Genomic DNA, 218,115 nt, shown 5'->3' with positions numbered 1-218,115 from the left:
GGGTGTAAAATGCTGAGTTTTAACAATACAGAATGCTTCTTAAAGCCACATTACTTAACATTGTGGGATCTACTGTTGCAGACACAAAACGTGCTCCTAATGAGCTGCTCGACTCAAAAGATGCTGTTTCTGCAGTGCGTTATCGGAGAATAGATTTGGATGAGGACCGAACATATTTAAATCTCATATTTGGCTGCCTTTATTCAACATCTCCATGGAGACGAGCTCGAGACGTCCCACTCCCAGTAAAGTTCTGAGGAGCTGATTCGCTCACAGCAAACACGTTTAGTGTTAAGATGAAAAAAAGATTTCTGTTACAAAGATCATTTGTGTGTTTTATTCTATTCATTAGATTAAATGTGTGTGGCTTTAATAACGTGATGCTGATGATACAAATAGGCCTAGTTTCTTTTCTCTTTTTTTAATGATGTAAAAAAAAGAAAGAATTTCTATTCATTTTTATGTGTTTATTTTTGGTGTTACAATGTCTGTTAGATGACCACTTTGAGTGTCAAACTGAGTGTCCCACTTCATCAAATGACTTCAAAAAACGCCTATTAAACACAAAAACCAATAAGTGTATGTTTAGTCTGGGGACCACCAATTAATTTTCAAAAAATGATTAAAAAAATATCCGTAAACAAACTCCAAGCTTCCGACCTGCCGTCCCTCCTCGTTCTGTGATTGGTCCCTAAATCCATGCGAAAATTTCAGCCTTGGTCCCCAGACTGTTGTGCAGTTCGAAATGATTTGAGCGCACACAGCAGCATGGGCATTCCCAGGATAGTTTAAAGTTGGAATTTCAAATAAATCCCTTTACCCAAATTCACCTTACATTTTGCTGCAGCATCAAGTATCGATCAAGTATCGCAATACTCAAAGTATAGTAAAATACACCATCCAGGAATGGAAAGAGAATGGCATCATTATAGACGTACACTGCACAAATCTGGCCTTTATGGCAGATTTTTGAAAGAAAACCATTAGAAGTCCTGTTTGCCAGAAGTCACCATGTGGCCTCCATGTGGCTTCTGGCAAACAGCAAACTGGACTTCTTATGGTTTTCTTTTAAAAATGCCACTCTGTAATAAAGGCCATATTTTGCAGTGTACGACTAAAGGTGCGTTCACACCAAACGCAGCCAAGCGGCAGGTTACATTGAAAATACATGGAGGACGCGCCTCAGGGAGCGTCAAAACATCCCGCAGCGAGTTTTGAAGCTTTTCGCACATGGTGAGCTTTTGCCGCGCCTCCAGGGCCTCCAGCGCAGCCGACGCTAGATTTGGGAAATGTTGAACGTTTTGGATAAATTTGCGAGCGTCGACCATTCAGGAGCTTTCTCCAACAGTGACGTACGTTGTAGCTGAGCCACCGGGGCAGATTCATCCAACCTAACTGTACTTTGAGAGATGTTCAAAGCTTTGGAAATGTTTTTCTAACCTAACCCAGCTTTATACTTCTCAATAACGTAATCCCAGACCTGTCTGGTGTGTTCTTGGACTTCATGATGCTTCTGCTCCTCAATAGTCTCTTAACAGACATCTGAGACCATCACAGAGCAGCTGTATTTGAACGGACATTAGATCACACACAGGTAGACTATGTTCAGTCATTGGGTCAACATGTGATCATTCAGAAATCATCAGGAAACACCTGAATGCAATTGGTTGCACTAAAAGGAAAGGGTGGCCTGTACTTTTGCAGACCCCACTTTTCAGCTTTTTATTTATTAAAAAAAATTAAAACCATGTATGAATTTCATTTCACTTCGCAATTGTGTGTCACTTAGTGCGTGTCTTTCACATAAAATTTCAATTTAATATATTTATGTTTAAGGTCCATAGCATGGAAAAAATGTCAAAAAGTTAGAGGGGGGCCGATACTTATGCAACCCACTGCTGTATCGTACAGAAGTTCTCTGTAGAAAAAAGTTTTTGAGCCGTCTTCAGTAGCCTACTCAGAGTTAGTTCCTCTCATCTCAGAAGCTTTGTCAGCAGCAACAATGATCTATAGCTCTTGGCTGCAGGCATTATATAAACCAGCCCATTCAGCCCCGCCCACTTTTGTTGTGAGCATAAAATTCTATTGTTGTCACTAAAATGGGAATGAATGGAAAACAACTAGAAAGCTCAGGGAAAACATTTGCCTAACCTCTGGCAACTAAAAGAGTGAAAAGATGACATGACAAAGTAATTTGTATTTGTTATGTTTTTACTTACATGTTACATCAACAGAAATCAAAGCCATGTATTGTCCACTCAAGCTAGAGTTCGCCCATGAGCACAAAGTGGCGGCGCCCATCGCCACACATAAGGTGAACAGTCCTGCCCACTTCTGGTCGTTTGGTCGGTGTCAGAGGTAAAAATCCCATTAATTTTCGTCAATGACTTTTAGAAAAATGTATATATACCATAGTTTAAAAGAATGATAGCAGCGAATCAGCTATGTGCAATGCATAAGTTAGCACATAACTGACATGACATAAAACACACATTTTTAAACTTTATAAAGATTTATCCAAATCTTTATAAAGTTTATGAATCCCCTCCGATGGGTCCCCGGGCAAAGCACTACAGTCGCCCACTGTTCTTTATGGGCTGCTGCCGCGGCATCAAAGGAGGGGGGAAAGCAGAGGACACATTTCCCCACGAGAACAATAAAACATTTAGTTTGTTTTAGAACAGGGCAGTGGCTCAAAGTTACACACACACAATCACCATACAATACCGATATGTTCCCTTACCTTATTTGAATTTTTCTAAAAACCAATGGAAAAATAAATGGAATGATTACTTCTGGAAGTGAGCAGGTCTGTTGAGCCCTATTACCACCCATCTTAGATCCATAATCTACTTTCAACAAATCGTGATTGCATAATGAGTTCCAGTATCATTGTAGGGTAAACACTTCGACTTGAACTGCAGTGAACAGATGACGGCTCAAGAACCTTTTTACTACAAAACAAATGCTGATGATTTGGGCCACTTAATTTTAACAGTGCATTTTGCAACTTTTTATGTGAGAAAAATAATAATATTTGTGCGTATTTGACATTGTAGTGACCCAGCAGCTGTATGGGTTACCCGTTACTCTCGTCTCTCCAACGCTCCAGGATCAATTGCTTTGTAGGTTTTCATGGTGAGAGGGTCCTGCTCATGGCAGCCTTCCTAACCATTGATTCTGGATTGTCCAAAGGCTACTGTGACAGAAAGTAAAGGCGCCATGCTGACCACTCATACAGCCGTGAGGGACCATCAAAGTAAGCCAATAAAATGGTCAACTTTTCTGTCCTCACACAATATTTGGTAGAATTGGACTTTACAGCAGTAACAGTACAGCAGTAGGTGCCGAACAGTGAAATAACATGGTCATTCTAGTAATCAGCATATGTTTTCTTTTGTTATTACTTAAGACAGTTGAATGTTTCGGCTCTCCATGGCAGAAGCATCGCCTATACTGTGACGTGTCATCAGCTGATCTACCTGCACACACGCCCAAACATGTGAAGGTAAATCTATTATTAAACTTTAAACCCCTACCCGAACCGAGCACATTTCCTCCAGTTTGGTATGACCCAAATCGTAAAGACATCTTGCAAAAAAGCATCAAAATAGCGACAAAAAAGTTACAAAAATGTGGCGAAAAAGTGACTACAACACGGTAAGGAAAGATCTTAGCTCTTAGCTTTGACAGTCTTAGCTTTCAAATTTTACACTGGCCTTTGGGCTCTAAGTTCCAGTCAAGAAGCTTTTAGATTTGGGTAAAGCTGAAATGGAGAAAATGGAGTTAAGAGGTTTTCTGTGTTAACAACCTTAATAAATCATTTTTGTAATCACTCTGGGGGTAATACAAGTGTTAATGGATTGATCTTTCATCTCCCCCTGGTGTCTGTGGCCAGAAAACCACCAATACACACTAATGGAATCACGAAGAAGAAGCTAACAGGCTAACGGGCAAAGCTAACTGCGGGCTAGCACCACTTAAACAGTATTTACAGCCAAGTTTGAGTGAAAAAATGATCTCAATTGTGTAATTGGATGTACAATATCCCTCTCTCCCTTTGTCTTTTCTGCCAGCGTGGTATTTACTCTCACGGACAATTAATGAGTAAAAAAAAAACGCAACATGCTACGACACCTGCAGTGGCTCTTAGTACTGCTTTAATGTGCTGCGTAGTCTACCCTAAAGTGCAACTATTGTTTTCAGCTTCTGTAATATTCTCACAAATCCCCAAAGGGACCCGATACTTGTTAATAACTGTACACTTTATTTATCATTTCACCATAAAATAATGGCATTTTCGATTCAATCTATCATTGCTACACTTGCTCTGGTCAAATTGCCACAAAGCAAAAAAAAAAACACAAAAAAAAACTCTTTCCCATCCCCACATTAATCTGCTGTGCTTTCTATTTGTATTGCTAATTAAAATGCCAGCGATCCTAAATGAATAGGCCCGGCTGATGTAGTCTTTGTCACCTATGCAAAGTTATTCACACTGATATATTTGTCAGAAAGGGCTGTAAAAAAAAAAAAACAACAACACTTCAACGTCGCACCCCTGTTTTGCATCCTAATCAGGTTATAAAAAGGCAGCAGTGGCAGTTGAATAGTACTTGATTACATGATAATGACAGCAGCGGTTGCTCCAGTCCAATCTGCATAAATAAGCCAAAGATAAAGGTCTCTGTCATTAGGGCGGTGTTTACATCGCGCTTTTACATACATCGAAATACCTTGATCCGGGCTTCGAGCTCTTTCCGACACGAGCGCGACCGTTGTCGTCGAGCCCGCTTTAGCGATAACTTCCCGCGCTCTTGGTAATGACCGACAATCGGCGGTATTATGATGCGCCATACACCGGCCTCTTTCATGCCTTTGACTTTGTTCGCGTGATTATCATGGTCATTTGGGGTTTTTTTTCCCCCCCGTATCTTCTGCATATGCCTAGCGGTAGTAGTCATCTCCTCTAGGCAGACCGTGCTCCCCAACGCATTATAGATGGGCGCATTAGCGAGAAACGCCGCGGACCGGGTTGCCTTTCCCCTTGTTTTTTTCCCGCGCGAGAGTGTGCGTCATTAGAAAATGTTCCACTTGGCGGGAAAGCGCGTATTAACTGCAGCCGCAATGAAATGAGGTTGTGATAGATGGTTAAAGTTATACGGGACTATTAGGTTGAAATATGAAGCCCTCAATTGTGGTGATGGAGCGCGGGGCTATTTGCGCGGCGATCAGTGCATTGAGAGGCAATTGGAATCTCGCAAAGAAGACCAAGACAATACATTACAGACGGAGCAGAAAGAGCATGCAAAAAAAAAAAAAAGGGAGAAAAAAAAAGTAATCACGCTTCCGAGAAATAGTTTAGTGGTCGATTGGAGGGTCTATAAATTCATTTAGGGGCTGCACTAACATCATGATGAGGCCTTGGGGAGGGTTAAAACCCGAGATCTTGGGTATTCGCCGTTCTCGGCTTGAGCCACAGGGGCACACCAATTGAGAGTAGCCATTAGAAGAAAGTGAAGAGTGATAAAAGATTAGATCTGCAGAAATTGTCATATTTTGGCGGCGATACGTGTAAAATTCAGGTTACTTCGAACTGCTGTGAGTTGTTTTTGGTGCGATAGGGAATGTTGGGAAATCCAGAAGTCCCTTGGTTGTTATCTGTGGCAACAGGTTTTCTCTAGGACTTTCGGGTTCTAATGCTGCGTTTCATTTGTCCTCTTAGCTTGTAACTCGGATCTGAGAAAGCAGTTTTATCCGCGTTTCAGCGTTCTTGAAGGATTTTAAAAACCCAACAAGTGTGGTTGAATTTGTAATCTACTAAATAATGTTGCAAGTCATTTGGAGGGCAACGTTAGCTCTTTTTGTCATTCGCTCGAGGTGGATGTTAGCAATATTAGCACTGCAGAAAAAAGCAGTCCATTTTGTAACCCCAGAGGGTCTCGCGCAGTACCTGACTGACTGACAGCAGGGGGCAGCAGAGTGTAACTAAAGCACGTGCGTCAAACACAAGGCCCATGATTAAAAAAAAAAAAGTAAATATCAAACCCATTCCTGTGCGGAGTTTTGAATTTTTAAAGAAATAGCCAGAATGCTCACTCCAAGAATTCCACACGTGTCCAGCAGAGGCCACTGATATAATAAGAGATCAGGATAAAAACAACACATTATAACCATGTGGTAAATGGTCAGTCTGCCCCATGTCGGCTGTGGCTACAATAGTAGCTTACTTACCGCCATCGAGTGTGAATGAATAATGACAATATGTAGCTCTTTGAGAAACATGTGACACAGGCTGATAAAGCGCAATAAGTGTAAACCGTTGGTATGCAGCCAGTGACCCGCCGTGAGGGCTGCATTTCGGCCCACGACCCAAAACAAGTTCGACACCCCTGAACTAAAGGGTTATGGTCACAGGAAATCTATCACTTGAAAGGACTATTTGTAAGCAAAAAGTAGGGATGGGCCTTATGAAATAGTTCCAAGCACCCACTGCTAAGTTTGGTACCCCATGGGAAACCCTGGTAGGGAAACACTGATGCACGATATAGATCCAGGGTGCACTCTTTGGCCTGGTGCAGGTTCCAAACTTTCCTAAAGGATCTCTAGCATTCCTTCACAGGGATGAGTTCATAAGTACGCTTTACAAATTTTAGGGAGCAATGCTGTCACTTTAATGTAAACAATGCTAACTTGAAAGACAGAACAAATCATATTTCAGTACCAGAAAAACAAAGAGGTAGGCCTACATTGCCTCCCTTTCTTTTCAACCATCTGAACATGGCCCACATTACATGATCTAAAAAAAGGGTGAGCGCAAAGACTTCGACTCTCCTCTGCTAAAGCGACGATGTTCAGCTATCAACAATTGCAATTCCAAAGCCATTAGCGTTCAATATTTCTGTAATTACTGTGTACATTTCATTATGTTCTCGCCTATTAAAGGAGTGCTCAGTGTGGAGCCGAGGCTACGCTTTAATCTCTTCCAGTATTACGGCGTGCCACAGCACTCAAAACAGCATTAAGAGCCATAATCAGAGGGAACTAATTGCCTATGATTGCGCAAATGAAGTGCTTATTTCGACGCGAGGGCCGGGGCTGATGTCCGGTCTCCTAGCGCTTTTCCAATGGACCACAGTGGAGAGATGCTAACCGCGCTAATGCGAGCGAACCAGTGAAAATGTCCGCCAGGAGCACTGTCAGGCCAGGGGGTGTTATGACTTGTGTTGGATTTTTTTTTCTTTTTCTTCTTCCCCCTTTTTGCCATTATGAGAGTTACCACCGAGAGAGACTGTGGAAGAAAAAAGAAAAAAAAAAACACGAATGCCCACCATTTGAGAAATGAATTTATCGCGGCTGCTGTCTTTTTTTCCCCATTAGTAAGTGTTTAGTTCAGCGTTTTAAATAATTGCGTTACCAGGAATGATATTTAAAATACATTTGGGAGTCAATGAGGCGGGAAAGTGCCTACATGTTTTGCTGATGACACCCGGGCCATTTGGAAGACATCAAAGTAGAGAGGAGGTAGCCCAGATGCATATTATAAACTCATTATGGATATCATTTAAAAGGATGTAGTGCAGCCGCAAAAACAATATTCCTAGTCTCTCTCTGGTAATGTGTGTTTTCAAAGTTGAAACTCTTACTCGCTCCCAGTGTAATGTGGCGTCTATTACCAAACTGTAACATAAAATAAATGGCCTCGATTTCCATAGCGCCGGTCGTTTAGGTGTAGAAGAGACACATGCCAGTGCGTTTCAGATGAGGAGGTATAAGACCCGCGCCCTGCTACCTGTGGTGCCGACCTTATTTGCCTCTGTCATTCAGCACTTGGGAATCATCTGTTGGAATTATACTGTAATTATGCAAGTTTGATAGTGAGTGAGAAGATCCATCGAGCTTGTGATATGAGAGAAGGGGCACATTTCAGAAGTACTTTGATTTCATTATTTGAGTACTACATTACTACATATGTTGCACCAAAAAAATGAAAGTTGCTCTGTCAAATTATTACTGAAAGTATTAGAATGCTGAAGTCGTTTTTCAAAGTCACAAGTACAGAAAGTATGGCAGGGACAAACCTTCTTCCTTGTTTTCAGTGGCATTCGCCTCCGTACATATGCACAGCGCCACCTACTGTTCATGAAGTGTGTATTGTTAGCCTTTTAAAATGTTCAAAACACATGGTCCAATTTACTTTTTACATTGTGTAGTCGAGCAGATCTGAGATTATCCTTTAAATGGAGTGGAGTAAAGGTTCTCCACTAAAGTACTACTGTAAATTAAAGTAAAGTAGTTACTGACCCCCTCTGCATTCCATCATTACAAACCAATGAGATCTAAAAATAGAAAATACAGGAGTTTTTGTTCACATGTATTTGTTAAAAAGTCCAACTGAGATTTCAGAGTCTCTTTTCTGGCGAGTTGTGGCCCCTGAGAGGACCCTATTCACCTTAATCCGCCCCGCCCACTTTTGTCTCTGTTTGCCACGGATCAGCACTTCCTTTGTATTGACACTTCCGGTAGAGCGCGAAGTCCGTCCGTTAAGTAGAGAACGTGTGAAAATGTTCACCACTATTATCTGATGTTTAGTAGATTCATTTGTGTAAAATGTCCAATGTTCATTTGCACCAACAAGTCACTGCACCGTTTCTCTGCACGGCCTAAAAACGGCTTTGTTTTCGTGTAGCAACTGATTTTTTCTGTACTTCTCCACTCCCGTGTAAACTAATAGGAGTGATAGGGCGGGCACATTTCAAGGCACCTCCCACACGAACCTCCGGAAAAAGGTGAATATTGTTTTTTCTTTCTTTTGTTGTTGTTTTTTGTGGTAGGGGAATTGATTCAATTTATTGGCGGGCCGGTTAAAGCCGGGGTAACTGACTTTTTATTGCTGTAGAATACATTTATTTTGACCGCCTCAAAGTATGTTGTAAACACAGCAAAAAACAGACCTTGTCACATTGTCTTCATCTAAATGTTTATTGAGCAATGGAAGATAGAAGTAGAATTTAAATGATTTATTTTGGGGGTTGTCCGCCCCTCTTCACTTTAGCACCGCTCAAAGCTATTCACCTTATTCCGCCCCGCCCACTTTTGCCTCTTTTTTTTACCTTGTCTCTGCACTTCCGTTGTATTGACCTTTCCAGTAGAGCGCGAAGCCCATTTAAAAGGAGGACGATTGAAAATGTTCGGCGCTAAAATATGATACTTAGTGGATTGATGTGTAAAATGTCCAATGTTCATTTGCACCAACATGTCACCACTGTTTGTTTTCGTGTAGTAGCTGATTTTATCTGGACTTCTCCGGTTCCATGTTAAAGGGGGGTATTATGCAAAATGGACTTTTTCAAGCTTTACTTCATGTTATTATGTCATTCCCTCATTAAAAACATGCCTGAAGTGTTGCCTTGGCACATTCACATATTTTTGAGTAATCTGTAAAAACTCTGATGGCGGCCATTTTAGGGATAGGTTTGCCTGAGTCCTCCTAGGAACGCCCCCACCTCCTGGAGACGCCTCCGAGCTTTCGTCACCAGCCGAGTAACCAACCACTGCTCCTCAGCAGAACCCCCTCCCCACTGATGCCACAGACAGTGTGTGGAGGGGGCGTGTCGGAAAGAGTCAGAGGTTCTTAAAGAGACAGAGGCCTATTTCAAGACATTCACTACAGCCATTTTGAGAGAGACATTTTATACAAGGCAGTTATTCTAATTGACTGCATTTACAGACCAACAGAAGGTTTGGTCATCATTGTAGTGTGATATAGACTGGTGCTATGTGATTGAAAAAAGCATAATACCCCCTCTTTAACTGATAGGAGAAAAGGGGCGGGCACAATTCATGGCGGCGCCCTTGTGAACTTCCGGAATATGGTGAATACACAGGTGTGAAAAATGATAATCAATTTGCTTGAACAATTCAGATGTGCAGGAGGGATAGTGAGAGCTTGAAACGAGTTTAGGCCAAAACTGCTAAATTCACATTTTGAACAGGAAAAATCCTAGTAGGCTACTACCCCAGCTATAATATAAGTTAGAAATCATGTTGGGGGGCTGGAGTTGGCTTCACAATAAGCCTTAGTGATAAGCTATACATTTGAGTCACATCAATTGCCATTATTACATGACACTATTTTCTGCACCATTTTATACTACAGGATTGAATATTAGGAGGAGCCCCAAAGTCTTCACTGTATCGCTGTATTTCATTGCTACTCTTTCATTGTTGCAGAGGCATGATTTAAAATTATAAGACAAAAAAAGCCTGAAGCCTCGCCCATAGGCATGTAATGTCCACCTTAAAATGTTGACTTAAAATGAATTTGAGGACAGAACCATCGTCTCACTTGTTCCGCTCCATTATAAAAGACATTCATCAGATGTGCAGTGCGTACAGGCTAAACAGTGTTAATCACGCTCCGTCCCTCTGCCGTCAGAAGAGCTCATGTGGGGCGCAGAGACGCAGCGGAGACAGTCGCTCAGCCTAATGTTCACAAGAGGGAGCCGTGCACACACATCCATTAAGCACTGGAGAAAACTGAGGCAGACTCTGTACATGTGGCACAGAGAGATAAGGAACAAAGCACTGGTGTTCGGGTCTTTCACTTGCAACAATGTGCGAGTTACTGTTTTAGCCCAGAGAACTTTTGTTTCATATAATAAAGACTGAAAACACTATTCAACACACCAAGACCAACACTTAAATAAATCCTAAACATTAAATATATGTCCCAGGGTGGGGCAGGAAGGAAAAAAAATAAAAAAAATAAATAAAAATAAATAAATAATAAAATAATAAAATAAAATAAAACATTAACGAGCTCTGGAATAAGGCTCCCTCACCTGCATCTTGTACTACCCTATGGGTTTTTAACTGCACCACATATCACAAAGTTTTTAATGCACCACACAAGGACAGAGATGCAGGTGGGGGTGGGCAGAACTTAATATTGTAGTTTCCTGTTTGTTCTCTCCCTTTTCTTCCTCCAAATCTAAATGGTTTATATGATTTCAATCTTGAATGTTTACCCTTCCTCATGTTCATTACCCCATTCAGTTTACCTTTACCTCTATTATTATTGTTTCTTTACTATTATTTGTTACTATCATCATTTTTTTTCATGTTCCACGATTTGTTTCCCATGATTTACTATTTGCTTTCATCTTTTTTGTTTTGTTTTCTCTCTTATTCATATCTCACACCTACTCAGCACACACACCGCACATCCACGCCATGCAGAACCCAAGAACGAAGAATCAAATATGTACCCTACCCTTATGTGTCTTTCCTTTGTCTATGTGCTATTTGTAAGCTTTGTTTTATGTCAATAAAAAAAAAAAAAAAGAGAAAATATATATATATATATATATATATATATATGTCCCAGGACAGCTACGGTTACAGTAGCAGCTTCCCACATTGACTTCAGACTAATTTGTGTTTTTTTGTGTCTTGGTCTAGACCTGGTGGTACTTGGAAGGTCATTATCACACGCAAGGCAGGTTTATTTGAACAGCACACGTCATGTCAAATACAAGCGCCTCACAGATACCCCAAAACACACAAAAATACAATACACATAAAAGACCAAAATGAATGCAAAAAAACGAAAAGGAAATCAATTGATGAAAACAAACCTGGACTTAAAAAACACTCTGAATGGAAGCCTGCGCGTCCTCAATAAGACAAAAAACTTAAATGGAGCCTCACCGTGTTTAGCCCTGACTCTGGGATCAGCAGGAGACCCCTCTCAGAGCCCGGCCTTTCATTCTCAGATGGCTCTAACACGTCAGCTATATATTGTGGTGCTCGACTAAGAAAAGACTTATACATAAGCAGAGGTATTTTATTGTCTATTCTCTGAGCGACAGGAAACCAGTGCCGAGACCGGAGCACTGGACTAATTGCTGGGTTGCAGGTTCTAGAATGTGATGATGTCATCGGACCCAGCGGGGGGCAGGAGCCAGTTTTTCCTATTAACAGCATTACACTTTCACAAGTCATAGCTCAAAAGAAAATGTATGAATTACAAAAATGATCATTAATATCAATCACTGGGTCCATCATCTCTCTGTACAAGACCAAAAATTTCCTCAAAAACAAAATAATTTTTCCTCCATACAATAGTATTGGCCTTTAGAATGCTGTGATGTCACCTGCAACCCAGCAATATGGTCGTATTTCCTGGTTCAAGTCTGGACCTGAGTAGCCGCATTTTGTGTTTATTGCAGTGTTATAAAAGCTTGTTTTGAGAGGCCAGTGAGCAGACTGTACTCTAACCTGCTGGAGACAAACACATGAATGAGTCTCTTGAAGTCCAGTTCAGACACTGTCCCTTTTATCTTAGCCATTATCATTACAAAAGGCTGCTTAATATGACTGTACACTATGGTTGGTTTGCAGTATAAGTCGGGGTGTTGACACGTGAGCGCCTGCTGTTTGTCACGAAACATTATCGTAAGTAACAACCCCCAAATGACTTGAAGCCCAGTCAAAAGTCCCATCTGAATCATGGCTCACTTGAACCTGTTGGACACTGTTTGGCCCAGGGGCAAAACAGCAGCGGCTCAAGTGTCTGCATGTGGCATAAAAATAGCATTACTGGTCACGCTGCGGGGAGGGCCCATACCAAATATCACAACACAGGGACAGCTCGCGGGCACATGCTGGACATTAGCCTACATCGGAGAGAAAGGTCAGATAAAGACTATACTGAAATCCTTGGAGCGCAGCGAGGGGCGAGCTTGTGAGCATGTCCCGGGGCAGTTTCGTGTTCAGCCCCACGGCCCTGCGCTCCCTGGCCGTGGACGCAGAGATGTTGGAAAGGCAAAGGCACAGCAGGCAGGCGGGGTCCTACAGAGGCTACATGCTCAAGAAGGAGGCGCGGGACAGGGCGGCTGAGAGGCCCAGCGTCAGTGCCGCGGCGCCTCCCGCCGTGTGCCGGGACGTCGTGGTGCAAAACGCACTCTACACCGGGGACGTGGAGGTCCTGCAGCAGCTCTTCCCCCGGGGAGCGCGGGTCAACATGGTGATAGAGCCGCAGGGGGGGGACCTGCGCTGGACAACGGACGGAGAAGGTGAGCGGACGCAGGCGGGCTGAGGGTTCGCCATTGTGCCTTCGAGCAAAGCACTTAATGTGCGACACGTGTGAGTGTGAATGTGGAGTGCTGTGGAGTTGGTGGTTGCTGGGAGGCTGTTGCTGTAGATGGGCAGCCATTTTGCAACTGTGGCTACAGAGTGTGTTTTTTCAGTGTAGTACTTTAACGGTACTTTAACTGTACTTTGTTTGCAAAACCAGTTCCTCATTAATATTTTTAGTACCTTTACAATATCATTCACATTATCAACCATGAAATATTAATTGTGTAACATTATGCATCACCCTGTTGGCAGCTACTCTCACCTGTGGGTAAACAACGTTGTAGTTCGAGGTGAGAGTAGCTGTTAATAGAGGGGAGGGACTCCTCCCAGTGGTCTATATCTAGTCTGTGTGCTGAGCTTAAACTTTAGTGCAGCTGACAAAGCATTTTGGATGAGAGGTGAAACGTTCTACATTTCAACTACAGAGTACAGAAGAGGACTTAACAACCTTTATTGAAGCTTTAAGATAATGTTCATGCATTCCATAAAATAGGCCTACTATTTATTTGAGCAAAACCCGTGGTTCTTGAGAGCTGTTGTAACAAGTGAATTTCACCATTGTGAGATCAGTCAAGTCCGATCTTATCTCTTATCTTATAAAATGCATTATTTATAAAAGCAAAGGACCGCAATAGTTAAAAGTAAACATTGTACATTTCAGTTTAAGTCAACCCTTCTCCTCATACCTTCTATTGGGGGTCTACAGTATCCATTTGTATATTCATATTCATGATAACAAAGCCTTTGTCAGTGCAGTTGATGTTGTAACTCATCAACACAATATGCAGCAAAAATAATGAAAATGACAATAAATAGAATATAATAATAATAGTAATACTTATAATAATAATAATAATTAATATTGTCTTTATTTGACTGTTCACTTTTGTATTTGGCATGAATAAAATAAATCAAACAATATAAGACAGATAATGTTAGACACAGGACATAGACATAAGACATTAAAGGGACTCTACGGAGTTTAAAAATGTCAAAATTGATAGATTGATAGCGTGGATGAGGTGATTTTAATAGTTTTCCACCAAGCTGTCAGAGTTGTGGAAATGGTATTAAATTGAAAAGATCAATTGTTTTTATATAGATTGCGGAAGAAGTGGAAGGTCTATGATTGAGATCGGTTGGATCTGATTTTGTTCAGTTTTGAGCCATGGTTTGTCGAAATTGTCCAAGGATAATGTCTATTTAGCAAATGACCTTTAGAATGCCAATCTCCAGGTCTGACAAGTACAATGTGGGATTATTGTTTATTTGAAAGTGACTTGTTGACATGAATTATGATTTCAACGGTAAATCCAGCCACAAGGGGTCAGTAAAGGAGCAAATTGAAACTTTTGTTTACATATTATGTGTTCATGGTTACTGCAGACTAAATATAACAAAATTGCGTCAGTTCGGCCTTTTTGCGATATGGTGAAATAGATCCAAAATGTTGACGGAAGTGATGTGATGAATCTATGTCATGAACCATATTACAAAAGCACATGTTATGGAAGGTGCGGACCACTGGCGCGCTGGGTCAGTAGTGTCAGCCAAACTATCACATAACAGCACTGAAATAGCCCCGCTCTCACAAACAGCACCAACGGCCTACATAAGACGTCTGCTCAAACTGCTTTAAAGATGGCTTATGCGCCCCCCAAAATCAAATGGCGCAAACAGAAAGAGTACCGCGTGGACGTGATCGCCACGGCCAAGGCGTCGGGCTGCGTGCTGCAATTCTGGAACAGCCTGCTGGTGGGGGACGAGCTCACCCTCCTCTCCATCCTAGTGGACGAGGAGAACCAATATCTAGCGGACGCCATCTACGACACCAGCGACATCGACGAGTGGAAGAGCTTCAGGTTCAACTACAGGAACCTCAGTGCGTTTCACTCTCATGGTGTGCGTGGGGTGCAGGATTTGCTTGAAAGTTCTGGTTTGAGTATTGATTGCTGATTTGGTCTAAGGCAGTTATTTATAAGGCTCTTTAAAGACACATGGCGGAACATTTTGAGTTATTAAGGCGAGACACTGCAGGTGAATAGGGAAAAAATGTATATTTACAGACATCAATTTGAAACTTTTGCTGTGGATCACTGGCATAAATGTGAGAAAAAAATACATTGCAAGTTTTCTGTCATTTTATCTTTTCATATAAGAACAAGGTGTTTTATGCCTAAAAATGCCCCAAATTTCCCATCGTTTCGGCGACGAAATCTGAATAATGGATAGAGCTACATTCAAATTTATGGTTTCATTTTATTGATAAATGAGCTACCAAGACTTTTTCAGAGGGGATTTTGGATTTCTTGTTTAGTTTTAAAATAAGCTGTTTTTTAGTGGAAAGTTTTGTAAAAAAAAAAAATTTCGCCTTATTTTTTGACATTCAAAACTCAATAAATGGGGCTTAGGGATTAAATAATAAAAAATCCCTCTGAAAAAATCTTCCAAATATTGTTCAGTCCAAGGCTGGAAAATTTGAAGTCTTTAGGTCCGACTGACGTGGACATAGTGTCGCCACAATGACAGAAAAATGTGTTTTGAGAAAAAGGCCCTTGAAATTGCATTCTCCCATATAAGTCTATGGGGGAACATTGAATCAGCGCAATATTTAAACATGTTATTGTGAAGATTAGGCTTATTTTCTGTTTCCGGGTGAAAGCTTGTATGTTCAGAGACCAATTTGGCCCAAAACCTGAAAACTGAAAAAATTGAGTTTTGCCTGTAGTGTCTCCCCTTAAGTTATGTCACAGGAGGAGGACTTCCATGAACGAGAAGCTTTTGGGGCATTTTCACTTTTCTTTAAATTGCTGTGTGAAATGTTAAGTGGTGTAGCTTTAAAATGGCGGCACAGGGGCTGAGTGGTTAGAGGATGTCTTTTATTCACTTGTTAACTGTTGTGTTGCAGGATTATGGTCACTGACGTACGAGCAGGAACTGACCACTCCCCTCCACATCACAGCATCACGGGGCTTCGCTGACTGCCTTCGTCTGGTGCTGCAGAGAGGCGCCGATGTGGACCTGGCCCCCGGAGGCATCACGGCCCTGCATGAGGCCTGTGAGAACTGCCAGCCCGAGTGCACCAGACTACTGCTGCTACACGGAGCTAACGCCAACGCGGTGTCAGAGGACGGGCTCATGCCTCTGCACTTCTGCAGTCTGCCCGAGTCCCTGGAGTGAGTATTCAAAGAGCAAGGTGTCCAAGCTTTGACCGAATGTTTGCTAAGCATGCCATGTTTTTAAACTTTACTGCTCAAAAACTAGCTGGAGCTTGGGGACAGAAGGCTCACATGGCCCCCCGTAATAGAATTATACTAATATAGGAAGAGATCTGGATTATGGAACTTTTTAGGTGAAAAACACTTTTTGCGTATTTGAACTTTAGTGCCCCTCCTGGAACCGCCACCTTAATGTGGTGCAGGGGTTTGAGCGCCCGAATGATCCTAGGGGCTCTATTGTCGAGGGCTTTGTGCCCCTGGTAGGGTCTCCCATGGCAAACAGGTCCAGGTGACGGGTCAGACAAAGAGCGGTTCAGAAGCCCCTTATGAGAGACCAACAGGCCCGTTTAGAACCATGAGGCCGTCCTTCTGTGGACCCACCACCTGCAGGAGGAGCCATGAGGGGCTGGTGCAATGTGATTACGACCCGGCAACGGACAAGTGGAACAAAGTGGATGGTTGGATGGATGGATGGATGGTTGTGACCCAGCGGCTGTATGAGTGCAGAGCTTGGCGCCTTTGCTTTCCATCCAGGTGGATCAATTGTTTTTTAGAGTTTCTGGTAGGTTTTCTCTGGTGACGGACCTTCTCATCAGAAAATCTATGAAACAATTGACCCTGGACCCTTTTTTCACATAAAAACTTTCATAATGCACCTTTAATGATTTGTTGATTCTGAGATCAACACTAAAGGTGAGGCCAGTACCTGACCTTTCAGTCGGATGTTGACACAAAAGCACAACTGTGATGGTATGAATACCTATTTTTGCTACAATCTGTTTTAAGTCCAAATCTGATGTTAAGTTAGGTAAATATGGGGAGCATGGCCTTTGAAGCGCAAAGTGCAGAGCTACTCCAATTGATTTGAGGCTCATTTCCACACACATCATTTCAATAACTTCTTTCCATAACATTCTCTAATTGTGCCACACATTTCTCGACTAATTGTGCGCGCAGATGTGCCAAGTACCTCCTCCAGTACGGCGCGGCAATCAACGGGCGCTCTTTAGAGGAGGACGACACCCCTCTGCACGCGGCGGCGCGGAACGGGCTGGTGGAGCACGTGGAAATGTATCTGCGCTACGGGGCCCAAGTGGACCGGCCCAACAGCGAGGGGCTCACCGCGCTCAACGCCGCCTGCGCTCAGCCTCAGGAGCGCTCCCTGCTGGACAGATACTTCCGCGTGTGTCAAACACTGATCGGGGCGGGGGCCAACGTGTGCACCCTGGACCAGGACAAGCGCACGCCTCTGCACCGGGCCTGTAGGAACGCCAACCCCGACGTAGTGGAGCTGCTGCTGGCCAACGGCGCCTCTGTGAATGACATGGACTACGGAGGGGATGCCCCCATGCACAACATCCTCAAAGTGGTGTGCTTCAAGTTGTCCCATCAGCCCGAGAGGGTGGTCCGCGCCCTGCTCAACTACGGCTCCATCCGGGTCTGGCCTGGAAATCTGCCAATGGTACGTCACTGTAAGGCTCTGTGGGGAAGTGGGAAAATACCAGACTTTGGGCACCTTTAATTCATGAAAACTTCAATGCTACGCTCACTCCCTGTTGGTGTTGGTATTAGTGGGCATTGAAGCATTTGAAAAAACAGATACTGTCAATAACAATGAAGATTACAGATACTTTATTGTGAAATCAGTGCCGCCGCTTACTGTTTGTTCGTTGGGCCTCAAGTGCTCTGAAGGGCACCCCACTGAGACCATTGTGATTGAAGGGTATTGCACAGTATTTTCGCCGCTGTTTTATTGCTGCAGTTGACAATAAACAGCCTTGTATTCACTGAGAACGATTAGAAAGAGGAGTAAAAGACATTTGTGCCAACGCAGCCGGCGATCCAGGAGAACTCCACGCACACGGGCATCGCTCAGCAGACAAGACATAAAACAATCATTAGCAAAGCTCAGATGCCCCACTCTGTCCGGGAAACTCTGATTCAGGGGCACCAGCAATTAAACCACTAGATCTAAAGTCAATTATTTATTTGTAGTGCGGGGGGGGGGGCACAAAACATTTCAGCTCAGAGTGCTGGAATGGCTCGCCGCGGCCCTGCCTGTTGAGCTTAATAAACGAGTTGAAAAAACAAAAGCCTGGAGAAAAGTAAAGCATAATATGACGAGATACTGTTTAAATGTAAGTGTCAGAATAAGAGACAGAACTTTATTTGCGTTGTTGTTTTGCTACACGAGGGGTTCACAAACTTTAGAGGTCGCGACCCCCAAAGTGACCATAACTGTTAAATGTAATCGCCGCTTGTTATTGTTGCTCAAGCGGCAAAACATTGAAAATTTGATTTAATTACATTTATTTAGGTTGTTTCCGAGTCACATTTTACAGTGTCAGAAAGATTTTTTAATGTCTTGAAATGACCTTTGCCCCCCAGCTCAGAGCCTCACCCCTGTGCAAACCAAAGTAATTACTTTGAAGAAAAGAGGTTCCCAAAAGTGGGGCCCCCTGGTGGGCCTCAGAGACCCTAAGGGGCCCCCCCAAAGCTTGCCAAAAAAAGAAGTACATGAAAAAAAAATAGATTTTGAAAGGAAAAATAAATGTATTTGATAAAGATGTACTACTTTAAACCAGTTTTAAGCCAACAGTCATTGCTATATGTTGTTGTGAAACAATTTCTTTTGAATAAAGTAAATTATTTAGAATTTTGGATCGATAAGGGGGCCGCAATGTCCCGGACTTTGGGAATGGCTGGTGTAATAAATCTTAACTTATGATGACATGACATCTCATTCAAATAGAAAAAGATTAACAAACAGTTGTGATTTTTAGCGTAGTCCATGTCTGAATGAAAGCTGCAACTTGCTACATATGTTTATGAGAATATGTTTCACCTGTTTTCCATACATAATATTGAGCTAATTACTGTACGGAAAAAAAAAAAAGACATCAAGGCCAATCCCGATGCAAATCTAAAACGCACACACAAATGTCAAACTGTTTACAGATGGATCGGTAAACTCTGCTTTTACAGCTTGTAGCGCACATGATCGAAGGTGCCTCATTTGCCATAATTATCCGGCGTCACACCTTGAGTGAGCGTCTTCAAACGGCTCCTCACTCCGTCTCAGCCTTCACGCCTTCAAATCACTCCCATTTCATGACACAACGTGAAGTGCTGCACCCGCTGCGGGAACGCGACTACAACTCCGAGCGAACCCACGTGCGCGACACAAAAATGCCTGCTTCCTAATAAGGCAAGTGTTAATAGGAGATTAATTAGCACTAATTGCATAATTTCCAGTTAAACCCCTGGAGGGAAGACCAATCTGTTCATTTCCAAGTGTTTAATTACTTTGTTTCTTCAGTCGTGTGCAGCTCTCTCTCTCCAACCTAAATGATGATTGCGTCGCGTCGCTTTGCTGTGTGTGTGTTCCCTTTAGGTTATGAAGCATTGTTGTGAATCCCCGCGCACCATCGAGGTCCTGCTTAACGCCTACAGCCGCCTCAAAGTCAACGACAAATGGGTGGAAGCCGTGCCTCCAGAAAGCTATAAGGTATTATTTATAAAGATTCTCCAATAATTGTTGCAAAGTTCAATGGGCGACATCATGGAGCAAACAGAACCCTCTCAACCGACAATGACACATTTCATAGCTCGAAGTTGTCACACATTTCTGCCAAGCAGTAGGCCTGACACGATAACTGAATTTGAAGTTCGATATATTGAGCCACAGTGGAGGTGTCACAAGAGGGACAACAGGAAACAAAAAAGGGACAAACAAGGAGGTAACCGGGCAAGCCTCACAGCTAAGCCACACATACTTTCTATTGTTCTGGCTATTGGACGTTCACAGGAGAATAAAACAGATTAACTGCTATTCCCAGAAGATGGTGAAGGACTGTTGTGGGGTGGAGGGAGCTGCGTAGGAGGAAGAGGGAGGAGGAGGTAGAGCTGACTAGTGCAGGACACCACGCTCTGAAACGGGGACAAACCCAGGAGGTGCTGCACCGTTTCAGAGGATCAGAGGAGCACTGAAGGCAGCCAGCCAGGTTTCCTCGGGGTGCTACGGTTTCCTCTACCTCCAAAAACATGCTGGTCAGGTTGGCCCACAGCGGTCGCGCGGCTCAGTCGCAGCGGCTCAGGACTAACACCTGCACACCATTCCAAAACCCTGTCCAGTTGGCATATTATGATGTTTTTGAACTGGCTCCTAAATGTTTTGATGTTTCATGTCTGTAGAAGTCTAGACATTATGAGTTAAAAATGGAGTGGCCAGACTTTAACCGCCTAACCCCGGCTTTAACCAGCCACATTTTCTCCAGTTCAGCTTTACCCAGATCTTAAAGCTTAGAGCCTATAGGTCAGAGTAACGGCTGATTTGAAAGCTAAGACCTACACAGTTTTTTTTTAAGTGTTTTTGGCTTTTTTTTGGTCATGTTTTTGTTATATTTTGTTGCTGTCTTCATCACTTTTAATCGTGTTTTTGTCGCTTGTTTATTGTGTTTTTGTCGCTCTTTTGGTCACTTTTTTGTTGTATTTTTATCCTCGTTTTCGCCGTTGTTTTGATACTTCAAGCTTTAAAGGGGCTGGATGCAAGTTGGCCATTTTATACTCACTACTGCCATATGTATACGGCAATTCAGACCTGAAGTGACCTTTTTGCGTGACAGTGCAGGATTTTAGAGGCCGTTGTGGTGAACAGGTCTGAGCTCATTCGACACATTAAGACATGGCTGGAACATGTAGGGGGAGAAAAATACATACTTAAAATTTTTAATCTCCCTATAGTCCCTTTAAGATTAGGGAAACTGGGGAAAATGTGATCGGTTCAGGTGGGTGTTAAGAGGTTAATATGCATATTAGTTTACTAGCTTCAAAAAGTCACTTGAAATAGATTCATGCATAAACCAGACTAGAGCAATATAACGATATAACTGTGCAATGAAGGCTTTTTACTCCTTTTTTTTTTTTTAGGCACACCAGTATTTCTACGACTCGGTTTTCGCCCTGGCGCAGACCCCCAGGTCACTCCAACACCTGTGTCGGTGTAGAATCCGAATCTTCCTGGACGGCCGCGTGCTCAAAGCGATCCCCAAGCTCGACCTGCCCACTTTCCTGAAGAACTACCTGCTGCTGGACTACAGAGGCTACGTCCACTAAAACTCTGCGATGGACTTTACACACTTTGGGTTTAACATTGCAAATTGATTTCATTTGCTCCTGTACACATTTCTCTTTGCACAGTGCGTTTCTTTTACGTTTCCGCCACAAGAGGGAGCTGCAGACTAGAGATGCCGGAGCGGACACTACACGGAACACTCACGTTTTATTGACGTTATGTAGACCTGCTTTTTTTGTACAGTTTTAGCCTTGGTTTGGTGGATGTAGAGGTGGTGGTGGTGCGCTGTATGATGTTTATTTTCACAGGGTTACAATGGGTGTGCTGGCCACTTCGACATAGTTAAAAGCAATAGGCAAATGAAACGTGTGAGAAACATTATTTGAAGTAACTGAATCTTGTTTTTACTTTGCAGAGATTTTCGATCGTGATGGATTTTTTTTTTTTTTTGTATTTGGATGGTTTGTTATTGTCTGTTAATTAAAAAAAAAAACTTTCACTTCGGTCTCAGTGTTATTTATCAACTAAGATATCATTTCTCCTCTTTTTTTTTTTTAAGATACCTGTTTACTGTCGTATTTTCTTTAATCCACATAAGGAAGTAATGAACATGTTTTGATTTTTGAGCCTTGTGCGTAAAAGCTTAGTTTTCACCAAAGGCAATTTTTTAGTAGGTCTTTTTATTTACTTTTTTTTAAAATCAACCTCTTACAAGACTTAAAAAAATACATAAAGTTTTGAATTATTTTGGAAACACCAATACATTTCGCATGACCTATATGTAAACACCGCGTGCGTAAAAAGTGCGTAAAAACGTGTCCATTCCGATCGAGTCCATATACAATGCCACATTAATTGAGCACCCAAAAAAAAAAAGTGAATGGAAAGGAGTAGACAATAATTAACAAAGCGAGGCCCCGGTGTCACGAGTCCTCGGGGAGAGAGAGCGTGTGAGTATGGGATGATCTGGGCCAATGGTCTCACTCGTGTCGCAAAGAGGTGCCTCTTCTTCTTCTTCTTCTTCTTCTGCTCCTGCCATCACTTGCCGCCCGGAGTCGCTTTGCAATTATCAGAATTAGCGTGGCCTGGCCCTTCACGCGCTAATCAGAGTCTGGTGGAGATATGTTTATGTCCTCCTCGTGCAATCAAGACGAGCGGCTGGAGAGTGTGCACGCGCGCGCGCCCCGGACTCAATAGGGCTAATCATCATCAGGCCCCATTGCCATGTGAAAGGTGAAATAATACGCCATTCAAACCTAGGAAGAAAGAGAATAAGGAAGGGGGGGATATTGTTGGCGAATGTTGAAGAGGAATCTGTGCGTAAAAGCGTTTGGCTGAGCTGGAAATCGTTTGACTTAAAACAGGCCTCGTTTCTAAACTGCCTTGACTTTGCCCATCCATAAGGCAGTTGACCTCCTTTTGGTATCTCTCTCTCTCTCTCTGTCTCTCTCTCTCTCTCTGTCTCTCTCTCTCACTCTCTCTCTCTCTGGGTGGATATTTGCGCCGTGACACTTCCTGGGCCTTTTACGCATTGAGAACGGGCCAAGAGCGCGTCGAAACATCTGCTTCTACTCCTTTGCTACTTTCAGAACAGGGCACAAAAAAAGGAGAGAGCCACCGTTGTTTTTATTCCCCCCCCCCCCCCCCCCTCCTCGGATCCCAAGTAGGCCTAATTACTCGTCATCAATCAAAATTAATAATAGCTGATTGGCTTGGTGTGGTCAACTATTATGGCAGGGGAAGGGCTGAGGCAGTTTCTTGTCGCGCTCGCTGTCACCCCCTGTTTGAAAGTGGTCGAAAAAAGGGGGGGGGGGGGAGAAAGAGAGAGTTTGGGGTGGGGACTTTGGGAAGGGTTGGTGTTTTGGGGGGGGGGGGGAGGCTATTTGGTCCCCACTGGGAAACTACCGCCTCTCACGACGGCCAAAAAGTCAGCGGCTGAATAAGGAAATGAAGCGTAATTTGAAGAAGATGGATGAGCCCCCAGGGAAACACCCCCTTTTCATTTGCCTTGTACCTCACATGATAACCAATGACGCTCACTCGACCCTCTCTCCCTCTCCTCTCCTCTCCCTCACCCACCCTCTCTCTCTCTCTCTCTCTCCGAGGGCGCACACCGAAGAGGAGGAGGAGGAGTGGTGGTGGCGAGGTACGTGCGCGGGCGGCTATAGAGCAGGGAGCGACTGTTTATGTCTTAGTGTGGGACAAATAAGAGCGAAAGAGTAGCCACACACAACAGAGCTCTCCCCCTGCTCACTGACAGCCGCAGAAGCAAGCAGTCCACTCGCTCGGGATGACAGCACCACGAAGGACATACTTTCTTCCCCGTTTTGCGCACTAAAACTTTTTTTTTTTCCCTCCCCCCAAAACGGCTGCTTTTCACCGAGTTTGAACCAAGTTACAGTCGCCATGCAGAGACCAGGAGGACAAGGGACTGCGTTTTCTATTGATTCCCTGATTGGAACGCCTCAGCCAAGGCCGGGACACCTGCTCTACACGGGCTACCCCATGTTCATGCCGTACAGACCTCTCGTTATCCCGCAAGCGCTGTCCCATTCGCCGTTGTCCTCGGGTATCCCTCCCCTCGCGCCGCTCGCCTCTTTCGCTGGACGTTTGACCAACACGTTCTGCGCCAGTCTGGGCCAAGCCGGAGTGCCCTCCATGGTGGCGCTAACCACCACCATGCCCAGTTTTTCGGACCCACCGGACAGTTTTTACCCGCCACAGGAGCTGCCTGGGCCACGGCTGAGCGCAGCCGAGCCCGGGGCGAGGAGGCAGGGGGACAGCCCGCATGGAGACGAGGGACACGGCCGGGAAAAGGGCGCAGATCTGCTCAACTTCTCCGACACGTTTCAGACCATTTCAGGTGAGACTCGTACACACACCACGGGAGAGGGAAAGTTTGCATTGATGTAGAATAGTGAATCCATTTCATTTGCAAAGTTTTCTTTGGAGAGCATTTCATCCTCTTCCATGAGCAGAACAATTATTTTTTAAAGGTTTTTAAAGAAATAAGACGTTCATTAATGTTATTAATAACTATTTACATTTATGTCAGTGCAAAAGCAAAGCTGGGAGATTTTTTTTCTTTACCTTAAACCCTTAACTTTACATTTGGCAAAACTGTTGAGCTAAGTCACATGGTGCTTTGTCATATTGGTGCAAGAATGTGACAAACAAGGTAAACAAAAAGTCATCCTTTACTAGTAAAAAGTCACAAGTTGATGTTGCAGCAATTATATCCCAATACTTTTTATGTACAGACAACTCATATGGAGGCCATGAAATGGATAAATAAAAAAATAAAAAACTGCCTGATACATTATTACAAATGACATTTGAACACTATGGCAGAGTTATTTCATACAGCCTAGACTCAAATGCATTAAGAGTTGTGTAACTGTGTTTCCTCCATGACTTGCCAATTAGTAATATTTAATAGACTAGAAAACCGTGGGGGAAAATACATTGTCTGTGCCGTTTTGGCCTAAGAGTGAAGTGCAGGCCTACATGGCCTACTTAATAGTTTATCTACTTTTCCCCCTTGTGTTTATTTTATTTATTTACTTATTTTTACAAATGCCAAGTTGCAATCATAACGACCCGTGCTCTCGTCCCTTTTAGGTGAGACCAAACTGTACAGCTCGGACGATGAGAAGCTGGAGCTAAAGTCCGGGGACACGGCGTGCAGCGAGAGGGAGGACAGCTCTGGGGACAGCGAGAACGAGAGCTTCTCTGACGGGAACACGTGCGGCCCCCTGTCCCAGAAGAGCAAGCTGAAGAGCGGCTCTCAGGAGACGCTCCCGGGCGGCGGCTCCGCGGGGAAGAGCCGGCGCAGGCGAACGGCCTTCACGAGTGAACAGCTGCTGGAACTGGAGAAGGAGTTTCACTGTAAAAAGTACTTGTCGCTCACTGAACGCTCACAGATCGCGCACGCGCTCAAACTGAGCGAGGTGCAGGTCAAGATCTGGTTTCAGAACCGCAGGGCCAAGTGGAAACGCATCAAGGCCGGGAACGTGAACAACCGGTCAGGGGAACCGGTCCGGAACCCCAAAATAGTGGTGCCCATCCCGGTGCACGTGAACAGGTTCGCAGTGAGGAGTCAGCACCAGCAGATAGAGCAGGGCAGCAGGCCGTGAGCGCACTGAGGACACATGTAGCATGAAGCACAAGGCGAGCTGCGACGGACTCCCCGCGAGCCAAACAGCGCTCCGTTTTATTTATTGTCGTGTGAATATGTACATATTCTGTATGGGGGAAATAAGGATTCAAATGGGCACTATGTCAGGAGACTGTATAGATTTTCTAAGTATTTATATGTGAGGGCCAAATGTTCTCTTGGTTCCGTTTGTGCATGTTCAGTTTGTGACTTTTGTGTTTTGTACAATTTGTTGAGCACACCTGCATGTTTCTCGTTTTTGTTTGTGGGGACCACGTTTGACGGCGGTCTGGAAGAAGAAGAAAAAAAAAAAAGATATGAAGGAAATAATGACCAAACAATGGGCCAAGTGTAAAGTATAATGATCTAATAAATCGCTTTATATAAAATACAAAATTAAGATTCAATTATTTTTACGCATGGGTGACTTTGAAAAGGTGGGCGTCACGTTTCAGTCAGGGCCCGTTGCGCACATGCACTTACTCTAAAATCAAGAAAAAGTTGATATTGGCTCATCTCAACATTCAACAATCAGTTTTACATTTTTCAGGATGACCATTGTCGCCTCCACCGTCTCTAAACGCTCCAAAAATCCTGCGCGTAATGTCGTGCGTCACGCCTTGTTTTACGCATTTGTTTTTCCCCCCCTCTCCTCCTAAAACACAGGCGTGACTTGAAATATGCCTTTTAAAATACGTGGCTGATTGATTCGTCTGTGGCACGTCGCGTTGTGTGAGGTGGACTGATGGCTTCTCATTAGACAGCGCGCAGTAATGAACTTCTCCGTCAGCGCAACAGACAGCAGCCATGCGCACGAGCCGCAAATAGCAACCTCCTGTTAACAACTTAAACCTAATCATACTCGTAACAGACTCCGCATCCCCGAGCATAATCCCCGTCCTAAATTAGAAAAGCAAATACAGCGCCATCGATTGATTGGCAAATAGCAAAGGTGGGTTTTATAAACGGATTGATCTGTGCCGCCATATATTCCTTTCTTGATGGAGGTTTGGCGAAACGAAAACCTCCACCAGTGGGATTATATCAGTGGCTGAGGTTGATAACCATATTTGGACACGCACTTCACTGACCAGTGGTCCTCAACTGGTGGGTCGGGGCCTAAAAGCGGGCCGCCGGACCATTTTTACTGGGAATACACTGCAAAAAGTAATCAAGGAATACGTTTTTATTTTCATGTATTTATGAAATGAATTAATTTGAACCTGATTTAATCAACTAATTTCAAGAAATCTGGCAGTGGGGCAATTTTTCTTTCGTTTAAATTAATAAAAAATACGTACAACAATATATATTTTTTGAGTGTGTTAAAATCGTTTTTTTCAATTCAAGTGTAAAAAAAAACGTGCTTCACAGACAGATTACTTCTCATTATAAATTTGCTGCTGATTTGAGTAAATAATCATCGGCTTATTACTTATTTCAGGAAAATCGTACTTATTCACTTTTTGCAGTCCATGCACTTCTTTTCATATTTACTGAAAAACGATAGAAACACCTTGGTCTTTTAAAATAACCTTTCCTGAGTTGTTTTGATCATAATTTCTTAATTCACTTTCTCTGTTAGCTTAATGCTTATTCAATCATTTGGGGTCGATAACAGTGCTTCGCGTTCGGCATGTTATCCTAGGGTCCGGCTGAATTTCATTTCCCGACAGAACAAAATAGCCATGCATTTCTCCAGTTGAAGGAAATAAAGGAAGGAAGCCATGGCTTGACTTTCATTTTTTAGCATGCATAACTGTGGCTTCGTGGTCCCTCTGAATCGGCTCCAGCGGAAAGCACCTTCGGGGGTCGTTTGAATAAAAATGTTCAATTTGAGCTCGGATTAAAGCAGTGTGTGGGTTCAGCGTTTTCCAAAATCAAGCCCCAGACCTGGAGCCACAGGAGCACCTGTTTGAGGCAACATTCTTCACATGCTTTCGCTCCACGTGATATTTCAATAGCCACGACTTGCAGATATACAGTCAGGAAATTGTGTCATATCAATGCCACACAATGATAGTAATTTCTCTCCATTTGAGCGGTCGGAAGGTATAGTTATGAGCGGTAGACTTCATTCGGCGTTCTGGACTGTGGCACATGGGCTGAAGGCAGTGGAACAGTGGATGATTATGATCTAAGAGCCATTCCACACGAGAGTGCAGCAGAAAGCGGCTATTTCTGGCTCAATGAAGGTGACCAGAAAGGACCAGGGCACTGTGGCGTTCACTCGAGATTCAATAACGTAAAATAAATGGATCCATTTAAGATGTTTTCTATTGATTTGAAGCTTATGTATAAAGCCCACCATGCTATATTCCAAGAAATATTAAGGGGTGTTTTTTACCATGCCAAGGCAAATGAACCGAAGACAAGAACGAACATGAAAGTCAAAACAATTCAGTGATGTGTGAAATGCACTGATTTGACAAAGAATGGTAAAATAAATAAAGGGAATTACAAATCCCATGATCCTCTGGTGTACTTTAGGGCAGCCAAAATGAAACAATGTTGCAATCATTGACTTTGCGTCAATCGGTCTACAGTATATGTCACAGGGAACAAGAGGAGCTAAAGTGTCAAAATGATAGAAATGGGAAATACTGATAGATTTAATATCAATTATTGTGATTAAAAATGAATTGATGTCAATTTTGTCGTAAGAGCTGCTACAAACAAAAATTGAAATCAAACTTTGAAAGATGATAAGTTAAACCATCTCTCGGGGGAGAGAAAATGGCAACCAAATATTTAAAAACTAACATATTCCGCTAGATATTTTTTTAGTGTTTCTAAGCAACAAATTGTAATAAAGATACAATGCTAAAGCAGAAGGAAAATGTAAAACATCTCCTTTGACTTGGCATGCACTGAAAAGCATTCACCCACAGTGAGAGGTGTTGGTGGTTGGGCTGATGCCATAGAACGACAATCTTTCTCCTGTCAGTCTGCCCCGGGGCAGTTGTAGACACACTCGGCGTCACTGAAGGCGGAGCATGAATCAATAATATGAAAGCGCAAAGTGATTGTAAAGCGTTTGGAAAAAGTGCTATAAAAGACAAATGCGTCATTAATAATTTTAGGACCCGAACTGATATGGCCACTTCCTATTTGGTACCGATCAGGGTTGCCAGGTTTGCGGTTAAACCGCGGAATTGGGCGGTTTTTAAAGCCATTCCGCGGGTGAAAAAAACTGTCCGCGTTTTTTTGCCTTGCTGTAATCAATGTTGACTTGATCAAAATCACTATTTCGAAGGCAAATCCAAGGCTCTGTAAGCTGCTTTTTCAATAAGGGGGGGAAATAAGGGCGGTTTCTCATCATCGCAGGAGCACATGGGCTCTGTTAACTAGTAAACAATATTGAAAATTACAGCCGCGCCGTATGTCCGCGGGTTTTCTGTGGTTTTCAGATATTTTTGGGCCGGTTTGGCTGCCCAGACCTGGCAACCCTGGTACCGATGCTCTGTCCCAGCACCTCAGCTGGGACAGAGCATCTCATAACGTCCCATTGCTTTACTTGTTTTGCTGTATCAACACTTGGATGAGAAGCCCGACACTAGCGGGAAGTGAAGCAGTTTCAAGAAAAGAAAAAAAAAAAAAAGTCTTAAGAATGAGTCCAGTGGAGGTGTAGACGTTAGATTATTTTCAGAGGGGGGCAGTGCCACCCCAGGGCCCCCCTCTAGCTCCACCCATGTTCCTAGTATCAGTAAAGAGGCCACTTAAGCCTGTTTCAAACTAAAATTGTAAATAGCCACAGTAGTATTTTGAAAAAGCAAACAATAGAAGCTTACTTATCAACACAAATGGTACAGTAAAAGCAACTACTGCATTTTTGTGATTAATTAAAGATACAAATTTAGTATTGAAATCAAATTGCCTTTTAGAAGAAAAACACCTGGGAGCCAGCCTGCATTCTGGTACATTGTAGATATAATATCTCTCTCGTGTAAATTATTCTATTCACATGAGAGATTATTTATTATTTTATTCAAAGCTCCAAAGGTTTCACAGTCCCTAAACTAAACCTATAACAACAGGTATTGGATTAGGGAGCTATCACATGACTTCATACTCAAAAAGTTCATCAAAATTTACCATAGCATACCAATAAAAAAAAAAAATCTCTCAAACCTCACAGCCGACTGTCCTGGGAGGGTCCACCCTGAGACCCCGGGCCCCTGTACAGTGATGTATGGGCAGATGCATCAAATCGCACAAGATAAACAAGCGATGAGTTTGATCAGGGCCATCATAGCTTTAATTTGGCTGCCTAATGAGTCCGATCCAGCGGCGGAGATAAGAGTTGTCAGAGGCGCGGCGTAAATGAATTTCTTGCCACTTGTAATCAAGGCTGGCTGTCTGAGGGCCCGTGATTAATGGGGCCCTGGAGGATTCCCTCGGCCCTCAGCCTTCATTACAGCTAATGCATTCTCAGGCAAATTAACGGCGAAAAAGCCAACGGGGGAGACACGGAGAGGAGAGAGGGGGAGAGAGGAGAGAGGTAGGGGCCGGGGAAAGAAGAGCAAAAAAAAAAAAAAAGAGCGTTTACACAAGACAATAGCGGGGAATGGGAAGGTGGAGATTATTAGGGAGAGGGTTGGAGAAAAAAAGGTCAAGGTAAATGAGCAAACCTTTGAAAACATTTCAAAATCTCATACCACTCATTAAACAAACTTTTAAACCCAATTTGACTTCTTGGTACTGCCTTACATTTGATCAGTTAAAGCTGTGCTACACATTTTTTCCTTCCATCAACTGTTAGCAACTAGTTTCTAGCTCTCACAATACACACATCCTGGTTCTTACTTGGATTTGTCTGCCACGGAAATAGATTGCGCTCATTTAGGCTGACTTCTGCATTGGCCATTAATAGAAATGCGCTCTAATTATGTTCATATTTTGCCATATTTTACTGCGTTTATAATAAAGGCGCAAGGTGCACAAGACATTTAGTCCACCACAAGAAGATAAATCAGCTACTTCAGCTTTTAAATGATGTGCATGTATGAAAAAAACGGGTACACAACAAGATGCCCGATTGAGTCCAATTTTATTTGCATAAAAAAAGTTTGAAAATACAAAGACCTCCCAAAACGTTTAAAGGTCGTCCAATAAAACATATACAAATGAGTGAAAGTCAGCCCATGTGATGTTAGAGAGGACTCCATTGCTGGATTCATAAGGTGGTGTGCAGATGCAGATGTATGGACTGGAGGGATTTGATGGAGCACAATTTGATAAGTGGAGGTGAGGGGGGCACAGGGCAGTGTCACTGGAAGTAATTACTGTTAAGGAGGGCCAAGACGTGTCGCCCGATGATCATTTTTCACATTTTATTTAAAACAAATTGGAGATCAGAATCTATGGGTTCAGGAACGCACCTGATCTTGACATTTTAACAATAAGATGCAATCCTTACACATGGATGCATACATGATGATAAAAACTACAGTCTCATTGATGTACTCATGTGACTGATGGTCTGTGGAGACCCCTGACAGAAAAGGGAGCAGCCAAAATACAAGGAATTCATGGGTTTGCTATTATTGAATCTAAATCTAAACAGTACCTTCAACATTGCTAATTGAGTGGCAAATTAACAACATGGCTGGGTTGCCACTCAATTGGCTGCGGTTGCCGTGTTGGAACGCTAACTGCCATGCCGTTGATATGTTCTGACATCATTAGCATAACTTCTATTGATTAGTTTAACACAGTGAACAAGAAACATGTGCTTACTGTTGGCACAAAAGTGCAGTAAGACCAGAGCCTCCTGCCACATGAATAGCTTTCCCCCCTCTGACTCATGAACACTAAATAACCTGGTATCTGCCCTTCGCATTGTAATATTTGCAAGTGTTTATACACATTCACATTCTGCTGTCCATATTGTGCATATTTTGTATATTCAGATACTGATATATCATACTGTATACAGGTGAAACCCGTAAAATTAGAATATCGTTAAAAAGTGCATTAACGTCTGTTATTCAACTTCAACTGTGAAGCTAATATGTGATAGACTCAGTGCATGCAAAGTGAGATATGTACAGCCTTTATTTGTTATCATTTTCATTCTTATGGCTCAGCTTGTAAAAATCCCAAATTGAAAATTGTAAACCATAATAATCCAAATTATAAGAAACAAAAGGCTTGACATTAGTCAACATTTTAAGTCCTATGAGTGAGCATGCAAAAAGTGTGTTTAATGGGGAATTTATCAATATTACAATTGTTATCAGTAAAAACAATATTTAATTTGAATATCCTTATTTTAAAGCCTATGTGGAAGCACGTTTTCGAATCCAACATATCACTTTATACATGTAAATCCCGCCCATTGAAAAATTTGACCAATCAGAACTGTTCCTGTATAAACAGTACATTTCTTTTGTAATCTGATTGGTTGCTTGCTTTTCAATCCGTGTTGTGTCCAAATGTTGTTTACCATCTTCTGAACTCTCATTGGCCATGTTTCTCTCCAAATTCATTCAAAGGAATATATTTTTTAAAGTAAGCTATTCATTGACAAACTTGACGAACCTGAAAACGACGTTCGGGATGTCTGACGGACAGACCTGAGGGAGAAGGCGATGATTATTCCCTCGGAGACCTTCCTCCATCTTGTCCAAACATTTAGATTACAAGGCTGCGACGCTAAACAAACTGCTCAATATGGAAATATGGATTTAATGTTTGCAAATGGGCCCGTGTCAGGTCTTTGTTGTGCCATCCATCAGCGGTAGACCCACCTCTGCAATCGAGAGAGGCAATTTGTCTGAGAGGAGGTGGGCGTCCGAGAGCCCTCCTCACCGCTTAGCCCTGGCCCTGATGAAATATACAAAAACGCGGCAGCGAAAGTGAAGGAGAAGCAAAACATAAACTGTAGCACCAAAACATGAGTGGCCTCTGGGTGGGACCGAGCAACACTTTTATTAATTAGCACATGAGATGGGAGAACGAACAGGGTGAAAATGAAAGTGTTATGTAAATGAGTGCAGGTAAGGTTTGATACTCAGGCCCGGTTATTTTACTTTAATGAAAAGTATAGAGAGTGTTGGTAAGGTTTGGCGGTTTGAGCCCAGCTTTGACAAGTTAATACTGCTGTGTGTCTTTGGGTACATCAAATTACCTGTGAATCATCCTGTGAGTGAGTGACAGATGTTGGTTGGCAGATGTCCGAACAAGCTCTTGTTTTGTAAGGCATAACTTCAAGCTACAGGTTGTTTATGCCTTTGCGTTTTAAGTCCTTTGTAGTTATTGAAGACCAGACAAATATGTTAAGACCAAGACAGAACTTTTGTTTATGTGACGGAAGCTAAAGATACTGATTTTAAAATAGAACTTTGAATTCATTAAAATTGAAAAGAAAACCCTACAAAAAGTCAGCAATATTGGACGGCCAGAAAATGTTTCTTCCGCTCCCCCACAACATTTGGATGGGCTCTGGGAGGTGCAGGTACAGTAACACACATGGGACTCCGATAATGATTTTACGTGGCTGTGCCTTATTATCAAGTGGAAAAAGTGTACAAAAAACAATATTTACAAGTCTGCAGAATAGGTTTTTGAACTTGTTTCAACTGTAAGAAATACTTTTACTTAGCATTTGTTTTGCACAAATAAAAACATTCACAATCAATTCAACAGCAATAGTAGTACCAGCCCAGTTTGAAATCAACAAGTTTTTAGTGTTTGTGGTTCACTGCCAGTTATTCACAACCAGAGAGTTCTTGTATAGTGAATTGTCCATATGTGCATGAAAACAGTTCATGTGAACGTGTCAAAAAGGAAAGATGGGAGAGGACCGGCCACAACTGGCTCCTACCAGACCGCAGAAGGGATGTTGCTGAGTAGTTGTTCTTCGGGCTTTAGGCTCAGCTCGAGTCCAGAGTGGGTTTTGTACACCTGGCCTGTTCAGGCAGACAGTGCCAACTATCAGTAAACATTCATAAAAATTTAGCAAGACTAGCTAGTTTTGTTTTTTAGTGTATACACAATTCCGAGAATCAGATTTCAATTGCATTAATGTAACATGTCCTGTGAGTTGCAGTGTTTTTGTGAAAAAACTTGGTCATAATGAAACAGACATGACAAACCCATAGTTTTATTTTGCCCCTGTTGTAGGTGCCTGACCATCCGCAGAATAAAACTGCCTGGTTCAGTGGAGAAGTTTTCACACACCTGCTATGATGCTTGAGTCTCTTTCTTCTTGATATGATCCTATGGGTTCTGCGCATGTGTGGGATCACCGACAGTGGGCCTAAACAATAACTTCAACATACAGGCCTATCATCTGAGTCCATGTTTCCTGAGAAGAAGAGGCAAATACTTTTGAGTGTCTCTTTCTATTTTTTTTTTTCTTTTACAACCAGTTCGATCCCTTCACTTCTCAACATCCCTGATCAACAAAATCCTAAACGTCCGCTTAGAAATAAATCAAGTTGATGTCAATTACCTCCTCTCGTCAAAAGCCCTGAATGGCCATTTTCCTGACGGTATTCATGACCTATAATCCTGACCTGACTTGATGTCGGGAGGAAGAGGGCACACCGAGGGGCACCAGCTGAGGGAGCGCACACAAAGACAGAGGAAGGGATGAAGATATGCTCCGACAGGATTAGCAGGAAATCAGCAGTGGATTAGTGCGGCCTGGACTCCTGTGCACACACGCAGCTTTCACTTTCCCCTCCGCGCCGACACTAAGCCCGGATCGCGCCCTCTAATCCCCCTTAAGAGACTGCTGGGGGTCTGTGGGAGCAGGAAGCAGAGGGAGGGTTAATGGACTTACCTTAGGGCTTCAGGAGGCGGTGCAGGAAGTAGAAGTGCGGGTGAGGAAGAGGAGAGACTGTACCTTTAAATGAAAACGACTTGTCAACCATGAAGTCAGAAAGATGCTGTCTGTTGGCTTGGTTTATTTCATGATACACATGTTGAAACAATGCACAGGAGGAGAAAAAAGAAGACAAAATAAATAAAATAAGTCAGTCAGAACTATTCACCAACAAAAATGTACTTGGCTACACATTTCCATAAAGTGTTGGTTTCAAAAGGTTATTAGGTGGCCTAATTAATCCAGCGATATTGTCTTTAATGGTTCGTTGTCCTTCTGTCCAATTATTCCCATGGCACATTTGTGAATTTGGAGCAGTTGTTCCGCAGCTGGACAGTAGGAATCCGTACCATGTGGTCATTAACAGATTTTATATTAATTATAGGCAATTAAAACAGGGTCAGACAGCAAAATCTTTCCATCTTATGCGGAAGTTTATTTTGATTTATTTGGGTGACTCCTGGTGACGACATATTGAAAGAGAATCCTGAAGCGACAACAAAACAAAACACAGTGGTTAAATCTGTTACAATTTGGAGGATCTTACCTATTTAAATCTCACATGTGGCGGCCTTTAGTCAATTTCTCCATGGAGAGGAGCTGGAGTAAAGTTCCCAGTAAAGTTACAGTCAGGTCTGAGAAGAATCAATAGCAATTCTGTCATATAACACATTTAATGGATTGTACTCTATTTATTTGGTAAAGTGTTATGCTGTGTGGCTTGAAATGTTTTTCTTTTCTTTTCCTTTGTCACAATATCTTCAACGTGGGTCCTGCTGAGACCCGCTAGCCTCATTAACCTACCTGTGAAAAAAAAGACTGCAGAGGGTCGGTGGGAACCTGGAAAATGACACATGGAATTTCAATAAGCGACACATGATGAAGAATGAAGGGCACTTAGACCAGACAAATATCCGTTTCCCGCGTCCAGGGAAGGCTACATTGTTTTATTTGAGTGTTTATTAATAGGTCAACAGTCAGCCAAGCATCCAAGCATACAACAAGTTACTCTTAGCTTTTGTATCACGTTCTGAACACAAAAGGAATCACAATCAGTTTCAACTAAACAAAAAACAAAACAAAAACGAAAACAATATATTTACATACTGCATTATAAATATGTCAAATGTACATCATTATACACAAGTACCAAAGATGGCCGGTTAATGTCGAAAGACCACAATCAAAGTACCTTAAAATATGCTTAAAAACAAACAAAAGCAATATTAAAATGGCGGCTTGTTGGTCAAAAAGGAGTCCAGTTGGATTTTATTAACACGGAAAAAGCTATATATATGTACACTTCATGTTGAGGGGGGAAATAGGCAGGTTTCTAGTGTTTAGGCATCTACATTATGTAAGTATCAAGGTCGTGGTTAGCTAATAACCCCTCCAACTCATAAACAAGCTAGGTCAAGTATTCAGATCAAAATAAGGCTAGTACCGCTGTACAGTACACGTGAGACACAGTCCAATTAGTGGCTAGTGGTGGTTCGTCGTAAAGACATCGTCAGACATTTCGAGGAACGCAAATATTTCCCTTTTCTGAGAGCTATAAAGGTTTAGCGGCGGTTAGCAAGGCGAGTAGTGTAGCATCCTGAAAAGCTAGCTAAGGAATTGACGCAGGAAAAAAACATAAATAGACTTGTAGAATAAGTGACTGGTTCATCACTAAACAAAGCAGTACACAAAACATCATCAGAAAGAAATGCTAATGCTAATGCTAACTGCTTAGCTTTTTAACGATTTACTCTCACTTTTTGCGCAAACGAATTCCACAAAATGTCTAACTTCTTTAGCGACCGCGTATTAAGCATCGTAAATGGAATACTGTAAAAAGTACCAAGTTATTGTAAACAAATATCTTGGTTTTCAAAAAGCTTAAAACAATGACCTTAAAATGGCAGTCAATAAAAGGGAACACATGACGGGAACAAACTCCCTCGAACGGTCACGTGTGACTCAAATGGCTTATGTCGTCCGTAAGTAACAGGAAAAATAATGCGCGTTCTGCTCGGCAAATTGCTTCTACAGTTCAGTCATGTCAGCTGCTTGTAGTCCCTGCGCTTAGGCTGCGTATAGGCGTTTAAGACAGTAGAAGGACAGAGAAGGGGCTTCGATCACTTGTAAGGAGTTGGGCAGAAGCGACGTTACTACTTTTTACAGGTCTGTACACACAGTTATGCTGTTGGGTCGCTTCTCCGCCGTCTTACTTACTTACTACTATGGTTTGTATAGGGAAGCTTAGAGACTATGATACACGGATTCACAAGACCAAAGAGAGGAGAGCAAAGTGGACCAGAAGGGCACGGAAATGTTCTATATCCAGAAAAAAATTGGACTGCTAAATGTTAGGTGTCTAAAAGGAAAACTAGCTGCCATTTGCTCATAACCTCAAGCAAGAATAAGATTAAGTACAAGCCTTTTCTGAATTTCCCAAAACAACAACACAATTCTAATCAAAAATGCAAAGCAACCTTGGAGTTGTCTTTATTAACAAAATCCGTTCCGAAACTTCCAAACCACACAGGCGCATCAAATCATTTTACGTGACGTTCTGGTCCGCTCTTCTTCCGCTCTCGATGATACACATGTGTACATATGCGCACACACAAGCTCCCAGACTCACACAGACACTGATAATGTGCCATATAAAGTGGTTATTTCACAGCAACAATATCGGAAATGCTTTCGAAGGGGGGGGGGGTTAGATCGAGCACATCCGTGGCCACAGAAAGGATATTCCAGTACGCTATTGCTTTTGAAAAAAAATCTACATCAAACAATTATCAACGCCATGTCGTCGGCGTGAATGAAATCTGATTGAAGAGGCGCGCTAACAAAAGCGGCGAGACTCAATGGTCGGAAAGAGCGGTGCCCCCTAATTTAGTTATGGCTACGGACACTTCTGTTGGAAGATCTTTGTGAAGATGGCGGAGGAAAAACGGGCATACCGCAATCAAACCTTGAACCCGTTTTGCTGCAAATTATCATTTTTATTTCCAACTATGGTATAATTGCTTTGTCTTTGTGTATGGATTGTATGTCAAGAGTTTGATGGCAGCGCTCACGACATGCATCATTACTGAAGAAGGGAGATTACGGAAGATTTAGCTTTTCACATTTGTCACTGGAAAAAAAAAGTATTCTTCACAGTTTTACGGCGGCGGGAAATTCTCATTCAAGCTCATTATGGATCCGGTACATGTTCGCGAAAAAGAGGAAGACAATCAGGCGAATGTTGCAGCGTGAGGGAAAAGCTTTCGCGTAGGTACGAATGCCAGTGTAAATCATTTGTTTGGTTGACGCTTTAGAAAAAAAAGAAATAGAAAAGAAAATTAAAGCCGAACTCTTGCCAGAATCGCTCATGTCTTTTCAGCGTATTGGAATATCGACCGACCAAAATGTCCGCCCCAGCTAAATTCCTTATAGTGGCTACACAGCGGGACAGAGGAGGTATTGGGCGTAGACAGAAAGGGGCGCCTACATGATGCTAATACTGCGGTTGAGCTCGCACTGCGCGTTGTTGTTGTTGATGTTAGGGTTCCGGCGGCTCATGTTGGGGGTGGCGACCGAGGCCAGGGTGCTGTTGTCGTTGGGGCAGCCGTGTTGGAGCAAGATGTCCGCGCACTCCTGGCTCCCGGCGCGGCGGGCGTACGACAGCGGCGTCTGTCCGCGGGCGTCCCGGCTCTTCACGTCCACGCCGTACTGGAACGGAGGGGCAAAGGGTGAGAAGTGGGGAAGGTTTCGATACATTTGTGACCCGTATCAACAAGTTCTACAGTGGGATGCAAAAGTTTAGCCGTAACATTTCGATAGGCCTCATGCATTTTGACTAAAAGATGTTGAAATAGAACATTTTGGCCGAAATGAGCAAAGGTCTGTTGAAAAGAAGGGGCACAGAATTTCATGAAAATAACATCTGTCCAACTGTTGAGCCTGGAGATGGATCGATCCAGCCAGTGGCACAGGGAACAATTTATGATTAGATTAAATACATTTCCAACAAATTTGGAAGGACAACGTAACACCATATGCGGAAAAGCTGGAGTTAAAAGGAAAATGGCTTCTATGACTTGGTAATGATCGTACACTTCAAAATTGACGATGAATGACATCAAGAGAGGCAGTCTGATGGTTTTGGCCTTCAGAGTCTCCTGATCAAAACATTATTGTAGATCTCTGGATAAACCTCCAAAGAGCAGTGCGTGTACGGAAGAATGAGCAATCACTTGAAAGACTCTTGGCTGCCTAGAAAAGCGTTTAAAGCATTGATACTTGCCATAGAGGGGGACTACAAAGTATTAACTCTGCAGGGTGCCCAAACCTTTGCTCTGGCTTTCTTTGATTTTATTTTGAAACAGTAAAAGATGAAAACAAAACCTGATTTTTGGAATGTCTTGTCTGCAACTTCATGGCTTTTCATTTCATCTTCCCTTTGCCTCAGAGTTCACACTAACAGAAATTTCGATCTGGGGCGCCTAAACCTTCGCAACCCACTGTAGTTGAAATGATGCACCCTTCTCTAACTTACCTGAAGATCCTACAAACCAATGCCCGGAACTTGACTCACCCATATGAGCAGTTGCGTGATGACCACGTTGGCCATGGCGCAGGACAGGTGCAGTGCGGTGCGCCCGTCTCCGTCACCATACGTCTCGTTCACCTCTTCCTTGGTGCCGTGGGCCAGCAGCACCACCACCAGCCTCAGGTCGTCCTCCACCACGGCCCGGAGCAGCTGCTGCCCCAGAGGGATGTCCGACTGGGGCAGGCCGACCACGAACAGTTTCTGCTCGTACTTTGCTCGGATCCAGCGCTCCTTCTCCTCCCTGGACACACACATGACATGGACAGAAGGGAGGTCAGTCAGGTCGACCTAAATGAAATTATTGAAGATAATGGCCCACCATTCCTCGCTGTCATTCTCTCAAACCAACCAGCTTCATGCCAGTACATCTAAGAGGCCAGGGTTTCTCAAACATCTCCCCTCAAATACAGCATTTCAAGTACAAGATCTTAAAGAGTCAAGTACAGGACGGCTTCTTCCAAAACATTCATTAGTTACATGTACATGTCCGAACATTTTTCACAGCTATGCTAAAAGCAAACAAAATGTAAAGGAAAGTTCATAGGTCAAGCTAAAAAAAGGAGGTTGATTAATGTGAACAGAACTACTTTGTTTGCTGTTACCATGGAAGATGTGCACTTGGGAGTTCTCTGAGTCACCAATAGATCTCCCGCAGTCCTTTTCAACCCAGGAGTGCACGACACGAACATTGCGGGTCAGCCTGGGTGAAGCAAGGACCAAGTATTTAGCACCTACGCTAGTGCTCTGACAACACAGCACTTCATTTATAGGCAGATACGAAGCGGCAGCGGAGGCACAGGGGAGACATTTCTGCAATTGACCGGGACACTGGGCTGACGTGAAGTGACATTTCTAAATTATTAGCGCTCAGACCGTCCACTTGACTCAACTATCACAGTGGGAAATAATACGACGATAGGAGAATGCCAAAGGGGTGCGACGGCGCAGGGCAATATTCCGTTTCCCCTTCCGCCGTAGCTGGAGCGTTAGCGTCTGGCCAGCTTTCTAAAGGTTACAACAGCTTGTCTAGTGCGGACAATACAGAAAGGAGGGGGGGACATATTTTTATCTTAGCTGTCGGCTGTCACTCTAAACCGAAGGATGCCCCACAAAAGAGCGAGTGCCTGTGCGTGTGTGTGTGTGTGTGTGGGAGGGAGGGGGAGGCCCCGGGGTCCCTGGAGGCGCGAGAGCCCTCCGTCAGATCGATGGGGCTGAATGGAAGCCAGAGAGAGACGGTCAACGTCACTCCAAAAAAAAAAAAGAAAAACCAATGCGCAGAATAGACCGGATCATAGCTGTATCGCTGGGCAGACTTATATCTATCGCGCTCCATCTTTGTCCAAATCAGAGAGGAGAAAATCAATAGCCGTGAGGTGCGCGAGTGAGTGGGCAATGGGTAAAGAGTGGCAGTGGTGACCCTGTCTGCGGGTGCGATAAGAGCGGGGCTGTTGTTCGGACTGCCCGGTGAGTGACAGGAACCGCGGAGGTCTGGGTGGATCGGTAAAAGCACCGACGCCGGCCGGAGTGACAAGCCCTCCCCCTGGGACGTGCTATCACCGGGACAGGCCCTCGCAACGGGCATACGCTGACAATTTTATTTTGTTTCATGTCATTTCAGAGTGCGGCAAAACAGATGGGAAACATGCAGAGGAGGTTCAACAGTACAAGGATGTGGAAAAAAAGGAAGGAGGAAGCACCCGAAACTACTAAGTATCTCAAAGTTATCGTGACTAAAATAACACTAAAGACAAAGCAGTAAGACAGGGGTAGGCAACGACAGGCCCGGGGGCCAAAATCGGCCCTCCAGCACAGCACCTCTTGCCCTCAAGATGAGTTTGAGAAACATGATTACCCAAATTAGACAGTACTTTTAACATTATTAGAGTTAAATGGGAGAAGGAAAGGTAGAAATACTGTCAATGCACCCAGTTAGGTCACATATTATGTACAACACTGGCATTTGAAAGAAGTTCACTGGAAAAAGAATAATCATTTTAAGGAAAAAATTACATAAATCTACTTGAATTAACCGATTAAATCTAAGGTTTGAGTAGATTTGGTCTGGTCTTGGAGGAGATAAAACCTCTAGTAGTATTTATTCTCTTAATTCAGATAATTTTGTGTCATTTCAAGTGAAAAACAATTATTTGTCTGATTTTAAGTGGGTTTTATTCTTGTTCCATTGGCGCTAGTATTTGTATCTTGGATTAGTTCAAACCGACTCAAATTTAACATAGAAGTTCTTTAATTCAAGCCATTTTAAGTCATTTATCTAATTTAACATGGTCATTTTTCCGGTGTTGTGCTTTACTTTGGGCTAATAATCAGCAGCTTCGGCCCTCGGTCTGTTTACAATAAAGAAAATCGGCCCTCCATTCAGAAAACTTGCCTACCCCTGCAGTAAGTATTTAGAGATCGAAGATACACAACCGATACTATTCTGGTAGATTTTGTAAACTGTGACAATGAGTCCAGAAACGTCCAGAAAGAGGTGGCACAGTTTGCGAGTGGTTTGATTCATGGAAAATGTGGCATTTGTATTTTCTCCTCACGTCTAGGTGGGTTTCCTGTCTGTGCCTCGGCTTGCAACATCAACATTCACAAGAAAGAGTAATTTCCCAGCAACTGACCAAATTTGACTCAAGATATGGAGATGGGTTCGTAGCACTGCACTCGCACACTGCTCCTGAACGAGTCCTCCAGCGACGCTGAATGATGAGTCAGAAGAAAGACGACAATCTGTTTTCGTAAAGCTGACACACCGACTTCCTAAATGTGTATAGAAATGCGTAAAGCAGTGCCTAACTGTGTATCAAAGCACAGATACAAGTGCTTTTTGAGCTTTGTATCTGCTAAACTTAAAATATATAACCTTTTGACACTGCTGATTATGTGATTCCAACGACACAGATGTGAAAGAATAGTTAGCAACTCCACATTAGTCACTCTATTATTCCCATCTTAGCGCGCAGGTGTCAAAGCTGCTGACTTCCCACAGACGCTTTCCAACAGCTCTGTCAGCTGTAGACTCATCTGGCCTAAAGGAGCCTGGCATTACCCCACACGACAGGAGCTCACACTGTAACAGGACTAGGGCAGTCTCTATCAGCACCAAAACACAATTGATTAACTGCTGTAGAGCTAATAAAGACACTTAGCCTCTATCTTCAAACAGTCCCGGAGCAATTGCAGCTGTTAGCAGATGGCTGCACTCTGGTTAGGAACTCAGAAAACTGTAAGGTAAAGTGTCCTTTAAACCACTAGAGTATGAGCAAATCTTTTCTTAGGGATGAGGGCATTATGTGCGCAACAATGCCGCCATAACAGTCGGCAATTGCGGTCGTTCAGAGTTTTATGGTGCAAAGACCTCCATCAATTCCTACTCAGTCATTATGTGCGGACAAGCCTGTTAGCAAATCAATTGGTCTTAGGACAAGTGGACTGCACGGCACAGGAAGGGGCCGATCCGCCCTCTCAACTTATTTCCGGTGGTCCGTTATAAACAAGTGTTTTTTCCTGGCTGATGGATTCGAGTGTTCGCAGCAGAATCCTTAAAGTGCAATGTGCAGCGTTGTACGGTCAGGGAGAATGGCTCTGAAACAATCACAAGGGCCAGTTGTGGCAAAGTTAGTTTCAGAAAGCCGCGCTGTGAATGAGGTGCTGAATCGGTGGCGCCCAGTGAATTGATATGAGCTAAATGAGGCAGAAAGTTGCACAGAGATGCGAAACAAAAAGGCTGAGGAGAGCCATTAAGAAGACGTCAACGTCCCAGAAAGGAGGCCCGAGGACACTTTGTAAGACCGACGAGAAAGAGAGGTGACGCACGCTTACAAAATCTAAACGGCAATTTTGGGCAGTAAGAAATCACAAATGTAAGCAGGCAGTGGTTTGGTTTTTACAACCATACATTTTTTTTTTTTACTCCTCAGCTGGTGCCACTTGAAAAAGGAAATGAAACGGTAATCCCGCCCCTGTCTTTTGTTTGAATTAGAACAACAATCTAAACAGAGGTGGTGCTTTAGATGGTCGGGGGGGGAAAGCCGAGAGCCTTGAAAAGGACACTTCCTCACCGCAGGAGGAAGAAAAATAAAATCAGCAGATTTAGCATGTCAAAGCGCCTGGCCGCAGAGGAAGGGGGTGGGGGGGGGGGGGGCACGAGGAGGGGACGCGAGTGAATTTTCTCAGCATGGGGGGATATTTAGCCAGCCCAACTTACCGATCCTGATAGTTTAGCGCAAGCACATTTGAGAGTAAATAGACACCAATTTCCCCACCCTTGAGCGCATACTTGTACCAAATTTCGCCGTTGCTCCGGGGACAAGGGGGCGCTTAAAGTTGCCAATAAAAATGCCTGTCCCTCTTACACAACTCGAATAAACTCCCCATTATGCTCTTCAAAGCCGCTGTAACCGAGCTGTTTTGGTCAATTTGATTCCGTAACATCAAAAAACCCGAAAGATCTTAAACGGCCGGTGTCCTATTTCAATCGGCCAACCTCAAAATAGGCGGCCCCCCAAAAGAAAGGCCTATTATTATTATACTTATGCGCTTAAAGGGCGGCGTTGAGCAATGGATTCTGACCCCGACTTAATTAAGTGGCAAATGGCGGAATGATTTTCCTCAGACCCAGCCCACGGAGTCAAGAACACATGACTGCATTCAAATAAAGAGGGTACAAACAAGGGTAATTAGTCAAGCCTGAAAGACAATGGCCAATGGGAATTTATAGGGAAGGGACGGGAAGCTGAGACAGAGGGGGCGGAGTCAAAGTAGCAATAGCAACAGAGTGACCAATCTGGCTACCTGCAAGAATAATAAGTCGAGGGAGGGGGGAAAAAAAGAAAAAAGCAGGATGTCCGTCCCACCAACAAGCCATCCTTCATTGAATCCTCCTAGACAATCAAAGCGCCTCCCGCTTATGTTTTTTTGCGGGAGCGGACACATCAAATAGAGCCGCTCAAGGGGTGAAGAAATGGTTGCGCGGGGAAGGGGTCTTTGCGTTCGAGCGAGCCCGAACAGACCTCGCGGCGGGGGGGCGGGCAACTTTCTATGGGAGCAGTTCCCATGCAGTCTCCGCGGACACCGGGAGGGGCGGGGCCACGGAGACAGACAGCGAGGAAGAAGAGCAGGGGACAGGAACAGAGAGAGCGCGGGGGCCCCCAGAGCATCAAAGGTTGCTACGGAGCAGAAATGAAGCTTCCACACAGTAAACGGTGCGGGCCCCGGCGGTAAATACGGCCCCCTATGGTCCGCTGGGTTCACTGTCCCGTTTGGTACCAAGAAGTTCAGCCTCTCTTTCCATTGTTTTTGTGTCTTTTTGAGAGTATTACGCATCGAAATGTTCTGTTCAAAAGTAAAATATTGGACATTCCTGTGACCAGTCTTGCTACTTGGTCGAACTAAATGAGAATTGGGAATTTTATGGAGATGTATAAAGTCACTTTTTTTTTTACAAAAGAGCGGCCACAGCTATACTTTTCACACTAACAAAAGACAACGAAGGCCAGGTGGGTAAAGTGTCTTCCCCCAAAACACAATGACAGTATATGCACTGGCCAGAGCAAGGATTAAACTTCCTACCACAGAGCCACAGCAGCCCGTCTTATCACAGATGATCTTCTGATGGCAACCAGCGTCTTACGGTGACTGTTTTGTGCGATACTGATGCCTTACCCAAGGGCATTGTGTTTACACCAATAGTATTGTCATTGGCAGCATTTTTGAATGGAGGGTGTGAGATGATCGTTCACTCGGGGCGGACAAAGCCACAGATTCCACGAGATGAAACAATACACAAGCTAAATATTCCTTTAAGCACCTTTAAGAACCCTACATGGGATGCATAAAAACCCCCAAAACAAATCCAAATCCACAATGTTACTCAACACAGGGACGGAAAATGACCCCGCAAGATCGTTTACGTATGGAATATTTGATCATCATTCATAATGGTTTCTAATTGTGAGTTTGGGACAATAGTTTGTGTATTCCTTTGGCATTTCGCGCTCATCTTGCCAACAACAGGAAAACGATCCGTAGTTAGCAAGCACGAAAACACGATCCTTGAGATGAATGCAAAATCGAGAGTGATTTGTTGTCCTCACTTATTCCCGAATGTCGACACAACAGATGCAACAGGAACGACCACGACTGAAAGGTTGTTTTGTGTGGAGCGCAGGAGAGGCCAATAGGAGAGCATCTGGGCGCCGTAGGCAGGCAGAGGGATGACTTGAATATATTGTGACATTAATGAGGTTGTCCGACCCCTCATGATGGAGTGGCTGTGTTTTTGTGCCGGCAAGACTAACACCCTTAAACGCTCATGCTGTTAACCCCCGCTGCGCCCCCGCCTCGTGCACAAAGCAGGCGGCGATACGACACTCGTGCATGTCAAAAAGTACTTATCTGCTTCAAACGTTCTACCTTTTGCACGTTTGTGTATACGTATGTTTACAAGCTAAGGCAAACGACATACAACAGGAGGTACAGAAGCCGATAGCCCGAATGCATGTGTGCAGGTTTCTGAATGGCCAAGGCTTGGTGTGAGTTGTGACTGTTTTGTGACTTTTGTAAGCAAACACAGTGCTAATAGCTAGTATATGAAATGAGTAGTGTGGTTGTTTGGTCAGTTAAATTCCAAATTATGGCTGATAATGCGTGTTTTCATCACAGTGGACGCTGAGCATATGGGCGTTTTGCAGTTGCGTCCTTTTGTAATTGGTGTAAATCCATCCTGGCATACCTGGCTCTCTGAAACCCAGTGGCATGTGGACAATTAGTGTCCGCGCTTCCGCTGCTGCCACGCCGGGCTAATTACTGACCTGTGGGTTTCATTTAGACAGGCCGCGAGAAGGGGAGTGCCAGCACACACAGTCGCACTCATTCATTTGTCTTCATTAATTACCCTTTTTCCACCAGGGCTCCTGGCAAGGCCGGCTATTCTGAACGCTCTTCTGAGGGTTAGCGCTTAGCACTCTTAACCTGTGAGTAGCCCTGAGCCGAGGTGGAAGTGATGAACAAGGGCAGATCATAAAGGGCATGGTAATGTAAACACAGAGGAGAGATTATAGGCTTGACCAGTCAGTGGATTACAGAAGACTATAGTAAGAGTAACAAAAGCATGTAGCCGTCATATCATGAACGGTTTCTTGTCCTGAAAAGCGGATACAAGTGACACAACTGCAGTTTAGACTAAGGGTTTCCAACATTTTCAGACTGCGACCCCCAAAATCACTACACCAACAACTCGGGACCACCCACGGTTAATTCATTGTTATAAATGTAAAATTATTGTCTTGCAATCATCTTGTGACCCCCACATCAGTGTCTCCTGACCCCCACTTTGGGAATCGCTGGTTTAAAGCATTGAAATGAGCTTGATGTAATGGAGATGGGTCAGTTGATGAGCAAACAAACTATGCTTGCGAAATGAATGGAAACTAAATATTCAAACCCTTTTTGTGCTGCTTAATTTACTCAGAAATCAGAGTAAACTGAGCTAAAAAAGCTGACCTTCTGGCTCCACATCACTAAATATACAATCACGGCAAAGTTTTTGTTTTGTTTTAAGATATTTCCAATATTTCCACACATATAAACAGCGATGTTTTTTGTTTGTCTCCGATATCAGCGAACCCTGACGGAGCAGCCGGCACACACAGGGTTAACAGAGGCCAGTTTGGAGAGGTTAGCGGTGTGATTCATTTTTATTACCACGTTGCCCCTGCAGGCGGCAGGAGTGGCAAATTATTTCTGAAACAAAGTGGAGCGCTCTCTCTCTCCCTCCCTCTCTCTCATCAGAGCTATTACCTGGCTGTGGCCGAGGGCAGTGCGGCCCCACGGAGGGTGACAGTCAGAGGGCCCGGCAGTGAGGGATAGCCGTCTACATCCGTCCACGCTGCGGGACATCGCCTGCCCCCCGCGCCTCACCAAAACCCCCCACATACAGTACCGGGGAGTGGGGGTGCTACAATGATCATTTCCATAAACAATCTGTACTAAACCAAGTTATTATATAGCTTGCTTTAAGACTATGTGGAAGAAAACATTTTGGACACTGCAGTTTTCATGTACATTTCCCATCACTAATTTCGGTGACTTTCCCCGGCAATAAATCCTTTTTCCCTTCTATTTGTCAGCGTGTTTATTATCACCTTAACGTCAAGCAATTAGGACTGTTGTGCTAAACATGATGACGGCTAGGTGCTAATTAAAAGAGCAACCCGAATGCCGAGCGCGCACAACGGAGACGGAGCAAAGAAAATAAACAACTTTGAGACGATCAGCCTTTGTCGCGTGTCCCTGCGCGTTCTCATTATTGTAATCAAAGCCACATCGCGCGTCCGACAATTCCATATACACCGTCTTCTCTCCTCCGCACAGAATATCATAAGCTAAACCAATCTTGTGGATGAATGCACTTAAGTAAAATGTCGCCAAAATGTAAAACTAGCCTTGCAGGAGACATTCAATCAGAGGCGGAGTCGATATGCAGGTAGTTACTCAGTCGTTTAGATTAGGTGTCACTAATGTTTAGCACGAGTCGCGGGCCGTCCGCCTCGGTGCCATCACAGGACTGCTGCATGTCACCGCCAAGGCACAATTAAAGTACGCACAAGTGTATGTATGCATGTGGTTTGAATTCAAGGAGCTAGGAAAGAAAAGACATTAAAGGGCTGGTTTTTCAGTTCACAACAACGAAACAGGAAGCAAAAGTTTGAACTGTTGTCCAAATGCATTCCCGATTCTTCAGAAGCAGTTTCAACATACTGAAGGAACACAAAACAAACGTGAAAAAGGGAGAAAAAAAATGGGCACAGGGCCTTTAAGTAGCACTGCATGATATGAGACAGAATGCAATAGTAGAAAACTATCTTGATATTCGATCATAACATATGGACAGTTAGCAAGCAGGCGAGTTCGGGAGACTTTTCCGAGTCCGTTAGCCTTTTCCATGTATCCGTTAGCATTAGGCACCAAAAATTGCAAATTATGAACGATCCAGATGTTTTCAGCTGTCATCAACCCATCGACCACATTTAGGTCAAAACCCAATTAGAAATCATCAATGAACGTACAGAAGACCTTTTGAGCTACATGCTAACTCAAATTCTGTTAAGTTTCTGCTTTTTGTGGGGTCAGATACACATCCAGTGGCCACTAAACATCATCTTATAATATGTTCATGATAAAGAAACCACAGAAATTATCTTAATGCCATGAAAAAAACAAAATATACTGTACCTGCCCATATGTTAGTATGGACGCTGGACTTTCTTAATCATTTGCATGGGGATGAAACTTACTGAACAAATTTAAATCACATGTAAATTTGTTCGAACAGGCTTAGATAGATGAAGCCATTTCTGTGACTAACTTTTTCTTCAAATTGTGTCACACAAAAAAATACTACATCAGGACCAAAACAACGGTATAACGGAACTGAAAAAATAAATGAATAAATAAATAAATGATTAAAACTGGACTTGAACATTTTTTGTTTTTGTTTTAGGCAGTGTTTGTCCAAAATGTGTAAATCTCAGTCAGACAGAAGATCACAGTGGATTTTGTATTGAGGCTTATTGTGTTATGGATACTGTGTCACCAAAACAAGGTTATCATCTCTTAATATACCATCTTTCAAATAAATAATAGGTTTACTGAACTGAAACATTTTAGTAAAAAGCCTTTATAACAACATAGCTTTTAACTGTTAAAAAGGGGTGAGAAACGTTAAGTCCTGGCAACAGTTTTGACCTTCTGATAAATGTGCAAGCAAAATGTGCAAAACGTGAGAAATATTAAAGTCAAATATGAAGACTATTGTAAAACTATCCATAAAAGCTCTAATTTAGAAAAGATATAGACAAGTATTGATAGATTTTCAAATTACCATCTCCTTCACATGCATGTTTTGCTGTCGATTAGCATGTGGCTATCGATTGTTTTGACAACACGACTGAGAAATGCTCCTCGTGTGGCGCAACATAACGGTCAATACAAATCTTAATGACTTTATATTCATCATAATGTAATAAAGAAGGACCTCAAAAAGGGCAAGCTCTGTCCAAATGGCAAAGAAATCTGAAAAATTCCAAGCACCGTTTTGGTCCGCAGATTAGTTATGGCACAAATGAGATTTATGGTCGGACAGTGGGAGCTAATGGAGCCGCCGCGGTGAGATAAAGATCGGATTTTTGAGACAATGAAGGAGCTCCCTGCCGCCGGCGACACGGGACTGACAGTGGTAGGCGCGCGAATCAACATCAATAATGTTTCATCAAGTCCGGCGAGGACCACTTCAGACCAGATACACTCGATACATTACTGTGGGCCATCATTCAGCCCTGAACTGGCCGCGGTCTGGAAGAGGGGAGACCATTCGGGCTGCATTTAAGAGGGATTATTACGTTATTATGAAAGGTAATGAATACAAAGCTAGACTATCAGATGTGGTAGCTGTAAAAGATTTCAATTTCAGCCATATTTGATATATATTATTTATTATCTGACATTTTATCCAACAGTCAACAGAACTTGAGAATGTGTCATCAAAACTATCTGGGATTCCTGAGGGATTTTTCTATTAATAAATACATAAAGGTGTTCATATATAAAATATTGGAGTTATTGGTTACATTAAAGCATTTGGACACTACACTGCATTACCAGTACTGTTTTATTGTACTGTATTGTTTTCACTAATGTTATGGTAAATGTTTTAATTACTTCTTAAATGGCGGATTTCTATGGTAACATTCAATTTATGACATGAACTTTTAGTAAATTTAGATAAAAAATAGAGGGAGAGGGAACCTAATTATGGAAACAAAACAAAAAACAAAACAAAACAAAACACAGAAGTCAGACTCTTGTGTGTTCTCTCACTAAGTGAAGTGTATCTGGGCTGAATATCTGCACAGAAACAGTTAGCTTCTTGATGATCGAAACATAAAGCTGCATCAGTAAAGTCCAAAAGATTAAGGACGCTGGTTCAGTGACACACAGTGAGATACAGGACGCTTCAGATTCTGAAACTGTTAGGATAAGATGGAAAAATTACCCTTTAATGAAAGTTTGCTTTATATAAAATGACTGTGTGCTCAACAGTAGGTGCGCTTCATTCCCAGCAGTGCTCGGTTTAGTGCTCTGGGCAGTTCCAAAAGTGAAGAAACTGGAAAGAAAACCTTCCAATACTGTCAATGTCAATAATACAAAATCTATGATCAAAAATGTCTCTTCTTTTGTAACTCATGCACTCCGGGTGTTGCAACCTAAAAGTTCAAGTCAACTCCACAGCGTGTATAGTGACAGTGACAGACGAAGGCAGTCAAACTGGCACAAGTCACAAACAACTGAGTGTGTTGGCGTTTCACTTTTTAACAAAGTTACAAAGCTGTGATGTTGCGAGCGGCTGATGCCACCAGGGACAGCCTAGAGTCAGGCTTGTGTCTTGACAGTCGGAGTGATGACCCGGGCCGTGCTGATGGATATGTGACAGGGCAGTTTGGGGCCCGAGGGCCTGGCTCTTGGGGTGGGGTTTAGCCATAATGGTGTGCTTAATTACCTGCACAGCCACACAGCAGGTCATTAGTCAGAGCGGGATGCTAGGTTTCACCTGTCACCACGAGATAAACAATCCTTCTACCACATCTAGGCACCTCCGAGTAAAAGGCGCAGATAGTCATACAGTGAGTTAGGCCGGGCAGCCGCGAGTGTGTATAATTTAAGAGATACATATTAAAAAGATGGAATGCTATCTATTAGGCAGCAAAAGTAAAGAAGGAAACTTTCAGGTGTTTTTTGACAGGGCTAAAGAAACTTCTGAACAAGTCCTAAACTTTGACTATTGAAAGACTACAGCTGTAGAAACAGAGGATTCTATTTCTGTGGAGAGCTGTTCGATTAGCGCTAACACGTAAAGTGACAGCCTTGATGCATTTGAAGCCAGTCAGGGCATTTATCAGGTTAGTGCAAAATGGTGTCACACAGAGCGCCATCTTCAAGAATTATGGCTTTCAAACGCACACAAAGGAACAGATTGGAAGGGAAATATTTGATAAAAATCCTGAGAGTACGTAGAATATTAGGATTAAAATACAAATATTGAAGTAAGTGTATGGGAGAAGATCGAAATGATAGTGTAAAAGTGGATCCTTTTGTCTTTGGGGGGTAACAACAGCCACAAAAACAAACCTGTATTTCTGGTCTGCGATCGGACATCCTGAGACCTGAAGGAATTTGCTTGTATTTTCCACTAAAAAGTTGTGAGGGGGTCACAAAATCGCAACTTAAGTAGAGAATAAGGCTCCGGTGTCAGTGTTAGCCTCATTTAGCCGCGCGCATGCTAACCTGGTGCTGTCGCTGCCTGTTTTGCAGTAGCCGTCCACAGCTCCCTCCCAAACGCTGTTGGCCATGGCGTTCCCGATGGCGGTCATGACCATACTCAGCTCCACGGGCCAGTCGTCCAGGTCTAACGAGCGCACGCGGGACAGGTGCGTGCCCAGGTTCCGATGGATCCCCGAGCACTCGATACACATCAGGGCCCCCAGGTTGAGACTGGCCCAGTCGGGGTCTAGCCAGGAAATGAAGGTCAAGTTAAGCTTCATAATTTTCTTACTGTCTTATGTTTTCTAGGTTCTGTGCACGTGATGCTAACTTCCTAGGGCAACGACGGTTTCCTGTCCTAGCTTTATTCATATGGAGAGTTAGCCGTGTCTCGCTGAAATAAATACATATTTAAACAGTTGGGGCATAAGACAAGCAGCTATTGGCTAATTATTTAAAGGAATAGGCCACTGTTTTTACATACTGAGATATGTTCTTACCTTAGCTTAGACGAGGTTATTTGTACCTGTCTGGTCTCCACGCATGCCTTCAGTCACGTAAACACAGCACAGACGGCGTTAGCATTTAGCCTCTCCCTCTCTCCTCTATAGCTCCAAACGAAGTGAAGATAGAAGCTACCAAGCTCTTCAATGTTTTCCCTATTTAAATATGGTTATGTGAAGTGTTGCACTATAAAGTATAATTACACATTACACATTCTAAGCGGATAAAAAGGGGAACTATATTGTAAGGCATAATAATACCAGGAGTAATTCGATATCTGCGCAGTAATATCTTCACTTTACGCTGGTGAAGACCAGACAGGTCCTAAAGAACTCGTCAAAGCTAAGGTAAGAACATATCTCAGTATGTAAAAACGGTGGTCTATTCCTTTAAAATATATTAAACCCTTTACCCAGGATGGAAATACTTCACTAGAAGTGTGTTTGCTGTGTTTGAAGCCTTGAAGCTAAAGGCTAATGCTAATTTGACACTAACAAATGGTAAAATAGTATCACCATTTGAACTTATTTTTATGAAACACATTTGGCTTGATGTTTATTGAAGTTTTCTGCTCTTGGAATCTTTATTTTACTTTTAGTTTATGTTAAAATGTGGACAGGAAGTAGTCTTTACTCTACACCAGCCAACAGGAAGTTAGCCAAAAACATCCAGTGCACAGGGCCTATTGTATTGGTCATAGATTAGGTTATGTTATGCATTGACAGTTTCTCTGCTTTACTATTACTCTTGACTCTAATCTATAAGGTACTTCATATCTCTCCATCCACAGAAGAGCACTGAAATTCCCTGTACAGAGCAGACAGTACTCACTGGGCGCATCGCAGTCGACGCAGAAGCTGTTCCCCCTCACGTTCCGTATGGACTGGATGGCCATGGCGTCACTCTGGCTGCCTAACCGAGACTGGAATTGGAGAGGGGAAAGAGAGAATAGGTCAGCGGGAACTAATCACCGCAACACAATTACAGCCCAAACTCCGAGCAGAACTCAAAAGTGCTGAAGGAGATGGGAACGGAAAGGTGTTTCAAAGAGACTGAAGCGGGGAGGGCGTATGAATATGAAAATGAGTCTGCTCTGTGCTGACACAAGCCATGTTATATCTGTGATGTGTGTCAGTTCTAATAAGAGATCCCCCACGCCGCGCCGCACCTGCCTGACAACCTCCTGTGACAGCCGCGAGTAGGTGAGTAGGAGAGCGGGCTGCGCCGGAGAGACGTGAATGAGGGGAATGTGAATGAAGCGCTGCGTAATGACTAGGATATGTTACATTACACTGGATTTAGTCAGGACAGTGCTACTAAGCTTTCTAGATAGATAGATTCTAGAACATTAAAAAAAGGTAAATGGAAAACTTTAGGAACTCCTTAGATGTTATATTTTCCTGAAGTAAAGCTTTTATTTTCATACAATTGGTTTCACAGTCTGTGATACTGTACTTCAGATAAAAGGGGAAATCAGTCAGGTTTTTGGAGGGGTGTATTTGCAGACTTTATTGTCCCCATACATTGCATCCTTCAACAAGGAGCAGTTTTCGACCGCAGGGAAGCGTTAAGGCACCTTTCTTCAGAACTTTCGCTTGAAGCCTGAATCACAGAGCTGGAAGATTGGCCAACTCTGCATGTTTGGGCACACACAGCAAGGGCCCACAAAGTCTAGAAATCAAACCCAGGACCTTCCTACTGCGAGGCGAGAGTGCTTCAAAGCATTTAAGTTTGGGGCACTGGGTGGTGTGACAGGACATACCTTATTCTTTATGCTCTCACAGGACTGGAGACTGGCAAAGATCTGGCTTTCGACGGCTTGTACCCACAACTCCCTTTCTTCATACGTCGACGCTTCAAAGTTCCACGTCTGACCCGTCAATGACACGATGATGAACTCGAAGGAGTCCTCTTGCTCTGTAAAACACAAACACACATAAATGTTGCATTATTCTGGCAAAAAAGGAGAGTACACGGGCTCCTGTACGTTATGTAAAACCTTCTTTGCGAGTCAATTGCGCAGCTCTTTCCGTCCACGTCAAAGAAATTAAAGGCTCTTAAAGCTCATTAGGTCCATTGAAATGATTTCTTTGCATGAATAGTATAAGTGACTAACATAAATACACACTTTAATTCCTCCCAGCAGGGTTCTAATAGCTTTTAATGCCATTGTAATTTTCAATCTTATGACACATAATTTCAGGTCAGACATAATTTCACATAAGCATTTCATTTGTGCTTTGACCAAAACCAAAGAGGTGAAAATGAAATGTGGGGGAAAAGATGTGTTGCTATTGGGCTATACAAAAACAGATTATACAACTTTTAAATGAAGTTGCTTTAGCTTATTGACAAATAGAGAAATAAATAAATGGAAACAAAGATGCAAAGAAAGCTTTAGCGATGCATTTTCTTATTCCCCACATCCTACACTGGATACACAGCGTTTAACTAAGGCCCATAAAAATGTCACCTGTCACTTTGAAACCAGAGGTCTGAAACAACATATGCTGGAACACATGCTGCAAAGCCTCCGCTGCTCTCGAGTAATTCATTAACCAGCTACTGTACAAAGGAACATGCTTCAGCTCAAAGCCAAATGATTTGTAATTACCTAATTATGTCTATGCAAATAGTCACCTCATTTACATAAAACCATGTGCGCAAGGCTCCATTCAAGTAGACACCGGGGAAATGGCTCTTCTGCAGCTTTGATTTTCACCACATTTATTGTCCTTCCATTGATTCTGATTGAACAATAGTTTGTGGTCACATAATATGAAGTATTAGCATTATATATCTCTATAGTTATAGTTATAGAGTCTATGCCTCTATGATAAAACTGTCAAAATGTAGTTGTCTTGGGAAGGTATATGATTAAGATGTGCAATTACTAAGCCCATCAACATGTAACAAACATTGGCGCAAAGTACAATATCTTCTAAATCATAACAACTAAACTCATTTGTTCTTTTAAGTACAAACTATGGTACTTTGGAGTAGACCATCTTGAAAATATCTTAGACAAAACATTAAACCAATTTAATAGTAGTTTTTTTTAACTAACTTTTAGCTAACTTCCTTCCTTGTAGCTAACTTCCTGTTGGCCAGTGCGGCGTAAAGAACATTTCCTCTCCACATTTGAACACAAATTAAGATAAGATTTTTAAACTCAGAGGAAAACCTAAATGAACGTCAAGCAGAGGGTGTTTCATACAAATTATTTCAGATAATTGTGCTATTTTAACATTTGCTTGCGTTAAATTAACATTAGCCTTTAGCTTCAAGGCTAAAACAGCTACCGTTATAAACACAGACGTCTCCTCCAGGGAAGTATTTACATCGATAAAGTTTGCTGCATGTCTTCAGCCAAGTACTGTTTAAATATTGATTTATTTCAACAAGACACAGCTATCTCTCCATAGGAATAAAACAGACAGGAATCAGTCGCTACCTTAGGAAGATTAGCACCATGTTGCTTTGCGTGCGCAGAGCCTATTGCTAAAAAAAACCAAGTGGTTCATATGTGGATTTTTTATTTGTATCTTAGTTACTAATATTGTCAAAATCTAGAATAGGAACGCACTCAGACTTTTTACGCCACATTTTTGTGCAATTCCAAATGTAAAATGTCCCGGGTAAAAGATATGAGAAAATGTATCCATTGCCAAACATACATTTCATTGTACGTAATTCTATGTATTTCTTCACAACTTTACGCCAAACTCAGTCCTTGCACCAACATCCAGCCGCCATAAAGAACTAAACCGATCATGTAATTTACGACAAAGTAATAGCCACCCAAATCACCCAATGCAAGAATGCCCAGCTCTTTCTCTGAACAATCCATTCCCTCTCCTTATGTGGACCGTCTTGTGCAGTAAAGGTGTGTCTAAATGAAAGATGTCTGACACTAATGTAGCAATCCTCCTGCTCTGAGGCGCAGGGGGGGGGGAGCCCATCTCTTCGGGGGGAAAAGCCATAATCCAATTAGCCCGACACCCACTTCAATTATCTGATTTAGTTTGTGCCATCGACTACAGGTCACAGCCAATCAATGCGGACTCAGAAACCGCTTTGTTTAGACTCGGGCCGGATAGGGGAGTGTAAAAATATTAATTCTATCCTGGAATAAGAAATCGCATCGAGAAAAAAAGCGGTTGATTAATTGAAATACATTACAAAATCAATTGTCGGTCTGATATAGCTTCAGGTACAATACGCAATGCATTTGATTATATTCTGAGCACTCGCTGGTTGTTATACTGGTGTTTTCGTCGCTTTAAAAACCTGAACAAAGCTAATTATTCTGTTGGCTGCCCAGGCAATAAATTGGAGGCATTAAAACACTTTCATTATGGAGATTAAAAAAGTAACGGATGGCTGGCTTCTTAAACTGATGAGTGTACAAGGGAAAACAAATCCGATTCTCCATGCACAGTGGTGCACAGGAGAGGCAGTGTGCAAAGAGTCCGGAGCAATCCATTTTTGTTACACTACAATGTCTGGGTAATGTCCAGCTCCAAAGATTTATATGAAATTAAATATAAGTTTAGTCTATTAAAGCGACTCTTTACTAATAGGATTTGAAGGATCAAGACTTTTGAGTGTAAAGAGCATGTAAAACAGACTGTTCAATTACTATAATGAGAACAGCTTGGATTTGCTTTGCGTTTTACAAGCTTGACGATTTTTTTCTCAAGGCACTACTGTTGACTATCATTACATTCTCCCTCCACAGTGAGCGGTACAAAGCTACTCATGTAGCCAGAGCCGCCCCTGAGGAACACTGAAGTAGAGATGGCTGCCTGTCTGGGCCAATGATCACTCATACACCACATTCCGCTAGGCAGTGGGTGATTTCTTTGGACAACGGAGCATCGGTTTGAATCTGGGGCCAAACCCGGTCACCTTCCAGTAAATAAAGTAAACCTATTGTAATGAAGCTTAAAATTTGTCGACAGGGGGACTAATTTGATTTGGATGAGGATGCTTTGCTTCTATCCTCAGATGTTTCTTCTTCACTCTTGTGGTCCGACAGTATGACAAGTACTCTGCAAAGGGGAATCCAGACATGACAACTGATTTTGTTAAAATAAATACACTTGGCTCTGATTTGAGTAAATCATCAAGACATTATGTCCATGGAAAGTTTTTTAAAAGAAGAAAAAAATATTTGATCACACCCAAAATAAGACAAAAATTGACTTCAAATTAGGTAGTTGTTGATGTTTTTTCTTCATCTAAGTGTAAAAACTGGCCCCATGGACAGATTTTGTGAGATTAGTCATGCAAATCAAAGCTACTCAAGAATAGAAAAGATTTTAAAATAAAATAAAAACTCACTTCACTACGATGGATAATCCCTGGCTTCACAAACATATGTTCATCTATATACTGTATGTCAAATCATGTAAATTTGCACACGGCTCTATGAAAAACATATTTGCTGAAAACCCTTGCTCATGTTTCTCCTGCAGTGTTTGTATCAACAAAATAGGTTCAGCATGATTCAAATCTCAAAGTAAAAACATGAATGCAGATTTGAGTCCTGCTAATATCTGTCGAAGCCGTGAGCATTGTAGAGGCATTTGAAAACCGTGACTGAATGAGCACAATTGCATTATTCGGTCACAAGTATATGATTACAGGAGTCCAGGCATGCCATCATTACGTCTTAATGTTATCCACAGCGCAGACGTTTCCCTCTATAAGACGCCGCAGTTTGAGCGGTATGGGGTCAAAGTGCTCTCTACAGTAAATATACGTATCACCGCTATTGTCCGGGCACCTGCCATGATGAGCCTGTAAAAAGGGCCATTAATGCTTTTGTTATTACGCGGCGGACAGTGAGCGGAGGCAATCACGTCACATTAACATGCGCGTTAACCTCCTGACCATATCTTTCGATGAACCCGCCATCGCCAACTTCTTCGCCAATTACAGATAAATTAACAGCGCTTTGCCAGTGGGTGGACAAGAGGAAGGAGCATTTACAGCCACCGCCGAGCGAGCGAAATATGATTTTACTTAATTAACGCAGCTAAATGAAAAGGAAATTACCGTGAAATGGCTGTCGAGGTGCTAAGTACAGGCCCGATTTAGACGTCGGCGATTATGAAACTGCTGGGATGACTGTTAGGACCGCGTGTTCATCAACCAGTGGTCAATAGCTTCCGGCAATTCAGCAATGTAGACATTAGTCAACAATGAGCGCTGTAATATCACTTTGTATGGCAAATTAGAGTGGCTCATTAAAGACATGGAAGTTCACAGATTATTACAGTAGGAGACGCTTAAGCGCTGGGGTTTGGTGATAGTTCGAGAGCCTAATGTTTTGAGACATTGGATTTATCTGACGTTTAGGGAGAGACACTTCGGGCAAAACGCACATCATTTCCAACTATGAGGGTATTTTTCCATGTCGATATCTCATTTACAGCTTAAGTGATTTAGGGTTTAATCCAAAAACACTAATTTTTACACATAAAATGGCTAATTTTGTGAAGCAGATAGTCTAGTAGATTGGCGAGACACTGTTCTGTGCTCTAACAATTTGCAAATAAAATAATGAATTGAAGAACAATTGCAGTACATTTTTCCTTATATCTAGGACAGAAATCTACAAAAGAGGTTTTAAACGAATATCTCATACCCGTTAATATATCTCATACCCTTTTATTTAGTAAAGAGGGGGTATTGTGCCCAATGGCCGCTGGCTGCCCTGCTTTTTGACCACAAACGTGGGGGCCGCCATTGCTCCGCCGTTGCTGCAGTACCTCCATATCGCCGCTAGGCCCCCATTGAAAAGCATTGGAGTTTAGACACGTTAAAAACTACTTTAAAGCCTGGTTTCAATTGTTTCAACACTAGACTAGGCTAGATATTCCTCCTGAGATAACGCTGGGTTAATAACAATATATGAAACCAGGCTGGTTTTCGTAATATGATTTTTTGAAATCTCGTACTTAACGAGGCTCGGACTGTTAGCATTGGAGCAGCGCGAGCTACACGTCACGCAAGGGCCGAGTCTACAGTGAAAATCCCGCCCGTATGTCCTTTTTAGGAACATGCTTCGTCAGAGCTGGGGAGGGGGAGCCTGTAAATCCGCCATGAATTGCCCCACGGCCGTGGTCAATCTGATAAACGGGGAGGAGTGAGCATAAGACGTCCATTTTTTTTTACAGTCTATGATTGTGCCTTTTGCAAGTAGAAAATGTTCAATTGATCTAAAAAACAATATCCAGTGGTTTCATTTCCTGTTTTTTCAAGCGAACTAATTCAAAGCTCCTCCCATCCTCCTCCTCTTGCTCTCATTTGCTGTGCAGCTGTTTTAACAAGGAGCGGCTGTGCTGCTGGGGCGGCTGTAGTGAAGCTACCGCAAGTGTTTTTCCGTGAAAGGATTAAGCTTAGGCAGAGATCGAGAGGTGAGGGAAGCATACCTACATCGGAACCTCAGGAGCTATTCGGGAACAGGAGCAGCTTTTTCTGTGTTGCTGTCGCTGCAGTGCTAAGGATGGGCACTGAGGAAGATTCAGATATTACTCGAGTGGGTCGAAACAGCTCCGGGTCTGTTATTGATGAGACATTGCAACGTGATAAAAGGTTGATTTTGCATCAAACCCATTCGAGTCCACTGCAAACACACATGTCTCTGAGCCTATTCCTTTTGTATAAAATAAACCCATTATCTAAGGTACTTATGAAGTGCTGGAGAAGAAGTCAAATATCGATGCAAGAGTGTGGATCCCGTTAGTGGAAAGTCCAGTGAGTATTGGTGTGGATGGGTGACCTGAGGATGCTAAAAGAAGCAGATGCTGCACTCACACTCGGAGCCATGGGCCTGATTAGCTCCTGGGGGCTCGAGCAGCGAGCCCAGCTGTGCTCCTCCAACAGGCTGCATCCATTCTGTGTAAGCTCCTCAGACCTCTGCTGTCTCACAGGGGCCCTCAGTAGTTTGTTAAACCCACGTTGTATCCATTTGTGCGGCGCGAGGCTGAGCGATGACAGGGCGGCGCGGTTCAGGAGGTGAGCTATTGTTTTTTGTGCGCGGGAAGTGTTGTGCCGCGTCCTCTGCATGCATCAGGCAGTCACTTAAAGAAGTGCTCGCCGTTCCCGTGAATTAACGAGCAGTTGGGAAGAACAGGCCAAGGCGGTGCCATCTGTAAATGTCACAGGCACTGCTTGCTCATTTTACACATCATTAAAGCCAATATTCCTAACCTGTATCAGAGCAATCAGGAGCAGGCCATTACTGCGACAGCGGCCCCAGGGGAACCACCACCACCAAACTCCGGGAGAAGAGAGCGGGCAGGAGAGATAGCACACTCTTTATCTGTGCGCCACACAAACAGGGGCGCCATGATGCACAGTCATACAGCTCACCTAACTGCTCTAAACAAACACATGAACTCAGCACTCCGCGCACTTCGCTAATACTGCTAATAGCTAGTGCATTTAGCAACAGCAGAATGAAACAGGGCCAATTACACATGTATCTGTGGGCAGTGTGTATACAGCCCAAATGACAATCTTGTTATTCTGCCGCGTGGTACTGTGGGGCTCACAAAGCTAAGCCATTACACGAGCGGGGGCTCCAGGGACAGCTTTAGGAAATGAGAGCGAGTCGGGGAGTGACAAAACAAAGTATTGAGATAAACACCCGCCATTAGCACAGGCAGTTAAAGCTCCATTTCCTAATCCTCAGCTGGACTCCAGAGGATATTAACCCTTACTTTACCAAGGTGCAGGACAGGAGGCCCCACCACTTCAATCTGCCACACATTCTCTTCACTTTCATCAAGAGGAATCCCGGGAGGAGAGGGAGTGGGCCGGGCAAAATGGTGCCGATTAGAGCAATCACATTAAAGAAGATTATTCCAAAATGTAGAATTAATGAAATATTCTTTTACAATGGCAGAATCAACACATGTTGCTATTGATTAGGACAGTTGTCCTCAACCTTTTGGAGGTTCGTGACCCCCGCCCGGGTCACACCGTGAGAAATCGGAACATTAGCCTGAATAATTCTTAAATAACAAAGAAAAAAACAAATGGCTAAAATAAAATTCATCAAATTCCGAACATATAATGGCACTCTGGTAAAATAACACACACATGCGCAATAAAATATTGTAATGTACGCTAATAAAAAATGGATATTTTATCTACACGATCTGGCGACCCCCGAAATTTGTCTCGTGACCCCCTTGGCGGTCCCGACCCCCAGGTTGAGAACCACTGGGCTAGGATATACTAATCAGAGTAAACTAGTATACAGCATTGCCTTTTCAGTGTTAGCTAAGCCTACTGAGAGCTTTATTGTGTAAGCTATGGTAGCTGTGACACAAAGCTAATGCACTCTTTGAAGAATAATGCCTTTACCCAAAGAGTGCATTCATTTAGATTTCAGTAGTTATTGTTCTTTCACTTACAGTTAAATGCTGGAATGGCTGTGGACATGAGGATCAGCCACGACAATGAACCAAAAGAAAAAAAGAAAGTTTTTTCTTATTTCTTACCCATATTATCACCACTTGTGGTATATTCAAAGTTTTTCAAAAAGCTGATTTCTGACGACCATTCAAAACCCAAACTTTTAACAATATACAAAATTATTGGCATAATTGCACCATTAAGTTACTTTGGAAAAACTAGTTGAAAGGTACTTGCGTTGTCCATTATTTGTCCATAATTACTGGACACTAGATGCCACTTTCTATCTGGTCGTGTTCTGATTAATTTGCTGCAACACAATAAAAACTTAATTTGATGATCTTTAGATCATTTGGGTGGAGAGTTTCTTACAATCACTTTACAATTAGTCACTTCAAGAAAGATACTAAACCACTTTAGTAATTAAGCTGCTATCTGATCTTTTAAAAACAGGAAGCTTTCAGACACAAGACTCACAGCAACACTTCTCAATCAAAAATGTATTATCAAAATAATTAGCCGTTACTTTTATAAGTAAGATATGTTTAAATATCACTGAGGTGGATTGTTACCAACACAGAAAGTAGTAGTTCTGACATTTCTCTCTCCCATTAGTTATTTGGTGTAGAGTCAGTCAGATAAGTAGTAATAGTGATGTGCACTGAAACTGGTTACACATTTTCTGGTGTATTGAAAAGGGGGAACGGTGGTCAAAATGACATGCTTACAATGCTGCAGCAGCAACAACGCTCTACTTCTCAGTGGGACTTTATTGCTTAATAAAGATCACATTAAAACATTAAAATTAATTTTAATCTTAATGTAAGCGTTTTGCGCACCAATTGAATCTCAACCCTTTACAATGAAGATCTGATCCACTTTCTTCAACAGAGATGCATTAATGACGCTCCCTGACAGTCGGCATTCATCAGAGGGGCTCCCCTTGAACATAGCTCTTTATCGGCCATCGATTGTGCAGTGGGTTTATGGGCGCGCCACACGGCGAGAGGCGGCTGCTGCGAAAGGCATTACGCCGCTGTCAGTCGCCTGGCTGTGCGTCCTGCATCATTCTTTAAGCACATGAGAAGTTCATTACAGCACATGGCTCTGACGGAGCACGCCGTATTAGGGCCGGTGTCCATTGTACATGTCCTCTGCGGAAATGTGAACTCTTCACTCTTTGTATATATTAAGGATTGAACAACCCACAATGAAGCAAGAAATATAGAGGGGTAAAAGTGATACAAAGCAGATGGATAAGCTGTTGAGACACCAACAGCGAAAGATGCTGCTCTTTGGAACAGCTTTTGGTTTGTTACATCTTGTTTTTACATCATTTGAAAATCCAAAGATCTTCTTACTACTACTATTACTTCAAGACACATTTTGCAGTTTTAAAGTCAACAACAACAACAACAACAACAACAACAACAACAACAACAACAACAACAACAACACAACTGTCTGCTTACAACAAAGAAAGCCATTCTTTTTACACCTGCAGGGCTTCCTACTTTTCCATATTCCTACAACGACCGGTTTGAAAATTCATGGATAAAGACAATTTCATTCCAAATAATGACAGATAATATTGCCAAGCTCTACATTAAAACACGCTGCAATCTAGCTGAACCGTATTGCAGTGAAAGTTTCCCTCCCATCTCCCTCTCAAACCGTACACATGTTATCATGACCAAAATTATATCTCATCTTAAGACGCCGCCTTGATTTATGATGCTTCACAACTACTAAAATTCAATTTCAGCCTGCACTGCACGCTTCTGATTGCCCCGTAAATGAGATAAACTGATAGCAATTTATTCAAAGATCGCACCTCGCTCCTCTCTCCCATCAGGACCGGGGTGAATCCAATATTTAAAAGCGGTACGTCTGTATTTTAGGGCATTCAGCAGAACAGACAAGCTGATGCTAATAGAAAACTTCACGGGGACAACGGGAGCGACGGAAAACAATGTGCGTGTTTGATGACGTGAGGAACATTGGGGATGTGGCGTCTCCTGCCTGATTGCTCTGATTCCACCTCCTCAGAAAGTGAAGTGTAGCCTGGCTTCACAACATACCACTATAATAATTAGCACTCAGCTTTTGTTTTTAACAGTTTTAAAACGGCTTCAATCCCCTCTGTGCCTGCATATGCTCAGAAATGAGGGCTGGGTTATTAAAATTCTAAACATGCGCTATATATATAGTTCTTGAATACAGAAGTATACTAAGAAACCTTACAAGGCCTCACTTATTTCTGTTATTTGTGTTCTTGGTTGGGGCAGTGCATGTTTGATGAACACACAAGAGACAAATGCATGTAAATACGCCACGCCGGATGCAGCCATGGACTGACTTCCAGAGGCAACAATAGCCAGAGCGGAGAATGAACTGCCAGAAATGCTTCTTTGATGCGGAAATTCTTTCAGCCACAGCATCAGACCAAATGGCTGTGACCTGTGGGGTTCCCCAGGGATCAATTCTGGGACCCCTCTTTTTTCATCTGTACATGGTTCCATTAGGTCAATTAATACGCAACAATAATGTGTTGTACCACAATTCATGAAGTCACTGCATTGAAGAGATTAGTGTTTGGATGCAGAACAATTTTCCGCAATTGAACACAGAAAAAACTGCATTTTGTTTTTGACCCACAGAAAAAGAGAATAGGTGTCATATGTGACCTTGAGGCTCGCTCTCTCTCTAAAACCAAAAAAATCTGTCAGTTATCTGTCAGTTGCCTGGGGATTATAATGGACTCGGACCTGAATTTTAACAACCACATTAGGTCAGTGAAATCAGTAGGTTGTTATAATAATTGTTTGTAATATTTGTAATCATTTTAATCATCATTTTTAAATACATCCTAAACAGATTGTTGGCTATGTTTATATAGTGAGAAGCAATGTATTGTGTTAAATTAAAAAATGGCAACGACTTAAATTTAAAGACGTCAAAAAAATTTAAAAGACAGAGAAAAAATAATAATTGCAGCCGTTTGAGTGGTGCAGATTGTGACCAATCAAATGGTGATTTAAACTCGATTGTATTGCAGCTCTTAAACTCGCCCCGACTGACTTCCTCTTTGCAATAAAACGGTGGAACTCTTACTTATCCCTGATGATAGATTGAAGATATTCAGTCCATGGTAAAAGAGAAAAATCTCCCAGAGCCAAAAGGCGAAGGCCCACACAAGGGTCTAGTGTTTGAACAATACGAAGAGCGGCACTTATCTCTGTGATGCTGATGATGTTCGCTCCATACAATGTGGTCAACAGACCCATTCACACTTTAAAGAGGAGCTGTCACAGAGCATGATAAAAAAGTATAATGATTATTAATGCTAAGCCCCATTTAGGAGGCGTCAATGCCATTGTTGCTGTTATCCAGCGTATCCATCTTGTTGATTGATCATCCCGCTCGGGTGACATCAGTTTTATGGCCTCTGAAATGCGTCTCAGTGTTTTCACAATGCCATCCAATTAGGGCACTCCATTCATCATTGGGCCGGGGAATCATTATTAATTGGGTGGAGAGGAGACTGCCACTCCCCTGCTGGGAAGGACCAGGGCTATGGAGAGCACACTATTCACCGTGGAGACACAAGAGAGAGGGGTCCGTACGGGAGGGGGGCGACATGGTGGGACATATGGACACACTGAATATACTCACCTTTATGTACTATCGCAGATAACGATTGAGAGATTGGCAGGAATGTATTTATGTGTGTGTTGTGAAAAAAGAAGATGTCATGTAAACCCCGCGTGAGTGTTTACCTTCGTTGCCCGTCGAAAGGCCGTCCGGTTTGGTGATGCCGGTGCTCTTTTTCCTTCGGTGTTTCTTGCGGTTTGCATGAGGTGACGGAGGGGGTTCGAGCTTGGGACTTGTGGCGCTGCCCAGATTCGAATTGGTCGGATCTACTCCCATGCCATTAGCTGAAAGAAACAGGCAGTGACGATAAGACGATGAAGGTCAGACCGCACCATATGAATTGTGCATAAAGCTGAAAATGCGTATCATATTTGACATAAGATCAAAGTAAATAATTTTGTTTGCAGGTAGTAAACACAAAATACCTTGGCTGGTTTTGTATTACTTTTTTTTAACATAATATAATCAAACATAATCAAACATTGTGTCGATGAAGATGCACGAAACGTTAGAAAAAGTCTAGAAGGCATGTTGAAATGTTTCAGTGTGATCCAAAAGTAAGTGTGTTGGTGATACTTTCGACAGAGTGAGGGACATCAGGGGCCATCAGTGAACAAATGGTTACCTGGCTTGGCCCCTGGCAAAGCTCTCTATATAACAGTCTAAGAGTGACAGGGGGCTAAGAGCAGGCTTTGTTTCTTGTAAGTGATTTTATAAATGTGATATTAACCTGTGCTACCGTTGGGCAGAGGCGTTTGAAGGAATGGGACCACGGGAGGGGGTTGTCAGCTTGCCATCCTTCTGATTTCCTGACATTTGACATCACTTTCCCCTCTTTCCCCTCCAGATGCCATTATGAATCTGGGAGTAGGGGCCAGGGGCCTGGGGGGGAGCAGGAGGGGAGGGCCAGTAGATGGGCCCCATATTGCTCTGTTCTTACCACCCTGTGAGGTGCTGGCAGCCTCCTCCATTGTCTCCCATCAAAAGCTCATTGTTGTGTGGCAAACTCCATTCATTTCCCTGCGCACCGTCCCACCCCAGGGGTGGGGTGCAGGAGGACAAGGGGCTTGGGGATTATTGCTGTTGTCGTTGCCAGTTGCACATGCGGTAATGTGCGACGCTGTGCCATTAGCCAGTGTACAACATTAGGCCTAATTCGGTCATTACCTTTAGGGAGATGGGGCTGTCTTGGTGGAGTAAGATGAGCTCAGCGGGGGTTTGAGGATGCTAACGTTAGGGGGAGAGAGTGTTGCTACGGCCTAAGGATGCATTGTTTCAGAGAGGAGCCATAGCAGAGGCAGCACCTGAGACACCCCATTTCATCTGAGCTCAATTTCAAAGTTAACCCTCAGTGTTTTATTGAATAAGACATTGTATAGAGATGATCTAAACTCAAGAGGCTGAAGAGATTACAGCACATGGTACAGTGTGTGCAGCAATGGGAGGTTGTTTCTTCTAATGTATTATCACCTATTATGATGCACATCATCAATAAACATAGCCGAGGTGCGTGTGCTGGACGACTCCGTTTGAATGGCAGCACGCAGCCACACATGTAGCAGCACAAGTAGAAGCGTCTGTTTCAATTTCCCTGCTCTCTTACAACAGCCCCCCTGAGACGAGTCATTAGCTGGCTCAGACAGCTGGGGGCACAGGGGTCCACCGAGTACCCCCCTCCTCCCTCCCTGTGCGCGGCAGCGTCTGTCCCAACAGCGCTGCTCCGTATGGCGGCAGCAAGACATGAGCATAGACCTGCCTCCGATGTGACAGCCAGCATTTGTTTAATGTCGCTTGAGGTTAAAGGGGAGGGCTGCCCCTGGGGGCCACGGTCGTGTCATAAACACCTCTAATTATCAATTTTGGACCTTAATGTTGTGGAAAATGACCTCGGCCATTCAGCCCACACCTGCATCACATACGGGACAGGACTCCTCTTATTGTTTCAGCGTGTCAGCCAAAAATGAAGTTGGTGAAGTGGGAACCATATTAGGCTTTTATAATATATGGAAAGTGTCCTAACTAGACGATCAGAGAGATAGAATTAGTTTAGAAATGAAAACTTAAAACGCATTCGTCCATCTGTTGTCATTAGAAACACTTATGCCAACCCAAAATAAGAAACAACAAAATCTTTGTAAAATTTGACTTTGTTTTTGTGTGTTTATCCACAGATTTATGGAGGAATTTAACACATTATTCAGCTTATTTCACCTTCTAAACCATTATGTATAATCTGTGTATGTAACATCATAAGAAGTGCATTTGCATATCCCATAACTTAACACTGCATACCCTACCTTTAAGTTCCCGAGTCTTAAGTGCTTCTCATTTGTGCGCTAAGAGCTGCAGATTGGATTACTTTAGTTGAGAATGATGAAGTTGGCCCCGGTCGCGGTGCATTATTAGCCGGCTGTTAGCGCCTATGAGAGCCATCTGAATGTAGCGCGGTAATGAAGTCTCTTTCCCACTCGGCTCCGATCACCTGGGCAGCGGGATAGGTGCGCGGCTAACCTGTGATTACACTGTATTACGCTCCTGCCGCGGAGATGGCAGTTTATAGGCTCTGCAGAGTGGAGGCTGCTCTCCAACACGGGGAAATGAATGACAATGTAAAAAGGCCGAGAGATGGAGGGGTGGGGGTTCGATCATTGTTATTCAAGAGGCTTAGGGTGAGGAGCACTATGATTCTGCCGGGCCCCCTTGACATGGCAGCCCTGCCTGTCCTCAATCAAAGCCAACGGCTGCAATTAATGGCAAAAATTAGAAACAATCACCGCCTCCCCCTTATTATCCTCAATTAGAGCGCACTAATCAAGGCCTGATCGCGCTCCGCTGCTCTCTCCAAACTAAATGTCAAACTTCATTATGGCCTGGCGTCGAAATCAAACGCCCCACATGCTATCACCCTCGCATCGGGAGGCCACGGCATAAAGCGCGGTGCCACAGGAGAAGGCTATTGCTGCATTAACTACCTGTGTCCTCATTTGCAAACTTAAAAGGAGGAAAAAGTCTTTACTTTTAAATGCACACAGCACTCAACGATATTTCTTATAAATGTGTGTTTTGTGAACTGGGATTTGGGTCATCTGTGTTTAAAAAGGTTTCTTTTTTTAATAATATGCACCGTGAGGTCAGTGGAAGGCACTACAAATTACAGCTTGAAAGGCAAAAATGTAAATGGCTTCGTGTGACTATTTGTGGTTTATAGAGACCAATCAAACTTTCGCACTGGAGGTTTGAGAGAAATGTTTCTGCAGTAATTGCATAAAAAGATTAATTAATCATAATAAATACAGCAACAGACACCTTAAAAACTGGGCCAGTAGCACAGATCAATAACAAATAGATAATCTCTTGCCACGGTGATCAGCAGGAACTAATGTCTCGCTCTTGTGGTCATGTTGCCATTGTCCATTCCACTCTAATAGGACACACTACTTATCGTTGAACGTGGTCCTGAGGTCAAGCGACTGGGCCTTTCTTGACTTAGATGGCCGACAGTTTTGTGAATAACCAATTCACTTCTTCACGGGGTCAGGTTGGTTACAAAGTGGCGGGTGACACAAACGAGTGCGACCAGATCCACTGATTTTGTATCAACATGGATGTCTGAGAGTGGTCAGGATTGGCCTTGTCGCAGAAACTGAAAGTCAAATCCCCGACCAAACAAAAACTTGCAAGTTTTATCAATACCAAGGAGTTTTTAATTGACGGTCAGATGAATGAGTCCAGAGCGAATCCAGGAGCAAATCCTCAACAGGGAGTTACCGGTATATAATACAGCTGTAACTGGAAGGTGCACGTCAAGCAGGACCTCGTCACCGTCAATAGCATTTCAGCAAGACTGAAACGAGACCAAACCAAAACTACAGAGGCCTGGTCAAGATCCATAAGGCACGTGAGATGAGGTTCAACAAACAAGACAGAGAGAGTTAAAGGAAAGAACCTCCAAACTGTCCAAGACCGACCTCCTGCAGGGACAAATCCTCAATAAGGAGGTTTGTTGAACAATGCAGCCGTAACTGAGAAGGTGAAAATCAACCAGGAACGGCAGACTATGAAAAGCTCATAGTAAGACAGAAAGGACAAATTAACGTCCAGACAAAAACAAGTGATGAGCAGAAGACGTCTGTTAGTGATGATGATAAGACGGCAGAGGATACAGCAGCAGAACCTGGCTGCTCCATAAAGGAAAGTGAGAGAATGGGTGTGACTGCCGGAGAGAAGCAGAGCCAGAGGGTTGAGGAGCTGTGGTCCAAGCTCCAGACAGGTAGGGAGCAGCAGAACCATTTGGTGAAAGCTCTGAAAACCAGAGATCAGCCGCAGGGTGAAGAAAGCATGCCAAGGTTAACCACCCCCAAATATTCCATGTTTATTTGCATTTTCAATAATAAATTTAAAGCATAAAGCTAAGTTAAAACTTAGAAGAATGAATTTCCGGTTTAGTTTACATGCATGTAATCCTTGATTATTTGCGATACAGGGTGATGAGTATTGTAGAAAATAGGCCTAACAATTATGGTCCCTTCCTAATATGCCATCTGCTTGGAATTACAGCGCTAATTAAATGTTTAAATGTAGTCTTCCCAATATTTAACACCAACATTAAGCTTGATAAATAAATATACAGGATGGCTCAGTTTGTCTAAGGGGTGATACCTGGTTCAAAAGGTTGGGTTTATGCTGTTTATGGATGACCAAGATTCAGCGATTTGCTAATAACCATTTAAAACTGCGATTTTGATGCAGTTATGGCCCTAATTGTAAACCACTTCAAATGCACGGCAACTTTTGACTTTGGCTGCTTGACATTACTCCTCCGTGACTTCGGTAATAGTCATCAGCTCCACTCTTGCGGACGCCAAGCTTTTAATTCAGGTTCAAAGATTGAGACGTGTCCTAGGAGAGCGGCATCTAAACAAGCATTAAGAATGACTGCCTTTATGAATGCACACGATGGAAAAAATTGGGCCAGAGTTTTAATCAAAAATCGACGCTCAATATTCAAGAGACGCTACTACTTACGGCTCCTTCCGGGTGCTCAATGGGTTTACAAATGAGGACATTCTTTAAATAATATGGAAATGGTTAGCATTCACTCTCCGTTGAGTCATCAATCTGCTGTTTTTGCATCGCGGAATCACATTTTATGTTAACCTGCAACCTTCACCAAGGATAATGGAGTGATTGGTTCAAGTCAATACAAATGGCAAAACATGAGCACCCTTCACCGAAGCAACACCCTCTATTGATCTATCCTTCCCGGGGTCACAACTCAATCTCATCCGCAGTTTCCGATGAAAAACTTCTGCTTTTGAAAATTAAAGAAAGTTTTTGGGGGCGAAAACTCTGGCATTTGCATTTCCGAGCCTGTACGTTGTCGATTACCGGCGACATATCTATCATACGACGCGATATTATGCACAGCTCATTTGCCGCGTTCATTTGTGGTTACCTTAAGAGTAGCGTGAAAATAATTGGACAAACTAAAATAATGCGAGCAAATTACAGCCGTGATTTCGCTGAAGACTCCATGCTGGTTAATGAACTGTATTAATATGTTGGACTGTGCCAGATGCAAGAAATCCAACTGTAAAAAGCTCTTAATTTGTCCACTTCAGAGCAAATTAACTTCCTGAAAAGTTATCTTACAGCAGATCTCTTTTGGTGACAATTTGTACCTGCTCATATTAGTGAATACTTTTCATTTGGGAAGCAGATGCTCGTTGGTCGAGCGTTCGACCACCGTCCTGTGGTTCAATTTCTGCTCCCACCAGCGCATACCGTTATTGGGGAAGACACATAACCCACTTTACATCCAATGTTTGAATGGCTACTATATTTACAAGTATGGCATGAAAAAGGTTGTTCTACATAAATTAGGCAAACTTTTACACCTTCTAGTAATGTGTGTGATAATATGGTAACGCTTTATATTAAGGTGGGCTCGTTAAGTATTAAAAAGGTATTATTAAGCATTAATAATATGCTTGTAAAGTTTTAACACACTGCTTATTATACATTTATCTGTTAACATACTAGGTCATTAATAATACGCTTATTCATAGCCTTACCCACCCTAAAATGATTACTAATGCTTATTAATACTTAATGAGCACACCTTCATCTAAAGCGACATTACATTATAAGTAGAGATGCCTCGATTCAGCGTTTTTACTTTTGATACCGATACCGGTACTTTAAGTATGATATCGGATATCGGTAGAGGCTCAAACTCCAAGTACCAATTCCAAGAGGCTGTCTTAATCTCTTACCCCCACACATTTTCTCCAGTTCGGCTTTACCCAAATCTTAAAGCTTCTCGACTGGAGTTTGCAGCCTATAGGCCAGAGTAACGCCTCATTTGGTAAAACTCATCAAAACTAAGTTGCTGTCAAGTTTTTTTATCAATATTTTTTGCTACGTTTTCAGCTTTTTTCCCCCCACATTTGTGTCGCTATTTTGTTGCATTTTCATCCTCATTTTAGTACAAGTTTTGTTGCTATTTTGTGGCTTTTTTTGGTTGCATTTTCAATGGGTTTTTTTGTCACTTTTTCACTGATTTTTCCCTCACGTTTTTGATGCTGTATTGTTGCATTTTCATCCTCGTTTTTGTCTCATTTTTGTTGCTATTTTGACACTTTTTAAAGAATTGAGTAAAGCCGAACTGGAGAAAATATTCTCGGTTCAGGTGGGGGTTAAGAGGTTTGCTGGCTTGCTGTGAATGAAAATGTGAATGGTCCTCTTTGCAAACGAAATGCTACAATCGATTAATAAACTGGAACAAAGTGATCTGATCATTAAGCAGCTATTTTATGAACTAACTTACAAACACCTTCAGCAACCAGTATTTGTTCATTATTTTTAGGGGACCCATAGCTTCTGTCCCAGTCTTGATTAGTGGACCCTAGCATTAGCATACTGTTTTTTTTGGTACGTTTGCAAACTATCGCCGATTGAAAGCTTCAAAACCTCTTGTCCATATTCACTTAGATTTGGTTGGTGAAAGTTGTTCCTTTAAAACTGTGAGAGACAAAACAATTTGAAGTTACAAGTCGTCTGAACTGTTTCGAGTTAAGAACTTCTTCACGCTAGTCTGAAAGCCTCTTCTACGATTCCACATTATCCACAAGTCTTACCACATCACAGGTACGCTATCCCCTTAGTCACACATTTGAGGTGATTCTTAACTCAGTTGTGTTTAAAAAGAAGCCTGAAAATGTACAAGTAGCACCAAAGCATTAGGAAAAACAAATCTTAACCAATAACAGAGCAATGGCGCTAACTTGTGACTGTGGTTTAGCGCTGCTGAATGGTAACGCACACGGGAAGCCCAACTTAGTTTAACAACAAAATGTTTGGGAATGGGATATAGCAAACATCCAAGCCTTTTCCCCCTCCCACACTCATTTATTTGCGGACCCCACGAACCTAAGTAATTCCGCTTTGGGCTTGTCGCTGATGGGAGACGGGGGTAGGGGGGTGATGGAAGAAGTGCCTCGCGTCCAGGCAGAATTGATCGTTTGCCAGCACCAAATGAGAGACACAGCCTTGTCTGCGGAAAAGGCGCGAGGGCCGCGCAGTCGGACTCCTGCCGCGCTCGTAAAAGTGCGCTCTTTAAACTGCCGGGGCCCCTGGGAGCCCGCGGTGGAGGTGGGGGGGAGCCGCCGCCGCGCTAATGAGAACTACCAGAGTGCAAACATGCATGGAAATGACTGTTATTCTGTTGATGTGCATTTAAGTGCTTTTTTACTGCCAACCACAAAGAGAGGGAAATAACTGGTGATGAATGGTAGCGCCGAAAAGCATTCATTTTCCTCTTCGCGAGAAAACAGTGCGATGGGGGGGTTGGATGACGGGACGTGAGGGGAGGTGGGGGGGGGAACGCCGAATGGGGAATATATTATTTTACTCGACTCAAATACGGTGACAGGGTGACGCGGGTGGGAGATGCATGGATGGCGGCGTGTTAACCTTCAGCGCTCCTCTCTCTCGTGATCATCGTGCGCCGGCGCCGCCGACAAGACTCAGAGCACGTGGAAGCCTAAAAGGTCACGGCGATCACAGGCCTGATCACCTAATTATGAAAATGAGCCCGTTCCGCCCGCCTGACAGAGAGTGGAAATGGCATCTCCATCACCTAGCCATATACTTAAGAGAATGTACGAGTGAGTGAGTGTGAGGCAGAGGGGACAGTATGTAACAGTTGTAAGCAGCCAATGCAATTGGAAAAGTTATATTATGCAGGTGTAAATCAATACCATAATAATAGATTAACAGAAAAGCCATCTCCAACCAAATTAATTCAGCCTTTTATTCCTGGGTCTTTTGTTAAGAATATTTAAATCCATACTGTGCAACATTTCACATATTGAACAGAAAGGATAAAAGCATTTGTGTTTTATTGGTGTAAAGTACCTAAATCAATATGCGTCTAAGCCTGATTCGTAACTTTGCTGGAAGCAGGACATCACCAGTTCCACTATGGTTCCGCTTTGTTTGACTACAAGTAGCTTAACAAGCGGTTTAAAAGCATTAGGGCCTCTTCCAAAACAGTAAATCATTAGGAGCATGTTTGGTATCACCAGGATGTTTGTTTTTTCGTAGCAAAATATCACCTGGAATGGTCCGCAAAAAACTATAGGAGTCCTTGAAGGGAAATGAAGCATGTGGCTGGAAACTGCAGTTTTAGATAGAGGAGATGGAGACTACATAGATACATACATACATACATACAACTAACCAAAAACCTTTCTTTTTTCCCTTCATTAATTTCTTCATTTTTAAAAAAACTTTTTTTTAACCAAACTTTTTTTCATCAATCCTGATAAGCTCTGAGCAAGCGTAGCAACATGATGCAACTTCCTAGTCTAATGTCTGTTTCCTGTCCCTGTTTATTCCTTAGCTAGCCATGTCTTGCTAAATTACAGTACGTGGCAGAAAACACGCAGCTGTTAGATAATGACTTTCAACATCAAACATCACATTCATCACCAAAGTTTGCACAGGATCCAAATAGCGCACTGAGGAAACTTCCGTGTTCATAACTTTAAGTACTTTAGCCTTAAAGCTAAAGCTAATTTGACGCTAACAAATGTTACCATATGAAATCATTTTAGGAAATACACCTGGCTTGATGTTTTTTGAAAAGGCTTTCTTTTTTTTTTCTTTTTTCTTTATCTTATGTATGTTGCAATGTTGACAGGAAGTAGTTTTTACACTACACTGGCTAACAGGAAGTTAGCAAAAAAACATGTGGTGCCTACTATAAGTACTCATGAGTACTCATAGATTTTTGGACTGACAAGACTATTCCACCAAAAATGTAAGGAAATGTGGCACTAAATGGCTGCAGTGAATGACGGTGACTGGTTGTGGCGTTGAGTGTTGCTCTTACATGCCCCGCTGGTCGTACTGGTGTTGATGGCTTCGTTCCACTGGTCAGCGCTGGACACCGAGAACGAGCGCTGGTGCATGCTGTCTTTCCCAAACACCACCCCGCCCGTCAGGGATGAGCTGCTGTTCGAATGGGGCGCCCCTACGAAACAAAACGCAGACAAATCGTTGATATAGTTTAATTCATTCAATTAAACAGTGCGGTGGAAAAAAAACAAAAAACTACAAAGCCGCCATGATGTAATTTGCTTTCAGCTTCCACCAAGTCATCCCACACATGCACTCCCCACTCGTCTCCGCCGCCAATGCCTCTAATTAGCCCTTAATTAACAAGATACACTCTGAACGCTAATTATCTCGCCTCATCCCTCTGACTGCCACATCCATCTCCACGGCGTCAGCAGGCGTTCTCCCCCTGACTTCCAATCAGCCGAGCCGCGGACGCCTGGCTCCCTTTACTAATTCATGGGCTAGGCCTCGCCGCGTGGGGTCCCTCCCTCCTGTGTGCGAGCAGTTGTTGCGATACTTCCTAAAACTCATCCATTTGCTCAAAGCCGCGTTCGAACACAGCATCGGGAGGATGTCAAAGAACATGTGGGGTGCATGGATCAGTCCCAAGGTCAACTATAGGCATTCGTGTTGATCTTTAATGCCTCATCAGCGACACCACTTTGTTTTGTAAGAAATATCCCTTGGGTCGGCACACATGATATTTAGCAAGCAATTGTACCTCTCTGTAAAGACGGCTGGCTTGACAGGTTGGCAACAAGTAATACATTCGTACTAAAGACACAACATTTGGATTTTGTGAATGGAACATTGTTCAAAGTATGAGTTTTTTAAAACCGTTTTTTGTAGATAGTATTTCCTGATATTAAAGTGTCTACAATATCATAGCATGTACAATGGTAAAACAATGAAAAAGAAGAAATGCAAACATATGACACAAAGGTCACGTGTGGTCCCCTGTTTTTAAATATTTTCCTAGTGTGTAATTTAGCTAAATGTGCCATTTCAAGGTATCACATTGCGGCTCTTTTCATCCAATAATTACAGGAGAACAGCCGTTTGAGATTGAGGTGACACCAAGAGGAAATATAGTGAGGGTCGTGTGTAAAGTAAACTAAGCGGCACGGGTGCTTGTTAGGATAATATGTCCTACTCATTATCTAGAGTAATAAGTGTATCAAATTCACATAATCATGTCTAATTAGTATCAGTAATTATCTTGTTGGGCCCAGGAATATTAATCTTGCGCTCCCAGAGGGGAGGAGGCACAGTCGCAGCACGAACGGGAGTGAGAGCGAGGGAATCATGCTGAGGAGCCTCGACTAAATTAGCATGCTGAAATCAGAGCAGCGGAGGAGGGGGAGAGAGAGGGGAGCGGGAGGAAATGGAAAACTTTGTTTTTCTACAAGTGATGAATGAAAAAATATGAGCTTAGAAAAACTATGTAAGGATTACTCAGAAGCATTAGGAGGTCCTAAATGAGGTAAATAAATAATGTTACTTGTGAAATAAAAAAAACTAAAAGTATTGTTGTGACCCAGCGTCATTTGCTGGTGAAGTAACCAATAATTAAAATGGTATGATGCAATCTTTATGAATTTAGATTTTTTTCAAATCTATTTAACTATGGTTACAGAAGTAATTTGTCCCGTTTTTCTGGCTTAACACTAATACTTACAACCCTCGATGCAGCAATGCAAGTCTTTCACTATGAAACCAAAACAATTCTGCATTTCTAAAAAAAAACATACAGACCTAGCCCTAGAATCTACGTAGCTGGCTGAAGACATTGAAATTGCTAATAAATGTATTCCTTTATGCTCTAAGAGACAACAATATTTGAAAAAAGAAAGAAAGAGTACATGGCCCACTGTGAGAAATACTGTATACAATAGTGGTTGTCAAACTTTTCACACCAAGTACTACAGTACCCAAGAAACAAATAGTCTCTCGGAGTTCTATCAAATCAAAGCCAGGTCAATAAGCAGACATAACCAGGTCTAAACTACAGTTAAATGAGGTCAAACAGGGGCTAAAAAAAAGGAAAAAAAATATGAATAACACAGGGACAAATCCAAAAAGCACAGAAACACAACCACCCCATTAGTAATAAGAATTCATAATATCTTAAAGGTCAGGAGCACAACCTGAACCAGCCTATGTAGCATCTGCGGTACCTAAATCATAGTTTGAGAAAACTGCTGTACATTGGCCTTGTATGACACCGCCAATCACAAATCCACTGTACTTAACTTGCAAGCGCTTTCACACTTTCCCCTGAAAACTGTATCTTGCATGGTATACAAATTTGGTCTAAATGAATTTGGTATCTCTTACAGGAGTCTCCATGGGGAAGCCAATAGCATTGAGCTAAAGTGTCCTGGCTGGAGCCATAATGGCGTGCTCTTTCTAATGCCACAAGCTGATTATTGCTTCAGTGTAATTACATTATCCTCCCCTTTATGCACAAGTGGTCTCTGGGGACTAATGGGTACAGCCATGTATAATTCATTCATCATTAGCATGCAATTTGACAATTAGAGGTGATTGTTGAATTTTAAGTATCAATAGAAGTTACCTAGTTGTTATCTAACTACTTTTTTATTAAGAAAGAAACAAGTCAAACTTGAAAGATACATCCTTAGTAATTACAACAATCATTTCAGTATGAACAGTTATGAAATATGTATTGTTAGATTAGCGACATGACAACTTCAAATGATTTTACTGGTCCACCTGACCATCGGAGCGCATGACTCCTTTATTGTCTTTGTTATAGTTAACAAGGCCAATTCAAATCATGATGGGACCGAAACAGAAATGGTGCCCAGAAAAGACAAAGAAAAACATTGTTATATTCCCTTGAACAAAGTGTCAAACTGATCAAGTTGGAAACATCTAAAGTTAAAACAAGGGAGTCATGGTTGTCTTTCAGATCATATTTTTTGTGTTTTGGCAGGTTCAATGCTGGATGTCCTTGAGAAAACCTTTTCCTGGGACAGATGCAAAGACTGTACGTGCCCTATATGGATGATGATATGGATGACTCAAAGCTGCTATTTGTGTCCCCTCACATTCTCTGATATAATTTCTTTATATCTACTAGTACTTTTCAACAAACATGCTGCCCATTTGCATCTCCAAAGACAGTCTAAAAGACATTGGGCTCCATCCGGTGTTAAGTAGAGGCGATGGATTAGCGGGGAGCGGCGTGCCTTGCTCCTCATTTCTCTTTAGGCCGGGCCGTCAGTGGGCTGATGAGCCGTGACGAGGCCTGACCCCTCCGTGGAGTTGTTGCCATTATGTACAAGTAGTGGGATAATGAAGCATTCATGCTAATGTGGGGCCGGGCGCCACATCATCACCACCATCATCATCATCATCATCTGTGGCTGTGTAATCCAGCAGCCCCCCCCGACCCCCCCACCACTGCCATTTGTGTTTACGCCTGTACGCGTTTCATTACAGCCTCTGTGAGCGTCACATTCATTTACTTTCATCTATTTCAGTTGGTCATTTTCTCTTTGAACAATTTGTCTTTGAAATTAGTTTTATTTTTTTCCTTTGGAAACTTGATGACAGCGTTATTGCTCTGCATATGACGTCTGACAATCAGGCTTTACCAAGGACAGGAGCAAGTTGCAATATAATGCTGTTAATACCCCATCTGTGTTTTCAATATAGACTTTAAATTTGTGTCTATTAGTATTAGTGATGGAAGTGCATTTGTGAATCATTTGCAATACGTACACACCTAGTATCTAGTATCTTGTTCTCCTGGTGTCCAAAGTATTGGCGAAAAGTCACTGCAGCCCCAGTTCACTGCTGCTTCTCTATAAATTAGAGCTGCAAGTGCGAGCTGTAGCAGGGATTAAAGATGAGGCAGGAGCCCGCACCTCTCCTCTCACTGCAGGATTGATTAAAAGTGACTGGGCCCATTAATACTGTGATACAATGTATCTGTCGCGGGTGACACGGCGGGATGCGCGTTAACAGGACGATCATATTTAAAGCGGTTCCGCTCAGCACCCAGCCAGAGAATTAAAGAGCGATGGAGGCGCATGCTCACTCACTCCTGTCTTCAGCACACCTCCCTCCTGCTCTTCCCCACTATCCCTCTTCTTCCAGTGATTATAAAGGTCTTCAGATCTAAGGGATGAATGAATTACTAAAGGCAAAGACAAGGCTTGTGATTTGGACGACATGAATGAAAAATTACCCCTTTGTTCCCGTCATCAATTGCATGTCTAATGAAATCAAAATCCCGATGGTATAATCAGAAGAGGGTCCTCCACCCCGAGAGGGACCTGATGTGATTTGTAACCTTTCTTTTTCCAAGCGGAGATTAAGGCGAATCTTCCGCACATTGTTCCCTGATGCACAAATGGATGGCAACATTAGAGCAGTCGAGGAGTACAAAAAAGCAGCTGGTGTTTGGCTAAAAAATGCTTGGCTCTGTTTTTCCAAACCGCTTTTGGTCTGATGACCCTCTGACTCTCGAGCACTTGATGTTCAAGGTTAGCACATTTTGGGATGGGACAACCTCTATCCGGTGTCCCAGGTTGGTAAACTCTTACATCTTTCTGCCCGTGAATGATTAGCCTGTTCAGTGTGGCAGGGTATGGGCCGTTTTCCGCTCTAACCTGGCCGGATGGTGCATGGAGTCCCCACTGACCTGTATTTGGCACCGGACCCACTCGGAGCCAGTTAGCGATGAGCCTGAGAGATGCAAACCATTTTACTGTGGCTGCCTCCAGGGACCACTTTGCTAATTAGTATTAATTACTCTTAATTCTAACCCCTACATCCAATCGGGGACTTCCCCTGTGTTCGGGTGCCAGACTCTCCCAGCCTGCAGCGATTTGACACAAGCTATTTTTAAATGTGAGCAGGAAAAAAAACCTCTACACCGCAGAAATAATTAGGTCACCGTCGTAGACTAGACATGTAAACAAATACAATTATCTTCTATATTAGCACTGACAATATGTTTATTTTGAAATTTCTCATGAAAATATACGCTAATAATAAAGGGACGTCAACAGACTTCTGGCTTCTGATTTGTCAGAAGGCAACCCTCAGAAACAAGCATATCTCATTTAATTCAGTGTTTCACCACATAAAATTGTGTAAAAGGTGATTTTCATAGACTGCCGGTTAGTAGCATTATCCACTGCTAGCTTACGCTCATTGTTGGTCTTTTAGCTGCTTCTTTGCTCTAGTTTTTGGCTTGACGCCTCAATTCCATTAACTCCATCAATAGAGTATTTGTCAACAGTGCTCAGTAGTGATGTGCAGGGCTCGCGGATTCGGTCGGGTACCTCAAATATACGGCAAACTTCGGGTGCGGGTGGGTCGGGTTAGAAAGCGCACACCTTTTTTTCATCCATATACTACATACAGTGCAGTCTTATCCATAATTGCAACACAAAGTCGGCTGTGTTTTGTTGAATGTTCAGGTAAACGTATCATTAATTTTGTTTAGAAGTGGCTTTTTGTATGACTTTGATTTCTCCTCCGAATATGCACGACAGGCACACATGCAGCAGCAAGAAGCAAGGTAAAATTAAAATAACAAGGCGACAGCTTCTTACAAACCTGAGGAGAGCAACTTCTTGTAATGTCAGTTAAAGGCTCCACTTTAGTCCAAACTCCGTTTAGTTTGACAGAAAGAGTTGTCTATGATGTGGTAGAAGTAAAGCCTCATGATAGGGTTCCTCAGTGGTGCCGTAGCAAAACAAAGCATCAAGCGCTCTTTCTCCACTCCACTCAACTCGCACTCCCATTTAAGTGACAGCCAGCGGCAGAGCGGCTCCTGTGCCAGCTTTTTAATGTGTGCGGGTTCGGGTCGGGTCAGGTCGGCAAACTGAGACTCATTTTTTCGGTTCGGCTTTAATTTACATCGGGTCGTGTCAGAAAAAAAGCCGACCCGCGCATCTCTAGGGCTCACCCACAGACTTTGAATTAAGAATGGACTAAGCAAGCGTGGCTTTCAGTGTAGCAGTGTAGGCTAATGAAGCTTATTCATGCTAGCAATTTGGTGGGATGAAATAGGGTGAAAATTGAAATCGCAGGAAGGAAAAAAATAGGAAGATTTTGCAATAGCTTAAAGAGGGGGGAAAAGTTCCAATGTAACATCAATAACATCAAGGAACTACTGGAGCCCGCCCCATTACCTTGCGGCTTCAGGAAGAGGGAGGCTATAATTAGTCCTTCTTAATTTACAGTCTGTGTGTTTACTTAGCGGCCAATACTCTTCCCTGCCTTCGTTTTAGCTTCCTTATTGTGTTGTCGCGGTGTGTGTATCATGGTGTACCCTAGTACCACCCATAACTACAGATTGGTACTTGCAGTTTACATTACATTAAAAGTACTGAGTAGAGTGAAGCCATTGCCTGCATCCTGAACCTTATAGGTTTGACCTGTGCTGTTTGGAAAACCCCTGAGACTAAAAGCACATGTTTTTTGAGGTAATGACTACTAGCATTAGCAATGTAACATGACTACAAAAGCCATCAGTCTGTTGTCAACATGGGTGATATGACTTGGCCCATAATAGCCCAGATAATTCGGTCAGTGTAATAGACAGAGGCGCAGACAAAGGAGCGTGTAAAACATGTAAATGCACAATTCCCCATTCAGAGATTGCGGAAGCTGCAATAGATTTCTCATGTCTGCTCATTAGCTCGTCATTGTGTGTACAGCGCGGAGGCTAATCAGCTCCGATGCAACGTATGGAATAATTAAGCTGTTGGGAGCCATTTTTATGATTAATTGCAAACTTAGGATTTAGGAAATGAATACAGTAATAAAGGGATCATTGTGTGGCCATTATGTGCATTACCTGTGATAATAATTATCCTGTTTAGTGTGTGACATGTGACATCCATTTTATCTTCAACGCCTGTGGAAGACGAATACCTAATTTCACATTTTATTTGGTGTTTACAACAGCTCATTATCCATTTATATATAGAACAAATAAACACAAAAAAATACTTAACTTTAATTTAAATAGCTTTCCAGTCTTCAGGATAAAAGTATTTATTCAATTTAAAACATTTCCTCCCTTTAACCACTAAAATAGCTAAAATGTGTCATGAATGCTCGGATGTGCTTATAAGAAAATGGTGAGGCCAGACTAAGTCACTAAGTCTAAGAGTTCCTAGATCTCAAAGTGCGCTCCTACAAAGTGCAAAAAGTTGCGTGTAGAGTTGCGTATAGAGACACAAGATCGGGCCCCATATGTGTAACATTTCACAGCTCAGTATCAACTAAGTTACAAGCAAAACATAACAAATGTCTTACAGTGAGTGGGCTCTCCTCTCTCAACCACAATGATTAAAAATTGAGTATGACATCACCATATAGCCACATAAGCCAAAAATGAGGTACACACACATTAGGTCCTTTCCAAATTGATAACCTGATGCAAAAAAAAGTATTTTAAGTGTTAAGCTGAGCATTAGGATCGTCTTTTACGATAGTTTAGCTGCTCTTCTGACTTAAAACTTATACCCTGAAAAGATCCGCATTGTGGCTTTAAACCATGAACAAATCTTCAACATTTGCCTCATTTTCTATTACTCTAACATGTCCATCAAGGCGATTGCGCATTATATAAATTCGACATGAGGAATATGTACCTGTGTTTCCTATGCCGAGCTGCAGGCCGCTCCGGTCCTTGGTGAGCCCGTTGGTTTTGGGGCTGGCGGTGGGGGCTACCGTGGCTACTGCTCTGGGCGGTCGCTTCCCTGGAACCTTCACCGTCGTCCTCAGCAGGTCGATCTCCTTCCCGTGCACGTTCTGCATGTAGTCCTGCACCAAGAAGCAATAGAAAACCTCCATGAGAACAGAGTATTTTCCCCGTGTTCCTCTATCTACAGAAAACGCTTTTTCAACTCACAGAAACCAGGTACCAAGTTTATTTGTCATCAGTTTGGGACCAGGAGACCTCGCCTACGCACATTGTGGTTGTTTGACCATTAAAGTCTATCTCTGACTGTGCCACCGCTAGCTACATCAACACATATTAGCAACAACAGCTGAGAGAGGGAAAGTTTAGTATCTTGACAGCCTGGTGGTTGAAGCTGTCCCGTCAATCGGACCTGGCATGGTTCGGGACTCCAGTTGCAGCCTTTCTTATTATTATCGATGAGTGAAAAATCCCCCACCAGATTCTTCCAAACCCTTCTCAGACTTCATGGTAAGACCACGCAATCACAGAAAAATGTATTTATGGTACCAATGTAGTCGCTCCTAATAACGAGACGCTGGGCTTAATGAAGGCAAGCAATCTCATTCTCCTTCGATTTGGCTGTTTGATTTGGTTTTAAGCGACTACCGCCCAAACGTGGGAAGCCAAGGTGAAAATCATTGGGCTCAGCAGAAAAAAAACAAAACACCTAAACATGGGTTCGGCCGTGGCTGTCCCCCACCGGCTCCTCCGCTTTACTACCGTGTCATAAAGCACTCATTTCTCTCCCAAGCCTCCTCGCTAATTACCCAGTGAGCGCTCTCATTTCATTTTATTGCAGGAATTAACAGCCAGATCGAAGCGTGCAAAGCTATTAAGATGTGTGATTAAGCCACATTCAATTAGTTTCTACAAACAATTTAATTGATGTAGCAGATAGAATTAACAGAAGGTGATTGTGTGGATGGCTTGGCTGGCTGCGAAATTAAAGGTTCCACTCTCAGGCTGCCTCCCTCCCTTTTCGCTCGTTCCCTCCTTCCCAAGATCCCTCTTTCTCTTCTCTCGATTTCATTTTTTCTCTTTCTTCCTCACTCAAATGAGCTGGAGCTGTTAGCGCGCTAATGTAACTGTCTGGCTGATTTCACCTCCTCTCAGTAAGTCAACAGATTCATAGATCCCGAGATTGCCCCGATGACCTGTAATAGCCGTAATGATCGAGAGATAGGCCGTTCACTCAATTACATACATCACTGTAGTGCAGTGCTGCTCCGCTAATAACCGCATGTAAATTAAACGGCTAACACACTGTCAGGGCAACAAGGGCCATGTCTCCAACTATGCCTTCAAACTTTGAGCTGTCTAATTATGTGAGGGATAATATTTGAAGCCTGTTAAGTTCATAAACGCACCACTTCACGCACAGCACAATGGAAGAATCATACTTAGCGCTTCAAAGAGCCCCAAATGGCCTCATGGTCTCACAATCACAGAATTGGAAGCGATTGGGAATAAACTGGACATTCTCAGCTAGGGATGAAGAAGATGAGAAAAAGATCGGCATTTCAACACAACACGTTCAATTAAATTTAAGCAAAAATACACAAATATTACATCGGAGCCAAATCGAGGAACAACCCTGACTAAAACGGACTTTTGGAATTTGTTTGAGTTGCCATGCAGTTTGACGATCTCTGTGATTCTGCGATATCGTGCATCACCTATCATTCATTGCGGGAGGAGACTGCGGAGTCTATGAGCCAGGTCCAGCTGACTGAAGAACCACCAGGCTGTCAGAAAGCTGAACTCTCCCTTCCCTGCCCTCCCTCTCCTGACAATAAAATGTCTTCTGTCTTATGATTATTTGGAAATGCAGTCCTATTTTCAGCATCAGTATTTTGTAAGTGCTACACAACAACAAACAGGACCACTTTAGCCATGCCAACTGGCTCAGGGATGTAATGCTATCCAAATCTGACTGTACAGTATTATCACCATGTTTTTCATGTCGGCAGCATTGAAACACGTAAATGCAGTGAAGGCTGCTTCAGAAACCATTTCAGTCATGTCTTTTGGTCTCTTTTTCTTGCTTAGCTTTACTTTAGTCAGTTTTAATCCTACTTCAGACCTGGGATAGTCCTTTTATACATTTGGATTAGATCTAGTGATACTCAGTCAAACATTTCCTCAAGTCGGGCTTAATGTGAAAAGTTTGACAAACACTAGTTTATGTTGTTCCGTTTATATTTTTAACCAATGCAACAAAACTAGGCCTTCTATATATTCCATAATTCCTCAAATTCTGCACAATCACCCAAAACTGTTTTTTTTTTAAATGTACTTAAAGCTGTAGCTATTCCCACGCCATTGCCGTGTGAAACACAGGTGTATTTAAGCCTCTCAGCCGGCCCGTGAGAGTGAGACTGATGGAGGGGCTGAGGGAGCAGACAGGCAGGACGTTTGAGTGCGGGGCACGGGGCTCCGGAGCTGTCTGCTGCCAGCCAACCGACTGTTTAAGAGGTATTAGCGGCCCAGCGGGACCGTGACAGAGATGGATGTGGGAGGCCGCTCAGGCTCGGCTGGTGAGCACAGAGAACCATTATAAATACAAGCCAGCATGGAGTCTGGGCGCGGCGGGCACTCGGCAGCCATGTCTCCATTAGCCCACACCGGGGGACCCCGATGACCACCGGGGGACAGCCTTTCTTAATACGACGCTCGAACTGACAGCTAATACAGACTTATATGCAACGATGGAGCGGACTGAGCGTGTGACAAGAGTGACTTCAGACGCAGATTTAAGGCACAGACTATGATATGAGTTTGTTGAGCTGGTGGTGAAGCAGAGGGGCACAGCGAGCCATCAATGGCATTACGCTATTGCTAATAATTGTGGCAAATCCTGGAAATCGACTAATTAGCGGTGGTCAAAAGTAGCACAGATACTCCTGGTCAAACATTACTCCAATAAAAGTAAAGTTGCTGAGTGATATTAACTTATGACAGGTTTTAATGCTTCGAAAAAATGACTTACTTCGATTGATAACATCTGTTGTAAGTGATATTTATTATCTTATTTCAGTCAAGCAGCAATTTTTATGTTGGGAAGAAAATATTTTTTTAAGCTACTTACAGGAAGTGACATAGAGGTAAAGGCAAGGCAACTTTATTTACGCTGCACATTTTGTACACAAGGCAAATCAATACGGTAAAGAGGTACAGCTCCATAACGGTTTGACTCACTCATTTCCCATTGACATTACATGGTTGGCACGGCAACAGTTTAAAAACGTTTGCCTCTATCTATGTCACTTCCTGTCAGTGTCCAATCATGAAGTGAACGACCAACATCACAAAAATGGGCAAACTATAGAAAGCTGGGTAAAATCTTTAGCAAAATCTTTAAATACAATTGTTTTAACTACTGCGTGTTTTAGCAACAATTGTGTCTAAAGTGTCATATGCACTTTAAGTGAAGGATTTGCTGTAGAAAATACTGAAGTTAAATCTGTTTAAATAAGTGAATGACTTTGCAGCTCCATAAGCACAAAAATGTAATTCATGCCCTCTATACGGCAACATGACGTGAACAAAACTTCCTTGTTGTAAGTCGGTGACATTGACAGTACTGCAGCACAGCGCCTCCTACTGATCTGGAGTGTGCATTAACAGGCTTTTAAAATGAACAGAACACATGTACAAATCTACTTTTTACTCTGGAGCCTTCATAGAAACATAGTGGAATAGAAAGTATTATATTTCTGTTTCAAATGTCGTGGAGGAAATCATAAAACAAGACAAGGTATGTTTTCCACAATAGTAGGCTTTAAGCATTTTGTACATTCTTTTTTTTTCCTAGCTAGCTAGCTGTGCCGATACATCTCCTTCACAGCTAACTTCATCTGTGTACACTTGTTTTGGTTCAAGAAATCCAACCAAATTACTCAAGAGAAAACGTAAGAAACACAACTCACATGTAAACTGGGGTGGTAAGTGAGCACGCCGTTATCGCACAGTGTGACATACTTCTTCTTCCATTCCTTGTTGAGGGATTTGCCACTTCGCTTCAGAAGGATTCCCTGTAAGACACGAGGCGTCACAGTGAGCTGTATGGCCGCCTCAGAGCAGCGTGGAGCGGCGGCAGCCATTACGGATGTTAAATACCATAACACAGCGATATCGGCATCATCACTGCACATTTAGGCTTTATTGTATAGGGTTGAGTCGCACGTACGCGCAAACAAACATGTACATTTTGCAATTATGAAACGGCGTGAAACCAAGTAGAAATTGTTTATAATGGAGTTTAAATGTCTTTTAGTTGAAGCTCAAACCCGACGGTCAGCAACCCCACGGTTTGAAAAAGCAAATGAGAGACAGAGCCTTTGTTATGTATTATCTGCTAATGAGTTAGGAGGAAACAACTAAAAGGGCTTTCAAGACTTCAAAACTCCCTTCAGCAAAACTTGTTATTCAATATGTAAAATAGTTCCAGGCAATAATAGTGAAGCTACAGATCCTCAATTAGAATAAAATGCATGGGCACACGGTCATTTTATATTCGCGCTGGATTCATTTTGAAGCTTGCGTATTTGTAAAAACAACATTTGAAGCTGGCCTCTCTTTGATTGACAGCTGAATGCCAGGGCTAATAGCTGCTACTGTTTGTGATACAGGTTTGGCATTTACACATTACATGCTGAACTCTGGAAGACCTCTCCATCCAGGGATTAGCCAGTGTGATCTGCGCTCTTCAAAGCCCACACCCCTCTTATTCCTTTCTACTTTATCTTCTGGGGCCTTTTCAGAGGTCCTCAGATGGGCTCCTTATCTGCCGAGTAAATCCACTGTAAACAAAGCAGTTCCTCGGCTGGAGGCGACCAAACAGTGGTGAGCGAAAGGGCCAGCAGGCTCCGCGGGTTAAATAGTGAGGAGGGGCCCGCTTAATTAGGGATTAGGACAGGTCAGTGTTTGTGCTTTTACTGCCGGGCCTGTGTGAGTGCGAGGACGGGGCTATCCCGTAGCCTCTAATCCCTATTAACACATCAGGAAGGGCGACCCAGGCACCAGGCTGTTTGCCGACAATCATCCTAATCCAGACGGATTCATCTGGAGAAGGCTCCTGGCCAGTGCGTTTACATGAAGAGCTTAGTCGGACTTTAGCGTGATTAGGCAGCAATTAACCCGAACCCTAACTGAATTTCTCTTTTCTGGCAAAAAACCCGAACTGTCGTGTCCAGTAAGGCAGTGGTTTTCATCTCTTATGGTGTCTGGACCCACCATAATTCAAAGATGACTGTGACTCAAACGAATATTTAATTTGTTATATATAATGCATGATGCTGGATTTTTTGCCGGAAATGATTGACCCAATAAAGCTGAAAATATGATCCAAAAACCCACTGCACGACTTCACAACGAGCTAGGCGGTTCATTATCAAACTGTATACAGTTTTATACGGACATCTCCTAAACACAGTGGCTTAGTTCTGTGGATTTTGGCACAATTGAGTGAAATAATAAAACAACAAATCTGTTAGTGTCTGTTATAAACTGAATAAAGTCATCATCAATCACGGGGTAAGACGTTTGGGGGAATTCTATGATTTAGAGCTATAAGTAAAATTGCATGGCTCAAGTGAGATTGTTAATAAACAAGTTAATTAAAATTCTAGCCACGCAAGTGTCCATTGTCCTGATACTATTACAGAAAGAAGCCGTGCGTCTTCAAATCAATACTTTGTGAGTGCTCAGATTGGTCTCATTCTCATCAATAAAATGAGAGCAAACACTTTTAAAGTGCTCTCTAATCATACAGAGTAAATGATGCAGACACTGGGCCTCTGGCGACTCGCTGTGTCTTACAAGCAAATATGTTGTTCATCTGCTATCGGAGCAAACACTAATCTATACATGAAATCACAGCACACTTACACGTATTAATCAGCGCCGTGAAGCAGATCAATATGGCCCACAAATCTACATTCAAATCATTATTCAGACGCTTTATTTCAACACCATAATAAGAGTGTAAATAAAGTAAATAAACATCAAAGGATTTCAGAATTTGGTGCGGGCAACAACTTAAAAACTGGCCCAATTTTGAACATTAATTGCATAAAAACAGTCTGCCATCGTGTGTTCAACTGATGATTTAGCAAATAAAGGTAAAACGTATTTTTGAATGATTGGTAATAGTTTGGATCCTCTGCGATACAGTTGTGAGCGAGCAGTTCAGGCAGTCATAAAGCGGAGTGTGTCCATCTTGAGCGGCGAGCAGCCGATTGTGTCGCGTCATATCTCCGTAGAAAAGGGGAGATAGTGTCTCTTTCACCGCTTTTGTCGGAGGGGAGCGGGAGAAAAGCTGCGCGCTGCCACCGCCGGTGACTGATAGGCCTTCCCCTTTGTGACAGTCCGCAGAGCACGAAGAATGCACCCCGGCGCTGCTCCTTATTGTTACCCGTGTTTTTATAGGAAGGCTCCGAGGCGAGGGAAGGGGGGGGGGCTTGTGTAATTTGGGCCCCCCTCTCCTTCCCTCGCCCTTTGGTGAAAACAGGGGGGGTGGAAGGGGCAGAGGGGTTAGGGGGGTGATAATTAAGCTCACATTGGGGCTTTGATCTCCCTGATTGTGCATTTGACTGGCCACACCACCCCACCGTCATGTGAAACCGACACCTCCACGGCCCCCCCGCCCCTCTCTAAATACAGCCACTTTAGAGACAATGACAAAAAAAGGGGGTGGGGGCGCTTCTTGTCAAAAGTTATCATGACACTTTTAACATAGTTAATAGGCCGGCACAAAGACAGTGTTTTGGATTGTCAGTAGAAAATGTTGGTCAGTAATCATGAATAATAAGCATTTCTACAGCAATGGGCAGTAGCCTGTGGTAAATGGTTCAGAAAATTACTTTTATCAATATTAACCTGTAAATATAAACGTTTTATCGCTCGAGTGTTATTCTGTCACAGCACAGATTTAAGGCTGTAAGATTATGGATATTTCTACAGTTTTTCAACAGTTTTATTTACATTTCACAACCAAATGAAAAGTGTTCACAGACAATTGAACTGGACACCGTTTGATATCTTTTAATACAATTGAAAATATGGGTTTGTACGTCCTTTCCCCCCCCTCAGCTCCCCAAAATAATTGAGAGCAAATACCCTCTGAGCGTGCGTCGCCGTAAAGTGATATTTCCTGATTGAGCCGTGGGTCTTAGAAGCGCATCGCCCTGCAATTACTCGGCCTGGACCAGATATCCTTGGCAATTTTCTTTTGAATGAGGCAAGAGAAGGTCTATTTTTTTTTTTTTTTACTCCACCTCCTCCTCCAAAGAGACATTATCTCCAGCGCGGCTCGCAGGTAAAGAGCATAATAGATATCCAGCGCGCGGACACTGACCCTTCTTCCAAGCCGCGTAATAATCAGAGTGATTGCTAATCAGCGCGTCAATTCTTCAGGTTACAGCCGGACGTTTAGAGCGAGCCTCACGCCAAGCGCTCTAATTGGACCCGGGCTTTTATACCATGTGGAGAAATGCATGAATAAAATTGCTCATCTTTCCTTTCTTTTTGTAAACCATATGGTAATATATGTTGGACTTGAACTACTCCTTCAATGTGAACAGAACGTGGATAAAACCGTTCTTAGCAAAACACGCTCTTCTAAAAGAACTGCGTCACTAATGCTACTGAATGTGATGTTATTTATTTATTTTTAAAAATAGCGTATCTATATATTTTTTTTAGAAGTAAATGTATCCTTGATTTGAGTCGCTAATTTCAAGAATTCTGTCTGGGGGCTTGTTTTTGACACTTGAATTCAGGAAAAAAAAAATCAACATTTTTTTTTTTTTCTTTTTATCGAATTCAAGTGTCAAAAACATCTTAATTTCTGAATTCATGTGTAAAAAAAGTTCTTGAAATTACAGAAATACTTACTGCTGATTGTACTTGCCCACCTAAAAAAAAGGTGATACACAGTGTTGTATAAAAAGTAAAAAAAAAACACAACTTTTTTTTTTTTTACCCTAACCTTGATGTCCCCCTCCCCATGGACAGGAAACAGATCTTACTGATCCAACACTGCCGGGAGAGTAAACTTGTGATGTGTCTCCATCTAGTGGCCACTCTGCCAGTTGGCATTACCGATACAAGTAACTTACCGTGGGACAAAAGGGGGGAAAAGGGGGAGAAAGCGAGGAGGAGGAGGAGGGTGAGGACGAGGAGGAGTGCTCACCTGTTTGATAGGAATGGCCCTCCCACTGCCTATGCTGTCTGTTTTACTGTCAACGCTCTTTGCCTGCTCACTGGCTTTCCGCGACTGCAACGAAAACAAGAGAAGTCAGTTAACCACCAGGGACAAAGCACGACAAAGCAAAAGAAAAATAAAGAAACAAAACAAAATGGTGGGGAGAGTGTGTTGGTGTGAATGCGTGAATGAGAGAGGAGAAACTGCGTGGGGGTTTGGGTAAGTCTGGGGTTGTAACGTGTGTGTGTGTGTCGAAATCTCAAATAAAATATAGAAAAGAAAAAAAAGAAAGAAAAAGAAGCTTCAAGTCAACAGACAAGCAGACCAGCGGGACCAAACGGCAGTAACATCAACGTGCAATCGAAAGAACAGAGAACAAGACCACACCGACTACATATCAACACAAGTACACACTGAGTCATGACTCCATTTTGGAAACCAATACCCGGCATATACTCCCTTTTTTTGTTTTGTTTTTACATGAGCAGTGGTTTTTTGTTTGTTTTTGTATTCGGAAAAACCCTGCAAACCACCTGTTGTTAAAGTTTACAATCATGTGCAGATAAAAGGAGAGAATACAATATTGGTTAGTTTGTCGAAGTTTTCGGCGCTGTCGGTCAAGCTGTAGAAAGAAGCTGATAGAAGGGGGAGGGAAATCAGGCAAGTTAGCGACAAAAAGAAACAACGCTTGCAGATTACACCTGTGTGGGGGGGAAAAAATGCATACGTTTGAACAAGGTCATAGAAATGCATTAGAAAATGTCCCACCCCGGCGGAAAGAAAACAAAAAACAAACAAACAAAGGGTGATATTACACAGAAGACAGACGTGATCATGATGGTCTCACTCATAACATGGGGAATGTCCACTCATCAATGAGAAGGAGGTAGAGGCGCGATTCAAAAGCAAAAGTCAGGCTGCTCTTTGTGTGTTTGTTTTTCCAACAGTTTTATTTCATAATGATGACTCGTCAGGTTTTTTTTTTCTTGTTTTTTCTTGTTTTTTTGTAGCTTCTATACAGACACCATACAAAGCAAGTCACAGGTTTCACTTCAAAATATTCAACAGGTTGAGCCAAACATTGCAGTTCCCACAAAATATAGGATGGACAGGAAAAAGGCATTATGTTTCATATAGTTCTTAATAGATAATGTTTGTATAGAGTACCATTGTAAATAAAATACAATACAAGATATACAGCGGTCTATATATATATATATTATTATTATTTTTTTCTCATCAATCCGTTCATGGTTTTAAGAAATGCGATTATGCAAGTTCATAATCTCAAACGTAAATGAGGAAGAAAAAGGAAAACTAAATAAAGAATGAATAAACAATACAACAAAACTTGGAAATAAATAGATCATTAAATAAAAAATATATATCAGTTACATTCATACAAGTCGGTGTAACAACCCATTGTCCGTTTCATTTTGTCCGAACCTTAACCCTGACTGTCTGCTCTAGTCTTTATGAAGGCCTTCATAAAATCAACCTCTTATATCGCCTACTATTCTATATAGCTCCATGTACAATACAGCATCATCATGTTCCCATTGCATTTTACACCACAGAACCGCAAATTAGGGAGAGAAGGAGAGAGAGAAAGAGAGAAAGAGAGAGAGAGAAAAGGAACAAAAATTAAAAGTGGCACCTCTAGTCCTTGAGTCCTCATTTAGGGCGGGGGGGAAAAAAGGCAGTGCGATGGAAAGGAAGGAGGAAAAAAAAGAAGAAAGGTCCTTTGGGTGTTCAAACAGTTCCAGACTTGACTGTACAGTGTGTTTCGATTATGGGGAGGGGGTTACGAATGCACGCAAGATTGAGGCGGGCGAGGGCATTTCCAAACACAAAAAAAACCCAAAAAACAAAACAACAAAAAGGAGTCCCTATGTTTCGACAGTCTACAGTGAACTTGGCCGTTTTAGTTTTTCGCAAAAAAAGAAAAAAGTCACTCACATTTGTTCCCCGCATCAAACAAACTCCTCACTAATGGCAAAGCAGCGGGACTCTTTAGCGAGATCTTTTGTTTTATTTATTCTTTTTTTTTTTTCTTTTCTTTCTTTTTTTTTTTTTTTTTTTTTACAAAACATCCTCTAATTGGGAGGGAGTTGGAAAGCCCTTTGTGCTGACGAAAGGTTGGATGCAGAGGCGGATATCTGCAAATATTGGAAAAAAAAAACAACAAACAAGAGTCAAAATCGTTTTTTCTTGGAATGTAAACAAAAGCGACGGGAAAACAAAATGGCCGACACTGATATATGCAAAGCGAGAGCAAAATGAGATGGCGTTGAGTATTAAAAAACAAAAAAAGATTTGTATTCATCAAGACTATGAGGCTTTCGACGAGGCAAAAAACGGGGACAGACACTTTCCAAATATAGTTATTGACATGGAAGCACTAGGAAGAGTGATGCGTACTGTGGCGACATCTAGTGGTCCTTTAGGGTATGGCAGTTCCGTTTTGTAATGATACATGATTACTTATGGCATTTCTAACAAAATAAGAGTTGGAATATTACAGGCCAGCTTTAACTCAAACTAAGAGTCCCATTGCCAGTGCCATGACGACAATAAAAAAAGAGAAACATCGCAAAAAAGATGAAATTGCATGTGATCTTCTGAAGTCTGTCAAAGCGTGTTGACATTAAGGCATAGTCTTTCTCCTCAAATAACGTAAAATTGACCTACATACAGGAAATCACGAAGGGGAGTAGATGCTAATTGAAAACGGACAAAGCAAAGTTGTTGAGGAAAAAAAAAAAAAAAAAGCCAGCTAAATATTTGCTGTCGTGTGGCAAAAAAAAAAAAAAAAAAGGTTGCTTCCTCTTCAAAGTGTGCTTCCTGGCTCCCTTCTTTTCTCCCCTACCCCCTTGTGGGGAAGGGTCCCTCCTCAGAACGTCATGAGCTGAAACTCCCGCTCGGCCTGCCAGTCGGGCACCCAGACCGGGTAGGTGGCGTGCTTCGGCATCTCCATGACGCGGACGGGGAGAGAAGGCTCATTTCTCTGGTGGACATGGTTAGTCACTACCTAAGCAAGGGGGGGGCAAGGGAAGGAAAGGGAGACAACAACAAGAGGGGAAGCTAGCACATAGGCTGTGGTGGTGACTGTGCGCTGTAAGGGACGCCACGCTTTTAGAAGAAAAAAAGGTGGCTCCCGACAGCGGCTAACAAGGGCAGGAGGGGAGGGAGAGAGGGGGGAGGTGAGAGCAGGGGAGACAGAGCAGGAGGACAGAGGGACACTTGCCTCATCACTAGGGATGCACAGTTGTTATTATTAGAAGGCCTTAATGTGAATAGGGCTGACTTGATCATCCAGTGAAATGGGAAAAACCAATAGGATGTTGTGTTCGCTTTGTCAAGTTCAAAACATGTGGGGCCTCTCTGTGTGGATTTCTCCCTGTGTGTGTGTAGGTTTCCTTTGGAGGCGCCAGTCTCTCGGCTGATAAAAACATGTACAAAAGGAACCCCTGTGGAGCCCGGACTCCCGTTTAAAAGAGACTCCAAATCTCATTTTAAAAGGTGCATCAAGCAGCTTTTTCTATCACTTTCTGTTCCAAAGCTATGCTCGAAAATTGGCGATGTTGGAAACGACGGGAGCATGGACCTCATGGGGTTTTCAAAAATTGCAATTTCGGAGGCTCTCCAGCAGATGGCGGACGAGGCAGCCAGGGGTTTTCTTTCTTTCTTTTTTTTAGGGTTTCTGGTAGGTTTTCTAGATGGAATGTATTCACAACCATGGACACGGATCCATCAGCAGTGAAAACCAATCAAAATCCCTAAAAAAACAATTGGTCCTCGAGAACCATAGAGGCCACCGGGCTGGAAAATAAAATTGCCAAGCTAGCCACTCATACAGCCGCTGGGACACTGAAGGGTCAAATACGCACTAATATTCACTTTTTTCCCCTCCCAACAAAAAAATGTATAATCTTACCTTTAATAACATTTTAAAAATGAAGCAAATAAAGGTTAAAAATAATGCTAACCTTTTCAAAAATACAGTTTCATCATTTTAAAAAGGTGCCTTATAGAAATCCATTCGAAGACAGCAAACACATCCTTGTTATGTCCACAGTTCCAATGTGCCACATGAATCAGTGATTACATAAAGATTATATAAGCTAATATGCTATGATTATATTTACTGACACAAGACAGTGGCTCAGATTTTCGGTCCGAATCCCGGCTCCCACAGGTGCAGACTGACACTGTGTCCTTCACCCACCTTTCCCTAATAAATGCTGCGTTTTGAGTGCGTGTTTGGCAGATTTACTTCCCACAACAGTAGTCACTCATCTTTTGAGATGAGGAGCGATGTACTTTAATCAATCTGCTTCTTTTTGGCAGTGGACGGACACGCGATTGGCCCAATGTGATAAGCCAAGGTCTGGAGGAGGAGGAGGCAACGGAAAATAACTCATTTCAGTTCGTCAAGTGAAGTTGTGGTTGCATAAGAAATTGGAAAGGTCACCGGATTTTTAGCTTTGGGACGAGTTGCAACCAAGAGTATTAAATAGTCTTAGATACAACGACAACCGGAGGGGCAAAGGTTACATAAGGTTGGTTTTAAAAAAAAAAAAAGGTGCAGGATTATGTTTGTATCTCACCAGTGGGCTGCAGTTAATGTCTGGCGCATGAGAATGAGCTGGGAATCGATCTCCCTGTGCATCCCTATTGATCTGCGCCTTAAACCTCACAAACTTTCAGAACGTCTCCGATAGCCTGAGTCAGCTTTTGCGAGTCTTTTAAAAATTTTATTCGACTTACAAACAAGCTTCCCGGCGGACTTTTATTTCTTTGATTTTGCCTTTGAGTTTTGTCTTCAGACCAGAGGGAGAGAAAGAGAAAGAGCAAGAGAGAGAGAGCGGCCTGGCTATGTGAGATTAAAAAAAAAAAAAGGCTTTGAGGCAAGGGAGCATAGGAAGGACAGAAGAGGGGAAGAGTGGGGTAAAGGAGGCACAGGCTTTTTGAAGGGTGAGGGGGAAAAAGGGGAAGGGCACAGGCTACAAGTATAAAAAAGACAAGTGTGTATCGATAAAGACGGTTTGGCAATCTGAGCGGTTAGTCGCACACATTCGGTTAAGAGCAATGGGCAAAATACAAGAGGACATTGGGTGAAGGCAGGCAGACAGGGGCAGAACATTTGGTAGTGACCAGATTGAAGGGGCATTGGGAGAAATTTGAAGGGCGTGTCTGTTCTTTCTTGGCCGTAAACTCTTTTTTTTTTTTTTTGCTTTTGCTTTTGCCTATAAACTCTGGTATGGGCGGGAGAGAGAAGCCGATTTAGGGCGCGCTGTATTGGGGGGCCGCTTGCTGCCGTCTCTGCACCGAAATAGGGATCACTGCAAAGAAAGGATCTAGTAGAAATAAGAGGGGTGGGGAGAGGGAGGGGGTCAAACATTTAGACATTGGCAAAGGGCCAAGTTTGTAAAGGGTACATCCAATTAGAAAAGGAAAAAAAAAAAAAAAAACAAGACAGAAGAAGACACTTTAGTTGCACAGTGCTTGTTTGAGAATAGATCTTTCCTGTTTTTTTGTTTTGTTTTGTTTTTTTAGGGGGATCTACAGAAAGCTCAGGACGTTTTCAAACCGCTTTCAAGTATTTCTAATTTATTATGTGGCCGTCAAATACGAAAAGCTAAATCCTACATGGAAATATGTGACACAGATGATCCTTTTCCCATCTGGGTTGTTGAGGCTTTGTCAGCAACTAAGAAACATTTAGCAGAAGGCTGAATTCATACTGTTCTATTAGGGAGGGGTTCACACGCCGAGTTGCTTTTTCTAATAAAGATAGGTGAAACCAATAACGAGAAAAAACTCTCCCTTCTAGATTTTTTTTATGAACCCAGCATGCTGCTATAAAATCGTTAGTTGCTGATGAAGCTTCCAGTGCTAAAAATAATGAAAAACAACTGCAGACCCATTCCTTTAAAACTGTGTCCATTTCACAGCTTTATTTGATTTTGTTCAGAATAATTTTTTTTTACAGAATTTGACGTCAACATAATAACATCGCAATACAAAAAAAGGGGATGAATACTTCCTGAGCCCACTGTAGCAAACTTTGATTTCTGTTTTGCCCATTGTACTGCTGTGTACTTGATGAGACTGTGAGGAGCTCCCTCTGGTGGACAGAGCGAGCCGGGGCAGCGAGCCCCTCAGTAGTGCGCGTGGGTGCTGCTTTGCATCAGATGTCTCATACTTACTGTGAAAATGTTGGAGCGGCGCTTGGACTGCTTGCGGATGGGCGTGGGCGTGTTGGAGGCGGCGATGGTCTCGATACGCATCTCCCGCTGGCTTATGCTGGGGGTGGAGGGGACGGAGGAGGAGTAGTCGCTGAACGCTCCCCCGCCGTTGGCCGCCTGGAGGGACAGTGGGGAGAGAGAGAGAGAGAGAAAGGCAGGGGTGGAGGGGGAGAGGTGGGATTACGGGGAGATCGCAGGTTATGGAAATGTTGTTTAAAGTGGTTATGTAAAGTGAGCAAAGCGAGATTTCACAAACTGGGGCTACACTATTGACTGCAATCAATCAAAATAGACTAGTCACAATTATTTAGATGCAAAAGCAGCATTATTTCAATAACTGTACAATACCCAATATCTAAAAGGTAATGTACGTATTGTAGATAAGATGACTTATTTCAAAGTTTGGGGGGGGGGAAAGTGCGCAGGGAACTAGATCTAGATATTATAACGTAAATCTCAAATCAAGTTGCATAGATACAGACGGCATCTCGTCATAGAAGGGGGCGTGGCATCGCCGAGGGGGAAAATAGAATCTTTAGAGAAACACAATTTTCCCTCTTTTTAGCCATTTTCTGATGGAATATGAACTTATTTATCACATAAATAAAGTCAAATGTAAATCGGGCCCATATGGATATTTTCTCACAGCAGATTGTTCAGTAGAAGTGAGAAAACGGCAGTTGTAGCAAGCGCTAGCTGACCGTTAGCATTAGCCCGATGCTAACATTGAAGTTGAACCACTTTGCTCCTCCCCATGTCTTTGTTTCTTTATTTAGTAGAAACTATATTCATAATTCAGCGTTTGTTACAGTAGTTTTTGAATAATTAGAGAAAGTTTAGATTTTTTTTTTCCCCCTTAACTGTTTTCAAAAATGACCATATATGGGCGATTCCAGAGATGCCGTCTGTATCTATTACACAACCTGCAAGGAACAAAGATGTAAAATTTGAGGTCCATTGTTCTTGGCACAGTAACATGCAATAAATTACACACTCTATATAAAGCGCATAGCAAGATTTTTTTTTCCAGCATCAAAGAACGCCTTAACTTGAAACAGTAAGGCTATATTTAGAAAGGACTTTGACATAACGTTGATCAAAACACAATGAAGGTCGGTATCAGAGCTTGGGTTAAATCAACTCTGTATTCTTACATTTTAATTTACTTGTCTGTAAGTGGATTTTGTCACATTCTGTTGCAGAAGACACTTTGAAATGAAGCTTAAATCTAGGGGATTACACAGCAGCTCCGTTTCTGAATGCCAACAGTGTAAATGAAAAGCAGACAATATTGATGCTGAAATCGTGATGTCAGTTCGAGTTACATTGAATTCCTCTCTAGAAATCTTTTCTTCATTTCGCTTATGATGAAACAAGTTGTAATAATATATCCCTTCCAGCGGCTTACAATACTGTATATCCTTCCTCGGCCTATTGCATGGTGCAGAAGTGTTAAGAAATGGGTTACTTGGAGATTTTTTTTTTGGACAGCTGACAATTATTTTTCATTGACAGCAGCGATATTTAGGATCAATTTCAAACACCAATTCAAATGTCTGTTCGACTTTCCGTTTCTGTATAAACTACACACTACAATCAAAATAAGCCTAACTTAAAGGAATAGGCCACCGTTTTTACATACTAAGACATGTTCTTACCTCACTTTAAACGTGTTAATATATCCCCGTCTGGTCTTTGTCCGTGCGCTCTGTCACGCAAACGGAGCACATACGCAGCCTCTCCCACATGTCACATAGCTCCAAAAAAGCTCACGATAGAAGCTACCAAGCTCTTCCACGTGTTCCCTATTTAAATAAAGTTACGTGAAGTGTTTTCATGCGAAGTATATTTACACAGAAATGTAACATGTCGATTTTATAAGCAAATAAAAAGGGGGACTATATTGTGAGGCGTAATGATACGAGGAGCACAGCGTCCGCGTAGTAACTCCTAAAGACTTCCCCCGCTCACTTCCGTCAATAACCTTTAGGAGTTACTGCGCGGACGTTTTACTCCTCGTATCATTACGCCTCACAATATAGTACCCCTTTTTATCTGCTTATAAAATCGACATGCTACATTTCTGTGTAAATATACTTCGCATGAAAACACTTCACGTAACTTTATTTAAATAGGGAACACGTGGAAGAGCTTGGTAGCTTCTATCGTGAGCTTTTTTGGAGCTATGTGACATATGGGAGAGGCTGCGTATGTGCTCCGTTTGCCTGGCAGAGCGCACGGACAAAGACCAGACGGGGATATATTAACCCGGCTAAAGTGAGGTAAGAGCATATCTTAGTATGTAAAAACGGTGGCCTATTCCTTTAAAGCAGTGCTATGTAACTCTTATCCCTAGAGGCCATAAGCGCCACTGCAGGTGTCGTAGCAAGTTGCGATTTTTGAACTTTGAATTGTCCGTGAGAGTAAATACTACACTGACAGAAACATTTTTTCACTCAAACTTAGCTGTAAATACTATTTAAAGTGATGTTAGCCTGCAGTTAGCTTTGCCCGTTAGCCTGTTAGCTTTTTCTTCATGATTCTATTAGTGTGTATTGGTTGCTCCGGTCCGGTGGCAGTCAAGTTGCAAGTGTGGTTTTCTGGCCAGAGACACCAGGGGGAGATGAAAGACTCTCCGATCATCCCATTAACACTTGTATTACCCCCAGAGGGACTACGAAAAGGATTTTTTAAGGTAAACAAGTTACTTAGTACTGCTTTAAGGAGAGTAGATGCAAGTTGGTCATTTAACACTCACTACTGTCACCTCAGGTCTTGCGCGTAACTGCAATCTAAGCAATTAAGCTCGTGCATGACGGCACTTTGGACCCGAAGTTATAACGTTTTGAGTGACAGTGCAGGATTTTAGAGGCAGTTGTGGTGAACCGGTCTGGCCTCATTCTACACATTAGGACATTGCTGGAAAATACTTAATTTAAACATTGTTAAACTCCGTATGTTTAAACATGTTAAAACTAAGTATTTTCCTCCCCCTACATGTTTCAACAATGTCCTAAGGTGTAGAATGAGGCCAGACCTGTTCACCACAACTGCCTCTACAATTCTGCACTGTCACTCAAAAGGGTGTTAATTCGGGTCAGAAGTGCCGTCATGCACAAGCTTAATATAGAAGGTGCAGTTACACATAAGACCTGAGGTGGCAGTAGTGAGTATAAAATGGCTAACTTGCATCTAGCCCCTTTAAGGGCACATTCCAGCTAAACCTACTTTCTTCCTTCTTCTGACTGATTCATGCACAAGTGAGTTTTCCTGTGCATTCGGTCTCCTCGAAACGCTCGCACCCAACTGTGGATGTAACAAGGTGGTGCTTCGCAGAGCAAACATATGAAACGTACCTGGTTAATGTGAACAGAGGGAAGGGACGCCGTGGGAACTGACGAGTGGCTGGGGGAGTTGGGGAGGGATTTACACGGCCCGATGGACAGCTGCTGTTTTTTCCTCATGGCCACGACCTTCTGGGCGACTGCAACAGAGAGAGGCGAGGGTTCAGCACGGAACGACGGCCGTTCGATTGCGGCTTGAGTCATAACAGAGTCCTCAGAGTGACAGCTCGTTATATAACTTTTATTTTTTTTAGCGCTGACAAGTCCAGTAGATGCCGCCTTGGAAATAAAAGCGACGGCATCGTCTCGAACAATGGCGGCTTTTTATTGAAAGAAACACATCGCAACAGAAAGAGATTCAAGAATTTACATTTAAATGAAATGAAATGTTTGTTTTTTTTCTCTGCGCTAATATTCAAGTAATTCAAGTCCTGACAGCGTGCCAAAGACTTTAAAGTTTCATACTGCACAAATCAAAAGAAGACATTTCTCCCACAGGCCTAATTAGACAATCCACCTGCATTAATGAGGAAGGATACGCTAGTTCCATAGAGACACAAGGCATTCCATGAAAGCAAGAGTCTGTTTGACCAAATGTTTTTCCTACTGAACTAGGAACATTAATGATGAGACACTGCACCCAAGTAGGGAAAAAAATAATCATTTAGAGATATCAATTAATAAATAATGGATAGGTTTAAATTTGCCGGTCAAAGCTGAATAAATCAGGATAGACCAAACATTTGGAGCTACTAAAGTGGAGATATTGTTGCAGGAGTGTAAAGAAAATCTAATTTTCAGAAAACAAGTCAAAAGTTTTGTAATGTCTGCGCATGCAACTTAATATCGTCCCCTCTTTTACATCTCAAAAAGGAAATGACCATATTTGGATCACAGCGTCATCTCGGTCGCCTTTAGTATTACACATATGTCAATATTTCAGAATGAATAAGCGTGGGAAAGTTGAAGGAGCACAGTGACATTAAAACTAAGATGTTAAAGCTACACTACCTGAAACAGACTGTGACAGTTGTAAGCAGTTAAATCTCTCACTTGTTGCCTAAATGGGTTTCTAGCTCTAACACTCTGCCCCACATCACGATTGTTCACTTGAATTAAGGGGGAAAACAAGCTAAAGATCTCGACATTGACCACTGTGTGAAAAATCGATATTTTCCCCTGTCGTGTCTCGCCTTAAAAGGATATTTCAGGATTTTTGACATAGGGCCTCATTGCCTAGTTATCCAAAGTGAAATCAGAAATCAGCAACACTGGAAAACTAGGAAATGAGGCCCTATGTCAAAAAATCTGAAATATCCCTTTAAAGAGGATAACTCTTATTAATCCCTACCTTAACCGAGTGCATTTTCTCCAGACTAGCTTTACCTAAATCTAAAATGTTACAGCCTAAAGGCCAGTGTAACGCCTCATTTTTTCACGTTCTTTTTCATTTAATTTTTGTCACTTTTTTATTGCCTTCTTGTCACTTTTTTGCCGTTTTGTCACTTTCATGTCACTTTTTTGTTGAGCTTGTGTCACTTTTTTGCTGCACTTTTCATCTCACGCTGTTTTTTTAATCATTCTTTTTACGCAATTTTTTTCATGAAGCTTTAAATGTGGGCAAAGCACAGCGGGAGACAATGTGCCTGATTCAGGTGAGGTTAAATGATTGGTAAAAGAATAAAAGCAGAGAAACAGGATACACTCATATTTTATATTTAGGTCGCTATTGTGAACGACAACTGTCATTCAGTTATTCCCCAGCAGATGGCGCCTCTATTTTCAAGTCAGGTAATAAGACACTGCAGTCTAGCTCTTACACATCTCTCCAGGTAAGTGGCTTCATTTTAAGAGCTGTAATCAAATGCAATAACACAACTATCTATAGCGTAGACTGCATAGCCCAATTTGAGACATCGACTTCCCGCACTTTCCATGAAACCTGTCATTTACTCGACACCGTCACGTTTTGAAGACCGAGGTGGGCCAGAAATTACAAGCGAAGAAGGGGGGAGGACAAAAAAAAAGCGGTATTTTGAAGCTCTTCTGACAGTTGAGACCGTAGCACGTATAGAAGGGGAGGAGAGAGTGATGCCGAGTGTTCCCACAGACAGCCAATGCGCCTTCATCTCCTTTAATTACTTCAAATTGGGCTTGGGGAAGCAATTAAGGCAGGGGAGGAAGACATCAACAGAGGAAGTGTAGAGCCAGGATATTCTGATGTTTCTGAAGGGATGACAGGCGTTCAAAGGCGCTGCGGGGAATAACGACAGCTTCAAGACTCGAGCGCAGGCACGGGGGGAAAGTTTGAGTTTGTCGACTTTGTTGATGGCATTAAAGCAAAAACAGAAAGAAAAAAAAACAGAAAAATACCGCTCATACACAAATTAACTCTGGCTGTGTTGATAGCCAAAGGCATTTTTTTCCTTTTTTGTTTTTTTTTACTAATTGTTTGGCACTGTATAAACTTAGTTGATGAAAATAAACGTAGAGAATCGCACAAATAGGTATTGGCGGCACGGACGGCACACGACAATTGCCTGCTGATTGTTTGGCCCTGGAATCGAAAAGCCAAAAAATTTAGACACAGACACTGATGAGCAACATAAAAGGCAATTCTTTCACGATCAGTCGTTTGGCATTACCACATCACAAACACTCTTTATACTTTGGTAAGCTGGATATGGAGGAAAATATCTTAACTTGTGGGAATGCTCACAATGTTATCACAATGTTGTTTTTGGCCTGCGGACTTTCGTTTACTTTATATCAACTAAGACAATTTGGCATGAAAAAGGGTGAAGAGTGCGGAGAGACATTTAGTATACTTTTGGGGCAAGTACTCGAACCCACAACACTGAAGAAGACTTTTCCCTTGCCCATGCCCCACCCCTGTTCTTAAGAAATGATCAGACAATCCATAGTGCCAAACCCAGGAGATTTCATTTTAAGACTCTCTTTATATCACAATCTCACTGATATTTTCACATCCCTCATTCATGTTTACTCCCTCGGCTGTAAATTCCGAACATCATCCCCGCGTAAATCCTCTTTAACACGACTAGCGGGAGCAGATTCGGCTCCTTGTGAAGCGTAAATCCCACTGCGGCCTTCCTCACCGTCCTGGAACACTCTCTCCACGTTGAGGCCGTAGGTGGAGCAGGTCTCGTAGTACGTGCATCGCTTCAGGTCATTGGACAGCTTTCTGGCTCTGGAGTCGTCAATCACTCTGGGGTTGGCTGCGCTGATCGCATCTGAGGGGAAAACAAACAAACAAAAGAACTGTTCACTTTGAGGAATAAAACTCAAGAGGCTATTAGCTATGTCAGCTTAACAAGGTTTTCGGTTCCAAAGATAATGTCCTAATTAGAGTCAACAGTGGAGAGCAGTGTTGTGGTCAGGATATTAGAATGGTAGTGTAGCTTTGAACAATTCTGTGAGTGACTGGGAAACTGTACAAACCCGGGACACTAACCACTGCGTCACTTAGTAATTTAATGCAGCGAAATCCGTATTCAATCACAAAATATGTGAAACCACCTCTTTAACTTGAAACAGTTGCTGTATTTGACATTTCTATCTTGCAGTTCCCATACTCTCATCAAACACCCTCCTTGGTTTCGCGCTTGTGCATTTTGATATTGTTTCTCGAAGCTGTAATATCCTGAAAGTAAAGACCTTGCGTCCCGACGAGCACCATGGGGACCTCAGCTGTGTTCCTGTAGCTCGACAGTCGCAGAAAGTAATTGTAGACGGTCTGAAAGCTGATCTCATCCTCCAGGCTGAAGACGAACACCACGGCATCCACCCAGGCGGCGAACTGTGGACAGAGCACACGGGGAGCGGCGGGATTACGGACACTGCAGCTCATTCCGCCCAATGGGTTTAAAATAAGACATTTCAAAAGCATTCTGTTGGAAATGTGGCGACCTGTGAAGGACAAGGACCTCTGCAAGCTAATCTTTTGGTCATGTAACATTTTATACAGCACCCAAAAAGCTAGCTACTTAAGTGTTGAGGCTTTGTCAGCAACTAAGAAACTTTTAGCAGAAGGCTGTACCTATATTCTAGTAAGGAAGGGGGTTCACAGGTCCAAATAAATGATAGGTGGAACAAATAACGAGATTTGTTATAAACCCAGCATGCTACTATAAAATCGTTGGTTGCTGAGGAAGCTTCCCGTACTAAAAATAATGAAAAACCTTAAAGAGAACTACCATCCATTCCTTTAAAACTGTTAAGTAAAGTCCATTCCACAGTTCATTTAAGCCTGCGTATAGATTTTGTTTAAATTTTTACAGTATTATAAGTCAACGCAATAACATAGGAAGACCAAAAAGGGTATGAATGGTTCCTGATCCCGCTGTGGCAAACTTTGTGGAATTGCAGTGACTAGTTCGGAAAACGTCAATCTACTCCTTTAGGGGAACTGTGACAATGCATGCAATGTTCTTTTTTGCCTGTGTAATAAACAAATAAACGCGACTACCTTTGCAAATATAACATCAAGTGCAATGGTGAAATATGCTTCTTACTGACTTTTACCAAAATAAGTCTGATGACTAAATGGGGGGTAATAGTAGAGTTTGTTAATAAAAAGTAGTTGATAAAACGCTTTCTTATACCACCTTATTTTTTTTTGTAATGTAGTGCAATAAAAAACATCTCCGTCAAACTGTTAAGATTGGTTTACTCCGAGTGTCTGCCTAGTATTTATCTTACAGCCTGCACTTCCCCTTCTCGACACAAGGGGGCAGTGCGGCCACAGCTACCGCGGCTCGCGCTCGCACCAGGTGGATCGACAATGAATGATTCCACGACCGCTAAAATAATATCGCTCCAGCCCCCACTGCGATCATCATTTCTGCATTTGCTGCGTCACAGAAAGCACCGGTCGTTAATAATTCGCCACAGTTTATGAGCGAGCGCGCGGAGGACTCCCGCGAGCGAGGGGCATCAATTCTAATCACCATCAATAACGCGGATCATAACAACCGGGTCGTACTTTGTGTGGAGTAAAAAAAATAAAATTAAAAAAAAAAAATAGCAACCGGTGAAATTTTCAGGGCGTTTGCCTCTCCTACCTCCCCCGTCCATTTACCTTTTGTCTCACCACGGCCCCTATAGGGATTGAGCGGTAAAATCGAGCCTCTGGGCCACAACTCTGCTCAGCTTGGCCCTGTGAGTGGGCGGATAATGGAGGCCTTTAATTATGCTACTAATTACCCACGCAGCCGACAACCGAGCCGAACTCATTTCTATTCCCCCGATATAACCGCGCGCTTTGCCAACTCAGGTATGTATAGCATGTAGTCGCTAACAATACACCGCGAGGTAAGATCTCAAACATGGCCGTGATGCGAGATTATGAATGAAACTGCAAGCCGTGCTCAGGCATGGTTAATTCAATGTCGAGGGGTATTTGTGTGCTGCATTTGACCCATCCTACCCAAGATCCCATCAGAATATTGAATCCTCTTTTTTATTATTATTATCTTGGCATACTTTTTCATTCACTGCCTGTACAATATAAGTTTCAATAGGGCCACTTCATTTCAAGTAGTTCCACCCTGAGCTGGCTGTTATGTCTTTTTAAAGGAATAGGCCACCGTTTTTACATACTGAGATATGTTCTTACCTTAGCTTTGACGAGTTCTTGCCTTTAGTCACGTAAACACAGCGCAGACGGCGTTAGCATTTAGCCTCTCCCTCTCCTCTATAGCTCCAAAACAGGTCAAGATAGAAGCTACCAAGCTCTTCCACGTTTTCCCCATTTAAATATGGTTACGTGAAGTGTTCCGCTACAAAGTATAATTATACAAAATTATTATACGGCTCTTCACAACGTAAGTAGAACGCTCCGTTGATTTGAATGGGATTTCCCAACGTTCTACCGGTCATTATTTTCTGATAAAGGACCTCTGAAAAAAATAATGACCGCTGCCCATGGCAACGGAGTTCGAAGTCTTTCATATCACTCCGCAAGTAGTCCGGTCAATTGTCCTAACTGAAAAAAATCAGCGACGAGCTTTCAGCGACACCCTGCGGTCGAAAAAATGAGTGACTTTGAAGTGAATTTTAATATTTATGGCGAGTACGGGGATTTTGAGCACTGGTGGGAGGCCGAATGCAACAATTCGCCGTCTCCAAAACATAAAAGAAGAAACCAAGAAGAACAGGAGGAGAAGACCAGTAAGCGCCATAAACCTCTAACAGCTAACGAGATTAATGAAATTGAGGAAAACCGACACGAGAAAAGTACCAAAAACAGTACAGTTTGGGCTATGAAAGTCTTCCGTGATTGGGTAAAAGAGACCCAAAACACGTCTGTTGCCGAAGATGCAGACGGGTTGAACGAATTATTACGATCATTTTACCCATCCGTGAGAAACAGCGCCGGAGATGTCTACTCTGTGGCGAGCTACACTGCTCTGCGTTGCGGAATAAGCCGCTATTACAGCCATTTCAACATCCTCAAAAACCCGCTATTCAATTCCAGCAACAATGTTTACACGTCGGTCTTAAAGGCACATCGCAAGAGTGGCAAAGACACCAGCCAGCATCATCCGCCCATCTCCAGCGCTGATTTAAAGAAGATCAAGGATTCAGGGGTCCTCTCTACAAGCACAGCCATCGGCCTTGTAAGAAAAGTATGGTTTGATGTCCAGTTACACCTTGCACGTAGAGGAAGGGAGGGTAACCGAGACCTAACACGGGAGTCTTTCCAATTAAAACGAGATGAAAATGGAAAAGAATACATCACATTATCCCACAATGCAGAAACGAAAAATCACAAAGATCCCAGGGATCCGATGCAACAGATGTATCGCGGGAGCATTTTTGCTGAGCCAACCAACCCAAATTGCCCAGTTTCAAGTTTTAAAAAGTATCTTTCCCATTGCCCACCGGATGCCGCTCCCTTCTACCTACACCCTCTGAGAAAGCCACAGGATGCCCTCAACCAGCAGAACATCTGGTATTCCAGGGAGCCCATGGGACACAATGCACTGGGAAAAATGATGCCAAACATCAGCAAGGCAGCTGCACTTTCGACGCGCTACACCAACCACAGCCTGCGCAGTACAGCTGTGCAGCTTCTGTCAAAAGCCGGCCTGCAAACCAGGGAGATCATGACGGTTACCGGACACAGATGCGAGACCAGCCTGAAGAGCTACTGGGCTCCCACAACATCCGACCGGGAGAAGTGGAGCCAGATCCTTTCTGGTGAGTTGCTAACGCTATTGCCTAATGCATTTTTCCGATCTAGCTAGCCTATTCAGCATGGTATATGCTCTGTTTCCAGATGCGCCTGCCACTATCTCTGTCCCTGTCCCTGCGAGAGAAGTTGGGGGAATCGCTCGTGAAGTTAGCGAGAGTGCGACTTTCACCATACCCCGAGATGCACCACCATTCCTCCTCTCCAACTGCACCTTCAATGGGAACGTCCAGTTTAACATCAATAAATAGCTAGCCTCGCTGCTACTAGCTACACTGCCTGGAATCACAACCAACGTTGCCAAGCAACGCGCAAACTTTTGGGAACTATTTTATGTGCCGCGGAATGCGCGGAAATCATTAAATAATCTTTTGGCCATCCTAAAAGTGCATGAAGTTTATTTTGTGTGTGTTTAGTTGGCAAATGGCCGTATAATTCAGGGCGAAACCAGACCCCTCCGCTTCGCGTCGGGGTCCGGTTCGCCCTGTCGGTGCTTATTTTCCCGATAATGACCAGCGTTCTATACATTATCCCTTACTTAAACAATGTGGATTTTCTAAGCGGATAAAAGAGGGAACTATATTGTAAGGCCAGGAGTAGTTTGGCATCCGCACAGTAAAGTGAAGATTACTGCGTGGATTTCAAACTACTCCTGGTATTATTACGCCTTACAATATAGTTCCCTCTTTTATCCGCTTAGAAAATCCATATTGTTTAATTTTGTGTAATTATACTTTGTAGTGGAACACTTGACGTAACCATATTTAAATAGGGAAAACGTGGAAGAGCTCGGTAGCTTCTATCTTGACCTGTTTTGGAGCTATAGTGGAGAGAGGGAGAGGCTAAATGCTAACGCCGTCTGCGCTGTGTTTACGTGACTGAAGGCACGCGTGAAGACCAGACAGGTCCTAAAGAACTCGTCAAAGCTAAGGTAAGAACATATCTCAGTATGTTAAAACGGTGGCCTATTCCTTTAAGTGTTATTATATATATGAGTATTATACATATTTGAAATTGCGATTCGTTTAGGCCTCTGTCAATGTTAGTCCCCCTCATACAGTCTTCACAAAGCACCACACTTGGTTTCACCTTCTTTAAAAAGTGATAGCGATGACTGTTATACTTTAAAAAGTAGAGTAAAGTGAAGTGCTTTTTTTTGTCACTATACAACTGTACAACATCTGCGTGCAAACATTTTGGATGAAAGCAAAAATAATTCTACAATGCACTTTTTTTTTCTTCACATTTTGTTGCATTTTTACTTTAGTCCACTATAACTCCAGATCGTGTAGCCGGTATTATGCACAAAGCCGTATACATCATTATCTCTAGCCTCACGCTCCATTGTTTGCTTATCGATTCTATCAGCTGCATGTAAAGTTTTGAAAGTTCCACTTAATTATGATTCCTATTAGTATATTAGCAAAAGGCTTATAGGCAATACCAGGCACGTGGAGGAGCTGCAAGAAAGAGCAGGAAAAAACAGCTGTTATATTTTACGCCAGTATTATCTTTACAAGGAATAATATAGCTGCCTCTAACCATATCCTCGGCATCCTCCTTTCACGAGTTTATGTCGCCTTTCACTGCGTCCATAAATCTTCTCTTAGGTCGAACAAACTCCTGTCTGGCAGGCAGCAGCTCTAACCTCGCCGTCCTTTTTTACAGATGTACTTCCCTCGGCTTTGTACTTGTCCAAAGCGTTTCGGTCTGAGTTTATCTCCGAAAACATCCCCCATAAGCTGTCCGTCTGATGCACGAGTTCTTAATCCCATCCATCCCGGCGACTTCCAAATAAACTAACCGCCCAGCTGCAGCACCGACCCAAAAAACCAGGATGCACAGAACTCACCTGTAATTCCGGTGGCCCTCCCTCATCTCTGATCAGAAGAAGGTAGCTCTGTCCGTCCACAACTATTTCCTTCTTGAAGCGCCCACCTGTGGAAAAAGACATATTTCACATTTATAATTCAATTCAATCAAACTTCAGAGCGATAACCTCTTTCATGGAGCGATTGTGACTGCAGAGATGGGGCGTAAAATGTATTTATGTCCCATCGGTTGGTGCTGAAATAGCGGAAGGCCCATTACGGTACCAAGGAAAAAAACAATGGATTTCTCCCCAAATTCAATATAAAACACAGCTTGACGTGACTCGTAAAAGTTTGTGAAGGTGGGGGAAGTTTAAGAACAGCGTCAGTCTTGGTCTCCCAAAAGTGACTCTGAGATGTATACGTCAACAGGAACGCAGGGTCGCTTTGGAGCCAATTACGTGGGCGAGAAATTGCCATTTAGCGCATCTAGCGCACAGCTGCTGAGGGAAACAGTTCGGCGGTGCGACTGTCACGCGTCCTGGGGAGATGCCGGGTTCACTGGAGGAACGCAAGCAGGTGCAATGAGCGCTTTATCCGCAGCAATCAAAGCAAGAAAAATGGATGGATTCATTCAGAAGGTCAGCAGGAGGGGCAATGAGGGATGAGTCACCGAGAGGGTACGGATACGTTATCATTGAGTGCTTAAAGGTTACTGGCCTCCAATGTAACTTAGTTGAACTACTCAAGGGAATGAAGCATGAATAATATTGAATCAACCCTAAGCCCAAACCGATTGATCACCATCTCGCCTTATAGTAGCAACAGTACAGTTTTCTAAATGGATTCTCTTTGCGTCGATTCAGATTTAATGTGGCTTCAGAAAGTTCAATTCCCCTTTGATTTCAAAGCAGCAGCAGCTGGATTCTAAATGTGATGAAGTTCACTTAGATTTCTACACTTGTTTTCTGTTGTAAGGTATTTAGTGTGGAAATTTAGCACTAAAAGTTAACTTTCTGAGGACATTGGTATTGTGTTAATATGTTGGGTATATTTTATACGCAATAATCTCACAGCACTATTATATTGCTATATATATATATATATAGGAAGAAATGGGACTTGTTTTGTATATTCCTTGTTATGAGGATGACAGCATAAAAAATCTGCAGTGGTTTTACAGTACTGTAGTTAAAAATGTATTGGTATCTTTGAAGTCAGGAAATAATATGCAATATACTTATTTATCCATCCATCCATCCATCCATGCATCCATGCATCCATTTTCTTCCACTTTTCCGTTGCCAGGTCGTCACATTGCCCTTATGGCTCCTCCTGCAGATGGTGGGTCCACAGAAGGACGACCTCATGATTCTAACCAGGCCTGTTGGTCTCTCATAAGGGGCTTCTGAACCGCTCTTTGTCTGACCCGTTACCTCGGACCAAATTCTCCATGGGAGATCCTACCAGGGGCACAACACCCCCGACAACAGAGTCCCCAGGATCATTCGGGTGCTCAAACCCCTCTACCACGTTAAGGTGGCGGTTCCAGGAAGGGATACTCAATCAATACTGCCAAAATGTGAGATAGTGAATAATTGGGAGGGAACACAAGACTCTGGAGAAGAGCTCTAAATGGGCTCTGTGCAGAGAATAGCATAACGACTGTTTCCTGTCTGTTTTATTCTTATGGAGGGTCTTGCTGAAAAAGATTTTAACAGAATAAGAAAAACTGTTGGATAATCACTTACAACATGTCATAAGTTTCTATTTTCCTTTTTGTCATAGTTGCATAATGAGAATACACACTATTGCGGTGATGGAGCGGTTAGCAGTTAGCACTCTTGCCTCAAAGCAAGAAGGTTACCGTTCAATTCCTGTATGTTCCCCCCCATTGCGTCTAGATTTCGTCCATGTGCTCTGATTTCCCCTACCAGTAAAACATGTACATTAGGCCTGATGAACCAGAGTGGTAATTAGCTCATAGCTGCTACCCAGTGTGTACATGTCTCATGTGTGTTCATTACCAGCACTGCCCCAACCAAATAATTGCACACATTTTTTCTATTTTTAAATCAAACTGCCTGCACCTGCTGTAATGAGTACATTTCTCTACTGTGAGATTAATAAAGTCTTATCTTATCTTAAATAAACACAATGAAGATAAAATTGTTCAGGCAAAGCAAATCTTTCCACGGTAGAGACAACATTGCGTAACTTGGTTATGTTTTCATGAACTATATATAAAGCATACGGCGCTCCTTGGAAGAAAGATGTTGGCTGTCACATGAAAACGCAATGCGGGGTTAAAAAGGTTCAATTCTTTCTAATTCCTTAGATTATGCAAATGCATTAAGCTCAAAAAAAGTCTAAGAAATTTAATTAGGTGTCAAACTATCTCAGAAACTTATCCAGCACTTTCCACAGGACGGAGACCGAGAGGCCGGCGGTTAGACCCCATGCAAGTCTTCATCCTTCATTCACTTCTTGTCATATGCTAACACATCTTCCTTGCCTCTGGCCTAGTGAGCAGCAGATAAAGCAGACACCAATGGCAGAGGCAGACATTAAATTAGATTTTGCATATCATTTGAATGGCTTGCGATCCTGCAGAGATTAAAAACATTCAGATGAGAAAGTCGCAGGGCTACAGATGTCCCTGGGAGTGAGCGCACTGCCTTATGAATACAGAAATATGCAGAAAGCAATTGGGCTAAATTGAATAATGCACACATTTGGAAAAAAAAAAAGGTCCCGGGAACGATCATGAATTGTCGGAGTGTGTTTATGCAGAAGACCTCGGTGTGCACAGAGGAAGGTGCGGCGGATATTGCCTGTGATTTTCCCAGTTTCACAACACTCGCTGGAGTCAAGGTCTGATCATTATTAGATAACGCAGCGTCGGAAACATCACTTTTAAATGTAAGATTGGGTTCCCAGCATGTAAGATTAACATCGGCAGCTTACAATCTGAAGCAATTTATTTTGCAGCCACGGCACCTGTTGTTTGGCAGTCTGTTAAAACAGCGCCATCGAAATTCCGCAGGCAGTTCTTAACTTCCAAGACACAAGTCAATTTAGCAAAGAACAGACAAAGTACTGCTGGAGATCTAGTCACTAATTCTTTTAGATTTAACATTCAGTTGGAAGATGATCTACCTTTTTTATCATCATATTTGTTGGGACCTGTGGATTAGTAGGTGACCACTTGACCACTGAGCCACTGCCCCACACTCTTGAGTATATGTCAACATTTTGAATAGATTAAAATAATAAATAAAGCAAGGCTATCACACACAGAGCTGAATGATTATTACAAAAAAATGCCCAACTATGATTTCTCTGATACGAGCGTCTAGTATTCACTTTGGGCTGGGCGATATGGTGATGAAAATTAAATTGCAATCCAATCCGTGTGAGAATCAGCTGCATTCATGATAGCGTGATTCTGTGGTTAAAAGTGTTAAATATGTAGCGACGTTAAGCTCATAGAGACAGAGCACCAGATTGTAGACAAATTGCTAGTTTGCATCCGTAGTCCCTGGATACAAAATATCCCTCTATACTGTCCTCCACTCGTTCAGGAACAGCCACAAACGTCATGTTCAAAGCTGCTGTTGGGGGAAAAGAAAGAGGGAAAAGAACAATGGCCGCTGGCTGCTCTGCTTTATGCCCACGACACCGGAGGCCGCCATTGCTGTAGTACCTCCATATCGCCGCTAATGCCCCATTGAAAAGCATTGGAGTTTAGACACCTTAAAAACAACTTTAACGCCTGGTTTCAATTTTTTCAATAGACTAGGCTAGATATTCCTCCTGAGATAACGCTGGGTTAGTCACAATTTAAGAAACCAGGCTGGTTTTCGTAAGAAGAATTTTAGAAATCTCGTACTTAATGAGGGTCGGACTGTTAGCATTGGAGCAGCGCGAGCTACATGTCACGCAAGGGCCGAGTCTACAGTGAAGATCCCGCCCGTATGCCCTTTTTAGGAACATGCTTCGTCAGAGCTGGGGAGGGGGAGTCTGTAAATCCGCCATGAATTCCCCCATGACCGTAGTCATTATGGTCAACGGGGAGAAGTGAGGAGAAGCTGTCCATTTATATATACAGTCTATGGAAAAGAACTACTCTCTCACAGAGACACAGAGCGGAAAAAAAGTGGTTCTATGGCCCAGATTTGTCCATGTAACAGGGGATGCTAACCATAATGCTGCTAACATTAGCTTCATGCTAACGGCAAGTATCAAGTACCGGTTTTTCATTTCACCTTATTCCGCCCTGCCCACTTTTGCCACTTTTTGCGTTGTCTCGGCACTTCCGCTGTCCTGACACTTCCGGTCGAGCACGAAGCCCGTTCATTTAAACGGAGAACGAGGGAAAATATTCTCCGCTCAAATCTGATGTTTAGTCGTTTGATTTGTGAAAAATGGCCAATGTTCATTTGCACCAACAAGTCAACACAGCATCGCTTCTCTGCGCGACCGAAAAACGGCTTTGTTTTCGTGTAGTGACTGATTTTATGTGGACTTCTCCAGCCCCGTGTTAAAAGATAGGAGAAAATGGGCGGGCGCAATTCATGGCGGCGCCCACGCGAGCCTCCGGAATAAGGTGAATAGTTACGTCTTAAAAAGGCAACATCAAGATGCTGACTGTACAGAATCGTGATAAAAGTGAAATAATCTATAAATATATTATGCTTTAGAACATGTTTGTAGAGATCTGAAATGCACTTCTAATGCACTTTTGATGCACTTTTGAGGCTCATGCGATTAACCTGACAACCTTACAATAGCAATTTCCTCTCATCTTTCATTTTAACAAGCTGTCACTCCAGCAGTATCATAACTGCTACCCCTGGAGTCACGCTGCCATCTTTTGTTAAGTCCACTTTAGGCCCCGTGGCAAACAGGGGCTTCTCCCGTCCCTCTGCGCAGCCCCTAAAGCCCCTGACGGCTGCTGCTGGTGTGACAGAGACCGAGACAGATCCACAGCGCCAGCACTTTCTCCCCCCCCGTTACTGAAGTCACAGAGCTTTAGAGATCCCTCACAAAGACGGAGAAACTATTCCGCCGCATGTCTCTCAATCCTGTTCTAAAAAGCCCAAACGGATGAAATCTTTACACAGAGAAAAACAACGGGATCAGAACTGAACCACAACAAAAAAGATGTGCCAGACTTTGCGCAAAGACAGAGTACATTCCATATTTGGATAAAAATAGCAGAGAATACCGGCTGGTTTTAGTCGCACACACAGACACGGCTCAAACAGTAATAAGCAATTAGAAGTTACTGTGACTTTTGCGATTCAAATTTGAGGAGACTGAAATATGAAGTGCTAATTGAATGCAAGTATCACATACATTTCAGAGAGAGTTTGTAGAAGCGTAAACAACTGAATACTAAGCAGGCAACATTCTTTAACTTTTCGTAATTTTCAGGACAGATGAAGTCACATGTCAATTGTTCCTGCCTTGTTCATTAATCAAACCAACATGAACACATTCCTGCCGACCATGCCCGTAAAATATCTTGCAACCAGCAATCTTTACGTCTGTTTGACATTGTAATCTAATGTCTTACAATAAACGGGCATCCACATTTTGATACTTATTTCAGTGATTATTATTTCAGGGGTTAAGATTTGTTTACTAAGATGGGCTGGACTTGTGACTTGAACTCAGACTTGGATTCGATTGTAGCTGATAGCGGCTCAACCTTCGACTTGGACTCGCAAATTGACAACTCGATCTTTCCTAGAACAATGGGACTTGACATGCCAAACCAATCACAGTGAAGTGTGGACTCTGAGAACATAAGCATACGATGTCTTCTGCTTCACTCTTAGATGAAAGTGAAGAAGTAGATTATGACGATTTCCTCTACTTTGTTACCTTCATGTTGCGTAACGCCGCCATTTCTCATCAGCTCCTGCGCCCCGACCTGATTCTGACTCGTACACAGGACCCAGTTGGCTTCTCACGTAAAGAAAACATGCAAATGACTTGGATGCTTTAATGGGGGGTATTCATAGTTCCAACATCAAACATGGCAAAGCAACACTAATTGGAACAGGAACTCATTATACGAGATGGGACATATGCGATCCTCTTAACAAGGCATGCAGTATTTTCTGCAAGGACTGCACCATTCTGAAACGATAATTCTACTGAGATTTCTTTCTGACATGTGATACAATCATGGAAATAAAATGGAGAAACGGGGTTCAATCTTAACGTTTGCCGACAGTTAGCGAGCCAGCTAGCCTGTTCAATGTACATTCCCTATAGCCGTTAGCATTTAGCCATCACCTTTTGTGATTTGATTTGGATTAGCATTAAAGGAATAGGCCACCGTTTTTACATACTGAGATATGTTCTTACCTTAGCTTTGACAAGTTCTTTAGGACCTGTCTGGTCTTCCCCCGTGCCTTCAGTCACGTAAACACAGCGCAGACGGCGTTAGCATTTAGCCTCTCCTGCTCTCCACTATAGCTCCAAAACAGGTCAAGATAGAAGCTACCAAGCTCTTCCACGTTTTCTTTCTAAGCGGATAAAAGGGGGAACTATATTGTAAGGCGTAATAATACCAGGAGTAGTTCGAAATCCGCGCAGTAATCTTCACTTTACTGCGCGGTAATCTTCACTTTACTGTGCAGATGCCAAATTACTCCTGGTATTACTACGCCTTACAATATAGTTCCTCCTTTTATCCGCTTAGAAAATCCACATTGTTTAATTTTGTGTAATTATACTTTGTAGCGTAACACTTCACGTAACCATATTTAAATAGGGAAAACGTGGAAGAGCTTGGCAGCTTCTATCTTGACCTGTTTTGGAGCTATAGTGGAGAACGGGAGAGGCTAAATGCTAACGCCGTCTGCGCTGTGTTTATGTGATTGAAGACATGGGTGAAGACCAGACAGGTCCTAAAGAACTCGTCAAAGCTAAGGTAAGAACATATCTCAGTATGTAAAAACGGTGGCCTATTCCTTTAACGTATCAGTGTCCTCTGAGCTAAATGCTAAATCATATCACATCCAATAGCCACAAAACTAAAATAAGCCACAGATATTATACTGATACCATGTCAAACCTCGCCATACTTTGATTTAGAGCCTGGCTTCACCGTCCGTTTTTTATGGAGGTAGAACACTGAATTAAAACCGGTGAGCCCTTTGCTAACAGAAGTACACATTTGAACAGGCTCATGTCGGATTTGTATGAATGCAATTTCATCCGGATCCACTGTGCCCGTATTAAAACTTGTCCTGGAGCTTTGACGTTTGAGAGAACAAATACAAGAATCATATGCGTTTCAGAGCAATTGCGATGAATGCAACAATAACACAATAATTCTCGTATTTCAGACTGAAATTGAAACAAAAATCCAATCACACATTAGTCCGGCATCCACTCTTGAGCCAGATGCCACGGTTAACAGGCAGCCTGCATACTCTGCTCACGCGGAGGCACAGACCTTGACACGGCGCCACAATGCAACCGAGCACCATCCTGCGTTTCCATAGCAACACACCCCGGTACCTTTTTCTTTTTCCGTTTTTTTTTCTTCTTTCTCCCTCCCAGATCATACCGAAAGCCCGGGAACAAAACAGTGAAGAAAAACAACTGCTGCTGTTACCAATGTTTTCTCTGATTCCGCACCACGTACTTTCCAATTTGTATTCTCGCCCGAAGACGAGACCAAAACAAAAGGAAATCGGCAGATGCTAATTGTCAGACAGGTGCGCGGACGGTGGCGCGCGGAGTTGCTGGTGGACTCCAGTATGAGTGGACACGTCTGCTTGATTACAGAAAACAGCACTGGCTCTGTTTTGCAGCATTTCTACCATTGATTTCTGAAGGATTAATTAAGTTTTTTTTTTTTCTTCTCTTGTCCCTCGTTGCTGTAAAACGCCAGAAACTAATTATCTGTTCCGTGTCTGAATCCTTGTTGTAATTACCCCAAAATGAAACACTGAAAAAAAGTCTAAGAAATATCACACATGAGTGCACTCGGAGGGTGTCCAAAAGAGGTCATTTGAGTCATTGTTTTAAAAGCTAGCTATATTTAAATATTACAAGTCCAAGAAATAAGTTTTGTTTGGTTGATTTAACTTCACTGATAAAGTAAATTAGGCATTTATTTACTGTATTAAGGGTTAGGGTAAGCACATAAAGAGACCAAGGATAAATAGTAGAATAAATAGTAGAAACAGATGGATAAATCAAGCAATATTCTCACTTTTTAAGTTAACGGCTGTCAGTCTTGAAGCTCCGGAACAGGCCGATCTTTTTTCCGGAAAGCAACTTGATTAAATGAGATCCACAATCATTCTGTTTGAAAGCTTTCCCTCCATATACAGGTTATTTGACTGATGCTTTTCAAATTGGGTTCACAATATCAGCTGGGCTTTTCAACTACTCCGGAGATTAAAAACAGTATCGCACCAGCCGTGAAAGATATCGTCGCACACGATCTCGAGTAGTTATAAATGAAGCCCGCTCCTTTGGGCTTGATCATCTCAGAGTCGCTGACATAAACAGCTGATTAATGGTGGAAATGCTTTGCGACTGAAGTGATCGAGAGGCAGAATTGTCCTCTCCTGTTGCTGAAGTAAACCCCCTGCTTTGAGACGGCGAAGACTGTTTCTCCAGAGTGACGGGAAAAAGTCAATACTCTCGATAGGTTCTAGTTGTGCTTGGTCATCTGTCTTTATTCTGGGCATATCAAAGTTCAAATGACCTGTAATCTGTTCCCTTGAGTGACTATAAACTCTGATACAATAAAGGCTAAGATAAAGCATATGTAAAACAGCTTGAGCATTTAGTTACAAAGGGCATGTTGTGTTTTTTTTTGTCTCAGAAAATATGTTCTCTGCGTTTGAACGATATGCCCCTGGACTGGTGCAACCTGTCAGGAGAAGTGGGCAACTGTTGATGGTTAGGAGTGGGGCTCGGCACCGTTTTTTAACGATACTCGGTTTTCGATACCGATACCTCAACGATTTTTGATACCTATATTAAAATATTTGTCATCTACACTGCAAAAAGTTATTAACTAGATCAGTATAAACATCTCAAATTGAGCATAAAAATCCAAATTTTAGTTGTTTTGACTACTTAAGAAGTTCTTGGGCATTTGTCCTAGATTATTTCACTTGTTCTGAGATGTTTCTGACTCGTTTCAATACATCCTTTCGTCCTTATTTCAGGTCATTTTCTTTGCCAATGGGGTAAGAAAATTGGCCTTATCTCATTGGCAATTTTACTTTCTTATTTCAAGCGAGATTTACCCTAGAACTGGTCTGAAATGTCCTCAAACAAGCAAAGTTGGTCCGATCAGGAAAAGTGAAAACTGCTCAAAACAAGATACATTTCCTCAATTCAAGTCATTTAAGCCAATGCTTGATATTCACTTTTTGCAGTGTAGAACCACAAAGCAACAATAATGTTTACTTAATTGAATCCTTTTTTCCTTCCAATGAATTTCTTTTGCATTTGTGTAATTTATTAGAGGTGTAACAACCAGAAATTCTTTTTAACTACAATAGGGCAGAAAGACACTTTCCACATTATTCCTAATTTTTCTTCCCCATTTGCCAGCATACATTTTTGGATATAAAGATTTAAGATTTTTTCGGTTCCTGCTTTCGAAAGGTACCAAGTACCTGACTGGATACCAGACTGGTATCGTTTAACAGCTCTAGTTAGGAGTAGGCTGAAGAATTAGCCTATTTTGCATGTTTTTTGGTAGCAGATAAAAGTTCAATTGAAATATATATGTATATACAATATATAAAACATGGAATCAATTTTGTTTTGTCTTTCAGTATATTGTAAAAGCAGACATTAGCAGAGTCTTTTTATCACTCAAGAACTAACAGGCTAATTGTAGTTCAACACATTACCGTGATGCTATTGACCCCTGAAAGCCGTGACACGTGCTTATACACTTCAAATTTGTCTGAAAATGTAGGAGTTTGCCCCACAACTAACTATTCAAAATGAGTCAGGGATAGGTCTTTAAAGAAGGTAATCTTTGTTGTGCCTTGTACTTTTGAACTAACTCAAAACCGACGTTAAACACATTGACATTTCTCCAGGCTGCTACTTTGTAACACAAATCTGCTTTATCTGTTTGTTTTTTTTCATCTAATTGTCAAACTGTCAATCACTAAAAAGCTTTCCATGTACTCGGTGCTTCCTTTTGAGTTATAAACAGCCAGGCGCCAGACAAGACAGACTTCTGCTTTGACGCGTTCGGGAGAAAAGAAGAAGTCAAACTTATATAATGTGTTCCAGTCTATAGATGTTATGAAACCTGTTATCTGTGGCCGCAGAAGAGAAGACACAGTAAACAAGTCCCATTCAGAAGAAGAGATCTTACCTTCTGGAGACTCCTCCTGCACGTACGTCCCTGTCAAGTACCGGTGGACCAAGGCGGACTTCCCACTGGACAGATTACCTACAATCCCCTGCAAAAAGCCAAAACGCAACACAGTTATTAGGGCGAAAAATGCTGAAAAACACTGGTGTCCTAAAATAGCCAGACCTTAATTGGGGACATGATAGATTGGAGTCGCGTCTCTCCTGCTGTTTTGAATGTAGCACACGGTTTATAAAAATTGTTTATGCGGCCTGCCTTTCACAGACAAAGGTCCGTGTGCGTGCTTTTTATGACAATATGTTTCCAGTGCATCTCATCGTGTGAAAAAGTAATTAGCAAGTCGTGTCTTATCTACAAATTAGCCATGGGTCCATTTAAAGGTAATGTTTTTGTTGTATAGAACCAATTAGTTTCCTATTTTGATTCAGTAATGAGTTTTGTCTCCATGGATTTAAGTATCTTCAATAAAGCAATATTAAAGAAAGCACACAACTTCAGTGCAGGGCTTTTTGTCCCCACACGGCCTGGGAATCAAACCTGGGATCTTCTTGCTGTGAGAATGCTGGCTACTTAGCCACCGTTCCGCACCGTGGTCATCATCATTTCCACTACTTGTCCCACTCTTCCCTATGCATGAGAGCAACCGATACAGATTTTATGATGAAAATAATGATTTAATCTCCCAAATAGCCTATAGCAAAACATTTATTACCAATAGTAAAGGTTTCAACTAGACATAAAACTTAGGCTAATGGTGCGTTCCAGGCAACCGGTGACTGGTATTTTTCCCACTTGAAAATTACGACTTACGACCTCAAAGTGTTCCAGGTGTATGTTGTTGTATGTAAACAAAACGGCTAATGCTGCAACCGTTGGCTAATAAGTTTTAATAAGGTGTTGTATGAATCTTTCTTCACCAACATATAATTCAAAACATGCTATATAATATTATATTGAAGGTTATGACTAAAAGTAACGTTCACTTCAAGTTTTATTATTACTTGCGCTCCTCCACTGGGGGGCGCCATTACTGTCTTCATCTCGCATCTGAACTCGGAGCTCTCTGGAGGTCTCCGAGTTTACAAGTTGTGATACGAGCGATCACTGTTACTGTTTACTTCCGCAATTTTCGCCGGATGTTTTGGTGGATGGTAGGCAACAGCTGATGCATCCAGGCCTCTAACACGGTTTTATAAAATGATCGATCTGTTACAGCGCAAGAGAAGCAATGCCCTGTTTATGAACATTGTTTTTGCCGATCATAGGATTTTTATCATTTGTTTAAAACGTAAAATGCTGTAAAATGATGCAACGACATCGCGATCCCTTGTATTACCAGTTCCAAGGCACTTTTCCTAGTCGGAGGTCAGAAATTTACCAGTTACCAGTTGCCAGGATCGAACCATAATCCAATAAACTCTTTAAGCATTTGGGCATTTTGGCCGATAGTTGTCACTTGACATTGTGCTTTAAACTTGGGGCAAACTCTGATCATTTGGAGTGGTATTTCTAAACATTGCAGGCCCTCTTCTATGAGGTGCAGAAGTCAAGAAGGTTCAAGGTATAAGGTCAATAAACCTTACCTTTTTTGCGCCAAACAGCATATATTTCACAATTTAGCTCAATACATTTGCTACATATTTGACACCGGTACAACTCTATACACATTTTTTTACATTAATAACAAATATTTGTCCACCAACAATATGGCATCTGACCACTGGACACATTTTGAAGATTGAAAAATGTGTATTAAAAAAAAATTCCAAGTATTTATCTAGCATTGTAACATGCAGGGCAGTTCTGCACCTCAAGGTTGGCTCACTTCAAAGCTCTAACCCTCCTCTTTCCGATGTCTCTATCACCTTTAGTTCTGGAAATATTCGCAAAAGTCGGCAGGAATTGTATTTCAGCAAAATTTCGACATCGACTTAAAATCAACTCTATAAACATCTTAACATTAACCCTTAGAATCGAACGTAACATGCTAATCACCAGCACCCATAAATTATGATTCTACCAATGAAAGTTGTAGGGCATTTTCAAAACAGCAAGCGTGTTGAAATGACTGTTTTCTTCTGTGTGTGGCTCATACAGAGGGTTTAAACGTAATCACTTTGGCTGTTATGTTTTTCCTGCTTCCTATCCCCAGTGTCTGTAGATCAAACCGGAACAGTTGTGTCGAATCTTTCCAGGGGGGCACCAGTCGGACAGAGGGTGGGCCCATGATGCCAGCGCGTCTGGGAAGAACAAAGACCCCCTCCTCCTCTTCTTCTTGTTCTTCTTGTACCAGTGCGGCCCTACCGTCGCTGCAACATTGGTGGGTGTTTGAGCCAGGTATGGTCCTAATTATAGGGAGGGTTAAAACTCCGGAGAACGGCCCTTTACCAACCCCCCCAATTCTCTCTGGAGTTCAAGGTATAGCAGCGAAACGGAGGAGGTCTCGGGTAAGAAAAGTCTGTGGGCTGCTGCACTCGGAAACATAGGAGTTGACAAAAATGGTCTTCATTGCGACGTACCGCAGACTTGGGGCGCCCCGCTGTTTTAACTGTTAGGGTTTGCGGCCTGCTGTTCTATATAGTCGACATCAAATGAAATGTTGGATCAGCATACTTTTGCTTTTAACAGGAACTTAAAAAGACCAGGCGTGGATGCTTTGAGGAATGGGAGAAAAGGGACTGCAATGAAACACTGGTACTGTGATCGTCAAACGTTTTCACAGCTAGTATCCCCCCCCATACCCACACCGCTTAAGTACCTCAACCTGGCTAAGTGCATAGATGTACTTTGTTATGTTCAGATTCAATTATAGTACATTTCACCACGTAGATGGTTGAAATGACAAATATAATGTGTGTGTATATTGCAGTGAAATGTTGGCACTGCGTATGCACTCTGGCTTTGAGCAGCAGGGACAGAATATTGGAATCTAATAAGCTGCGCACAAGCTGCTCCCATGGTCTTCCATTATAGAGAAGTCACTAGAAGTCAGTGAACTGTCACACAATATTCTGGTACTCTAGCTCGCTGGAAGGATGACTGCACTGGAGAAGTTTAAGTAACTTTATATTGCAGACATCAAGCTGCAGATGCCTATTGATAGAATTATGCAGCTAGTAAGTTGCTCTGTTAATCATGAATATATAGGGTCTGTGCACGGAAGGTTTTTGGCTAACTTCCTGTTTGCTTGTTGAGGGTAAAGACTACTTCCTGTCAACATAAAATTGAATAAACACAGAAGTCTGGTAAAGTATTTACATTCTGTGTAAGGTTAAAAGTAATTACGCAACAGATTCTTGTTATCGGTCACACAATGTTTAAATATTTCTTTATTTCAATAAGACACAGCTAATTCCCTTCAGGAATGGGATTGTTGAGTGATGATGTCATCGCTCTACTTCCGGGTCCAATGGAAATTAGCCCTATTCACTGTAATGGGATTTTGCTGATTTCATCCTGCTATAGAGCTGTGACTACAAGGCTCTTTTTAAACATCTGATCACACAGAAAAATCACATTTACTCTGGATTTTCCTTAATAAGTCTCTTCCGACATAAATTATCAAATTATGTTTCCATACACAATGAAGGCTTATTTTAATTAAACATAAAAATATCTTCAATTTGCCTGGAGGAATGATGAGCTATATTATTCTAAGGCTTTAAACAGTTTTCAGCCTTTTATCTGTTGTTATTTCAGCGGGAGATTCAGATAAAGTTGCAGTTTTTGCTTTGTTGGTCATGGAACAGTTTGGACCTGGAAGCTTATTATTGTGTGTGATGTCACACTTAACAGACAAATAAAACAAGGACAGGGACCCGTTGCCCTTGGACGTTTGTATCATGTTGCTAAGCGACATTCCCTGCATAGATAGAGCCTATTCATAATACTAATACTTAAGCAAATATTCAGGACAATTAGATTCGAGATCTGGTACAAAAGCCTGGATTTTGGAACATCCGGTCGCCCCAATCCCATGAACCCATGGGGTCCCCAACCCTAAATAATAATAATCTACTATATACAAACTAACTGGTAATGTTTTACAACTTAAATAACATATAGAATTTAAAAAAAATAGCAATGACTACAGGCTGAATACGAATGTAAAGTAGTCAATTTTCTTTCAAATTGAATATTTTTCAAAGCACTTTGGTAACTACCTTTGAAGCCACACGCGGGGTCCCGCACCTTTCTTTGGAATCACTGGCCTATACAATTTGATGTAAAATACCCAATAAGAGGGTTCTGCCACGGGACCACCTCAACCTCTGCTGACTCACTACGGCTGTGTGTTTCTGCTCTCGAACTCGCTTCTTCACTTTCGCACCGGCTAATCCATTTGACCCCAACGTCGAACAAGTGGGAACAGACTAATTCACAACTAATAGTTTCTGTGGAGCACATTAGGAACAGCCTGACCTTGTGGAAACTCTTTGAGAAAGTTGCAAAAGAATGTTTACCCGAGACCCTAATTCCCCCTTTGTTTTCCTGTCCCCAAGTTTCAATTTGAAGTTTCCAATTAACACCTCGCAAACATAAAAAGGAACGGCATTTGAAGCAAGATTGACTTTTGTTTTTCTCTCTCCTCCCCCGCCCCCTTGTGCACTCAATTCCCACTTTATTGTACTTCTGTGACAACAATGATGGTGGAAGTATCATATCAGCTGGCACAATGGCGGAGTTTTTTGCAGGGAGATCGGGCGTATATTACGTGAGAGCGGCGGGTTGTGCTTTTTTGGCAGTCGCGGCATTGTGTTACAGCGGCGCGGTGGGATCAGGCCCAGGATGTGTCACCGGTGTAGCCCAAAACTGTCAGTCATCGCGCATCCTGCTGCAAGCCTCCTCGTGTCGCCATGCCAACCCGTTCTCATTACGCTACCGAGTCCGGCCAAATCCCTTTAAATGTTGACTTTGGTACGTGAAATCGGTTGGTAAGACGAAATAAAGTTACTCACCACTTTCAGCTCGGGCACCGATCGACTCAATGTCCACTCCTGGCTGTTGACGAAAGAGTCTGCAAGACAAGATAAGATGAGGATAAGTAGACGGCCTCATTGAAGATGGCAGGTTTAAGGCTTATGCAACACATACAATAGTTACATTTAGAGTGTGGAAAATGCCATACAGGAAGCAGCATCCATTAACGGGCCATTTATGAATCACACACTCAAAGAAACTAAGTGCATTGACTGTATGAAAAAGTAGCGAATAAGAGGTTTTCAATTGCAAACTAGGAAAATGATGACAGTCATAGTCATGTAATTTTCTCCAAATAGCAGCTCTGTTGCGTCAGCCGGATTGTAATGGTTTGGAGACTTTGATTAATACATCTCGATATCTTGAGATCAAATGAAAAAACACATTATCAGCTTTTAAACTGACTTCCAAATGAACCAAACAGATATTGCATTACTTGCTAATGCTCCCTACCGGTTACAACTGTACGCAGAGTCAGCTGGTTGCCCTTTGCACATCATGTAAAGGAAAAGTTAACTCAGATCTGCCAGTTGTAATTGTTCCCCTCAGCCTCTAGTATGTAACATTATGAGAGCACACAGTTCCTATCCACTGTTCTTCTGTTGCTATGGTCACTTCTAATCTGGCACACGGCGTTGTCACAGTGTTAGCCATGCAAGCATCTTGAAAATGGGACTGAAGAAAAGCAAGAGTTATTTATCTCATAATAAGCGACATTATTTTGAGACAAGCGAAGATTTGTGGCAAGCCATTTCCGTTTTTAATTATAGACACGACAAATATATGAATCGACACGAGCAATTATGTTTCAGTCCGTTAGAAGAAGAGACACATTCGTCTTGTGAGTTAGCTTTTATGCTAATCACGTCCACGAAAGGCTCTGTAGGACAAGAATGATATTCCAACACGTGAGCATCCTTGAAAATAATGAGCAGATGTTTTGAAAAAAATCTTCCATCATTCTGTCAAAGCACGGTTAGTTTTTTTTTTTTTTTTTTAATCAGAGGAAATGTATAAATTCTTTGTACTCATATAGTAGAGTGAAATCCTTTTTATCTTTACAGTATATTGTGTTTTCATTAGCAATCATAAACCTGGAAGCAGCGCCAATGCTAAAAACAATTAGCCTGGTGGATGCTAATTTAATGTGACATTACCAGGTGAAAGGTGCTTATACACCCATCAGTGTGAAGAATAGGGAAGTGCCTAGGACTTAGACATGAGTCGGATCTCAATCAATAATTAAAAATGAACAAACTTTAACTTGGTAAGAACCCTTGAACAAGAGAAAATCTGTACTGACATTGAGAGTTTCAACATGGTGGACTCCATACAGGAATTTGACTAATCCATTTTTAACAGACACCTTTCATGAGACCTGATCCAACTTGTCCAGTGGCATTCAGTGTGCAAGAAAATGCCCTAAGTGGAAAAATAACAGAAAACACAAGATGACAATTTCACAAGCTGTGCCTCTTTCCCACAGAACTCCTTGTCACAACAGCAATTAAAACGAAGACCACCTTCTTGCCATGGATCGGGGATTCCAAAGCATCTAAAAAAACAACAAAGTGGACTGTCTCTGGGCAAGAAGGTGGGGTAATGCTAGGTTAACTCAGCAAGAGCTAAACCATAGCAATTAAAAGTGTAACGTTAACACGGGCTCTTTATTAAAGTGAGCCTCAGCGTTGCGTCAATTTTCTTAAGTGCTCCGGGGCATGCTAGCAGAATGACAGCATAAAAGCTAACCATTCAACCTTCCACCACTATTTTTCACTCCCAAACGCGCTCTCAAGATTGTAGCATGACTCACAATGGGAGAGAGGGCCAGCCAAAATCCCTTTTAACCCACTGCAATTAGAGTCGAATAGGGCCCGCACATAGAATATTTACTTATTCCTGACCCCCTATTTACAACGAGGCTTGTGGCGCTCGGGGGCAACTCACTTGTTGTGGTGGAGGGGAATGGAGCCTGCCCGAAAATACAGAGAGGCCTTTCATGTAGTGTGGGCGCCGCGCTCGCTGACATGTCCCGACACGCGGCCCAGGACGATGCCGTTTGGGGAGTGCACTGTGACAAACACTTTGGATTAAGTTATTAGATCATTCTCTGAGGGGGTTTTCCTACGCTAAAAGTATTGCTATCTGAAGCATTTGTTACCGTAAGAAGTACTTATCGACAACGGCTTCCAGAGAATAAGGAACAGGCCACCGTGTTTCCATACTGAGATATGTTCTTACCTGAGCTTAGACGAGTTGATGCGTACCTGTCTGGTCTTTTTGCGTGCCCGTGGAGCTATAGGAATATACATAATATACAGGTACGCATCAACTCGTCTAAGCTCAGGAAAGAACATATCGCAGTATGGCAAAACGGTGGCCCGTTCCTTTAAGTAACCTGACAGGGACCCGATGAAATATAGTGTGGAAATAGAAAGCTATGAATTCAAAAAGGTCACAAAATAGTTGAGCATTAAAGTAGACTGTTGCGACAGAATAGGTCCTTCAGGAGTTTTCGGCAGGCTTTATTAGCAGTGTAGCACTCTCCTCTGGCCTTTGACAATGTGCTCCAGTAGATTACAAAGTACACTTGACTTGGCTCACTTCATCAATTGCAGCAGCTAAAAATGACTATGAATACATCTGCAACACTTTTTTTCCCCATTCTCCAATACAACATAACTTACATTAACAACAAATTTCCTGGAGACCTTTTGCTGCCACTTCTGTCTCAAATAGATCAGTCGTGCCAACATCTACGCCGCCTCATTGCACTTCTGCATGGCTGACGTATAACCTTTTTTATCCATCAAGCCCAAATGTTACCAGCTTGGCACATCATATTTCTGATTTTGAGGGACACATTTTTTACACTTCTACTCCAGGATTCATTCGGACAAAGGCCAGTGCATTGATTACCGTACGGCCGAATGAAATGTCACCAAAGGCCAACAGCGGAATGGACTTTTTCGGACGGTGACACACGCCCGGCCACCTTTGGAACGGCACAGTCCCTTATCATAGACCATAACCACACCATTTATCCACCCCGGACGGCGGGGAGACACGAGGGGTGACGAGGCTGGCTCGGCACAGTGGAGATGTATTGAGATTTGAGAGATTGTATTGTTCCCATGGAGATACGTGTCCGCCGCTTTGACAGATCCTGAACTAGCTTTGGACAGGATCACCCAGAAGCAGGATAAGCCTGTTGTGCACGTTTTGGGTTGAAGGGGAGCATAGCGGAGGAAGCAGACAGAGGCACAGCAAGATTTGCAAACAATCCATCAAACAGAGGAATGAAGGGGAATTCTCATATCTAAAAGGAAAACTTTATACAACTGGGGAACTTCTGAGCAAAACAATGTGCAAGATTTTAGCAAAAGCTGCAGCTGAATGTGTTTTGGACCATATTTTTTTGCATTTTTAACGGGTAAATGTAAGGGTAAATTGGAAACCTTTTAGCAGACCAAAGTACCCCTTTAAGCTAGCAGTGTACGCAAAAATAGAAAACATGCTTTATTTCTCTTGCCATGTGCATCTCTACTTTACTTCAGTTGCCATAGTGACTGAAACCAAATTGGGAATACTCAATCGGGGTTCACACCGGGCCAACATTATGTAAAACTGATCAAAATCCCAATCAGCACGTCTCGAAACATTATTTGTTATCCAAAATGTTTCGTAAATAGCACCACGCCACCCTACTTTGTGCCAGTGCACCAGTTTAGAGCCCAGTTCCAAAACGCAAACCCCCCTAATTGATTCCATGTGCCCCGTTTTTTTGCGTCATTCTTTAAATATGAGCCGCCCCACATTACTGTCCCAGAATGCCTATGGAAACAGAGAGCCCTTGCGTCCGGGATGCCCAGAAGAGGACACCAGCGCCTTTGTCTCTTCTGCGGGGAGGAAAAATACGAGTTTTTTTTTTTTTTTTTTTACACTTCACTGCTCATGTCCGCTCGCATAAAATTGTCCATTCAGCGCAAAAGAAGGGATCATGTGGGAGTACAACGTGAGCCGAGTTCCAGTGCTTACAGTGGGTTCAGAAAGTTTCAGACCTATTATTTCAATTATTTCTATTTTACGCTGTCTGAACAAGAACAACAACCTGGATTTAACTTGTTCTGATCTGGGGGTTGCTGCAGTTGGTTAGGTCTATAGGTTCAGCAACACAATGTGCCCAAAGAAGGAGATCAGCTGACTGCCTGAACATCCTGAATGACCAGGTTATTCCATCATTTGATTGCTTATTGCTGCATGGGCATATTCCAAGATAACATTGCCAGGATTCATCAGGCTCACATTGTGAAGGAGAGTTTCAGGAGCATGGATTGGCCGCCACAGAGTCCAGATCTAAACCTCATATAGATTCTTTGGGATGTCCTGCAGAAGGCTTTTGAGATTGCAGAAGCTTATTGAAACAATGCCACAGTGAATGGGTGCAATAATCAGAGTTAAAGGTGGTCCAATGAAATATTAGAGTGTGTGACCTTTAATGTAGCGACTTGTGGCAGTGAGATACTAAAATCAAATCATTTCAAAAAAAAAATTCCCCGGTAAAAATCACTGATTATTGGCCATGAACTAAGTGCTCATTTCACTAGCAGATTTTGGTATTTGGATTGTGCTTGATCCTTAAAAACAATACTAGTTCAGACCAATGCAGAACCAGTCCATTGCTCTCAATCACAGTTGTGCTGTTGAACGTTTAAAAAAGGTTTAGGTGGTAAATTCTATTCATTGCCAATGATAGAGATAAATCCTCCATATGAGCATGCGCGTATAAGAATAACATGAATATTCACAGTATTAGACTTCCACATAATAACATAGGAATACATGGCGGGGTCCTGAACCCACAGAACAGCAGAGTGTGCATTTGAACAAGCAGCGCGGTGGTTTTTGAAATGAGAGAACCCTGAGGTCAGAACCAAGCGCTGGGGCTCTGACTCGCCTCCTGACCAACGCTTTCCCATCGCCGTAAATTACAGAGCGCGAATAACCTTGCAATTAGTATTTTTTACCCCCCTCATTTGCCAACCTCACGGCCGACCGACATTCCTCAACAGGCTACTTTTAACATGCCTTCAGCATCCTCTCTGGTGCTGTTTACAAAAGCTTCAGAACTTTTATGATCATGTTTTGCTAAGCCTCGGAACGCTAATGTCTTGCATCTGTCGAGACCGACTGAGTGACAAATCCAATCAGCCACGAACAAGGGAAGCGAAATCGCATTCTGGTGCCGCTCGATGGCACCCCGAAAGGCAAAGATCTCAAAGCCACGGTTTATCTACAAATAAGCATTGATTCTCGTCAAACGCAAGTTGCTCTGATTGTGTTATGCAAGCTAATGATAAGGCGCGTAATGCGATCACGCGGTGCTCAGAAACATGGGGTGGATTTTGGTGCCAGACTTTCTGACAAGCATCATTAACATGAGGAAAATGGCCAAAATTGCCTCAGCAACAAAATCTAAATAATGGACAGAGCCAGGTTTAAATTTATGGTTTTAAGTTGTTGATATAATAGTTAGAGATTTTCTCAAAAGGGATTTTGGATGTTAGAAGCTTTGTGAAAAAAGCCATCTGTATTCAGATTTAGTCTTGTTTCTTGTGGTTCAAAGCACAATAAATCAGGCTTAAAAATATTGTCAAGTGCAAGTGTAAAGAAACCTCTGTGTTTTCGCCTCCAGTCTTTAGCCACGGCTGTCTCTCAGAAAGGAAATGACCACATTAGGATTACAGAGTCATCTCGGCCGCCTTTCGTGCTACACGTGGATACACAACATGCCAATATTTTCGTGGGAAAAACACGCTGTTGTATTTCCAGCCATTTCCTGGAAATCTCTGACTCACTAGCAAACAAACTGTCATAAAAAAAGCATTGCAAAGGGTGAGTTTGGTCTATTTTTTTTACTCTGACATTAAAACTAAGAGAAGATGGGGAAAAAAACTAAAAATGGCAAAAATGATCACGGCGGGAAAAATGTATGCTTTCAGGTTCTGTGTCTCGCGCCTCAATGCTTTTATCCTAAACGTTTGATATGATACATATAGGACTATTTGAAATGTGCTTTTTCCACTTTTGGAGCCACCAAGTTTCGATTAACTGCAACGCGATACGTGATGTTCAGCAACAAAGGCAGTTACCACCAATACAAGAAAATAACACCGCAATCAAATGTATTGTTAGCGAGACTGAACACATAGAAACATTGAGTCCATGTTGATGCGACACGGAACTAAAAGTTGTAGACATCGACACAAGTCCTACAGTTTTACAACTCGTATGGCGATAAGAATGCTGTTTTGTTGTCAACAAACAAAACCTCACAATACCAAGTCAAACATCTACTTAACCTTGTAGCAACACTTAAAACAGCTTGTCACAACATAAACAACGGCATTTCGCAGGGAACATAGCATCATCCTCTTCTCAGTGGCAGTTATAATGACTTCTCTCTCAGAAGCTTCGACTTTCCAAAGTTGGGTGTATTTGCGGCATCGTTTTACCGTTTAGAGACGGCATTAACACTGGATCATTTTTTGTCATCCATCTATCGACATTCACCGCGCCTGCTATGATGATCTGACGAAAATGCATAATTCATATCTTTTTCAAATGGCCCGTTTCTGAAAAAGAAGCCCCGAGTTCAACTTGACGGAGAAATAAATCTGCCGGTGGTTTGCGGGAAATAAAATGGAAGGAGAAGGGTAAAAAGGGAATTTAAATCGCCGTGAATATATTTCCTGTCAGTTTTGGGAGCTAAAGGAGGAGAGGATCACATGGGGAGTTTTTGGTAAACTCTCTAATAGACAGAGGCAAGTCACAGCGAGTTAGGATAAGCACGCATCACTGAGCTGCTTCCTGTCTGCTGGAGAAGCCCGATACCTTACACCGTGTTGGTTTTGCGCCGAGGCAGTGGACCCCTATTAGCAGGTGATGATAAGGTAGCAAACTAAATACTACGATGCTGTTCTGTCAGATGACAAGCCATCTGCAGCAAGTGGAAATTAGTTAGAGGTACATGAGCTACACAGAAACATGGACAACATAAATATGAGGATACCTTTTTCATGTGTGGATGTACTGTATATGAAGCTGTGATTTCGACCTTGTGTGTTGTTATTGGGGTTAGATTTGCAATATATGTTCTGAAATCAAGATTCAGTTCACTGGAGGTTAAAAAAAGAGAAGTTCAAGTAATAATATTTGAATGAAGACTGAAATACATTACAAGAATCCCATGCATTTTAGAGCAGGGGTTGTCAATGATGTTCAGTGGGTCGCGGGCCACTACCGAAATGACTGCTAATAAGATTGTGTTGCTCATTTTGGAACAAAGCAAGCCTCATGATGATAAATCCCTTAAATCGATAGAAGTCACGGAAGAAAACAATATATTTTGATCATCTAACACAGGAACAGATGAAAACGCTGGCAAAGTTTTGAGTTATCTTTCACACTTGCAATTAAATTTCATGTCGCTATGAGAAGGTTTTCCATGTAACACAATCTCACTGGAGGTAGTATATTGTGCTGAAAAAGGTGCTGCAAACTTGGTCAAGATAAGGATTCATTTGCAGTCCAAGCTCACCAATGACCTGTCCTGACTCCTGACCATTTCTTTCAGACGACTGAATTCTTGTCTGCACCCCTATTCCCATGACTTTATTAGCCCCAAAGACATCTCATGACTTTATGCCCCTCCTCCAGCCCTCTGCACCCCCAGAGCGCTCCTGCAGCAGCCCGGGCGCTCCACTGACCCCCGCACGGATCCCTGCGCAGAGAGCGTGACTGTGTTTATCTACAGGTGGGGGCAGGGTCGGCCTCTGCACATCTTTTTTAACTTCACTCCGCAACTTCCTCTAGCTAAGCTTCCTTACCCCGGGGAATGCGGGTCCCAGGCTGGGAGAGCGTGGACCTCTCTACTCAACTCATTTTTAACAACCTGAGGCGCTCGGTATAAAAGGTGCACTGGAAATACCTTTTGAGAATGAAGAAGCATTTGAGGAATTCTGTCTGTGACTAGCTTGTAAAGGTGGGGTTTATTGGGTAGCTTTAGTTAATTGATTCCAGTCAGCGGGTTGTCAACAACTGTAGTTTAGGAAAGCAGGCAGATACTTCACAAAGCTTGGAAATACTATATATAATATACTATAAGTAAATAAGTAGAAATGTACAAATGCGGTGTTTTCCACCATCCACATCTTGTTCTTGCTCCTGTCTGCTTCAACAATGTTAAACAAAAATATCAAAAATTTATCCAAAAGAGAAACAGTTGAGAAAGTAGGTCAGCTAGATCACCCATACACCTACAGACTAAATGCAGCTTTGTCTATAGTTAATCCAGCCGCAAACACTTAAGGCAGGTAGCAGCAGGCGCCGAGTCCCCGCCCAGGGCACGGAGCACCTTGCAGCTCTCGGGCCGATGGGCACACCTACATTCCAAGTGCTGAGTGAGTCAACTCTGCAGTGAGAGACAGAGAGAGAGAGAGCGTGGACAAATAGCACTTAGCACACTGCCCCGAAGAGACAGGTTTCCTTGACGACGTGACACGTGCGAACACAAATACAAGCCGAGAGCCAGAGAAAAAAAGTGACCTGAGAAACTATTAAACAGCAAATGTGGCAGTGGGGATTGAACTTTTGCACTGACCGTTCAAAGCATGTTCTAATGAGGATAAATGCTACGTAGGTGCAGGCAGGCATTAGCCGAGCCATTTAGCTGTCATGGCATGGACAACAAATGAGGGCTTCAGGGGGGAAGGTGGAAAGTCCGAGGCTGAAAACATACCGAATGACAGCAATTAAATCACATATATTTGTATCGATGCGACGCAACACACGGTGCCGTCTTAAACATAGTGCTTATGCTGTCCTCTGCTCCCTCCACCATTATGCATGTACAGTAAGTGTTGTTAATTTAGCCCTGCTCTCTGCCAGGCGCATCCCCACTACAGCCACTAACTGCTTTACTACCACTGCTCTAATGCTCTAAGCCGCAGCAGTCAGCCGTACTAGTCTGGGTCCACACACGACCGCCGCTGGACCACAGTCATTTCATTAAGTTCAAAAGCAGTGTGCAGGGCCAAGTAATGCTGCGTTAGTGCTTACAAACCCAGCTCACACATTAAAAAAGAAAGCACTGGCAAAGTCTGTTCCCCCCGAAATAGACATTCCAAGCAGACTGTAAGAAACCAGTTGTATTTGAAAGTCATCCAGGCTTGCATTTCCCCATGTGGTTCTCATTTGCCTGTCCCCCTAAAAAAAGCACACTTCCGCGTTTCACACGGGCTATAACTTTCTGTGAAGTCAATGGGGGGTGGTAATGGTGGGAGAATGAAACTCAGAAATAAACCCAGCACTCTGGAGATCTTACCTTGACCTTTGTGAGCGCTGATGCCTGCCGGAGTCTCTATGGTGACTGACTGGGAGCTGTTACTGTGGCCCGGGGGAAACTGGCTGCTGCCTTTACTTTGGAATTGCTGCAGTTCACATTTGCCACTGTTTGTCTGCTCTTTCCTCCTGAAACGACTGGCTATGAGCTGCCATATACTGGGTTCTTCCTGTTCAGGTTTGGAAAGTTTTGAGGGGCAGAGTGGTACCTCCATTACTTTGAGCTTCCCCATGCTGTGGTATTTAATGTACTGCATAGTCCTGTCATCCACCTTCTCGTTAGGCATTGGCAGAGTCCTTCCTGTGAGGTATGAGAAGGGTCGTGAGGGCACTGTTGTCTCCTCTGTTGTACTTTTAATTCGCAAAGAGTGCTTTGATTCCACATCTCGCGGTCGAGTCCTCCGTATACGCAGGCTCAGACTGCGTTTTAACGAACTCAGAGTGCTCTTTGGAGTGTCAGACTGATTCAGCCTCACAGAATCTTCACTTTCCCTGTCTTTGTTCTTCACTTGTTGTGTTTTACCAAACCACCTCCTGAAGCCCCCTTTGAAGAAGCCCAGTCCATCTCTCCCAGCCCCTCTCTGACTGTCCAAGTCATCCTCAGACCCCTTCTTCCTCAGCTCCAGTACAGTCATGCTGACGGGCCTTGGCTTCCAGCTCCTGCTGCGGTCCCTGGGGGTCACCTCAGGAGGGATAAGAGGTCGTGGAGCTGGAAACGCACTGAGGCCATCCACTGCCCTCATCTCTGCTCTCCTGCTCCTGAACTGAACTCCCTCTACCGCACTCTGCCCCCGGGGTGGTTGGTGAACCTCGGGCAGCACAGATCCCGGTGCAGCCAGCATGCACACACTCCTAGGCCGCCGCAGCCTCAGCTGTGGTTCAAGTACTTTGGTTTCCTGCTGCTGCTTGGCTGGTTCTCCATACATGCTCAGCGTCCTCCTGTCCAGAGTGCCCTGGCCCAGGCACGGCCTCCGCAGCACGGCCCGGGGCAGAGAGTTGTGCCCCCCCACAGAGCCATGATCCCTGCAGATTGGGGCAGGAAGCGTGACCGAGCTGTGGATGTAGTTCTTGTGGCTGTCTGTCAGAACAGCAACCTGTGCCTCGTCCCTGTTTAACAGTGAACAATTCCTATAGGGCTGCTTCAGAAACCAGTCAGTCTTCATTTTTACTCCCTCTTCCCCCTCTTCCACACAATACCCCCCAGCTGTACCTGCACGGCACAGGGAGGGTGACCTGTTGAGCTCCTGTCGTGCCCTGCCCGGCCTCGGGCTGTTCTCCATTAGAGGTACGCTCATTATTTCTCCTCTTGGCTGACGCTGCTCAGCCTGGGCGTGGATGTCCCGACCCATTCCCTCTGACAGCAGCTCATCTCCCTGAGACTCATTCAAAATGACTGAGAGCTGGTACAATGTTGTTCCCTGCTGCTGCTGGCTGAACGTTGTAGTCCTCAGGGTAGTATCCACTGTCCCACTGCTAAGAAAAAGCATGGCACTCTCACAAGCTGAGGCTCTTTCAAGTCATGGAAGCTCATAGCCAATTCCAAGTCACTCTGCCCATGAGTAAGTGAAATTCCTTTACTTCAAAACCGAATTCCAATGCATCAAAATCCTTCACCTTTGACATGGGAAAAGCTTCAAACCAATTGGACCAAATCTGTGCTTCCACTTGCATCCTGTGGCTTCATTACACTGCACACCCTCACAGGCACAGAGGTACTGGCTTTCTCACATTGTTTTGTACCTGTCCCGCACAAGAAGCTTAAGAAAAAAGAAACTCCATATCCAACTTACTGTGTAGCGCACAATATAAAAAAAAGGTTTATGAGAGAAAAAAAACAAATACTTTTTTCAAAGTTACAAGCGGTAGAGAATCCTTGTTGCTGCCGGAGCAGACAAACCCCTTAATCTCCGAGCTCTTGCCATGCCGAGCATGAGGGAGTGTGTGTCTGTTTGAACTTTTAGCTGCCTTCCAACCCTCGGGAAACATGGAAAACAAGGAGTGGATCCCACAGGCTCCCAACACACAACCCGGTGAATTCTCCAGAGCGAGGGATAACCCCAAGAGGAACCATCACACAAATGCACACAAACATGAGTCCTAAACATGTTTAAATCAACATCTGGGAACGTACTTGAAAAGGAAGTATCTGAAGAATAGAAATTCCATCTAAAAGTGAATGATAAAAGGATTGAGAGATGTCACAAAGTCATTGGAATAGACAACACTGCAGAAAACCTACATGTGTGGTTTTGGGCCATGGCCGTCAGCTATAAAAGTCTTATTCTTAAAACCAGTGAAAAACAACATTAATAGGCATTATGTTAAACAGCTGAACTTATCTGCTCATTTCCAAATGGAATTAAAAAGGTTGAATTAATTTAACCAAATTATGCAATCAGAAGGAAAAGTGCATTTTAATTGTGTTCACCGAGGCTTTACTGACACTTTTAAACACAAATATGCGATTAAATAGGTCCTGGTCAACTCAGCAGCACTTGATGCACACAAAGTTTTCTTTTCCTAAATACTGCCCCACTGTGGTCAACAGGGGCCATTTCACAAACTTTTAGTGAGTACAATGAGCGCAACATTTTAGGCTGTATTGAACCTTATATGTGGAAAATGAAACAACCAAGATGGAAACAAAGAAGTCAAATATAGTAAGTTCGGGAGCAATAAAACCCTTCTTGTGACTAAATGTGATAAACAAAGCCTGCCCGATAATTATACATCGTGTTTGAATGTGTGCAACAGAGAAATATTATGTCAGTGAAGTTATGCAGAGAGGTATATAAGCTATAGGATTAGATTTTAGAATTAAAAAAAAAAAGTAATTCTGCAGGATCAGGCTTCATTCATAAAAACAGGGATAAACAAAGAGGTACGAACACCCACTGTCGATGGCATAAATATATTTAATCAGAAGCATTATCTCGCAATTAATACAGTGACGTAAATTCTCAGTCATCCAGGTGGTTAATTTAATCTTCGAGAGCGTGAATGATGAAGCAATATTCGGATAATGCTGTAAAACTGGATCAAAGCCTGGCCCTCTATGACCCATCAAAATGGTGACTAATCTTAACTAATTACTATTTTTAAAAACCAATAAGGACAGCAGGAACTTTAGAAACACGTCACATGCTGTAGTTCCTGCCATGTATGCGAGTAACTTGCTTCGCGAGTACCATCACTTTGCTTTGTCTTGGAATGAAAACACCTACAAGCATCTGCGGCATTTTTCCAGGTCGTCTATGACAGCGCACTTCAGCATGTCAATCAAAACCTTTCCATATGACGCCTTTGACACTCCATTTTCCCCATTTCTGCCTGACTTGTTACTACAAGGTCTATGCTTATGCGTAAAAAGCCAAGTGACCTTTACCTGTGTCAAGGAAGCACGGATTCGGAATAATTTGAGGCTCATCCGAGAGCAGGCAGTCCTTTTCGCTCCACTGAAGAGGGTGTCGAGTTCTCCTGCGACTTCCGAAGCAAAGCAGCATGGTCAAATTCAACCTCAGAGAGACTTTTCCATTCTTAAAACGCCGCCTGAGCACCGAATGCTGGTTTCATTCCAGTATCTTCTTGACCCAGTCTTCTCCCAGTCATTACCAGATTACAAGAAAGCCCTCGCAGTCCGTTGCATCCCTTTTGTTTGCAATGGCGCGTCTCTAAATGTGGTTAACAGCGCACTTCAATTGGTCCTTAGTGGGCTTCAGTTCACTCCCACCCATTTCCTCCTGGTGATTGCAAACGCAGGTGTAGTTTAGCGGAGTCCTGCTACGCAAGAGATGCCCCTAATGGCATTAAAGCTAATCCCGTTGTCTTTGTTATGCTCGAACCCCAGCGGGGACCTACGGCGTCGCAAATCCGAGTTATTGCTGACCAGGTAACAGAGCGCTCCCTTGTCCGCCCATGGCTAAATCTTTCAGCTTCTTGTTGTAACTATATCTTTGACGGTAGCAGGGAGGGTTGAAAATAGAGAAGAAAAAAAAGAAAGAAACTGGACGGACATGTTTTGAAGTTCCTGAATTCCCCCCGCACGCTTGGTGTGAGCATGTGGAAGGTTTTGTGAATGGAGGATTGCAGTTTATCTTGTATCTGTATGCGTCATGCGGGTGAACACGAGAGCACCGTTGTTGTTTTGCAAGCATAACTCGGACCTATCGCACCCTAGGGCCATGTTGTGTCTCGTCCGGCCTCACAAGCAGAACCTACACAACAGCAAGCCAAAGTATTTTGCACACACTGTGGATGTAAGGACAAGAAATGCTGGAAGTTTCAAACAGAAGAATGTCACTATAATAGCCTACCACAAAGTCCAATTCTAATATTTTTTTTCAGTATTTTTGGATGTGCAACTGCTTTCAAATTGTTGCTAATACAGTGAATATTATCATTACAGAGTCAGTGCGTCTATTGTCTTATTCAAATACACACAACTATACAAGTTTAGTAATTATATTTTTGACAAATGGACTGGTAAATTTTGCAGAAAGCAGTCAATGGGCTTTCTTCTAAACCAGTACGAATGAACAAAATGTAAGAAAAGAAAACATGAGTGCCATTGAAAAGAAAGTAGTGATACATAAAAGAAGTGGTTTCAAGATTTGGGGTTCTATAACCTTTCTGACTGTATTGAAGGGTGAGGAGGGGGGGAAAGGGCTTTGAGTTTGTCTACTCCAGGGAGCCATTCAGGAACTGGACAAGTGCGGCTTGTACCGAACTGCATGGGGTCTTTAGAGCCTTATTTTGAGGCAATTATACACAACACTTATACACAACACCACTCATGGCCTGAACCGTCAAACACAAACTAATCAACCAAGCTAAACATTCGTCACTTCATTTTGACGGCAGTTGCAGAGTGAATGTTGCTTTGGGCTGAGTCCATTGGCACTGCAGACGGGACAAACAGTATGTTTATATAGAGACTCTGGTGCGACAGACTGGTGTTGTCTGGCAGACTGTATGATGCATTTGTACCACATGGGTCCAAGCTTACCCAGCCTCATCCAGCATTAGAACATGACTCACATTCACGTGTGCACATATGTACTCGCAGGCATGAAGACCATTTCTCCTTCCTGCGAGACAGTCAATAAATCTGTCTGCATGTAATCGGAATGATGCGCCGCTACACAATTTTCATTTTGGGACCGTCGCTATTAACTTTTCAATTATATTTTTCTTACCTTCTGATTATTATTTTCTCTTTTCTGCTGTGTTTAACATTTGCTGGAGTAGACGGGCACTTTATATTGTTGGCAACTGCTAATTAAATGTCGACAAGCAGGCAGGGGAAACATTCCTCACCTGAGATGCCTTCTGAGTGTGCATAAGTCAACCTCTGCTGGTGAGGTAATTATGATTTATGCTTATCAAATCATTATCACAGAGATATGAACCCCAGCCACAAGAGGTCAGCAATGAAACAACACTAGGTATCATTTATTCCCTCATTGAAGGGTTCGTGATCAAAGAAGTATTTTTCAAGATTCCAACATTCTTACAAAGTATTCATTCTTATATTGCAGAAAGGCTGTGCTATCTTAGAACACATTTGGACTGGTTTGATGAACTGGGGAAAAAAACTGTTACTGGAACACACAAATCAAACACCATTTTATCATTTCAAACCTTTTCCGAATCCATTACACCGAGAAATCAAAAGAAAAAGGGACTGTGAGCAGATTAAGCCCAGCACAAGGGCACATAGATGAAGCCTTCACTTTAAAAAAAAAAAAAGGTGTTGTACCTCAATCACACTTTGTATTGCATTTGGCTTGCACGACTCATCCATGACGAACCGCTACATCCACCGGGCCAATATGAAACCCCAACCTGCTTCTTCTCCCGTCGCACACAATACTACACGTGCTATGGGCTAATGTTGAGAGGTGCGAGCTTCATGTGACAAATCGGTGTTAAAATCGGCGGCGGTGAGTCATGAGCTCTAACGAGGAACAATTCTGGGACTTGTTCAAGGCGCCGATGTCATCGATTTAAATTTAACCACCTCCGGTAAGAAGACGGCGTTGAAGAAAATCGAATGTGGGGAAAATTTTTTTTGTGATATGACTTACGTGACCTCCATAGACAAAGTCAGGACCCTGATTAACGGCATCACAGGAGCGGGAAGACGAGCCTCGAATTGCAAATTTGCCACGCGTCGGATTGCGCCGTGGGCTATATACATAAAAAATGACTTCACCTCCTGACAGCAACTTTCTAGATTTTTAATGATAAGGGAGGTTACGGGAACAAAATACTAACAAGCAAGGGGAGCAATTACGAAGATGCTGCTCAAGCGAGGAACAAAAAGAAATTGATGTTTCTGATTTGGTAAATAACTCAAGCAAGTATTAACAGCCTGCCACAGTGTTAATCATTCGCATGGATGCAAAAAGATTTAGAGGCTTATTATGGGATGTTCAATAGGAACCTGTCCAATTAGGGAACGGTGAAAAGAGTCAATTTGCGAGGAGAATAAATAAATGTGTGAGTAGTTACAGCAGGAGTCCAATCATAGCGGACCAATCTACTCAACAGAAAAATATACATATTCTAATGCTGTTTTTGTCTGCTTTTATAATTAGGATATGCCTTTGCACGTGTTCACATATTGTACATTGTTATGTAGAATTGTCATCTTATCTCCCCATGGAAACTTGTTATAGTAATGAAATAAATTGACCAACAAATAAAAAATTCAGTTCAGGTCCACATCATTATGTTGAAGTTGCTGAGGTGTCCACACACTTGCTTAGATGTAAATTATAGACATTGATTTCTTAGGCCGTAGAATATGTTACATGTGTGGCTCTGTGTAAGTAATGTTGTACAGCACCATGATGCTAACCCAGGGTAATGAACGTTTCCTGTCTGTGTTTTATTCCTATGCAGAGTTAGCCGTGTCTTGTTGAAATAAATATTTAAACTGTACGAGGCAGAAAACATGCAGTGGTTTGTTAATCACTTAAAGTATATTCCAAACTTTACACAGGATGTAAATACTTCACAGGAGGAGACTTCTGTGTTTATAACGGTAGCGGTTTGACCCACCAGCTAAAGGCTAACGTGAATTAGAGTCTAACAAATGTTATAATCGCACCACTACCTGAAATACATTTTTGAAACACACTTGTCTTGACATTTATTTATTTGTTTGTTTTCTTCAGTTTTGTAGATCTTTATTATAATTTATGTTGACATGTTGACAGGAAGTAGTCCTTTAGCCTACACTGGCTAACAGGAAGTTAGCTAAAAACATCACATACACAGAGCCTAAAGTATCAAAACTAGTGACAAATTTAGTGGGTTACAGAAAGTTTAGCATGTCAGTGTCTTGGAAATGCTTTGTTTTAAACCAAGAATGCGCAACACTTTATATTTATTTTGTGTTAATAGTTAAAGCATGATTGTATATAACAGTGTACGCTCTGAGTTGTACAGTATAACGTTAACCAAAATGACGTCTGTATATTCAAGATGCCGTCTTATAATCATTTTCTCGTAATGATGTAATTAAAGCCTTTCCTTGTCATAAAGCCACGTGAAGTCTATAATTTACCACATTACGGTGCTTCCCCAACACCTCGTCACATGCGACACAGCGCTGCCATTGCCACTGTGTCGGCCTGACCTCGGGGAAAACAAGCGACTAAAGACGAAAGCTGTTACGTTTTAAACAGAAAAAGGGAGAATCCATTAACAGTATTTATTCCGAGTGTCATGAGGGAGTTCCGATGAAAGCCAAATGTTGCGGAGAGTGTGATCTCAGGGAACGAGATTTTTGTTCTATATTAAATCCCCTCATTTGTATGCTCTTAGTACTAATACGTGCCTGCTGATACACTGTGGAGAAACTATGCAAATCCAATTCAAATGTTTTACCACTATGCATTGATATCGAACATGGCTCAAATGGAATATAGGGAATGACTGTGGTGGCTTTATTGACAATGAGCATTTATATTTGATATATTATTCAGTTCTGTTGAAGTTTGGGTGAATTCTAAGGAGTAATTAGCCAAACAAAAAACACAAATGGAAGCAGTCAGAACAAAGTGTAATCATGTCCAGCCAATAGAAAATACACACACTACTGGGATAACTCAATAGCCCCTCCTCATTCCCTTGTGTGGATCAACACTGCATTAATGCCTATATAAATGAATAAGCCGCAGAGTGGTACACAGCGGCAGGAGCTTACAGACGGCGGAGGAAAACTTTATGATAATTACGCTTGCGGTAGTGGCATCGAGTGTGGGCGTCGAGCTTTTTAAAATTCAGCTGCACTGGCAACGAGCATACGTCACTGTTGCTCCACTGCAGAGAAAATGATAGGTTTGAGGACGTCTGTGGGAGGCTGTGAGGGAGAAAAAAAAGATCCAGACGCTTGTGTCTCTAAAATTCTGTTGTTGTTTTTTTGTTGAGGGCTGAGCGTGTGTGCATTTGTTTAGCTGGCACGTGTGGGAGAGCACGGAGCAGGGGAAGAGCGAGTTGTATGCTGCATAAGCACAATGGAGCCGCTCATCAAAGGCGCCTGACAGCCCAGACACTTGTTGCTAATTTTCATTTTTCTCTGACGGATACTACGACACATACAAATGAGGACTTCTGCCGCATGAGAGCGCCGGTGCATCCTCAGCAGGAGCCTTGACTTTTTGACTTTCCTTACTCACACCTCTCACAAGTTCCTCAAATTGAATTGAGAGCAGAGACTTATTTGAAGGTGAAATTTGATTTGCAAACCGAGTTTCCAAGTCATCTTTGATATTTCATATTTCAAGTGCGGCTGCAGCCTAATTCTGAAGAAACCAATCTGAATGGAGAAAAACGTTTGAGAAAGCCATTAGCAATGATATGAATTTAGTCATCTGAAACATTTTGCAGGTATTCAGAAATTATCTCCAAATTATCTTTATCACTTTCTTACACTTTGTTAGAAAAAGCAATATTGATCGAGAACAGCTGAAACAAAATATCCAGTTCTTTAACTTCCTGATTAGCAGCCCCTCCCACTCCCCTCCCAGAAAAAAACCCACAGTACGTGTAGTGAAGCTGCCATTGCAAAGGTTGGATGAGGAAAGCATTTCTTGGACATAGAGGAGAAGCTTATAGGGCTCAACAGTCCCATCCACTTCTGGTCAAATGGCGTAAAACACGGGAACGCGAGGAGCGTTTTGGGACCTGCCACTGCAATGCTAAGAATAGCCACTGGAGAGGATTCAAAGATTACTCAAAGATGCACGAGTGGGTCTAATCACAACTGCAGGTATAATTTAAAAATAAATTAAAAATAATAAAATTTTTACTGGGTTACATTGTTTTTGCACTTTGTCTTGTGTGACATATTATTGCAAATAGTATTGTGATTATTTGTACAATATATGCGCCGTGTATTATTAATTCCATTGGGAAAGTGAATTAGTAAAAGAACAAAATATACCTTATTGTCTAATGTCTCACCTGTATGGTTTATTGTGAAGCCCATAAGCTGTTCCCTTTAACAATGAAATGAGATATTTGTTATAGAAATGAAATTTGTAAATAATACTGCCTCTGCTTGACATTCAAGTCACTTAATGCTAATGTGCTTGTTTACTTTGGCAGACAACGCTCCACACCCAAATTAGCATTCCCTGTGTGAGGAAGTGCTGATGCATTCTCAGCAGGAATCTTGGCTTTTTGACTTTTCCTTCATGTACCTATCACCGCCAGCCTCCCGGCCGCTGTGTCGCCATTTGTTTGCAGCCAGAAAATTCTGTGCCAGCGCAAAAAAGGTCAGTGAGAATCTAAGGGAAACACACTGACTTATAGGGACTTCTATCCGATGACAAAATGAAACGTTGTAGGAGGAGTGCAGAGAAACAGTTTTGATTGTGTGCTATGGGCAGCTCTGTGTGGGCTGGTGGGCTCCCAGTCTTCCTACGCCGCTACATTAGTTTGCAAACCTCCGCTTGCTTCTGGTATCTTATCAAACAAGGCCTTATGCCAGTGCCTTTGCGCAACAGCTTTGATGTTGTACACCGCATGTAATTGTGGAAATTAGCAGCAGCATTACATAATAGAAAGTCGGGATAATGAGCCGTGGATGCTGGCTGCAGAGATTTGGAGGGTGCATAAAAATCGACCTGAAGCTTAGGAGTTGTTTTAGATTTGATAGACTGACATAGGCAAAACGCAATGTCTCTAGGCAGCAAAGAACATCAAATAAACATCGGTCTACAAAGTGAAGAAAAATATGTCCAGGAATCTCTTGATTTAAGGGACAATCTTCACTCTTCCTATCCTCTTCTATGACCATGAGCCATGATCGAAAGGACAAGATCCACATACCAGCCATCGAGGTAAAATGAAGGTCCTTTGCAACTGACCCATGTCTAAAGCTGCAGAGCCAAAATTCCAATGACTTCCCTCATTGTTCTATGCTAATTTTCATTTTGCCAACCAAACACCCCAACAAATTCAACAGCGTCGGCATCTTAGCAGTGGAAAACGTAAAATAAAACAACTGCCATTAAGCTGATAATTTCAAAACGCTTTCCCGGATAATTAGTTTAATGACTCAAGTGTCTTTGTCTTGTTCCATATGTGCAGCCCTCAGGGCAAATTGTACATACTACACATTTTAACATATCTGCCAAAGACCGTGTATAATCTGTCATGCACCAGCTGCGCCTGTGCCACATTCTTGTATCTCATAATAGCAACAATGTGAGGCTTTGTCGAAGAAAATGGAATTGTCAGTCACAAAATAGTCCAACCGATAATTGATCATGTCAGGGTGCAACGTGATGAGTCTGATCTTTTGATAATTCATTTACCTACCATCATCATATGTCAAGAAAATTCCCTCCAGGACAAAGTTGTGACGAACTTCAGGTATAAAACCAAGAAGAGCGATATCTGACGTTCAGTGGAATACAAAACTGTTCAAAATAGCTCGTATCAAACATGCTAAACTGCACAGGGAAGACAATTTGACCACAGACGTGATGATATAACATGAACAAAACGTTTCTTAATTTTTTATTTAAAGACCCAAAAATCAGCCCCTTTAACCTGTATGCCAAACTACCAACTAGCATTTGAGGATTCCCCTGGAGCCACAATTCACTGTCTTTTGTTGTGCCATACGTCCACATTACACTATACCAGCCACCATCGTTGACTCTTGGAAAGTATTTTTGTTCCCTCGCATTGCGGCAGGAATAGCATGATGTTAGTGCACAAGCTTCCATGTAATTTCCTACTCCTTTTGTCTCCGTTTGTGTGCCGCCCATGGGCTCTTTGACAATAAACTTGGTGTCAATACGGAAGAGGAACAGCTCATGTCTTTGAGGAGTTGACGTAGCTGTCAAGGCTCAGGCAAAATTAACTTATCTACGAGCTTTTGACCATGTTGTGGTTTGCTCAGCGTTCATCATTAAACAGACAAAGTAGAACAGCACAGTTTTCTCCAAATAAAATAAAGTTCATCTTCCGGATTCCTTTCATTTCAGACAACATGGCTCATTCGAACTGTCCTCTCTGTTATATTCCTAACTCAAAACTACAAACACATGATATACCAATGGAAAGTTAGGTTTAATAGGCTATGTATCGCTTAAACCTTGAAGCTGATCGAGTTCACGAACCGTCACCAGAGTGAAAAGCCTCAATGTCCTCACTGTACTAAAGCCGTTTTGCAACCGAGTTTCATTAAGTAATAGCTCTGAGATAGTGACGCATCATTGATTCGGCATTCGCACGCCCAGATTAATCGCTGGTTCAATTTAAACGGCGAACCGGCGGCTGATGCAAATCCTAAGTGAAAAGCGTGCCGTGGGAGATGTGCCGCCACAGGTGACTTTACAATTATGCTCCATCAGCTGGAGTTAAATGGGGCTCGTTTTGACGGGCACCTTTGTAACAATAAGCCAACAATGAGCGTGGAGAATGAATGCGGAGAGGTCGGGGGATATCACAGAGACGTGTAGAAGGTTTAATTCACAGCGCCAAGAAAGAAGCACCCCGCAGGTTGGAAAAGTCTAGCTTTACGCATGGAATTGAATAGCTTTAAAATGATTTATGAAGGAGCCGTGAGAGGGGGAAGACGGAATCAGTATTCTGGGGGAGAATCCTGGATGTTCGCAGACAGTCAGACATTGTGGCAAAGCGGCTTAGCTCCATCTTATTCCACCGGCTACATGACAAGAGAGCCCGCAAAACATTGCCATCCTAATTGGTCAAGTTTCAAGGCACATCCATTAGTCAAGTACGGACAAGTAGTGTTTCATGCTCTTTGATATTCTTTACTGTCCGCAACATAATCATATATCATTATGTCCCTGCTGGGTACAGAAGGGAAAGCCTCATTTGTCTTTGTATCAGGCGAGGGGAACCCGAAAATCTGAATGTAATTAAAGTTGAGTGTGTGGCACAATGACTAATGGGGACAACAACAACGTGCTGTAATTTAGCTGTGAGGAAGAGACACCTAAAGAAAATCATTCTGTTGTGGCTAAAATATAGCAGAAGGAACTACATGACCAACAAAAAACTAGAGAATATGTGCAACAACAACAACTCTATCAAGGACAAATGCTTTTGTTTACTTCTTAACAAAGAAGCAACACATCCAGACGTGAATCATATTCTTAGAATGTGGAGGTTTGTTCCAAAATCAGATGAAGAGATCAACAAATTGTTTCCTTTCCAAGCATAAATTAATTCCCATCTTTTAAGGTTTTTTGGAAGATGTGGAGGGAAACTCTAGTCAACAAAAGTGAGAGAAGCAGCAGTGTTTGGAGAGGACAATGAAACAAAATTATGCCGCTTCAAAAAGGCTTCAAAAAGGTTGCCACGACTTGTCCACTACATCTCACTATATATCAGTGTCCGTCATGATATTAATTACATCTATGAAATATAGATATTTGCAAGTCAACAGAACTTCATAAATGTCTGTCAACTGAACTTTCAAGTACCGAAAGCTCTGAATTTACATTATCTGGATTGGGAGTCAGATTGAAACGTCTTGTTGTGACTGGTGAGATGAGGCTGAAAACTGTAGAAAGTTCACGATCTTGACTGAAAATAGAAGTCTCTGAAGAATGCATCATTTCAAGTCGTACAGTAGGCTTAAGATTTTAACAGAGCCAGTGTCAGAGGATAACACTGACAACCACACATCCAAAGGCACTACAGAGAATTAGCGGCTTTCAAATGCTCTTTCACAAACATCACAAAGAAGCGGCATTTCCCTGTGTGAGATCTCATGTGTCCAGACAAGCGCTTGGGGTCTCAATCCGAAGGGGAAGAGAAATAACGTTCACTTGGCATTTATATCAACTGATACACATCTGAAGACAGACTTTTCGCAGAGAAATCGCCACAAAAGATCAGTGCGCCTTGTTCCGCCTTACACGAAGCCTAGAGATTGAATCCTTCCAAATGCTGACAAGCCTTCTTTATTAGACAAGGGGGAGTCCTCCCTTCGGGTTGTACTGTCAGAATCCAGTCAATTTAATGGGAGCCTATATCTGACGCACCAAAGAGATTTGTTTAATAACTTCGATGGTCTCGGTGGAGGAAGTTGTCGAGGCGGCTGCCAGTTAAGACTTAAAGGAGGTCTCTCTGGAAATGACTCTAGTCATTGGTCTGCAATCGGTTTGAAATGTCATACAACTGGAAGTATATTGTGTGAAGATATTCACTTCTAAGCAGCTGTACTTTCTCGTGTATAAGCATGGACGAAGACACGAGAAAGACATTCAAACAAGACCTGAACATGTTTTTTTTTTTAAATGTAGAAAACCGTTTGATAAAACTATGCTGACAAAATGGCAGAAAAAAAAGTAAAGGCGACTGAGGCTAAACGCTGCAGTCGCTCCAGAAGACGCTAATCAGTGAGGACAATCACACCCGTCCGACTTCAACGACCACAATCAAGTGATTACCCATCAGGCCGTGTGCTTATCCAACACTCCACATGATCATTACGACAAGGTTTTGGAAGCAAAAAATAATTATCACTAAAAGAAAACAATTCCCTAACATTGGTTGGTAAAAAACTAATATTAGCATTACAAATGCGAGTCAAAAGCAGCACAGTCCTGAATATTTAGATCATTATAGCTGCAAAGTGCATATATTTCAAGCGCTGGCCTCTTGACTGCACTTATCGGTGAGTGTCTTATCTGCCCTGTACGTTATCATTTACTGTTACAGCCGCATCTATTTCAAGTGTCGTGGCCTCTTACACTTCTGAACCAACTCTCTAATTGATTTCCAACTTTGCCACACAGCATTATGAAAGCGCTCCCTTTTTAATCAAAAGTAGTCGAAATTTAACAAACAACAGGACTGCAAAGGACCGCGCCAACTACATAAAGAAGCCCTCACAAAGCGTCAAACTTGTATGGTTGAAAGCTGTCTTTTAGCAAACTGTCTATAGCTGCAAATCTGGTCTCTCCTGGAAGTGTCTGCAGTAAAAAAAAAAAGAGCATAAAATCCTTGTTTTCTCCCTCCTCCTCATGTACACCTCCACTCTGCGCCTCTCCATCCTCAACTCCATCCGCCCACGACCACCATCCACCATCCACCCCGCAGCAGTCCCACGAGGAGGGAGACCTGTTCTTTAACTAGCCTCTTACAAATTATTGCCACTTCAAGCTCGACAGAGGCTTCAACTCGAACGCCCACCCACACCTTTTGGGAAGATGGGTAGATTCTATAACGTGATTTACTGTTACGTAAGTCGGCAAAAAGGATGACAGATAACTGCAGAGACTAATGCGATGCAGGGGAAGTCCTCCCCTCCTCCATGGAAAAGAGGAGAACAAAGAGAAGAGAGGGGTTTATTTTTATTCCCAGATTCTCCATAGGATGTAGTGGTGGTGAGGTCACATGGTGGCACCCCCGCCCGATGTGCAGAGATCGACTATTTCTGGGGCTGCCGGCAAGAACAGACGGGTGCGAGAGCTCGTGGAGAGAGAAACCTGCTGAAAAGGTGTTGCTCCAGGCGAGATGGCGGAGGAAATGGAGGAGAAAATAGTTGCTCTTGTCTGACGAGCACAGGGTAAACAGACAGCGTGGTTTTAAGCAAGGAGGGACATTTTGAAATATTGATGGCTGACTGGAGTACAAGAGATTTACAACCTTCTTTCAGCTGCATACTTTTTATTTCCCTCTGTGTGTGCTCTGAATCTATTACAAGTTTAAACTGAACTGATGATCAAAAGACATTTCACTTTAATCATAACATAATCAAAGTACAAAAGGTTTGATTGGAAAAATGGCTATGCAATTTTGGTAAAATGCTTTAGCAATTTTTTCTTACAAGGACGGGCTTGTTTTAAAAAAAATATCAGGAGCGTTTGAGGGAAAACTGGAACTGACAGCACATGAATTTCAGAACAGGCTTGAAGAGAGCTTCTTTAGACATAAGACTCCATATAGACTTAATATTTTGTTATTTTAATAAATTGTGACCTGAGCCCAATTAGGAAATGTGACCTATTCGCTTAGTGCCCAACCTATGCCAAAAAAATATCAGATTCTTGCACACTGGGCTGGCCAGTTCCAACGCAGAGGTAAAAGAAGTTGCTTGTGCGATTGAATTTATGCACAGTTGATACTTCTCTCTAAACGAACCTTGAGGCCATAATTGATGAGCCAATACCCCCACCAGGCCCAGCATGCAAACATAATAAGAGTGCGCACTATTTCTGGCCTGCTGCTGGCTGGAAGGGACAGGTGTGAGCACTGGCGGGGAGAGAGAAACCTGCTGAAGAGGTGAGATAGCGGAAAAATTGCACAGTAAACAGTGTCAAGGTCAATGGCCAGGGATCTCGAAGGTAAAAGCGCCGCGTGTCGGGAGTAGTCATTTTCCGCTGATAGAACCTTTGTCTGCGAGCGGCGGGGGAGCCAGCTGCCGTGACGCTCCGGCCGCATGCCAATGAGCGCCGGGCCCCCAGACACGGTTTGTCAGCTTTACCGTGCCGTCACCGCGGCAGCTGTGAGGCGGCAGGAGCTATGTCGCAAACAGTCACGTGGTCGGCGCAAGTCAAGTGGACAGAGAGTATTTTCAGAGGGCGGCGCCAAAATGGGAAGACGCAAACGTTATGGCCGCGTGGTTCAGTTGTTTTGGTACGTTTGTGTGGGCATTCGATCATTCAGTGTGCTTTCCGTCAAAGCAAAAGTTTTCACAAGGTCGTTTTTTTACGCGGTGCCCAATTCCAAACATATCCAGGGTACAAACATTTGAGAGAAGGCTGACAGCTAAACAACATGTGCATTTCACAACATGTTGGTTCAAGGTTTACCAGAGAAATCATAAAAATGCCTCACTTTAGCTATGTAAGCCTGTTCCTACAAAGATGTACTTCTGTTAGACATGTCTGTTTCATGCCATTTATATAATTTCTGTGGTTTCTCTGTTATGTAACGTATTGTTATACATTAATAAGTGTGATATAAGTATGGGCATTGGATGTATAAATATAGAAAGGACTGTACATTCACCAATGATCAATGAATCCATTAAGCAACCTTCATTTGTATAGCGCTTTACAACAGTTCCTGCCGAACCAAAGTGCTTTCCGTAAGTGCAATGTAATCAAAAACTGTTCCAACACAAAATATCAAAAACATATACATTTCACATGTGCAATTAGCAGATCTAAACGAGTATGTTTTGAACCTAGATTTAAACAGTGATGGCTCGTAACTGAAGAGGCAGTGAGCTCCAGAGCCTCAGACCGGCCGCTGAAACGGAACGATCACGACACTGCTTACTTTTGGTCAGGTGTTGTCCTGCAGACCGCAGCGCTCCACTGGGCTGATTTCAAACTAGGCTCTGACCTCACCTTAATGGTTGACAATGACTGAAAACAACTGGATCTTTCATAATTTGTGATATTTGATTGATTTGATTTGATATTTGAGGCTAAATGCTAAAGTAAAAAACTGTCTGCATACGTTGGGATCGAACGCCATTTCTCCTTTTTATTTCTATGGGGGTTACACCTTAGTTTCCATGGAGACAGAATTCTTTGTACGGTATGAGATAATAATAAAAAATAAAAAATAAAAAATACCAACAACAATTGTAGCCTTTGCAATATTACAACTGTTTGATTGGAATTCCTTTTGCATTTCACAGCACTGTGGAAATCCAACCCTTTATGAATGCACTCATGAGCCTACATTGTGAATACTTATAAAGACATTTTTGGTAAAGCTGGCACTGCACTGAAACAGAACAAAGGAATCATTGCCAATGCATTTTGGGCTCAGCTAAAAGAAACAACATGAATAAAAAGAGCTATATCAGTGGAGGTTTCTGCGATAAGATTCAAGTAAAAAGAAACGTTAGGGGCTATAGGGCAAAACCCCAGCCAAGGATGTAGACAGAGAACAACATCTACAAACACTAATCATTTGTTTTCTTGGTCTGACACTGACCTCTCCCTCTCGAAGATTTGATAAAGCTCCAAACTTTCCTTTTGAAGGTTGTTCACAGACAAACCTATCTGGGGTTGGAAAACATTCAGAAGAAACAGGATGTTACAGCGTGCATGTGCGTTTTGGCTCCGAATGTCACAGTAAACCAATGGGTCAACTTTCTATCATCAATTTAGCCTTGAATGAGAAAAAGCTACGAACCACGATTAATTCACACATCATTTGAAATGTTTTTTACAAAGTGAGGCGCCGCACAATGCATTTTTATGACTCGTATTTTGCAAAGTCATTGAAACTTCATAAATGTGCCGCTGGTACAGTAATTGCGGGCTATTCAAGCACAAATCTGCGCCCTTGCTTTTAGATAAGTGTGATGTAACGGGAACAGTGCTTACGAACCATGAACGGCTGAACTCTTGCTGACTGTTCTTGAAGCAGTGGTGGTTTTTCCCAAGGCTTGCGTGGCGAACAAGCGTCTTTGATGTTTGCCTTTGTGCTGGATAAAGAATAGGCCGCTGACTGCATTCAGCTCGATTGGACAGCATCAAATACATCATTATAGCCCTTGAACCGCAATAAACACAAGAGCCGAAACATGAATATAACTTTTAAAAGACTGTGCGGAAGATGAGGCCGCAGGGGGAAAATGCCACTGTTCAATTTCATCCATTTCTTATTTTGCTCAAGGCTACTTCTTATTTCATGAGATGGGTTACATGAACATGACTTCGACAAAGGGATTCAAAATTGGGGGGACTATAATCTATTCCCGTGTCCTTGGGCAAGACACTAGGCAGCCGTGTCTCTATCAGTCTGTTTCTGGCTGTACCCGAGGCTATAGAAGTAACATTCAAACAGAATCAAGTTGACAAAACTATGTGCTGTAAAGAAAGACTTGATACAGACACAGGCGGTGTGGCAGATTTGAGACACCAACATCTTGACTTGTAGCAATTGACAAATGTTTTTGTTTTTTTTTGTGCAATGCTGTCTCCCATTTCTCCTGCAAATTTGGTATCCTTGACGACCAGTTATCTAGTGAACCAGGCCGTCAAAAATATTCATCTACTAAGAAATCACTTTTTTTTTCATTCTAGCTTATGGCAAAATACAGAAATCGGTATGTATTGCGCTTCAGTCTTTACATAACTTCTTTTTTTTTAATCAAAATATTATAAGATGATGTTTAGTTACCATAGTTAGCTGAGTTAGCTTTTAGCTCAGAGGATCAAATCTCAGGTCTATACATTTATTGGTGACTTCTAACTAGGCTTTGACCTCACCTAAATGTGGTTGATGGGATGATAACAGTTGAAAACATCTGGATCGTTCATAATTTGCAATGTTTGGTGGCTAATGCTAATGGCTATAGGAAAAATACATTGAGCAGGCTAACGGACTCTGAAAAGTATCCCGGACTAGCCTACTTGCTAACTGTTCGCATACGTTAGGATCGAACGCCGCTTCTCCTTTTTACTGTATGGTGTAGCAATAGATAGTCCCGAGATATTTAAGTAGTGTAAGTTTAGCAGTTTTATTTTTTGACGTGTATAAAATGAGCACTTTGAATCTTAAATTTGAAATGATGCAGGGCTAGTCTCTCTGCTACCATATTCTAAACTCTCATATTCTAAGCACTACCTAAGGCAGGGATCAACATGGAAAATATCCCCGCGAAACCCGTAATTGTACGTCTCTGGCAGCTAATTCCTTGCCTCTCAAATGGCAAATTAACACGCTGCGTAAACCGACTAAATACATGTTTGCGAAGACATACTTGACGGATAAGCAGCTGCTCTCCGCATTGGGCCTGATCTGAAGATGGCTTTTCAGGGCTCTAAAAAGTACAGTCGGCTTTTGTGATTCGAGGGGCTCCGCGGCGTACGCGCGTTGCGGAAAAGTCATGACACGCGTATATCGGGCTGAAAACAAACAATGCTGAGGAGGCAAGGCATACCCAGCAGCCCCACCACCACTCCTGCTGTGAATAAACTCTCTTGGCAATTGCAAGGTCCGGACTAAAAATAAGAAGGTATGTGGGAGATGCTGTGCTAATTGTCCTCTTCAGGTGTAAATAGCAGCTCAGTTCAAAGTAATCCTGCCTCGTTTAATGGTCCGGGGTGAGTCAGGCGGACAGCGTTAAGAAGAACCTGGAGAAGTACGAATCCTGTGGTTATTACTCACGGCACCACACCATGTTAACTTTTAAAACAGGGATTTCCGAAAGCTTGTGTGGAATACGTTGCAGTCCAAATCTCCATTAGCGCAGGCCCTATGAGTGACAGCCTTTATCTCGACTAAATTGTTATTTAAAGTTGTTTCCTTTATAAACCAATTGAAGTGGCTCGCTGCAGACTTGGCATTTTAAAATGGCACTGAAAAACAAAGCCATGTGACCTGGCATCCCAAAACATAGGGCAGAAGGTGGGCTTAGACAGGTAATAAATCCACACATACTCTGCCTTTAAGTGAACTGTGCACAGCCTATGTCAACTTACATTTGTTTGAAGACAAAAAAATCCGTGAGCAATCGGAAATGAATGAGTCCATTTACAAACTAATAGACATGTCAGACAGGGCGGGACAAATGTTTTCTATTGATCAAAGCACTGGTGGCTGAGTTGTGGTGCAACAGATGCTAGTAAAGTTAATGGTTGTGCAGAGCTAACACTATCTCGGCAAAAGAAATTAAAGGCCATCTGGGATGTGCGCTAGCAGAACAATCCAAAGAGAATTGAACTACTTTTATTCAAGTTTTCACTTCATATTTAGAAGGTATTAGACAGATATGGGCGATAACAGTAACTCTTTATCAGCCAAATAGCGTGAGAGATGAGGGAGTTATAGTTTAATCAGTTAAAAGGTCACTCGTGTGGGCTCAATAAATAGCAAGGAACTGATTGTGATTTTATTCATATTTAATTAATGACTCAATTAAAAATGTATTAGTCATAAAGAGAGACGCCGTGCCGATTTTTGTAACTCTTTTACATAGCGGTTCCCAACCTTTGTCTCGCAATGAACCCTATTTCACATTTGAACACATTAGTAATCCAGACACTGCCCAACCTGATCCCTTCATTAAAACTCAACCTCTTTTTTACGGAAGCTCCTGGGGCTTATTTGTGGATCTTTGGACACCCTTGGTTGGGAATCACTGCCCCAAATAGGCCATGGTTAAATTAAAATGATCTTTTCAAAGGTCCAAGAAGTGTAGTTATTTGCATTGCATTGTCAGTTTCATTCCTAATGTCTTATCTCGGTATTGAAAAGTCGCTGTATAAATCTATTTTATCCACAGCTGATGGCAAGATTACATTCTCTTAACAGCTACTGAGAAAGGTCGAACTTTATGCTTGCATTAACCATCTTTGTTTTATGACAAAGCGATAAAATGTCAACGCAATTTTTAAACATATTCTCGGCTTAAGTGCGGAGAGCAGGAGCATTTTTCAAGGGCGGAATGCTGCTATGTGAAAGCCATTAGTGCTGGGACATTAGATTAGATCCCCAATAATATCATTTTAATAGATTTTTTGCCACAACAAGCTGTAGCCATTGGCCAACAAACAGTAAATCCTCCATTTTGAAAAGTGCTTCATTCATTTTACATTGAAAGGCTGACATTACCGCTGTGTTACTCTACAGTTTTGATAAGGCACAATATCCGAAAGATTATCAACAACATCATATTATCTGAGTGTATGCCACAGGAGATAGGAGATTGCAACCAAATAGCTAATCTGGCTTTAGCGCTGCCGTGGCTCAATAAACGGAGGAGATTCATCTAAATCCCAACATAAGCCGTGCCCACGTACTGCGCAGGGACAACACAAGGCAGCCAGGCAACCTCCGTTTCTCCGCAGCCCCCGGAGCTTCTGGGTAAAAACTGTACTGCAGGCTGGCCACATTTGTGGTTCTGCAGCTGTTGAGGCTATGCATGTGTCTTGTTAAGGGTCAGGAGTTTGGATGCGGTGGTGTGGAGTCACCACATGGGGTCACTGTTGGCGTGTATGGATAGGAGATGCACTTGTGGATAACTGGGGGTATCATGGGTGAAATAAGTTGAAACAAAAAGAGAATATGAGTGAGTAGGTACTGATTATAACCACACAGTGACTAGACAGACTATAAACTTCTGAAAGCAATTTGCAAATCTTCATTTATTAGGCTATATTTAAAAAAATATCAACTAATAAACTACTTTCAAACAGCTTCCCCTTGCACGTTTCAAGAAAAGGCTTTGCAGTAATAAAGACATCAACAATAAAAGCCATATTATGTGCATGTAATTTAACTCTACTGCATTCTCAATAACACCCTCTGAAATAAGATATAAGATTCTTTCACCGCACTTAAATTCTCCAGCACAGAGTGGGGCGCTCTGAATGCACAGACAGCTCAAATAATCAAACTGCTATTGTTTGATACGTGACATGCAATCTGAGAGAAACACCGTCACTGTTCACTCACGCAAGTTCTGAAAGTAAATAACACTGAGGAGTATTTCAAAACGAGGTGATTAAACTCCAATAACAGCGGGTCTATGTGCTAATACGCTCATAAATTAGCCTACTTTCATTTTAGAGATGATTAGCAGCATTACTTATACCTGTTTACACTGGCTGTCGCATATTTAATGACGTATTATTTACATAAACCTGTGCTATTTTTTTCCTTCACCCCGTCTGCAGGTCGTCTCCTCAGCCATTTTCTTGGTATAGTTTTTTTGTTTTTTTTTAAAGCGAGAATTTTTCCAGCGAGGATGCGGAGTGCGTGGGCCACTACCCCACTGATGAGCCTCTTATGTAATATCCGTCTTCTTCTTCCAGCCTCTCTCCGCACGCTGCTGATGGTGCATGGGCACACAATCTGGCACGCTCCTGTTCTGGATGCGCTGAACATTTTCGGGGGGGAAGTTGTCAAGACTTTGAAATTAAATGTACACGAGATTAGGTGGGCATTTAGGGAGCATGTAGGATTAGAGTCGGGGTTGGACATGATTTCAATAAGAGAGCTCAAGTGTGGAAATTTGAAGTAAGATTCCACTTGGTACGTGTTAAAAATAACTAATCCAATTCGGCTATAAGACTCTTCCATCTGCACTAGAAGATGTGACTAAAATGGGCTGCCACATTTAAGAAAAAACTGAAGAACTGTTTGTATATTTCAAATGCGGGGTATTAAGCTTAGAGTTGCTGTGACATAAAACGCTCATACAAGAAGTCAACATCATTGGTGAAGTACTTTACTTAATTTCTTAAGTAAAAGTGCACGTACTGCTGGTCGACCATTACTCCCATAAGTAAAAATCTTACTCAACGGAAGGCACTGAAGTATTTGCTGTCAAAGACACTCAAATAAATAGTGTGTCATTAAAGCAGTACTAAGTAACTTGTTTACCTTAATAAATCCTTTTCGTAGTCCCTCTGGTGTCTCTGGCCAGAAAACCACAATTGCTTTGCCTGCACCGGGTCGGAGGCCCCAATACACAGTAATGGAATCACGAAGAAGAAGCTAACAGGTTAACGGGCAAAGGTAACTGCGAACTAGCACCACTTAAACAGTATTTACAGCCAAGTTTGAGTGAAAAAAATTATCACCATTGTGTAATTGGGTGTACAATATCTCCCTCTTACTTGTCTTTTCTGTCAGTGTAGTATTTATGTTAGGGTTGTGCCGATGGACGATATCATCGTCCATCGGCGATGGATGAGCAACATCACGATGGAGAGCCACCATCGTGATGCCACGCCCCCTCCCGTCAAAAACACGCACTGGTCTTCTGTAGGCCTTGTAAACCTACAAACTGTGCAGGGATTGCACTGTAAATTAATTCACGGATGTAACTAATATGCACGCTAGTGTCAGTACCTGCCAGAAGCTACGATGTGTTGGCCGTAATTATTAACGTAAAGACGCAGCGCTGCTGTTTCTGACGCGCGGAGCTCTCTCTCTCTCTCTCTCTGCAGCTCAGAGTTTAACACCGCGTGGTTTTGTTTTGCTTTGCTGCGTATTGAAACTTAAACCGTTTTAAAATAACGAGAATAGCTCTCACATCGGAGCTAGCTGAGCGCGCGGACTATTTTCACGAAGGACCGAGAGAGGAAAGAGAGAGGAGAGAGAAAGAGGCGGTGCAGGAGTTAAGAGGTTACGGACCGGGCGGCGCGTGGAGCGGCTTCAAAAACGTAGGCTACGACGCAAACTTCTAAATATTGTCCCGTTCACCCACTGTTTCTTAAACATTGCGTTAAAACTGAGCAAATGCAAGTAATGAGCTCCGATTTACATTTGTATTAGTGGAGAAGAGCCTTGGAGTTCACGCTCTGAATACGTCGTTCTCCTCTCAGACTTTACGCACGAGTTTTAACACATTTCTTTTGCAAAACTCGTGTCCGTGACTCTGTTTAAATCATGTTTAGTTTAGATCCATTTATCCTGCAATCTCACATTTTCCTAGCATACATAGTAATATGCAGCATATATATAGGCTATGTAAATGTCTTTAAAAAAAATGCTTATAATGAGAAATGGACGATATCATCGTCCATCACGATGGTTCACTGTAAACATCGTCAACGGCCAATTAAGGGGACATCGCCCAACCCTAATTTATGTACTCATGTACAATTAACGAGTAAAAAACTGCAACATGCTACGACACCTGCAGTGGCGCTTATGGCCTCTAGGGGCATGAGTTACTTAGTACTGCTTTAATAATTACTTTGTGGGTTCAAAAACACAACAATTGCGCCCGAATTCGCCCTTTGTATGGCAACACAACGGGGACAAACCTCCTTCCTTGTTGTAATTGTATCGTAAGAGTTTTAAATGAGGTAACGTTTTTCATTTTGCTTTGGAGTCTTTATAGAAGAGTAGAGATGTAGTAGAGTAGAAAGAATTCTATTAATCTTTCAAATGTAGTGGAGTAAAAGTAACACGTTTCTCGACAGAACTTAAAAACTTTACCCAAGAAACGTACAAACACTCAAACGCTACTTGTGTACAGTGCATAAGTAAATCGACTTTGTTACTGACCACTTCTGATAATTAGGACATGGGTGAAAATTGCACATAAACAAACCAAACAAAGTTGGCCGACAACAGTTTGTTTTTATATATTTTGGAAGCCATGCTACGATATAAATCATCCCCAAGTCATCCATCTTGATAATCCTCACCAAAGGTCTTTCTTCTGGCCGGGGCAGTTCCTTTGAGGCTTGCAGTGCACAGTTCTAAACTGTTTGAATTATTACACTGGTTGTTGCTTCTGTAAATTTGTCGAGTAGTGATGAAGGAGACTAATTTGTGCCATTCATTATCCTAATTTATGACTCCAAAGACAAGTACAAATGCACTACTGCAAGCTCAATTCATCACAAAAACTGATATCCGATAGTGTAGCGGAAGGCCATTAAACTGGGAATATGGGTTTCGGAGTAAGGGACATTACTGTAGTTTAACTGCTCAATATCTAATCTGTAGATGGTGGGCAGTCAAGTTTATTGCCAATAAGACTCTTTGGAGTTAGTGCTATGGTTAAATGATTATATTGCGTCTTCCCCTACTTTCCCAAGATAATAGTTGTAAGCCTTGAGTCCAGGAGAAAAAGACCTTATCTTAGATAGCTAAACAAGTACCACTTTTACTTGAAAAAGCACACCATAATGTCTTAGTGTATCTTAGAAAAGGAAGAAAAAACCGCAAGGCAAAGTGACTTCCCCATCTTAATTTCACAGGACACTGCCGACAAGAACACAAAAACAAAAAATTATGATGTGTTTTTATTGACAGCTTGAACCCAAACCTACGTACAGCAGACAATGTTCCGCCACAAGAGGAGATGAATAGACCACTTGAGAGGCAACAGTGCCGCCCCCGTAATGGACTATACTAGGTTTTACATTTGAAGGGTATAGCGCCAACACACAATCAAACTTCCGTTGAGCGATAGCTAGCAGGCAGACAAACCTCTGAAATAAAAAATTGACATGCTGTACTATGAAAATGGTTGATAAATAATTAAGTGAACAGTACAATTACAATATGGGTGTTTCTCAGATTTGTGGATTTTGCTTTCCTTTACTTTGGGGTGCTGCTGCTCATAAAGCCAACTCAAAACCAGAGGCCAGACTAATGCTTTCTGAAATAGGAAAACTTACAACGACTTAACAGATTGATCAAACACAATGGTCACCCACCAGGTGCGATCATTTCATTCAAACGCCACAGTGACAGATTGACAATTGTACAGGACCTTTACAGGAAACTATTCCAGACAGAATTTATCAAACCAGACTTTACTAGCCCCATTGGTGTCCTGTGATTGTTCCCATTCACAGCCTATTGTGTGGCTGTAGCAGGCCTGGTCCCGGCGTGTCCCCCCTGTTCACAGCAGATGGTCTGGGGTCACACTGCTGTCAGGCAGCCTGCTCCTGTAACATGCTGAGGTGGGCCAATCAGCTGCCTTCGTTTCCCCAGCCCACTGTGGATGGCCCGGCCCATCTACTGCACAGGCAACAGTTGCCTAGGCAACCTCAAAACCCTCATGTCTGGCTCGGAGTCAACACAAATACAATTTTACAATTTACTTCCATAAGCATTACATTCATTCATGAATCTGGAAAAGGATTGTCGTCTGTGCAAAAGTCTGCAGAATGTCCACAATTCGGTCGTCTCTTGTAAGTGCTTTTCTCGTCTAACCCAAAATATTCTAACAATATTTTAATATTTCTGAGATCTTCAATCAGACTATCTAAACACAAAGAGGCTTAATCCTTTCTTCTTCATCCTGCACTAAAGCAAACTTGGTGGTGATTGAAAGGCAATCTCAGTGTAACATGATTATTCTTTATCGTGAACATCAAACAAAAGATTAGCTCAGACAAAATCTTTTGAGCCAAATCAAGAATTTTGCATTACATTATAAGTAAGCTCAACTGAACAGCAAGAGGAAAACATCAAGCGGAGGTGATTCTCTTGCATTGTGTGTTATCCCTGTGACAATCTTTGCTTCATGATCTAAGGATGGTGGTCACACCTTCTTAAAAGTCTTCATAAGGAGATGAGGAGTTATTCGTATTAACGAACATGGTCCAAATCGATACAGAGAGGGTGGAGAATACAAAAACAAGACTTTGACCGAAATTATCTTCATTACCTTTGTTTTATGCTGGATGTTTGTTTAAGAGAAACCAATCCACAGAATGAAACAAAGCCTCACATTGTATTTCATCTATAATTATCTCAAAGGCCCACTGGTTGTCCAGGAAAGCAATCAGTATGGAAATGAATGAAGCCGCAAAATACACAAAAGCAATTACAGCCAAACTACTGTATGTTGCAAAAGCATCATTCAAGATGTAATTAAGTTAAAGTTATGGCAGCTATAACTTTGAAGTTCCGGGCTTCCTGTTGCTTGAAGGCATAACATATCCCATAGGCATTTCAACAGTGAAAATCCCTCCTGTTCCTCCACTACGAGCCTGTACAACTATGTGCTGCATGTGCACACGCTGCATAGTCTGTGCTTCATCATTCAGTTATTTGACATGTACGGCACGTTTTTGGAAGGCGGCCTGAAACAGTGGTGTTAGCAAAATGGTGGATGTGATGCCAAAGAAAAGACGATTATTTTTTAAAGTTTGAAAAATGAAAGAAAATGTAATCACAAAGGCTTATTCAACATGTAAAATAAGGCCAGTGCTCAACAGTGCACAAAATCGGCTATGAGACAAAAGAGCTTTCATAGAAATGGAATCGTTATCAAAGATTTCAAGAACTGAAAATTGATACTAGTCTTTAGTAATCCATTGCCAGTCATGATTTTTGCTGTGATTTTGCAGCCACTCTGTACCCAGCAGGCGACATCACCCTTGACTCCACATCCTTCTATCCTTCTTGGCAGCCATCTTGTTAAACAAAGTACGACCAAGCATTTAAAAAGCCTATCAGCTTCAGGGACTGGGAAAGAAGAAGGAAAAAGTAAAGATTAAAAAACAAATGGAAGGAGGCAGAAGTGAAAGTAGTGTTGGGTTTAACTAATTTATCTCTTCCCGCGGCGTGTCAAGGGGCATGACTCACAAACAAGCGAGCGTGCCACGGATGGAGGCTGGGACTGCGCTCATCAATGTCACCGCTGCCGAGCCCCATCGCTGCACAAATCGCAGCGGGAGAGCAGCCGACGCAAAGGGAACCCGCAGTCAATGCACAGACTGAGAGCCTTTAACAAACACAAGCCTGGTGCAGACACGCAAACATCAACAGAAATAATCATGGACTTTTGAGGGAACTTTGCAGATTTTGTTGAGGAAAAAACAGTCCGCCGAATTACACGGTTGTGCCCTGAAGATGACACCATAGTAGTTATTGTAATACGTGGTAATAGTAGCTGTAGTGGGTGTTGTTGGAATAGGTAAGTGGTAGATGGAAACCCTTGTATTACATGTACAACGTTGGGAGGTAAGTATAAGGTTGCAAAAGGTTAGGTAGCAGTCAAACTTTAATGTTTGGCCAAATACTACATTTTGAAAATATCTGTGCATGTTTCATTTCTCAGTATTTGCAAGCATCCCATCAACCAGAGGACTGAGAGGACATGTTCATATTCAAAATGAAATTGGACACAGCAGGCAAGTTAACAGCAAAAGTATGTGTACAATTTCAGACATAAATATTTTCCAATGGAAGGAAGATATTTTGATTTACATACAGTAATAAAGTAATTTGGCTGGTTCCAACAGGATGAGCATCTGACTTAAAGAAAACTGACAAATCATGTTTTGCTGATAATGTTTCTTGTATACTCTTATTAGTGTACTAACAGTGTACTCTTTTAACCCACAAATCTAAATCATGCATACTTGAGGTTACGCCACAACCTTCCATTTTTCCAGCACTTCAACCCTGCTTTGTCATAAACTTGACTTCCACCGACTACAGCAGCCTCGGAGGGTCAAAAGTCAAGGTTAATTCTTGTAGGATTTACAAAGGGCAAACGCAAAGTCAGACAAGGCCAAGTGGGGAAAGGAAAAAAGGTCAATGGTGTATTTCTGCCATTTAATTTGGGCGTCCATCTGATAAAACTATTCCTAACTTTAATCTTATCTAAAATTGAAATTACTTTTGCTCTGCCACACATTTCAAGCCTCTCTAACCTGCACCAAAATGGTGGCGTGCTATAGCTGCATCCAGCTGCAAACCCCCAGTGGTAAACAAGACGACGCACGCTGTTTATCATGAATGCTTCCACGGCTTTTGCCTTTCTTTATTCCCTCATTTCTGCATTCAGCGGCGCGCTGCTGACATGCTCTGTACCGCCGCCCACGTTCGCCCTCGCCGCCAGTGAGAGAAAGCCAAAGAGAGAGAGAGAGAGAACGAGAGTGGGTGGAAGGTAGAGCACAGAAACCTCGCTTTTTTTTTTTTCCTTTTCTTTTTCAGACCCGCGATACATTATGGAAGGACAAACCATATTGCCCCGTGCTGTTCCTATTACAAACCACCACTACGCCACCAAACAATGCGCACATGTACTGTAAAGAAGCGGGGCGCCATGCCAAGGCCCTGATTGCTGTAGGCCTGAATAGACCCAAAAGGACAGGGGTTTGTGTGGTGCCGCACGATGCCAGTAGGACGTCCTTCTATACACAGCTTGTTTACCATTCCTACGCTTTAGCAATTTCCAGGTAAATTGAAAAGTCGTTTGTTTTCTCCGTGAAACAGCCGTGTGTCGGTGGAGTCTGGGCTTGTTTATCCCTCAGGTCACAGTTGCATTGATTTTTTTTATGTGGGAAAAGTGCCTTCCATCAAGTATCAATCCGCACCTAAGCCTATACCGGATTGGCTTGTTTTCTGTTGAGACAGGTTGAAATGCTGAGTCGGTTGCGTAGAAATACACAATCATTACATAATTTACGCATTGTGTATATTTTAAGTCAACTGAGGAGAAGGGCAGAAAGTCCATCCTTTATTAATGAATGCAGCCAAAATCTTTGCTCAAAAATGTAAAACAGGTTCAATGGGAATGGATCAGTTCTTACCAAGTAACAAATCTGCATTTTAAACATAAAGAAGAGCTACTATCCCAGATTCACATGAACATTGTCCCAACTAAACATATTATGTGGGTGAAAGTGATGACTTACCTATCAAAGTCACGCCGTTTTATTGATTACTTTTTGTCTGCCTCCAGTTTGACGGCATGTTTTCGACAAGAGGTGTATAAATTCAAGTTTCAAGCTTCCGAAAGGTCAAACTCCTCACTGTTGAAAAGGCAGACTGGAAGTACACTTGTATCGAACGACTCCATGCCGGTCATGCAAAAACAATCTCATACGATCAGATTCAGAACTAAAAGAAATCAGCCGCCAGAGAAGACCAGACACTTCAGTGGGATTGTCAAAATTGAAATGTCAAAATTAGGGGTTCATCTATTTTGAAGGGGTAAAAAAGGCACATATTTCCAGCTAACTGCGGCGAAGTGTCAAAGAGTCACTTGGCTCGAATAAAATGCCTAGTCGCTAAAGCCAAACTGACACAAACTTGCAAACTAGCCTCCTTTCCTGAATTCAAACAGCAGGTAGTCCAGTGTTACGATAGGTTGCAGTAGCTTTGAAGGGCTTATGATGAAACGTTATGAAGTGCGGGCTTAAGACTCTCCATACCGGTCCGCCGCAGATGGACTAAATTGGGAATCATGTCGGACTTGAGTGGTCTGGGCCATCGTCTGAAACCCCCCCCCCTTCCCCTGACCGTGACCCACATTAGAGTGAGGGGCGCAATCTTCATCAGCCGGGATGAACCGCTCTCATGAGATCAGACCTGTGACTCTCATTCAAGGCCATCTCGTTTATGAGCGCACACACACAAACGCGGACCGTTATGACTTCCCTCTGTCCACGTCTCCTGTCCCTGCAGACCATACGGCAGACAGGATATGAAGAGGACAAAGCAAAGCAGCCGCCGGCTCTGTTTGCAGTTAGAGGGGTTTGAAAAGGTGGTGCGGGACGGAAATAATCAACTAAAGTCTCATTTCCACTAAAGGGTACAATAAACAATTCGAACAAGCAACTGCTGACTCGCTCCTGTAACCGCAGTGGCAGCGCTGTAAACACAGACCGGTGGTGACCGTTGCACTATTTAGATGGAACGAACGGGACAGAATGATGATGTATGAAACTACTTGATACACACACACACACACTGGTACTTAAATTGCTTTATGACGCAGGACCTGCTCAAACCTTGACAAAGTTCTGACAACCTGACACCTGTAACTATGATTGTTCGTTATGTAGAATGAGATAGCGTGAACTTAGCATTCCTTTTGCCATAAGCAGGTTTGAAACATAAACAAACTTTAGCTTGAGTTTCAACAATAGAACTTTATCACCCATGGAAATAAAAAAAAAGCAGTGTTTGCATTAGTTAGCATTAGTCTGTTAGCCTGTTCAATGTAATTTTCCTATAGCCGTTAGCATTGTCCATGAAATATCGCAAATTAAGGAAGACCCAGATGTTTTCAGACCACGCGTGTGAGATCAAAGCCTAATTAGAAATTATTAATGAGTGTACAGACCTTTTAAGATTTTACTTTAGATAAGAATTAGCGTATAAAAGTAGGCACTAAGCTAAATGCGGCATATATGTTAAGTTTGTACCTTATGGGGACAGATACACATCCAATGGCAACTAAACATCACCTTATAATATGTTAATGATAGAGAAACCGCAGAAATTATATAGTTGCCATGAACCGGAGAAACCATACCTCGCCACACTTCAACATAGAGCCTGGCTTCACCATTCATTCGTATGGAGATAGAATGCTTAATTCAAACAGGTCTGGTAAAGCCATTTGCTAACAAAAGTACACATAGGAACAGGCTCAGAAAGCGAGCGCCGCCTCTGTGATCTCTATTGTCTTAAGCAGTGAATATTATGGTTTCTACATTGTTGTCAGGAGTGTCAGGTATTTCACTGCAAACTGCTCGAAACAGAAAAAAAAGAACCTTGTACTTCGTTAAGATATAGACAAAGCCCATACATTACAGGACATATGGGGCAGCATCCTGAATCTGCAGTGGGACGGTGTTTGTGTTTTCCTCTTGTTGAAACCAGCTGTGGATATGAGTCATTCATTATGTTGTTTACTTAAAACACTGTGATTTTGCATAAATTTCTTTATCACATACAGCTGTTTCTCACAATCACAGGAACAAGACAAGGTTTTTGAAAGTATCGGTTTTCATTTTGATTCAATCCCAGCAAACATAGCAGGATCTTTGTCTCCACTGTCTCCCCTTAATGTCCATAAAAATGACGTGGACTACATTGAATAAGTCATTAGTCGAGCCAATGTTAAGAACTGACTGAAACTATTTATTTTCTTTTTTTATATATATATAGAGCAAAACACGTATATCATCAGACGACTCCCCTGAATTCCATTTGGCTAGACAACCGCGCTGTCAAAGGCGAAATGCTCTTTATAGTCGACAGATGCAGCATAAGCCCGAGGTAACCATGGTGAGGAGATAACTTCAACCTCCCATCACCAATTAGCCAACTGCTATTGAATCAGGAGACAAGAGGGTCAAACTGCCACCATTTTCTGCACTCTATTATCTGCAACAAGACGAGAGTTATTAATAAAGATTGCACACGTCAGGCAAGACTCAAGCGCGGTGTGTTATATAGAAAAACATACAGGGTGGCATTGTTTGGGCTCATTAAATTTTGCAGCTGAGGAATAGGTATCTAGAGTTCTCATTACTTAGAGAAGGACGGCCTGTGCGGTTCAGGGCTCCCAAGGGCTTAGAAGCTTAGAAATGGACTCCGCATCCATGGCCTGGATCAGACCTTAACGTAAGAAGTTATTGCGAAAGGAGAAGGGCTATTTGGAAAAGGAACAAGGAAATCATTAAAGGCTATAGATAACAATGATTTGGTGATAACCTTACAACAAAAATGACTACTATAAAGTTTTGAGTCGGTCTAAACAAACACACTTCAGAAGACGTCGGCAGATAAAATGACTTAAGGGATGTCTGGCCTTACTACTGTATAGAGAAAGCAACCGGCTCTCATTACCGTCTAATGAGAACCAATCAGTTTTCACCATCGTAATAATGACCAATTAAAACCACAATTTAAAAAAAACAATTAAGGTCTCGAACCTAAACGTGGTACCGCTAATGTATCGTGATTGAACTCATTAGAGAATTTTGCTAAGAGCAACAGGTTAATGGAACCCTAATAGTGAAATGGTTTATTAGTGTTCTTCAATACTTGATTATGTCATCTGTAATACTGTGGGCACATTTCCACCGATTACGTGCTGGGGTCAGGTCGGCATGGATAGGACTCACACATTTCAAGTACCTCTATCCCACGAGTCTGTAAACCACGTAAACAAAACAATCATTAGGCTATCACAAAGCCGTTGAGTCATTTCTAGCTTCTGACACTATGAGGCTAAAATCAAGCTACAAGTAAACAAGACACTATTCTAGTTTACTATTTTTCCAAACAATTTCATTTCTCTCTGCGCCAATGCACCACATATGAACAACTCATGAGGTATGGAGTTGAGTTTGAGTGCAGTGTATCACTCAACTGGAAAAAGGTTGTGGCTTATGTGCTAGCTTTAGCATGTCAGCTCAGCATTTCAAGCAGTACTAAGTAACTTGTTTACCTTAATAAATCCTTTTCGTAGTCCCTCTGCAGGTAATACAAGTGTTGATAGGATGATTGGAGGGTCTTTCATCTCCCCCTGGTGTCTCTGGCCAGAAAACCACAATTGCAACTTTGCTGCCACCGGGTCGGAGTCCCCAATACACTAATGGAATCACGAAGAAGCAGCTAACAGGCTGACGGGCAAAGCTAACTGGAGGCTAGCGCCACTTAAACAGTATTTGCAGCCAAGTTTGAGTGAAATAAATTATCTCCATTGTGTAATTGGATGTACAATATCCCTCTCTCCCTCTTTTCTGTCAGCGTAGTATTTACTCTCACGGACAATTAATCAGTAAAAAACCACAACATGCTACGACACCTGCAGCAGCGCTTATGGCCTCTAGGGGCAAGAGTTACTTAGTACTGCTTTAAGTTAACTTAGAATAGAAAACAACTGTGAGCACAAGAACAAGCATTTGGTTAAAAATTCAGTTTATTTCAACTTGATGCTAATTAGGATAATACCCGTAAAGAGGTCAAATCTTATGCCTAACTTTACGTACTGATTAGCTATGGCCGGTAAGCATAAACCTGCCGCAAAATCTCTTTCCAAAACGTTAATAGACTTTCCTCATCGGCGTTACATAATAGATTGAGTGACTTCAGCTGTCAGATGAGCTTGACGTCTTGTTGAGAGATCTAATGCTTACGTCAACATGTCAGTCGGCTCATTTCTAATCACTGCAAAGAGAGAGAAGACTGAGCGTGATGTAGCAAAAAGGCTTTCATGGTCCAGGATATTCCTCTGGATTCTGGCAGAACTCCTAGCACCATGAGCGGGCACTGGCACCCTGCTCAGATGGCGCTGGACGGGGAAGATTTAAGACACAGGCGGTGACTACTTCATGACTACATATATCCGGTGAAGGTGTTTCGGTCTCGGCCTCCTACTGTCACATATGACCGTAGCAAAACAGGATACGGCCAACATAGGTGTTAAGTAGTTTATGAGTAAGAAGGAGAGGCTTTGCTTTGTAGTGGTTTTCAGATGGTAATACAGTATGCGTTGACATCCTGCTCTCCCTTTTCACAAGATTGCAAATATGCCGCAATCTTGGACAATACATATTCACACATTTTAGCTCTGTATGTCCTAAAGTCATAGCCTGCCAGAACCAGGAAATGGCAATCTGATTGTTTAATCGAGTTGCTAACGTGTCTCCTGCAGTGCAAGTCAACAACAATCATTTAAAATACATCCAAAAATAATTGAAATGTGTGAAGTAATGATTTTGTTACAATAAGCTCTCCAATATCTGAGACAATAATAATGTTCTTTACTAAAAAAGTGATTAAATGACATAGATCATAATATCTGGTCAAATAAAGTGACATCCTGATGATATAATGTTGCTATGTCGTTTTGAAGCCAAAAACACCACAGCAGACAAGAATGTTACTGCAAGGAGAAAAACATCCCAGTTTTGTTTGTCCACAAATGAATCCTTTACGAGCTGCTCTTAGAAGTATAATTACAGTCGCGTCAAGATGAGAAGGCTTCCCTAAAAAAGAAGTTATATTCGAGGAAAGAGAAGCAAGTCGGAGAAGTAAGCCCAAAGTGTGGGAAAGGCTTACACTTGCTGTGTGGAAGAATGAATAAAGAAGTTGCAATTTGAGAAAGAAGAATCGCGGGGCAAAGAAAGAAACAACACGGAGAGAAAAGTGCCACAGCAAATTTCACACTCCCAAAACTGGCAAAGCAGTCCCCAGGAACCCGCTAAACTCAAAGTGCGTGGAAAGAGTTGCATCAGCTCTCAAGTGTTTGGACGACTTTCAGAAGGATGCTGTGGCCAAGTTTCTCCCCCCGAAAAAAAACAACAAAAAAACAGAAAGAACCAGAGGCTTCCCCATTTCCTAAGGAAATATGAAAGAAACTATAATTACGTTGAACATTAGCAACGATCCAAGTAGAAAAATGGCACAACGGAGCTGTGAATGGTGCCCTAAAAGTTGCTAAAAGTTTTTTTTATGTTGCTGACAGGATGATGTATGAGTTTCCCACTTAGCCACAGGCTTATGATCTTTCTTGTACTTTGCAGGGTAAGAAAAGCAACAATAAGTGCCGCTAGTCATAAAGAGGGACCTGCTATACTCCTATATATCAAATGCCATTAGGACCGAAAGGCGGAATGCATGAATGGAGAAGCCACTTAGAACAAATAGACTTGTATGTGTGATTAGAATAGGTGGCCAAAAAGCATTTTCTTCTTTGATGCGGGACGACTGGGGTATTATTATGACGAGCATTTAAGAAAAGGCAATTTTCCAAAAGAGGTCTCGGGGAGCTGGTATTCAAATGGCGTGATTACAGAAGCTGTGATCATCCAGCAAGCCTGAAAATCTTGTAATTAATGGGAAGAAAATGTCGAACCACATGGAACGTGGCACAGTAATAAGCATTAGAACAGCGGGGAGAAGAGACTTACAAACATAGGGTCAACCATTGCGCCTTGAAAGCTTCTTTAAAACCATTTCTCTTTGGTATGTCGTGTTGCTTTCTTGTATAACCACGACCAATTAAAAAGTCATCAAAAAGTCTCTGCACTTTCCGTTGATCCATCATTGTTTTGATAAAGAAGTTAATGATGCATTACGAGCAAGTCAGGCAGCCGTCACGTCAGCACAACCTGTCTAGTTTTTTTTTTTCCCCCACAGTATTTGTTTGGACATTTGGGAGCTGCTGCAGTGTCTGTCAATATGTGGACAGCATGTAATTAAAGCCAGCAAATAGAAAGTCTCCAATAGACAGTGAGTGTAGCCTAGTACACGCTCCGATCTCTGACAAACGTCGGGCAGAGAGAGAGCTGACAGGATGTAGGTGGAAGTTTACATTTAAACTGTCAGGATTCAATAGAAGTGACATCCTACTATGACAAGACATAGTAGCCGAGCGAAGGGCCCATTAATAGGTTGGTAAAAATGTGAATGAGTGAAGACAATTTCAAATCAAACAGAGTGAAGAGAGAACTCACAGAAGCAGCAGCAGCTATAGCTTCTGTTACCCCTTAAATGCCCTATAGATTGTTACATTAATTTTTTTGCCAATTCACCCAATCCATTTAAAAATGTGCCATGGCATAAGCTGATCAAAGTTTGCCAAAGCTTGATGTCAATATCAATTTCATTTGTTATTGTAGGAAGAAGCTCTGAAAATGTTACCTAAAATATGCTGCTTTAAAGGTGCATGTCCAGTGTTGTTCCATCATCAAAAACCTATCTAGAGTTTCATTCCACTATCTGAAGAGCCTGCTCACTTTTAAAAAATATGACTTTATTAGATTGATAACATCTGTTGTAAGTAATAATAACAATTTTGTTTTAGTGAAGCAGCAATTTAATGAAGAAATGTTGGGCAGAAAAGTTATTTTCATTCGAATTTTTAAGCTAAACTGCTGACAGGATGGAAGTGACATAGATAGAGGTAATAGCAGTTTGACTCATTTCCCATTGACATAACATGGTTGCACGGCAACAATTGAAATGTTTTGCCTCCATCTAAGTCACTTCCTGTCAGTGTCCAATAAGGAAGTGAAAATCTAAACATCACAAAAAAACTAAAGAAATTCGGGTAAACTTTTTAGCAAAATCTTAAATGTAATTGTGTTAACTAACTTACAGCAAAAATTGTGTCTAATGTGTCATATGCACTTTAAACGTCCGTGTGCACGCTTACTTTATAGTAAGCTCAGCTGTCCTCTGCTGAGCACCAACAGGCAGAACAGCCATCGGAGATTGGCTACAACAAAATATGACAGTCTATTCTGATACTGGCACTGATGTCCAACAGTTGCAAACATCCATGCAGACGTAGTGGTGTTTGTTTTGATGGGGAGCGAGTTCAACAGCTCATGTTGAACTAGAATCCAAGCCAAGAAAACTTTGAATAAGCCATTTTAGATCATTATACAAACAACAATGCAGCCTTTACCACAACATGTTGCATCCACGTTCAGGAAACACCCCTTCACTCACTCAAATGACTTCAGCCCTTCTCACAATGAACCCACAAGTGACGCCTGATTGGATTATTCACGAGCTGTATGTCAAATCAACACTTTACATCAAATCCACAAAGCACCACGTTCTTTTTTTCTTAGTTTAGATGACCTCGCATTGGCTCAGAACAGCACAGCGAATCGTGATGATATTCATTTGAAATGCGCCCTCACAGCAGGGAGACCGGCGCCAACCTGCAATATTGTGGGCCGCTCGTGTCTCTCTGCCATCAGATTGGCTCACAACATGTGGTCCCACGGCTGAGTCAAAAGAGATCAGCAGTCGGGGAGTTGCCACGCTTCATCTCGGAGCGATTGTGAAAAATGTGCGGCCTTTGGAGATGGTGGGATTCACTCCTACATAGCTGTTCACACTGTTTTAACCGGCAACAACATCAGCACTAGTTAGGTAATCCAGCACTTACTTTACAGCACAATGTGAAAGAAGGATGGAAATCGCACGGAACTAAAACTGTGATAACATGATAATCCAGGTAATTATTCATAAATAATCTGGTTAATCAAATACCCAAGAGTTAATACTGTAAAGTGTGATCCCAATTGTTGCTTCAAAAGCTTGGAGATCGTTTCCACTGTTTGTTTCTTCGTCTTCATAAAACGACAATTATTCAGACAATTTAGTCACCGTTTTATATATATTTGTAGTTTTCATGCAGTTTTAGACTAATAAATATGATGATGATCATCATGTCCATTTAATAAAGGACTTTCAACTAAGTCAGAGTGCCTCAGATCATTTTTCTCCTCTGCTCATCAAGTTTTATACCTGATCTCTGAAGAGCACCTGCGCCTACTTTTTTGAACCTACTGATGCACTCACTTTTTTCTGTTTTTCTAATAAATATGATGTTGACAAAAAGAAGAATTAGTGACCAAATCAAGGCAAACACTAATCTGAGGAGAGTTTCATTATGTCTGTGTCCATTTCTTTTCACTCGTCCTATTCGGAAAATGTTCTCGACTAGCATAATTGTCTTTTTCACTGAGTCACACTGCTAGTAGTAGGTGATACTTTACAGATCAGAAAGTTTGGAGCAACCAACATGATGCCACAAGAGCTCCTATTAGAAAAGCTGCAGTATCTTATTAAATCCAGCTAATGGCTAATTTGGATCAGTCAACGAGTACATGATGCAAAACACTTGACAAACTAATTGGTGCCTATAATCAAGCAAAGTCTTGAAATTGAAATATTGCAGTTTAATGAAATTCTTAAGCCTGAAGAAAGGCCCCCCCCCTCTCTTCCGGTGCGTTACACAACCTGTGCGATAAGTTTATCTAAGGAGAGCGTCTTCAGTGTCTACACGGTAATTACATGGATGGCTTGGCAAAGGGAAGAGGCGGTAGCGGATCGGACAAATTGCTAGTGTTATGGGGCTGTGGAAGTAGGGCAGCAGAAAGGATGTGACTATGAGCGATCTCCATGCTGCGCAAGAATCAGTGGGCTCCAGAAATCCTATTGGTTTGCGGGGCCTCGACACATGGTCATTGCCCTGCTTATGCCCTGCCCGGGGCTATCGGCTCCTTTCAGTCAGTCGGCTCACGTCTGGAGGAGGCCTTGCTTGTGTATCAATGTAGTGAATGTGTGGTTGGTGGCGATTGGCCAATGTAGCTATAATAGCATCAATGCAGAGTATGGAGTGAGTGGAGTATGGCACTTGGAGAAGCTTCTCAACTCAGGTTTGTAAAGTGCAAACCACTGTTCAATCAGTAAGTGAAACTTCAACAACAAAGATGTGTTTTCCTTTTGCATCATGTGCACAAAAAGGCAAAATTGTGCCCAGCGTTTTGGAAAAGAGAGTAGTGTTTTGAGGACTGTGTGAAAGCCGTGTGAAGGTTTTTTACGAAAGAGTCAAGTTTTTGAGGAATGCGTACAATCATGCGGTGGCTTGGTGCAGTCAGTGGCACTTGGTGTCCTTTGAATCGAGAAAACCTGAATGTAGCTGTAACTTCAATTCTCAAACATTTTTATAGTGTGGGGTTGTGACAGTTGTACAGAAACTTGCAGCAACAAAAGTGGGTTGAATACACCGCATGGCAGGCCATTCAACAATATCAATATCATTTTTGATGTACAAATTTGTTATACAATTTTACTAGGCTTACCTGAAGAGAAGGCACAACGTCAGGAATTCAGGACAGTGATTCCAAGGCAGCGAGCGCATGAAAGAAAGAGAGAAAAGGGGAAAAAATCAATAAGCAGCTCAATAGATGTCAAGATGAAAATAAATCACTCTAGACCGCGACGGGGGACTCAATAAGGCAGCGTCTTCCATTAGGTTTCAATTAGATTTATTTACTGACACGCCCCATGCCAAGCTCTTTAACCAATTCTCCGTGTTATTAGTCATAGGCCGTGATTCAGCACAATTTCTCAGGTCATAATGAGGGAAAGCAAAACAAAAGTGGATTCCATTTCAGCCAATGCTATTGATTTGCATTAGAATTGCTGGCTGGCATGAGTCGGCATTTCTTGTTACGTTTGAATCAACCACCTGTTCATGTTTGCTTGCCTAGGTGTTTAGCACCGTGTATGTGTGCGCATAGTCTTATTTTTTCCCACTTACTGGACTAACTACAAGATTATCATTCCCTTTGGTGGGAGCATAAATATTAAGACTCATTTTGATTCATTTTGATTTATTATATATGTAGCAGTTAATGATTAAAAAAAGACTGAACTCATTTCTGTCTGCACAGAATGATTTATAGCAACAAGATGCTAATTTCCCAGGGCAGTGTATGTCCTGTCTACAAAACAAGTAGATATTTTTAGTAGAAATGTAGACCGTATGCATTTGTTGAGGTTTACTTGCTGTAAATTATTAGTTATCAGCTAATAATTTAGTTATCAGCTGCACTTTATTAACTCTGAGTGATCTTCTTGAATACCGACTGTAACAAGTGAATTTCTCCTTTGTGAGATCAATAAAGGATTATCTTATCTTATCTTAGTCATTATTATTTGATATTGCATGTGTCATTTTAAGCAGTAAAACATTACAACATTTTTAATATAGAGTTAAATGGGCCCTGTGGGATCTTCGGATAAATAAGGGGGTCTCGACTGTCTGAACTTTGGGTATAGCTGTCCTAGGGTACTGTTTCCTGTCTGTGTTTACATTTTTCTAACTGTGTGGCAGAAAACATGTAGCTCTTGGATAACCATTTATGTAAAAGCTTGAGTCAGAATATAAATACTTCTCCGGAGGAGACTTTTGTGTTTATACCGCTGTTATAGCATTGAAGCTAAAGGCTAATGTTAATTTGACGCTAATAAATGGTAAAATAGCACCACCATCGGAACTAATTTTCATGAAACACAATCTTGACAATCAGCTTGTCATTTATTTAAGAGTTCTTCTCTTTTTTAAATCTTATTTCCTTTTTAATTTGCATTAAAATGTGGACAGGAAGTAGCATTTACCCTACACTGGCCAACAGGAAGTTAGTCAAAAAACATTACATAGCACAGAGCCCATAGAAATCTGTTAAAAGATCTGATGATTTCTATCTAGGCTATAGAAAAAAAATACATTGAGCGGCCTAACTGTCCACATACGTAAGGATCGAACACCGCTTCTTCTATTGCTCTGAATAATAAACAAAATTTGAGAACATGTTGAAAATGAAGGGGAAAATAGAAAAATTTGAGATTGACAGACCATATACAACTATCACAGATCCATTCCACTGCTTTCAATTTTGCTGTGCTGCTTTTCAACCTTCATAAAAAAGGGTCATGATTTGGAAAGGCACATGTCTCCCTGAGTGAGTGTAGAATATTAAAAGGGGGAAAAAGTGGATAATGCTTGAAGAATCTTTTTATGGTAACATCAGGTGCTTTTGTGTGAATTAAATGAATGCTAAAATGTCAGCCCTGACATTCTGTGACATTCCCGCTCGGTGACATAACTTCAAAGAAATGACTAGTCTTTTCTGTTACGCTCCATGAATTTTAATCACGCACCATCCAGGTATTCTGGTGTTGAGAGCTAATGCAGAGCGGTACCATATTTCATCCAGCTCCCAGAGGTATATTGGTTGGCACAATGATGGCCAAACCTCGGAGCTACTGTATATTCACGCCTTTGAAGTGTCTGACACTTCTATGGAGCGTTTGTTGGATAATGTGAATATTGTGAAAACACATTTTACTATACTGACATTTTACTTTAACCTTTTATAATTGAATATCAATTGCACCATTTGCTTTGTACAGTATTTTACCCTTTAATATTTCATTTGGTATTTGTTTTTATGTCATGTAATGTTCTTTGAAATGTTGGCAGTGCACTTTGAAGCTTCTTGCACTTTTTATTTTATTTTATTTTTATGGACAGCAAATAACTCACTGAATTGATTTCCAAGTGCAATTTACATGAATCAGCACACCAACCCTTTCCATAGGCCAAGAATTGACTTGAGTACACAACAGCAAAACATGAGAAATGAAAATTAAGAATACAAAGTGAAATGTGTTATCATTACCACCATGCTTGCTGATACTAAGAACTTGCAAGAGCCGCTTACTACTAAATGCAATGTTGAAATTAATCTTTTGAATGACAAAACTTACAGCAGAGGGTAAGTTAAACGTCCACCTCACTTTGTTGTATGGTTATTGTCCCTAATACCAGTGGCCCCAGTGGAGCATGCCAAGAGTACAACGCTGATGGGTTGTTATCTTATTTGCATGAACAGCTCTTGATTTGATCTTGTAATGACCGCGTCGAATTGTTATCTGTCAAGTTCAATTACTTTTTAATTATGGCCCTGTGCTGATAATAGGTACATTCACCTGCTGTGGGATTAACAAAGCAGCTTATTTCATCTCCGCCAGCCCTTCTGCTTGACCTTGCCGGTTCACCGTGTCACCCGCATTCGGAGTCAATTTCTGCAGAAGCTAAACAATTCCTGCGAACAAAACAACCAAACAGGGCTCTCCGGCTACGCTCGGATTCTCATGAGAGGAAACAGCGCCTCTTTGACATTCAAATTGCCTACTTGTAAATTCAGAACAACATTATGAAGTAGCGGCGAGTGTGTAGTTTTGTCTGCCTCTGTGCTCTGAGCTTCTTTGCCAGACTGTATGTCCAACCGAGACAGTCTAGAGGCGCTCCATGTTTGGTTTGCGCGCTGCTAGCCCTTGTCCTTGAGTCAGTACAGGCTGGGGATGGTGCATTGCTCCTTGACGGGTCATACGCAGCGAGAAGAATGCTCAGTGAGTCATACGAACACTCACTGGCTATCTCACACATAATAGTTGCTATAGCTTTCAGCGCATTTACAGAGACGATCTGAACAATAAAGCCCATTTGTGGTGAAAAAAACAAAACAAAAACCAAAAAGCCGCGAGGTGCAGCTGAATTGTACTTTATCTTTTATTCAAGTGTATAATGATTTTGAACAAAGAAAAACGGTGCATTGTTCATGACTAGAACATACGGCATACGCCTTTTCTCTCTGAGACCTTCATTGTATTGACAATAGTGGCTGCTTTTCCGAAGGTTTCCATTTCTTTGGTTCACCTTGAATATGTGCAAACGTTCTTTGGCCTTGGTTCGCGAACAAGACAAAGTGGATGAGGGCAGTGAATGGTACGGCGCAAGGTCAAAATATTCTGCACGTGGAAACGGAAAAAAGAAACACCTACAGTTAAATGTCGGATGAACTCGTCTGTCCAAATACTGAGTTACTCTGACCAGTGCTGTGGCTCAGACAAATCGAGGCAACGCGCCCTCGGAGCACTCTATCTGATGAGATGTGATCCCAGCTTTGTCGGGGATAAGGATGAGGTCCCGAGAAGATGAAAACAAAGGAATCACAGCACACGCAGGGCAATTATCTGCAGACAGATAAGATGTCGAGAGGGGTGAGTAAAAGGGTAACCCCAGGGGCACTGACCTAATTGGATAGGTGTACGATGATGCCGCTTAATCCAGTGTGCAGAATTTCAAAAGTGGCTTGTTGAAATACAAAACTATGAAAGCAGGGGTATTGGTGGTTAGAAAACGCTATACTGATCAAAAACAAATTCAAAGTTTCCCCTATGTTTTTTGGTCGGACGATTGCAGTACATCTCTTAAGACCCTCCACCTTTCACTCCCCATCTATACAACTCAAATGTTCAAAATTGGTGAGGACAGTGACATATTTTGAAGACTTTTATCATGTCTCGGGTGACAATTACCTTTTAGAATACTTAAGAACTTGGGACTGACAAGACAAATCTGCGACGCTGCATCGTTGCATGACACCGCTCGTCACTGCTAAGTCCAAATCCCTATCAAAATTACGTCCTGGGGGCATCATATCCACCAGACAGCCATCCAGGTCAGGGGCAAAGGCCTGTGTGTGAGCGGAGAACAGCCAAAGCCAATGACACAATCACAATAGTCGTGTGTAGAAGTCCTCCTGCCACCCACTGCCGTTACATAACCACACTGCCTACCCGTCCGCCGCAGAAAATCCTGGCCTGATAACTCATTCAAAGACACGAGACGGGCCTACGCTAACCTGCAGCTAACCCCCCCCCGCGCAGTGTAAAACGAAATCTCACTGACTCCCCCAAAACGTGACTTCTGACAATCCATGAAGGTGAGTGTGGCCAAAGGATTTCATTTCAAAGACCAAGGCCGCAGCAGCCATCTGCCAGCTCATAGTGGACTCATCAAATAAGAGCAGATTGGCCGGAAAAGCCTTAAAAATGCAGCTTCATCAGCCATTATTTAATGCTAAACAGGTCAAGTGATGCCTTGTCTGTGTTCTGTGATCTTAGTATTTCGACTTAAATTCACATCAATAGCACTGCCGGCAATTAAAATGGGCCAAATCTACTTTTGGCCCACTACACCAACAGGGATTCAGTGTTTAAGTTCTACAGCACCAAACATACAGTTAAAGAAAAGACGTTATTATTTAAGTGCAATAATAAACATATTTTTACATCACAAGGCCCAGGTTTACAGTATGGCGCAGCTAAGAAAACAACTCGCCGCGGCAATAAATACCCTAATGTCTCGCAAAATGGTTACAAATGGCCTCTCTATTCTTTAATACAGCAGCAGGGCGCATCTCTAGACACCAGTTGGTCCAATTTCACAACAGAACAGGCCCAAGAGCACAGCGGGACCCGAGATGTACTATGTTGCAGCGTGTGTGTCATAATTCTTGCTTTTTAACCGCTCAGTATTTCATGTGAGGCCAGCGCTACTTTCCAAAAAGAAAAAGAGGCAGCGCTTGTCTTCTGAAGAGCGATGTCAGGCTGCTGAACAGTGCACTTTTCACGCCAGGCTCTTCAATGGGCAAAATCTCATCATCCCCGAAACCTAGAGGCTGAAAAGCTGCACTCGCACAGCCCTGAGCCAAATGCTTATAGCCGCTCATATCAAATGGACAGTGTGCCCTTCGCCTCACAAAGAGAAGACACAGTAGTGCAAAACTGGCTTTCTTTCGGGAACAGCGCATTTGTGGGGGGAAAAAAGAGAGAAAATATGACAAACCAAATGGTGTTCGACAAACACTCAAGCATTCTGGTAACCTTTTCTTTCCAAATCTCCATAGTAACATGATATCGCTGCTAAATTGCAGCCTATTATAAACACTCCTCTTTGAACGAATAGCTCCTGTAGTTTTTGGTCACGTTTGTCTTCGCCTCCTGCGTGTGATGCCATTTTTAGGCCTTGTATAATTTCGGCTTGCCTGGAGTTGAATGTTCTGTTCTTTGAATAGCCTGATCTACATACAGGTCTCTTTAGAAAAAATATGGGGGGTTATTCTACTAAAACTATATGAGTGGACAGACATGCAGCATAAACAAAAGCATCCAAAACAAAAGGCTGCAAACCTGACCTGCTTTTTTCTTTATCTGGGCATGTTCTTTGTCTGTTGCTTTAAATTAAGCTAAAAACAATATATTCTGGCATGTTATTAGCATGAAATTATTAGGAGTTCAGGCAATTTGAGCATTGTAGCAGCTATAGCAGCTATTGTAGCAGCTATAAGCTATCGCTAACACCCCGGGCAAGCAAAAACACAGACCATGAAGACACTGCAGAAAATACAAACTCTACCAATCGCAGGGAAAGTATTGTATTACCGCACAGATTCTATCAGCGGTGACGCAGAATCTGGAGCCGTGTTATTTTGACGATTATTTTCATAAGCGATCATACCGATTACGTAAAAATGCAATGATCAATTATTCGTGTCCCCTTTTCGTCGTGATTAGTGATAATATTGTATGTTGTTCCACTCCTAGGGAGACAGGATTACTCAAACATGAATGAAACAAAACACAACAGAGACAGCCCAGTCCACAATAAAAACCTCTACTACGAAAATATGCATTGTCAAAAGGGATATCCTGGTTGTGAGCAAGTCGTCATGTCCGAGCCATGGGATTAAGTGATTCAAAAAAAAGTTACTTTGTCAACAGGGCCCTGACATTTCCCACACAAGCCATAAAGCAGGAAACACCAACACCAAGGCAAACAACATGAATGCCACAGGAAGTGAATCTGTGCAGCTTGAAGCCAACTGGGGCCGTCCACAGATGTCGGGGCCCTTGATGGAAACTGTGCGCTTCCAGAGGGGATGTAGAGCATGCACTTCACATAGCCCACCACATGACACCAGCCCTGGGTCAAAGCCAGGGGGGATTGAACCATGGAGCTGTCTTGGCTTATTCAAGTGGGGAAAAACAGGAAGTGGAGCATAAACAGTAATGGGGGTCGCATTACACTTCCCCTTGTGTGGTTCCCATAGAGTAAATCCATCCCAAAATAAACCCTGCGTGTATAGATTAATATCTGGACCAGCTGGCAGTATACTGTGTGGCAAGACATATTACAGTATCCATTTACGATTTTATCGATATATTCCCACATTTAATGGGACATTCAGTGTGAGGAATAATCAGAGGGCATCTAAATCCTATCTCTATAATAATGTGTTTATGTGGTAAATTGTGAGAAAGCAATTTGTTGGGTAAACATCAAAATGTATTTGTTATTATTCTCAAAGAACACTTTGCAACTCAAATCATTGTGTTCAATTAAGCTGGTGTAATAGTCACATTGGTTTTCAGAACAAAACAATTGGTGTGATTTTGTCAGAAATTAAGGATCTAATTGTATAATAAAACATAGTTTTTTTGTGGAGTTCGGATGTATGAGAACTATATTTCATCCTGGATACGAATTTCTATTGTACTGTATGAGATTGTTTGTCTCCATGAAAGTGTGATTTCCTCTGACAAATCTTTTGTCCAAAGTCAAACGTGACTTTGATTGTTCAAAATCACCAATCTATCAATTCCTAACATAACATAATTCAACATAGAGTATGTTGGTAGTATTTTAGGTATTCAGTTACACTGTATGAGCGCAGGCTACAACACAAGTCAGTCCTTATGTGAACTGTCTAAGCTGCATTAATATTACTACTGATAACTTTTTATCAACAAACGTGCGTAGAAAATCATTTTGCTGACATTGTTTAAAATACTCATATCATAAACCAGTGCAGATTAGTAATACAGTAGAAACTCTGTACTACTGTAGTATTCCATCGTGTAAATCACAAAGATAAACAATGATAAAAATACACTAAAACAAATGCTGGCCCGATGCCCAAGTGAATCCTTTTAAGCCAGCCAACACCAGTACAAGAGGACAAGCCGAAACACCTCCAAAACAGTGACATCCGCAAAAGGAATGTAGGACCCGGGTGATAACACTCTACTGGCACATGTTAAACAACTGAACTGTCAGAGGGGGCTAGCCACAGCGCAGCGCTAACAACACGCTAACTGTTCTCTGCTCAAACAAAACGTACTGACCGGGGAGCTGCTATTTTGGGAGATACTGTCATAGGCTATAAAATGCATCCAGACATCTAGACACAACTTACCAACAAACAGATTGTTGGCGGATTTTTAGCTTAAATGTGTCATAAAAGTCAAGTGCGATACAAGTTGTGTCTGCATCATGAATGATTTAAGATACGGGATGGGATTTCAAAGAGCATTAAGTTCGACATATCTATGAGAAGAAGAACAAAGTGGACATAAGTACCATTAGGAAAGCGGCTAATGCATTGGTGTGTTCCTAAAGGCCTAGCTGCATCACAACTCACATTCAAGAGGTGCAGCGCTACAAAAATAGAACAGAAATGTATAAATAAGATTTACTATTCCACTTTTCCTGTACATCATCAGCTTTATGTTGGCATCTTAGTGGCAAACAACTTAATCTATTGGTCAACTTAAAGGCGGAGCATTCTGGATTCTTCTGTTGCGAAAACAAATGGCCAGGCTTTTTTCATTGATTTATCTAATAAAAGAAATGCTTGTTTTTTATTCTATTTATTGAGTGACATGTAACGTGTGGCTTTAAGTGTACGTTTAATCAACAAAAATGTAGAGTGAATTAACTACTATCAAAAAGATTTAAACATGGTTTATTTTTTGACACAAACACTGCCAAGGTTTACTCCATTAGTTTACTACATATCTGACTTTTTTCCATGGCTGGTTGTTACCTAGTTCTCTTTTCTTTTTAGTCACTGCACGATTTAGTTGGTCAGAATGTATTTGGTGGTATTCCTCCAGAATTATTTCCAACATCAAAGGCGGTTGGAAACAAACAAAGCCAAAGTGTGTCCTTGGGCTATTGAATGATGAGGGGGAAAGTGTCCCTGAGTTATTAAGGGAATAACATTGCATTTCCACAGCCCTATGAACCTTTGAATAGTCTCTGTGTTCTCAATTACACGCTTCTCCAAGTGACTTCTTACAGGGAAGCTGGAAGCTAGCATCACGGTGTGTGTGCGCATCACACGAGCCGCACTCTCTTCCTTTACCCAACCGTTCCTCTCATGCTCCCCCGAGGGTCCACACTAGTCCCATGGTTATGTTTCTCTGCAAATACGACAAGACAACTCGGGTTTCTCTCCCACACAACAGGATAAACAAAACAAATGTGCTTCAAGGATAACTCAGTGAGTTCTGTAAAGTCTAAGAGAGTTTGATTTCTTTAAAGTGGAGGAGCTATTCTAAGGACACTTCCCACCGATCCATCCCCAACCTGGACGGGAGCGATATCTTCCCACAGTTAGTCACGGGACTGCTGGCAGGCTCGGGGACTTGGAGGCATATGCGCCGTTCCATCTGTTGCTCACTCACTGCTTTCCAAACCCCTTCCTCTGTCAGTGGCCATCTGTTTCCAACCCTACCCCACTGGCAGGAAACATGAGCACTTCCACCCGGGACCGGCTCCGTGCCTGCGGCAAATTTAGGTGACCACTGCTGTCCCGGCCGTATAATGAAACAGGTGAAGTCAGGTGATATCACAAACCAGGTTATGGGAAGACCAGATATGAAGATGAGGAGCTTGTCTTTAGGCACCCAAAATGTCCGTGAATGATGAAGCAAAGGGAAGATGAAATGATTTCCCAAAGGCATGAAGTTACAGATGAGGCATTCCCATAATATCACAGCTTCAAACACTTTTCTTGGCAAGGGATTTTTGCCCTTTCTTCCTTACAAAAGTCTGACCGAACTGAGACATTTCCGGAAATGTTATTGTTGTTTGCAATGGTTAATTTTAGATACATTATCAAACTAATGGCAGCCTTTGCGATTTCATTCAAATGCACAGACCATTCACATTCAAACAAGCTTTTAAAATGAACTTGAAACTTCAAAATACTGCCAAATTATTACCACGGTGGAGAAAAGAAGTTTCTATTGTTCGAGTTTTTTATTTGTTCCAAAAAGTTTTCCAATCTCAGCTGTGTGTACAAACAATAACCATCATCACACATCTGTGCAGAGAAACCCCTATAACTTGGCCCTCTTGAGAGCCCATGAGAGTATCTCCTTAGTTTTCTCATCACAAAAACCCTGACCGCTTCACCCCTGCCTTTCTGCCTTCGACACAACACAAGGGGAAAAAATTAGCTGTCCGTCAATGGGGAAGAGAGGACGTCTTTGTTCCCCGGCACAATGGAGGACATTCTGCTGCCGAGGACCGCGTCTCGTTCGGTGGTGGCGCTGCAGCCGAGGGGACAGCAGGCCTGACGCAGGAATGGCCCCGTGACCCCGCGGACCTCCTCCCAAACAACCGGCGAGGGTCACAAATGGATGAGGTCTAATGGTTGCGAAATGCTATGCAACTGCTTGGTGAGAGGTGTTTAGAGACAATTAGGATAATTAATCTGAGGCTGGAAAAGTTATTAGCAAATTTAGCTGGTGTTAAGGCAGGGGTTACTTTAGAACAGTAACCTAATTCAGCGGGGGGGAAAAAACAATTTACTCTCTATCCCAGGCCATTACTTATGCCTATTAACTAGAAGCAACATTTGAAGCGGAATAATAACAGAAATCCAGTCATAAAGGGTAATGGAGTTGATTCATGGACGCATGCATTTAAAAGCAAATATCCAGCTCAAGATTCGAGCCAAGTCAGGTACAATTGGAATAAATTGACGTGTTGATTTGTCTTTTGAACGTGTCTGAAACTCGAGAGCAGGGTTAGCAGCTCCAGATGCTACTCGGAGTTTTACAACGTCTCACCGAGCACAACATCAAAAGGGGAATTTACTCCTTTGTAAATCCCCGCTGGGTGATAGACACCGGCGCGTCACGCTCCAAAGGCTGACAGTAGGCAGCGAGCGGACCTCCTTCGGTCACGAGTCCCCAAAATAATCTCTCGCTTTATGCAAGTGGAATGTGAGTAAATCAATAGGACAGGGCACCTTGATGGCTAGTGCAAAAGATTGAGTGTCGCCATGGTGCGATCCAGATTTGGACACAATGTCATCCTGACTGTAGTCGTCCGTCTCTGCAGTATAAACTTAAAGGCACTATACCCGATTTTATTTCTCGAAATGCAACACAATTACTTTTGTCCTCCTTTAGTGTATTGTAAACATTTGTGGGAAAACACTGTGCATCTAATTATAAAACATTTGTGTCAATTTTATGAACTTTGGGGCAATTTTTCAAGCATTTATGGGAAAGTGACTCTGAAAAGTGACACCACAAGTTGTAAAATGTGCCCATAAACTTGTTCCTTTGATAGATATGGATGTTACAAATATGTTAGGAAATTTAAGAATGACTGGACCACCGCTAACATTTTAATTTACTTGCTTCCTCTTTCATTGTTTGAAATAATAATGATTAAAAAAAAACAGGAATCAGGCCTTTAATTAGCATATACAACCTAGGGATCAGTGCTTTTATATGTCTCTAATTAAATGTGAGCTATCCAGTAATTTGTTTATCCAGTAAATGCAAACACCACATGTTTGAATTGATCGAGATACACAATTGCTGCTAAATGAAAGGCATGGGAGACCTTTTGCACCAATTTGAAACGAAAAGACCTTGCCTCTTTCACTTCAATTAAATGTGTTTAATCTTTCTGACTTGACAAAAGGAAACATTAAGTGGCACTTTGTTATTTTTTTATTTAGAGTCAACTTAGTGTAATAGTGTGATTTAAATAGACTAGATGCAAGTTGGCCATTTTATGCTCATTATTGCCACTTCAGGTCTTACGCGTAACTGCAGCTTCTATATTGAGCTCGCGCATGACGGCACTTCAGACCCGAATTAACACCTTTTTGAGTGACAGTGCAGGATTTTAGAGGCAGTTGTAGTGAATAGGTCGGGGCTCATTCTATATATTAGAACATGGCTGGAACATGTAGGGGGAGGAAAATACTTATTTCATTTTTAAACTCCGTATTGTCCCTGTAAGTAATATTTTAAGTAATACATCTGTACTCTAGAAATCACAGTCTGAGCCTATTCCTTGAAGTGCGTTCATCTGTTGCCAACAGCTGTTCCAGGGTTAGGGTTAACAAATAACAAATGAATGGTGAAGCCAGGCCATATATTAGAGCATGGCGAGGTATGTCCTTATCATGGCATTTATACCATTTCTGTGGTTTCTCTATCATGAACATATTCTACGATGTTTAGTGGTGACTGGATGTGTTTCCAACACCACACAAAGCAAACATTTAACTGAATATGATTTAGCATTTAGCTCAGGGCTAATTCTTAAAACCTAAAACAGTCTGTACATTCATTAATTATTTCTAACTATGCCTTGATCTCATCTAAATGCTGTCGATGGGCTGTCAACAGCTCTAAACATCTGGTTAATTATTCGTTCATAATTTGGGAATGTTTCATGGCTAAATGCTAATGGCTATAGGAACAACTCTGTATATTGAGCAGGCTAACGAATGCTGAAGTCTCATAGACCGCTTCTCCTTTTTATCTCGACGGGTTCTTACACCATCCTCTGGTGGTTAAAGAGTTTTTGTTTGATTGTTTGATTTCAATAAGTTGATAGTGCCCTTTCAGAAAACAGATGGCTGGTACCATTACAAGTTGAACCCCTCCAAATGGATCAATATTCGGCCTGCTGCCAAACAAAGATCATTAGTGCTGAAAAAGCTCCTTGGCTGAGAGGTGAAACGTCCGCAACACTTAAACTACCAAGTACAGAAGATGGCTTAAGAACCTTTGTCGACTGATTGTTGAATAAGAAACAAACCATTACTTTACTTTCTCAGTAAAATGTAAAGAAGTCTAAAAAAAAAAAGCAGGAGTTGGGGTAGAATTTGTGCATCACAGATGTATTTATGTTGAAAGTTTTATTTAGACTGAAGATCTACAACTAGTAAATACTCACTGAGCGAGTCTAAACACCGGTGTTCCACATTAGAGCGCATTTACATCGACACAAACACACGCGACGCAGCTGGTATTATTGACTGACATTTCAGACTCCAGTTTCTCATCCATATTCAAAGATACAGTTTGGAAATATAATGAGCGCATTGTGCCGATTGCACTTGCCAGACGAAGCAGCGGCATCTCCGTGACACCAATGGCCCGCAGGGACCATCGCAAGCCCAGTTTCAAAAAACACACACTCGGTAAAAAACCTCTGTGACCTTAGTCTGCCACTCAAGAATCTAAAGCACATCATGAAAAACAACCACATATTCAGATTAATTGACTTAAAGGATGAGAGCTATTACATCACATTTGAAAACATACCATAGTGTGCTAGTTAGTTCATAGGGACTGAGCCACTTCTTTGCTCCAAATCCCAAGGAACGAGAGCATTTTTTAACATAGGATGTAGTTGACTAACCATGGTCTGACATCGGACAGACAGCTGGAGTGTTCAAAATGACAGTGTGCAGTGAGGCGGCTTAGAGAAATGCAGTTATTATCCGAGATGCGTGATAACAAGAGAACGCTTAGGTGCTCACTTGGAGGAAATTCCAACAACTCAAAAACTCAGTGAATAAGTGTCAGGCTTCAAAATGTATTCACTGTTAGAAATTAGCTATGGCACCAGTCATAAAAATTTACAATGTTCTATTCTGAACTACTTGGGACACCTTGGCCTTGGTATTTCTTATAGCATAAAATTAAGAATAATCGATGCCTAGGTCTGCACAATATTGAAAAGACTTGTGATATAACAGACTAAAAGCTAAATCTCCTAAGTTGCTAACATGACTAAGCTGTAACACAGATAATTGGCGCACTGACATGACAAGTCTGGTGAGGGTGTATGGACTTTACAAAGATGTAGGAGCTTCATGGATCGCAACATTCAGAGGTCAGCCAGTGAGGGCCTCATGTTTTCAGAGCATAAAAGTAAGACGGACAAAAAATGCAGGATAAACGCATAAACGTGCAAAAATGCAACATAACATATTTCCCTTTCTGACACAAAACCATTCACGCAGGCCCCATATCAGCACTTTTCAAATAGTGGTATTGCAAATAGAATGAATGAAAGAAACAATGCCCCAGCTTTATTTTATTTATGTGTATTCAGCATAGGTGCACGGTATCCCAAATAACTCCACACATCTAAAAGTCGTGCATACATCTCAAAGCAGAATATAAATTAGGGGAGCAATCATTGGTCCTATTGAAAATAGATGCAAACTATTCCCAGGACTTGCTCTTGTTAATGGAACACGCCTCAAGATCGAAATGAAAAGCTAAAAATATAGCTGACTTGAAATCACACTGCAGATCCTATCTCAACAGCTTTCCCTCCATGTAAGTGGATTCCGTTCTCAAAGAAGCCTATTAAAAGTTGCCGCTTTTCTCTCTGTAAATTCAGAATTCACTCTTCGACGTAAAAGTAATTATAATGCATTAATGTTGAGTAAATAACTGCAACAACCACCTGGGGTAAGCCTTAGCAGATGACAAACTTGCTCTGCATTCCCCTGGTGTACATGACTCATAGTTGGTAGAAAGTAAGCTGCCATCAGGATTACTCAAGTGGTGCAGTGCTCTGGGCTCACTGCTAAATGTTGTCTGCAGCAAACTTCAGCTTTCTGCTGCATCATCAGCGCTACTTGACAATGGCGCTCAAAGATGGCCACTGGCAGGAAGATGGGCTGCTGTAACGGGCGCTGTGATGGAGAGAAATGACAGCAGCGAGCAGTGGACTGGCACATAAGGAAGACAAAGCTTTTCATCTGACTGTAACTGAGTGGGAACTGATTCGCAGTGTCACTTTATGGTTTGGCACAACTTCATTTGTCATTATAAGTCATTACAAGTAAGCTATTACGGTTTTATTGCAATATTTTTTTACATTTTATGTTGCTGTCACACTGCATTTTCTCCAATCCTAAACGCAAAACATTTTACGGCATCTTAAAAACTCTAGATTTGATAGAATATTGATAGTCATAACTCTACATGATTTCAAAATACCTTGTTCTTATTGGAGCTCCCTCAATACAAGTCGGTTTGATACAATTAGATCGATCAGTACACCATTATTGGAAATAAGATGGGATGAACTTAGATTGACTCCAAGCAGGAGAAATATCTTTTGGACACCAGGGGCACCAAGACAATGTTCTAAAACATCGTTACAGAGCATGCATTTTTCATACCGTTACGATCAGGGCTGGGAGATGCTCTGATAAAGTCGAATTGTGGGATTCTCATAAAGCCATGAGCTGCATATTGGAAGGAAATTAAGATCTTGCACATATTCCATAACTCACACCACAGAATAGGGAAACTGCCTTATCCCCAAATGACCTTAAGCTGCAGTTACTATTGCACCTTGTCCTAAGCCACAACAATTATCTACACAGTACTGAGACTTTTAATGCGATTTGAAACCAGATGTCTGCAATGTCTACAGAGAAATCCCCTAATTCAGTGCCTTTGCTTTCACTGTGATTTTAAACTCCCATTGGTGTTTTCATGGAAGCTGTCTCCCAATGCTGCAAGCTGTGTGTCAAAGCGCTCACATATTAGAAAACAACTCATCAATGCGGATACTGTAGTCCGAGCGCTAATGGACTGATGAGGACACATGCTCGGAATTCCTTGGATATAGCAATGCAGTGTTGTAAGCTGGCAGCCAATGACAGAAAGCTCATAACAACAACTGGAGATCTCAGTGTGGCCATGGAAACTCTTCTACAGCCCCCCCAACTCCACATGGGAACTTACTGGGCCCTACTAATCAGGGAAACATATCTGGGAGAGCGAGAAAAAGGAATACATTTTGTAAAAGGCAGTAATTTCCACTCACTTTCTCTTCAGCACTTTCAGCCAAATGCACGAGCCACCGGTTCCTTAGCAACAGTCTCTGCAATGATGCAAGATTGAGGAGGAACAAATCTGCAGTCCACGCACAGGTGAAGAGGAGTCTGGCTACTTCGCCTGTCGCTGCCTCTCCAAGTCGTGCTTGTTAGCGCGCTTAAACATAATCAACACTGGCACGCAGGCTTGTTTAGAGGTCTTTTAACAACAGCGTTCAAAGCTCACATTGGGTGGAAAGCTGAGTGGTTCCTGAAGCTATCCCCCGCATTACTATTACCCATTTGAAATTCTGGTCAGAACGCCGATTGTCGAAAACTGTTGCAGGCAGCTCACCGACGTTCAACCTGTTCGAACCCAGAAAAGTTACTTGTGCATTTGTCAGATGCTGCAGTTGTAAATGTTTTACTTTACAAATAAACTTCAGTCAAATTGAGTCTCAAATCTCTTCCAGGTTTTAATTAAAAATAAGTCAGGTTTCAACACTTCAGAACTGAGTGGCTACGGATACATATTAAGCTGCATCTGCCTCTCTTGACTATGCTTCTCCTTATATACTACCACTTACAGAGACGACATGATGTTGAAATCACATGATGCTGACCACAAGTGCTACTTAGTTTCATATCAGCAGTGACACACAACAGCATAAACAGTGCAATGTGAATATCCAGTGGAAGATTAAGACACATGTGATGCTTTTACCAAAGAATGCGCTCCCATGACGTCAGGTAAAGTTAGATGATTACACTAGGCAAAAGCGACAGCTACATTCAGATTGGCCCATGCGTGTGTACCGTCATTTCAAGCTGAATTGAAGCATGAATGAAAACACATATCTAACACTGCATCATAGAGTGCAACAACACGTGTGACTGATGTGTGAGTTTCTATCTAGGCTTCGTGATCAACCGGTTTTATGGCCTATTATTGCAAACGGGGCAAACAATGATATAAAAAAAGAGAGAAAAAAAAAGAGAGCGAGAGAAATGTCGCACCGTCGCAGTGTTATTCAGGTAACCAAAGCAAGACAGCTTCCAAAATAGATGGGGAAGTTATTAGTTCTGAAAGCCAATCACAAACCACAAGAGGCTTATTTGACAGACACAGTGACACGACACAATTTCCTCAATCTGCAACACTAAAAGTACTGAGAATTACTAGTATGAGTATAGAATTGCACATAGTTTTCTCCCTAAATCTGTCTTTCAAAAGTATAGACACCAAGATAAGAAAGAAGGACAATACACACAATTATATGGCTGTAATTGCATTAGTAGTAGCCTATTTATAATAGTTAGTTGTGTGCATTTAATAAACACTAAATATAGCAGGGCCTTTCCACAAAAAGGCATGTATAGCTTTTTCATCAGGTCTGCATAACTCCAAGATTGCTTTCCAAATATGCATCATCCAAGGTAAAGTGGCTGGAAAACAGATAGGGGAGGTGTATGTTTTTAGAGGAGCCAATACACCTACACATGAGAGTGAAAAAACAAAGACGCAGCCTCAGACTGAAGTGTTTAAAAGGGAAAAAAAAAAACATAAATTCAAATATAACTCAAGAAAGACCCCAGTGTGTCTCAAGTAGCAGAATAACATTAGGAAACTATCATTAGGAAACTATCATTAGGAAAATTATGTAATGTGACAACAAAGGGCGAAGCATTCCCCAAGGTCTGATCAGATCTCTTGAGATTTCATAAAATGACTGGTTAACAATGTCCGTATAAGATTTGCATGCATGTTCCAAAAATTCTTGGTATGCCATGTCAGATTAGTCAATACAAAATATAGCTTTCAAGCGAACATCCAAAATACTGACAGGCCGACTGTGCACAAATGCCAGCAAAGTGGGAATTAACTCCTTGGCAATGCTCCCTTGAAGTATCTCGGTCTTTGGAGTGACTTTTGTCCTCCTGTCATTTAAATTTACGGCATTTTCTCGGGCACCTGGTCCACCATTGTGCTCCCACTGCCTCCTCGGACTGGCGCCCACTCTCTGTGCTCTGCGAGAGCGCTGATTGGCTGAGAGCTACACACCCAACAGCATCCTGCACATGTCAACTAAGGAGTGAATCAGTAAAATGTATGCAAACGGCTGTGCGAAGTACAATCGGAACAGGAGCGACTGGTAGGAAAAAATCTTTTGTTCATGGCAGGATTTCAGCAGTTTTTCACTCGGAAACTGCATTCAAGCCTCCGTGATGAGAATAACACGACATCAAATGCTATTTTGCTCAAGTGTCTGCTTGTATTTTAGAGAGATTTTACAGACCTACATCTTACTTTTAGTCAAATAAATGCCCTTTGAATATGAAAAAAGCCAACTGCCTATTGAATTGGCACAATGTGACTACGGGTCCTTGCAATATTTTTTTTTTATACATATATTAATGTACTGGTTTACATAATAATGAGTAGTTGTGTATTTAAGGTGGACCTCACCTAATGTGCTGATGTCATGATATTGGCAAATACAGAAAAAAGTCTATGTTAACAATACAAAGTCCCTTTTCAACCCATTCATCAGGCATTAAACAAACATCACAATGCGGTATAATAGGTGCCATACAAATACCTCCATCTAAATGCATTGGTTCCACTGCTCTATTGAAAATGGCAACGTGGGTAGTGGGCACAGCGCAGTCCCCATATTATATTACATGTCAAGAGTGCTGACAGCAGACTTTGACAGGCAGTACAGTGACCCTATGTCAACACCCAGAGAGCCCGGCTATAGGGAAAGTGCTACCATAACGCACATCATCTCTAAGTTGATTCCTGACAGGCAGCTATAACGTCTCAGGTCATGTCATGCTTCAGATAGGTCCGTGGACTCCCCACAAGCACTCAAGTGATGTCCTTCACTTCATCGTTAGCTCTCCCGCTCGCTGTCTAACAAGCCTGCCACTCTGTGTTTCTGATGGGGGCGTCCTTAAATTTAATGTGAGCATGTGAGTTCACTTTCAGCTGGTGCCTAAGCTTCACTGGAACTCACGCTCCACAGAACATAAGTGTCCACGCAAGCAATAAACGGAGCAACAGACTGAAAGAACTGGTCTAGCTTTGAAGAAAGAGGAATCAGATTTTCAGCATGTTTAAATTCTCAAACAGAAGATGTCTCTAGATTTAATTTAATAATGAAAGTCATGCTAGTATAACACTCGCCAGTGGCCACATTGAGAATATCAAAACAAGATCAAGTGTTGCAATGTTTTCCATACAGACACACTTATGGTAATGTATCAGAATATATTACTTGTCATAATGAAATGAAATGAAGTAAAGAACTGTCATCCAAATGCTGCCTCATGCTATTGGTAGTCCTGTGGCCATACTTGGAAACACAGACACCACATGTGCTATGCCTTCAGTTAGTATTATTTGCAAAGCTATACAGCGGGTCATTGCTGTTACTGCGGTGTATATATGGGAACAAGGGGGATAGGAGACACCCCCAGACTCCAGGTGTGACTGTTGACACTGGGACAATAGTGAGCTTAGAAGAAAGCAATAGGACCCTCTTCAAAACAGACACCCCCATGCTAGTTTTCACTGAATGAATGGGAGGCACATCAATGCCCCCCGTGTGATGCCGCTTACCTTCAATGGAGATAACGTGCTCCCGGATTTGATTTTGCAGGGCAAGGTCGTCGATACGCTCGATCAGGTCGTAGATGGCGTAGATGTTGGGATGGACCGACTCGAAGCGATGAATCTCAGCTCTTATGGCTGCTGAGTTGGACAAAACAGCCGGCCCGGACTGGCCAGAACCTTGTCCAGAAACTGTCCCTGACCCGAACTGGCCTCCCCCGGAGCCCCCGGACGAACCGGAACCGAACTGGGACGGAATAGACTGGGGAACCGGCACGGGGACAGGCGTCTGGACCGAACCTGGAGGGGGCATGGCTGACTGAGGCTGCTGCGAGATACCGGACACTGGGACGCCCGCCTGGAAATTCATCCTGGTGCTTTTTGTTGAAGGAGTTTAGGACGAGTATTTGGGTCTGTAGCGATGCGAACAAAAGAAGTCCGCGCGATGTGCGAGTGTGGAAACCGATCGGTAGTAGGACGCCAGTTGCAATAAAACACAGCTCTTGCTCATATTATTACAACTTGACTGTGATTCATTTTCCGTTATTGGCCAGATGATCTGTCCAGGGCCGGTTTCTCTTTTGTGGCTTACTAACGCGCTATGCCTACCACTCTGCGCGCACTCCTTTCCACAGCCGCTTCCCTGTTGTTGCTGTTTTGCAGGAGACAATGGGGCTAGGCTTCTGCTGCACGGCTCCCCTGGTCCACTGCCGCCGCTGCCGTTGTTTCTGCGCTGAAATCAAATAGTCTTCTTCGGTCCAAGTGGTCCCTGCCCAGCGCCCTCCTCCTCCGCATGCTCAAACGTCACCCATCACGTAATTGTACTTGAGATGGGGGAGGGTGTGATTGGATTTGGTAGAGAGAGAGAGGAGGGGGGGCAACGTGCACATCATTATAACAACCTACCTGGCAGTTATGCAACTGACAAAATAGCGACTGCAAGATATAGGCTGGGTCATGATATAGTGGTAAATAGGCATGGCTTCTGACAGTCCATTGGTGTATAATGTTTTTTGTGGCCAGCACAATGGTAACTTAACCAAGTTGTATGCATACAACCAAAAAGTTGTATGCCGAATGTATCTCAATAAATACAATTATACAATTGATATTACTTTTTCATGTTTCATTTGTTTGAAAATATTATAAGAATCTCTTTTTCAGGGGAGTCCCCAGAGGGGAATCCATTGTACATGTTTTTTGTGGTAGGGGAAACCAGAGTACCCTGGAGGAAACCTACGCAGACACAGGGAGAACATGTAAACTCCACACAGAAAGGCCCCGTTCAGGTGGGAGTCGAACCCGGGACGTTCTTGCTGTGAGGCACCACCATGCATACTGTATATAAACAGGTAATCTCTGCAGTTGTATCAGAGTGAAGTTGCAGCTCATGCTGTAGATTCTTTGCATGAGGTGAGCCCTTTAGAGACAGCCTATTTATGCAAATGGACTGTGTAAAACAAGATGGCAAAAATAAGACCATTGGGTGCTACATTTGTATTATGCAGCAGGTGTCAATAGCAAAATAGTCCAAAATTTTAGGCTGCATGCTTACAATGTTTTACAGATAAGAAATAGTAGTGGAGAGGAGCCTAGTGAGACAGTGCCACCTGCTGATGTCAATCTGTATAACAACAATAACAGCTGTGGGGTGAGTCCACCCTGTTGCTGCAGCAGTTTGTTGCGCAGACTCAGAGACTCCAGTACTGATGAAAAATGACAATCCACTGGCAAGTGTAATAAAGCAAAATTATAAAAACACTCAGAGTTACAAGCACTGCAGTAAGCTTACTTAAAACTGATGAATGTGTATGAATAAATTAAATGCTAACTTTATGTAATGGTAAATCCAGAATGTTCTAGTTCATGTGTGCACAAGGGTATATTTATAATAGGTTTTCATTATTATATGTGACATGTTTGTTAAGAGAGAGTGACACCACAAGATGAGATTAATCTAACCCTCTCATGTCATAAACTCAAAGTTACTTAGTCCTTCAAAGACTGAGTTGTGTCTCTAGTAGGGCAGCAGAGAGTTTAAGACTACTACCAACCTCACAACAGAAGATCTTAGGTCCCATCATCACTGAGAACAGACTTCCCACAAGTGAGTTTGAAAAAAAGAAATATTGTTATGTCATATTACTGATTAAGCAGACCATAAAAATAACACATTTTTCATTTCACCATCTATATCCCATTTGTGAATAGTTCATCGAAGGCAACACTTTACTGTCCAAAACATATGCATAACAGTATGGTAATAATAGCATTGAAAAATCACTTATTAGTAGAATTGCAAGGTAATTCCTCATGAAAACAGGTAGCACAACTGTGATTTTGCAAATCCCACATTCCATATTTTATTGGTAATAAGGAGTAAAGTAAGACTTTATAAATGCATTAGACCTTGTTATGACATTTATAATGTTATTTTTATGCTGTTACATGTTATTACTGTTCTATACTATGTCCACGCTATTACGACTAATGCAAATGTAAAAAACATCGGTCCACAATAAATCATAGAACATTTTAGATGAATTGTTTTGGGAAGCACAATGATCGATGACAAATTTTAATGCATTCTCAAATAACATCTTCACACTGTGTACTTGCCATCAGCGGCCTCCTGCTACCATCTGTTGACCACAATTGGTACTCCCATGCATTTCTCCTACTCTTTTCTGTGCAATTCATTATGGCAGAAATGACATTTTCCAAGAGCCAGTGTTTAATTTGCATCAGTCATTTTATTTAATACTTTGGTCTTCAACTTTTTTTTCAACTAATTAAAGTCCCACCACTGTTAAATAGGTACAGTGGGAAATTGAACACGCAAAAGTATTTTTTTAAATTTTCTCTCAGAATGATGACACAGTTGACTAATAATGTTGTTGTTGAGGTATTTCTCAAACGATATGCACTTGAAAACATTATGCATAACTAATTCTCCCCCACTGAGTTTATATTCAGAGATTGTAAAAAGATCAAAACTTTTCTACACAGAATGCCAATTTGGATGTCTGGGAGTAAGATTTAAATATTAGAAAAGCTTGTAACTAAATAAGTAAAAGAAAAAAAGAAAGAAAAAAAACATGCAAATAATATTCCTAATAATAAAAGGAACACTGCAATCCATGCATGACAACATGAGCAATGTTCAGGAAGCCTTCTAATGAACAAACAAATGAATATAAATAAATTGTGTTTAATGTGGTATAAAGTTGTTTTGTAAGCCCCATTCTCACCTGTGACAGGATTCAAATGTTGCTCAACTCTGATTGGTGGAAGCACATAGGTGACATCATCCTTTTACATCTAGCCCCTCCTTGGTGGCGGATTTGAGATGAATGGAAAAGCTGTAGTTCCACTATCACTCCTATCAAGTTAAACAAAAAAGATGAGAAATTGAGATGAAGGAGTAGGGCATAAAAACATCATTGTACAATTGAATAGTGCAAAAATAAAACTCTATGATGTACAGAACAGCATACACTGCAGCCTTAATAATAACCACACCCCTCTTCTCAAATTACCAAAACCTTTTTTCCCACAATACACCTGGTGCCATGGTGCATTTTGCTATATGTATGTTCAACCCATAAATATAGCATAGGTAGAAAAGATTTATTACTGTTTCAGTATTTTACCATTACAGAATTATATAGTTGTAGATCATACTGTTATTATTATACAATTAATAGTATGGCAACAGCTGGTGGTGTATAAATGAAGCACGTGTTTACCCACTAAATGAAGTTTAATGTGAATTTTAAAAATATGGGGGAAAATATATTTACCTAAATTGGATGTGCATTTTTGTTGCTAATAAATGTAAAAGGATTAAACATACTTTAGTAGGGCATAACCTAAGATAGCCGTGGCTTGGATGAGGAGGAGTCGCACTGAACACGGCACTGCTGACGAATCGCACCCTATCCGCACAGATCATGATGACAACAACAAACAGCCACTGAGAGGCTGTTAGCCTAGTTAGCTGCTGATGATAAACAAATAGTTTTTTAGCGAGTTGTCTCTTGAATCTCACAAATATATCTTATGATTTACGTTTAATTTCTTTGTGTTGACGTGATATCACACGTAGATCATGTGTTTCTAGAGTAGCTTAGTCGATGTAGCGTTGGGTAAGTGGCTTGCTAAAATAGCTCATGTATGCACAACTAAAGCACGGGAGCTAGCTAGCTAAGTTGCTAGCTTTTTAGCTAGCCAACTCGCTTAGCCAAGGTGGAGACCAGCAGGGAGATGCAAGTAAAGTGAGGTAAGGCCAACGATATTATTTCGATTGTTGTTTCAACTCACTGTGTAATTGTTTTTAGATTTTATATCAATTTATCAATCCTGTTACACATGTCACGTTACTGACGTTCGAAATAGCCAAGCAAAACAGCGCTAGCCCTACAGCTGTTAGCTCAGTGTAGCACAGGCTCATATAGCCCTTTCTTTGGCATTGCATCCCTAAATAACTAAAGACCAAGGTTAGACCACACACATGTACCATTCCTCTCTGTGCACAGTGATTTACAGACGACTATAAAACCAAAAAGGCTATTCGCTTGTTATAAACTATTATGACTGTAAAATGTAAACAACCTTCGTCATAGCAACTTGAAGTGTTATGTTGTTGTATGTAGCAAACCCGAAAGTGCACAGTCTACCCACGGATTCACTCAGCTATAATTTAATAGTTTTTAAACAAAAAAGGACAGACTCAAGGCGATCAGAATAAACTCAAGCTCCTTCACTCGATGTTAGCTTGTAAATAAGTAACAACCACGTAACTTAGTGACTCAGCTTCTAACCCAACCAGCGAACCAGTGAACTACCCAGTTAACTGAATGCTGGATAATAGATGTTTTGTTTCAGGTTAATTTCAGAAGAAGAAGAAGAAGAAGATCTTTATTTATATATAATTTCAGCATTGTTAAAACGTTCCAGCTTCATTACTAACATCTTCTATCGTGTTATCCTTATCTGTTTGTCTAATATGTACTGTTCTTTACTTAGGGTTGCCCTGACGGACTAAATGAGCAAAGAAAGAACTCTGGGTGATCCAACATGAAGCTGTATGTGTTCCAGGTCAACAATGGCAGCACCTTGACGTTTGACACTGATCTTGCTGTCCAAACGTAAACCACTATTATAACTTATACCGCAACTATTGTTGTTGTTGCTTTTTTTGTTTTGCTTGAATATTTTTCTGTGTTCCAGTGTACTGGAGCTTAAACATGCCATCCAAGCTAAATATAAGATTGCAATTCAGCATCAAGTCCTTGTTGTCAATGGAGGGGAATGTATGGCTGGAGACAGACGAGTCTGCAGCTACAGTGCTGGCACTGTAAGTTTATTATGAAAATTGTATTATTATACATATGGCAGTATATTTTATACATAATATTTAGCACCTTATTTAAAAAATAAAAAAAATCATCATTCTTTTTACTCTGCTTTGTTTTCAACACAATAAAAAATCTCAATGTGTTTCTTTTCACTAGGAAACCAATCCCATATTTTTATTTAACAAAGAGATGATACTAAGTGACAGGGATCCAACCATTCCCAAGACAACATTCTCCATAGAGAGTGAGATTCAAGTCAAGGTGGAGGAGTCTCTGTTGATGCCAGCTGTCTTTCACACTGTTGCTTCAAGAACACAACTTGCTCTCGTAAGATTAGTTTTTCTTTCTTTTCAGTGTTTTGATGTGCTGCCCTAGATGCCAGTGGTGTACCGGGCAGTAATTAAGTAGTGTTTTGAAGTATTACTTAATGATCTGTTGTTGTGTTTTTATTTCCCTTTTTAAACAATAAAAAAACAGGAGATGTTTGAGGTCGCCAAGAAACTTTCATCTTTCTGTGAGCGATTGGTTCACGATGAGCATCTTCAACATCAAGGCTGGGCTGCGATCATGGCTAATCTGGATGACTGCACTATGTCCTATCAGAAGCTGCTCTTAAAATTTGAAACTTCATACACAATTTACCAACAGGACTTGGAGGAGATAAAGGTGAAACTGACAAAGTAAGTGTGAGATACAATCCGGTAGCATGTATGGAGTTTAAAATATCACCACATTTTCTTCATTAAAGTTATTTTTTACCAATTAAATTACAGTTCAGTGTAAATATGCAATAATAACCCAACTTCTTGCAGGCTTGGGACAGCAGTTTCCGTAATGGCCAGGATTCCACTGCTGGAATGTTTGACACGGCACAGTTACAGAGAAAGCATAGAAAAATCCAGCTCCACACCAGACAAAGATTCAGAAGAGACGGAAGAAGAAAAATCCACAGAGTCTGTTCTTTGCACCACGGATTCTAAGAAGCCTGCTAAGCCGTCCACCTCAGTGTCTGCTTCCGGGACCGCAGCAAGTGAGGCGACTGGAGACCAGGAAACGCATGAAATGACTGACAGTGGAGGACTGAGAGCTGCATTACTGGACGACGACCCTCTAGAGCTGACCAACACATCTGCTTTTAATGTTACACTACTAGATTGGATCAATGTGCAAGACAGACCCAATGATGTGGAATCTGTTGTGAGGAAATGCTTTGACTCTATAAATAGGGTGAGTGGCCTGTCTTTGATCAAATTGTCAAAGCCGTAAAGTAAATATGACAGAAAACAATGGATGATAACGGTGTCTCCCTTTCAGCTTGACCCACGCATCATTCAACCCTTCCTGGCCGACTGTCGCGACACAATAACCAAGCTAGATAATCAAAACATGAAAGCTATCAAGGGGCTCGAAGACAGGTTGTATGCACTAGATCAAATGATTGCAAGTTGTAAGAAGTTGGTGAATGAACAGAAAGAACTAGCTCAGGTGAGTAAGAGAGAAAACACATTGCTTCACAAAATAGGTGGCAGCGCTTAATAGACTTTTTTTTTTAATTTGAGCAGGGATTTCTGGCTAATCAGAAGAGGGCCGAAAACCTGAAGGATACATCTGTTCTGCCTGACCTTTGTCTGAGTCACACCAACCAGCTGATGATCATGCTCAACAACCACAGGAAGCTCCTTGACATCAAAAAGAAGTGCACCACTGCCAAACAAGAACTTGCAAACAATCTTCAAGTTAGACTCAAGTAAACGAATAATGTCTTTTTTTCCCCTCCGCTCCTTCACCACATTTCTGTTTATTTTGTGCTCACTGGAATGTTCACACTGTTTTTGTGCCAGATGGTGCTGCTATGTGATGCTTCATGCAGACCAGGATGGCGAGAAGCTACAGGCTCTGCTCAGACTTCTGACAGAGTTGATTGAACGGGTGAGGGTTGTAGAGGCCCTCAGTAGTGTGCCCCAGATGTACTGCTTGGCTGTGGTTGAAGTGGTCAGAAGGAAAATATTCATGCGCCACTACAGAGAGGTCAGTACAAATACATTTTGTTTTTTGTTTTCTTGAGAAAAAATTCCCAAAACAGTTAATTATTTTTCTATCAATTTCTAATCTCGCTCTAGTTAACATAGTACTCTGGGTAGTAACACGTTTCACTGTACTTTATACTGTATATTGCAATAAGTGTGAAACATCTTCCATTAATTTGTAATTTTGTGTTGGCAAAACATTGAATAAATAACCAATGAGAGAGAAACAAAGGGCGGGATGCAATGCACTATGTGCTGACCACAGAGAAGGATCGATTGATCAACCCACAAGGGACGCCCAATGGCATACAAACACTTATCATAGATGAAATAAGTACAGCGAATCATTTCAAACTGGACAGCAGTAATTACTGTATAACCTCTATAGAAAAGTTTTTTTCAGTGCATTCATTTTGTTACAAATTGCTAATTCAAAACCAGGAACTGAGAAATAATAACAGGTGACCAGGTGACCAAATAAAATATATTTCCATATTTTTCTTTTTTTAGTGGGCGTACTCACTTGTAAAGGATGGGAAACAACTCTATGAGGCAGAAAAGTTCAAAAGGGAAACCTTTGGAAAACTCTTCAGTAAGTGAATTTGTATCAATAAGCACTAATATGCAAAGATACTTTGGGCCAAACTTTAATCTGAGACTTGTAAACACATGCTTTTTGTTATTATTTTTCAGGGAAGTCTTTTCTCAGAAATCGATTGTTTCGAGGGCTTGATGCGTGGCCTCCATCTTCCTTTTGTGTAAGCCACAATTGAAACACTAGTGTTCACTCCGTGAATACATTCATTTCAGTTCTTAGGTATAAATACTTGTTTTCTTTCATAGACACGTAAGCCCAGGAGATTTGATGATGAACTTCCAGACATCTCACTTGATGACCTGCAGTACTTGAAATCCTGCTGTCCTGCTGAGGTGCAGCCTTTCCTCCTGTAAGTTGTTCAAATAAGGTTCTTATTTGAAGTGGATGCCAAAAGAAATTAGTACCAATGAGAAACTAGTGCTAGCAATTTCTGTATATGAAACGATTTTTCCATATTTGCAGGGTTCCCACTATGTGTGATTTTGAGCCCCTAAATCAACATATACAGGCACTTCGCCACTTGGTTCAGGCTGCACAGAGTGTGGATGAGATGTCTCAAACTATCACTGACCTGCTAAGTGAACAAAGGGTAAGCAACTTTATTTAAATATTGAACTATGCATGTTCTTCAAAGTAAATTGTGAAACTGTTGTGTTTTGTCTTTCAGGCATCATTTAGTCAGAGTGCTCATAGATCAACTCCAATGACGCCACAATCCGAAAATTTTCAAGGGACCACAACTCCAGTGTCCTCCAAAACTCCACCCCCATTATGCCTTCAAGTCCCGAGCTGTCAACCACTCGATGTCCCTGTCCCTGCTCCTTTAGAGGATCTATCCCCTGACAGCATTGACGCACAAACGTTTGACTTTGAAACAATTGGCCATCCAAATATGGACCCCGTTTTGCAGCAGGGTTCCCTCGATCTGGACTCTCTTGCTGAAAGCCCGGAATCTGACTTTATGTCGGCAGTAAATGAGTTTGTAATTGAAGGGAACTTAACCTCACCAAATCCCATAAGTGACCCCACCAGCCCTGAAATGATGGTTGAGTCACTCTACTCGTCTGTGATTAATGCCATAGACAACAGACGCATGCAGGACACCACTATCCTCGAGAGGGAGAACGCTGAGATCACTGTTCTTAAAGGAGCTATTGAGAAGTACAGACATGCCGCAGAGGAAACCCATTGCAAATTAAGAAGTGTGAAGGATGACCTGCATCATCTCCGGAGCCAAGTTTTAAGAGAAAAGCATGGCATAACTGTTGTTGTACAGAACATGTCCTTAGAAGTGCACAAAATAGCGGACACTTGCCAATCACAAGAGAAAAACTTGAACATGCACCATCAAAATGAACTTGTGACACTACGGGAGGAGCATCAAAAGCAGATTCAAACACTAACAGAGGAAAAGTATACAAATCAAAGCATAGTGAAAGACGTCCAGCGCGCCATGTTGGAGTTGGAGGGACTGATGGAGCGTAAAGAGAAGGAACTGACTCAACTTGAGAACGAAAAGCAGCATTGGATAGAGACAGAGGACAGCTTCACTGATAGAATCAAAAACCTAGAGCAGATAATGACTGGCCAAACGGAAGAGATTACAACTCTGTCTGATGCAAGAGACTCGCTGTCAAACCAGCTGGAGAATCTGCACCTTGAGATTGAACGTAGCCAGCAGAAGATTCGCCAGGAGCTTGAGGAGAACCAGCAGTCCCGGTTAAAAGAGCTAGAAGAGAAACTGGAGCAAGAGCATAATGCCAAAGTGGAGACTCTTACCAAAGACAACCAGGAGGCCATAAAGCAAATTGAGACAGATAATGGGGCCAAACTGCAGGAGACCGAAGAACAACACAGCACAGTCCTTAAAGAAAAAGAGAATCAAATTAAGGACTTGGAAGAACGCATTGCAGAACTGGCTGAACTTCGCTGTAAATTAGAAGTAGAGCTGGCTTTTAAAGAGTCCGAGACTGAAGAGGTAAAGCTCTTACTAAACGAAACTAAAATGCAGCACGTCGACTCGGTCAAGTCCCAAGTCGAGGCTGAGACCAAGGTCCTCAGCAAAGAGTTAGAAGATTTAAAAATGCAACTCCAGGCCAAAAATGAAGAGCATGAAATGGGCCTGGCAGAAGTGAGAAGTCTCATGAGAACTGAGAAAGACAACTGCATCTCGGAGCTGGTAGATCGGCACGAGGAGGAGATGCAGTCGTTACGCAGTGAAATCTCAGCGCTGCAGCAGAAAGCTGCGGATTCTGAGAGAAACCACAATGAGCAGCGGGAAAAACTCCATCAAGAACGAGATCGGGAACTCGCTGCTCTGAATGAAAAACATCAAGCACAGTTAACGGACTCCGAAGAACGCGAGCAGGAGCTGAGGACTGTTATCAGCAATTTACAGGCTGAAAATGACCTGTTTGCACAAAATCTAGAGCAAAGCAGACAGACAGTGGAGAAAGAGGCCTGTTCTGTCATATCACCAGAAGCCTTTAAAGAATTAGAGCAGGAGAAGAACGAAATGGAGAAAAGACTGTTAGACAAAATAAGACGATTAGAAACAGAGCTCAGTGAAATACAGTCTCTGAAGAGGTAAATATTTAAGAATATTTCTTGTAATTAGTAACAAAAACCCCCAACATAATATTACTTTGCAAATTCTCATTTCAGTGATGAAAGCTTGCCGTCACACACTGAGGAGTGTGCAGATGCTGAGGGGCCACGGTCTCTTGATTCACCGCTTCATGAGAGGCTCTTGCAGGAGAGGGCCTCGTTACAAAACCAGATGGAGCTTTTAGAAAAGAAGAAGAACGAAGAGATTCAGAACATGAAAACATCGCTCATAGCTGAGCAGCAGGTTGGTACATTATTTGATTAACATTTACACAACAAGCGTAGATTATTTAATGACAATATTCAACTGTTTCTGCTCTAAGACAAACTTCAACACTGTCCTCACACGAGAGAAGCTTAAGAAGGAGCAAATCATCAATGAGCTTTCTGAAAACCTCAGGAGTGTAACCCAACAGCAGGAGAAAGACAAAGGTACTTTTTCTAAGCATAGAAAAACTGTTATTTTTAAATCAGTTGTGAGACTGAGTAAGGCCAAGCATGCCAAGAACACTTGTATAAAGCATTTAATTATGGGCTAAAGGTGAGTGTGAGGTATAGTTTTTTGTTAGGAAGATTGTTCTAGTTAACGGTATGGTTGTTGAGAGTTGTCACTGATGGACTCTTTTCTTTGTCATAGCTCTAATAGAGACCCTGTCTGAGGATCGGGCAAGTCTGATGCAGGAGAAGAAGCAGTTGGAGGAGGAGCTGAACCGGTTGCGCAGTACAGCGCTCGTTTCGTCTGCCTTCTTCGCACCGGCAACCTCCATTCAGGAGTCCACTGATATTGGGGCTGAGGCCGCCGCTGCTCTGCCCATCACAGGGGCCTGTGCCTCTGAGCCCATGGGAGAGACAGAGAGACTGGTTTCAGTGGCATCTATTGGAGACGAGGATCATGTCGAATCAGCCGTGGAGGCCAGCATGGTGACAGTCCAGTAAGCGTCTTCAATAAATGCGTTGGGAGCCCTTAACTTGTGGTTTTTGTGGGTAGGGTTTCTGATGTAGGGGCATGACAGTAATGTGTAAACGTACAACAAACAGTGTGTATGTAAAAATATTGTGTAAGGCACTAGCAAAAATGTAGGTCAGAACACTGAGTACAGAGTGTTTGTGTTTTCAGTTATGTAAAAACACAAAGTTCAACTCGGAGTACAGAGTAAAGATATGCACAGTAGAGTGAATGAGCAGGCACACAGAAGCCATCATCCAGTGTCTCGAGGCCTTAAGAACAGAACACCGATCCCTCCTCATAGTAATTGGTCATTGACTAAATGGACCACAGCAATGCACATCTGCATTGGTTCGAAACAACATACTCAAGCAGATGGCCGCACAACCAGCTTAGCAAAGTTCTTTAGTAATTGTTAGCTGAAAAAAATGGGCCTTTGATGGGTTTTGTTCATCGCCGGTGAGAAAACATGGAGAGAAAGTACATTTGTTAGAAAAGGAGAGGGACGCTAGAACAAGGCAGTAAGTTTGTTGTTCTTTTCAGGTATAACTCAAACACACTGAAAGAATTCAGTTGTGGAAAGTTGCACCACTAATCTCCACTTTTCTTCCCAGTGATAATGTTTTGATGTCTGAGGAAAAACAGCGAATAATTTTACTCGAGCGGGTAAGTGGATTTACACTCTGCTCTGTGTCGTTGGCGTCTCTTCAGTTTGTGTGGCATGTTTTAATTATGATCTTACTTGGTTGCAGACTTTACATATGAAGGAAGAAGAAAACAAGCGCCTCAGTCAAAGATTGGTGAGTAAATTAATTAAAATGTTAAAAAAAAGCAATAACAAAAGTATAGCTACCAAGTCCATGTTATATTTTGTTAATGAATACATGTAAAAAAAAAAAAATATGGTAAAGTACGTCAAAGTACTCCCAATCCCTCAGTGCAAACAGTAGAAAAATTGGCAGATTTTTTTTTTTCTTTTCAAAGATATCAAGTGAGACTCTTTACAGCAGCTCTTTTTTCACTGGCTTTTCATTTTTCACCAGTACATAAATGTTTTCCTTTTTTGGCAGAGGAGAGGGAATATGTTCTTTCACATAGTTTAGTGCTTGGCTGCATAGTTTTCTCATCCACAGCTTCAGGAGAGTGTGGTTGAGCGGGTTAATTCCAGGGTGGGGTTTACTGAATTCAGTTTTTAGATAAATTTTAATTTGCAAATGTATCTAACAATATTATTACCGGGTGGATGTGCAGCACACAAGCTAGTCTCGCCATGTTCTTATTTGCCCACTGGGTGGTGCTAGCATCTCACCAAAAAATGTGATGGAGGCCTAAAGATGAGGAGGAGGCAAATTGAATAATTGATATGTATTTTATGCACATATCTTTCATGGTTAATAAAATTAACGTGTATACATTATATAATATATTTTCAATGCAGTTATTCAACGTTTATGACTTTGCTGCTTGTATTTTAATAAAGATTTTTAAAATCCATTTATCAGGTTAAAGAACACGTTATAGGCTGCTCAACAATAATTGTTGTTTTTGTAGATGTCTCAGAGCATGTCGTCTGTGTCTTCACGGCATTCGGACAAGATTGCCATCAGAGAGTAAGTCCCGTCATATGCATTTGTACAAGCTTTGTTACACTATCATGACTTGATTATGATGAGGACTAGTATTGCTGAACGTTGAGCCGTGTGTCTGCCCTGTACCAGTTTCCAGGTGGGCGATCTGGTTCTCATCATTTTGGATGAAAGGCATGACAACTACGTGCTGTTCACTGTGGGTCCAACCCTGTATTTCCTCCACTCAGAGTCTCTCACTGCACTGGACCTAAAGCCAGGTACAGCTGTTATTAATTAATGCATATGATAACTTCCTCATCTAATATTATTTTACATGTTTAAGTTTTGCTTTCTAAAATTTCCACAAATACGAATATGTTTGCCTTTTTTCTTGCAGCATCTGGGACTTCAAGGCGACCCTGGGTGCTTGGAAAGGTCATGGAAAAAGAATATTGTCAAGCTAAAAAGGTATTGTACTTGGTATTAAAATGTACTTTTTACCAGCCCAGTGTTTACTGTTCGACACTATTGATACAGATGGTGATTCTTGTTAATGGTATTCTTGTATTTTCTTTGTTTAGGCGCAGAACAGGTTCAAAGTTCCTTTAGGAACTAAGTTTTACAGAGTGAAGGCTGTTCCTTGGAACAGAAAAGTATAAAAGCCACGGACTGAGTTAAAATGTATATTTATACTGCTTACTCTTTGAACTGAAGCATCACATTGTCATTCAAGACTTACAAACTGAAAGACCTTAAAACACAATTATGGACATAATTATTTTTATTTTTAAGTTTCAAATCCCAATGCTACAACGTTCTGCTTTATTTTAAACCGATTTGTTATTGTGGACCAAATGCTATTAACTTTGTTAGGGCATGGCCCTACACTGTGGCATTACGCCATACAACCTGTGTGTAAAGCTGAAGAAAATTTGGATGTGAAATATTTTGTTTTATTTTCCAGCATTTGTCAGTTTGTGGAAAATACTGTCATTCTCAACATACTTAAATAATAAAAATGCATTTATTATAAATGTTTATGGAGGAATGTTCATGGCATGCATATTGATATTTTTCTTTGATTTATCCAGATAAATGTTGTAGTTGGAAATGTAGTTAACGCTGTTTTTCACAAACGGCGCGCCTCTGTTAATACTGATGTACATTATCGTCGACTGGCAGCACAGTCGTCTTTGCAATCCTTGAAATGCACTTTCAGAAACAATGCTTTTATTGATTTGAAAAGGGAAGTTAAATGAGCTGTCAGAACTAAGTAAATATATCAGCACAGACTTCTCACTATTATAGATTGATATGTAGAAAAGAAACTTTGTGGCTGTGTTTCATTGACGGACGACATTGTACATTACTCATCAAATCACATGTATCAGGAAATGACGGTATTGTAAAAGATAGAGTTTTGAAACAATAAAGGATTGAACTCAAATATAAAACTTGCCGTTTTTGATACTGTTATAAAAGTTGACCTAAATGATGAATGAACCTTTATAAATGTATGTGTTCAGACCCTGCAAAAAAAATAACTCATTATGAAAAATGTGTAGAATAGTCCATAGTGAAGTGACATACACAAATGTTAAAATATGATTGTAAAATACTTATTCCTAAAAAAAATAAAACAAATCCCATCATAATATTGTATGGCTGACTCGCGAAAGCAGGGCGTGATACTGTCTCCTAATTGTGGTAATTGTCATGGATCAGGTAGCGGCGAGGAATGGCACATTATATTGTTCATTTGATTGAATGTGTTTCGTCTTTGTGGAAACATTAATGTTGGCACGCGGCGGCAGGAAACAGACTTCAAAAAAGGCTTCAAATCGGGGCCCAAGAACGCCGCGGCCCTCGTGAGCAGGAAGCCCACCAAGCCCACTTTCCCAGTTCACAGCGGGGTGCATAGCAGCTCTCCGCCGCGCGCTCCCTACCATGTGGGTCTAGGGGTGTTTTAACAATGTTTAGCTCTATTTTCTCTATTTAGCATAAGCCTGTTGTCACATTTGGATGGCTCCTTCATAAATTGATGGTGTGATTCCTACAATTTCGGGGGACAGGCCTGAACGACAAAATATGCAACACAACATTCGATACCGAGGTGGCTGGCAAGCACTAACCATGTGCACTGGACAGGCTCTTAGTGTAAATGTTTACAACCCCCTGCTGAGCTCAGTGCTGCCGGGAGTCTCTCTCATCAGGCTGAATGGAACCAAAACGCTGCCATGTGCCCGTCCCCTGCTACTTCCACCATTCACAATGCTTTCACGCGCACCTTCGCTCCCTTTGAGTAATCTTTCCATTATTACAAAGTTTCATTTTAGCACTAATGGTAATTAATTTGCTCCTGAGTTTGTTATATTTCTTGGTAAATATTTATTTTAAACAGGTTTCATAGAGAAGGTTAAGATGAAGAGGTGGTAAACTACAAAGCTCAATAAAGTCGGATGTACTGACTGAGTATTTAGGAAATACATTAGTGTGTATGTCAAACAAAACAATGCTAAAGGAAATTCATATTAAAAAGAACTCCACACAAAAAGGCAGATGGGAGAGTCAGGAAACTTTAACTTGAAATAGGGACATATTAAAAAAAGGCTGATCATTTTGATCAAAACAAAACTAAAATGAATATCGTTTAAGATTGAACGGATTGTTTTTTTCCATATATCTCTATCATATATTTCCCTGAAAATCTTAAACATATAAAACATTGAACTGCCTTTGAAATATCTTATAAACACATTTCTATTTCGCCACTGAATACAGATCAAATGAGGAGTACATTACACAATGCTGACCTTACTGCCAATATTCTCCACTCTAAATCCAGCGGGTCTAAAGCCTCCATACATATAGTAAAATGATAGCTGTGTTAATGAATCTTTTGAAAATTCAAAGAGGGGGTTATGATGGCTTTTTTCTACGTGTCAACACACGCCGTTGCCACTAAATGAAGGTTTAGATGGGTAAATGTGAAATATCCAAATGTCAGCAAAGATTGGCAAAGCGCCTCCATAGACTCTTAGATCTCTTTGTCACTGCCATCTCCTGTATTTGAAGATAATGCGCAAGTTGTATTTGATTCTTCCGTATCTCCTGACAGTGTACTAGACGGATGCAAATAAACAAGCATTATTTGTGGCTTTAAATATGTGCACCAACTTCAAATGACGGAAGAAATAAATCGGCGAGGGCTTTAACATTTATATTTGTTGGAAATCTAAATGGGAACGAGTGCGTCGTTGAAGAAGAGCCAAGAAGCATTGCGGGCGGGAAAACTGCGAACCAAGGAGAAAATCGACTTAATGCCATCATATTCCCCAACCTATTCATGCCTGAGAAGAAGAAGGGAAGAAAAAAAAAAAAGAAAAAGGGTTAGGCAAAAAAGAGATTAGGTTATATATCTGCTGTCAGCCACTGATGCGACCAAGTGGAGAACTTTACCTCAACAGAGCGATGATCAAACAGACATGCCTTTACAGACATGCTTCATAATCTCATCCCGCATTGTCCTCCCCTTCTCCGCTCTATTTTGACTTACAGGTTTCGCCGGGGAAAAAAAATGAAAATCTTAGACAGGGGCAGATTAAACGTGTGATGAAATGTCTGCGAAATATGTGAGAAGGCGCAACACTGGAGGATGCTTGATTCTCTACCCACATGATGAACATAATGACTATTAGTAACACATAAATATGATAATTCGAAAATTTAAACACGTTTATCGGGCTTACATTGGAAATTGTTGCGAATCTGATGGCATAGTTTTACGTGTAATACAAAAAAAAAAAAGAGAAAAAAAAAAAGAAACAGATAAAAATGACAGTGTAGGCCCTGAATGTGTGAAAAGTTTAGGGACAAGCGAGATTTGATCGGGGAAGTGTAGGATAGAGCCTTTTGTGATCCCGGTGAGCTAGTTTAGCAGCAGTAATCCTTCCAAATTTAGACAGAAGTATTTCATTCTGGGGGGGGGGAATAATTATTCAAATACTCCTATAAGTGCAAATCCCATTAATTTAGTGCATGACACAGTTTTTGATTACACACACACAAAACAAGAGGGAAAAAAAAGAAAACATGGAAGAATCCAGTAAACATTACAATCTGTTGTCTTATTTGGGTAATCTGCCGTACGCGCTGACAAGTAAATAATAATCAATACAAATAGTTGTGAAGTGTCTGAAAATAGACGGGCCATTTCAACTGTAACTAACAGGCGTGCATTTTCCAGCCGCCGAGCAGTGTTGAGGAAATGACACTGGCTTTGATGGGTTGTATAGCTTTTGAGATGAGCCTCTTTATGCCGCTTGCAGTTCCATTATGGCTTTGTTCGAAAGCTTGTTTACCTGCTGATAACATACACTGGTGGATTCAGGAGCGCCGATCCAAAATCTGCTGCCAAAGTCACTCAAGTCTCATTGTGCTGCGGGAGGGGAAGAATGAAATGTTTATGCGGAGGGGGGGTGCAATGCTAAATGTGAAATCAAACTATGGGACCAATAAGGGATCGGAAGAACTTTGCCAGATTTTATTTTTAGCCCAGTTGCAATGCTTGCTTAGTGCAGCTCACTTCGTTTTAGCCTCTGTGCATGTATGTACTTAGTTAGGGAAAGATGAAGCAACTGTCGTGTAATCAAGCATTATTATGCGCCTTTAAACGCGATTATAGCAGCGTAGTTCCAACTAAATGGCTGCCTGTCAAATCTTTGCACTTGGATTGCACTGTTAGAAAAGCTATGCTCTTGGGTCAGAGGAATAGCCCTTGGGTTTGCATATTAAACGAGTTTGTTAGACCCGTGTTAGCGGCGCGTCTCCACGCAGGCAGGTCTCCAGGGGGCCAGCAGGGCCCCACAGACGGCCAACTAGGGGGCCAGGTGACCCTGTCTCGGAGGTTAGCAGGAAACACTAAAGAGGGATGGGCCGGAGCTGCGGAGCCACTGAGTGCGAGTGTGCGAGGCTGGTGATGGCAGCTGTCAGTGCTTTGGAAGGAGAAGCAGACAGATTGTGCGTTCTGTTGGTGCAGCCAGTTCGCCACCTGGCAGCCTTTTCCTTGTTAGAACTTCTTGCTGTTTCGGTTCTCATCAGAGAAATGTTTTTCCTCTTATCCTCTGTGTTCGGGGGGGGAAGTTAAATTTGTCAAAATGTTTAAAGATGTTCAGTCAAATGCAATTGTTTAAAGTCCTGTTCAGTGCTTTGTGTGGGATGGCTCAGAGAGAATGTTCTCTGTGAGTGATATAATTACAATAAAATGAAATTACCACATGCATAATTTGCAAATGAGAGAGGTACGCCTTGTTGGTTCTACTCAACTTCTGCTGCATTATTTATTTTTTTCCCCCGAATGAGGGAATGTTTTAAAGAGGGAGGATTAGCTCAGAGAAAAAAAACTGTAACTTTCAAATCCCATCAGAGCAGTAAACACTGCTCAGTGTTGTTTAGTTGTTAGGGGTAAAAAATGCAAACGTAGAGCATGAACAGCTTAAAAGTACATTTAAAAATCAAATTTGGCAGTTGGTCCTTGTTCCAACAGGATTAAAAAAAAGTCTTTCATTTGATATAAATATATGCACAGAGAGTGGTGTGGTGATCTGCGTGCCAGAGGTGGCGCTTTACTCTGGATATTCTGGCTTGGGCCTGTAAGGGACATAAATTACCATGAATTAACACATGCATGCAATAAGAAAATAATTAATTCAAGTTATCAGTCACCTCTTCCATTCCAGGAATCTGATTGACAAGATAAAGTAATGTGCAAACTGCTTTTCAAAGCTAACAGCCTGGAGCACCCCTCCTATTAGTTAGTCATTCCCTCAGTATCACACCCGGAATCTGTCATTTCACAATTTTCTCCTATAATGCATATGTGCCGCTCTCACCACTCCACTACAGCAACTGCCACCTAACAAGTTGACACAGAGAACGACACAATTCACGTCCAGTATTCGCTTCCATATACAGCAAGCATCTCAGGCAGACGGGTCAAGAATATGGCACATTCTGTTCACTCTCTAAAAAAAAAAAAAAAAAAAGCGCCTTTCCAGGATCCTCGTCGAGCGCGAGTGGTGTCTTAAGTCCACCCCAATCTAAAAATAAAAGATATATCGGAGGATCCAAATGTATAGAAAGGTAACCTGCATCGGTTGTTTGAAAATGCTGTTTTGGACAAATTCCTCTGAATATATTTTCATTTTATAGTTCATGCTTTGGCACTGATAACAATACATAATGATTGTAAAGGACTATGAGCCTTGTGAAGTCATATTATTACAACAATTACATTTTTGTTCATCATAAAAGATTCATCTCCTAAATCCCATTCTACGACATGACTATATTTCTCCTAAGCACTGGTAAAAAATAAAATAAAACAAGTAGTTACTGTAAATGTTGAGCCTTAAAAAACAATCATCTATTTTAACCATCTACTTGACATTAACATTTTCAGTGGGATGTTTTATCTGTCAAAACAAACACAAATTGTCGACTTTTCTGCTTTCGCAAAACTTGAAAAGTTTTAGTTTTGTCAGATACAAGTATAGTAACTTGGATACTGGAAAAAAAATCTTTGATAAAAAGTGCTTGAATTAAGAATATGTACGCTGATTTGGAGCAGATCTGGAAAATCTTTAAAAAGAGAGAGATGGCGAATGGAATTTTTCTCTTGCCTTTTACTTTTTTTGTATCATTTCATATTTTAAGTTTTCAAGTTCACTTCTCTTATTTTAAGTTCCACTGGCAAACAACAGTCTTTCTTAATCAAGGCATATTCAGGCCGTTTTTCTGCACCAACTCTTTATGGAGTGATTTAAAGACACTGATCAATCGACTAATTTCTCCATGTATTCATTGCAAACATATAGGGATGAAAGCGTTTATGTACGAGGAAATAGCCTATTGCTTTCTTTTCAGCCCCCCCCCCCTTCCGGCACTTGCCAAAAGCAAATTGTCTGCTGCCTGGTGTGCAGTGATGCGGATGATGCTTTGGCGCAGGTTTTTACCCCAGATGCCCTGCCTAACGCAAGCCTCTGTATTTCTCTGGGTCTAGAATGAACGCAAAGTGCACGTTGGCTCGTGACTGTGCGCAAAACGATTATTTGGTCAGGGGGTTCATAAACTTACCGGCCCGCGAGCCCAAAAAAAGTCACCTGACCAACAACTCGGGGACACTGTTAAATGTAAATAGCGCAGATTTGATTAATGTTATTCAGCTTTATTCCAGTGTTATCAATCAAAAATCCATCATTATAGTATTTCAGGAGGATTGTAAAAAATGAAGCAACTCTGAGCAAACTTTACAACTTCAGAATGTTGCAAAGAGGCGAGCGGAAGGAGGAATATCTTAATGATGCTACTTCGTGAAACAATAAGCACTGAAGAGTCATAATGTCGCCGCAGAAGGAAAGCAGCTTTACTTCGCACAATGCAAACCTTAAAAAAAAAAAAGAAAAAAAAAGTTGCAGCGTGTGGACAACAGCGACTCTGTGTGCGCGCGGTGCCACCTCGCCCCAGTCGCGGTGGACCCTCAGGCCGGACGGGGGACTGACATGGCCCCGTTCGTACTCCCCCACACACACCCCCCCTCCACACACACACACACACACACACTCCCTCCTCTTGTGTCACAGTGAAAAGCTAGTGTGTTTTGAACGGACAGCGTTTTCCTTTGTCTGTCCGATCAAAACAGACAGGGGCCAAAGTTAGTCAGCAAAGTTGCATAGCTTCTGCATTCTCTGATTCTTCCAAGCCTCTTTTGTACCAAGTTAGGCACAATGTTTTACACAGTGTTCGACCTGCACGAGCTGCTGGCGGTAAGAGCATTTTTACACGACAAGCGGGACAGAAAAGAAAAAAAAAAACAGAACAAAAAAAAAGCTAGAGTGTCACTTTTGCTACCCCCGGTTTTATTATTATTATTATTATTATCCATTCATGTTTTGCTGTGCCGTAAAGTGAAAATGATCATAGGGGGCTTTAAAAACTCCGCGGCTATAATACACAAAATGACAGAGAGTGCGGGCTCGCTGAAATATTTATACGCCTTTTTTATCTGATCTATTTCCTAACAACAAGGTTATTTTGCCATGTGAATCCCTGGCACTTTTGATATTACCTGAAGGCAAATGGTATATAGATTTATACAAGTTATTTACAACAACAGCCAAGCCATTCCTCTGGAAACTAGGCTGCAGATCAAAGGATTGTTTTGATCTCTACTTAGCATATTTGTTTAACCTAGCCAGTGATTCTGAAAAGTGCACAAGCTTTCCGGTGATATGCAGAGCACCCTTTATCCCTCTTTTTCTTCTGTTAGCCGTGGATTTAAGTACTTTCTGTATTTAGGAGACAACTGGATTTGCCAGCTTTTGAAATTTAGTTGCCCACTGCTAGCAGACTTGGCACTCGGAAATAGATAACTAGGTACGTTCCACTGCTAATCCTGATCGGCCTTGTAATAGTATTTGCGGACTGTACAGCGCTCAATTAGGGCATAATGTGCTATTTTTATTTCCTTTAACGTGGATTAAAAGTGAGAACATCGCTGTTTGTTTGTTTGTTTTTTTCCTCCCCACTTCTCCCAGGCTGTTTACTGTGGCAGTACTTTGCTCGACTATTGTTTTATTGTTTCAATCAGTGGCACTATTTCCACAAAGAATTGTAAAACGTCAGGAGACAAACAATGTCCAAGCACACTCAAAAAAAAAAAAAAAAGACGCCAGGGCAATCAGGAAATTTTCTGGAATGCTTAAGAGAATGCATATGCACACAATGCCCTAATTCTCCCTTACTTTGGGCTCGCGCAAAGATGAGCCCAGGTTTATTGGGAGCCAAAAAAAAAAAAAAAAAAGGGGGCAGATGGCTCACAAGAGGGATAAACCTGGGAAGTCATGCTGTAAATGTGTTTTACAGAAAACAATGAAAGGAGCGGACAAAGCGATTGTGGCAAAGTCCTTTGGAAAATGGGAAAGCGGCTCTCTAAGGTCCAGTACCATGGAGAAGCCGGATGAGCCTTCCGAGGAGAGTCAGGAGGAAGCCCCCCAACTCGGCACTTTCCCAGCCGGTAAAAAGTCCACTCCCTCACCTCCGCCTCTGGCCCCCTCTGTCCTCTCGCTCATTATTTCACGCGGCCATTTTAATAATTACTACCACGACTTGTTTCTTTTTTCTTTTTTACTTCTTTCTCTTTTACCCTACCCCCCCCTGTCCCCCCCCACTCCTCCCTTGCATTTGTGACTCTGTGGCCCGCCATATCCGGTGAACAAACAAACCACATTGTTGGGCAGGAGAATTCCTTTTGAGGCAAAGTGTGTCTCCGATGATACAGTGTTGCCAGCAAAAAGACAAAGCAAAAAATAGCAAACACAAAAACAGTCACAGGTGCATGGGAAAAAGAGAGACGCGAGTGAATGGTCAGCGCGGTCCCCAGGAGGTCTTTCAGTGTTAGCCAGTGCGGTGGGTGGACTTCTGACAAGGACGCTGGTGCGCGGCCAGGTGGAGTGTGTAACTGAGAACGTGCCTGTTTATTCTTTTCACATGCTAATGCGGGCTCCGGTGCCACTTTAATGCAGCAAAACTTTTCCTTGCAGTTCACATTTTTTTGTTGTTGTTTTCCAAAACCTGCTCTCGTATCACAGTAGTGGGTTGGTTCAAAGCCTCTTATCCTCTCTTTATACAAGTTTGGGCCTCTGCCAGGGAAGCAGATACAATGCATAGGCTGCACGTATACAGAACAAATGACAGTGTGTGCGAGGTTAGCTCAACGCAGGTTTAGTTTTAGCGACACTTTCCCGTCTCATTATGAGTCACTTTGGAATATTATTATTAGGCACGTTGCTCTTCGTCATTGAATCATATGCTGTGGCAGTATGGGGACATTACAACAGCCAGGTCGGCTTCATGTTGTGAATGTAATGTTCTCACAGGTTCTTGGTGTCATGTCGCACAGTCTTACATGTTACGAAATGCACACGTTAATGTATTTAGATACATTCATCATGTGCTGGGAATAATACAAGGCTGGAATAGAGGACAAATGCACCCCTTTGTGGACAAAGTAAGAATGGTAGAAAACACAAGGGACAGTTTAGACTCGATCACTTCAGTCAAAAGCAAATGTAACATGTTATAATATGTAAATATTTGTAACTGTAAATTATAGTTACAAGTATGCATGTAAGTACGAGTATACGAAGACAGCAGTGTTGTCTGCTCTGTGTTGAGATAAATATTTATAGCATTATCTATTTTATTTGGAATAGAAAATAGAGGTGACAAGAAAACAGTATTTTTATATTTGAAAAATCTGGATGGACAATGGAAAATTCCCGGACAACTGAGAGTCTACACAAACATCAAACGTTCACATATGCCTCTTCTTTTGTATCACAAACATTTCAATTAGTAACATCAATATGCTTTGAGTTATATTAACCTCTATAAATATTTATAATACATATTTTTTCACATAATCGTTTCCAAATCAGTCAAATCCAACGTGATTTAGGGCCTCATGTTGTGCCACTAATGTTTTCAGGTTATTATCAACAATTGGATTTCTTTGGTATCATTATCGTCGTTATAATTATTTGATACTGACAGAATGCACAAAAACATATATGTAGCAGAGGATGGATGTTTTTGAGGATAACTTTATAATGTTAAACGTATATGAGCAATACCATGTTTAGATGTTACAAGTATTATGTGTTTAAATGTATTAAAACGTTATCAATATTCTATACCTAAATGGTAGTTTGTTTCTGTTTACTGCTGCCGCAGAGGTGCCATGGTAACAAAGCAATGATGACCATATATGTAATTACTTTAAACAATTAGCCCTATATTGCCGTAAACAGTTTAAAACATGTCTTAAGCCTTCATTAGCGGTTCATAGGGCCTCCAGTGTCTAATCTGGGAGCACAAAAGAGCAATATGGCCGCACACTATGGGTCTTTCCATACCTTGTAGAGTATGTTCTGTAAATAGCCTCAAAGACATCGCATCTGCCATCTGCACTTCTAGGAACTCTTCTGCATAACCATTAAAACAAGCTGTCTCAGAGGACGGCATTCGTTTTTCAGCCTCAACCCTGAATTACTGCGTGTTCATTATAATTATAAGGGAGGAGTGTTGCCAGGCCCGACCGCAGAATGCCAGGTGCACACTTCCATATTCTAACCATTCGCAACAACTCGCCGCATTAACTACAGTGTCTACAGCCATTAGTTAGCTCTGCGCAGGCCACAAACATGGAGAGGGAGAAGTGCAATACTTTGTAGTGCTCCATTTTACTAAGCCTGCTTAGGTTACGTGACTGAGCCATGCCGCCGTGTGAAATTTTATCCCGATACTGGCACTGTATCCCCTTGTGAGGGAGTCTTGTAAAATAGGTTTACTTAGCGCCTTTGCTGGCATTTTCCGAAGATAGCAAATGCTCCAACACTGTCCATGATCGGATTAACTGTTCGTCAAAATGATGTAACTCTTTGTCTTTCTTGTGTGGCACAGGTTTCCTCTGCTTTAGAAGTTATAAGTGGTCAAACTCAAAAGAGGAGCCAGGCAAGGTTTTTTTTTTTTCTCCCTTCCTTTAATCACGGCGGAGTTGTATGACAGATGACAGGCTTGGTAAATCACTGAAATCATCCTTGTGACATTCGTGTAATGTGTGAATCATTCCCCAAAAAGATCCTCCAGATTCAACCTGCACACCATGTACTATTCTTAATCAAGTCCTTCATTGGAGAGGCGTTTGATGCTGAACTTTGCCTGCGCTGCTCCCCCCCAGGATTGAAATCGCATGTGATAAGTGTGAAAGATTTTTCGAGCACCCATATACAGTAGAAAGTGCGCCATGCCAAGTCCGCGAAGAACCGGAATATGCACCTGAGGACATATAGCTATACATCCAGAGTCACTAGGTATGTCAAGACAAAATGTTAATTGCGCAATTTATGAGGAATCAGCTGAAATATCTCTGCGGATCTTGCTTATTTACATTTTAATTACTACTATTACTTATTCTTATTTTTTTGGATGTGACCACAGCAGCCCAATTCCTCCCCTCGACTAGAAAGAAGCAAAATGGCTGTTTTCCACAGGAGGTTTAGATGCTTGTTTATCACTTTTAAATACCATCATCTTTGCTGAAATCCCCTCTCAAAAGAACCTTTCACTTGCTGGAATAAATTCAAATTAAAATTTAAATCCCTCTTTGCATTTCTTCAGCCTTTTTTAAAATAGCTGCCTCCTTTTAGAAAGCTGTTTATGTAGTGATCTGTTCATAATCCAGTTTGTTTCTCAACAGCGAAAAACACAGAAATCGTATTATCACTATCTTGGAGAGATGATGCGAGAAATCGGGAAGTATAAATGTCTGGATCTGGACAAGTTTTTCAAAGTTGGAAAGCTGCAGGATGTTTTCAAAAAAAGCCTCTATATGAAGTGCACTGTGATATGACTTGCGAGTTTAGACAAATACTGTATAGTAGGTAATCTCAGCTCCTGTGCTCACTGACTGCTGTTGTTTCCTTAGGTAAGACAAATAGCAATACCATTATACATTTAGATTACATGACAGATACTTTGGGTATCTTCACTGCTTAGTTATGCATGACCAAAAGAGTATATACAGTACAGCTGACGTTTGAACTTATTATACCTAAACCTGTGTACAATTGTGACACTGAGACAAAAGATGGTGCAGGAAAAGGAAGTTACTCAAGCAGCAACTTTGCTAATGTACAAACATCAAGAATCAGTAATAAGTAAAAAAGAAAACTCCAGTGCCAATGCTGTGGTCTGGCGTATTTACATGCATGTGTCTTGTCTATGTAAATTGAAATAATCAAAAAAGAGAAAAAAAATAACGAATCTGGTGAGACAGAAACATTA

At 42.0% G+C, this 218,115-nt stretch overlaps 5 protein-coding genes across 5 annotated transcripts; 3 read left to right on the top strand and 2 right to left on the bottom strand.

Moving 5' to 3' along the window:
- Positions 1–12,754: 12,754 nt before the first annotated feature.
- Positions 12,755–21,490, top strand: asb10 (ankyrin repeat and SOCS box containing 10; the record flags this gene model as incomplete). Its single annotated transcript, XM_079570214.1, has 5 exons — positions 12,755–13,079; positions 16,052–16,319; positions 17,319–17,823; positions 19,756–19,869; positions 21,291–21,490. The coding sequence occupies 5 exons, from the start codon at positions 12,755–12,757 to the stop codon at positions 21,474–21,476; spliced, it is 1,398 nt and encodes a 465-aa protein (XP_079426340.1). The 3' UTR covers positions 21,477–21,490.
- Positions 21,491–23,548: 2,058 nt separating this feature from the next.
- Positions 23,549–26,566, top strand: gbx1 (gastrulation brain homeobox 1). The gene is made up of 2 exons (XM_079570071.1): positions 23,549–24,298; positions 25,057–26,566. Exons 1-2 carry the CDS (start codon positions 23,842–23,844, stop codon positions 25,569–25,571), a joined length of 972 nt encoding a protein of 323 aa, XP_079426197.1. The 5' UTR covers positions 23,549–23,841; the 3' UTR covers positions 25,572–26,566.
- A 10,325-nt stretch (positions 26,567–36,891) lies between these two features.
- LOC306972496 (arf-GAP with GTPase, ANK repeat and PH domain-containing protein 3-like) lies at positions 36,892–193,012 on the bottom strand. Its single transcript, XM_079569143.1, has 18 exons — positions 192,116–193,012; positions 124,249–124,307; positions 119,291–119,378; positions 108,945–109,030; positions 103,555–103,696; positions 102,996–103,130; positions 99,889–100,016; positions 96,494–96,649; positions 90,270–90,353; positions 86,005–86,109; positions 81,984–82,155; positions 74,330–74,470; positions 65,058–65,216; positions 53,606–53,760; positions 52,675–52,765; positions 51,364–51,586; positions 38,998–39,253; positions 36,892–38,132 (listed from the first exon to the last, which is right to left on the bottom strand). The coding sequence occupies exons 1-18, from the start codon at positions 192,474–192,476 to the stop codon at positions 37,908–37,910; spliced, it is 2,766 nt and encodes a 921-aa protein (XP_079425269.1). The 5' UTR covers positions 192,477–193,012; the 3' UTR covers positions 36,892–37,907.
- Positions 132,559–135,937, bottom strand: LOC306972514 (uncharacterized protein). The gene has a single exon (XM_079569175.1). It carries the CDS (start codon positions 135,157–135,159, stop codon positions 133,522–133,524), a length of 1,638 nt encoding a protein of 545 aa, XP_079425301.1. The 5' UTR covers positions 135,160–135,937; the 3' UTR covers positions 132,559–133,521.
- A 3,041-nt stretch (positions 193,013–196,053) lies between the features above and the next one.
- rb1cc1 (RB1-inducible coiled-coil 1) lies at positions 196,054–206,638 on the top strand. Its single transcript, XM_079568764.1, has 23 exons — positions 196,054–196,388; positions 197,135–197,256; positions 197,339–197,465; positions 197,623–197,793; positions 197,944–198,146; positions 198,279–198,693; positions 198,781–198,951; positions 199,029–199,213; positions 199,308–199,494; positions 200,004–200,085; positions 200,187–200,251; positions 200,337–200,440; positions 200,554–200,680; positions 200,759–202,677; positions 202,756–202,942; positions 203,022–203,130; positions 203,336–203,630; positions 204,259–204,310; positions 204,397–204,444; positions 205,196–205,254; positions 205,363–205,490; positions 205,610–205,680; positions 205,794–206,638. Exons 2-23 carry the CDS (start codon positions 197,186–197,188, stop codon positions 205,869–205,871), a joined length of 4,854 nt encoding a protein of 1,617 aa, XP_079424890.1. The 5' UTR covers positions 196,054–196,388; positions 197,135–197,185; the 3' UTR covers positions 205,872–206,638.
- Positions 206,639–218,115: the final 11,477 nt, after the last annotated feature.

The sequence above is a fragment of the Gobius niger genome (assembly GCF_951799975.1).
Source record: "Gobius niger genome assembly, chromosome: 13".
NCBI lineage: Eukaryota > Metazoa > Chordata > Actinopteri > Gobiiformes > Gobiidae > Gobius > Gobius niger.
Note: the sequence above shows the minus strand (reverse complement) of the source record. Positions and strands in the feature narration are given on the sequence as shown.

Excerpts from the sequence above, each read along its gene's own strand:
- rb1cc1 (XM_079568764.1), top strand. The coding sequence starts at position 197,186 with ATGAAGCTGTATGTGTTCCAGGTCAACAATGGCAGCACCTTGACGTTT. Across the intron at positions 200,441-200,553 it reads GAGGTGCAGCCTTTCCTCCT|GGTTCCCACTATGTGTGATT; the intron begins GTAAGTTGTTCA and ends CCATATTTGCAG. Across the intron at positions 204,445-205,195 it reads AGCGCCTCAGTCAAAGATTG|ATGTCTCAGAGCATGTCGTC; the intron begins GTGAGTAAATTA and ends TTGTTTTTGTAG.
- LOC306972514 (XM_079569175.1), bottom strand. The coding sequence starts at position 135,159 with ATGCTTTTTCTTAGCAGTGGGACAGTGGATACTACCCTGAGGACTACA.
- gbx1 (XM_079570071.1), top strand. The coding sequence starts at position 23,842 with ATGCAGAGACCAGGAGGACAAGGGACTGCGTTTTCTATTGATTCCCTG. Across the intron at positions 24,299-25,056 it reads CACGTTTCAGACCATTTCAG|GTGAGACCAAACTGTACAGC; the intron begins GTGAGACTCGTA and ends CGTCCCTTTTAG.
- LOC306972496 (XM_079569143.1), bottom strand. The coding sequence starts at position 192,476 with ATGAATTTCCAGGCGGGCGTCCCAGTGTCCGGTATCTCGCAGCAGCCT. Across the intron at positions 109,031-119,290 it reads GCAGGAGGAGTCTCCAGAAG|GTGGGCGCTTCAAGAAGGAA; the intron begins GTAAGATCTCTT and ends CTTTTTCCACAG. Across the intron at positions 65,217-74,329 it reads CAGTACGACCAGCGGGGCAT|CTAATGGCATGGGAGTAGAT; the intron begins GTAAGAGCAACA and ends TGTTTCTTTCAG.